Raw genomic sequence first — 283,372 nt, 5'->3', positions numbered from 1 at the left:
GTGAACATCAAGGCCGAAACATTTTTTTTTTTGTATTATATTTGTATTATATTTCCATTTAATCTTGTGGACGTGCAGATTCCCTGTCCTCCATCAGGGGGTGCTGCAAGCACTCTCAGCACCCCTACTTACCACGGCCCTGTATGAAAAGGTTCAACTAGGCACACACACATGATCTCGGCTCGCGCAGCACGCTCACAGGCATAGATTGTGCAAGAGGTGCAGTGCAGGCATATTGTTATTCAAGAGATGCGTTGTTCTTTTGGAAAACATGTTTTTCTTTTCAATAATACTCATTACATTGACACATGCATTATTTGTGATTAAAATAATGGTTGTTGGTAATGTATTAGCAACCCCCACAGATGTATGATTTCACTGCGTCCGTGGGAGCTCAGACCCCTCCTTATGGGAGCTCAGCTCCCATTGGCTCCCACATAACTCGAACCCTGATTGTGAGACACAAAGGCCCGTTCTCATTTCATCAAATGTCCCTCCTCGACTCCTCGGTCCTCCGGTAGTGACCCGGAAATGAATTTTAGCGCGCCATGTTGAAGGACATCTCATTTCTCGAAAAGCACATCGATGACCGAGCATCGAGCGTCGAGGAGGCTCTCTGGAGGAGCTATAACCGAGGATACACTGATGGGTCCTCCACGGTCCGCCACGGCTCCTTCGTGGATCAAGGGCGCCGGAAGCGGGGTGGCCAGGGGGCCATTGGCCCCCCCACTTTTCAGCCCTGCCCCACATTTTCGCAGTGGTGGATGCCGTGGAACACTGTACAAATCCCGTTTCAATAATTCCCCTCTACTCTAAAGTCGCATCTAAAACGCGATCTGATATAGTTGTGTATATTTTGTTTTCAAATTATGTTTGATTGTTATATTCAATCTCATTAGCTACAGGCATTTTTTAAGCTTGTAAAGCTCTCACTCGCCACTCTGCTGTTCCACAGCGCCGCTTCCCCTCCCTCTGCTGAAATTATGAATGTAAGGCGTATAGTAATCATAGATAACACGGCAGGGTCCGTTACAGTTTGTTTTTATCTGATTTCAAATAAACAAAGTCTTGGCTTTCAGAATATTAAACTTGTTTTGGCAAATTCAGATGATAAATACAACTTTGAAGCTTGTAACGGCATAATTACAAGCAACGGAGTAACTTTACGTCACTGCAGGCATAACAGCCGGTGTTTCTCGTGAGTGTTTTCCCCGGGAAACAAACACAATACACACAAACGCAAAAATACACAAACACACACGTATACACACACACACTCGCGGGCTTCCCCTATCTTCCCTTCGTACTATTTTGATCATTTGCTCCGCTAATAATCAATCAGATCGATCCAGAGAAGAGGAAACTTTAAAGGCCTTTTTCTCAAAATGATGACTCTGTAACAGTCATTATATAATGTGACATATTTTGCTTAATATTTGGAGTAGCCTACAACAACAATCCTGATATCATTAGAAAGTTATGAATCTCCTCTTTCCAACAGTGTATACAACTCAAAATGTGTCTTCGGGTCAATGCGACTGATTTCGATGGAGCAGGTCACTTTGCATTAGGTAAAATAAAGCAGGCAGACATAACAGGAAGAATATGTACATTAGTGATGTGTCGGTCGCGAACGAGCCGGCTCAAAGAGCCGGCTCTTTTAAGTGAACGACGGGAGCCGGCTCGCGCCCGCGAACGAGCCGTTTTTTTTTGTTATTTTGTTGTTAAGTAATACAAGACAGAATGATATGATGATCTCCGCGCTACAGCTGCTCCGTGCATGCATGCAGTGACATGTAATATCCAAGGATTAGAGACTGTTGGATGCTGCTGTACTGAGCATTGCAATATATTTATTTTCACTATGTCATTTATTTATGATTATCCTTGGGCTCAGCAAAGATTTGATGTCAGCTGTTGCTGTCTTTTTTTCTATAGTTAATACTGAAATAGAGCCCTGCTGTTTAGTCAGGGCCTTTTCTTTAAATATAATTTTAAAATGTCGATACAGTAGCCCCTTTATTTAAATGTCTATGCTTAAGTTTTTATCTCAATCTCAATCTTTATTTATTTATATAGCACATTTAAAACAACCTTCAGTTGACCAAAGTGCTGTACAGGCAATACATATTAAATAACACAATGGGAGTACAATAATAAAACAATAATTAAAAACATGATAAAAAGCACAATAACTAGAAAAATATTTAAAAAAAACACATACAAATGTAAAAATGTAATGTTCAACTAGTATTAAAAGCCAGTGCAAAGAGGTGAGTTTTTAGCTGAGATTTAAAAAGTTCAATAGACTCAGCAGTCCGGATATATACTGGGAGGCTGTTCCACAGTCTAGGAGCTGCAACACTGAAAGCCCTGTCACCTCGGGTTTTTTATAGGTGTTGCTATCTGCTTTGTGTAGCGTGGTTCAAGCAAGTCAGTGCATTCATTGGGTGGTATCAGAGAGATACAAGGGTCTGTAAATGCAATGAAAACTGGCCACAGCAAATAATTGATATTAAACATGTAATTTTTACTTTTGAATACTTCAGTACAAAGGATGTATTGAATAATTTAAGTGATATGTGTACACATATAAATCATGAGTCAAAACAGGGCTACATTTGATTGAATTATAAAAGGTATAATATGTAGTAAACTGAAGAGCCGTTTGGGAGCCGAAAGAGCCGGCTCTTCTTGGTGAGCCGAGCCAAATGATCCGGCTCACCAAGAAGAGCCGGAATTCCCATCACTAATGTACATTTTAACCCAATCAAATAGGACATTGTCACACCATTCAAATGTATCCATGTAAATTACAACCAATAAAAAAGCTTAGATTTGTTTATTCGTTACGTTGTTTACTTTATTTGTTACGTTGTTCTGTGTGTGTCAGCCGTTAACCTAGATAGAAAAAATATACACTTGCAAACACGTCAGAAGAACCAGCGCAGAAGAAAACTATATAGTCAATCTAAACTTAAATTAACAACTGGAAGGTCACATCCCTGACATCCACGTCTCCGGAGCCTGGACCTTCATTAATCATAGAAACAGCGAAGCCAGATGAACCCAAAAGCAACAGCTCTGCGGCCGCCACCGCCGTCGTTGAACCGAAACAGGCTGGTTCCGACTGCATGGAGGTTTGTTGTCGGGACATTGAGACGGGTAAAGCTGCAGCTAACTGACCGCTAGATTATTTGGGCAAAGAGAAAGGTACTTCAACGCAGAATGGTACAAAAACAGAGAGTGGTTAATTCTTTGCAAAACCACTAAACGGGCCTTCTGTGAAATATGCAGATTTGCTGCTGTCAAACGGCTTGTAACTTTCTCAAAATGTGGAGATGATAGCTTTGTTAATATCGGAGTTAATAACTGGAAAAAGTGCCCAAGCCTCCTGGACAGCCACGAAAAAGTCTAATTTCCACAGAGAGTGTATTAAAAAAAAGTGCGCTTTCTTCAGTCAAACACCAGTCAACATACAGCTTGTCAAACAACAGCGTATTGAGCAGGAAAAAAGAAGAGATGGAATGATGGAGCAACTGCGCTGTCTGCAGTTTCTAACCCGACAGGGCCTAGCAATCAGGGGGCATAATCAGGGCGGATAAGGAGAGCAACTTCCAAAAGAACTCGTAGCTGAGAAAAACCCCACTCTGAAAAGCTTCATGCTCACCGGGAAATATGCATCATGAGACAATTAATGAACTTATAAATCTAATGTATCGGGAGTCTCTCACCACTATATTAACTGAAATTTAAAAGCAATGCAAAACATGCAGTTATTGTGCTTCCAGCAAACATCCACTGATAAACTGCGATGTTAACAACCTCATGATAACCTCATATTTTTTTAACTGAGGATCTACCTGTGTTTAGTCTAGAAAAAGGTAAATGTGTGCATTTTATTATAAAGTTGTGTATATTTACAGACTGTTGCAAAAACTAAGAAACTTATAAACCAGTGTTAATTTCGTCAACGAAAACTATGACGAAAAATGTTCGTCAACGACCTTTTTTACATGACTAAGACGAGACGATGACGAGCTAAAAATAGATTCTTGATAACGAAAATTTGACGAAATGTATATTTAGTTTTCGTTGACGAGACGAGACGAGACGGGACTAAGGTGTTAATGGTGGACTATCGGACATTCAAAATGCAGGGTATTTCCCCCCAAGTGTCCGTCTTGTCTGTCAAAATGCATCTTACATTTCTAACTTGCAATATCATTATTTCCGCTCTCTTCACTCCAGAAGAGCGATCTCCCTCTCTCTCTGTGTGCGAGGGCGGGGCCTAACAGACACGCTGCAGCGGCACACAGAGATCTGCCGGGGACGGAGCGTTCAGAGAGTATAGAGCAGGGGTCGGCAACCCCTGGCACGCGTGCCAGCATTGGCACGCGGCACCGTAACCAGTGGCACCCTAGGAATAAGTGGAATAAGTGTGCAAAATATTTAAATTGTATTTTCGGATCCTGAACGAGACCGCCGCCAGAGCGCGTCTCCCCGCACGCAGCGCAGCCCCGCTCTCTTTAACTCCAGGTGACTTTCTGCCGCTTTCCTCCGTGGTGCAGGGCTGATCGTTTCACCACAGAGGAAAGCACTTCACAAATTGCAGTACCCATAAGGAGCTTTACAAATGCCGCAGTTTTTGCGTGGCTGTGTCTTTAGTTGAAAGCCCAGTGGCGATCTGCTCATCTCTCATTGAAATAATATGCTACAAAGGGGCGGACTGGCCATCTGTGTGTTGAACTTTCCTGTCGGCTCCCAGACCGTAGTCGAGGAGGGCAGAAGCAACAAGCTTCAGGTTCAATAACCCACTTTAGCTTAAATGACTGGAGAGAGGCGAGCTCTTCTTGGGAGGCCGTTGCATTTATTTAGCTGTTCTTCTGTTTCACAAAATACATCACAGACCTGTTTTTCTGCTGCCTCGTTTCACTTCCAGAAACATACACACGCTCGCTCACTCTCGCTCTACCATCCACACACACACATGCACACGCCACACCCCTCTCTCTTAAAGGGACAGCGATCTCATCTCACTCTGCATGACCCTAATATCATAATATGTGTGTTCTGGAGAATCACAGAACGGACGATCGTCCTTATTATTATGCCGTTTAAACCAGGTCCACACACTGCTTCCCCGCAGCGAGGCCCCCCCGCCCTCCTGTTGATAGTTCATGAGCGTCAAGCTCCTCAACCCCCCCCCCCCGTTGATAATTCTCGATCGTTGGCACGCTGATAACAATCTTTTTTTTTAATGGCACTTCATATCAAAAAGGTTGCCGACCCCTGGTATAGAGACACTCTACAAGACTCGATGTGGACAAAGCTCGTTTGCCATGTTTTCGCGTTAGCGCGTTGACACTAGTAGAGTAGTCTGTCCAAACAGCCGGCCAAAAGGCGTCATATTCAGTCGGAGAAATGCACAATTTTCGACTTCCTTAACTCGTAGCTCTGTTGCCCCAATTACGAGTAACGTTATCACATCAGGTGTGCAGAGGTGGGAGAAGTACTCAGATCTTGTAGCTAAGTAAAAAAATACCATAGTGTAGGAAGAGTTCCTCAAGTCAAAGTATGATCATCAAAATATATTTAAAGTAGCAACAGTAAAAGTAGTCATTGTGCAGATTGGTCCATTTCAGAATAATATATATGATATGTTTTATAATGATTGATCATTAAAGTGTTCTCAAAGCTAGTAAAGGTGCAGCTAGTTTGAAGGACTTTGTAAAGTCTGAGTTAACACTTGATTATATTTCACATCATTCATCCACATCTGTAAAGTAACTAAAGGTATTAAATACATGTAGTGGAGTAGAAGTACACAGTAGCAAAACATTTAAATACTCCAGTAAAGTACAAGTACCTCAACATTTTACTCAAGTACAGTACAATATTTTAACATAATTATATATATATTTCATTTATTTCACATTTAAATAAAGCAATTAATTCGGTTAACAATTTGTTAGTTTTTTCCTTTAAAAAATAACAAAAAGTAAATACAAGAATACCGTTAAAGTACCGGATCGATAAGCAGTATTGATAAGACTAGTAGTACCGTAGAAAACCTTAACGATACCCATCCCTAGATATTACACAAGTAAAGTGTTAAGAGAGTGAAATGTTGCTTTACGAATTTCAACACTTGATGCTGTCACCTTGATTACAATGTCAGATACCTGTATTTGCCTAACTGAATTGGTTTAAAGAGAAAACATTTTGACTAAAAGTTGACTAAAATGTAATTTTTCATCGACTAAAAGTAGACTAAAACGTTTTGAGTTTTCGTCGACTAAAACTAGACTAAAACGTTTTGAGTTTTCGTCGACTAAAACTAGACTAAAACTATGAAGGATAGAAATGACTAAAATGTGACTAAAACTAATAACCATTTTCGTCTAAAGACTAAGACTAAGACTAAATCAAAAACAGCTGCCAAAATTAACACTGTTATAAACATCAGGTTTAAAACTAAAAGAGCTTTACAAAAAAGTAACACAATTAGAGATGTTTGGAGTTTTATTTTAGTTATTAATTTACATTTTTTGTCAAAGAGATGCTGATTTGATACCGTTGATACAGTTACGGCATTTCCTGTTTCTGCCGGAGAGAGGGGAGTTTGTCCCAAAGCTTGCTGCTGTATCTACTCCCTCCATCTGACAGGAGGGAGCCTCATGTGTCACTCCACGGAGTTCACTCCGTCACGGAGGGGGAGTGTGTAGGGGTAGGGTGTAGGGCGTGGTTTGGGATTGGGCCATACACACGCACTTTTTTGGCCCCCCCACTTCTAAAATGAATCCGGCGCGCCTGTCGTGGATGCATTTCCGGCAACAGTGATGTTTCAAAGAGTCGAGACCATAGACTGTACAGTATAGAGTGGCGAAGTCCCTCCCCTTCCGGTGGACCTCCATGGGACCTTATTTCGGAAAAATTATGTATTGAAGTCAATGGAGAGAGAAAGATTATCTTTCGATCCCGTTTGAATTGTGCCACGAATTACACATATGTTGTTTGTCAATTTAAAAGATAATTTTGCAAGTCAAAACAAAAAAAATGTGTCGTAAAACTGTGAAGTAACACATTTGTTTGTGTGAAACGCTCAATGAACTACATCTCTGGTCAACAACACACGTCACCAAGATGGCCGTCACTACTGTCTTGTCAACACAACGATTGACTACCCATATCACCACAATGAAACACGTCCTGAAGAATGTCATGCAAAGCTGCCTGCCTGCCTTCCTTTGATTCTCTCTGAACTGCCTGGTCGTTTTAATGTTTAATGTCAACCATTTGTGCAGATAGCATGAAGTAGAGAAGATCGCTAGCGTTAGCGTTAGCATTTCTCCCCCGGGCTTAAATTGTGTATTATAGAATGATCACACCGGTGACAGTACTCTTCAAAGGGTTCACGAAATATGACTACTACTCTTACTGTTTAACATTGTGGGTTACTTAATGTTACTTCATGTTAAGGCTAATAAAAATGACAAGGCTGTAATGCTAACTAACGTGCTAGCTACTAGCTAGCTTGATCCAGAGTACTCCTGGTCCTTTCATCAGACGGGAAGCGAAAGAACGAGCAAGACCCATTGCTGGTATAATAACAACCTGGTACTAAGCACACAGGCATATTGTTAAAGTTATCTTATCTTAGCCAGCGCCATATAGATAGATTATATCTATATGGCGCTGATCTTAGATCTTAGTGGAGGAAAACAATTGTGACATCACTTACGCGACTCTGGGATTTGTAGTCTTTCTAGTTACGTATTTTTCATAGTCTTATATTTCAACAGTTTTACGACAAACTGTGACTTTTTTGACATGGAAATGATTTTTTAAGATTGACAAACATATGTGTAATTCATGGCACAATTCAAACGGGATCGAAAGATAAGTTTTCTCTCCCCATTGACTTCAATGCATAATTTTTCCGAAATAAGGTCCCATTATCCGGAAGTAAGTGGGCGTGACTTCGCCACTCTATATATAAATGGACGTAGGATCCGTGACGTCACCCATAGGATTCTGCAGAGTTGCCGAGAAGCCCTTAGTAGGCGGAGTCAGCCACTAACGGCTCGACAGTGGCGTCAGAGTTCCACTCCCGCCTGCTCCAAATAAGGGCAAAGAGGCGGGACCTACTGCCACCGGGCTGGAAGTTCCAGAGCTAGCTGAAGCTACCAAGCTAAGCTAACATGCTCCCCATCTGCACACTGCCGTCGCATTTTACGTTTCTAAGGTAAGCGGACATGAGACTATTCAGCAAAACTATAAATAATAATCTAAGTTGAGTTTTTAGCATAATACTTCAGAATCTTAAAATCCCTTAACGTTTGTATGCAATTGTGCTAAATTAAACACTGGAATCAAGCAAATATTAATATGTTTGCATGACATTAGTTATTTATATTTTGCCATCACTTAATTATACGTTTAATACATTTAAGTTAAGCTAAGGTACATGTGATGATAGCTAGTTAGTGCTCTTACCTGTGAGGCCTCCTCCAAACAGCATTATAACCAGACTGTATCATTAAAACTACAAGTACCAGTTATAGGTCCTTGACTTTAGACAAACAATTCAAAAGACAAAATGTATTTAAAGACCAATCTTTATTTGAAGGTGCCTCTTAACCTGAGATATTAGTTATACAGTAATAGTATTGACAATCTAAAAAAACTGAGCAACTCAACAGTCAACTTTATATTTCTTATAGTCTAAAGCATTTATTATATTCATTTTTCCCCTCTCATATTCAGTGTGGATGGATTGAGACAGCGTGGTGTCCAGAGAGCTGCAGAGACTTCAGAGAGAAACCTCCGTGTGATGGACGTCCTGTCTGTTGGTTTGGCCGGAGAGGACTGAGGCTCTTTCCTCTGTGAGGAGGACCAGGCCTGATGGAGGAGTCCATGCATAGCTGATACCACCTGATCAGGCCTAGTCTGTCACTTTATTTGACTAAATGTGTTTACTTATACATTTAATAGGTTTACACCTTCTGTCCATATGTGCTTTTTATTTAAAACATGTTTGATTAACTTTTGGTTCACATTTCAATAAATTGAATTTGTATTTGCACTCCTTTTGTCCATTATTCTTACTGAAAATGTTAGATTACACATTCACATCTGACTGAAGATTGGCCCCATTTATTTGCGTTGCAAACCCTGCGGTACAAGGTACATGTTGTGAAGCTCATGAAGTGAGGCAAATAGAAATAATCAGCTGATGGAGTGTAGATGTGGAAATAGGTGCATTCGATCAGCTGACTGTGTTTTCACAATAAAAATAGTTTCTTAGTGAATGTCCTGTACTGCTCTTAACATCTCATAACATCAGCTTTTAATTTTCCTCTTGGATGTTCTTCTTGACCCTCGGAGAAAGAGGAGATGCTGAGTCGTGTCTTTCAGGCATGTCCTTTCCTAACAAAAATTACAGGAAACATAAAACATATTATTGCAGAACAAGTGTGTTATTTATGAAAGAGGTGTGTTTGTGTTTAGGGGCTGTAGATATAATTATTTTGTAATTGTAATGTTTTTTTTTATTTCAACAGTGAGCTACAAAGACAATCAGATTATGAATGAACAGTATGAAATTCATCAACATTGAAATATATTTTATTATCAAAATAATATTTAACTGTTATTAAAACAAGCTTGCTCTGTTGTCTCACTGAAAGAATAACTTTTACCACGTTTTTACAGACAATATTGAGAGATAAATAGCAGTTGTCACTATGCGTTAAATATCTTTGCCTTCAATACATTAAATTAGAAAGCTGACAGTCATATTGCTTGTTAACATCTAAATGTAACCCTTTGCATGGAAAAAAACCTCAACTTCACTGATAAATAAAGTACTCGAATTTCACTTACCGCAAAACCGCATTCATGCACAGTCTGTTTTAACCGCAGAGCGAGTCACAATAGTCCGATATATAAGCATGAAGAACAAACAAACACGGCCGGGGTCAAGTTGTGTTCCCTGGATGAACTGAGCATGGAGAGTCCCTGTAGCTTCACGGAGACGGAGCAGCTAGCAGAGAGACAAGAAGCTAACAGCAGCAGTCACTTGACAGAGCTGTCACTCAATGCGACCACGCCCTAATTTATGCAAAAACGTTAAGACCTAATATAAATAAAAGGGTCATGTTAGAAAACAATTCACTCACAGATTCATAATCATGAAGGTGGAATCTAACTATATACATAATAATATTTATTGCATCCAGGGCTAGAAACGTTTTTTTTCTGCTGTGAAATTGGGCATTTTAACATGGGGGTCTATGGAAATTGCTCCTTTCTGCAGTCATCGCCTATCGGCCAATATATGAACTGCAGTTTGTGGCACTTCCGTATTGGCGTCCTGGCTCTTCCCCAGAGTTTGCCGCTTGGTCGAGACGCACGGTCGGACTTATCTCAGCCAATGACAGCTCTGCATGCATCCCCTGGGTATTATTTTATTAACTGCTTTCATCGCGACGCGATGTTTACAGTGAGAACAGCTGTGAGGTCTGTGCAGAAAGCAGAGCAGTGTGTAAAATATATATCACTCAGTATAACAGGCCTACTCTCTTTATTTGCTTTAGTTTAGTAGATATCTACAAACAAAGTCGATATTTTTCTAAAACCATTTAGTGCTTCACATAATAAAATACACAACGGCTGTAGCCTGATTATGCTTTAGGAGCTGTAGGTGTGTGTGTAGTGTAGGTGTGTGTGGTACAGTATGTGCGTAGATGCAGCGGACAGACAGGTCTCAGTTGGTTTGGTGTCCTCTGCTAATACTTGTAAATAAAACTTTTGGCCCGTCATTTATTTCCCTCATTGTAGCGACCAGAGAGGGGGGGGGGGGGGGATATATCCAGTCTCTGATAGTGTTACGTTATTATGAGAGTGCTCTGTTTGATTCTGAAATTGTATATATTTATATAAATATATACATATGTGTGTGTATGTGTGTGTGTCTGTGTGTATGTCCGCATCTGTAGCCTGTTATTGTCTCATTATACCGCACTGTGAATGAATTAAAAGTAAATATATAAGTCGTCATGAACACATCTGTCCATCAGACAGAGGGCTGCTGTGCCTCCTGTCATCATTAATGGACGTCTCTTTAAAATGACCGCTCAGAGGAGAGGAGTTCTCATTTCTCTAACCGCCTGCTGCTTCCCCTCCTTTCTCCTCGGCTCCCCTCCTCGGCTCCTCCGCTCGCATCTCCTGTGGGCGGGACTAAGTCTCGAGGATAGGAGTCGAGGAGGGGAGTCGAGGAGGGACATTTGATGAAATGAGAACGGGCCAAAGAGAACACGTTTTGTTGTTAATGCAGCACGGTGCACTGAGCTCCACTGAGCTCCACTGATAGATCCTGCCCTCTAGTGGCAGAAAGAGTCACACACAGGCTTTCTGTAAGCAATGACGTAACCCCAAATGCTGGATAAAATGCCTTTATTGCAGTACATGTATCTGTAAAACTCTCACAATCCTAAATCTTCTTCTTCTTGCTCAGCATGACTTGTTTGCTCTGGTAATACTGACCAATACAGAGCTCTGTAACAGGAAAAGAAAAAGTAGGACATATGAAAACAACTAATATGTGCCTTAGCTTGGTGCATCTTGGCCTCTCAAGAACATTTCTTTGCTGTGAATGTGTCAGATTGTATAAATAATAGATTTGTATTTACCCCATGGAGAGGAACAGCAGCAGAAGCAAAGCCGTCAAACAGGCGGTGAGAAGCAGTGGCGAGGGGGTGAGGGAGTGGGGGGGACCACCAGGCGCAGGGAGTAACCGCCCTCCTGGGAGCAGAGACAGGTCGAATATCTCCTGCAGCTCTGTGTGGCCGGCCACAACCTGGGGGGTCACTATGACAGAGAGACAGAGAGACAGAGAGAAGAAAGAGAGAGTTTGACTCACATTGAGCCCAAACAGCAAAAGATAATGGTGATGGACTTGGTCAAAGGCTAAATAAAAACAAATATATGAAAAATATCTTTCATACTTTGTCATTACCTTCAATCATAATTTGTGTAATTTGTGGGGTTGTTATCCCCCCCCCCAGTTCAACAGTTGTCTATATAACAGTTCAATCTTAAATCATTAAGAGAAAAATAAGCATCAAATAAAAGAACAACACGACTAAAAGAAAAGTGCAGTGAAGTCTATTAAGAATTTATATAAATACTTAATCAGGAAAGATACACATGTAATTGTACAGTACATACTGTATGCACACATACAAATTGTATGAATATGCATATCCATACAAGTATATCCATAAATACACATTCACTCATTTACATCTGAATGGAGTCATTATATTGATTGCCTCCATGATTTGATTTGTGGCACAGCCATTGAGCCCTTGTTATGTGGTTTCATAACTGACGATTTCCACAGATTTTAGGAGTTTTTTTACGACTGGCTTTTATTTGCGCTTTCCATTTGTTTAAAATTCCCCCTCAAAGTTATTCACAATATTCAAAGAAAATAGCATCATTTTGTATCATCAGTTTTAACATCTAATACAATGAGTAAAATTAAATCTGAAAGTAGTGTATTGTGTTACCTGTGAGATAGAAGTAGAGCCTGACAATGGAGCGTTGGCCTGAGTAGATCTCACACTGGTAGGTGCCCACATGCTGCAAGCTGGTTGAAGGGATGGAATAAAGTGTGTCCAGGCCTGCAGTAACTTCTTTAAACTGATCCACCTGCTGGGTTTTCACCTGTCCAAGTTTTTTAAATAAAATAATTATAACAATTTCAAAGTAAATTAAAGTACCCACCAGTCAACATGCTATGGTACATATGTTCTGCAGTATTTCTTGGCAGGTTGCAGTGATGTCCAGGCCAATAAACAGTCCCATACATACTCCTTATATAAAACTACAACCCCTCCAAAACGTGAAAATTGTGCTGTGTTGTATTGGTTGGTGTAAAAAGGATGAATGTAAGGCCTGCGCTGTGTCTATTTATTGAGTGTTACCATTAATGTTTATTTATTTCGGTTGGAAAGGAATTCATGTGTTGGTTAGTCAAACATTTGGCTTGTTACGGATCAGACACAGCCTTCACATAAACAAATTAAACTGTTAGCTTTATAAATGCAACTGCTATTTGACAAAATGTGGCAAATGTAGCTTTATGAAATAGTGATGTGTCGGTCGCGAACGAGCCGATTCTTTTGAACGGCTCTTTGGTACGAACGAGGGGAACCGAGTCGTACTTGGTGAGAGCCGTTCTTTTTATCGTTCAATCGTTGGTCCGCACCGCACTCACTGCCTGCCAAAATCCACTCGCCACTAATTTAACTCTTGGGAAGAAAGTCATAATGTGTTGTTTTAAATGTTTAAGTATTCATTTCATAGTAATTTGCAGTGAACCTGAATAGTTCATCATAGGATGAGCGTACCTCTTCTGCAAACCTCCAGATCACCTCGATATTTCCTGGTAAGTGAAATGGCACTTCACACCACATCTGGCTCCTGTTGTTCTCCATTGCTTTAACTTCTTTAACTGAACATATAGGCACACACACACACACACACACACACACACACACACACACACACACACACACACACACACACACACACACACAGATAACATTCACAGGGGGGCAGCTCTTGCAGTCTGAGCCCTCCTTAATGATAATACTTAAGCCCAGTCTCTGTGGAGCGGAGTAAAAGTGATGATATGCTAAATAGTGACTGCGCTGTACAGGCTTGATATGAATCTATACCGCCGTGTGTGGGAGTCAACTGTCACCTTGCATAAAGAAGCCAAGGACTTAAAGAGTACCTTGGGGGCTCTTTGCAAAATATATAATGTGTGGAAGTAAAACCTCGCCTCTGTCACTTTTTTTTTTTTTAAATCTTGACTTCCTGCTAAGAGCATTTCAAGGATCAAAAATTGAGAATTTCAAGGATCAAGAGTGGAGGTTTATGAAGGTGATATTATAGTTATGTAAGGATGTGTCAAGTCTGGATTAGTACACCCTTTTTTAACTATTAGAACATTGTGATGTAACAGTATCACTAATTCAATATGTTGAACTATGAATACCCACCTGGACAGTCAAGAGGGAGTTCACAGGAGTCATACTGGCAGGTAATACAGTTGTATACAGCACCTACAGTCTGAAATCCTGATGGGTGCATAAAAGTCATGTTGATACAGAGTATTTAGTGTCCAACAACATGAATGATTATAAGAAATAGACACAAAAAAGAAGAAACACTAACCACATGGAGGGAGGCATCCAGAGACTGTAAACACAAAATAAGATAGTCATTTATTTTATTTTATTTTGATTTCATGAGTTGCTTTCCACCCAGAAGTCGTCAGTTCAACCTGCTTCCTTTACTCTCCACACTATTTGAAAGGCTGTAATAACATAACTAGCTTACTCCAGAGAGAGAACAGAGATCACAGGGAGCTGTAATGACCTAATATGGGTCTTACCATAGATGAAAAGATGAAGGAAAGGGGAAGAGACCCTGTCTCACCTCTAGGCAGTTTGGAGGCAGCTGCGATGAAATTGTCTGCTGCTGTCTGCAACCTCTCCTCATACACTGTGTCTGATGGATGAAGAGGAGGGGAAACAGAAATATTCAGCTCAGCACATCCTGGTGAATCGTGTGCTTTAGGGCATCATTTTGAAAACTCATTTCTAACTCCCCTCCTTTCCTGGCGCCCTAAAGACTCATTAACTTGTGCAGTTATGTGTCTATCAGAGCAGGTTTTCAGCTACCATTATTCAGCTTTTTGTCGAACTCTTCCACCATGGGCAGGATCTCTCCATCCAGAAGTTCTTTCAGTTGTTTGTCATAGCCCTTACCTGAAACAGGCACACACATCCAAATATAAACCATCTTTCTTACTGTGTACGTTGTCTTTCGTGATAAAACATAATACATCAAAAAAACAACCTCGTACCCACTCTTCCAGCCTCAATCACTCTCTCATGGTTGTTGAAAATGCGGTCCAGCTTCCTGAAGCAGGAGTCCACATTTCTAACATTGTGCTCAGTCACAATGTGACCCCAACACAGGCGAAGACTGTCTTGCACTTCAACAAAGCACTGATAGCAGCTTAGAGAGGGTCCTAACAGCAAGCTAACACACACCAGACACAAAGCAGATTTGCACATTTTGCAGCGTGAGCATCTAACTCAAACTGATTCTGTATGAACTGTTTTCATTCAAATCCTGGGCTCATGGTGACCACACGTTGACATTCCGGTGTTTTGTATATCCAGGAGAAGGTTACAAATTAAAGCTTTCATTATTCATTTAGTGTGCATATCCCACATGACATTTTAAGTAATATTTTGAAAGTGTCCTGCTTATGTATCCTTAACATGCTTGGGTTTGAGAGGAGAGCATCACACCTCCATTCTTCCCTCCATTCTATTGTCTCTGGTCCCCATTTCCTGCTGCCTCAATGCACCAGTTTTACTGCAGAGCACAGAGATGGAGCGAGCCAAGGAGGCGAGGGGGGAGAGAGGAGCAGAAGACTGGGAAGTGAAATGCTTATGTGTGACCAGGGATAAAGTGGAAAGCGTACAGGCAAGAAAAAACAAGACAAATATACAAAGAGTTAATGTGTAACTGGTGGGGAGGGAGGTGGCGAGACGGAGAACAAAAGGGTCATCAATAGAATACTGAGCAGAGAGAAAGTGCAAATCGTGCGAAAAAAAGAGTCAGACTCTTGCTTGTGGAGTTTAAAAGATGTAGTAGTAGAACAAATAAATAGAGGTGGAACAAAGAATAGGAGTGTATGCTAGAGCTAAGAGAGGACACATTAGTGACAGGCAGAGGAGGAAGAAGAACGGGACTACAAATCAAGTCGACTGCCTCCTCACATCCTGTATCCCCCACTCGTCTCCCTTCCTCCTCACCCCCCGTCCTCCCCCTCTCTTCCCTGGTCCCTCACTCCCGGTGCATCTCCATGGCAACCAGACAGGGTGCCTAATACATGAACCTACTATATTTCCAGTGGCAGGGTGAGCTGGGTACTAATGCATTCATCTGTCTCCACACAGACAAGCCAATCAATATTAGGCAAGAGTGTGCTCCAGGAGCCAAAGTCAGAACGCTAGTCAGGGGGACGGGGAAAATCCCAGATACGTGTCTGTGTGCTTTTCATTGTGTTTAATAGAGCTATGTGCTGCAGTACGGCACAAATCTTTTCGTAAGCATTTATAAAAGCATAAAATGTGCTTATTATTTACATCTTTTATCTTTATCTTTTATTTAGTTATTTTGTATATTGATTGTTGTGTTTTATCGTAATGTGTGCATATGTGTAAATGTGTCTGTTGATTGTATATATAGAGGATATCCATATTTATCCATATTTTTATATTTGTATTATTGTATTTTGTATTCTGGATTGTTGGAAGCGTTATTTCGATCTCTGTCTGTACACACACACAGAAACATTTACATTAAAGTTGACTTTTGACTTCAGTTGTAAGAGAAAATATGTTCTATTTATGTGGAAGAAGAAGCTCTTATCACTCTTTACTTCTTAACCGGTGCTTCATGTCAAATTCAGGTAATTTGGCCTCGATCTAGCAAAGATAACTCATTGCAGACAATGAAAATGTAATTTGATATTGCAGACTTAACCAGACTCAGGGACAGTTTCATCCCACAGGCCATAAGACTGTTAAACACCTGAACTTTTGAAACATCCATAACATTCATCTGGCTGCTACTTAGAAATTATTTATCTAATATATCATATTCCAATCACTTGTATAGACTCTTATTGCACTATTTCACTATTTTTTGTATTTACTTGCACAATTTTTTCTGTGTATCTGTTTTATTGTGTTGCACTGTTGGAGGAGCCTGTGACCTAAGGTTTTCATCGACATAACTACACTGTAGCTATGTACGTATGACCAATAAAAGCCTTGAACCTTGAACTTAACACCTGTGGAGCTTTTTCGACAGTCACAAGAAAACATGTGCACATTACAACATTTTTTTGCCACGTTTTATTAACATACAGAGGTAATTACAGAGCAACGTTTCCAGTACAGAACATTTACATGATGATAAATAACTCCACAAGGCGACAAAAATGGCGGGGTCACAACCCTTGGCTGTCTTTCTATTGGCCCCCATTGAGGGCTCAAACACAAAGCCAGCCAATAGGGACGGCCCCCTGAGAGTGTCTGCTGCAGCAAGAGGGGTCTTCTTCTTGATCATCACATGACAGGTAAACATACTGAAACAGTCAACATGAAGAACAAACACAGCTGGGTACTGAAATACATCAGAGCCAGAAGAAACGTTACATTGTTTAATGTGGTTTGAGTGAACATTGAGAAGGAAAAACGGATACTTCATCACGTCATATTCTTAATCGTAGGCCGTTGAAACTGAATGCAGCCCTGTTCCCGAGGACCTCACCTGTGACCTACTTTGACCTCACAGGTTAAGGGTCTCAGGGACAGAGGGGCATACTGACAAATTAAAGGAGGAAGGGTCTAATAAGAAAAAGTACAAAAAAGGGGACGCAGAGATAAAAAAGTATTGAAGGAGGAACCGCAGGGTGGCTGCACCGAGACAAAGACATGACCTCATCTGACATTTGGATTCTGCGGCACCGACTGGTCTCCTGGTTTGCTGCAGATCAAAAGCAAGACTGATCAGATCAATGTAAACATGTTCAATAGCATATTTGTCTTCATTTCACCCACACAATTCCTTCGCTTCACAGTGCAGCAATAAGAGCAACAAAACATTTTTCAAGGCTGAAATCATCTCAGCAATGCAGCGGTTCAGCATTGTTAGGAGAAACTATTCATTTTAAACTGCTGCTAAATGTCACTGTCATTTTGAACATGATTTATTGAGCTAGGACTTACAAATTACAGTGTGTAATAGCTTTACTGGGCTCAATGAGCCGAGAGGACTGTAATTATCAACATAATAGGTATGTACAAAACATAGGTGGTAGAATTATATACGAGACCAACTTTTGTTTCATAAAAAGTGGGTATTCATTTTTAGTTATTGATATTTGAGCAGGTTGAAACCTCCAAAGTTCCTGTGAAGACGCATTTTCAGAGCTATACTGTCCAAATGTTGCACTTATTTTGTCATTATTTTGTAATAGTCTGCCCTCAGACTTACCAGTAAAGATGAAACGAGACCGGGACATGGAGGGCATAGAACACAGAAACCTCCAGTAATTGAAATAAAACAATGACACTTTAGAGAAACCCAAACTGTATCTTTTTTTATAAAGACAAATATATATATTTATCCCAAACCTTTTTGTACATTTCTGTAGGAAAAGAAAAACAATTAATTGTTTCGAAATATGCCACCCTCTGGTAGACAGGCAGAATGACACAGGCTGACTGGGGAAGGCTGAATATGTTCATATGTCGTGGAAGAGAGAGATTTGCATTTTCCGACAGTTCAAATGTTGTGTTTTCTCTGCAAAAACACCCCAGTGTGAATGTGAATAAAAGGTGCAAGGTGCCTGCGTCACGTCATGCATCAAATTGAACCGCAGTACATGTACATATAAACCTTGAGTACAGGTTGACTTCATGAGCTACAGGCCTCAAAGATTTTGTGAATCAGGTGTGATTTTCAGTTTTTCTCAGTTAATACTGCATGTGACAGACCTGGCAGCCGGATCAGACCAGACACATTTGTCATATCTCCACCTTCAAAAAAATTAATTAGCGTTTTGTTTGCGGTAGAGGTTGATTTTGAATTGGTTTAAAATACACAATTCATGTTGGTATCAATAAAGCAAAAAGGTGAGTTAATCATGCCAAACGACAAAGCACACTAATGATTATTGCAGCAGGTGTAAAAGCATAGTAAAACACAGCCAGTCATAACATTTCAATTCCCTGACAGCTGCTATTTTTCTAATTTACCAGCCAGATGTAAAACAAATGAAAAGGTATTTATATTGAGTTAAATGTCAATAATACATTTTGTTAACTCAGATTTCCAAAGAACATGTTAAATAAAAGTCAGAATTAAAAGAAACTGCGAATCAAATATGAAACGAATATATAACCTGTCGAAGAACATGCAGCCAGGGCATTAATTGCAAAGCTTTTCAGCGGTGCAGACAGACATTCACAATTCATCAATATAAACAGATAAACAGGGCACACATGTATGCACACATTACAAATAGTAATAGTCAGAGGACAGGATGTGAAGGACTAGTGAAGAGAAAGTTTCAGATCAAATATATGTTATCTCTACATAAATAAATACAGTCCTTAATCTGATCTCACATTTTGAGTGAAAATGTAAAAAAAGAGAAAATAAATCACCTCTTAGTCAGCCTCTTCTTTTCCTTCCCAGTCAGAGTGAGTCTGTGTGTCCTCTCCCTCTCTCTGATGGTCTGTGGGGCCAGACAGAGAGCCAGCGGCAGGTAGGTTACAGACAATAGTATTGATTCCATTTTTCTCTACCTACCTGCCTACCTGCCTGACTAACACCAACATCTGCACAGCTGCTCACCTTTTGTCTCTGTTGGGCTGCCGTCACTAACGCACAGAGCTGCAAACAGGAGGAAAATAAAGGAGAGAGTAAAAAGAGCTCGCTTCACATGCTCGCTCATTCACCAAACCTCCCCGTGCACATGCTGTCCAACACGTACAGATGATACACACATACACACACTCACACAAAACTCATTTACCCTCCGTGCTGCATTCACGGTCTCTAGACGTCTCCCTTTGCTCTCATTGTACCTCAAAGTCTACTCTCTTCCTTCCTCTCTCCCTCTTTTACACTCTCTAGTCGTCATCCTTCCATCTCCCCCTCTTTGCTCACGTTTTTCAAGCCTCACATCTCTACTAGCTCAGTAACCCCCCCCATACACACACACACACACACTCCAGTCTGTGAGCTACGTGTGTGTGTGTGAACGTGTGAGAGATGGAAAGAGAAAGTGAACAAGAATGCAGGGAGTGCATGCATGCGTGTGTGTGTGTGTGTGTGTGTGTGTGTGTGTGTGTGTATGTGTATGTATGTGTGTCTACTGAAGGGAGGAACATTGTATGTGTGAGAGAGAGGGAGACGATGGGGGGAGGGAGGTAGGGTGGCGGAGAGGCTAGCAGAAAGTGGGGATGGAGGGGGAGGGTCAGAATCTCTAATAGGATGAGAATAGAGAGAAAATATGAAGCCCAGGAGTCTCGTGAACCTGCGAGCCTGACATTCCTGCCTCCTCCTGTGTGAACAGCAATCATACCATCATCACACTGATTACAGGATTTACGGTGTTGCTCCAACAAAACTGTAAATTGCAGCTAGACTGATCAAACGCACTAAATAAACCCAAAGTGGAAAAGCAGAGCCAATTACAAGAATGTGTTTTAATTACAAAGCTTAACATCAGAGGTGGACGATGATGCATCTTTCGCTGTTTGGTACAACCAAGGCTGTTTAAACCCATGAAACAGTGAGAAAGATTAAACTGCATGCATTACAATAATAAATGGCTAAAGTTAGTATTTTTAGGCATTTACATTTCTGTCAGTTCTAATGTCTAAAAGCAGTTTGATTCCATCATGTGTGCTCCTCATGGAGAGGACAGAGCATTGCAGTTGTGTTCGTTGTATAACAGAATCATACGGCCCTGAGGGAAATTCAGAAATGAAAGTAAATCTAATTTAGAGCCACTGATTGGCTGTCTGTTCAGCGAGATGGAGCATAAACAATACACTTGAAGTGTAAGCATCATTAATGGCCCTAAAGTGTTCTGACCGTGTTGTACAACAGAAAGTATCACCTATGTGTCACACATTTAGAGACAATAAAGATAAACCGACAAAGGAAGACATTGGTTGTGGCCTGAAGGAGTGAGCAGTGACTGAGGCCTTTCATAACATCTCTCTGATGGATTGCTAGTTAAGACCCACTCCTAGAACACATTTGAAGGCATTACATTGAGAATAAATACAGGGACAAGTAAGCACATCGATCTCCTGGCATTTACTGAGAATTTGAAAAGCCCTCTCACAGGAAAGCAAGAACTGACAAACTACGTATGATGGGAATCGATCGAAACAAACTCGTCTTCACCTTCGTTCAGAAGCTTTCCAAAGAGGCGTTTGTTTCATAAATATGCAAGACGAGGATCCAAATGTAGGTTAGAATAATAACACTATACATTCATTATAACTCATGAATATTCAGGATATACCAACATTGCTTATAGTCTGTGTCAAAAGAGCAGCAGGCACTGTAGACACAGTACAGCTGAATGTATTTCCTTCTTTGATCCTATTCAGTAAAACCTTCTTATTCACAGCTGTGATGCGCTACAGGACTCTTTACATCCTCCTCCGTGGACTCAATCTTTCTGTAATGCCATGCCACCTACATTTGCATAGAAACAACATGCTGAATGTGTTTACAGTATCTGCTGTGATATGTGTGCTGCATGTTCTTCCGCACTGTCCCTTTGCACTCCATGTGTGCCGCTGTGCATTAGGTGCTTGCGCTGCACATATAACACATCAGATCGTGCATTAATGTCGCCCAAGACAAATTCCTCTATATTTACAAAAAAGTGATGAGAGCGGAGGAGACTCTCCATATGGTCTATACACATGCAATAATTCTACTTTACAGCACGGCTTTCTGAGCAGAGGCGATTTAGACAACAATTGGACTTAAAAAAAACGAGCAAAAGCAACTCGATGGCATTAGCATTTGTCCCAACCTGAGGGACAAATGCAGAATGTCACAGGAAGGTGTGTGTGTCCGGGGTTGTGAGTGTACGAGTGTGTGTGTGTGTGTGTGTGTGTGTGTGTGTGTGTGTGTGTGTGTGTGTGTGTGTGTGTGTGTGTGTGTGTGTGTGTGTGTGTGTGTGTGTGTGTGTGTACTCTGCAGTGCCACTGAGAGACAAAGCACTGGGAGTGCTTCACAGGGATGACATCATCAGTCTGGGATGGTGTCTGCCTCGTCTGTTTTAGGATGCTCCAGTTCTCCCTCACAGTCCCCAGAGATCTGAGACGGCATCGTTTTGGCAGAACAATCACCCTCATCACACCTGTTCTCATAAGTAGTGTTTGTGCGCAAAGGGCTTTGAATAAGATTACATTTTAAGGGTGTTTCAAGGAAGAACAGGAAGCCTTTTTACAAGAGAGGTTTTACTCATGATTCCCACCTTGACAGAGATTCAGAGTAGCATATGTGCACGTGGATATATGGTAATATGTTTGTTTATCAATCTGCTCACACATATGGACGGTGTGCAGCATCTGCCACAATATAAAATGAGCCAAGTATAACAATCTTTGCCACGTTGTATGAGAGGAAGGGAGTGAGGATGAGGCAGGGCAGATAGCTCTTCCTCCCAGACTCATAATCCTTGCCCCACACACCTTACAACTGTCAGATGTTCAGCTGTCTCTGCTGGCAGAAGAGCAGCATTGTGCTGGTGGATGATAAAGAACGCTTAGACTGACAGTGCCGAATCAGCACAATTCTGATATATGCTCCCTTTTTTCCAGGAGGGGAGGAGAGCCGGCTAAAACGCAGTGCAGATGGCTGCTGTCTCGACCACCAGTCCGACACACTGAGGGGAAGGGAGGAGTGGGAGGAGGGTAATGAAACTGGGGAAATGTGTGTGATAGTGTGTGCTGGCATGGATGCAGAGGACAGCAAGAAGTGTTAACATAGAAGTATAATATGATCAAAAGTGTAAAATGATAACATCAGGCTCCTCTACCTGTTGTAACCTACAGTACATCCATACATGGATTACAGGCAGGGAGTCTATGGTCTTCATAGCGAGGATGTGTTAAATGCATATGAAGAGTGTGAGACTTTATAGAAAGGATTGAAGGGAACAAGGATAGTAGTAAAGAGGGAGAGTTATCATTGTTTTTTTTCTTTTAAAGTGGGAGAAGTCAACTTTTTCTCATCCCGGATTTATTTATCATTTCATTCTTCGTCATTAATATTGATATATTTTGGTTTTAAGTCAGTTTGTCTGCAAGCAGAGGGAAAGAAACATTGTCTCTATATCAGGGCTTATTTTGCAGCTATTTCCTAAAAAATAGCCAACACCTATATTTGTAAGGGTCTAGTAAACATTAATAATATGAAAATTAAAAAAAGACAATAACCTCCCCACGCTACTAATTCTTACAGTACCTCAAAGTAGAATTGTGGAAAGAAACGGAGGTTCAGCTTCCTCCCTTAAAAGGTTTTTGCTGCAGTAGGAACGACTGATTTCCTGTCAAGCAGCAGGTGGACCTCCTGACAAACATGTCCAGTGCTACCAATATTGCACACACAACGAGACAGGCTCATAGGGAAGTACTGCAAGAGGACTTTCCTGAAGGGGAGAGTGTCTGATGAGACCTTCAGAGGACAGACGTTTGTCGCAGTTGCAAAGGACAAATCATGTCATTAAGCACTATAAGATTCTCTGGCGGAGTAACAACATACTTACCTCTCTGCTGGTGGCACATTAGACGTGGCAAGGAGTGACTCCGCAGGGAAAGCTAGAAGGTTGTAGAGTTATCTCCGTGCTGTTTATTATGCGAAACCATACAACCAACTACCTCACACTGCAGAGCACAGACTGTAGAGCTGCTCTCCAAGCAAGATCCTCAGCAGCGGGACGAAGGTGTCTGTGTACATTTACTCTAGGAACACACCCGTCTGGCTCCTGTCTACCTGTCAGCTGATCGCTTCATGCCTCACTACTGTTTTGTGCATGCAACATTCTCAAATCTGTTTTCTCTAGATGTCATTTAGAGAGAGTTTTCTTTTGTGCATGTTTGACTTCATGCTGTTTTTTATTATTTCAATCTAAGCAAGGAAATTGAAATCCTCAGACATAACATATTTGTGTGTGTGGTTAAGGTAGACAAAATGGACATTTGTTGAGCACTTAAGAGGAAAAGAAGGGTTACTTTGCCTGAAGAGATGCAATTACTGTTTTACTGTTACAAATCTGCACACAGTACTGGGTTGAGTGAAGCTATACTGAGTGTTGCTGCAATGGCCATGATGTAACAGGGACGGCTGCAGTGAAGGAGCTCAGGTTAAAGACTGCACGCAAGCCTGGAGCCTCAATTGCATATCTGCAGATAGATATTGGTGTAGGACAAAGATGAGACAGCTGCAATAAACACATGTGCTGTTGGAAGGTGTGAGACGCCTTGGGATAAAATAAGAGACACACGTATCTCAGTCAAAAGTAGTCTGCAATCGGGAACATTGGAACAGACATGTCCACACATCTTAGCCTCACATGCAGGTGTGATTACTACAAAGGCTTAATTTCACATGTTCATTCATAGTATTTCCAACCATTTCTTAGGAGCTGTTGCCCTCTACTGGTCACTGTGTAAACTCCCTCTCACTCCTCGATTGTTCTTCCTATCTGTGCTATGTTCTCATTGTTATGTACAGGATGTTACAACAATCTCTAATCAAATGACATCCTAGAGAGCAAAACTTAAATCTTCTCCTCTCCTAAATCAGCAGCTGTTATAATGTCCCACTCACAATTAAACCATATTGTTTGGCTTTTCACATACTGCAGCTTTTCATCCACATCAGCTGTCTGATTCTCGCAAAAAGCGGTTAGGTTTTCACGAGTTAGATGCCATCTGCATGCTGTAACACTGTCATCACCCTCAAGTCTGCTGTCAGCTGCGATGTCTAAATCTGGGTGACTTCTGCTCCACTGCCAAATGGAATATCCTTCATGTCACGCCGAGTGAAAAAAACAAACAACAAGCCTTAAACTGAAACGTATTTCTCTCTGCGAATCCTCGCTGCAGGAGTCGTAGTCAAAGTCGTAGTCGCACTCTGCAATACCACGTCTGCTGGCACAATGCTACATTCCAACAGCTACAAGCCGTGAGTGTTGCATTACCCTGAGCAGAGATTCAGACATAACTGGGGCAAGATGATGTGCTACTTAAATGCCACTTAAAGAGTTTACGCAGACCCTTAACAAAAACAGAAATACTTTAACAAATGCTATCAACATTGTGAAGTATAAACATCTTTCACCTTCACTGACGAAAGAGATCAGTATGTGGGAGCTCTGCTGGGTCTCCCTGCTGCCTGTATGAAAATACTGCCTGGCATGTGGGATTTAAGGAATCCATCTTCCAACAAAGGATCATTACAATACAGTGCAGATCTCAGACCGCACCTATCTTTCTGCAGACATCGTGTGCAACTGTGCATGGCTATGATGTCAATGAGAACAAACGGACATAGAGAAGAAACTAAATATATTTCAATGACTTGTATATAGACTCTTATTGCACTATTTCTATTCTATTCTATTTTATTTGTATTTACTTGCACTATTCTATCTGTTTTATTGTGTTGCACTGTTGGAGGAGCCTGTGACCTAACATTTTCATCGACATAACTACACTGTAGCTATGTACCAATGACAATAAAAGCCTTGAATCCTTGAGATAGCCATTAGGCAACATGCTTGTGTTACTTTCTAAAATGTTGCCAAGTGAATTGGTTTCCTATTTTCTCCACCTCCTTTTTTTTTTCGGTATGCGTTTAGTGTCCTATTCCTCCTCTGTCTACCGCTCCCATCCCTTTCTCTTCCCTGTCCCAAAGTCCTCTCCTCTCCTCTCCTCTCCTCTCCTCTCCTCTCCTCTCCTCTCCTCTCCTCACTCAACCTTTTCTCTATTCAGCCCTCATGGGTCTACATTTCCCTCCTCTTACCCTTTTGACCATCCCGTTTTCATACCCCAGACATTTCTGCTCGACCCACACATGCCGGCCTGCCTTTTTTCTTCCCGAAAGACTCCTCTACTTTATACCCAGCGTCTGCAATATTTTCAGAGTCACATCACGCAGAAATGCAGTGTAATTGTGCCAAAGTCAGCTATCCTTCTCCCTCCCTATATCTTTCGAACTCCACCCTTAAGCGGGACTGTCTGAGTGTCTAAACAGTGAAAGCCCACTCCAGCATAACACACGTCTGGGGTGACTTGTAAATGGGGCGTCTCGCTTGTTGAAGTTCAAAATTCCTCTCCTACTTGATCATCATTCACATGAAGTGACAAACAATGGGAGAACACTTAAGGGTTACAATCCTTAAAAGACATGCAAGAAATCCACTTGACAACGCAACAAGACATTTGACCTTCAATGCTTTCATTCTGTATGTAATCAAATTAAAAACAAATATTTCTCCAGGCTGAATGTAAAATATGAACTGATTTTCAGTATGTCAAAGCCCAGTTTCATCAAGTATCTGTGCACCACCTTGGCCACTGCATTTCATTGGGAGTAACACATCTTTCAATAAGGGAGCATCTCCATAATGTTGATGTGTGTAATCTAAGAGAGAAACACTTTGATCTGCTGCAATACGCATGTGTTTTTCCCCAGGTGAGAGCAATACTCTATCCTACACTAATCTGCTTTGGTTGACGCCAGCTTCACATTACAAGATAGCTAAATGAATGTTGCCATGGGAACATTTTGCCTGGCAACCCTAACATCCTGGCAACTAGCCAAACTGTTGCCATGGCACAGCTGTCAATCCACGTAGGCTGGGATTGGTGTGCGTCTGGCCTTTTCGTAGCCCCGCCCTTTTCAAAGTTTTGAATCAAATGCACTAAGGAGGAATTGATCTCAGGTTTTAAAGTGCTGAAGGTGTGTGTGTGTAGATCTGTTAGGATAAAATGGTTCTGCCTGTAATGCCAAATAAAGCAACAGAGAACCATTGGCCGACTTTTTCAGACATAAATCAGTTTGGGATTTTATCATCTGGTCAGCCAGAGCATCAAAGTGGCGGGATAATAATCTTTCATTATTTAACTGACTGTGGAAAAGCATTCCTGAATTCTTGGATAATCATGATTACATAACTTTCCATTACCCCGTGTCATTTATTGCCAAATCATTCAAGAACAAACAATTCCCTTGTCACGAAAGGCATATATATAATTTTAATCCAAATCTATAAAGGCTCAAAGACTACATTAGTCAACAACATGTGTGTGCATGTGCATTTTTGCAGGCCTAGTCCTTTGTCTTCCAGAAAATAATTTGAGATCTAGAGATAAAGAATGAGTTTTGGGAGTGAGCTATTTGGTCGACCAAAAAATAAAAATAATTGAAGCCACCTATGACTTTTCTTGTTACAGACCTTCAAATACTCAATCTGCACTAACATGTCATTTTGAAAAATGTTCACCCTATTCTACTGCATATCAACAACGTGATTTCATATTTCTTCTGATAACGTAGAGCCCCCATTATCTAAGCCATCATTTCCCTTGTAAATTGAAAAGTTTGAATGTAGGAATAACCATGGAAAAACCAGGACCTGGGGAAAAAGTCAGATAGATCGATGGAGGGTTAGGAGAACAGATGAATGTACATGTATAACTGGTTGATTGATGGATAAGTAAAATGTGTAATGTAAAGGAACTATAGTTACCTTGAGATCAGTGCCTTGTCAGTGTGTCAGCTCTCCTCAGATATTAGGCAGAGGCAGACTGAAACACACACACACACACACACACACACACACACACACACACACACACACACACACACACACACACACACACACACACACACACACACACACACACACACACACACACACACACACACACACACACGTGAAAACTGTTTAACCAAGAGGTCACAGGTTCAATCTCTGCAACAGCTGAAGTGTCACCGGACAAGATCATGAAAAGTATCCAAAGCTCCAAAGTATAACACACACGGTCACTTAAGAGCACATTTTTTAAATATATAGTGTTTCGTCCTGCTATATTTGAGTCTTTAAATCTCATTCATCTCAGACAGTAATGAAATGACTATCGGCAGAACTGAGGTCCTCACTCAATACATACACTTTTTAGAAAGAATCAAAAGGGTGCAGTCACAATAAGATAGTAAATGAAGGTCACATAAAATATACCACGAAGATGATTCTATTTCTAACTTTTGTGAAAATTCAGCCTATTTTAAAAGTAAAATGTAACGTTTCGCTTTGCTTCCTGAGTACTACTTGATAAATGTTTGGATATTAACACAAGTTAATTGCTTATTGTGAGCACACTTGCTATCACAGAGGATTACTATTTTGGACGATATCCTTTTAGTGCTTCACTGGTTGAAGTTATCAGGGTTGGACATTACCGGCAGCACACAGAACATCAATTCTGTTTCATGCTTTTTTCTTTCTGTTTGCGATTGTCTGGATAAACATGTGAGGGTGTTTCAATCTTGATATCTGAAAGCAATCTCAATGCACACACACATGCGTCCTGCAGTGTGGACAAAGCGATGCACCAGCCTGGAGAACTAAGCCTCCTGCTCCAGTTTGATAAATATAACTTCAAAAGAAGCAGCCAAACAGCTTCAGCGGGCCGACTGCACAATGAGCATAATAACTCCCCCCCCCCCCCTGGGAGCTCCAGCCTAGTTCATTTACCCTTGCAGAGCGCTGCCATGTCTGTACGTGCACATGTGTCTTTGTTTCACTGTGAGCCCCTCAGAGGCTCCCCACCTTCTGCTCTGTACAAAAACGGATGTATAGAACCTTTTGGACCTCATTTTAACAGAGGAAATGCATCCCCCCTCCCTTTCCTCCCTTCTATTTGCCCCTCACATGTAATGCCTGATTGACCACAGCACCCCTTAAAGAGGTCAAAGGGCAGACAAAACAGTCTGGTGTCATGGCAACCTGTGTGCCACCAACCAGAATGCTAAGGGGGTAAGCAGGGGGGGTCCAATGAGCTGTCAGCTAAACCTTTGAGAATGCCGCCTTGTGTTTAAGGCTAATGTGTGTACAACATACAAACACATACACACACACATAATGCACATGCACTTTGAAAGGACCCTAATTTGTACACCCAAAACCCCCCATGCCATGCAGCTGAGTGTAATACCCATCAGAGTCTCAGATGGCGCGCACGCTGCTGTGCGTTTGCTGTTGCTGCACATGCATGCGCCTGAAAGTGTGTAGTTCCGTGTGCACAGGAGACACTGTGTAAAAGGTTCTTTGTGACCGCTCGATGCAGTGGCAGTGTTTACGTGATGGGGGAGGGGGGCTGACGGATAAATGGGAAGCAAATGCATTCAGATCAATACTAAGCTGAGAGAGGGTGAGCGGGTTTGAGAAGAGAGAGTGGAAGGTGGGGAGCAGAGAGGGAGGGGCCACGGAGGGACTGATTAATCATTCCTGTATTTTTATTGACTTTCTGTAAAAGGGGTGAGTCAGACCCTGAATTATGTGTATGTGTGTACGTATTCAATGAGAGCACAAAGTCATCAATTACACTGTAGCCAGTTTAGTCGTGCATCGCCTACCTTTTAATGTTCCCAGTGTGTACTTATAACTTTTAGCCAGTTAGTTTGCATATTCAGCGCAATGAGCGTGAAAGATTAAATTATTCATGTTTTTAAAAAAGAGCTAAGCTAACTGTTCAGTTTGAACAGTCAAAGGGAAGGGAAGGAGGCGAACAGGAAATCCCCTGTGAGAAGTTAATGAGGAGCTGACGACGGAACAGACACAACAGAGAAAGCGGGAGGGAGGGAGGCAGCTAGAGGTGGAGGAGGGGAAATGCTGCCCTGACATCTGACCCTTTGGCTGTGACCTTGTTCATTGTCTGAGGACAGAGACTGGACACATCTGAGCATCGGCAGCATGTCAGGAACCATATGAATGTGATATAAAAATATACTTTGCAGCTAATTATTTAACCCAGACAGCAATGCTGTGCTCAACCCACACCAAACCCCTAATTAAATAAATAAAATTGACCTAATTAGTTTTCATTTATAACTGCACAAAACCAACGTTGCCACAGGCAGTGTTTTTCTCTAATTACGACCCTTTTAAAAACAGGGACTTGTCAGAGGACGGAGGGCCCAGCTAACTGAATGAAAAACCCCATTCAGTGTTACCTTGAACTTGAACAATGAGTCTGGTGTTTGTGCTGGGGCCACTTCCTGACCTTTCCATGCCTCTGTGGAAGCAACCAACCGCAGCCGCTCCTTTCATCTTACAGATGTGACCCTGACGACCCACACTGACCAAAGAACAGCCGGCAACGGCAGGTTTTACTTCCACTACTGACTCCTGCATCTTCGACTTGCAAAAACTTGCTGAAATATCTTATTTGCGTGTAAAAGTTTATAGACCAAAACTTAACTTCAACCAGTTGATCATAGAAATCAGACTAATTAATTGTTATGCTTAGGAGCTGCTGTACAGTATGTGACTGTTGGTACCCTGAACCACAAGGTTTATTCTCCAATGACTCACTCAGCAGACAGACAATACACACAAATGATTCCTCCTCCTCTCCATCACTTATTATTTTCCTCCTTATGCTCCAGCATCAAGCACTTTCTTCCTTCCGCAGACTTTTTCACAAGCTCGTTATTTATGCCTTCATCTGTTTTCCCTCTCTTTCTTCACACCTTACCCACCTCTCCCACTCCCTGTCTGACACCAGAGAGCTGGCACACTTTAAGGTGCCGCTGTGCGAAGCAGGCAGCCGACACCTCCAGCGCCACTGCATTGCATCTATATCACAGCAAAGCATAATGGAAAGCCATGTATATGCCATCGCCAGAAGAGACGTATTTGACACTTCCAACAACTTGTTTTTCTTGTGTGTCAAACCTTTTGTATACTTTTTTAGGGCTACTGCAAATAGTGATTTTTATTTTGTATTGAAATAATCACCAATTAATTACCAATACTTCTTCAAGCTTTAAAATGTTAAACTATGCCCATCATTAGTTTACATTTCTTGTTTTGCCTGAAACACAGTACAAAACCCAAATATATTTAGTCCGAAATGAGGGTTGATAACTAATGTTAACAACAATATGTAGATGAATACCATTTTCATGTCTAGACACCAAATATTAAATAAAATATGAACTAGAACACAAGTGGGAACTGAAGATAAATAATTGGGAAAATGGGGTGCTGGTAAGAATATTTATTTTGGAGTCAAACTAGCTGTTTCTTCTGGTTTACAGTCTTTGTGCTAAGCTAATTAGCTTATGTTGTTGCATTATATTTAACAGAAAGATATGAGTGGTATGAATCTTCTTATTCAACTACTGGAAACTAAGCGAATCCTGTTTATTTCGAAGAAAAAAAATAATCTCTTGAATCATTAAATTGACTTTTTTTCTTTCTCTTTGCTTAGAGACATATTTTCAACAAAGGATGGGTCTCTGTGATTCTTGTCCTGATTTAATCGGAGCAAGACAGCTAAGTGACATCTGAAACGACACTGAATAACTGATGGCTGGTCCAAAGTGGAACTACCTCATGAGAAGTTATGAATAGACAATGCCTGATTACATCAACAAAGCCCATTCCTCCTGGAACCTGCTCCATAAATCTTAAATGACTGACGTACTGCAAAGGACATGATGCTAGCAGTAGAGAGAGAGCTGTGCTAGAATTATCACACTCACACACAGATGCACTATCTCTCGCTTTTTACCCAACCCCCAACTCCTGAGGCTCTTAAGATGGCTCAGAGAACTCTAAAGAGCCCGAGAGGAGAGGGAGATGGTGAGACAGGACTTAAAAGAAAGAGACGAGACAGAAGGAAGAAACGTAGCGATAAAGACGGAGATCAAATGTAGAGGAAGACGAAGAGACAGACATGGGGGAAGAGGGGAAAAGAGGGGAACGAGATAGTTTGGTGAGGTTTGAGGCAACGCTGAGACCTACTAATGCAGAACTGAGGAATTCTCACTGCTGACTCCAAACACATTCCTACAGCCTGCAAATATTAACCCCCACCTCACCACCTCTGCCTCCGTCTGAATGCACGAGGCAGCCACCAGGGCCCTCCGTGAGGAAACTATTCATTGATATCAACTGATGTATTCTAACAGTGAAGTGAAGGGCAGACTCAAATATTCAAGGTGCTACAGCTACACTGCAAACATGGTCCTCACCAAATGCTAAGGAGTGGTAATCTGTGTATGAGTGCCAATAAATCGAGACGTAGGCAAACTTCACTCATAATTAACAACCAAGCAGTCTGACCATTTCTTTATACAGAAAAACTCCTGAGGATGAGGAAAGGCAACATATCTAAGCAATGGAGCTTTGCTGAATCAAGTGCTCTTGGTTTCTATCGAAGTTCAGGATTAGCTTTTAAATCATGGTCATTGTTGACTGCGGGGAGAGAACATTATTAAGATTCAAAATAATTCATGAGTCTATTGCAATTCTGCAGCCCACAGATCAGACGCAGATATTTACATTATCACTGAATATACTGTAGCTATAAAAATGCATGCAATTATTAACAATGATCTTATCCGAGAGAAATATTTGGACATTAATGTTGTATTTAGCGTTAAAAAATATGCACAATTATTTTTAGAAACCATTCAAAGGTCAGTACAAAAAAGTTTGGGGAATTCTCAAAGTTAAAGATGCCACGCAACTAATATTGGAGGAAATAAAAATCAATTATTTATTTATTTTTTGGAAGACATTTGGAGTATTTTTGGCCTTTAATTGATAGTAGTTTGTCACAGGAGATACAGATAGATAGTCTGTTGGACAACCTGTCTAATGGTGACTTTTTAAAAACAATCTCAAACAAACATATTGCTTTGTTGCTACTTGGCTGACCATCAATCTATGCTGATACCAGAAATATCAGTGAAAAGTAGTAGAAGTATTTAGTTCATGTCATTTAGTAAAAGTTGAAATATCTCACTTAAAAAACAAATAGGTCCTACTTTCAAGATTTAGCTAGTCTTGAAAGTATTTGTAACAAAAAACATCATAAAAGTATTAAAAGTAAATTAACCTATTATGCAGAATGTGCTTTTTGTTATAATATTATATATTGCATTAGATTTGTATTTCTTAATTAACTATTAAAGGTAGGGTAGGTAAGTTTGAGAAACCGGCTCGAGATCACGAAGAAAATCTGCCACTTCCTTATAGAGCCCCTCCTCCAACACACACGAACGCGCACATGACCAATGAGGGCACGAGATACGTTTGTGCACAGATGGAAGGCTGACAGGAAGGTAGGCCATCCAGTTATTTTAGCCGGGCCGGCTAAAATGATTGGTCGTGCTTTTTACAGCGCTACGGCTTCCACAGATGACATTTTTTTTAATGGATTTTTTGTCAAAGCACTTCAGATATTCATTGCTATCGGGATGTTAAGAGTATTCCATGGAATATAACAAAAAGTGTATCTCGAGCCGGTTTCTCAAACTTACCTACCCTACCTTTAACATGAAAGGAGCATGTTAATGTATTTGGTCAAGGTGGAGCCAATTTTAAATATGATATGTACCGTTGAGAAGATTGATCTATAAATATGCATATTTTTTTCAAGATAAACCAGTTTTTTAAGTTATTGGTAAATTGTGTAGTAAAAGCAACATGACAAAACGTATAAACTTCATCACCTCAACAGAGACAAACGCAACAGCTATCTCACACAATAATCAACAACAACATGGCAGAGGACCTGAGAATAATATCAAGATATGAATCTCCTACAAATGGAAAATAAGTACCATATCTTCACATCAGTCAGAGATTTAAACTTTGTGCTATGTGCGGCGCATACATTTTTTTTTAGCTTATAAATTAGAAAACCCCTATGGGTGTCCAGATGGAGCTCTTTCAGCTCCAGCCCCATCTCATGTGCTGGAGAAGGCCCACAAACACTGATGCAACTGGAACACTGAGTCTTTGGGGAACAGCTCTCATCCAGACCGTCAGAGAGCGTGAGTCACATGGTGCGGTGCTTCCCTCCACGCCGGACCCTGCCTGGTGTGTGTGGCCCTTTCCGCGTCTCTTTCACACCAGAGCTACATAATTGATAGCGACGGCCGAGTTATGTTTTATGAAGTGAAACACATTAATGGCTTCCTCTGCACTCTAAAGTTTAGATGTGCTGGGACCAGTAAGTGGATGGCTCAAGTTGAAGAGGCTTTAAATAACCGATACATTCATTGTCAGTACAATAAGCAAGGGTAATCCATTATTTCCGTATTGTTAGGAGAAGCTGTGCTTTGGAAATGTCCTGAATGCCTCTATACTTTGAGCAATATGATATGATGTCTTAATGCCACAACAGCTAAAAATGATATGCATGCATCAAAAGGTTTCCTATTCTCTGTTTTAATATTGTTTCTAAAAAAAAGTATTCAATAAAGATCAATATTTGATTTATGAAATATGCACAACCCCACATATTTAAAAAAGGTACATTTAAATAATCGGGGATCAGAACAATTATGCAGGCTATCAGCGGGCTATCTCCAAGACAAGCATCAGCACCTGTACTATAGGTTTAATGATTTAACACCACAAAACTCAACATTTAAAAAGTTACTTTTCTAAGTGGTTTGACACAAGAAAGTCATTCCAGTTGTATTTGGGCCACAGGTCACAAGACAGCCAGCCTTTAAACTGCTGAGTTAGACGAGCACCAGTGGATACATTACTGAAGTCACTGCACATCAAGTTGTGAAGTCTTAAGGAACACAGCAAGCTCCCACTGCTGGATAACATCGCACCACTCGCTAATTCATGAAGGTCAGTATGCGGTAGTGTTGGACGATAGCACCAAAAATGTAATCATGATATGTTATTTTTATCATTCTGTTTAGTGCTGATAATTAACACAATATACTGTATTGTTCAATAATACTAAAGCTTAATGTGCGGTTCTCCTTAGGACAGAACCCGATGCGTTCAGTCGGGATGAGGCCCGGAATATGGTGGTCGGTTAAAAATGTAGCACCTGCAGCTCAGAGGCTGCCGCCAACCTGCCCTGCGCGCCAGGGAGGGGAGGTGAGGCCTGAGTGGCCAGGGGCTGAGGGGCACGAACAATACAGACCTCGAGTGCCTGCGACCGACAAAGGAAAGCCCTGAACTGAGACTTTTTAAACCAAGCGTACAACCAGTAAAAAGTAACTTTTTTTTGTCCTGCATGTATGTTGGTCTGGTCAATTTAAAGCAATTAGTCAATTGACATACATTTCAAGCTTAATTTAAACAGAACATTTATAAATAGATACAATACAATTATTTCAATTCCCAGGTCCCTACTTCTAAAATAAATATTTGCTTATAGTTTGTTGTGATAATTGTAGGTAATACCTCTGCATTCTGAATGTTGGTTTAACAAAAAAGCATTTCAATAATTGAATCAAGAAAAACGATTTTACAGATTGACAGAAGATAATGAAAAAAGCACATTACCTATTGATTCAATGTCATCTGTTCCATTTGTTGTTTGTGTCCAAAATGGTCTTAAAATTAAATTGAGATCTGATTTCTTTACCAGCCCTACATTTGCTTTTGTAAGCATATCTCTCTCCATAGAGACAGAGGAGGAGTAGCTCTTCGTGAATTACACCAGTAATGAATAAGTGATGTTATGAGTTAATGACGTACATGAAATGTACTCACCATGACTTCATTACCGAAGTTCATCTTTAACTTCTAGACTTAAGATTGAACGGTCTGCACATGAATGAGCAACTGATCATCTTTGTTTTTAACCATGGCACATTAATTGCACGGCTCAATCGTCTTAACTACTTCAAGCTAAATAAAAACATGTTTGTTTGACTGTCCTTCTGTACTAGCCGGCCTTTTGCTGAACCACCAGCCACCAATCATCAAAGTCAGCTGGCAGAGACTTTAGTTCCAGTATTAAGCCCTTGAGTTTAACCTGCATTCAGACACATCAAGACTACCATCATCCCGCAGTCACCCTCCGATAAACCGATCACAGAAACACTATTTCTGCCCTCGGCCAAATGGCGCACCCTGGCCGAGAGATAACTGGGTGCATTAGTGAGTTTGGGGTGCATGCAGTCACGGGTACAGAGACTTAAAGCTTGTATAAGGTCTCCATGGAGATGGAAAAGGCTTGTTAAGAGCATGCATTGACTGAGAATATATCACAGGTGCTTGAGCGCACATGCAGGGGTAACGGTAACTTCTCTATAAAACAATGGAGACAAGGCTGAGAGCATCCAGGAGGTAAGGATGAGAGCTCATCGTTTAAGGTCATTAAACGGGAAAGTTAGGTGTTAGTGGAATCTGCGAGACAAATAGTTCAATCACAAATACTGAGAAAACAAACAGTTATGGGAAGTAGAGGGTAGGACGTGACAATTACAGAGTAGGGAGGATGATGGCCAAATAATTCAAATACTCCGTCATCTTTTCAAGAGCTTCTTATCAGCTGAAACTAAGAACCAAAGCTAGTCCAACACATTCCCTGCCTGGCAGAGTACTAAAAACACAGTACATGATAGACAAAGACAGTGATCGACACACAATAATGCCACAAAGTGAGTTCTCTAACCCAGCTCTTCCTTCCCCTTCGTCCTCACTATACTGGGCCCTAAACCAGCCAGGTCTTTCGGAGCCATTTCGGCCAATAAACACAAACTATATCAACAGAATACATGAGATGAAAGGAATGGTTGAGTTAAGAGAGAAGCATAGAGACGGGGAAAAGGTTCCAGAGGGAGGGGAAGGAAGGAAAAGGACTTTAGGTACACAAACTAAAAGAAAGCATAGCAAAGTCGGACATAGAAATCAAGAGACTGACAGCGAAAACAAGACAGAAATAATCTGTCTTCAAGATAACTTTTCCTTCTAAAGAAACTCAAGATTGAAATAAAACAATTTAGAAGAATTAAAGCTTATGTTGAATAGGTCAGAGCTTTTTTTTTTCTCACCTTTTCCCGCGGTTCTTTCCCGATCCCAACTTGATTCCTCCTCTCCCTCCTCTCCCTCCCCTCTTCCCCACTCTGGAGTTAGTGCTTTCCCTCCTGACCTGCAGCGATGCATCTCTATTTCACTCCAGTCTGGTCACATTTGATCCACTGTTGCCTCGTCTCCTCTTCCTCGGACACCATTTCTCTTTTTTTCACCCCTCCACGCTCAGGACTTTGAAGAGAAAACATGCCTTGTGGACAAAGGATATGAACTGCGTGAGGAAAAGTACAAAATTTGTACTTTTTGTCTCAACGTTGTGCTGGAGCTGTGCAGAACCGGTTCCACCGTGTGCTATAGGGGAGGACAAACACACAAAAGTCTCAGTGGTGCAGAGAGGTTAGAAACGGAGAATGCGAGAGAAGGAGGGAGAAGGCATCAGTCATCGTGTGTATGTGTGTGTGTGTGTGTGCACGTGCGAGGAGAGAGGGAGGGACAGAGATTGAAAAAAAGGTGGGAGGGTATAGGAGTATACGTCTGTTTTCCTATTCACATTTTCTTTCTAACCACCGCCGTCCCCCCTTTTTTTGTGAAATGATCCCTACACTGTCTCCATGCACAAAACCGCCTTGTCAATAGGTCATTATTCTGCCTTTCCACGACTGCTTTCCCCTTGTCATATTCCCCTTTGTTCAAGCCAGCTGTGTCTTTAAGCTCGTGCACTTGAACTCAGAGAGTGCTTTTCTTTCTCGGTGTACTTCCCCTTTGCTGGGCCCCCAGCACACAGGAAAGAGACACAGCTTGGAGGAGAGAGAGAGCGAGAAAGGGAAAGAGCGAGAGAGCAGGACAGAGGGGCAAAAAGGGGCAGAGAGAGAAATGCAGATGGGGGAGGGGAAAGGTTTGTAAACGGTTGTTCAAGGCTATGGAAGACTTGGAAATCAGTTCAAAAAATTCACAAGATTTACACAATTTCAAACATTAACATTTCTTTAACCAAAGCAGAAGTTTTTGCCTTCTTTATTTATATTAAAAGAATAACTAATGTGTTCGTAGGACGGATAAGAGAATAGACTGCTGTTGAAATATTGATTTGCTGTATAAAGTATGCCCATGCGTTTTCAACATCATGAAAGCGTTCAATCGAGAAAATGCAAGGTTAAGGTCAGACCATTAAGCAGAGCCTCACATATCTGCACTAAATCTCCATGGTAACTGCTGACATACAGGTGAAATGTTTCGTAATAAGACAATTAGTTTTTTATCATGGGTCTTAAAGTGGACTAGTATTAACTATTAAACCAGGTTGCGCTTTTATCCATTTATCTTTTGACCTATTCTTTGTAGAAAAGAAAAAGAGTCCACTCACCTTGACTGATTTAATTGTTGAGACAGCAGAGGGGGCCGGGAGCTCGACAAGATTCGACCGCAGGCCGGCTGGGGCACGCTGTAAACTGAACCTCCCGACGCCTCTCACAGCACAGACCTGCATATGTTAAATAGTTTTACATTATACAAGTAGTCCCTGAGCATCTATCTTTTCAGTGCCAGAGATGGTACAATAGGTTAATAAACACATACTACCATTAGAGTCGCATGCAACTGGAGGGCATTTTATAACTTTCTAGAAAACTAATAAGCTAAACAGAAAAATTAAAGTAGACAAGACGAACAAATAATAGACACATCAGGTCTCGCCATACAGAAGATATGAAATAATAAAAACAGGATAGAAACAGCAACAGAAGGCACACTTTTGATGCAAACACACAATCACTTAAACCGGTAATTTACTTAGTCTATTTTAAATGTGTTTTACAATTATTGAGTTTCTTTTACTCTCAATCCTTATCTGAATTGTATTGTTTATCCTTAATGTACATCGAAGAAGGTTATAGCTGTAATGTATGCTGTGTTCAGCCCATGTCTATCCAGTAGAGGGTCTGAAATACATTAATTAAAAAGTCACCAACAAAATGAAATCCAAGGGAGAAATTACTTTCTTGTCGCTCTAATCCTGTTTGATGCTTGGATCAATAAGATATAAGGGTGGATATGAGGCTGCCTTAACGACAGAGAAAACATGAGAGGAGGGAAAATGAGCCCTCGCATAAAAAGGGCTGTCTCGAATAATGAAGTAAGGCTGGAAGACATTATCCTCTGAAAACAATATTCTTATTGTAATATTACTTAAACAATTGAATTTATTTTGTAAATGATTTCAATATCTGTGTAAGGTTTGTCCCTCACACCATAGCTCACTTGTTCCCAACCTTTTTGGCTGGTTAACCTTTATTGCCGAACAATGCCTTCTCAGCTCAGGATGCATGTCTGTGTTTCTGAAGTTCCCCTCTCAGATTGTTTATTTTTCGTGTGTTTTTAGTCCTGAAAAGGTCAAACTACCCCATTTTAAATTAAATTAAAACATTCTTAGCACCAGGAGTTTGCCCAATTGTCATGGAATTGTAGATGTAGTGTACAGCCGACAGAAAGAGTAAGCCAGCTGCTGAACATGGCAGAGCCACATGTCTGCCTCGGGAGTCGGTAGAGACCAAAAGCAGAGCTAGAAGAGAGTTAATACTAGACTCTCATTCATTAAATGGCCAGCAACATGACTCCAAATAATAATAAGGATGACAGGGTTGCTCTATAACTCCTGTTTGCATTTACAGTGAGCCGTACCAACTTAAACCTTTCTGTCTGTGTTTACTTCTCATCTTATAAACGGTTTTGTGACCTCTCGTTTTGTGAATTTTCTTGTGTCTTTTTCTTGTGAGTGTTCAGAGCTCGAGGTTTATAAAACAGTGCTGTAGCTCATGCAGCAGGTGAAGGGTGTCTCTAAGGTTCAATATAGAACATTTAATGTGTCTGCGATTGTCTCTCCTAAAATCTTAGATTGATTCAGCATGTTTTATTAAGCAATTAAATAAGTCCTAATTTCTGTTTTTGTAGGAGATAACCAGACCGATGACTGTGATTAACATGATCCTAAGTTGCCTAAAAAAGATAAGATAAATGGTAGAAAAGCATAGCATCCTTCTTGTTGATGCATTTTACCTGCAAAACGCCATACTGAGTAAAGCCAACTTTTTCAATCTAAAAAGAGGGCACTGGTCTAATGCATTGCAAATACAAATGGGTATCGACCCACTGAGAGGTGAGGAGGAGGAGAGGGGGGGGGGGGTGCGATGGGCTGATGATAAAGGTCAAAGGAGGTGTGTGCTGCATTCGCTCATACCTTTTGTCGAAGAGGCAAATACACGTTCCATAGTTTAACCACATTACCAGGGAGCACAGAGGACGGAGAGGGACTGCATGGCACGAGAAGCACTTCTCTCTCTTAATGCAGACAAACTATTCCCCCCAGCTCAAGGACAGTCATTACCTGAGGGGAAAGAGGCAGCATGTGTGTTAGGGGAAGAGATGCTTATACTGGCGCTGATCTTGAAAGGGCCAGGCCGATCGATGGCATTAAGCTCCCTGCGAAAGAGAGAAATCAATATGTTTTTAAAGGCGAAGCAGGCTGCATGTGGTGTGTGCGTGTGGGCTCCATTGATACCGCCAGACGCGTTCAAAGAGAAGCTGTTCCTGAAAAAGAACGATCACATTTCGAGGTCAAGTGGTTTCATTTCCAATACTTATCTACAAAATAACGACAGCAGCGAGATATACAAAAAGAAATGTCTCAGTGTGTTAGTATGAAGTGTCACAGTTTGGTTTCTCATTATCACAGCAGAATACTGGCCAGTGTTTGAGAAGCACAAATGATAAACTGACAGGGAAAATCAATAGTTTTCAGATGAAGAAAGTTGTGCAGCAGCTTCGTCAGGATTAGAACGAGAAAAAGAAAGGAGCAGAACGACCTGTGACTCTTTGAGAAAATTAATTGCTTGTTTAAAAGACACTGCAATGCAATCAGTCTTGTAGTTAACAACATGAATTGCCTACACTGATTTGGACCAAGGAGATGGAGTGGGAAGGAGGTCGACAAGAGCAAAAGGGTGAGAGAAAGAGACGGAAGGCAAACAAAGACAGAGAAGACAATTTAATTTCTATCAGTCCTCAAAACAATGTTAATCAATATCAAAGACAACCACCCTCTAACAATTTCTATCTCTCTCATCCCACTCCTTTTCTCTCTAGCCATCCATCTCTATCTCTCGCATACACACTCGCAGCAATAATTTACTCTTGAGTTGGCATCTGGGACAGGGAGTGTAATCCAGTTGTGGCAGGAGAGAAGAAAAATGCACACAGATCTGACACAGTGTCCTCAGTGTACCTGCACTGACATCAACAGAGAAATAAACGTAATTAACAGGCAAAGAAACTAAGTAATGATGAGTAAATAAATGCAGGAAGACAATTAATTAGGTATGCAGTTATATGTTGCAAAAACCACACTAATTGAATGATATGGTATAGTTAGAAATTAGGGAAGCAATCGACAGTATTGCAGAAATTCCTTTAAAGTGTATGCAAAAACAAGATTTAAATTCAAATGTTAGCTTGATATTTGACTAAATTATACAAAAATGGAGGAGTGGTAATGCATACAGGGATTGGGGGAGAGGGAGAGTTGATGCTTTACTATGTAGTGGAAGAGAAGTCATGAAATGTCTGCTTTAAGTGCAATGTGCTTCAGAAAAATCCAACCAGTCAAAAAGGCCTGGACGATATTTGGGAAAGAGACCAGCCTGCCCTCTAGTGGGTGACAGGGAAACTCACATTAGCTGGTCAGTCGAGAAATGTTTTAGCCTCATCAAAAGTATCTAAAAAGAAGAGGTGGAAAGTGACAGATAACAAAGCTCTGTACTTCTGGGGTTTTTGTATTTCACTTGAATATATACATTCAAAATCCTGCTTACATGAGCACATTAGTAGTATGGAAATAATATAATATATATGATAAAATTACAATTTAAAGTGGTCCATCTTCATTATGAGTAGGCTAGTATACATAACACTTCCATTATTTAACTTGTCTGTAATGTATTTGGCAGTCAATTCAACTGCAATATCTAAAAAAAAAAAAAGTCTCTATATGTATCCTATTATTGTATTTATTACCACTGCTAAGGAGCTAAATATTACATCATGAGAGGATATGTTTTTATATAAGGAGAAGAAACCACTTCTGTTACTTGTTAATAAGATATGAGCATGCAGGTTGTGATTTACAGCTGCAGTCTTTCGGTTTGTGTTGCTATGAACTGCTGGTATTTATGGTTGGTTTATTGAATTAAACATGACTCACAGCTTATTATGACTGGAGCTCTGAGGTCAAAGGAGTACTGGGTGGGTAAGATACAACTATAGTGTATGGCACATCCAACATCGAAATCTAATTACAATTATATTACCATATTTGCGTTTTAGGTGGCAATGGTACTGAGGTCAAGCCAGCCTCCACTTCGGAAAACACAGTCAAGCCAGCCCGCACGTTGTATTGCGGTGCGCGAATATCCTATGCATTACGGTAGAGGCCTGGAAAAACTGCCTTCAAAATAAAAGCGCTTACTCGGTCAATAACAAATATACCTAAAAAAACATACCAAACATATTCATATATACTGGAGCTTAAATTAAGAAATATGTACTATATAATGTGATCCATAATTATTTAAAACAAACTACGTATAACTACCACATTATAACTGAGTGAATGTAAAATTTAAGGAGTTTCAAAATAAAATACTTTTGAAATCTCATATTATGGGCTATCGTCCATCTCTTTTTAGATAAGAATAAAACAAAAACTCTCCATTATCAAATACTAATATCACTCCAGGGCGATAGAAGGACACCCCATCTAGTCACTCAGAGAATATCAGGACAATCCAGCGCCATATAGAGAGAGAGTTACGACAGCGGAAGTCCAAAATGCTTGATCGTCACGTGGTTCAGGGAGAGTCAATAGTTCCCCGGAAGTTCGTGGCGGGACATATGAATGCATGATTACCGGAGATAGAACTACGATTTTTGGTAATAAGTAGTGAATAAAGGTCTTGATTTGCAATATTTATACAACATACCGATATGTGTATGTATTTACATCAATATGTTTTAAAAAATAAATAGAATCTGCTAATATTTATGGATAATATTAGGAATAGTGTGAACAGATGGTTTACTTGTTAACATATACATGTTAGGCTGTTGCCTTGGTTAAAGAGCCTGTTGCTGTTGTGTATTGCTTTGAATTATTTAAAACAAATATTATCTTCTTAAACAGGTATGGTAGTCAGGAGCATCACTTCCTAATGTTTATTGATATATTTAGAGGGAGGGGATGGCAAGGAATGCATCAAAATTTAGATTAGATTAATTTCTACAATTTTTTTAATTCATGGTGGTTTCAGTAATCCCATGGTACTTGAGGACATAAGTAATCTAAATGACTAATGTACTCTTTATGACTTTCAGAAAGGACAGGAGACCAACAGGTGACTATCAATGGACTAGCAGCAACATGATTATGACTTTAAAAGTGTTGTTTTAGGAACATCCATTGTAAATACATGGAATTCAATAAACATTGAATAGCATGTCATGCAGTTTGTCTGTGCCTTTTCCTCCGTGTTGTCCTGGCATATAGTCTCCACCATGGTTTGCTGTGCTGCCTGGGGATGCTCCAATCGCTCAGAGAAAGGAGTAAGAATCAGAATGTACGGCTTCCCCACTGACACAGAGAGGAGGAAAAAATGGCTAGCTCAAGTCAGCAGGAGCAATTTAACAATCAAAACAGACAGCCGCAACAAAATATGTGAGGTAATCATATTCAAACACTGCATTTGCACTTTTTCACAAAACAAAGACCACACCATTGGGAAGCTTAATGTTTGGTTTAATACAAATAACAGGGAAAGGCTTGAAAAACTCTGAGAGTTGAGACTCAGGGTGCAGGGTGAGGGTCTCAGTGCAGGTATTCAGGCTCTATTGAATCCCCCTCTGGTTCTTGTGCTGAAAGAGGGAGAAACAGACAGGAGAAAGGGTTATACACACCTATATAGCACACCTATTGGATGGGAAATTGCCTCGGGGAGATAAGGTGTGGTCTTTGTTTCCAACTGAAGTTATGGAACTTTATTATTTGTGAGTTTAACAAAGTATGACAAATGGCATCAGTAATGGATGTGATATGAATTTGTATAAAGTTGTCTCACATTCTTGGTCGTATTTTACGTACAGTATGTAATGAGTGTATACATGTCCAGTAAGTCCTCCACCTGTAACATCACTGCCCCTCCACCTGCCATACAGTAGGTTACTAATATACACTAACAAGATTACTTATATAATACAGTGATAGAATACATGTTTAGTATGCTTACTTATATACAACAGTAGTATTACATTTACCTTGTGTTTTCACTCTCACTTTGCCATCATTTCAAAATCAGCTGAGCTGCAACATAATACAGACAGGTAATAATCAACAGAATACACTAAAAACACTCACCCATAAATTACGTTTTTGTTTACTGTTTGGAAGTCTCAAATATGCACTCTAAATTAATATCAAATAGCTCTCTTCCTTATTATTGTGTAACGTTAACTTTATTATACTAGCTTGTAGGTCTACTCCAAAATGGAGATCGTAATTTCTCCACCTCCACTCATTACAATCACACGTGCCCCAATGTTATATTTAACTAATATTATATTCCTCCACCCCACAAAAAAATCACGTTTAGAAGCCCTTTTTCTCTAATTCCACAACGTTGGATGAAATAACATTAGGAGAACGGATTAATAGCTGTTCATGGTTAACGTGTGTTGCTAACTTTATCCGGTATCCTAGCCTAATCTGTTATCTGTAAAATCAGTAGATTTAGGGATAATCCACTAACATCCTTTAATACACATGTTCATTTGACTCAGATGTGCTGATAATATTTGCAATATAAATCTTTAAACGTCTTCTTACCTTTAAAAGTCCATCACGAAAGGTCTATTATGCTGCAACTCTACTGTGTTGCTGGCCGCAATAGTTCCCCGGAAGTCAGCAGCAAGCTAACTTCCGGGGAACTATTGACGGCTCCACGATCCGCCATTGCTGTAAAAAAATTGGAGTGAACGGAGATGTCGTAACTCTTCTATTATACGGCTCTGGGACAATCTGATGAAGAGTTTCAAAATAAAAGACCTTTGAAGTCTCATATATGAGCTATCGTCCCTCTGTTTTTAGATAATAATAAAACAAAAACTCTCAAGTATCAAAGACTTATTTCACTTCAGGGTGAAACTCTACATCAGATTGTCCTGATATTCTCTGAGTGACTAGTTGGGGTGTCCTGCTATCCCCCTGAAGTGAAATAAGTCTTTGATACTGGAGAGTGTTTGTTTTATTCTTATCAAAAACAGCGGGAAGATAGCTCATATATGAGACTTTAATCTATGAATTTCAATCTGGCTTTAGAACATCCCACTCCACTGACACATGCCTTCTTTATTTGAACGACCACATCAAACAAGAGATGGACGAGGGTAAATACTGCGGCATGGTGATGCTGGACCTACAAAAGGCTTTCGACACTGTCAATCACCCCATTCTGATTGACAAGCTAAAAGCAATTGGTTTTGATAAACTATCGGTGAGCTGGATGCAATCCTACCTGGAGGGGAGAGAACAGATGGTGGAGGTAAACGGTACTCTGTCCCCCCCCCCCTCCCAGTGAGCTGTGGTGTTCCACAAGGAAGCATATTAGGTCCGTTACTGTTCCTAATTTATGCAAATGACATGTCATCAGCATGTGACTGCAACTTGTTCCTGTTTGCGGACGACTCAGCCCTGCTGGTCTCTGACAGGAGCAGATTGCAGGTTGAAAAAACCCTCAGCTCCGAGCTCGGCAGAATCTGCACCTGGCTCGCCGATAATAAATTATCATTACACCTGGGTAAAACAGAGTCCATTCTCTTCGGTTCGAAACATAATCTCAGCAAATCCGACGACTTCTCAGTTGCAGTGGGTGACATTATTGTCACAAGTAAGAAGGAAATTACATACCTAGGATCTATTCTTGAGGCAAACCTCTCCTGTGACAAAATGGCATCCAATGTAATAAAAAAAGTCAATCAAAGAACTAGATTCCTATACCGGATCTCCTCTCTGGTAAACAAAAACACCCTGAAAACTCTGGCAGGAGCACTCATTCAAGGGTACTATGACTATGCTTGCACGTCATGGTACCATAGCACCTCCAAGGCGCTAAAAATAAAACTTCAAACATCGCAAAATAAACTGGTCAGACTACTGCTTGACCTTTCATCTAGAACCCACCTCACCTCTGCCCACTTTGACAACCTAGGATGGCTTATGGCGCGTTTCCACTACAGCGCGCAGCCCGGTTTAAGAGGGCTGTGACGTCAGCGGCCCGTTTGTGGTTGCGTTTCCACTTGGCCTAGTACCGGCCGGCTGGTCCTAATTCTCAGTTTTTCTGGCCTCATAAAATCGTGGGGCCAGGGCCGAGAGAACCGGGCTGACTTTGTGACGTCAACGCTCTCGGCTGCTGATTGGTCGGAGAGAATCGTCACAATCTGCGCGCGAGATAATCCATTTTTACAAACAGCATTTTTGTTAACAGAGGAGCTACAACAATGGCAAAGAAAAGCACACCATGGTCGGTCGAGGAAGTGACGACGTCCATTATATTGCAGATGATAAGGTCCAGCGGGTGCTCGACGGGACAACTCGCAATATCAAAGTCTTTCAGGAGGTCTCTACACAGACACTGGACTCTCCAACGGCGTTACTGGAGTCTGCATGGTACGTTTTTGCTAACGCTGTTATTTGCTTGAAAGCTTTGTGTCCCTGCTTTGTGTCCCTATCTGTTTTAAAGCTCACTTCTAACAAATAAGTCTATTTTATCCTTACATTTATGTTCGACAACCCCGATGGAGCCCCGAAGGCTAGCTAGGCAGATAGCATTAGCGAGAGCTATTGTTTGCTAACACCATATGTGCCATTGTTTACGTTCAGTTTGTCTTTTCTATAGTTGTTGTTGCTATTTATAGTATTGTGCTGCAGTAGTTTGTGGAATTTACAAGTCATGTTTCTGTTCTAGATGATTACATTGGGACTAGCGAGGAGGAACAGTTCCGAACAACGTCCTCTGCATCAACAGCACAAACCGAGGAGGAGAGGATCTGGCCCTGCAGGAACGGCAACTGGCCCAGCAGAATCAATGCCATGTCTTATCTTATTGCTTGTTGATAAATAATTGCACCCACCAGCGATCGCACAGAAAGATGGCATCATCTAGGCGTCCCTCTGCAGTCAGAAATATCATAAACACCATCGTCCACAAAGCACTGTACAGGGGTTTATGGATTTAAGAGAATACTTATCACAGTGAAACCTTTATCATCTGTTGCAATTAAAGCAAATAAGAGAATAAATACTTGGTTAAATAATACATTTTAACTCTTTAGCAGGACAACTCTGCATACTGTTTGAAATTGAGTTTGCTAGCTTGAGGTCCTCCTCTAAAACATAACATTACATATTTTGTAATGGTATTAAGAATACATGATAAATACATGTAGAAAAATTACTCAATTGTAATACCCTCGTTGTGCTAGACTCAAACACATTGCTTATATATTTCAAAGAGAAGAGAACAAAAGAAAACACCTATACAAAGAGAGCGGTGCACAGCGCTTAATATTTACTTGCACTATATTTCTGTTGATCTGGGTTATTGTGTTGCACTGTTGGAGGAGCCTGTGACCTAAGATGTTCATTGTCATAACTACACTAGCTATGTTCGTATGACAAAATAAAAAACCTTGAACCTTGAGGCTGTGTCTTTCAGACAAACCATCATAATCATATTATTTTATGCTGTGGATACTTTAGCCTCCATCCATGTTAACAATTTTTTACACTTGCATTTATGAATATAGTTCTGTTGTGTTTTACACTTTTGTATTTATGTTTATAGTTTGCTTTGATATTTGCTTAATTTATTAGATTATTATTATGGGGGCAGTACTGGTGCTTGAAATTCAAATATTTACTAAATAGTCAATTCTGATAACATTTTTTTGGTTTAAATAATTTGACAAACACATGTATGTGAAAAGAAAAGATGTATTTATGTTCAATACAATACAATGAATATTTAGGTATTACACGTAGGTTTTCCTCAGGCATCCTGAAGTTCTCCACCCACTGAGTGTGTGAAAGATGGAACAATCACATTCCACCACTCGGTAGCTCGGTCGGTAACTTCTGAAATACACAAACAAAAGCATACATATTTTAATACGTAAAAGTGGTAGCTACAATTAATTAAATACTTGAAATACTTTGGTCGTATAGGGAGCGTGAGCCTAAACACATTGCTAGTTAGCGAACGTTAGCTTACCAAGTAGCATTGTAGTTAGTAGTGATTCGAGTCGTCCTGTAGTCTCTGCGGCGTAGGAGGACTGCCCGAACTCTCGCGTCAGCTTCTTCTATACCTCGTCTTGCTATACGTCGCCTCTTTCGAAACAACTCTTGTCTATTTCTTGTGATAATAAACCACACAGCAAAAAACAAGCAAACGATCGCTTTCACATCTCCATTGTTGTGTCGCATTGAAGATGACGTCACGGCAGTTTTAAGCAGCGTCGCTCCGCCTACACTGTGTTACTATAGATACTGACCCGGTTCCTAAACTGTAATGGAAACGCGCCACAAAGTGAGCTGGTCCTAACGAGGCCGGGCGCGGCCAAAGGAGGCCGAGCGGGGCCGAGCGAGGCTGTGTAGTGGAAACGCGGCATTAGAGTAGACGACAGAGTACAGCTACTTGCAATGGGCCTGGTCTACAAGATCCACTATGGTCCAGATCCACATCCTCTATGGTAGAAGAAGAAAGAAGATACACTTTATTAATCCCTTACAGGGAAATTTCTTTCCCCACTCTGTTGTGTTTACACACATAGGGGAGGATATACATGCACAAACACAGAGGATATACATGCACACACACACAACCACATGCAGATAGGAGAGGTGGCAGAGCAGAGAGGCTGCCAGGTACCCGGCGCCAAGGGAGCAGTTTCGAGGTTAGGTGCCTTGCTCAAGGGCACCTCGGCAGTGGCCTTGGAGGTGAACTGGCACCTCTCCAGCTACCAGCTCACTCCAACTTTTTTTGGTCCGATCGGGACGTGAACCGGCGACCCTTCGGTTCCAAGACCAAGTCCCTACAGACTAAGCCACTGCCGCCCATGTACATGTCAAAATTCTTCCCAAAGGTCAAGGAATACCATGATCATAACAACAGAGGGAGCTCCACAAATCATGTAAAACCCAGATTTGGCACAAAAAAGGGGGAATACACGTTTCGCAATTATGCCACATCAAGGTGGAACGCTCTTCCCACAACTGTAAAGGAAAGTAAAACTATACTTACCTTCAAAACCTCCCTTAAAGAGCACCTTCGGGGGAGAGCATTGCAAAACTGGCCCCGGTAATGGTACAAATCTCAACCTGTCGTACAATGGACAGCTTCCCCCCCCCCATCTATGTATATACTCGCATTTTAGACTCTGTTACTAACTGTATATCTGTAGACTTGGTATGTCTTAAATGTCCGGTTAGGATGTATTAGAACGAAATCTAAAATGAAATTTGTAAATAAGCCATCTGTAAAAAACCACCTGTATGTAAATTGTAAATAAGCCATCTGTATGTCAAATATGTCTTATATGTCTTAAAGGGCCCATGTCATGGCCATTTCCACTGATCATATTTACATTGTTGAGGTATACTAAAATAGATTTATACTGTGCAATTTTCCAAACTCACATTGGTTTCGCATACAGCATCTCTGTCAAGTATGTGTATTCACCAGTATTCACTCTCTCCACTAAACGACTCGTTGGAGCTCTTGCCCCCCCCTCCCTGTGAGCCTAGTGTGCTCCGATTGGTCAGCTCGGCCACTCTGTTCTGATTAGTCAACCACCAGAGAGGCTCCGCCCATGTCTAACAGTGCTTTTTCCGGCTGCTCTCAGCGGAACATCAGTCTTATCATGGCGTCGGTACAGCCGTATATTTTATACGCTAACTAACCGAACTGTACCTACAACTGTTGTTATAGAAGAGTGTGACGGCCCCAGGGCCTTTGTCTTACGATGGGGTGGAGCTGAAGAGGCTAATCAGATCACGGACACCTGGCCGGAGCCGAGGTGCTAGCCAGCTGCCCGGAGTCACACGGGCCCCTCTCTCTCTCCAAAGCGGCTCATCGATCCTCTCCCCTCGACCACCTATCTCTGCATTTACCACAATAAATGGGCCGTGGTTTTTTAAACTCGTGTATGTCTCCTTGTCTTTCCGTTGTGGCCTACGAGCTGGTCATAACAAAGAGTAAGTTATTTTTACCTGTTATAAACTACTACTGTTTGATGAGAAATCAAATCATGGTTTGCTATATATTAATGATAAGTTATAGGAGCAAATAATTCAGGGAAGAAAGGATAGGCCTACTAAGTATTTCCATTAAACTTTATTTTTAGAAATGTACAAAATGAACGTAAATATACATATATACACGGTATATCGTCAATTACCCGTTGTCGGCATCTTGCCTATAGCAGCCGGGGCTTTTTAGGACGAGGCCTCAGTGTGGTAGTCCGGTCCCCGTCATGTTTTGTCCGGCAGGATCTGGCTGGACGAAATCAAATGCAAATCACAAAATATTAGAGAAACTTAGTTGTTTTAGATTCGTTAATAGTAGTTGTGGTAGGAGTGTGGATCTATCTAATCCATCTATCTAATCAACACAGTAAGCTTGCCAGCTAATATGCTAACCTAGCTTTATTTACCTTGGTAGCTAACGTTAGCTCGGAGGAACGGCAACTATAATGTAGAGTAATAAAACTACTATGAACAAAAGCTAGTGGTTCATATTAGGCTAGCAATAACGTGTTTATAATTGCAATCTTATATGCGTAGTCTGCTACGTTCGGTCATACATTGTAACGGTCATGAATACATTGTTTTTGCGCTAGCATGTATAGCTAGCCTCGTTAGCTATACATGCAGTATGTACATGTACTGTCACAATGCACGGCAAATCACCCGGAGTATACTGTATGAGCTGGGCTTGTTTAGTGTAATAAAACCACTATGAACAAAAGCTAGTGATTCATATTAGGCTAGCAAGAACGTGTTTTCCAGAGCAAACCCATGTAGCTCCGTTGGTTAGCTCGGTAGCATACACCCTACGCCAGCTATAATGTAATTACGTTTCGCGACTGACCGTACGGCAAATCACCCGGAGTATACTGTCTATGAGTATTTCGTGTGTGAATGCAGACATTCTCCTGCTATGAGATACATGTACTGTATGCAAGGCCATCTGCTGACATTAGAGTTGATATATGGAAACGTTAGCACAGTTAGCTAGCACTGTGTCAATAGCTTAGCAGTCCGACAGAGTTTATACATTTAGGCCTAGGCTCCACGGGAACAAAAACGGGTTGAATCCGCATATTTCTCATGCGTATAGCCCTTTAAGCTCGACGACGCCGTAACGGAAACGTAGAAACAGACCCTGCAAACGACAACGGGTCCAAAGGTGGATAGATCTGGGAACGGAGCGCTCTGGGGGGTCCAACGGGGCCGTGTGGTCGCCTATACGGTCATCCGTTTCTGATAATGACGACGCAATAGCCCCGCCTCTCCCCGCCTCTGCTGCTCACCCCCGCAAAAGTACACTGCACACTGAATTCAGATTATTTATCTTTATCTCGATATGGACATAAACGCGAGTGAAGTCTAATCTGACAGGACGGAGACACGCAGCTCCTCCCGCTGTGATGCAGCGGGAGCAAAACACACACTTCAAGTCAGATCATCACCCTTAGCTATTTTAATTACCTCTCAAACTACCTAAACTAGTTATAAATATGTTTATTTTTACTGTCGAGTCATCATTACTGGATCAGCTGCTGCATGAGACAGACACTGACGCTGTGAGAAGAGAGGAAAAAGAGACAGGCTCTGTATATTTTATTATCATATATCATTATATCGTCGTTATTCATTTGTTTTAAAGCTCAATAAATAACAAAGAAGACCTTTGACCGGCACTTTTATAATTTTGTCCGGAAGATTTAAACTTTAACACACGTTGACCGGCGAAAAACTCTGCCCGGATCCCTCGGCCCCCACCGCGGAGAATAAACAGAAGTGCAGCCATGACAACCATTCTTCTTCGCTGCTTTTGTGGAGGAAGTTGCTGCTTTTGTGGAGGAAGTTACAGCGCCACGTACAGGCTCGGCATATGTACTGCAGCTTTTCCAGCGGTTGGATGTAAACGGAGCCGTCTCGTGGAGCTTGACACAATCCGGTGTATATTGCGTGTGGGCGGAAGGTTTTTTGCGGTTGCGTTTGCGTTACTCCGATGCATTTTGCCGTATGCGTTCCCGTGGAGCCGGGGTCTTAAACAGTCTTGTTTGATAAATACACAAATAACAACGCAAACTTACAGGTTGTGTACCCGAATCTTCCCCTGCTCCAAACGGTCCAAACAAGCTGTGCATATCCGGCCTCAAACTGGGCAATGTTTTGGAAGCTTTCGTCTGTGAAATGCCAGTTCTTCGAACCTCTGAAGGAACAGTGTTAAAAAGACATTTCAACCACTGACTTCGTCGTGGTTCTTCCGTCGGTAGGACAAACAGCTCAGATTTCTCCTCACATTTCAGGAAACAGGTCCTTGGCAGTGGCATGACTGGATCGATTGTGAACTGAACCAGAGCTTCCAACAGTAAATGTTAGGCTGGCAGAGGGTGCGGCCAGCGCCGCTGGGTGTGGCCATAGCTCTTCGGGATTGGTCCATTTCGTTCCGGGTACAGCATGACATCAGGCCGTACCCGGAACTAAATGGAAGACTCAAATGGGCAGTGACGTATCTCCAACGAGGCGTTTTGGGGAGGTATTTTCTGTGTTAGAGTTTTACTCGCTACAGGGTGTATTTTGAGGGTTTTGACTCTGCACACCGTTTACATGCATAAAAACCTTCATAACACACAAGGGGACGGGTAATAACCGGAAAAGCATGACATGGGAGCTTTAAATGATATGATGAATTGGAAATGGGGGACCCTGATGTAAACAAGACAAAAGTCTTTCTCTGGTCTGCATCCCCTTAACAATTGTATGTTTTGAGCTGTACTGTACTGTACCCAATATACAAGCTGTTAATAAACTTTTCAATCAATCAATCAATCAAAGGTATTTTATTTTGAAACAGTACATCAGATTATCCTGATATTCTCGAAGTGACTAGATGGGGTGTCCTGCTATCACCCTGGAGTGAAATAAATCTTTGATAATTGACAGTTTTTGTTTTATTCTTATCTAAAAACAGATGGACGATAGCCCATATATGAGACTTCTAAAGTATTTTATTTTGAAACTCCTTAAGTTTTACATTCACTCAGTTATAATGTAAATGTGGTAGTTATACGTAGTTTGTTTTATTGATCACATTATATAGTAGACTACATATTTTCTTAATTTAAGCTCCAGTATATATGAATATGTTTGGTATGTTTTTTAGGTATATTTGTTATTGACCGAGTAAGCGCTTTTATTTTGAAGGCAGTTTTTCCAGGCCTCTACCGTAATGCATAGGATATTCGCGCACCGGCACCGCAATACAACGTGCGCGGGCTGGCTTGACTGTGTTTTCCGAAGTGGAGGGCGGCTATAGCTTGACCGCAGCCAGTGACATACTCTGGGAAATAAACAGGCTACTTTGCACAGTTGCAAAAGCAGAAAATAACATTTAACATTTGGGAATGATGCAATATTTCACGTTTCCCACACAGTTTTACATAGCTGATATTCCGACTCTGCTTTTACCGATTATCCTCACCTTATTGTTGCTGTTACTGTGTTGGCAATGTCGAGAAAGGACAGATGCGTTTTCGTTTTGCCATCCTTTAAGAAATATTCTTCTAGTCTGTTCCTGACCAGGTACAAAACCTCCGTATACAACTAGTCCACAGTAGCAAAAATAATGCGTTATCTCTGACAAGCTAGCGGTTAGCCATTTTGTCCTGGAGAACCACTTTACGTAAAACTTTTATTTATTTTTTAAATAACCAGGCAGGTGGTGGGCACCGAGGTGTTATATTACCAGACTTTCTTCTAAGAAAACTTTTAAATGTGTAATTTTGAATATTTTTACATTATAGACGGCAGTTGGCTAATCTTGACGTGTGCACACGTTGAGCGGAGAAGACACACCTGTTGGTTTCATCTGCCAATTGGCAAAACAAAGCTTTGGGCATGCGCACTGGTGTTTTACCACACTGGTTGTTTTCCAATTAAAACATAATTTTAAAACCATTAGGCTATATAAGCCTCTGAACTTCAATTGTATAATAATGATAAATAACAGCATTAACGAGGATTTTTTCTGTCTTGCATTAATCAACAATTATTAATTGCTGAATAACTCATTACCATTAAAACTACAATTATGTATGCTGCCAGTAGGTGGTGCTTTCCCCATTTGCCTCAAATGACCCAATTACAGTTATTAAATAAATAACCAAATTGTATATAAAGTAGATTAACTGAGTACCATTCAACTATCCATGTCTAAATGCAACAATAATGATAATTTAACAGAAAATGTATAAAGACTACAATTAAAAGATTCAGTACTTGTCCTACCACTGAGGAAACAAATATTATAAGAAAGAGGAAATCATTGGACTAGTCACTATACTAAAATCACGTTCTAGTGCTTTATCACTGATGAGCTATTATAAACAGCATATTTTCGGTTTGCAGGGTTACTTATTAGTTCTTAAATTCCATAGTGAAACCCCTCAATGTGACAGTTGTAACTCTTTCTGATCCATCTGTGTATCTGTTGGGGTGTCCCGCGCCTTGCTCAAGGGCACCACGACAGAACTCAGCAGGTGAACTGGGACATTTCCAATACCAGTCCACTCTCTATGAAACAAAGATACATACCAGATAATATCTTCATCAGTGATGTACTGTAACTAAACACATTTTCTCAAGTAATGAACATTTCAAGTGGAAAATGTGTACTTTTTTTTATTCCACTCATTATTTTTTGACAGCTGCTTATTACAACAATTTCTTTATCATGACATATGAGAATAGATTAAAATGCTAGTTCCTTATATGCTATTGCTATCAGTAATACTTATTATATTCAATTACAAATATTTGTTAGTTTAATATAATATTAAACATTATATTTAACTGCCAATAGTTATTTGAGTTGCTGAAGGTATCCTAGTGTTGTTCTGTCTCTTGTCTTTTCCTTCTCTCCCATTGTTTTGTAAATGACAACATAGGCTACACATCTTTGATAAAGGGTGCGTTGTAAGAAAGTTAAACCAAAACGGATGTATAGGACAATGAGATCACCGTCTCACTGCTATCTGCCACACACAGTCAACCCTTTCATAAAAAAATATATCCTCATAGATAGCTGCCATTAGGGATAAATAAAAGTATTACACCATGCCACCACTGGATAGTAAAATGATGGTGTGATTGTAGGATGGAGGTGAGAGAAGAACTCAGATGTTTCACTTAAGTAAAAGTATAAATATTACAGTGTAAAAAGACTCTGTTACAAGTAAAAGTCCTGCATGCAAAATCTTACTTGAATACAAGTACAAAATTACTGGCATTAAAATATACTTAAAGTACCAAAAGTACTTATTGTGTATATAATATAATTGACTGGATTATTTTCATTCATGCATTAAAGTGTTCATGCGGTTAAATCAGTGTTTCTCAAAGCGCGCCCCCCACTTTGAAAATTATTGATTACAATTACGTCTGGATCTCTGTGTTTCATTCAAGCTCGGCTCTTTTTCAACAACAAGGTGGAGGAGAGTCCTCTCCTGTCAGACTGAGAGGCTCAGATAACCTCAGCTCAGTGAACTAAAGGACTATCTGAGTGTTTAGATAGTTAAAGTGGACCTATCATGCTATATTTGAATAATATAGTGTAGGACCATACCTATATAAGGCATATTTATACTTTTTTTTCTTTCAAAATACCAAACAGATCATGCATTTTAGCCATGCCTCATTTTGCTCAATTTGACAATTTCTAGCTCTGTTTTTGCAAGGGCTGATTCTGTGAGAGCAGCACCATCTACTGGCCTGGCATATGTACTACAGCGTCTCCAGCGCTTTCGAACGGCAATGGCCGTGGCTGTCTCCTCCTGATTGTTGGAGTTGGCCCAATAGAGTGGCGAAGTCCCTCCCCTTCCGGTTGAGCCCCATGGGACCTTATTTCGGAAAAGTTATGCATTGAAGTCAATGGAGAGAGAAAGATTATCTTTCGATCCCGTTTGAATTGTGCTACGAATTACACATATGATGTTTGTCAATTTAAAAGATAATTTTGCAAGTCAAAAAAAAAAAAATGTGTCGTAAAACTGTGAAGTAACACATTTGTTTGTGTGAAACGCTAAATGAACTACATCTCTGGTCAACCACACACGTCACCAAGATGGCTGTCACTACTGTCTTGTCAACAAACGATTGACTATCACCACAATGAAACACGTCCTGAAGAATGTCATGCAAAGCTGCCTGCCTGCCTTCCTTTGATTCTCTCTGAACTGCCTGGTCGTTTTAATGTTTAATGTCAACCATTTGTGCAGATAGCATGAAGTAGAAAAGATCGCCGATGCTAACGTTAGCGTTAGCATTTCTCCCCCGGAATTAAATGGTGTATTATAGAATGATCACACCGGTGACAGTACTATTCAAAGGGTTCACGAAATATGACTACTACTCTTACTGTTTAACATTTTGGGTTACTTAATGTTACTTCATGTTAAGGCTAATAAAAATGACAAGGCTGTAATGCTAACTAACGTGCTAGCTACTAGCTAGGTAGCTAACTTGATCAAGCCACTCCTGGTCGTTTCATCAGACGGGAAGCAAAAGAACGAGCAAGACCCATTGCTGGTATAATAACAACCTGGTACTAAGCACACAGGCATCTTGTTAAAGTTATCTTATCTTAGCCAGCGCCATATAGATAGATTATATCTATATTGCGCTGATCTTAGGTATCTGAATGGTGGAGGTAAACAATTGTGACATCACTTACGCGACTCTGGGATTTGTAGTCTTTCTAGTTACGTATTTTTCATAGTCTTATATTTCAACAGTTTTACGACAAACTGTGACTTTTTTGACATGGAAATGATTTTTTAAGATTGACAAACATCATATGTGTAATTCATGGCACAATTCAAACGGGATCGAAAGATAAGTTTTCTCTCCCCATTGACTTCAATGCATAATTTTTCCGAAATAAGGTCCCATACCCCGGAAGTAAGTGGGAGGGACTTCGCCACTCTATAGCCGTAGCGCCACTGTCCTGACCAACCTGGTCTCACCAGAATGCGTGACTCCACCACGACTCCTTAACACCGCAGTGCGTGGTGGAGTCACGAACTTTGCTACATTTACGTGTCTGCACCACGCAAACAACCCCAATCTAAAGTGAATGAGGCTCCTTTGTCGTGGTGCACACACGCATTTCTACAACGTCCCGCAGTGAGCTTTTATTCTATAAAACGTTTTTAAAATCTACTTTATAGCTTGTAGTAACTCACGGGAGGCTTCTTTTATTTTATTTGTATTCATAATCATTTTTATTTTTCGTCAGAATGTATTATGGTGCATTAGTTACGAATTTTTGTTCTCAAAAAACAGTGCATTGTGTGTAATACAACTGTGATTTTTATTAAATTAGTTAGTTTTTAAGGAAGGCCAGAGCTTCAGCTGTGTCAAATAGATTGTTCCCTTTAGTTAATGTTATTTAAAAGATAATTATATTCCTATTTGATCATGTCCCCTTTATTGTATTACGGACACAGTGAGCAATGTGAGCGTCCATTCCCATTCATTTTACACCCGGAAGTAAGTATTCTCCTTACTGTCGATTGCTTTTACAGTGATATCTGCACTACTCATCGACTCAAAAACACCAGATTATCCTTGTTAATTACACAACATTGATTGGTTTAAATTGTGTGCAATGCTTTTGTAATTTTCCCCTTCGATTCGGAGAAACAAATATGTGTTCAGAGTTTAGGATGGCCGAAGACACTACACTACCCAGAATCCTCAGCTATTGTTCCGCTTTGCCTCAAGCTCTGTGATTGGTTGACCTCCAACTGCATTCCATATGGAAAAAAAACGTTTCGTAAAAGATAAAATCATACTTTATTCAGCAGGGCTTGCTTTACTCTTTGAAAGTCATCACATGAATGCATTGTAATGAATGGTTTGGCTGCATTAAACATTACACATCTGTCGTAGTTCTTTATTTATCTACAGAGATCGGGCCTCAGAATAGACCGGAAACTATTCTTTTACCGTTCGGTTTTAATTTCACAATAAAGTTAGTTGTAATAATTTGTTTTGATATTATTGTTTTTTATTAACTACTAGACCGCTGGGTCATGTTAAGACCATCTTTTCTGTGTTGCTGTGGGTTTTTTACATCGCTTTTGTGTTACAAATATCAAAACAATAACAGAATATATCCGTCGTAAACCAGAAACAGCAGTATATTTTATTTTGTTAACACTGTAAACTTGACAGCTTTTTAACCCGCACCTCCTACTGGTTAAAGCACGTTATTACATGGCTTAGTTGAATACTCGATTCTGATTGGTCAATTCAGAACACGTGACACGTTGTTAATCCAGAACAGACAGACCGCTGTCAAGGATTTATGACCGTTGTTAAGGACGCTCAAATCTGCAGAAAGAAGTCCGGTCGATTGAACTGTATACAGTTTGGCTGTGAACACCTTCATGCAGATCTAGATCCCTCCGCTTCGCGTCGGGCTCCTGATCAGCCTGTCGGTGTTCTTTTCCCCATAATGACCGCGTCGCTGCACATTATCCCTTACTTATTACACGTTTAGAGTAATTGCAATGCAGGTAGATTGTGTTGCTTTTTAATGACTGTTTTAAAATGCCTTTTTCTTAATGTCTTTCATTTTTGTAAAGCACTTTTGAATGTGTTATATTTGATGAAAACATTTAAATATTAAGAGTACATACTCTTAATATAGTGGGAAAGTGGAAGGTCAATGATATAAATAATATAGAATAGAAAATATCAAGAAGATACTGTAAGTGATCTCTACAATAAAACAGTTTAGTGCCTGATAGGAGGATGTGCAAAACAGACAAACTAATAAGGCTTTATTTAAACATTAAAGAATACTTTAGGTTAAGGTCTTCTTTTAAATAAGAAAAAAGCTTTGGGGGTATCTACAGATATTAAGCCTGACAAAGTCCTTAACGTCTAATTTATTGCATGGTTTGTTTTGGAACTTGACAATCAACTTTCCTGCAATGTTAACTATGTTGAAGCACTTATTTTAACTGATATTATACATATTAATTATACTCTTATAAGATGTATGCAGATAGTATAAGAAATGTGCAGAATATGTTTAATGGTGGAGGTACACAGATATCGATAGATGTCTTGTAATGCACTGTTGAGGAACCTGTGACCCAAGTTTTTCATTCATTGCATAACTACACCGTAGTTGTGTATATGATATGTCAATGAACCTTAGAAAATCTTGAAATATTGAAAGGGATATGCAAAATAGCCATTATATACAGTTTTTAATTAACTATTAGTAGAGAATAACGAGTAATGAATATACTTTATAGGGATCTGCAGATAAATATTTAGCCTTCTCAAGCACCCACTACCAAATATCTCGCCTGATTGTTGGCACTTGACAATCACCTTCACTGAATTTTACTCAGGTGTAACTAAAGTCTGATTTAAGGGTTGTTTATATTTCACATCATTAATCCAAATCTGTAAAGTAACTAAAATAAATGTAGTGGAGTAAAAATGCCAGGTTAACCTTAAAGAAAGCCTTCAGGATTATAAAAGACCCCTATCACCCCAGCCACAAACTGTTCTGTCTGCTGCCGTCTGGCAGGCGGTACCGCAGCATCCGGACTAAAACCACCAGACTCAGGGACAGCTTCATCCCACAGGCCATAAGACTATTAAACACCTGAACTTTGAAACAACATCCATAACATTCATCTGGCTGCTACTTAGAAATTATTTATCTAATATATCATATTCAATCACTTGTATATAGACTCTTATTGCACTATTTCACTTTTTACTATTTTACTATTTTTATTTTTGTATTTACTGCACTATTTTGTCTGTGTATCTGTTTTATTGTGTTGCACTGTTGGAGGAGCCTGTGACCTAAGGGGGTGGGGGGGGGGGGGGGTTGGGGGGGGGGGGGGGTAGGACACGTTCTAAGCACATGGTGTAGTCCCATAGCTGAGGATTCTGGGTAGTGTAGTGTCTTCTGCCATCCACACACTACCAAATATTTGTTTCTCCGAATCGAAAGGGGAAAATACAAAAGCATTGCACACAATTTAAACCAATCAATGTTGTGTAATTAACAAGGATAATCTGGTGTTTTTGAGTCGATGAGTAGTGCAGATATCACTGTAAATAAAATCAATCGACAGTAAGGAGAATACTTACTTCCGGGTGTAAAATCCTCCGTTATCCAATGGGAATGGACGCTCACATTGCTCTTTGGGTCCGTAATACAATACAAACATGATCAAATAGGAATATAATTATCTTTTAAATAACGTTAACTAAAGGGAACAATCTATTTGACACAGCTGAAGCTCTGGCCTTCCTTAAAAACTAACACATTTAATAAAAATCACAGTTGTATTACACACAATGCACAGTTTTTTGAGAACAAAAATTGGTAAATAATGCACCATAATACATTCTGACGAAAAATAAAAATGATTATGAATACAAATAAAATAAAAGAAGCCTCCCGTGAGTTACTACAAGCTATAAAGCAGATTTAAAAAACGTTTTATAGAATAAAAGCTCACTGCGGGACGTTGTAGAAATGCGTGTGTGCACCACGACAAAGGAGCCTCATTCACTTTACATTGGGGTTGTTTGCGTGGTGCAGACACGTAAATGTAGCAAAGTTCGTGACTCCACCACCACTGCAGTGTTAAGGAGTCGTGGTGGAGTCACGCATTCTGGTGAGACCAGGTTGGTCCTGACGTCAGGACAGTGTTCAAATCTGGATCAGTTTTTATCAGATCCGTTGCAGCCCCTTTTTTAGAGATTTGGGTATGGAGGAAAATAGAGAGGGTTGTGTTTTCTAACACTTGGTGAGTTCCCTGGAACACCGGGGACACATATTCATGTATAAAAGACGTACAAAAGTGCATTTTGCATGATAGGTCCCCTTTAAGTAAAAGTACCCCAAAATAGTAGGCTACTTAAGTAGGCTACAGTAGTTTCAGATTCAAAGGTTTTATTGTTATATGCACAGTGTAGTTAAATGAAAAACTGACGTCCGAGGCTCCATTAACAAAGCAACAGGCATAAAACAATAAAGATAAGTGCAAAAAGAAACAGAATAGAAACAAAATATTGCAAGGCATTGTTACTTGAGTAAATGTATTTCATTACATTACACCACATGAAGGGACAAACAAACACAGGCTGCTGCAATAGTAGTAACACAGTGTAACCCGATGGTAATCCCCCCCACTTAGCTTTTACCTTCACTGCCCATATTTGGACCGGGCGGGGTGTCGCTCTCGCGCGGAGCCAGTCAGCGCTTGCTCACGGCGTCGAGTAAAGGAAGTGAGTCACACTGACGGTAATGTTACGTCCTTCTGCAGGCAGCATCGAGAAAAGAGCCGAGAACAAGGAAGCAACATGTGCTGACCATAATAACTCCAACACATCAGCAGCTCAGGCAGCCACGAGTCAAGAGACAAGAGACAAGAGCCGAGGGCACACACACCGCTGGATACTCAGACCTTTTCTTTATTACATCGTAAGTACCACTTTGATTTGTAACTTTTGTGTTTATTTAGAAACGTAGTCTTTCTTGTGAATATAGCCCATTCAATCACACTTATGGGTGTATTTGTTTGTTATGTTATAATTGTTTTATCATATTTTGTTACAAGTAATTTATGGCTCGCTCGATGTATTTTTATTTGATTTGACTGGATTGTTACGCTCATGAAAACTTATTTAACTACATTACTAAAGCAAAATCTTCAATAAGAGTTAATAAGCAATTGTTTTGCTACATAATAATGACAAATGATCATGACACGTTTTTCAAATGTAAATGTAGCCTAACATCTCAACCGAAATTACATCCGTATGCTTGTTTCTATGGTTCCACTGGGGGGTTTCCGCGCTGTCAGAAAACCCCAAATGTGTTATTTCCAGCATTTATTATTGCGTATTTTTCAAGAGAAAGAAAAGGTAAATCAGTTGTACCTTTTTGTAATATGTTATTTTATGTTTTTCTTTTTCTGATTGTAATGGACATATAAGAGCAGGACACACTTACACACATACACACACGCCCCCTCTATAGATTACATATTTGTGTTTTAACTGCTCTATTGTTCCTCCTTTGTTCAACCAGACGTGAAAACATGTGTACTTGAACTTCAACGTGATAATCGATAACCCAGGTTAAACATGTTCACCTGAAACTATCAATCACATTAGCAAACTCCCCTTCATACCTGTTATGTGACAGGCTGTTTTGCATATTTTGGAAAACACATATGATGTTATGGTATGCTAAGTACACACTGAGCACAACAACAAGTTTTTAAGTGACACAAAGAACAAAGGGTCAAGTCCGTCTGCCCTCAATACACTAACATCAGAGGTTTGCGTGCTGCATAGTGGGTCAAGCTGTTGTCATCACACGTAAAATCCGAACAGTACCAACAGAGTCTTTGAGAATGGCAGCAGGTCACTGTTAAGTTACCAGGCACACAGTAAACATGGTGTCCAGATTGAGAAGCCATCTCGCCTCATCAATGAAACACAAACAAACAATTGACACGCATAGGTGAAGTAATCAGAGAAGACAAACTCCATCAGGGATGTGAATGTCAATAAGTTCCTGTAGTATCTACAAACAAACATTTAGTATGATGCAAACTAGTTTAAACCATGACTCATTTGGCTGCCTTTATCAGAATACATTAAAATGAACCAGTAGTGATATGTGGGATGGTGCATGTTTTCAGAACAACTGGCCTGGGGCCTAAGATTTTTTATGAACAATTCATTTTCATAAGGGAAAAGAAAACTGTTCTGTTTCCGGTTTGTTACACTGTATTTTTCACAGGTTTTAAATGGTTCATAAGTTTAACAAATCTTATATTTTAAACCGTAAATGAACTGCTAATTTCTTTGTTTGGATGTGAAATGATTACTCGATTAATTGATTACCTGACATTGCATAAAAAACCAAAACATTTCTAAAATATAAATATTTACTTTTTTGTCCTCTATTTTACAGAACGCCTTTGTTTATGTAATGATTTGACAGAACATCATTATGTTATCTTTTATATTCCTATGGCATCTTTTACGCTGCACTTGAAGGAATTTAGGTACAAGGTCTATTTAGGATTCTTCACAGTCACAGCCGAAATCTGAAAAAACTACCAGAAAAACTTGTGTTCACGTATGTGTGTTAGTCAAAGGGACGTCTTGCAAGATTTATAACCTTTTGCTGGTGGGGAATGTTGGAATGAACATATTTGAGTGATGGAAAGCAAAACAGAGTGATTGAGAAAGCTGCTGCAACAACAGCCATGAACCAAACTTGTTATTTGTCTCTGTCACAGACTAATAACTGAGTGAAACCACTATAACATTTGAACATCCATAATAATCTAACAGCAACACATATTTGTTAGGGATTTAAAGTTACTACTTTTGCTTGTTGTGTCACAGGCTCATCACTGCTCTAAAGTGGAGGCTGTGGCCATGTCTTCCAGGGCAAATAATAATTTTCTCTCAACATATTTTACATGCTGAAGCAACAGTGGTGTGTTTCAAGCCACAATAACAAATGAGTGTCTGCACCTCAAAGTTCAAGGCACCACTTTCTTGTCAGGGACAGGATGTTAGCGTGCTGAGCCAGTTCAGCTGCAAAAGTTTGAATTGCCTTGGCCTTTATCTCGCTGTTCTTTCTGGTCAGGCTGACACTGGCACCCAACCCAAACAGACACGCTATCAGAGAAAAACAGCACAGTGCGCTCATTGGATTTGCATTTGAAAAAAGTACTTATGTCAACACGGCAGCACTAGTTTGCATCTTGTTTGCCTGTATACAAACTCAATTCCAGGCCAGGAACTCTTTTACTCACGCTCGACACAGTGCTTGCCTGAAGGTAATACAAATAAACTCATGGGCAACTGCACAGGGAAGTGCTGTTATCACCCGAGCTGAAGTTCCTGCTCCCCCGCGTCTCATTAAAGGGAAGTCACCGTCTGTTACCAAAAAACGCAAATCACTCTACTTCTTTGTACTTGGTTTTGCAAAGAAATGTGATTATATGGCCACATACTTATACTCATGTACACACAATCAACAAGATGAATGTGTTGTCAGTCTCAAATTAATTGTATTTAATCTTTTGTTTCTACAGTCACCATGAAAAAAGAGGTAGAGGCTGGCGTAAACTTCCTCAAACGCCTGGCTGTGGCACATGGCAAGCTCAGTAAAGACAAAGCAGATCTGTTTTCTGAGAAGCTACAGAAGCTTTTATGCGATAAATATGATGATCACTGGTATCCTGACTCCCCCAGCAAAGGCCAGGCATACAGGTAATTACAAATACATTATCTTAATATAAAATATGCACACATTTTTGTCACTGAAAGTCTTTTTTGTCTCTGCAAAGATGATGTGTTTATATCCTGTATCATCATCTGAAAAACACTGTATTCTAAAGAAAGATATCCACGTTGCAACATAAATAATCTTAACGGTGAATCTTTACAGATGCATCCGGATGAATAACGGAGTACCTTGTGATGACGCAATCCTGAAAGCCTGTGAGGAGAGTGAGTTCACGCCCAGGGAACTAGGCCTGCCGTCTGAGTTAACGGTATGGATCGACCCACTGGAGGTGTGTGCAAGGTGAGTCACCGGCTGGCCTGAGGCAAAGAATGACACACAAACACTTCAGCAACAAAGAGGCATTTCAGAGTCTAGCCAAGAATTATGAGTGAGTTGTTGTCACGAGTCATTCTGTGAAATGATACATTAAATGTGGGAAGTGATAAATATAGATAAGGTTAACAATGACATTAAAAAGGACTGTTGTATTGAATAATGCACGTTCTCTTCACAGATCTGCAGAGATAGGCAGGCCTTTCACAGTTGCCTGTTTTGAAGAGGAAGCTGTGGAGGGAAAGCAGACCGACTCGTCTGGGGACTCCATCAATCTGGACACATCAGATTACCACTCCGCTACCTCTTCAGATTGTGGTTCCACTGCGTCTAGCGACACAGAGGAGGAGGCAAAGGATGGCGAGCTGGAGGCGGAAGTGGACGTGAAGGCAAAGGCGGACGCAGAGAAAGAAAAAGAAAAGAAGGAGGTTGTCAAGAAGGATGCAGCAGAAGGCAACGCCTACACAGTAGCAATGATGCCCAGGATTCGGAATCGACACGGAGAAGGACCACATATGGTGAAATACGTCAGAAATATGGTAATTTGTTCCCTCTCTTTAAGGGACATCTGTAGAGATCTCACAATAAGTTTAAGCCCTGTGCTATTCTATATACCTCTCACTGTAAGGAATTCCCACAATGACCAAAGCACATTTGATCATATTAGTCCTGATGTAGTTCATTTCTCTGTGCCATAGAGCTTCATTGTGGTGTTAAACTTGTCAAATTCTGTGAAAAAGTTTTAAACACAGTAAATTAACAACCTAGTACTAACACAACATACACACCCCTAAAAAGTTCAGACTACATACTTTTGTATAGGTTGTAGCTAAAGCTGCTGTCAGTCTTCACCCTTTATTGACATTTTAGTATTGCATATTCTAGAAAGGAAAGTCCCAATGAATCCCCCCATATGGATAAAAGTGTGTTTGACACCCATGCTAGAAACTCTCCCCTTTCCCTTCTAATCTCTCGTTCTCCTTCCAATCTTTCTCTCCGTTCAGCTCCCTGCCAGCCTCCAGTACTTCTACCACCCTGCGCCGGTTTGGCCTCAGTACAAGAAGGGCGCTCCAGTGTTTATCAACGCGATGTGCGCGCCTCCGCCACCTCCGCCTCCGCCCCAGCAGGTATTTGGCTACTACTTTTTGCCCCAGCCAACTCCGCAGTTCATTCTGCCTCAGGCCACACTGCAGCCGTGGGGAGCTGTGATGGGTTAGACCATCCAGGGAGTGTGGGGTGAAAGTGGGTAGAGCGTTAAAAGCTCCTTCATCTGAGCCATGTCAGTTCTCTGAGTCCAGCTAAACTGAAAAAAATGACTGTATAGTTCAAGGTTATTCCTTGTACATCCTGTAATGATTCCCATTTCCTTTTGGTTTCTTGTAATGTATGGCTTTTACTTGGCACAAAGATGCCATTGAACTTGAGCAAAAACTGTTAAAATAATGCGTCAGATCTGCACTGCTTATTGTTTTAACGTACTGTACACATTTATATTGACTTCAATCACTGGGTGCTCGGACTAACTCAGGAACTCTCAGCAATATCCTATTTACCAAATATTTGTCTCTTCAGGTGTTATTTTTGTTATGTTAATCTCTTTCTTAGTGTTTTTACTCAGTGTGTGCGTCGGAGTTAATCAATGTAAAATGTGATTCAGGGGTTTTATCTATCTATGTAGCTAGAGTGGCAATATCTGTATATGAGAAGAATATTTTTACTAAACTGCTTGTAAATAATACAACATTTGGATAACATAGACTTACGCACACTTTTTAATCTCAGTCTTTTTGTTGTAATTTATTTGGCCACCAGTGGATGGCACTCAACTCACAGTGTATATTTTTTGTATTAACAGTAGCTGCTGTATTTTGCAAATCTAACTTCACAGAACACAAAAAAATGTATATTGCTTATTGCTGTCAGTAAGATTAATAGATAATCAGGTGTATATGTTTTATGGCTGCTTATAGCTTTGTGTTTTTTTTTACACATTTTTATTGTAGATAACTTTCCTTGCAGTGAAAATCTGTAAAAATGTAAACAATTTGTTATAAATCCTGAATACAAGTTTCACTCTCTGACTCGCATGTATTGTGATTATTTAACTATATTCATGCATATTCATTAAATGTCATTGCAAGCTCAAAACTCATCTGTTTACTTAAGCATTGTTTTTTTTCCTGTTTTCACATTGGCAAATTACCTTATTATTGCAGCAGCTTAAATGAATCCTATATCTGAAAGTAACAAGTGTGTTATTTTGATTATTTCTGACACTTTACAGAGCAGAGTTTGGCGCTGTATAGAAGTACTTTCTCATAACAAATATTTGGACATGACCTAGAAAACACTTGTCATTTTGAAGGCCATACTTAATGTCGCTCACAGTTGTAAGGATCATCATTACTGTCAGCCACCCAGCAGGATATTGCAGCGGAAAGACTTCTGTGTTCTGGATGCGTCATTGAGCCCAAGGTCATGGCGCTGTTTCTCCTTGACAGCCTGGTAATGAGAGTGAGTGAATAGATGTGCCTTACTTTTGCGGGGAAATGAAAGGACGTTTTGACACTTAAAGTGTATTGGAAAACGTAAGAATACAGCTGGATAAAATGACAATTCATCCAAGGAAAAATTGTACCAGCAACACAGCTGGGACAGGAATGGGAAGTACTCGAATAAACTATAGGAATATTTACAATACTATTTTAAAGCTTAAAGGCAAATATCTAAAATTGCAGATGTGGGAAAAGTACTCAGATGTTGTACTTAAATAAAAGTAGAATTATCCAATTGTATAGGAATACTCTCAAGTAAAAGTCCTGCATTCTTTTGTGGTTACGCAAGTAAAAGTACAAAGGCATTAGCATCAAAATATACTTAGTAAAGTACTCCTTCTGCAGAATGGTCCATTTCAGAATAATATATATTATATGTTTTGATTATAATTATTAATGCATTAAAGTGTTTATCAAAGCTGGTAAAGGTGCAGCTTGTTTTAATGACTTTGTATACTGCAGGGTAGCTTGTGAATTTACTCCAGGTGTAACTAAAGTCTTATTTAAGTGTTGTTTATATTTCACATCATTAATCCAAATCTGTAAAGTAACTAAGGAGGATAAATACATGTAGTGGAGTAAAAGTACACGATTTACCTCTGAATTGTATTGGAGTAGAAGTACAAAGTAGCAAATATCAAGTAAAGTAAAGTACCTCCACATTGTTGAATAGCTGAAGAGTGAATGAACAGTTATGAGTGATTGTCAATGAGAATAAACCTTGACTATTGTTTGGGTCACAGCAAGTTGAAGGGTGTAATCAACCACAAGATGTCACTGTGTAACTATGCACACGCTGCACTACAGAGTGCGCAAACAATTCCATTTTTTATGATAAATTATAACATGTATAACGTTTCTTTCATGTTAGTTAGTTTTCTACAGAAAAGGTATAATGTGTTTTGTGACCTGGTAATTAAAACTAAACTTTAACGTCTTGTTTGAATTAGCTTTTCCACCAACATTGGAATTTATGTTATCAGACGTATCCAAATCAATTGAAAAGTTATGTTCCTGAACATCTATAGTTCCGTGACCATGCTCCTCTGAGACTACTCTATGGAGCTATATCAGGGTCATAAGTTTTGATCATTCAAAAAAATACAATTTATTTGAAAGTTCAAGTTTTTATCCTGAACTTTGAAAAATACAATGATGTATTCAAAATAAAAATAAGTAATTGAAATAATTTTTGAGGTTGAATATTATTTTGATGCAGTTCAGCAATCTTTTTGAATAAAATATTTATTTTCATATTTCACTTTTATACATATTTTGAATTTGAATCCTTATTTTTTTCAGTTGCAGATTTTACGTTTTCAGATTCAAAACATAATCTTTTCAGTTTCAAATCTTGTTTTTTCAGGTTTCACATTTTTTTTCACCTTCAGATCTTTTTTCACTTTCAGATCTTTTTTTTTCGCTTTCAAACTTTTGGCCCTGATGTTGCTTGGGGGGCGGGGCTTACCAAAGAGTAGTTTGGCATCCTGAGTGACAGGCCTCCCTCTGTCATGTTGCCTTCATGGATGTTAGGTAGCATGAGAAATATAATTCAACACTTTCTATAGAGTGGCGAAGTCCCTCCCCTTCCGGTGGACCTCCATGGGACCTTATTTCGGAAAAATTATGTATTGAAGTCAATGGAGAGAGAAAGATTATCTTTCGATCCCGTTTGAATTGTGCCACGAATTACACATATGATGTTTGTCAATTTAAAAGATAATTTTGCAAGTAAAAAAAAAAATAATGTGTCGTAAAACTGTGAAGTAACACATTTGTTTGTGTGAAACGCTCAATGAACTACATCTCTGGTCAACAACACACGTCACCAAGATGGCCGTCACTACTGTCTTGTCAACAAAACGATTGACTACCCTCACTATCACCACAATGAAACACGTCCTGAAGAATATCATGCAAAGCTGCCTGCCTTCCTTTGATTCTCTCTGAACTGCCTGGTCGTTTTAATGTATAATGTCAACCATTTGTGCAGATAGCATGAAGTAGAGAAGATCGTCGATGCTAGCGTTAGCGTTAGCATTTCTCCCCCGGCTTAAATTGTGTATTATAGAATGATCACACCGGTGACAGTACTCTTCAAAGGGTTCACGAAATATGACTACTACTCTTACTGTTTAACATTTTGGGTTACTTAATGTTACTTCATGTTAAGGCTAATAAAAATGACAAGGCTGTAATGCTAACGAAGTGCTAGCTACTAGCTAGCTTGATCCAGACACTCCTGGTCCTTTCATCAGACGGGAAGCGAAAGAACGAGCAAGACCCATTGCTGGTATAATAACAACCTGGTACTAAGCACACAGGCATCTTGTTAAAGTTATCTTATCTTAGCCAGCGCCATATAGATAGATTATATCTATATGGCGCTGATCTTAGCTATCTCTTAGTGGAGGAAAACAATTGTGACATCACTTACGCGACTCTGGGATTTGTAGTCTTTCTAGTTACGTATTTTTCATAGTCTTATATTTCCAGTTTTACGACAAACTGTGACTTTTTTGACATGGAAATTATTTTTTAAGATTGACAAACATCATATGTGTAATTCATGGCACAATTCAAACGGGATCGAAAGATAAGTTTTCTCTCTCCATTGACTTCAATACATTATTTTTCCGAAATAAGGTCCCATGGGGCGGAAGTAGATGGGCGTGACTTCGCCACTCTATACACAATACTCCTGTGATTGGTGGTAAACAAAACTGATACCAGTTCCGTTAAGCGAGCTGTTGAGCATCGTATAGTTCAGAATCAGAATATCTTTATTAGTCCCACAGAGGGGAAATGTACGTTGTTACAGCAGAAAAACAGCCACATACAGCTTAATGTTACATTATGTTACATAATGTTACATGCATAAAAAAGTAAAACTAAAAGTTATATAATAACAAATATAATAAAATAAAAAGTTATACAATTTACAAAATACACATCCTGTAACAGTTCTGAGGATTTAGCAGCCAGATATATTGCACAGTTTTTAAATATTGCACATAGTTGGCATTTAACAGCAAGGGGTGTTGTGTGTGGGGTGGAGTCAGTGTTGTAGTCAAGTCACCAATTCACGAGTCCAAGTCACTCTCGAGTCACCACTCTTCGAGTCCAAGTACGAGTCATCTAGGGAGAGGTGTTTCTTAATCGCGAGTAAAGCTGCTCCAGAGCCACTATTTCAAGCATACTACGTCATCGAGTGCCGCCGAAGTACTGTTCCAATCTCCAGCATACTTGGAAATCTACCGAGCCCGGCGTACTCCGTTTGGAGAAATATCGAGGCTGCACATGAGTAGACTTCGCGGTCTTAAAATCCCCACAATGCTTTGCGCACGGACCAATTTCACCCAATCTGTGACGGAAAATGTAAGGCGGGGCCTCTCATATGACGCACACCTGCACACTTGCTAGCCTGTTCCACTCTTTGTTTTCCGAATGCCAGGAAGTATTCTTGCCTCGCTTCTGAAGCAAGATGCTCGGCAGACATGTGCTACCAAGCAAGCGTACTCGCGATTGAGAAATACCCTCGTAGTCGAGTCCGAGTCCAAGTCCGAGTCACCCAAGGAGTGTCCGAGTCGAGTCACGAGTCCCGAAAATCGGCACTCGAGTCTGACTCGAGTCCGAGTCCAGGACTCGAGTACTCCATCTCTGGGTGGGGTCTACTAGGGGTGGTTGTATAGTCTGACCGCTGCAGGAAGGAAGGACCTGTGGTATCTCTCCGTGAGACAGCGGGGGATGGCGTCAGGTCCACCAGAACAACCTGTTGGCTCGTTGCGGATACGTAATTTCACATTCTAGCAGTTTATTGCTCTTATACCGCGATTGTTGCCAACTACGATGCTCAACAGCTCGCTTAACGGAACTTTGACGCTATCAGTTTTGTTTACCACCAATCACGGGAGTATTGTGTATAGAAAGTGTCCAGTTATATTTCTCGCGCTACCTAACATCCATGAAGGCAACATGACAGAGGGAAGCCTGTCACTCAGGATGCCAAACTACTCTTTGGTAAGCCCCGCCCCCCAAGCAACATCAGGGCCAAAAGTTTGAAGGCGAAAAAAAATGTCAAACCTGAAAAAACAAGATTTGAAACCAGAACAAATTCTTGTTTTGAATCTGAAAACGTAAAATCTGAAACTGAAAAAAATAAGGATTCAAATATCAAAATATGTATAATAGTGAAATGTGAAAATAAATATTTTATTCAAAAAAATTGCTGAACTGAATCAACAATAATATTCAACCTGAACAATTATTTCAAATACTTGTTTTTCTTTTGAATACATCATTGTGTTTTTCAAAGTTCAGGATAAAAACTTGAACTTTCAAATAAATTGTATTTTTTTGAAAGATCAAAACGTATGACCCTGATATAGGCTAGCTCCATGATACTACTCACGCACAGCACACCACGAATTTAATTGGGGTCAGACTGACAATATTAGCGAATGCAAAAGAGGGGACATCGCCCACTGCAGTGTGCAAATGGCATCATTCCGCGTAACCACGCCACACCGGTTGGTAGGAGTGTTAAGGTGAGGGTGTGTTAAGCCAAGTGTTTTGGTCAATCCGCTACTTCGATGAGCGTCAAACGAGAGAAGGGCCTGGTACACAGTGCGCCCAGCGGACTATGCCTTCCCCAACTCGGGAGGAAAGCAAAGGGGAGACCGGACAGGCAGAGCACGACAGCGGCGACAGGGAGAGAGGGACAGGCAACCGCCTCGCATGCGCTTTGGAGATGGAGATGACAACCCGCAGTCTGCACGGCGACTCCAAACTGGACAGTGTGAATTGCGATGGCTTGATCAACCGAAACGGAGGAGACTCCGCAGAAGTGTCCGTGCCGCTGTCACTTCCCGGGAAGCGGACAGCTCACATGGAGGGAGACGACCTCTACAGACTGCGAGACAGAAAGTTTTTATTAGAGGATAAAAAGCGACTTTGCGCATTGGCTCTGGGGACTGCTCTGCTCGGGATACTTCTCACAATAATCCACGCCGAGATATGTCCCCTCGTTTATACACCGGTAGGTTTATTTTAACACGGATGTGTTGACCTCATCATGATTTAACTGCACAACAGAATCATATTATTAGATTGTAAATGTTTGAAATGTGACACTTGTTGTTGGCATATTTTATCTTAAAGCCATAGCCTTGCAGCATGTTAGCCCATCCCGGTTTTCACTGAAAATGTCAATCTCACAAATCAAAATGTATGAGTGACATATTACACTCTCTGCAAGCATTTCCATGGATAGATTAACGTATAGCGTCCATGTTCATATACATTTGCAAAGTACTATCATTTAAAAAACATGACCTAAATCTGTATCCTACTTTGTGTTGTCAGCTGGTCGAGACACCTTGGTGTTGGTCCTTGAACGCATCATCAAACGATAGAATATCTAGAATATCATCAGTGGATAGAAAAACTGTTAACAATTGGTCTGCTTCTTCAAATCTCCTTTTATCCAACTCCTGGTGTCGCAGTTACAACTCTTTTAAATCGTTTTTTACTTATACTTTTTATAGAACGGATACAAATAAATGAATAGGCCTACGTTCATATTTAAATATGTCATCTTTTATTCACAATATATTTCAGAAACGTAATTGATCATAAATGATGCAGAAAAAACCCTCACACAACTGGCTGTATTAGTTATCATAACAACTTCCTTGATTAGCAGAGCCTCATGCAGCACAACAGCAGAGCCTGCACCTGGGCTTTGACCCCCACTGACCTGCTGATTAGTTATTCCATTTCCAGACACACTACTTGGTAGCACAGCCTCATGACATTAACATGCAGATCTCAGTGGATAACAATGCCAGGCCACACAATCAACAAATTATTAACTCCCCTGACTTCCTACAGCACACGCCAATTCCACATGTGGAAAACAGTTCTCATGCACGCCACAAAATACTTCAGACCACCTTCGTGCTGTGAAGTCAGTGATTGATTACAGTGTCAAAGAGCCCCCACATTCATCAGCTACAATCTTTTGAAAAAACCTATGGAAATGACCTTCCGTGTTGAGAGAGTTGGACTGGGAGAAGCATGGTTGTGAAATTAACGGCGCTGGTACGAATATGACATTACTATTCCAGTTTACAAATACGAACCAAGAACAGGTGTTGTCTGTCTGTTCCTAACAACAGGCATCAGCTTCTGTACCATGGAAAAGCTGATGCACTGGAAAAAGTTTTCTTTGCCGCAGTCAAAGCATATTATTTTGGAGAGGCAGCGTTTATTTTTTAACCATGGCCTTATATAACTGTTTTTAGCATTCATCTTTAAACTTCATGTGATGTCATTAAGTCATGAGTGTGAGCTGTGAGATATTTCTCCCCTGTGGACTGACATATAGGGGCTGTTTAAAAAAATACGGCATCCCTGCAGTGGCCTGAAGCACACTACAGCATTATTGTTTTTTCTTTTTAGCCATTTTAAGTGCACTGCAGAATATTTTGGAGCTTGTAGGCCAATCAAATCTAACAGCAGTCTACAAAGTTATATATTTAAATGACCTTTTAATGGTTATGCATGAAAAACAGGGGTATTTATGGAACATTTTTCCACATTTCACCTCTTTCCCTACAGCGAGATTGCTCACGGTACTTCAGGCTATCTTTCCACATCATTTAGTGTATAATTAGAGTGTTTGCATGGCCGGTCTGAAGGTCTCTCTGTCTTGAGTTTGACTGCGCTACAGCCTGGAGTGTGCTCACTTTTACCTGAATGCAACCTTGTGTCCTTTTTTTTACAACTCTTCAACAACATTTCTGGGATGACATAACAAATCAAACACTATCCACATATTGAGACGTCCTGTTTTAATATAGGAATATTCATTTCATAGGGGCTTAAAGGAATACCTTTGATGAGATCTATTCACTCCGGTTTTCAACTCTTTGTTATTATAAAACTGCAGGTTTGAGTCCCATAAGTTAAGCATTGTACCAAAAACCTAATTCGACCTCAACCATTTCAACATCTGAAACTGCTAAGGTTTATTTTTCATGCTATCATCTTAAATGTTACATATTGTTAACCACTTGATCTCTGATAGATGATGCAGTAATATACCCACACAATCACGAACAAGCTACCATCATTGTTATACATTTCCAAGATGTCACATCTGGCCAGGGCCAAGGGCGGACTTAAGTGCTGAGTTATAGATGACAAATTCATTGCAAACTTGTTATGACTCATTTATTTCCTTTGCCTGTCAGTTCTTAATTTTACACCTATAAAATGCAATGTTTTCTGCCTGGACGTTAACCACTGCATCTATCTAATAATGAATGAAAAATATAGTTTTTTACATGACTTTAGTTATTTTCCAAAGTCAAAAACTTAAAACTCAAAAATAACATGACAATGTGACATTTGATCACAGCAAAGTAAGTAAGCTAACTTATATGGCCCACATAAGGAAAACTCACCCAAAAAACAGTTTGCAATGTGCACTTGGCTACACTGCCCAAAAACCAGCATTTTGTGTATGAGCCACACTTGGCCCATAACAATGTGAAACACACCAATATGCCTAGCTAGATATGGACCATTTCCATATAAAATAAGCCAAAACTCTTACAAAAGCTGTCGCCATTGCCAGGACTGAGCTGTACTTCAAATGTTGCCAACAAAAGCTGTTGCCATTGCCAGGACTGAGCTGTACTTCAAATGTTGCCACTGTGGGGATTTTTGGTAATGAAAACTTTTTGACTATTGGGTAATGAGTCAGTGTCCTTCTCCAATTGATCAATATAGGGCAGCAGCTATTTCTCACTTTTACATTTTTAATTGCCACAGTAGGAAAAAATAGCACAGTCAATTACTCATAACAGTAACAGTCTTGGTGCTTTTCAAGTTCTTAGGGTAAGGGGGGAGATAAGCATGCATGATACCAGAAACCTGAAATAAAAGCAGCTTAGTGGAATTCAGCCATCATTAATTTCCTTCTTTAGATCTGTGTTTTTCTTATCATGGCAAGTCAAAAGTCCAGATAGTTTCTGGGAGGGGTGATGAGACTCTGTATCTGACCGTTAAGATGAAAAGCAGCAGTAATTAGAGGACCAGGATGGCCTGTTTAACAGCGTGCAATGAAGTGCCCTACTCACCTTGGGTTTTAGGACAAGTGATCTGCAGGCTTTTGTTGTCTCTGACAGCTTATCAGCCACACCTGTCCTGTATAGTGTCTACCTCTCCAGGGCTTTAATTCAAACAAAAATACATACAGTAGGTATCACCAAATCGTTTTTTCAAGTTACCCTTTATCACACTAACACGTGTTTTTGTTTGGTATTAACAAGACCCGCAAAGGTTGTACGCGATGTGTATCTCCTTTCCTATGACTGCCCAGCCACACCACACAAATAGTCTTGTAGGATATTATTTCTTAGCCTTTTCTTAAGTGAATTACAGGATACCTCAACCTTCACGAGCACAAGAATCGACATGAAAGCTAATGGAACCACACCAACTAACAAACCAAATAAGAAAACTTTAGTCAGATGTATGTAGTATTTCTTTGGCAAATATTTATTCAGTTCAGTTCTTACGAACCAGACCACCTTCTATTGCACTGGATTTAGTTATTTTTTCTTCTATGCCTTGGGTGGCTCAATGTCTGTCCAAGAATATGAGAAAACTGAAACTGTGTTAAGGTTAACCCAGATTAGGTTCACTGGGCTCTAAATAACAGTTTTCAACATGTTGTTGAAATCTCTGTTATGGAGTGTGGTGAAATGTTGAACTTTTGTGGGGCCTTTTAATTAGCCCTGGACGAAATACAGACATGATGTGAACGTTACGTGAGAAACTGGAAAATGGCGTACTTTGCCAATGGACGTCACACCAAACCACCTACACGCTCAAGTTTCCTCAAGTTCGAAAGTTTGTAATGATCTTTTTTAACTGTAAACCACATGCAGCGGAACTGTTTAAAACTTCCATTGACGTTGCATGTTGAATGAAGGTTATAGGTTCATTTTAACCTGCTGAGACAAAGGTGGTATGACAGAGGCCGATGCTTAAATCATCTGTTTCCCCAGCTGTCAGTTTGCTGGATTGGAAAGTATTTAATTACAGGAGCAATCGTTACTGTAACCGACTGACTTTTATATATCTGTTTGCAGTACATTTCTGAACCAGTAATTCCACTTTCATAAGAACTGTCAAATTAAGCTCTATCTGGAAAGGCACACATTTAATTGTAGCCACCAGTTATGTTCTTATAACACAATCAGCAGGATATTTCTTTAAAATTTGTTCTAAATTAAGTTTTATATAAGGGAAATCTCTTGCACAACTTTTATTATGGTGGTTTACACAGTTTTAACAGCATTATGGATTGGAGAGAGATTGATTGGATTAATTGTGGAAAGCACATTCAAACTACAGTAAAAGTAGCCTACATTTTCTACGTACGAACTACTTACTTCTCTAGGATTCTGCCACAGTGGAATGTAAGTTTTGTACTGCAAAAGGAGGTCCATCAGGTGGCCACATGTGCCTGCAGTGACAAAGTCTTACTAAGTCACTGTCTGTAAGTAAAAGCCTTGATAAAACCTTGATAATGGAGAACAGTTACGGTAAGAAATAACATATTTTCAACTTATCTCCCATGTCTCCATTTCCTTCCCAGGGCTCAAACATTGCCTTATTCATCAACTGTTCCATCAGCCTCTCCACTGGGTGTCTCCTCATCCTAATCATAGCTTTCCATTATAAGGACATCAGGGTGAGTTTGGCTTTTCTCATTTCGTATGCAACAGGCGCCTTCATTGTGTTCTAGAATGTGAGTGGTAGCCTTTGAGTGTGCATGCACAGATGCATCATTGCCATATTTTGTGCATCACTTTTTGTACCAGTTTTTGTTTGTTCCTAATTAGCTTAGTTATGATGATAACATTTTTGGGAGATACTTAAAGGGCAATTACTTTAGAAGGATCTCTCGGTCCATAGATGGTAGCCTCAACAATCATAATCTGTGTTAAATTTGCAAAATGCGTAAATAACCCGGGACAAAACAAGACAAAAAAGCCCACTCACGCATATACTATGTTGCAGCTGGGCTATTTTTCCAATCCACATGGCTCTCTGCCGTTGTGTGTGAACTTGATATACCTGAAGGGATTTGGTTTAAATTAAACAACATTCTTCCATTTGCCCTCATGCACACTCATAGCATGCATATTTAATAAAATGCAGTATGAACAACAAGTTCCGAAATGTTTTGGTCAGGCTTCTAGGTTTATACTCTCAACTACAGTGTTTTCAGTTTGGTTGCAAGTCACGTGTGTCTGATACAAGCGAACTTATTGCAAGTGCAAAGAGGAGATAAGGGAGGTCGAGGGTGGAGACACAGGCAATGTTTTGCGATGACTGATTTAAATATTGTATTTCAGATGTGACAAACTAAGTCAGCCAAATCATTAAGACCCTTAAAATCAGTGGAGGACAGGAGAAAGTTAACCTGCTTAATATTTTTATGCTCTTGACTCAACTGACCACAGTTAAGAAATATATTGACAGAAGAACACATTCTCATTTCTCAAGTATGAAATCATAGAATACAAGTTGCCTTCCGGTTTCCGTTAGATATCTGTGGTTTCATATCTTTGGAGGTTTTAAAACATGTCATGAACGTACGTCATGTGTCTCTGACACATGACGTACTGTTCAGAACTTTTAAATGCATAAAACAAAACAAATCCCAAGTCTCTGCATGCCACATAATGAGATTAGACATTGGATGTTCTTTTTGAAAAAATACATTAGCATTTTATTTGCTGCAATGTTGTCCAGACAGAATTATAAAATATATTTAGTCCAAGGTTTAAGGAAACTCTTAGGAAAACGTAGGAAAATAAGAAGTTAAGTTGGTGAGAGAGACGATATTGAGTGTTACGTACACTATATGGTATACGTTTCAAAGTGAATTCCGTACATTAACATTCAGATGTGCTGTATTCTTACTACTTTCCATCAGCACTCTTGTACTTTTCTTCTCTCACTCTGTCTTTTCTCTCGTCCTACATCTTTCAGCTGTTTGTCATTGACCACAACCAGGTGGACTGGCGTATTGCCATGACCAGCCACAGGGTGCTTGTGATCACTCTGGAGTTGTTGGTCTGCGTCATCCATCCTGTTGGCACATACTGGGAGGTGGGCCTCCACACAAACTCCTCTTCCTCAGCTCCACTCTGTGTTTCCAACCACCATGGCAGGGCCCTGATGGACATGGAGCTGCTGTTATCAGTCCTGATGTTCCTCCGCTTGTACTTGGTGCACAGAGCCATCCTGCTGCACAGCAAAGTGCTGCTGAGCGCCTCCTACAGGAGCATCGGCTCGCTCAACAACATCAACTTCACCTTTCGCTTTGTACTCAAGATACTGATGAACAAATACCCAGCGCGCACCCTGCTGGCCTTCATCCTCTTCTTCTGGCTCACTGCTTCCTGGATGCTTACTCTGTGTGAGAGGTAGGGAAGAGAACTGTATATGTGCAAAGGTACAAGTTTACAAAATATATTCACAAATAAGAGACACTTGCATCAACCCTGGAGATTGTCTGTTAAAATTATGAGGGGCATCCATCAAACATTGTTTTAAATAGGAAAGCCTTCAATTGCCAGTCTACCTTGAAATATAGTTGAATTCTTAAACTAATATAAGTTACAGCTGTAAATTAAAAGAAAGACTGAAGAAGATTGACAGCACTCTCATTTGTTTATGTTATCTTTGAAGCTACAGTCAGAAGATGATTAGCTTAGCTCAGCATACACACTAAAAGCAGGCATAAAGCTAACATGGATGCTTTCCAATGTAGGGCAAGTTAAGGGCCAAATTAAATGAGATTTTACGAGTGGTAATGTGTCAAACTATTTTCTTGCCTGAAGCAGTAACTACTTTTAACCTTTGGACATATGGAGTCAGGCTAGCTGTTTCCACATTTCCAGTGTTAGTGCTAAGCTAAGCTAACAGTCTGCTGCCTGATAATTCAGGTTAGTGTACAGATATAAGGGCAGTATTCATTTTCTCCTTTAACTCTAAAAAGCAAATACTTGTATTTTTTATCCTAAGTTTTTAAACATAGGCTAAAGCTTAAAATAAAGCAAATCTTAAAATCCTTCTTCAAAGCTTAAACTTCACTTAAAATGTCACCAGCCTGCAACAGTATAATATTTGCTTGATTGTTTCTAGTTTTATGATAGAGCTGTTCCTGCTTAACAAATATTGACTGGACCTAGGTTGAAAAAGTAACAGCGAAAGAATGCCGGATGTTTGCTTTCCCCAATAATCAATGTGGCCAATATTAGTTTTGACACTAACATTCCTAACTAGCTGTATTACAGTGAACTGCATTTCTCTGTCAGGATGTCAGTTGTCAGGGGCTTTTGTGCTCAATAGTGAATATAGAACTCACAAATTGTGATTTCTGAGAGATTAGACGTAGCACTCATAATACAGCACACAATCATCCAAAAAGTAAACCGTACCTCCACCAATAATTACTTTATGTTTCTTTCACTGTTACTCTCTAAGGAAATGTAATGTTATTCTCATAGGTGCCTACATACATAAACCCACCGTACAGACTGTTACTATTTTCCAACAAACTTCCCCTCCCCGTCACATACATTAACATTTAAAGGAGAGGTGTCATGGCCATTTCCACTGATCATAATTCCATTGTTGAGGTATACAAAATAGATTTATATTGTGCAATTTTCCAAATTCACATTGTTTTCTCATACAGCATCTCTGTAAACTACGTGTATTCACTGAATTTCACTCTCAGCGGCTCGTTGTAGCTCCAATAGCTCCAGCCCCCACCCTACCTGAGCACAGTGTGCTCTGATTGGTCGGGACGTTGTGAATCGTGCTGAGGTCCGTGGAGGTGTTGTTTCCTTGTTTAGGATACACAGCGAAACACAGCCAAACTCATCCTGAGCACACACAAACTCACAGCCGAAGTAAAAACAATAAGTGTGGCTTGATATTGAGTAAGAAAAAGGTTGATAAACGCTGTGAGAATGGGTCTGCAGAGAGAATTTCGCCGCAATCCCAACTGTCTGTTATCAGCCTGCAGCCAGGGAGGAGAAATCAGCAGAGCTGCCTGTGTGTGAGGAAGTCCATGGATTGGTCAATTTGGACCAATCAGCGGGGGCTTAACGTAACGGCTCCGCGGACGTAACGTAACGGCTCCACGGATTGGTCCATTTGGTTCCGGGTACCGCATGACCGTATCGCGTCATAGCTCTGGGCGTGGCTACTGGGTATCCCTACGTAGCGATACCCAGGAAGTAAACAATGGACAATGGACAACACCTCTCCTTTAAAGGAGAGGTGTCATGCTTTTCCGGTTATTACCCGTCCCCTTGTGTGTTATGAAGGTTTTTATGCATGTAAACGGTGTGCAGAGTCAAAACCCTCAAAGTACACCCTGTAGCGAGTAAAACTCTAACACAGAAAATACCTCCCCAAAACGCCTCGTTGGAGATACGTCACTGCCCATTTGAGTCTTCCATTTCGTTCCGGGTACGGCATGATGTCAAGCGGTACCCGGAACGAAATGGACCAATCCCGAAGAGCCGTTACGTTACGTCCGCGGAGCCGTTACGTTAAGCCCCCGCTGATTGGTCCAAATTGACCGATCCACGGACTTCCTCACACACACATCTGTGTGCAGGGAGCAGGCAGCTCAGCTGATTTCTCCTCCCTGGCTGCAGGCTGATAACAGACAGTTGGGATCGCGGCAAAATTCTCTCTGCAGACCCATTCTCACAGCGTTTATCAACCTTTTTCTTACTCAATATCAAGCCACACTTATTGTTTTTACTTCGGCTGTGACTTTGTGTGTGCTCAGGATGAATTTGGCTGTGTTTCGCTATGTATCCTAAACAAGGAAACAACACCTCCACGGAGCTCAGCGCGATTCACAACGTCCCGACCAATCAGAGCACACTGTGCTCACAGGGAGGGTGGGGGCTGGAGCTATTGGAGCTACAACGAGCCGTTAAAGGCAGATAGTGAAATTCAGTGAATACAAGTAGTTTACAGAGATGCTGTATGAGAAACCAATGTGAGTTTGGAAAAATACACAGTATAAATCTATTTTAGTAGACCTCAACAATGGAATTATGATCAGTGGAAATGGCCATGACACCTCTCCTTTAAAACAACAACATATTTGGTAGTTTAACCTTCCTGTTCAGAAGGATGTCCAATTAACTGATCTGATTATCATCCAATTTTATGTTGTTACTCTAACAATTTGCTGTTGAACACAAGCCAACTAAATGTCAACTTTATCCTCCGCAGACTGTTTGAACAGTGTGAGGTCATTGGTTCTTTTGAACCCTAATGGGAGGTTTAGCCTTCAGTTTCTTAGTCTATGTTTTAGTCTGGTATGTTTTCATTTATCAAAAGTCATAAAGAGCTTAAGATTGATAGCTGATAAGACCACCAAGCCTTTTTAACACTGAGTTGTTACACCAGTCATGCTGATTACCACCTCCAGGAGACAGTCGATCCCTCACACACTTTTGTAACATATTTGTGCGGTTTCTGCTAAGTGTACATTGGACTTGTGCTTTTTATGGATTTACAAGTTTACTGATACACACTTCCTGACTACCAAAGTACTGTCGAGCATCTGCACTGATTACACAGTTTGATTAACAGACCACACCTTTATTCAACTAAGAAGACTCATTGTGATACAAGGATATGTTTCATTTATTGACATAAAGTCCTATATAACTGCAATCATACAACGGTTCCCAGAAAAGTCATTTGAAAATAATTGAAGAGAAATGTATTGATTGTAATGAATCATTTAGTACACTTCCAGTTTCTTTGTTCCAATGTTTTGCTATTATTACCTAAGGAATCTTAAGCAATTTTACAGTAGCTAACATGGAAATATAGAATTTTGTCTAAAAGCAATTTACCAAATGGATAGGGTGGGTGATATCACAATAAAATTATACTTCACTTTTTACTCTCAGGGTTTTTGTCATTCTGTTTGTAATAGTTATCACTTAAATATGTTTGGTTATTTAATACCATTCCTACTTTTTCCATCCTGCAGGCAGAGCCAGGTTGCCGCAGAGACAGGCCAAATGGACACGGCGATGTGGCTCATAGCCATCACCTTCCTCACAGTGGGCTATGGGGATGTGGCGCCCCACACCAGCTGTGGAAAGGCAGTGTGTCTCTTCACTGGAGTCATGGTTAGTAGGTTGGGTCGCATCTTGAGAATCATATTATTAAAAATTAGATTTGAGATTTATTATGAAATACAAAGTTTAAAAAAAACTATTTTTGTCAAACTGTGTGCATGTTGAAGTACATAAAGCAAGTGCCGAGGCAATTACTGTATGTGTCATTTAATTTCTAGTACTTGCTTTGACCTCCTAACAGCAGCAGTGGTTTTATTTCAAAATACATGAAATGCTTACTTTGATAAACACAAAGAACACCTTATCTTTGTTTCCCTTCTTTATGCGTTCTTAACTTAACAAACTCCTTACAAAATGTTTTCTCTGCATGCAAAACCAGCTTGATAAGGCTCACAAAACAAGATGTTCTGTAACTGTTCTTCTTCTCCGTTTCTCTTAAATATTCCCCCTACTTTCTTTTTAAATTAGTTTAAGTTCTATTTTTCTCATTTTCCCTTGTTTTCTGTTTGATTTGATTTAATTTGAATGTTTCTATTCAGTTCTATTCTGTTATGAATAGCTCCGTTTTGTTCCATGCTGTTGTGTTATGTTCCATTCCTCCCAATATTTCATGTTCTGGATTATGCTATAATATTGCCTTCTGTTCCGTTCCATGTTGTTCTGCTCCGTTCTGTTCCACATCACCCTCCCTGGTTTGTTTCATTCCTTTCCGTTTCGGTTCTGTTCCATAGCAGCAACTCATCCTCCTTTTTCCTATTTCGTTTTTCCCATTTGATATCGGGTCAGTTCAGTTTGGTTCACTTTTCTCCTGTGTCTCTAGTGTTCCATCCCAGCCTATTCTGCACTAGTTATCTTGGATACATATAAGCTTTTTGCCCAGCTACACACCCTAGCGGCGCTGACTGACCTGAATGCCTTCATTCCCTTGTGTGCATGATTTAGATCACAGCTGTATATTAATGGCTGTTGCTTGTGCAGGACCTTGGTGGTAGCAGGCACTCACACAAAAAGACTGTGGGAGGGAAACTGTCAGCATGCAGTGGGCCCTGTGCAGTCCACACAAAACATCTGCATGGAGTGTGATGTCATTGTTTTGCTGCCCAAAATGGCTTTTCTCTTTGCCATACCACACAGATAACTCTGAAAATATTGCTTAATTGTTTATCTCTTAACATAGAATACAATCATTAAAGTAGCCCACAGAGAAAGTATAGAAAAAATGATAGTCCATTCAAATGGTAAGATGAAGAAAAACGTTTTCTTTGGTGACAGTAAGATAATATTGTCATTTTATGGTATTGCAAATAAGAGGAAGGTGAATACTGATAAAAGGAGGAAGGGAGAGTCAGATATAAAAACACAAAGGGTTTTCAAGTACAATAAACAAAAAGTCACTGAGAGCATGAGTAGCCGTGTGTTTGAATATTCAACAGACTAGGGTTGACTGCCTCACCTCTGCTGCTTTAAATTCTGTTACAAACAGATAAGAATCTGGATGTGGGCACGAGTCCAGTTCAGACACCTCCGTGACAGAGTGGAAAACAATCTTTCCCCTCTCTCTTTCTCCATCTCCCTTGTTTTTATAAGCTTCCATCCTTATATGGGAAAACTTTCCACCATATCCATTTTTAGGTAGTTTATTGCATTTGGCAGCAGTACAACAGGAGGGTGTGCCAACCTGTGCCGTGATTTGGGAAAAAAAGCCCTACTCCCACCAGGGCAGTTTTGGGAGCCAGTGACTGGTGCTCTCACACCTGTAATATAGCTGAACGCCTCTATGCTCGACTCCAGCCATAACTCCATTTCCAGCTGTTTCCAGGGGTTGACAATGCTGTTTACATCACTGTGTGTGGATGGATGCAAGGAAAGAGTTTGTACCTCCCCGGTTGCACAGAGGGTGTAATTATAGATCTTTCGTAGGTGTTGAAGTGATGATACAAAAATAGATTTTAAACCTGTCCTTTCTTTTCTAATTCTTGATCTTGCTCTCTTCTTTTTATTCTCTGTAATGCAAGCTGAAAAAAGGAAAACAGGTAAAGACTTTCATCATTATCCGCGGTGGACATGAAATCATCGCAGCGATTTTTCTAGGTTTTCTATGACGTATTTATGTCTGTGAATATAAAGTTGTGCACCCTATCTAAATCTTTACCGTCATTCAGTAGTTCCCTGTACAGTAATAGCACACAGCTATTCTCAGAGGAAACCAGCACTATAGCAGTGCCACAGAGGCATGTGCTTAACCATTGAACTCTCTGTGTAAATATAACTATGATTTATTGGACAAAAACCATATGAGGTATGCAGATCAACATCCAGATTTCTAAAAATGTGATGTTCCCATGAGGGTAACACACAAGATGCACTGTTTTTAGACAATGTCAGGCTTAAAAACATTGTACAAGTTTCTCTTGAGTGTTGCCTTGTTGATATCACTACAGTCTCCAGGATCAATGGCAAACGCTTACATGTTTATTAAAACTCTGTTGAGAAGATGGATAGTAGATTCATCAGTAATTGTGCCAACTGACGGTGTGTTGTGTTTTAGGGTGTAGCATGCACTGCCATGCTGGTGGCAGTTGTTACTAAGACGCTGGCGTTGAACAAAGGAGAGAAACATGTGCACTTCTTCATGCTGGACTTCCAGATCTCTAAAAGGGTAAGTGAAGTTATACAGCAAATGTGTGTTTAATTGTCATAGTTTATATATGAAGAACAATCACCAATTTCTGAATTATTCTCTGCAACAACACAAATGTGACTTTTGAATGTAAGTACATGGCCCATTTTCACTTGCTGTTTCTTCTTCTTCAGATACCAGTATCTTTCTTTTATGTTTTGGCCCATTTACTACAATGTATGCATATAATTGACTTCCAACTTCAAAGTGTGCTGTAATATTTTAGATTTTTTAATCTATCTTCCCTTTATTTTTCTGTTTAAAAATCAGCCTGCAGAAACTTGAAACGTGTTTAGGTTAGGAAATCCATCACAATGAACACTATTTATTTTTGTCGAGGTCACTGGAACATTGCGTGTTAATGCAGCTGTGGTAGTGCAGAATGATTTGATAGATCTGTTCTGCAAAGCCAGACAACAATAACATAACTCAATAAAAATAAGTAAAACACTTTGTTATGCTTTGGAAAATGCTCGTCAGTCATTTAAAATATGTTATTTGCATAGAATTGGCTTTAACGTTTACAATACTGGTGGTTTGATAAAAAACAAAACAACCATGGAGCAGAATTCAACAATTCTCTGTGGAGAATTTACAATCAAACGTTGGATAAAATAAAACCTCATGACATCACAGGCTCACTTACATCTGTGACAAAAACATAAAGATATGAAGAAAATGTATATCATGTGTGAAAAAAGGTTCTCCAACAGGAGCTCTTCAACTTGAAAACAGTAGCTCTTATTTTTGTTATAATATTGATCTAATAATTTAACAAACTTCTACTTCTACTGCCCCCCTCCCCTACATCCGAGGTTACTGCAAGACAAATAAGATGAATGACAAAGTATGGAGAAGTCAGGAGGGAAGCATCACTACTTTCCGTGTCGTAGGCATGTTTTGGTTTTCTAATCTTATTGAATGATTTTTTTTTCCTTAAATAAGAGACACCAGAGGACAGAATAGTGTGGGAAAATAGGGGGGGAAACCTAACCCCTTTGAAGCATTTTCAAGGCGTTAAACAGAGGAAATCATCTGATCTCTGTCAGGAAAGAAACTTGTGTCAGTTCAGGACTGTGCAGCGATGGGCAGGAAGCCGGTTGAGTTTACGTACGTGTGTGTTTGTGAGTGCGTGTGTGTGTGTGTGGAAGTGGCTTGGACAGGATTCAGGATTGCTTACTATTAGGAAGAAGGAGGTGTCTGATAAATAAACGCTTGAGGAAACAGTGTCATAAAGCCAGCAAAGTGGCGTAGGACTATACATAATGTGAATTGATTGATATAGTTCCTATCTTAGGAAGTGCTCTGTGTTCAGTACTACAGCTTCTCACCAAACTGTAAGGCAGTGTCGGACTGTAGGTGCACTGCTTCGGAGGATACAACCATTTCCTTTCTCCCACTGGCTGCATCCTGTCACAAGGTGCATCTTTATGCCTTGCTTGCTTGTGTGTGCGTGTGTGTGCGTGTGTGTGTGTGTGTGTGTGTGTGTGTGTGTGTGTGTGTGTGTGTGTGTGTGTGTGTGTGTGTGTGTGTGTGTGTGTGTGAGTGTGTGCATCCTGAGCTATCTGGTGAAGTCCAGATTTACGCTGATGGGAACAAGGGAAGACATCTGGATGCAGACACTGACAGCCCCTATTAATAACCCTCACAACAGGGCCCGAGTGACATCATCACAGGGCACTAACGGTGATTTGGGCAGGAAGACAAACAGACGTGAATAGAATCAAAGAGAAAGGTGCAAAAAGGTGAAACCTCACTTCTTGTCTCTTGAGTGGCCTGTTCAAATTCTTGTATTCAAGCTTTTTTGGGAATACAAGACCTTCAAAGTTGTGTTTTATCTGAAATAATAATCATAGTGCAATTCAGCTCAACAGGAAAGACTATCTGGATTGAATCAGCTGCTTCAGATGACTCATACTTTTACTTCCTGTGCTTAAATGATTGATATGAACCAGATTCTGACGAAGAAAAAAACACAATAAGCACCGTGTGCTGATTTCAATCAAGCTTGCAAGTTTAAGTGACTTTACCTTGATGGTCTTATAACCCTGTTTGATGTTTCTGTCTCTTCACCAGATCCGCCACGCAGCTGCTAACGTGCTGAGGGAATGCTGGCTTCTGCACCGCGCAAACCTGACAAAGGGCAACCGTGGTGAGCACCGAAGACACCAGAGATGCCTTCTGGAAGCCATCAGAGTGTGAGTTACTGTATTGCAAGGAGAAGTAGCTCCAGGCAGGATGTCTGGGTGTGTGTCTGGGCGAGAAATGTAAGTTAGTGGTGGGTTGGGTATATCACGGGTCATTAACTGGTGCTTTCTCACAGAGTCACAATTTGTAATGTGTTATTCAGATTAATAATTAGATTTGTTGGCCTCATGAGGGCAGGGCATGTGTGAACAAGGGTGCACCCTTCCAATATACAGGTTTCAAGGCAAGCTTTGTAGACATGCTGACAAATAACTGACTAATACAAATGTTTACGTTTTACTTACATTTAGTTATTTACTATTTAAAGTAATACACAACATGTACACAACCTTCCGAGACACTTATTGAGAGATTTAAAATGAGGAGATGTCATTATTTGCACACAGTTGTGTCTTTTGGTTATCTCTAGGAACAAGTGCAGGAAGTCCACAAGTGTGATTGCATGCCTCATTATCCTGACAACAGTGTGTAAGTGTGTGTTTGCCTAGAAGGGAAGGGGTTGTACTTCCTGCTTAACACCGGGCAGAGTTACTATAAATAAATACACTGTGGAAAGTAGGAGTGTTAGGCATCCACATTTTTAAATTGGGAACATCATAATGAGACAATTACTCCAATACCTGCAGAGAATGACTGCTTGGTTGCAATATTGGTTTCCATTTTTGGTGGGGTTTCGTCTATCCCAGACACGCCAGATACTAAATTTAGCCCTTTTCCACCTTTATATGTCAAAAAAACTCCCAGCAAATGTTTTATAGCTATTTAACAATCACAGCATGACTCCTGTATGTTGTTGGGAGGTGTAATACACAGTTGTCAGCATATTCCTCTGCTCCACAAATCAGGGGTTTTGTGTTGTGCCAGGACTTTTCTGTTTGTCCAAAAATAGGGAAGTTCCCTCTGTAGATGTGCACGTCAGAACTCATTGGAGCTTTTATCTCTGCTAGTTGTATCATATTGGCTTCTGTTTAATCTATACATACATCTGCCTGCACTACAACATGAAATTACTTTCAACTGTTTTACTTTTCTGTGTTTCAATGAAACATTTAATACATTTATATAATTTCATTTCCATTATTTTTCAAACACATGACTGAGATCTATCAACCTTTCTTTCTGCACAGATTTAGGCATTTACGCCTGAAACGAAAAAAGCTGAGGGATTACGTCAGTGAGATGGTGGACCTCCCGAAGGTAATCGACAGCTGTCACAGGAATGTTTTATCAAAAGGGCTAATGATGACAAATATCCCCATAAAACACTCACTACTTACATTTATGCAGTATTTTGCAATCTGCTGTTTATTGCTAGATGTTCAGACACATTAAATGCTCGTTAAAAAGAACTATATAAAATGTCTCAGGAGTCATTTGTGTCAGGAATTCACAGGCCCAGAAGACTTTTCCATGTGGAATAAATCCAAGATTTAAAGATGTTGCCCAGTGAGCACTAATGTTTAATTGGTGCACTTTAAAATTTCCTGATTGATTCATATGATATATTGTTTTTCCAGATTAAGTGCAGCCTTTGTAACCAGATTTGTTGATGTTGGCGTCTTTTTCTTAAACCCAAGTTTCTTAAGGAAGTGTCAAATGGAGTCTCACACTTTCTAAGTTGGCAGCACTGGGATGGTTTCAAGTCTGACACTATCGGTCGAAGCTTCCCTATAAATATACAACGTTCATTTAAAATGTGTCTCTACACAATATTCGATTTATGGCTGTAGTTCAAGAATCTTTCAATCTGTTCTGTGTGGCCATTTTTAATAGATGCAGATGATCATGTGCGACCTCAGTGCCAATTGGAATAACTCATACCGGGAGCTGGAGCAGCGGATCCTCTCCATGGAGCAGAAGCTGGACGAGCTGAGTCGCTGCTTCCAGCAAACCTCAGAGATGTTGTCTCATGTCCTACGCCACCGCAACACAGAGATCAGGTAAACAACACTAACAGGAGAGCTGCCAGCGACGTGGAACTGATCTGCTACCAACAAAGTGTATGGTGTGGTATCTGAGCTGCATAATGAAAACTATTAGTATAATTTATTTTCCTTTTTTTTTTGCAGGTGACGTTTCAACAAACAATTATATCGGAAGACAGTATATTGTCATATCAGTGTTTTCATCTAGTATACATGAAAGTGAGACAGTGACTCCTCTCCACCTGGAGCTGCTCCAGACTCTTAACTTACTGAACAACTTGGAAGACTACTTTCTAACCATCTCTTCTGGCCCTGAGCTGAGTGCACAGCACAATGAGTCTGTACAATTATACAGATTCAAATAGGACTTCCATTCACTGTGGGAGAATCACAGTGCATTTTTGTAAATCTGTTGTTTTCAGCTGTTATGTGTGACAGTGTACAAAGAACTGAGTTAATCTCAAACAAGGACTTTGGAGAGCCTTCACAGAGCCTGCTCTCTTAACTGCTATTTGTAAAGTTTCACTGCCTTATTCCTGTGGAATAAGATACATTTTCTTTTTTGTTAATTTTATTCTAAATTTCTTGCAATGTTTTACAGTGTAAGCCTAATCAGTTTTGTAAAGAAATCTCCGGCAGGTCCTCTTGTATTAGCCGATAGTTTCATGGTTAAATATTGTTTGCAGGTTATTATATTATAATCTCTTCCAATCCGTATTGTTCTGCTTTCTTCTAACCCCCTCAAATGGTCTGTGAATTAATGGTATGCTCAAACAAGAGAAGACACTTCAATCAAGGATTGTGGGAACTTTATTTCAATCTGAAAATCATTGACTACTTAAACAGTAGTCCATTAAAACTCTTGGATGAATGTGTATGTTTTGTGTTGTAATCATCTGATGCAGGAAAAACATGCTTGTTTGCCTTCAGTACCCCACCAGCTCCATCTAGTGGATATTATTTCAGTAAACATAGATAATACTGAGGACAGTTGACATGAAGATTATATAACAACCATAAAAAAGGTCAAATGCTATTTTCAACCTGAATACCAAGGCCTGTACAATGTCTCACACAACATGTGAATTATCTGCAGTGAAAACAAATCAAGAGGACTCAGAAACTCACTGGCAAATGTGAAACTTTATGAAGAAAAAAAAAAATAGCAAAACTGGATGAACTCTCTCTCCAGAGTATAAACTGGTGTATGGTCACAATAACTTGTTTCTAACATTATTTACTATGTATCATTTGCACATGGTGAAAACATGTAAACAACCATCCAGGACATGCTTATCAATAAAAGCCATTACAAATGTATGTGAGTTTGCTTTGATTTTGTCTTAAAAAGATACATCCCTTTTGATTCAACACTGTTGTTCTAAAGTGTTGTGCAGAAAGCTAGAAAGGAGTAAGTTGATCAAAGCAATGGAGGAACCAGGGATGTGTCTGCTTCGTCATTTCACCGGCTTCTTTAATCGTTTCGCTTTTGTCCTGTTTTTAATCTGGTGCCACATGTAAGCCGAAGGCCTAAAAAAGAGCTGTCCGCAGTCACATGTAAAAGGCAGTCTGCACTTTTTCTTAACTTTACATTTCCGAGTACGTCCAGAACGGTGACTCTTCTGAGACTTGCCCTTCATGTGCTCAGCTAAGAGTTTGGCCCCTGTGAAAGTGTCCCCGCAGCCGACACAGATGTAGCTCACGGTCTCCGCGTGCTGAACGCAGTGCCGCAGCAGGTGCAGCCGGTGCTTGAAGGCTCGGCCGCAGGGGCACCGGTGTGAGCGCAGGCCTCTGTGGAGGTAGCGGTGGCTGATGATGAAGGAGGGCTGCCGCAAGATGGCCCCACACTGCCTGCAGGGGTAGGAGGCCTTGGAGCGCCAGCCCTTGGTCATACGTTTCTTCAAAGCTATGTCCTGGCTGGTGTTCTTAAAAATGCCCACAATGGTGGTCGATGGTGGGGTGACAGGGTGGGAAGCAGCAGTGGCACCCAATGGGACAAACACATGTGTAGACAGAGGTGTACCTGTGCTAGAGGAGGAGGTCAATGAAGAGGAAGGAATAGCGTAGAGAAAACCAGCCCGGGTCTGTACATCACAGAATTTCCCATTCACCTGGTGGACAACATGTTGACTACTTATGGCTTGCGTGCCACCTAGTGAAACCTTTTTATCTGTCAACGCTGATGCATCGGTTATAATGCACACCTTGGTGCTGACCACTGATGTGTGAACTTTGGTGATGTGGTTTAACAGGCTCTCCTCAGATCTAAAAAAGGATTTGCATATCTTACACACTTGCGGCATTGAATCAACACAAAAGAGGAGTAGACCCAATTTGGTTCCCTTGGGACACTGGAAATGCTGGAAGGAGTTCTTGTGGGGGAAAACCTGGCCACAGACTACACAGGAATACAAAGGCATGTGGTGTTCTTTAAGATAAGCCCCACTTGTACAAAGCTTCTTGCAAACTGTACACTGATATGTTGCCTTTACACCACTACAGTGCAGCAAATGGAGCTTCATTACACGGTATGGCCCTCTACCACATGCCTCACACATGGATTTGTCCAGACTATGAGAAGAGCCACTAGAACCATCAGTAGAACTTGAATCACCATCTGACTCGAGATCCTCTGGACACAACTCTGAAGGATTAAAGTGTGTCTTCACTTCTTCATCAGATGCAGTGCTTGATGAATCATCTGCTTTCTCGCAATCTATTTCAATGTTTTCATCATCTTCAACTATTGTATACTCTATACTGTTTTCATGTTTCCCAGCCATCTCAGGCTTCATCTCAATTTGTTGTTTAGGCCTCGATTTTGACAGTGAGTCCCACAGCCCTAACTTTGTGATTTGCTGTGCAGTCTCGTTGTTAGGAAAGTTGTCACTATTCTGACTCGGATGTATGACCGAAGAAATCAAAGAGGGAGTTTTTTTAAATCCCAAGCAGCTAGCCTCTGCATGTGTGTTCAATTCCCACACAGAACTGAAACCCTCATGACACTTTTCGCAGCGGGCTGGCAAGTGAACATTATCCAGGTGCATGGAGAGTGATGTCAAGCGTCGGAAATTAACCTTGCAGATGTGGCAGGTGGCTTTGATGTTGTGGCTTTTGTAGTGGGAGATCAACGTAGTCAATTCGCTAAATTGTTTGCCACATTCCCAACATTTTTCCTTTGTTTTTGAATCATCCCACTCCATCCTTCCTTGCTGCTCGAGTCTTCAGACATGAGGAACTGGTCGAGGATAACTTCTAGGTGGTCTGCAAAATCAGAAAGGACAGAAGCGCTTAAAAAACAAGTTTGGGAAAGACTCCTATAGGCATCACAGTAGACAGGAATTTTTATATTATTATTATTAATAATTATCATTATGAAGTAATTTATTTAGATAAAGATGTAGCCAAATGTCAGCTATTCAATGTGTGTCAAAGAGCTGAAAGAACTATATAAAAAGAGTACAGCCTCACTGAGATGCTAGCATGTGGAAGGCTGTGGATTCTCTTATGGCATTGTCTTTGTGTTATGCTATTGTTATATCATTGAAATTATGAATCATTTTAAGGTAAAAACACAAAAAGGAATTTCAAGAGGTGCTAAAAGTTTTACAGGTATACAATTGTCTCACTGTTAAACAGAAATGATTACATCCAAAAAACGAACTATAACAACAAGTGAATACAATAATTATTAGTTATTATTCTAGTGTGGGTATTGGGTAACTTTTTTGAGTCTTGTATGACTTCCGAACAATGCCCCGTTTACCACGTATGTAAAAAGAAAACTCTGTATATTACCCCTGTACTAAGTGGTAACGTTACTTACCTCCGTCCGCAAGTGTTGGACCAAACAATGCCGCCTGCAGCCCAGTGAACATTTGAAATAGTTTCATAAATCCAAAAAAAGAAGGTAACGGTTGGTCCAGAGCCGTATAAAAGAATTTAGAATATAATAGAATTCTCTCTATATGGCGCTGGGTTGGTCAAAGACAGTGAACGTATCTTATCAAATGTAAAAAATCTAGCGATAACGTCAACTTGTATGTAATAGTTGAGGTCGTGTCTCAAGCTAATCCATATGTACAGGCGGGATAATACAGATACGTTTAGAGTACATTACAAAAAAGAATAATTCCTCAAATTCAACATTTGAAGACATCCAAAATATTGTTGATGGCGTCCTCACAAACTCCTCAATCCATATCCGGCTAAAACCGGAAGAGGGGCGCCTCTACCTCCCAGAATGCACCAAAAGTTTTGTTCCAATATTTCTCCAAACTTCGGGGAATTATTACTTTACATATCTTGAGCAAAAACGTTATGACTAGATTACCTCAAATATATTTTAGACTTTTTTTTAAATCAGCATGGGGGTCTAACGTTTATTTTAAATTGGAGCAACGCTACTATTGTTTTCTTACATACATATATTTCTGAATGCATTAAGGTTAAACAAGAACAATGTAATGTCCTATCATTTATATATAATGAAATAAAACGAGGTTGCACTGGGTTATACGTTAAAATAATCCCTAAAGTGGCGGAACTACGTTTTGTAACGATGTTTCATGACGACTTCATTTACCAGACGGACAAGGTGCGTTTGTTTGGCAACAAAAAATATTCTAGGCGGGTGGAGTTTATCTCAGCGCGTTGACAATCAAGAACCGGTTCAACGTCGTCCCTCACCGGCCAACGCCGAATACTTAAAACAAGCGCAGTAGCGAAACGCTAAAGTAAACCGTAAAACCATAAACAAGTGTTCTGAATTGAGCTTTAACGATGTCATCTAATAGATGACATCTATACACGTCTTCAAACATATATTCCAGTTATTGTCAAACGATTGTTAGCTAACAGCAGATTTGTAATTTGTAAATTGTTTTCACTAAAATCTTATTGTTTGCTCGCCTTTGCTTGGACTGGGTTCCCACCGTTAGCCACCGTTTGCATCAGTTGTGATATTGAACCAGGGGAGCAGCGACATGTCGGAGTCCGGCCACAGTCAGCCCGGGATGTACGGGCAGGGCCGCCGGAGGAGGCGCCGCCGCGGAGACAGAGATGTTGGAGCTCCGGGACAAAACCTGTCCGGTCCAAGTCGGGATCGAGAATATCAACCAAGGGAACGAAGGGTAGGCAGCATGTGATAAACACTGCAGACCGCTGGTGTAACTGTTGGACTTCAGAATAGTGATTCACTTTAATGTATCTTTTCAGGATGGGAGCGAGGATCCACCAGGCCCACTCATTCAGAAGACCCCCATCATTCTTGCAAAACCCCCTGGGGAAAGGGTACGTTAGCTTTTTTAATAAAATGCTCTTATTGTTATTATCCTTCTTGAACACAGACAGTAGGACAAACCATAACTAAATCAGCACGTTTTAGTTTGTTTGACTTGTCCTTTGCACGCAGGATTGTCAGCTTGAAGAAGAATATGCAGAGTGACTGCGAAATGTGAAATCAAACATCATGTTATTGAATTTGAGATGGATAAAACAAGTACTTTTACTTTGATTCATTTCGCAGACATGTACTGTGTATACAAGGCAATGTAAGGTATTAACACACATTAATACGAAGCAAATGAGTTGCAGTTAAAAAGTAAATAATGACAAAATACAAGTTGTATGTATGAAGGTCTTCTGCCATCAATTTACTTTTGTTGTTGTTGTGGGATCCTTTCAAGGCAAAGCCGTCACAGAATACGCCTGTCAGCGGAGCTCCTGTCCTGGAGAAGCCCATCATGCTCATGAAAGCCAGGGACGATGGAGGGAAGCCGGGCACTCCTCCTGAAGCAGCAGCCCAGCCCACTGGTCCGGGACCCTCCAAGATGGAGAGGGAGGGGCAGCGACCCACCCAGCCCGTGTACCAGATCCAAAACAGAGGAATGGGTGCTTCTGCAACGAGCAGCGCTGTGGACCGTGAGCTTTTGTAGATTTCACAAAAATAACCTTTTTCCTCCTGGAAATGTTGGCTGAGAATAAAAAAGTAGATCTTGAATATTTTATTTGACTTTCAGCTATGGTGGGCCAGTCTAAACTCCTCCCTCCGGAGAAGATGAAGCACAGCATTAAGCTTGTGGATGATCAGATGAATTGGTGTGACAGTGCCATGGAGGTGAGTTGTGTAATTAATTTAGTTGATTGCGGAGCCATTTTATTAAATAATGTAATACTAATGTAAATATATGATGGTGTATGAACTCAAAGGATGTTGTGTTGTAGTATCTGAGGGACCAGACAGATATGTTGGTGGTGGGAGTCATCGGCCTGCAGGGAAGTGGGAAATCTACGATCATGTCGCTATTATCTGCCAACACTCCTGAGGAAGATCAAAGGTGAGGTTTTTTGTAACACCAACAATGAGCTCAAGCTTGTTCATGTGCAAATGATATATTAATTTAAAGTTGAAACAGATACTTCTTTAACTTTTCCAAGTAGTATTATTAATGCTGCTGTTACAGTAAAGACCCCCAGATCGCATTTCACTTTCCTGATATAAGGAACTACAACACACTGTTTAAATAAAGAAGAAGAAGATGGACCATTCAGTTTTCCACTCTGTTATACACCTGCATTTTTTTGTTATACATACAAATACACACACAGTTATGGTAGCACACACACACACACACACACACACACACACACACACACACACACACACACACACACACACACACACACACACACACACACACACACACACACACACACACACACACACACACACACACACACACACACACCAGTGACCCCACTAGTTAAATATATCAAAAAAGGAATTTAAGTGCTTTGAGAATATGTTTGGGGTTTAATACAAATATATGCTTAAAGGTGGGGTTAGGGTTAGGGTTAGTTCACATTAAAGGTGGGGTAGGTAAGTTTGAGAAACCGGCTCGAGATACAATTTTTGTTATATTCCATGGAATGCTCTTAACATCCCGATAGCAATGAATATCTTAAGTGCTTTGACAAAAAATCCATAAAAAAATGTCATCTGTGGAAGCCGTACTACTGTAAAAAGCACGACCAATTATTTTAGCCGGCCCGGCTAAAATAACTGGATGGCCTACCTGCCTGTCAGCCTTCCATCTGTGCACAGACTTATCTCGTGCCCTCAGTGGTCATGTGCGCGTTCGTGTGTGTTGGAGGAGGGGCTCTGTAAGGAAGTGGCAGATTTATTCCGGCTGTGTATTTTCAAATTTTAGCGCACTCGAGCTGGTTTCTCCAAAATTACCTACCCCACCTTTAATATAGGATTTATTTACTTTTCATATTCTTCAGTTGGAACCGAAGCAGCTTATGCTTACCCATCCACAATTTAAATAATATAAACAGACTAAAAACGAACACAAATCAGTAGTAAGAGATTGATATTTACATCTTTATTCTTCCCATTATAACTTCGTATTTTAAAGCTGTACTTACAAAGTGAAGTTACTCTTTCTGAACACACAGGGGTGATATATACAAGCCCATCGGCCTGTTGAGAGTCAAGTGGAGTGTTCAAGCTAATCGTTTTGTTTGAAAATCAGTTCAGTGTTTGGCACTATAAGTCCACAGACCAGATAACCATGCAATCAAATACTATCTGTTTAAAGAAAAGTGGAAGTAGTAACCAAAACATTTATTCAGACCTTTACAGCCAATGTAGGCGTGTGGCGCAGTGGGTTAGTGCGTTGGTGTTCAGATCAGGGGGTCACAGGTTCAAACCCCACTGCAGTTAGCATGTCGTTGTGTCCCTGGGCAAGACACTTCACCCCAAATTGCTCCTGTGGGGATTGCCCACAGTATTGAGTATGTAAGTCGCTTTGGATAAAAGCGTCTAACAAGTAACATGTAATGTAATGTATGTATTTGTTTATTGCAGTTGTTATCCATTCTGTTCTTTAGGATTAACAAATGCAATGATGTGGTGTGATTTATGTTTGTTTGCACAGGGGTTATGTATTCAGAGCCCAGACTCAAGAAATCAAGGAAAGAGGAGGAAACCAGAGCACAGGCATCGATTTCTTTATCACACAGGAGAGAGTCATCTTCCTGGATACACAGGTATAAATGAATTGATTTGGATCAGTGGATTTTTCTCTTTGCTGTCTGAGTTTTAGCAAATCCTGTGTAAATTGAAATGTAACCTTGGAATTCAAAGAAGTTGAAGAAAAAAACGGTTAAAAACTGTTTTGGTTGATGATTGATGGGGTGTGTTTGAATTCTTCCTGTGTTCCTTCAGCCAATGCTCAGCCCATCGATTCTCGACCACCTCATCAACAACGATCGGAAGCTGCCCCCGGAGTACAACCTCCCCCACACATATGTTGAGATGCAGGTCAGTGGCTGGCGTGCAGATGGCATTGGGTTAAACATCTTCTTGTTTATGTGTGAAAGAAACAACCTCTAGTAACCTATAATGAATGCTTCAAAGTTTCAAAGGATGTTATTGTCATGTAGCACAATAGCTACACTGGAGTGCCCTGGCACTTCCTACAGTGCAACACACAATATATTTTTTACATATAAATAAATAAAAATAGTAAAAGAACAAATAGGAATAAGATAATGCAAGAGAGTGGTGTAAGAGACACAATGGTGAAAGAATAAAGCTGAAATAATTACAGTTGTTTAGTTTCCATTTTAATTATTTTCCACACATCACATTCTTTTATCATTATCTACAATGATTATGGTTTGATTTTGGAGTCGGTAGAATACACGTTGTAGACCGAGACTTCTTTGCAGCTCCGGCATACTTCAGTCAGATGCTTTTATATATTTCACATTTACCAAATTGAATATTGCACTGATCCATTCTGCCATTTTGATATAATTTCAATTATTCGTGATGCACTACACCCATTCACATGCAACCACATTCATACTCTCTGCATACTCTGTCCACAGTCTCTTCAGATCGCAGCCTTCCTCTTTACAGTTTGCCATGTCGTCATTGTGGTTCAAGACTGGTTCACTGACTTAAACCTCTACAGGTAGGTTTTTGCGTATTACAATAGATCTGTTACTGCCCCCCCCCCCCCCCCCTTGTATCTTGAGAGGACATTTGTGCTTTGCTTTGTCATGAGTTAAATAGTGTTCAATCTGTTATTTGTTCTCTAAGTCAACAAATGCCTGTTGACAATGACTTGGGGACCGGTCTAACTTGTTCTTATATTGTCGAATACGCCAATATGTGTTCAGGTTACAGACATGAGAGCAAACTTAGTCAATCATTTTAGTGTTTCAAAAATGAATTAATCTTCTTCATGGATATCAGAATCAGAATCAGAATACCTTTATTAGTCCCACAGAGGGGACATGTACGTTGTTACAGCAGAAAAAGAGCCACAGACAGCTTAATGTTACATATGTTACATGCATTAAAAAGTATTAAAGTTAAAAAAAAGTTATAATTTAATAAATATACCCTTTCCCTGTGTGTATCATTTCCTAATTTCAAATAACTGAAATGTATTACTGGTTAAAAACAATTGCTGTCTTCAGTGTGGTGGCAGCCAAAAGGTACTAAAAAAACATGAAAATAAATTCTGTCTAAATATATATATAATGTCTAAAGATATACAGTGTAAATGATAGGGAACCAAGTTCACTTGTGATTGGGCAAATCATAATCCCAAAGTGAATCTGCTGCTAATATGAAGCTTAAGCAGTCGGCGTTAGACACATGAGATGTGTATTCAAGAAACAATACCACAGCTGCAATGTCTTACACTTAGCAAATATTGAGTATATATTATATCTCAATGTCTCATGAATGCAGATGTTGATACCGAGCAGGAAGTGTAATGTTATGTTTGGACATAGGTTTCTTCAGACTGCGGAGATGCTGAAGCCTTCGACTCCATCTGCAAGTCATGACAGCACTGGCTCATCGGGCAATGATGATGGAGCAGAGTACTATCCTCATATAGGTGAACTCTTAATACAGAAACACATTCTCAAATAACCAGGTTTAAAGATATCAAAATCAACTTCTTTAAATTCCTCCCTCTTGCAGTGTTCCTCCAGAATAAGGCCAGACGGGACGATTTCTGCCCAAGGAATCTGAATAACATGCATATGGTGGTGGACAAATTAATGGCCCACTCTCATCTCAAATACAAAGGTTCAAAACTACAAGAATATTCTGCTAATATGCATGCAATTGTTGTTTTTAGATGCAAATCATGTTTAATGTCTAAGGGGATTGGTGTATCATTTTGTATTCATCCAGGAAGGTTCCAGATATAAGATCTATTTTTTGCAGTCAGTCCTGGGGCCTCTTTTATAAAACTATGGTAGGATTCACGTCACACTGTTGTGTATAGAGGAAACAAAGAAAGTGCTCACGTACACAATTATTATTATAACTCAGTGTGCACACACGCCCTTTATAAAACACAATCAACATGCGGCGCACCTTTGCGAGCATTTCGTCACGCCCACTACTGTCTATAAATAGTAATGGAAACATCCCTTATTTATATTTATTTATACTTTTTGCATAAGGACGATCGTAACAAATGCCGCCAAAACAGCTAAAAAATTACACAATGTGAAAAGAGACAAGAATGTAGGTTGATAGATGGACACGGTGTGACAGTAATGGCGGACTGTCAGGAAGGATCGGCCAATCTGAGGAGCGTAAGAACAGGAAGACAGGTGGAGACAGGTGCAGACAGACAGGTGACTCAGATTACGTGCACGTCAATAAGCAGTGTGCGTAAACCGTGTCCTGCACCCAGGGCGCGTCCACACTCTTTCAGCGACTCCATCAACAAGTAGAGGCAATAAAGTATGTGATGTGACATGAGAGGTGACAATCACATCGTGTTTTTGTTGACATACCTTGTTGTGTGCGACGCGTCACTTCCACACGCAGGCGCGAGGCTAAAAAATAACTTTATTTGGGTTTCAGCTTAAAAACACTTAAAACATCAAAACATAACGAATTCAAAAACCTACAAATAATTGCCGAATTTATAACACAATATGATAGGCTATATAATAACAAAGACCACGCAATTGTAAATCCTCGAACAGGTATAGAAAACAGTGTCGATTTAAACCTAATTTGTCCTATACTCTTTACATTATTATTTATTTGTATTGGAATGCATTCCATAACATGTTAACATTGTTTAATACTTATAAAATAGATCTTATTGATTGTATTATTATCCTCAACTATGTTTTGGTTCACTGAGGCACTATCAAACACACGTTTTTGTATCTGATTTTGCACCAGAGGTAATATTTAAATGTGTTTACACAATGGTAGATCCATTTCAAACCCTTTCTGTCCTTTCATTCTTTGCCATTGGTGTTGCAGTTTCTTATTTTTTCCAGTTTATGTTCTTAAGCATGGGTCAAACTATCCCACGGTAGTATTTTTGATAAATATATTTTTGAAGGGATGTACGCTGTCTTTTGGGCGTATGAAACTTTTATAAATGAGGCCCCTTCTCAAGACAGAAAAATCATCTTCACATAAAAATCAGTTTCACATGTTCATGCAAGTAGAATACATTTAAGAGATACAAAGGGGTTGGTAAAAAAGGAGGCCATACCATGCTACGTACCATACCAGTGACATCCAAGACGCATTTCACCTTAGTCAAGGGTTATGTAAAACAACAACATGTTTCCTTCAAGGCAACTTTCACAAATGACTTCTACAGCTTTTTTGCAAATCATTTGATAACCAGGGTGCATAGAAAAAATGGCAGTATTTTGTTAAGAGATTTTAGTGATGTCACAACTGGACTCATGCCATTGTCTGTGCTTTGTTTTAAGGAACTTTGTCCATGCTGGACTGCAATATCTTCCCTGGCTTGGGGCAGGACTATCTGACTACTGAAGTCAACATGTTCCTCCTTCCTATGCAGGAGAATGATGGGGAGGATAATCTGACTAAAGCAGGTTAGAGAGAATTTCTCTTCACATAAAGCAAAACTCAGTTGTCCTTTTTAAATTGTGTAAAATGTGAATTGATGGCTGTACTGTGTTCAGGGACGGGAACATACCCGCTCTTCTCACTGCTGCCGGGGTACAAAGGACATCCTGCCTTCCCCACCATGGTCTCAAAACTCCGCAGCCAAATACTAGCCATGCCCCGATGTCAGCTGTCACACACCATCCTCACTGAGAAGAACTGGTAAACATCACATTCCTCTTTTCTCCCCTATTGTTCAAGATAACTCATGTGTACACTAGTAATAAAAAAGAGAGATCAAACAGCAAATAAACACAACACAAACATAGAAATGAAGGGTGTTATATCTAATGGGGATCTGTTTGTTTTTTGGCATAATCAACTTTAATTCAAAGTTGACAGCATAGCCTGTGAGAGGAGGGGTTTTGGTATGCTGTTTAATTATTTACCAGCCAAATATAGAATTTCCACTGGGGATCAAGGGGAACTGTCCCTTTTACTTTTAGTGTTTCAGCTTGAGTTTCTTACTAAAATCTCTTTGAACATTAGTCACTTTTGCCCAGCTACCATCGTGCTTCTGAGAGAAGATCAAAATATATGAATATACAAGACTGCAACCTAGTCACCGTTATACGTTAGGATGCCTAACTGTTGTGTTTTGTGTATGTGTGTTGTATTATATGCCGGTGCAAACGTCACTTTTATTTCCATTTTATGCAAAAAGAAATCTGAGAGATAGTGCTAAAATGCTAAAATATGACATCTCAAAAACGTTGTATAAACCTGTTTTGTTTTTACAGGTTTCACTATGCAGCTCGTATCTGGGACGGGGTGAAGAAGTCCTCGGCCCTCTCTGAGTACAGCCGCCTGCTGTGCTAACACCGGGGTCAGACTGCTGCTTTATACACTAGCTGTTGCAAGCTGTTTTGTCTGATACTTCGGTAAATGGAATTGTGACTCTGCAGTTGAAGGCCAACAGGAGGCAGGAGCGAAACTAGAATCTTGGACATTTGTGATTCATGCAGACTTGTGGCATAAAATCCTGCGGACTCTTGGTGTTCTGTCAGAAAGTTGTGTATCCCTGCCATGTTCCGCAGTACGAAAGAAAGAGAATACCACGTTTTAAGCAACACTTCATATGTTTTTATTTGCAAGGCATAATTACATTGTGTGATGTTGTTTTTGGAGTTTTGGCTTATTGATGACGTTTTTCTGAGATGGAAATATATATATATTTCTGTTTTTTTTATTTGTGTTTCTTTACATCAATAAAAATGTTTCAAAACAAAATTCTAGTGTGACATGTTTCATCTATGGTTCTTAAGCTGATTTGGGCGTTAACTGACTCCTTTGAGGAAGACATTTTGTTGTTACTACTGGAGATCATGCATCAAGAATGTAATGCCCTTCTTTGTTGCTCAGCAAAGCTGTCCTGGTTCACTGCTTTTTTCACTGTATATGTTTCCTTTAGTTAATATCAGCAAGGAATCTAAAGTTTATCTTCAGTGTTGCACTGATGAAACACTCTAAGATGGCCACAAAGATAAAAGAGATTTCCACTCATTACGCTTATTATTATCATAATTATAATTATTCTTATTATTACAACTGTATTCATACGATAATAAACTTAAATACATTATTCAGAGATTAGGCCAGTCACTGTCATTAGGTATGTCTTTTCTATCTAAATCTAAATGAGACCACCACTTTATTACAAATGTTACATCAATATTGCCTAATTTAATTGGTAATATAAGGCATGTACGTCCATGGAATTCTTCACAGTCACAGTTCCGTCAGTGGCAATTAGTCAGCTGACACAACAATGGTAGTGAGCTCCTTTTTGTATTAGGGTTGGTTTCTCTCATTGTGTGCGAGCTAAAAGTAAACATAATTCACTGGGTGGATCCCTTTATGAAATCACAGTTAGTGACTCTATAGCAAGAATGAAGGTGTGGTCTTGAAGTCAACTCCTTCTCATGAGAACTACTTAATGCCATACCACATCCAACCTAGAGTCACAGTCAGATTTACCCTGCCATCACAAAATGCATCTCATTACACTAATCCTTGGGACTGTGCTTCTCCATCAAGGTACGTTTGTTTATCCATTTAAGCTTTTTTTTTAAATTATTCTTAGAAAAAAACAAGTATTATAGTTTTATTTTTGTATTTTTTCTTTTACCTCACTTACCTTTACTATTGTTTTTAACATACTTGGGCCACTTGTTACATGCCATATAACAATTGTGTCTGTCTATTTACTACTAGCTATTTTCCTGTTGGTTCGATTTGCACGTTATTGCTATATTCTTTGTTCATTACCTGTTTGTACACAGATTACAACACAAACATTTCCAAAATTGGGATCAATAAAGTACTATCTTATCTTATCTCTCTTATTATTATTTTCTTTTTTATTGTAGATGTAAAACAAACAAGTCAGAACTGTGCTTGACATCCAACATCACACTTTTTTATTTCTGTTGCTGTGGTGTTAAAATGATTTTGTCCATCCCTTGTAAAAGAGTTGTTGGATATTTATTTGGACTTTTCTGTGTGTTTTTTGTTTTCTCAGCATACAGCCTGGAATGTCATTGTTCACAAGGTAGCGGCTGCACAAATTCAAAAATAGAATGCCCCTCCGGACAGAGCTGCAGTTCAGAAAGACACGTCTCCTATTCAGGTAATTTTGGTGCCTTTTTTAATTTGGAAACTGCTTTGTGGGATTCTGCTTTATTTACAAAGATAACACTTCCTCTCGATTGCAGATGGCTCAAAGATGTCCGATGTCAACTTTAAAGGTTGTGCTTTGCCTGAACGGTGTGTTAATCGCTCAATGAACCTCGGGGTCGTCGAAACCTTATTTTCCAGCTTGTGTTGCACCACCAAACTCTGCAACTCCGCAAATGCCCCTGGTAATTTACTTGTATTCACTGTTGGTATTTCAGAATGTTCTTTGAGAGCTGTTCTCATTTAAAATTGGCTTATTGTTGCAAAAGTTGTTAAAAATGTTTTTTTTTTAAATGGTGGTTGTTGCATTTTTCAGATGTATGTATTGATTGTTGATGCCAGTTCATCTATCAGAATATAAAACAACATGTTTGAAGAGGATTGTGTTAGAGAAGACAAACCAGTTTGAGGAAAATAACCTGTTCCATGATGCACAACTGCTTTGATATTGTGCCAGAAATAGTCTCGATATAAAATTACCTTCTCTAAAAACATAATTCTTTACAAAAGTTTTGAAAAAAACACCAAATAAAAAAAGTGCATTGCAGTCACCTCTTAGCCCCGTTTTACATCCCCTAATGTGAACAATGTTTTATGTTTCAGAACCTGTCCGATCTCAACCAAATGGTAAATCGTGCTTATCGTGTGTAGGACAAACGTGCACCTCGCCCCTAGCCTGCACAGGGAATCAGGAATTCTGTTACTCAGCGTCAGGTAACAGGCCCGCAGCATTGAAATCTAACCCTGTTCCACACATTAATCTGCGCAGAGCAATGCGAGGTGATTATAATAGATGCAATCCAACTTGATTTCTAACATTATTCTTTGTTGTTCTTTCAGTGACTGTGGATGGTCAACCTATTCCGGTGAGGGGGTGTGTCCCTAAGGAGATGTGCCAAGGGCATAGCAGCTGCTGTGAGGGGGACCTTTGCAACAGCGCCAGCAGCACCAGCGCTGGCCTTCTGCTCCTCATGGCACCGCTGCTGTCTCTGGGCCTGCTCTCATAACACTTTGAGATGACTCTTTATCTTATTATCTTTGCATGGCCTCATAGTGCTCACCCCCCTGCCCTTATCCTTTCAACCGATGAGTGAGAAAGTTCAATGCAAAGCATACATATCGAATTTAGTAACAATGTGATTTCCTATTTATCCCTTGCCTCATATAGTATTAAACTGGCCTATTTGCTTTTTGTATCCCTATTGACTACGGTGACACTTTTGTCGTGAACAGACAGCAACAGCTTTTTCCTTTGGTAAAACACGAGGAATGTAAAATAAACATGTAAATTATAAAATAATTTAACCTATTTAATTGTCAAGTATATGTTGATGTTACTGCGTAATAGAAGTCTCAATAAATACATTTCTTAAAATGTGTTGTGTATTTTGATTGTATTTCTGGATTTACTGTGAGTGCTTTAAATATTTTTTGACTCTAATAGACATTTGCACCATAAAACCATAAAAGTTGGTACAAGGAAAAGTTAGTAATTGCTCTGAACTCCAGGTCTGTTTCAGGACCACAGTATTATTTGAGGTTGAAGGCATCCATGAAGTTTTACAGTTTATAATATGTCAAATATGGCTTTTGTAGTGAACACTTGGAGGCTGCAAACATTTACATTTCAGCAGCAAGAGGCAACTTTCAGTTATTTTTTTAATCCTTCTTGGGTTTTTCTTCTCCAAAATGATTGGACCAAACAGCCGAAACTCTTTATGAAGCATGTGTAGAATTCTTATACCTAGATATATATAGTTAAATTGTTCTGCAAAACCTATTAAGAAATTCATTGATCCTGTGATGAGATATGCCTAGCAGGCCAGAATCAAACACCTAATGGCTGTAGCTCCTGGCATACATAAAAGCCATTTGTTGTACTGTTACATAACTTACAATGTGGACATTTAGCCTTTCTAGAGTTTTTAAAGCTTTCACCAGATATTGATATTGATATCTAATAATGTAATGATGGTCCTTGATATCAGCTGGTAAAAATTGCACAGATATAAAGAATTGTCCAACTGTGACATAAACAAATGACTGATAACTGCTAATCTGTATATAATGTGACATAAAAAGTTTGCAAGGAAGTCATAGTAAAAAGCAGACATGTGTGATCAACTGACCCACTGATGGCTTATGCAAATTCATGTTGTTCATCTAGGAACAATGTATCTCCATCTAGTGGCATCAGTGTTTACAACATCAAGTTTATACACTCTTTAAATGCTTTTTATTATTATAATTTCAATGATAATTGTGCAGCCTCCTGTTGGGCCACTTGATCCGGCAGCAGACAAAACATCAGATTGATAACATGATAATGTGATGGTAAAATACATGCATTTCTTTTTCAGTAGTGGATCCATGTTCCATATACGGAAAATCACCCCTCATAAAGTGGTGGTGTGTGTGCAAAAATGCATTTCCTGAAGCCTAGAAGTCTGAGACGTTCCTGGTTCTCATAGTGATTGTAAGACAATAGTTGTAGACTCCTACTAACAACTACATTTTTCACAATTGTTAAGAAGAAATTAATCACTTTGCACTCTGCAATCAGTCAAAATTAGTATTTATTGTTATTATTTACCTGATGTACAAATTCAGTGAATTGCCAGCAGATACACTTTCTCTAAATTAAGTAAATTAAGTTAAAGTGAAAGACCAACCCTGCCCCCCAACACACAAAAAAGATATATGTACTGCAAAATATGTTTATGAATATAAAATAAAAACAGCGACATAGTCCTGGAAGAACATACGGCTTCCTAGATCCTAGATGTCTTGAAGGACTCAACAGTTGGCATACGTATCGTCAACCTGCAACACATATGAAGAACATTTTAATTAAATATACAGTCTCAAAGTGGTTCTCCGTGGCTCCCTAATGTGTTTAAAAAAAGGTGAAGATGGTTTAAAATCCTGTGATAGAATTATTGGTTGGTGTTTTTCCCCAATGGTTAGATAAGATAACTAACTCTTCTCCAGATATAAGAAGCATGACGTTACACAATACTAACCAAAAGCCTGTCAGAGTGAGGAGGTCTCCGGTTGCTAGACAAAAAAAGAAGCACATAATTAATGTACAACTAAATGAAACAAAATGGAAGGTTATTTCAAATAGTTAGTGTTGTTTGAACTCACGTCTTTGGGGATGGACAGCATTGTTTGGGGTTCCAGCTCACATCGCTGTTATTTCTGTTGGAGGAGGGAATCGCACAAATTAGGTTTTGTACGTGCGTACTAATAAAACTGTGTGATGTGTTAGAGAATATTACACACTTACGAATAGCCAACACTGAGGTCCGCCTTGTTGCCTTGGTTTCTGCAAGGGTAATAAATAATATATATGAATTCATGTTTAAATTAGTTTTAAAGCATGGAAATGTAAACATTCTCCCCTTATCTGGGATGAAAAGGGAAATTTCACTCTTGGGCGTTCTTACCGGGAAAATCTTCTCCAAATGGACCCCCTGTATTGAGAGAAAAAGTGTTACTTCCTGTCAGCATTGGTTTATTCTCTTTGTCAGTTTAGACACAAACCGGCTGACATACCGTTTTTCCGGCCTGGGAGGTCTCTCCCTGTTCTCACGGTTTCTCCTGGACATTTGTTTAGAAAAGACAAAAAAAAGCTCATCAGTGATTTTGAGCCGGATATGAGACAGAGATTGGTTTTCGGTTCATTTAGATAAAGCTTACCTGGATACTCTATCCCATAGAGATCTCCTGAGAAAGTTTGACAAAGACAGATTTACATTTGGTGGAAATATAGAATGTATATATGACAAACAAACAAGCAGAGCACTGAAGTCCTGATTGGCCACAGCTGTTATATCCATGCTATAATAATTGGCTCTCACAGCAGCTGTGTGGCTATCAGTAAAGTCCTATCATATTCATGCAAGTGTACAAAGCTAGCATTACAAATGAACTTTTCTTTTTTACTTTGGTCTTATATAGTAACAGTTTGTAATAGATGGGCATATCTTGGTTGTGAGTGTTCCTCAAATTCTCATTATTATGCTTTAGGTTTACCTTTTCTCAGGCCCAGGCGGTGGTGTCAGTGAGTTGTCGGGACGCCTTCTGTTGGTTAGGAAAAAATGCCATTCATAACTCTACTTGTAAATTATGACTTTTACATAATACAACAAAAAAACAGTACATTAAATAGCACTGATAAAACTCTTCTGCCCGCCATGTGCATGTTAGCAGGCCATAACAGGGCTGTTATTAGTTTTTTGTATCATCATTCTCATGCTGTTAAAAATGTGCCTGATGTTAAGGTGCCAAAACTACGTGGTAGGTTTAGGGAAAAGATCATGGTCTGGGTAAATGTCACTTATGTTAAGCTTTTTTGCTTACAAAGGCTATGCCAGTTGAAATAATTCATTGTTGACTGATTCACAACGTGGAAGTCCTATTTGTGTGACCCATCCATACTCAACTCCCAACCACTCTTAAGCCAATTTTACCGGTCTTCATAGCCTGACTTCTTCTTCCGTTTTTTTCGTCATGATTACTACTGCCACTAGAGGTCACAGCATTCTTACATTGACATTCAAATTTTAGCCTACTACTCTACTACACTTTTATTTTAAAATGTGTAGCTAGCTAGCAAAATGTACTATCATTGCATGACTATCCTGTGATGGGCACAGCCAGTGTTAGTGAAGGAGATTAACAATTTAATGTGTTTCTTGTGACCATGATGACAATTGAAAATGTTTGGATGAGTTCATGTTGATGTGAGTCGTGTCACGTTGGATAGCGGGATTGTGGACGAAGGCCAGAGGTATCATTATATTTAGCTCAAACATGGATCAAAAACGGTGGAGCAGCTAAAGAGGTAGACTTTCGTAGTTCTGTCACCGAGTTGTTGTTTTTGTGTGTGTGTGTGTGTGTGTGTGTGTGTGTGTGTGTGTGTGTGTGTGTGTGTGTGTGTGTGTGTCTGTCTGAATCATTGAATTGAGAAGGTTTATATTGTTGCATTCATGTTGTCTACATCCTGTATGATAGAATATACAGGTGTTGATTGAAATTGTCCTGACATTTTTGATAGTAGTCTGTATGTCTGTCGAAAAAAGTGTCTCCACCACTGACTGTGATTTATTTACCTTCTCCTATAGAAGACGACTCCAATCACTGCAGCTATGATGATTACAATCAGGGATATAGCTGACACTGCGGCGATCAATGGCCAAGAACTTGATCCTGTGGATGTAGGAACATTTGAAGCTCATAAAAATGTATTAAGTAGATTATACAACTGAATGTACGGTAGAACTGGTAGATATAAACTGAACAAGTGGTCTTTGTGGGTCTAACCTTTCACAGTCAGCTGGACTGTGCTGGCTCGTTGCTTGTCAAGCCAGTAGACGGCGGTACAGGTAAGGCTCATGACTCCGTCTCCTCCAGCAGCTATGAAGGTTATTGTGGAGGTCGTCTCCCACACGCCCGGTGTCGTCATGGTGCTTTGGACCTTGCTGGTGATGTTGGGGACACTCCATGAGAAAACTGGAGGATGTGACGCACATGTGTGGGCCACAGAGCACGAGACATTAATTGTTAAGCCTGCATCCACTTCTGCTGGAACGGGGGTCATCACAGGTTTTTCTGGGGATGCTGAGCACATGAAACACAGAGCAGATTACTTTTGTCGATTAGAAGGCAAACACAAACATAGCTTGGGATATTTAAATAATCTGAAGAATGAGTATTAATTCCAAACCTTTCATAACAATAAATACACAGCTATTGTTGTATTTGTGTCTCCCATGTCCTATCTCTGCATGGAAACAAAAGGGCCCGTTGTCAAAAGGCTTGATGTCATCAATCTCTAATGAGCAGTCTCCGTGACTCAGATCTTTTTTCATTTTGGTGCGGCCCTTGAAATGGTCAATCACTTTGCTCTGGGCATTATGGTAGATGGTATCCCCAGTTTTTGGACCAGATGCCACGTGTGATAGGCACATCTTGGTACGGGAGGCTGCAGGGAATCACCACGCAGGAGCGGGTCAGTGCATTGAATCTGAAAGGGACTTTTACAGCCTGAACGTAGAGCGCTGCAAAGAGAGAAACAAGCCATGATGGGATGCCTGTGGAAATCAGTCTGCTTGTGACATAAAATGGGAGCAAGATACATTTTTTAAAAGGAGAATGGAGAAGTACACCCACTGTCATTTTCATGTGGATCAATTGGTCTCTCATATTCTGGAAAGAAAAACAAAACAAACAGACAATCATCAATTAAACGTTCTTCAAATGGTATATTCTTAATTGCTTTATGGTTATAGGAGAAGATTGAAACATCTACTTTATAAGTGACTGCTGTTTATGAAATGTAAAACCTCACTTTTTATGTGAAGGATGGCAGATTCTGAAGTCTCCCCAGTAAGAAATGAAGCAGTGCAGGTCAGAGGTTTACCATTGTCCCCAAGAGAACCAATAAAGGTTAGATTTGACAAAGTCTCATAGGTCTTGTTGGAGATGAATTTGGTTTTGAGATTACTCTGCAAGTCTTCAAAATTCCACCCAATGCTCGGTTTATTTTTCCTACACTTGTAGGAAACAGAACAGATGACACTCTTTGCCACACCCTCCGTCGCCTCGATTAGCCGCTCAGTCATTGTGATTTGGTCATATGGACCTGGGCAGAAAGGTCAAAGTCAGTCTTAACAATAAAGATGTTGTAAGCACTTAACACATGGTCTCACATTGTACTCACATTCAACATTTAGCTTGAGTTCACTTGTGGCCTCCTGGCCACCACGGTACCTCACAGTACACCTCACACTCTGATCTTCCTCTTTTACAGCCCAAGTATGCTCAACAGTCCTTTCCCAAACCCCATCAGATACTAGAGTGTCCCTAATGACATCTGTTCCAGGTATGCCATTTAGGGTCAGTTCGGGGGGAGCAGAGGCACATGTATGGCGCACACTGCAGGTTATTGTGCTCTCCTCTCCCACCCTGGGGATACCAATGATGCTCAACTGCGGTTCCTGTGCTTGATCTATGATATCAAATCAAGAAGATATTTGGACAACTGCCTTCATTGGAGATCGGATAACATGGATTAAACAGGGAGAGAAAGTATCCAGATAGTTACCTGAAACAATAAGTTGACAGGTTTTGTCATTAAACGAGTGACCCAGGCTGTGGTACGAGGTGATGGGGTTCTTGTCTACCCATGGGTAAAGTCGGTCCTGGTTGTGCGACATGTCAAGCCTCTCGATCTTAAGACTACAATTCCCTTCCCGCACAGATGGAATCAAGCTGGTTATGCCCTGATATTTACTAATAACATTCCTTCTTTCTTCATATACAGACGGGTACCCATTGCTTTGGTACAAGTACCATGCAACTTTGAGGTCTGCAGGCTGGGAGATACTGTAGGTGAACGTGCAAGGAATGACAATACATGAACCTTTCATGCCAGTGATGCTGTTGGGCGTGGTGAAAGACCAGCCGAGAGAGAGCATGTTTCCTGTCAAAAGAGGAAACATTTGACAGTTGAAATTCACTTTATAAAGAATTCAAATTATGAGTTGGCTTCCTGCTAAGATCTTTTTTTTTTTTTTTAAAGGTAATCTATGACTATAACATAACTTTTATTTCTCTATATTATTTTCTAAGTTCTTCCTTCTTTATCTATTGATATTCCCTTCAACTATCTTTTTACATACCATGCTGGAAACAATCAATGTTAGATTTGATGGTCAAGTGATATTTAATTTTCTAGGATCGTTATTTTTTATAGTGACAGAGATAAATATAGACACTGCAGTAGTTATCGAGAGTTCACAAAATGTGATGAGTAAATTCAATTTTATCAATGAATTAAATTTAAGTGCAACTGCAGACATTTGTGCAGATGACGGATGAAAAGACAGTTATCATTTCTACTCACTCTTCACACGTAAGGTGATGCTCTTTTCCTGCATCTGCCCCCCGATAAATTGTGCATCGCATGTCAGAGATTGTCCGTGGTCGTTGGATGATGCTGTGAATGTCAGAGTGGAGACAGTCCTCCAGCTAGCGATTCCACTCTTGCTGTTTTCAGTTGTGGTTGGCATGTTACCATAGTTCCATGAGAGAGTTGGTAAATGTTTTGAGCACGTGTATGAGGCAGTGCAGGTGACTGTTCTTGGCTGTCCCTCAAGAAATTCGTCTGATGTCTGACTGATAATCAAGGGGAGAAAGGAGCCTGAGAAACAAATGGTAATTGTTAAAATGTTCAAGGCCAACATAAAAAAAACTTTAAATCTTGCATATTCATAACGTACATTCTGCAGTCAAAGGTTTAGTAGCTCTTGCAGTTTGACCGCCCAGGTGTCGGACGGAGCACTCCACAGTTTGGTGGTCCCTCTCTATGTTCAATGTGGTGGTCAAGGTGGTTCTGGATGTGCCATCAGTCATGGAGACATGAGCTAGACTGTGGCTTTGCAGTGGGATGTTGAGACTTAGAGTTGGTGGAGAAGTGGAACAGGTGTGATAAACATAGCACTGCACGGTCACAGACTGTCCAACCTTCATGCTTCCAGAGATCATAATATGCGGTGTTGCTGCCCAGTCTTTACAAAAGAAATGATAAGAATAATACATTTAGATACACATTATGTAAAACTAATCTTTTTTAAAGCAAACTTAATACTTACCCACTACTTCAATTGTCACAGTTGTATCATAGAATCTGAAGGTGGTTTTCCCAACATTCTCTGGATCTACCCATGGGTAAAGCTTCTGTTGGTGGTGATACTGATTTACTGGATAGATTTCAAGAGTGCATGTCTTCTTGTATTCAGAAGTAAATACACGCGTTCTTTCTTTGAATATGCTAATGACGTCATCTTTGTACCAATTGTCATAAACTAACGGGTATCCCTTGTTTTTGTACTGATACCAAACCACACGATCTGGTCTTAGAGGCGGATACTCGTAGTAGTCAAAGGTGCAAGGGATGACAAGGCAGGAACCCGACAATCCTTTGATATGTCTCGGTATCTTTACATGCCAAGCCCACAAACCCTGGAAAAAGATGTATCCTGCAAGAGATATAATATACAAAAGGGACATTTCAATTTTTTTTAAGATTATGACATTTTGAAAAAAATTTAAAAGACTGAATTTATTTTATTACCTAAAATACCGAAGCTCAGAAGAGAATGTCGGAACCCAGACATCTTGTTAATGTTAAGACACACCTAAATATGTGAAATAATCTTTTAGTATTATGCATTGAAAAAGAGAATACATCTGTCCATCTTTTTCATATTAATACATAGGGCACATCAGATATGTCATTAAACGAGTGACCCAGGCTCAGTGGCGGCCGGTGGTCTTTTTTTTTGGTGGGGCTCTTGACGTACCGTAAGTGACCTGTCCGGGGGGTCCGGGGGGTTTCCCCCCAAATTTTTTTTTCGAGAAATGACCCCTTAAATGATGACTTCTGGTGATGTTAGAGGGGGGGGGGAAAGGAGAAATCGAGGCTTAAAAATATGAGAAGACTGATCAATACCTCCATAATCTTCAGTGTGGAAAATATTATTTATCAACCTGAACATCTACTACTTTACCAGGAATTTGTGTTCTCAGAACTAGTCTGTTTTTTTCTTTCTTAAAACTGTTCATGTTTTATGAACCAACACCTTCACCAAGTAGCTTTACAGTGAACTGCATGTGAGATATAAAATTAATAGCATCTTTACAGTAGCATTAATTATAAATATTTAAGTGGTTCAATACAAGTCACTACAGCATTTCAAACTGAACTGTGAATAAATGCAATTTAAAAAAAATAACCACAGCACAAAATGTCATAAATTGTGTTTTTTCTTTGTTTCTCTGAGGATTATTTACAAACAGGCTTATTTACATATAGCAATAACTCAGAAATGAAAAAGCTACATCGTCTAACACGAACAACCACTTAGCATAATGATAATATATGTGTTATGTACAATGTAACTGGCAAGGCTAGAGCAAAAAGAACATAAAGTTTGCAAAAGGTTTAAATAACTTCAAGTATCTGTCTTCAGATTACGTGGAGGTTTTAGTCCGATGGGAAGCAGATTTTAAGCGACACCGAAGATAAACCAAAAATGTGGTGGAGCTGCAAACCGTGTAGTGTTGCTGGGACAGAACAGGAGCTATAACCGTTGGAAAATACATCACAGACAATGCAACAAACGTGGAGACAGAACAATCACTTCTGTGATAAATGCCCACTTATTAATAAACTTCTAACAACCATGGGAAACCTCCTCTCTACATATAAAGTGATATCCAAGCATGGGAAACAAGACAGCATTTACCTGTTTGCATCCAGCTAGCCAAGCCTTTTTTGTGTACCAGCTACTTGCGAAGCCTCGTGTATACGTTTTGTCTTTTTCACGAGATTGCTGCGATATATTCAAATCGGGTTGGTCCGGTCCAAGGTCTTTAAGCAACAATTTATCTGCCAAACTTCTCCTTTCGAAAGGATTGGAGATTAGCTCTTGAACAGAATTAGGCGGGGACCGAGGTCCGGAGACTCCACCTGCACACGAAGCCATCCTCATCAACTACTGCGTCAACCGGATACGAGTCACTGTCCAAACTACTCACAGACTGCACTGGGCGCTGACATTGGCGCCCGGTGACCGTCATCTTTGACGACGCTGATTGGCTGAAATTATATTTTCGCGGCATAGTTTACACGTTACAGATAGCAACAGTCAGCTGCTAGTGGCTGCTGCTGCACTGGTTGAAGGCTCCTCTCTTAGCGCCCAGACGAGAGAAGGTGCATGGGCAAGGCCAGGCAGGAAACATGTGACTTATCAGTAACTTTAGACATCGTAACACAATTTTAAACGAGATTTTATTGTAGATTATACATTTTACTGATACCAATTATATAATATTTACCTTGTTCATTAAAAATAAAAATAAAAATATATATTTTTTTTTAAACATATTTTTTTTTTTTTATTTTAATTTAATTTATTTATTTATTTATTTTTTTTCAATATGGGAAGAGGTGGGGCGGCGCCCCTAGCGCCCCTATGGACCGGCCGCCACTGCCCAGGCTCAAATGTAAAAGCGATTCTTAAGCAATTTAGCATTTCATTTCCATAAAGTTGAAGAACTTAGATGGGAATCATAGTTCTCAAAAACCTCATCGAAATAGAGGCAGTAGACGCGAAGCACAATTTCCTGTATTATATGTTTCAAGCTCAAGAAAATTCAAGATGGTGAATCTCCGGTGATGCGTGAGGATCTTTTAAGGGCCTCGCCCATTTTCTCTGCCAACCTTAAGGCTTTTCAACAGAACAGGATTTTGGATAGACAAAAACAACAACAACAAAACCTGCATGTTAAAGCCTGGGTGTCTGTTCAAGTGTCATGTAATGTAATTAATTGAATGGTAACATAATACCAGTGTCTCTCTGATCCATCATGTGCATTTACTGAAAAAATCTCTCCTATCTCTGTCAGCTGTTTATGGATTCATTTTTAATATTAAACAAAGAAAACATAATAATATACACTGAAAAAGAAACTTGGAGACAAAATATTAATCCATTCTTATTACTCAATGAGATACATGGTTTGCCATAGTTAAATAATATCAAACGCAACAAAAAAAACAAATCACATCATGTTGTTTCTAAGCAAGAAGTAAATATTTTAATATACTGAGGTAATAACTTCTCTTATTCAGTAAAGGTTTTTATTGTTCTATATGTAGGCCAGCTTGTTAACATGCAGCAGTATTACAACGCTCAACAAGATAGTCTTTCTTCAGAGAATAATATTCTCGAAACCAGGTTCCAAAGCAAAATTATCCCTAATGAAATGCTTTTTGGTGTTTAGAAAAAAAATACGTTCCCCCCACAGGAATCACAATGTACTAATGAGACAAAATTGTAAATTGTAAACAGACATTTTAACAAGCTGTACCCTCTACTTAAATAATGTCAAACATAAATCAAAGTCGCTCCTAATTTCAGCCAGAAAATACATTTTGAAGAAGCCATACAAATTATTACAAAAGATATATCAAGGTTTTCTCATACATTATTTAGAAACTTAGTACTTTTGAGTAAGATATAATACTGATCTAAATTGTAAAATGCAGCAAAGGAAAGCATCTTATACAATTTCTTAAAGATCAGAAGGACTTACCTCCAGAGTTGAATGTTAATAAAGAGTCTAGCCACCTTTTAAAGTCCCTAACCACTGATCATTTCAAGAAACCTCCCCCTTAAAAGTGGGCGGAGGGTACAATTTCCTAACCAAAAGGAGAACAAACTGTTATATATATTGACCAACTCTATATACAGTATATAGGTATATATAAGCATTTTGCCTGTATTTAACTTGTTTTTTCTTTTTAAGTTATGATTTTTCCTATGTATGACTTTCACCCTTATAAATCCTTAGAATTTCCCATTTCTTCTCATGTCAAATACAGCAGGCATATTTGAGTGAATGAAAGTGCATGATGTATTTAAATGATCTAAAACAATTGTTTGACAACTTTTTGCCCAGAAAAGATCAACGATATTCAAAATGCATTTTATTTTTATCCTATTATAATGATCGAATTAGCAAACAGAATTCTATACATTTTGCCGGATAGAAGAGGATGCCACAATAATCATGTATAATATGACTGTGGTCATCAGATGCTCTTAATACGAATGATCACTATGGGAGTGATTTGTTTTTCTCCGTGCTTGTTTCAGATGTTTCCATAGATGCTGAGGTCCGCACTGTTCTCGTAAACGTCACCACCATCAAAGTCCTGTCAGAGATTTAGGTTATTATTGTCACAGATGTTGATGCTGTATGTAATTCTTGTGAACAATAATTGTTTAATAGTACCTCCTCTTGGTGATTGTAGGATTTTGGCTGGCTGAGGAGTGATAAAAAGAAGACAGAAAAAGAATGACATCAGACATTGAACTAAATAATGACTGTATATATATGAATCATTTAATCAACTGCTCAGGATCAATAGCCAAGTACCTTTTGGGGGACGGGAAACGAGGTTTGGAGACTTTCTGGTCATCACAGGATTTGGAATTCACATTTTTTGGACTGAGGATTAAAATTCACGTCACAACAGAGTTCAGAAAACAATGATCAGTTAATTAATTATGTTATGTTTAACACACTTACATATGACTCATATCCACTGTGTCTGCTTTAGGCCTTCTGTTATAGAAACAAATTGCAAAATGTAAACTTGAATCAGAAAATAAAACACAGATTCTAATAGAAATGCGGTAGTGAAGAAAAAAGTGAAGTGAAGGCTTATCAACTTATCAGTGGAGGCAGGCATGTTACAGAAATGGTTTTTATGTCTTACCTCAAATATCTGCTCAACATAGACCTTCTGCACAAAAAAGAAGAACAGAAACTATGCAAATGTTGTCAGGCATATAAATAAAAGCATAGATCTTATCAAGGATGCTGAAAAAGCCCTCAACTTCTGCAAAACATGCAAATTACAGTAATGCCAACCACCCAGTTTTACAGGGTGGAGATAACAGAACTTTAATAATGTGGAGTGTTTATTGAAATAAAGACCTTTGATCAGAACGAGATGGTCCTGGGCCATCAGAACGAATCCTGAAAATTGTACCAATAAAATGACTCATCAGCACAAATTAAAAGTTCCTGTGATAACAGTTTTTGATAAAAAATCCACATAATTATAAACCACTTTTTTCTCACCTGCGAGACATCCTGGACAGCCGATTCCACACGCTAGATATTAAACAGAAAATTCCATTAGGAGAATGAAGGACCAAGTGAAATTTGTGATATAAATGTAGCTGTATGTAATGGATCTGCTTTAAAATATATTCACCTTCCATCCCCTCTTTGGAGCGCTGCAATTTGTCTCCTTGAGTCGATAGAAAACAATGTAATATTATTGAGGAGCACATACAGTGAACATTAAGCATAGAAACATGAGCAAGAATGTTTTAAATACAAAATGTAATTACTTATCTGTTATTTGTCAGTGTACTGCAATACTCACTTGTATCTCTTCACCATAAAAACGCAGAAGACTGCAAAGATCACAGCGGTTCCAATCGCCACCACTGTGGGAATGATGATGTGGTTATAGTTTTTTGAACCTGCAAATAGACGGATCCAATGTTATGCCACCTTTCTCTTTCCCACGTGGAAAGAGGACAACATTCAGTTGATAAATGCAGAACAACCTCGATATTTACAAGATCTCACGTTTTACATAGAGTGTCAACGTTGCAGAGGACGTCTTCGGTCCGTTGAAGTTGGCGGTGCAGGTGATATCAGTGTGGTCGTCCTTCTCCTCAGGAAGGATGGTCAGGATGGACTCAACCTCCCAGTTGCCCAAATGTGTTTCTTTGTGGACAACATTCGGCACATCTGCAGTGGCCCTGCTCCATGTGAGTTTAGGTGGGTCGTAGGGGCAGGTGTGTTTGACGGAACAGGTGACAGTGTAGGGACGTCCTTGATAGGCCGTCTTTAGGTGATGTAGTTCAGGTTTCGGGGGATCAGCTGTAAAGGAAAAAAGTCAGAGATTAGAGAGAACATATGGAAATGGATCTTTATAAATGTCTGAAATATGGTAAAGGTGGTGACATACGGAGCATTTTGAACTCAACACAGTCCTCCAGAAAGGAGAACCTTTCAGGAGAGGAAGTTTGTGCTAATTCGATTCGGAAACAAAAAGGGCCGTTGTCGTGATCTTTGATCTCAGAAATTTCTAAGGTGCAGTTTTTCTGACCCAGATGTCCCAACAACTTTGTCCGTCCCCTGAAGTTTTCCGAGATACTTGTTTCATCCTCGTCGTAAATGAGATTGCCTCGATGATTGGACTGATGCCAGATCCCCCTGAGTTTGGAGGTAGGCAGGTTTGGTCCAGGATGGGTGAATGAACAGGGAACAACAACACAGGATGTGACCAGTGCCTTGAGCTCTTTTACAACATTGGCTTTCCATTCTCCAGTAAACACAGGGATGCTTATAGCTGAAAGACAGTTATGGAAGTAACACAATAATGAATTATTTCTAGGAGGTCTCTCTGACGTATTTTATATAAGTGGGGTGCATGAATGAAAGAGATTTTAAACAAAGAGTTGAGTGACTTATATTACCTGCCAAAAGCAGACAGTATATCATCAACCTTCTGTCTTTTTCCATACTTCTCTGAGGTTTTTGTGGTATGATACACTGTAAAATGTTTAAACAAAAATATAACTACACAAAGAATGAAATCATAAATCATACCTAATAATGCCATATGCAAATTACAACGCAGGTATGTGAAACTTCTTCAAACAACACATCTTCTGCCATTCCTTTAAATAGTAAATATTGGCATTATACACTTTATTAAATGTTCACATCAAAAGTAAAAATGTGTTAATTTCATATACGAATAGGCTGGGTCTTTTCTAGTTATTTATTTATTCATTGAAGTCCAACAAGCTCGAACAAACAATGATGATGATATATTATAGTGAAACATCCTGTGGTTGGGTCTATATGAAGCAAACACCCAGTATTGCTCAGCTGCATTATTCTTGATTTCTTGCAGTGTACTATAAACATTAAAAATGGCATTTTTAACGTAAATGTAGTAACACATCATTTATTGGATGCACTGTTATTAGGCATAAGAGTTCTCACCTGATGAAGCTGAGAGTTGTCTGTCCTTTAAAAACCTCCCTGACGACAGTCTGTGTGCTGTTCTGTAGTAAAGCTGACAAAGATAGGAACTCTAGAGGCAGCAGAAAACGTGTAGGCCACATTAGGGTGTGTCTTCAGAAAAGCAATATCATCTCAGCCAAAAACAAAAAATATGTATTTCTTTATCATATTTTAAATGTTTCCCTAAGAGCAGTCAACATGCACCCATTCTAAATTATATTGGGCGACAAATCAATTGGCAACATGCACAAGCTGTTTCCTGTACTTTGATTTAAACAGAAAACAAAGTTTTGTACTTCTATATGTCAGCAACTACATATGCGGAATAAGTTACTTTTTGATAAATTCATAAAAAAAGCAGTACATCCGACTATTAACTAATGATAACCAACTTTGTGAAATGCAGGAAAAAGGAAAGGTTATTTTATATACCTTTTCTTAAAGATCAGAGTAACTTACCTTGAGAGTTGAATGTTTTCTAAAGAAATGTCCCTCCTTGGAAGTCCTTAACCACCCATAATTTTAAGAGACCTCCCTCTTAAATGTGGGTGGAGGGTAGAATCAGAAATACTGCAAATGTTGTTGGTTCTGCAATCCAGCAACATGGATTTATGTGAAACAATGACTCTTCTTATGGTGAAAATATGGTCTGTTAGCCTATATCATGTCAGAGTTTATAACAACATCAAATGAGCGGAGAACAGAATCAGGAACAGAAAGTAGGCGGACAAGTGTCATAAACCAAATGAATGTATCTGTTACAGAGTAGACACTTTGATGATGAAGGTTTTCCACACCTGCACCTCAAGTCATAAACTGCACTTAAATTAGTAGAGATTTAAAAAAAAATAAAAAGGAAAAAAAATAATAAATTGCTAACTCACAAATAAATTTGCAAATGTAAAACGGATCTGCAAATACGCTAAATATTTTCACAAATAAAAAAAAGATCTGTGAATATCTCTTTAACATTTACAACTTTCGATCAGGCATTTGTGAATCCATTTTGTATTTGTCAACCAAAAATGCGCTTGTGGATCTCAAATCTCTGCTTGCGGATCTCAAATCTCTGCTTGTGGATCTCAAATCTCTGCTTGTGGATCGTCTTTTTACACACACGGAATTTTGAGACATACTTTCCGCCGGTCTCGGCAAAAAATCTACTCGTGTCACTCGGTTGTTTTCGGAAACCACGTGATGGCCTGCTGATGACGACATTTCCGCATGATTTCAAAGTAAGAGCATGATGGTTTGTTTAATACTCTGGGTGTTTCTCAATCGCGAGTACGCTTGCTTGGTAGCACATGTCTGCCGAGCATCTTGCTTCAGAAGCGAGTCAAGAATACTTCCTGCCATTCGGAAAACAAAGGGTGTTTCTCAATCGCGAGTACGCTTGCTTGGTAGCACATGTCTGCCGAGCATCTTGCTTCAGAAGCGAGTCAAGAATACTTCCTGGCATTCGGAAAACGAAGAGTGGAACAGGCTAGCAAGTGTGCAGGTGTGCGTCATATGAGAGGCCCCGCCTTACATCTTCCGCCACAGATTTGGGGAAATTGGTCCGTGCGCAAAGCATTGTGGGGATTTTAAGACCGTGAAGTCTACTCATGTGCAGACTCGATATTTCTCCAAACGGAGTACGCCGGGCTCGGTAGATTTCCAAGTATACTGGAGATTGGAACAGTACTTCGACGGCACTCGATGACGTAGTATGCTTGAAATAGTGGCTCTGAAGCAGCTTTACTCGCGATTGAGAAACACCCAAAGAGTGGAACAGGCTAGCAAGTGTGCAGGTGTGCGTCATATGAGAGGCCCCGCCTTACATCTTCCGCCACAGATTTGGGGAAATTGGTCCGTGCGCAAAGCATTGTGGGGATTTTAAGGCCGCGAAGTCTACTCATGTGCACACTCGATATTTCTCCAAACGGAGTACGCCGGGCTCGGTAGATTTCCAAGTATACTGGAGATTGGAACAGTACTTCGGCGGCACTCGATGACGTAGTATGCTTGAAATAGTGGCTCGGAAGCAGCTTTACTCGCGATTGAGAAACACCCTCTGTTTTTGTATTATAATGAACAACGGAACGTTAGATGCATTCTGGTCAGTGTATGTTGTGGTCATTGGATTTTCTTTTCACAAATGGAAATTCAAAAACAAAAAACGACTGGATATTTGATTTTCGTTTTCAAATTGAAAAACCAAAATTGAAATACAAGGCGTTTTTCTTTAACATGGTCAAAAAGGGATTTACTAAACTTAAAAAACGGGATGATTTACATTTTCTACTTCTCAAAACAAAAAATAAAATCACTAGAAAACAGAAACAAAAAAAAACCCCGTTTTTTCATATTCTGCCACCGGAAGTTGTCTTTCAAAATAAGAGCGCAGATGAGGACGGTCAATCCCCGGATGCCCAGGCCAGGCGACGCCACTGGACAGCAGCAACCAGAGTGACAGAGTGTGTTACTTTGCTGAAGGATATTTGTGACCAGCTATCCAGGCCAGTCTCTAAAGACTTTCCAAGGTGTAAAAATGCTGCTGCCGGAGTACTGACTGGAAGTATTGCTGATATCATACCATCCTCTTAAAATACTCTGTCCAACAATATCAGTCTCAGGAAGAAATGTTTTTTAACGCTTATTAAAAGAAAAACATGCATTCTTGTACTCGGGAGGGGACATTGACAGAGGATTTCTCAAAAAGTACACAGTAAGTACTTCATAGTACTTGTGGGAGTAGTTTCACTACTAGCCTACTGAGTCCAACAGGATCGATCTCACGAAGAACTAATGGCAGAAAAAATGATAACAAACTCGAGAGACGGCTGAGCTGACCGCAGTGCAGAATCGCTGTATAGGTTAAATCTCCTAACAATGTTGTCCATTTTAGACATAGGCCTATTATATTTACAGCCCTTAATAACATTCATTTTCTGGGCTCAATATGTGTCTTGGCTGTTTTCGTTGTGAAAACAAATGGACCGTAGATACACGGATTGACCGTCCTCATCTGCGCTCTTATTTTGAAAGACAACTTCCGGTAGCAGAATATGAAAAAACGGGGTTTTTTTTTGTTTCCGTTTTCTAGTGATTTTATTTTTTGTTTTGAGAAGTAGAAAATGAAAATCATCCCGTTTTTTAAGTTTAGTAAATCCCTTTTTGACCGTGATAAAGAAAAACGCCTTGTATTTCAATTTTGGTTTTTCAATTTGAAAACGAAAATCAAATATCCAGTCGTTTTTTGTTTTTGAATTTCCATTTGTGAAAAGAAAATCCAATGACCAAAACATACACTGACCCATTATTCATCACCATCATCATCATGTTATAGTGATACAGTTAGTTTGTGTTAGTTTATTGGTTCAATACAGCATATATCGAGCACATCCGTATGCATTGATGTTGAAGTACAGGCTATACGCCACTTTCGGGTCCCGGGGGAGCAGCTGGCAGCGAAGCAGCCCAGAGGAAACTCTTTCTTCATTGTTTTTTGTGTATTCAGCATGTATTCAGTCAAGCGGGTCAAAGTTACAAAGCACTTCACATCTTATTAATCGGCGTAGTTTTACCTTACCAGTGCAGATAAGGTCATCTGTAGAAAAGCACCGTATTTAGGTCAGCCTTCATAGTAAGGCTACATTAAATGTTATAATATTCATCGTGTCCTTTCTACTGTATATGCATATATTCCTGTCTATTGCTTTCATTTGTATTTCATGTTATTATGTTTATACTTGTTTCCACACATTTCACAATTTGGGATGAATGAAGTATCTATCTATATGTCTGTCTGTCCGTCTGTCTGTCCGTCCGTCCGTCTGTCTGTCCGTCTGTCTGTCCGTTTTTTTTATATATGTGAAATTCGTAATTTAAAAAATGATTGATTCGAAAATGATATGCTGCTACAGTACAGTACAAGTAGCCTACTTCTGGGTGTTTCATTCAAGCTCGGCTCCGTGTGTGCCTGTGTGGCACGAGTGAGCGAGCGAGAGAGAGAGCAAGATTGTTGTTGCTGCGCTAACCGATATTAGAAGCTGTTTCTACAATTAAGTGAAAGGAAAGTCCTCTCCCGTCAGATAACGTCAGCTCAGTGAGCTAAAGGACTCTCTCAGTGTTTAGATAGTTCACTTTAGTCTAAGTTATCAGTGGGTCTCAAAACAGTTTGATCACCATTTATGTAAACAAGTATTTCCGAGGCACAGTTTATATGATCATTATAGTTAGGCTATAAAACAATAAGAGAATAAATGAAAAACAGGTATGAAATACTATATGACAGTAAAACAAGAATACAGTTTTAAAAGGGGAGTGATTAGTAAAATATCCATAAAGAAAAAGTACATCTGTTTACAGTTCTGTTTCATGGGTGTTGAGAGATGTATCCATAGATCTCTTCATTTTGCTCTCAAAAGTGCACCAGATTGATGCTTTTAACTTCAATAATAATTAAAAAAAAAATCTTCTCCGATATGAGCTGATTATCGAGCCTTCATTGTAACGGACCGTCCACACAGCAGCGTTAAAAAAATCTTGAAACGCTTCTGCCCATTCACTTTGAATGGGGTGACGTCACTTTGCCTCACTTTTCGCCAAACTGCATTGTGGGCAGGCGAGCGGAGATTTTCAGGATTTTCAGGATTCAAAGTTGAGCAATGTTCAACTTTTGAAGCTGAGGTGGAAGCGTCAGCCAATAAAATCCCGTGTATGCAAATCTGACAGTTCAAGCGCTAGCCAATCAAACCGCGTCTATGCTGGGAGAGACATACCGCAGGTCATTTCCTCATATTCCAAAAAATGGAGGAGAAATTAGCGGTAGGGAATCACCCGGTGCTTTATGACCAGTCCCTATTTACCTACCGGGATATAAACCGGAGGAGCCAGGCATGGAGGGAGGTGGCAGAGACAGCGGTATGTTTTCGCCTGTTTGGGGAGTTTATATCCAGTTTACTTCAAACTTTTTTGCTTCGTATGTCGGGGGCGGGAGATTCATGTGATTGGTTGTTGGTGCCTTGCTCGCAAAAAATCCCCAAGCTTCAGATACGCCCACCTCCAAGATTTTTTTAACGCTGCTGTGTGGACGGGCCGTGACAGTCGCGGGTGTAGCTGTATGAGTGTGTGGGGAGTGTTGCAGTAGAACATTTCACTGTAGCCCATAGCATTAATGGGAAACCCTACATGTTAGAGCTATCTATCTATCTATCTATCTATCTATCTATCTATCTATCTATCTATCTATCTATCTATCTATCTGTAGACAGACAGACAGACAGACAGACAGACAGACAGACAGACGGATGGATGGATATATGGATATATAGATGGATGGATAGATGGATATATAGATATATAGATAGATACCTCATTCATCCCAAATTGTGAAATGTGTGGAAACAATAACATTAAATACAAATGAAAGCAATAGACAGGAATATATGCATTTAATGTAGCCTTACTAAGGCTGACCTAAATACGTTATTAATCGGCCTAGTTTTACCTTACCAGTGCAGTGGTAAGGTAATCTGTAGAAAAGCAAGATGTGAAGTGCTTTGTAACTTTGACCCGCTTGACTGAATACACAAAAAACAATGAAGAAAGTTGAACCAATAAACTAACACAAACTAACTGTATCACTATAACATGATGATGATGGTGATTGTTACGACCCTGGGTCGTTATGTCATTTGTGTGTAGATATTTTTCCTGTATCTGTCCTGTTGTGTCCTACTTATACCGTATACTGGTCCTCTTGCTTGTCTTGAAAACCTCAGAAAATAAACTACTTTAACCTGTCCTTGTTGGACACGCTTTAATTTATGCAAAAGTGTGAAACCCTTTTCTTTTGGTTGATTCTCGTTTTCTCCTGTTTATACGTCAGAGTAGGTAAGAAGCCTGTACGTTTATTTTTCTTATTTGTTAGGCAATATTTATGTGTTCAGAGATGTGTTTGTTTTGTGGGTTGTTGCGTTTCTTTGTTAAAAACGTTGGTAATTAAAATGACCAAACGGCATTCTCTGTCTCGGTGTCCATGTTCTTGGGAGTGGGAAGAGTTGGGAGAGGGCAATTTTATGCTGCGCCTAGTTTCCCTAGATCTGGGCGTAACAGTGATAAAGAATGCATCTAACATAGCCGTGGGAACATGTTTCAAATGGGGGGTGCTGTGGGGATGACACCAGGGCCGGTTCTGACCAATTTGCTGCCCTAGGCAAGATTTTAGCTGGCATCCCCCCCCCCCCCGTCGAGGCGTGCAGGAAACTAAACCCACCTTCCCTGAACATGGGTCGACTGAAGAGTCTCGTCATGCCTGCCTACAAGAAGTAGCGCTGAGCAAAGTGACTAGAAGGCAACCACACACTTATAAAAAAAACCACACTTTATAAAGTCAGGCAACACTAACCAGGCTTCGTGTGATTCTGTATATTTGTACCCTACTTTGACCATCCGATCGCTGTTATTGATCATTGTGGGTGGAGAGCAGGCAGACGTTTTGTTTTGTATTATAGCAGCTATCGGATGGAATCAATACATGGGCTGCAACTTAAAGGGGACCTATCATGCAAAATGCACTTTTGTACGTCTTTTATACATGAATATGTGTCCCCGGTGTTCCAGGGAACTCACCAAGTGTCAGAAAACACAACCCTCTCTATTTTCCTCCATACCCAAATCTCTAAAATAGGGGCTGCAACGGATCTGATAAAAACTGATCCAGATTTGAACACTGTCCTGACGTCAGGACGGTGGCGCTACGGCTATTGGGCCAACTCCACCAATCAGGAGGAGACAACCACGGCCATTGCCGTTCGAAAGCGCTGGAGACGCTGTAGTACATATGCCAGGCCTGTAGATGGTGCTGTTCTCACAGAATCTGCCCTTGCAGAGCAGAGCTAAAAAAATTGAGCGAAATGAGGCATGGCTAAAATGCATGATCTGTTTGGTATTTTGAAAACATTTTGTATGGCCCTACAATATATCATTTAAATATACCATGATAGGTCCACTTTAAGGGGAACTGGGGATATGTATCAGCTGCTTGTGTGACAGTGAATACTTTAGAGCCGTGTGAGCTAACCCGGAGCTAACGGGAGAATAAACTCCCGTGGAAGAGCAGCCAGCACTGCAGCGGTCGGTAAATACCGCTGAAACACATTAATAAACAATGAACCACGGCACTCTGGAGAAAAGTATAAGGTTGGAGAAGTCGTTATTTAATTTAATCTGGCTTCGTATGATTAAAAGCAACACGATCATCGACCCAACGCAGTCCCCCGTTGTTGTTGTTGTTGTTGTTGTTGTTGTTGTTGTGAGCGCCGTTGGGGAGCAAATCAGCGATGTAAACGGTGACGTCATGACGCAGCAGCGGCAGCACCAGTCGGGCTCTGGGCGGTGTGAACAGAGCGGGAGCAGAAAAGGGAAACCGGAGCTGAACCAGAAAAGCTCTAGAGGAGCTAGAATGGGAAAAGCGCTGGTGTGAAAGCCGCATTATTGACATGTTGGACAGCTTATATAAAAAGGCTTCAAATGTATTTAGTATTGTATTAACATGTTTTAACACGTCACATCCTCTAGGGGGGTCCGGGGGTATGCCCCCCCGGGAAGATTTTTTTAACATTTGAAAGTAAAATGCTTCAATCTGGAGCACTTTGAGCATAATTACAAGAGACTGGATCTAGGGGGGACAACTCTAAAACACCCATATGAAGAAGATCGGTTTACATTTTAATAATCAATAAGTATGTGAACATAACCAATAACCCATAGCCAATAACAACTAAATGTAACGTACTTTATTTTTGTTGTTCATTTATATCTTATTTTACCTAGTTAACAGTTATTTATTTATGCATATTTTTTAATCTCTCCAGTTTTAAAGGATATTTTTGGTTTACTGTCCTATAGTATACATTGAAATGATTTCAAACCTGTTGTTATTTATCCTAATAATTATAAAGGTGTGCCTTGGAAATATGTGTTTACATAAATTGTGATCAAACCGTTTGAGACCCACTGAGATAACTTAGAGTAAAGTGAACTATCTAAACCCTCAGAGTCCTTTACCTCACTGAACCTCTCAGGGGAAATGGAAAATGTAACCGGGGTGAAAAGGGTGTTATCTTTACTTAATTATGAATGTTGTTACATCAATGCCGAAAATTAGTTTTTTTTGTATTATATTTGTATTATATTTCCATTAATCTTGTGGACGTGCAGATTCCCTGTCCTCCATCAGGGGGTGCTGCAGCACCCTCAGCACCCCTACTTCCCATGGCCATGGCCAAGGGTGTAACTTTGGTTTGAGAAGTGGGGGGGGACACAAAACAGGGGGTCCTCCGCAATGAAACATTTTCTCAATTTAATTCCATTTCCTGCCTTTCTACAAATATATTAGGGACTATAGTGTTAACAAATCCAAGAAAAATGTGTAGTGTATATAATGAGTGTGCACACTTATCTAGTATCCTATCCATGTGAACCTGTTTTATTTGAGATGACCTTACCTCCTGTTGGGGGGTTCGGGGGCATGCACCCCCGGGAAGATTTTTGTCTTTAAATTGAAGTTGAATGCATCAATCTGGTGCACTTTGAGGGCAACATTAAGAGATGTATGGATACAGCTCTCAACAATCAAATGAAACAGAACTGTATATATTTCAATAATCAAAAAACCATTATAATATGCTCACAAGCAATAACACATCATTGATAAACTCCTCTCTATATCTTTATTTTACCTAGTCTGCATTCTTTCTTTTTATTTATGCATATTTGACTAATCACTCCCTTTTCAAACTGTGTTTTTTATTTTTGTACTGACCTATAGTACACATTGGAAGGATTTCTTAACTTATTTTATATACAACTAATATTACATAGATGGAAATATTTGTTTACATCGATGACCAAACCGTTTGAGAGCCACTGAGATAACTTAGACTACAGTTTACAACCTAATCCCTCAGAGTCCTTTACCTCACTGAGCGGACGTGATCTCTCTCAGTCCCCCAGGAGAGAGCTCTCCCTCTCCTTACTGTTGAAACAGCTTCTAATCTCCGTTAGCTCCGAGCTAGCACCAGATGCTAACAACAACCCACGTAACTCTCTCAGTCTCTCTCTCTGTCCCTCTGTCTCTCTCTCTCTATTTCTCTCTCTCTCTCAGTCTCTCAAAGTCCAACAGGAAAGAGCTCTCCCTCTCTTTATTGTTGAAACAGCTACTAATCTCCGTTAGCTCCGAGCTAGCACCAAATGCTAACAACAACCCCCGTAACTCTCTGTCTCTCTCTCTCTCTCTTTCTATCTCTCTCTCACAAAATGCGCTCGTGCCACACACACACAGACGCTCCTCCGTGACGAGGACCGCTTGCGTAAAAAATAAACACATTTGAAAAGTGGGGGGGACACAAACGGGATTTTGAAAAGTGGGGGGGACATGTCCCCCCTGTCCCCAGTGGAAATTACGCCCATGGCCATGGCATCTAACATTCCGCTGTTCATTAAAAAAACAGCGCTTTAAACAAACCATCATGCTCTTACTTTGAAAACCATGCGGAAATGTCGTCATCAGCAGGCCATCACGTGGCTTCCGAAAATAACCGAGTGACACGAGTAGATTTTAGCCGAGACCGGCGGAAAGTATGTCTCAAAACTCCGTGTGTGTAAAAAGACGATCCACAAGCAGAGATTTGAGATCCACAAGCAGAAACGTGAGATCCACAAGCGCATTTTTGGTTGACAAATACAAAATGGATTCACAAATGCCTGATCGAAAGTTGTAAATGTTAAAGAGATATTCAAAGATCTTTTTTTTATTTGTAAAAATATTTTGCGCATTTGCAGATCCGTTTTACATTTGCACATTTATTTGTGAGTTTGCAAATCTTTTAAATGCATTTGTGGATGGTGTTTTACATTTACAAATCACATATTTACACACAAATTATTTTTCTGTTCACACAAATAATTATGAGACATATCTATGCCCATGATTATTAATAATTTTTGGTTATTTGCTGCCGCCGTGCAGAATCTGTGTAATATGTAGCCAGGAATTAGCAATGCCTTGATAGCCTACTTCAATTACTGTAAATTCCACATTGTTGGTAAAATAATATTTTACATCTTTGTAGTCGTGTGTGTCTGTGCTCGCGCTTTTGTGCGCGCTCTATAGTGCACTGGAGTCCGTTGTTATGCCACTGTGTGTGTGTGGTTACAGCGTGGGAGGCAGGGGTTGCGGTCGAATACTCCAAAAAAACAGCTCCTAAATTCTAACCCTATCGTCTATTCCTTGACCTCGGAGTGAAACGTCACGGGGTTAAGGGATAGTGGATAGGAGAATTCAAAAGGATTTAGGAGAAGAGACTGCGGTACTCTAGAGCAGTGGTTCCCAAACGTTTTGTGCCCAAGGCACACCAAAGGACAAGTACAAATCTCAAGGCACACCTATTGTGCAAAATAGCCCTTATAACACGTGTTATCACTCATATCATGTAAAATATCTGTAAATGTGCATAATTATTTACTAATGCCAAATAAAATGTGACAAAGACAACTATATTACTCATGAAATATTTATTAACGAAATATTTCAGAAATTAAATTTGAAACTTTATCAAATTAGGCTTCATCAAAGCAGCAACACACTCATTTAAACCAGACAGGTCACAAAATTAAAAATTGTGGAGGATCAGGCTTTGGTGGTCGGCTCCCATCTCGGCGCACAGCTGGGAGAAGAGGCGAGATTTCAGGGGCCTTGATTTGATGTAATTCACCATCTGCACCTGATTCAGCACCTCAGTCAACTCCGGGGGCATGGTTTTGGCAACTAATGCCTCTCTATGCAAAATGCAGTGGTTTGTCACGATATGTGGGTTTTGTGCTCTCACCTTAGCAATAAATCCTTTCACTCTCCCCGTCATGCTTGCCGCACCATCTGTGCAAAGACTGACGCACTATTTCAGGTCAGACTGTTCTCTTTTAAATAGTTATTAGTTACCCTGAATATTTCTTCTCCCGTAGTATGGCTTTCCATTTCTTTGCAAAAGAAAAACGTCTCTTTGATAGAGTCAGCATCAACATATCTGACGTTTGCCCGAAGTTGGGCAGCCCCACTTATGTCAGTAGATTCGTCTATTTGTAGGGGAAATCTGCCGCTCGCCTGCAGTGCCATAAGACAGGTAACTTTCATGATACTGTCTGCTGACAGTTTTTTTCCTCTTTTCTTTCGGTGGTGGGTTGTCGGCAGTCTCTGCACTGGTGGTGGTTTGCTCCGCACAAGAAAGCGCTCCATTTTCCCTCTTGCGTGTTTCTCTGTTTTAACCATAGACTGTATATATAAAGGTTTTAACACTAGAACCGCCAGAGATTTTTTATACCTAAAACCGCCACCTGGGTCAACTTGACCCGCTATTCGAATGCATTGATTTTCAAGGTAAAATGTTAATTTATTGAACAGTGAGTTTTGATCGCACAGGGATGAAACGTATACCAATATAATCTGTGGACTTTCAGGGCTCGACATTATAAATGGCCCGCTGGCCCGGAAGCATTATTTAGACACGCAGCGCGAGCAGTCTCCCGTGAGCGGGAGCGCACTAGTGATGTGTCGGTCGCGAACGAGCCGGCTCAAAAAGCCGGCTCTTTTAAGTGAACGACGGGAGCCGGCTCGCGCCCGCGAACGAGCCGTTTTTTTTGTTTTTGTTATTTTTTGTTAAGTAATACAAGACAGAATGATATGATGATCTCCGCGCTACAGCTGCTCCGTGCATGCATGCAGTGGCATGTAATATCCAAGGATTAGAGACTGTTGGATGCTGCTGTTTTGAGCATTGCAATACATTTATTTGTATTATGTTTTTTTATGATTAGAGACGGTTGGATGCTGCTGTACTGAGCATTGCAATATATTTATTTTCACTATGTTATTTATTTATGATTATCCTTGGGCTCAGCAAAGATTTGATGTCAGCTGTTGCTGTCTTTTTTTCTATAGTTAATACTGAAATAGAGCCCTGCTGTTTTGTCAGGGCCTTTTCTTTAAATATAATTTTAAAATGTCGATACAGTAGCCCCTTTTTTTAAATGTCTATGCTTAAGTTTTTATAGGTGTTGCTATCTGCTTTGTGTAGCGTGGTTCTACAAGCAAGTCTGTGCCTTCATTGGGTGGTATCAGAGAGATACAAGGGTCTGTAAATGCAATGAAAACAATTGGCCACATGCAGCAAATAATTGATATTAAACATGTAATTTTTACTTTTGAATACTTCAGTACAAAGGATTGTACTGAATAATTTAAGTGATATGTGTACACATATAAATCATTAGTCAAAACAGGGCTACATTTGATTGAATTATAAAAGGTATAATATGTGGTAAACTGAAGAGCCGTTTGGGAGCCGAAAGAGCCGGCTCTTCTTGGTGAGCCGAGCCAAATGATCCGGCTCACCAAGAAGAGCCGGAATTCCCATCACTAGAGCGCACTCCTTCACTACAGACTGTCTCTCTCTCTCTCTCTCTCTCTCTCTCTCTCTCTCTCTCTCTCTCTCTCTCTCTCTCTCTCTCTCTCTCTCTCTCTCTCTCTCTCTCTCTCTCTCTCTCTCGCTACATAACACACTTTCAGGAAAAGTCACGGACTGGAAGACTTTAATATTTTATTGAAAAAAAGTTACACAGTTCTAGTGTTGCCCTTCAGCCTTCGATGTGTCACGGTCTTATAATTCCCACCTGCAACTGCGTTAACAGCGAAATATGGGGTTCTGTGAGGATTTTTTTTTAAATAATTGTTTTTAGGTATAGAGTTTGCCTCTGTATTATGAAATGAGTGCATACAAAGTACTGATATAGTAAATTAAAAAATAATTATTTTTGTGTAGTTGTATATTGCAATAATAAAAATCCCACGGCACACCCGGACTTGCCTCACGGCACACCAGTGTGCCGCGGCACACCCAAGCCCCCAGGAAGTGCGCCGGACTCTGATGAAAATATTCGTGCTGGCCAAACGGCGGTACTACACTTCATTTTGGTTGCCAGGCCCGGAAACACTTTTTCCCATTGACTTACATGGGGAAAGAGTGGTCTGTAACTCGTTGGATAATTTTTTTTAAACTAAATAAACTACCCAGTATGAACACTTGTATAGCCCTTATTAAAAACATTCGTTCCTCAAGTTGTAAAAATGTGCTAATAACGTTATTCTGAGAGTTATTTCCCTCTGTATTATGAACGCGCATCTAACCCACGGGACCGCGCCGCCCGGCACGTTCATGTGATGTGACGTGTTCAGCACCACATGCGTTTATCTTTACCCATGGATAAGAACGGACCCATATCGCCTTACTGCCAGCCCACGGAGCTGTAATAATGGATATATTGCACATGTTTGCTGTAATTCATCATTTGTAAAATATTATACTACATGGGCTGTATGATGTAAATCTTGTATTAAATAAAGTTAATATTACCGACGTAGATTAACGTCCCTGTAGCTTCTTATTGCACTTGCAATATACCATTAAAGGAGTTGAACGTTGCTGTTTGCTATTACTATAATACCACGCAGGGATAAACCAGAGTTTACAACCTTTGCATGTGGGCACAACACGTTTTGACCCAGATTAATTAGCTATACCATGATATCGCCCGAGGAAGTCGTCATCAAATCAAATCAAATCAGGTTTTATTTATAAAGCACATTTAAAAGCGATTTTTGGTCGAGCCAAAGTGCTGTACATGTAATAAAAAACACATTACTACAAATACATACTTATACATATATAAATAAAGATATATGTGTAAAGGTCTAATCAAATTAACAGTTGTATTAATTATACTTGTATATGTATATATATATATATGTATATAGCCTGTGTTTTATATTTATACACACAAATGAACAACCTTGTGTGTGTCAAATAACAAGTTGTATTGTAGTGTTTATTTTAGTGTTGTGTTATGCTTATCCACATTTTGATTTCAGAGCACAGGAGAATGCTGGGCACAACATAAAGCTCAAAAGTGAAGCTGGCAATGCTGAACAAAACCATCTAGTTATAATATTTATTCAGCTGAAAAAGTCAAAGCTCTACGAAAATGTAATTAAAAATAGCAAAAAAGCATTTTCAGGTAGAAAATCAGCATTTTATATAGAAATTCACAAAAATAAGAAATGTATACCTCTTATGGCTGGCATTGTAGAACTAGGTGGAAAAAATAGTGACAACAAATGTAAATACAATTTATATAGATTAAAAGGTAATATATATAATATTGATTGCAATTATTAGATTAAAAGATCCACCAATTATGATCAACAGGAAAGGCATGTTGTGGTTTGAAAAAAAGTTGAGGATGGGGTCCAGACAGTTAAATCAGGAGAGACTTCATTTTGTTTAAAGAACATTTATTGACACATGTCATATGATAAATGTTAAGGGGTCTAGACACTGGTGATGATGATGAAGATCTGGATTTGATGAGGAGATGGGATGAAGAGGAGGTGTGATGAGGTCTTTGGATTAGCTCTCCTGGCTCTGGATATGATGAACGGAGGTGGGTGGAGAAGAGGTGGATGGGGAGGAGGTGGATGGGGAGGAGGCGGGCGGCAGCATGAACACCTGAAATCACAGCTGACTGCAGGAGAGAGGAGAACCATTTTAAAGTTTGGCTGCAGCTCGGTGATTGGCTGCTGGAGAATGAGGTGAATGTAATAGGTTAAAGAGAACGCCTGTGATGAGCTGATTATAAACAGCTGCGGAGTGAATGTATACATACCCAGTCTTACTCTTGAGTTACCCACTCTTACTCTTGAGTTGTTTTACTCATCTTCCCCAGCCTCACCAGCCTCACCCAGCTGTGGTGTGTCTGTTCTCTTTCTTCTCAATTTTGGATGTGGCCGAGGAGGAAGCGCAGCCACTTCAAGACACTGGTACGGGCCTACGTGCTGACGACACGACCGTCATCGGCCAGATCACAGACGGCGACGAGACGGCGTACAGAGAGGAGGTCGAAAACCTGACATCTTGGTGCCAGGATAACAACCTCCATCTCAACGTCAGCAAAACCAAGGAGCTGATTGTGGACTACAGGAAGCAGCAGGGAGAGGGACACGCCCCCATCGCCATCAATGGGACTACGGTGGAGAGAGTCAGCAGCTTCAGGTTCCTCTGTGTCCATCACGGACACGGCTGCATCACGGCCTGGTACGGCAGCTGCACCGCCCTTAATCGTAAGGCTTTACAGAGGGTGGTGAAAACTGCAGAGAACATCACCAGGACGGAGCTGCCATCCATGGAGGACCTTTACTCCCAGCGGCTCAGGAAGAAAGCCCTCAGTTTATGTTAACGTTAGAAATGTTTTAGCACATTTGTTCCTATTCTGCTAATGGTATATTGCAGGATATTTAAGTTTCCCATTAGTGATGGGAATTCCGGCTCTTCTTGGTGAGCCGGATCATTTGGCTCGGCTCACCAAGAAGAGCCGGCTCTTTCGGCTCCCAAACGGCTCTTCAGTTTACCACATATTATACCTTTTATAATTCAATCAAATGTAGCCCTGTTTTGACTAATGATTTATATGTGTACACATATCACTTAAATTATTCAATACATCCTTTGTACTGAAGTATTCAAAAGTAAAAATTACATGTTTAATATCAATTATTTGCTGTGGCCAATTGTTTTCATTGCATTTACAGACCCTTGTATCTCTCTGATACCATCCAATGAATGCACAGACTTGCTTGTAGAACCACGCTACACAAAGCAGATAGCAACACCTATAACAAAACCCGAGGTGACAGGGCTTTCAGTGTTGCAGCTCCTAGACTGTGGAACAGCCTCCCAGCACATATCCGGACTGCTGAGTCTATTGAACTTTTTAAATCTCAGCTAAAAACTCACCTCTTTGCACTGGCTTTTAATACTAGTTGAACATTACATTTTTACATTTGTATGTGTTTTTTTTTTAATATTTTTCTAGTTATTGTGCTTTTTATCATGTTTTTAATTATTGTTTTATTATTGTACTCCCATTGTGTTATTTAATATTTATTGCCTGTACAGCACTTTGGTCAACTGAAGGTTGTTTTAAATGTGCTATATAAATAAATAAAGATTGAGATTGAGATAAAAACTTAAGCATAGACATTTTAAAAAAGGGGCTACTGTATCGACATTTTAAAATTATATTTAAAGAAAAGGCCCTGACTAAACAGCAGGGCTCTATTTCAGTATTAACTATAGAAAAAAAGACAGCAACAGCTGACATCAAATCTTTGCTGAGCCCAAGGATAATCATAAATAAATAACATAGTGAAAATAAATATATTGCAATGCTCAGTACAGCAGCATCCAACAGTCTCTAATCCTTGGATATTACATGTCACTGCATGCATGCACGGAGCAGCTGTAGCGCGGAGATCATCATATCATTCTGTCTTGTATTACTTAACAACAACAAAATAACAACAACAAAAAACGGCTCGTTCGCGGGCGCGAGCCGGCTCCCGTCGTTCACTTAAAAGAGCCGGCTCTTTGAGCCGGCTCGTTCGCGACCGACACATCACTATTTCCCATGTACTTTTTAAATTAATAATAGTATGTTCATCTTGATGTTTAACTTGTAATATTGTAATCATCTTAGTTAGAAATGCTGTTTCCACCCCAACCTCTGCTGCTGAATGATTTTATATATTGTTACTGAATGCGCTTGTCTTTGATATTATAATGATTACACCAGAAAGTCACTCTTTGTGAGATTTATTTTTTCACATTTTTCCCAGCCACAAGATGATTTCATTCATTGGAGGCCTCAAAGCTGGGTGAAGGTATTGATGCACGGATCAATGCAATCCTTTACAACAGCATTCCACTATGGTTGGGGATGTCTGTAAAAAAAGGAGAAATAATCTTAAACAAAACAAGTGTCGCAATATAGGGAAACAAACTGTGACAAAAACATATCAATTAGTTCAGAATCAGAATACATTTACATTGTTACAGCAGAAAAGAGCCAAAGACAGCCTAATGTTACTTAAAGTATGCATACAAAAAGTATTAAAGATTAAAAACAAGAAATTATAATAAAAACAGTTACACATTTTACAAAATACACATCCTGTAACAGTTTGGAGGATTTAGCAGCCAGGTATATTACACAGTTTTAGCGGCATATATATATATATATACACATGGTTGGTATTTAACAACAAGGGGTGTTGTACTGTGTGATATTGGTATTTATGGAAACATTTTACACCTTTCCTTCAAGTATTATACGTTTTAGTTACTTGTTGGGTACTTAACATGAATAATCACAGTTACTATCCTTTTACTCCATCACATTTCAAAGAGAAATAGGCTATTGTTATTTTAACTCCACCACAGTAATCCATCATCAGCTTTACTTTTTAGATAAAGATTTAAATCACAATTGATCATAACTCAAAATACATATATTTTTATATATTACCAAGTGGTTTCATGTAGGCTACAATCCACACAAGTTTCATGCTAAATTAAGCTCTGTTGCTTGGATATCACTAGATCCTGTTACATCAGCGTAATATAAAAGTACATAACGACTGATGTGTAAATTAGCATAATTACTAGCTAGCCGCTAGCTGCTAACTGCCGCCTCGTCGTTAATATCAAATCCATCATAACAACCCATTACCATGCTGTCATGAACGCGCGGTGCTGTTACGTGTACGCAAATTGACGTGCTTGATGTGAACGAGCATTTTGGGGGGCATGTTTAAAGTTGCGCATGCGCTATGAGCGCACATGGGTACTTCTCAGGCATGCCGGGTAATCTGTGACGTTTCGCTCTCTCAAAAGTTGGGCCATTTTGTCATCATGCGCGATTGAGCAACTCTCATAGGAATGAATGAGGCCCCGCCTCCCACGCTGTATCCAGTTCTTATTATACATCCATGGGCACACCGTTTGGGAACCTTTTTTTTTTTTTTTTTTTTTTTTACAAATTCAGCATAGGTTTTACAAGTACACACATTTTGTTTACAACTACAACACTTCTTTTTACAAGTACAAATCTTGTTTTTACAACTACTTTTTCTTCTCACGGCGGAATATTACACCGCTTGGGAACCACTGCTCTAGAGAATTCGAACGGCACTTATCATGGCTGCCACTGAGGGACTTCCGGGTCATTTCACTCCGTTAGGAAGGTTCCTAAGCTAAATGGACTATTCGACTTCAGCCTCGGCCTCACTATAATGAATGGAGAGAGAAAATAAATCTAGATTCGGCTTTTAGTGCATTTTACAACTTTAAGGACCTAATGATTCTAATAAGGGTTATAAAATAGTTAATACTGGGTAGTTAATTTAGTTAAAAAAAAATTATCCACCGATTTACAGACGTTTCTTTCCCCATGTTAGTCAATGGGAAAAAGTTGTTTTGGGCCTGGTGACGTCACAGACTGATACGGAAGTTGCAGTACCGCCGTTTGGACACAACGAATGTTGGGCACAGAGTCCGACGCACTTCCTGGGGGCTTGCTATAAATCCATACAAAATATTATATTAGAGGAACTGAGGCCCCTACACATTGAGCTATCCTATCCAAGGTAGAACAAAGCACAACAATGTTTTTTTCATGACTTTAATGTCTGTTTTTTTAAATGGATGGTTGTACGAAATAACTCATAACCAAAAAAAGTGAAACTATAAGCTTCTTAAAGAAGATAGTGTCCGCCTAATCACATGTATATCTGGAAATAATGATCAGAATGCCATCAACATATGGCTCGATGTTCACATACAGATATTGCATACAATAAATATAAATAGCAAATACTTAATTAACACTTTTGTCCATCTTTGTAGTATATTCACTTAAACACAAATAGATTATTGCCAGAAATTGAATTGGAAGGAAAACCCCAAAAGATGTATTCTTTTTTGTCACTTTTACAGTAAGGAGGCCAAGCACCAGAACAAGTAATTCATAAAAACGGAAGACAGTTTTTATGTTTTCTCACTTCACTATCTGCTGTCTGCAGCCAACAGCTGACTAATGCAGCCAACCAAAGGGTGTAAATGTGTGAAGGGAAGGGCACACACCATAGATTAGGAGATCAAGATATAGTAATACACATACAAATAATAATAATAATAATAATAATTTGTATCCTCATCATCATGATCGTCATCCCATTGTTTTGGTATATTATGAATATTGAATAATAACAATAATGAATGATTATTTGATGTTACACTTGCCTGTACTACTATCAAACCGTGCACCGCTGCCCGGCTATCTCGTATCATTAACACTTCCACTGCTGGTCAGTTCTCGGCCATGTTTAATCATGAAAACGGTGTTATCCATGAGCCTGTGTCTAACATAGGAGGAGCTTAGTTTATGGTTTCACTCCACATGGACCATTAAAAACAAGGAACCCAAAACTAAATCCGAGCCTTGGCTATATGCCACCACTCGGGCTGCCCGACGTGAATGCCGTAGAGCTGAGAGAAGATGGAATAAGGACAAACTACAAGTCTCTTTTCAAATGCTGAGGCAGTGTTGGCGTCTCTATCAGAAAACTGTGAAAGAGGCAAAAAGAAAACATCTCTCTGACATCATTCTTTTAAACTGTCACAAACCTTGTGTACTGTTTCAGACAATAGATTCAGTTCTTAATGCCCCTCAGACTACCTGTGTGGAGACCTCCCATGCAGTCTGTGAACATTTTCTTCAATTTTTTATTAATAAAGTAACTTCAACTAGGACTCAAATCACTGCTCCATCAAACGACACCTCTGTCTCTGCCCCTTGCTTTTCTGTTTTTGACCGTTTTGAGCCTATGACTCTTTCCTCTGTGCAGGAGATTGTCTCTAAAATAAAGCCCTCTGGTTCTCCAATCGACCCTGTCCCTCCTCGATTTTCTAAAGAGGTACCATTTGTTCTTGACGTTTTTAACAGCAGTCTGCTCACAGGGGTTGTTCCGGAAAATTGGAAACATGCAGTTGTACAACCACTTATTAAGAAACCTAGTCTGGATCCCACAGTTTAGTGCTTTAAACGGGTATTATAGGTATATATATTTTATCCCCGAATTGTCTTTAATCTACTGTATTAGGGCGAAGGAAGCCCCGGTTGTCCAGCATTATAATTCAAAGAAAAGTAAACTAAGGCGAGAGGCCTTTTATGGATGTATTATTCAGAGGCATTATAATTTGGTTATGTCTGTACTGTTCCAAAAGTAACCTTCCACATATCTGTGCAGAAGAAACCTGTTCATTTATGATAAGACATTATAATATCTAGATTTTCTGTTCTTCTTTCTTATTAGTAGCAGAACCTGAAGGTGGGAAGTTTGGGAAGGCTTATCTGTATTATTTTGCCTGGCCTCCTTGAGATATAAGTAGTTGTCTTTTCATTTTGTATTAGTAAACGTTTTTTCTTAAGAATGTGGTGACATTAGCATTCTAACTCTAATGTGTCCTACGCACTTTAAGCCTCTTGCATTCTTTCTTCATCTAAGATATAATACACACGTTTTTTTTTGTATCTTGAGACAAAATATGGTAGAGGTTCTGCTTGATTCTTGACATTTTAAAAGAGGCTCAAACGGCTGTGCAGAGCTGCAGAGTTATAAAGAAATGTGTCCATATATTATCACATATTATTGATCAAAGCTGTGTAGAGAGTCAGAAAAAAATCCCCGAATTGGATAACATTTATTTTTAAAATAAGTGATAGCCTTCTCCCTTGTCGTCTAATGCTGTATGCCACAGTGACAAATACTAACACTGTAGGGACTACAAAGGGGAAACGTTTCAAATCCTACACGTGTTTTAAAAATGTTATATCAACAATACAATTCTCTTTCCTTGCTGAAACAAAAAGTCAACTGTTCATTTTTTGCTGAAATCTATTTTATTTGATCCATTTGTTTTCAATTTATTCATTCAATAACACAGTAAGACAATGGTCTGTACTGTAACAACTGTACTTTACTTTTTACACTTTTTGGAAAACCCTGGCCTGTGATATTAAAAGCAGTGTTTTGAGTTTCTTTGTTTGTGTTGATAATTACTTGGTACCACTTTACAATAAGACTACCCTTATAAAGGGTTACGAATAGTTTGTAATTCATTAATTAATTAGGTTGTGAACACTTTATAAATCATTAATAAGCTTTTATAAGACATGAGATAAACAGGGCAACTGTGACCGGTTGCTTGCCAAATAGTGAGCCCACATTTATCTGTACTGCTAAGCCTTATAGTGGCTACCTAGCTTACCTCATCTTCTTCATCAGCCAGCATCCTTAGTATCTGTTGTTCACCGAGTTGATTCTCGCTAAGTAGCCAATATAAGGCTTAGTCATCTTGCCAAATAGTGAGCCTGGGTTGATGTATGTAAACTATGTTAGAGCTGGTTTATAAATGGTTCTTAATGATTAATAAAGTGTTTACAACCTAATTCATAACCTAATTATAAACCCTTTATGAATCCTTTATAAGGGTAGTCTTATTGTAAAGTGGTACCAATTACTTTGCTAGCAATACATTTCAAAGGTGTTAATCTCAATTGGAAGAGAAACATGTTAAAACTGTTCCATCTCAATACGAGAAAAACACAGTCTAACTCAATGAACAAACACCTATACCATTTCCAGTTTTTTAAACAGATAGTAGCAATGTTGAAATATTCTTTGTACATAAATGCTTATTTGTATGTCTGTTTTGTGTCTGTGTGTCTGTCGATTGTTCCACAGGAATATATGTAAAAAGCTTCTTCTTTCTTTACACTTGTTGTTAGAATATGTTGTGTTTTAAATATATCTTTAAAAAAAATGTATTCCACTTCCTGTATATGTAGCTGCTCCACCAGACTTTCAGAGAAACCTGTTTTTGGAGAGTATTGTAATAACTAAACTGCCATGGATTTATTTTTAATACACAATTGGCACTATCAGTTCTCATTCAGTTGTGTCGACAGATGGTGGGGACTGTTTAAGAGTAGCCTAAGACATTTCACAGGGGTTAAAACAAAAAGAGGAAACAAACTGAATTACTGTAGGCGCCACACGTGATGGAAAGTAAAAAAAATTCTATGGTTCTGCCTTACAACAAGATAGCTTGAGATCAGCAAAACATTTTTCAAGCCGTTGTTTGTATGTCTTGAAGTTGTGTATTCAGAGAGAAAATCCTGATACATTTTCCATGACAGTCACTTATTGGTATCATATGAACAGCAGAAGGACTTTCCCTCAGCAACGACATTGCATCTTAATTTAAACACAAAGTAATACAACGAGTGAATTAAAATATACACTACTATGAAAAGACAGCCAGAGCTCTTAGTTCAAAAACAAGAAATGGCCTGGATATAATGTAAACAGACTCATCAACACACAAAAAGTATACTTCATCTCATATTTCTCATACTTAGAGTATACTTTATATTAAGTACACCAACAGTAAAGAGATGAAACATAAAAAAAGAGGATTCCATCTTAGATACTCGTGATGAAATCTGAGCTGGCATTCAACATGATGAAATGTAAACATGCTTTGGAAGGAAGTTGCGAGCAATTGATTGACTGAATGATTCAAACAAAAATGATCACAAGATCCATTCATCAGCAGTGATTAGCTGGCATTGTTACTGTGCTTAATCTCATCCTGTGAAATACAATAATCGCTCCTTAGATGTTAGAGGGGTAAGGCCTTCAGTCTGCTCCGCAGGACTGACTTTAAAGTGGAGAGACCTGGCAACCTCTCATTCAGTTTTGGAACAGCATACAAACCAGAGGCGAGCAGGATAATCCTCGCAGTTACCAGGTAAAGATATATGTGTGTAGAATCTAGAGTTCTGCATTGTATTTCTGGTTGAATATAACATTTCATTTTGGTGCATTTTCTGTTTTTGGATTCACAGATATTCCAAATCGAGCTCATCCTGCCATGGGTAACTCAGGGTCGACCGGCTTCATCACTTCCACTCCCAGGAAACTGTCCTGGGGACGCCAGAAAGAGGACACAGTGATGCTCAACGGCTCCTTGACACAGTGCGACGAGGACAGATGGAGAATAAAAGGAAAGCAGAGTTTATCTGTGAAGAAAGTCCACCTCTCTCGCAGCATCCGTTATGTTGACCTCGCTCTCCAAGAGAACAACACCGTTCATTCAATAAGGGGAGAAATGCATAACCTGGCTTTTGTTGGAGATCAAGGTCCATGAAAGACTGAATTTACTGTGGACAATTTTAATCTCCAACTCAGCAAGTATTTCTGATCAACTGTGATGTTTGAAGAGCTCACAAACGACCACTGTACTGCAACATGAGAGGTATTTCAGTGGCTACATTTCCACCCCGTGGTGTGAATCTGTGAACAGGAAATAAAGCATCGCTTATTTCCATGAGATAGGTCTCATTTTTGTCAAATGGAAAAAAATGGAAAAATGTTTCCTATTTGTTTTTTTTGTTGCAAAGGTTGTCATCTAGTCTAACTGATTGAGTTACAAAGAACTGTTGAGTTTTATTGTTTTAGATAATAACAATGTGAGCAAATTGCACACGTGACACACTTCATCAAGTTGTGGCTGCTAAACCATGCAAAGGAAATCCTGTCTCTGCATCTGTGAAACACAAATGCAAGGTATAGTGCAATTTTCCTGTTCTATGGCTTTTTAAGTAACTTACTTGTCATTAATTTTAATCTGCACTTTCTATTCAGGACAATGTTTCCTCTCTGTATAACATGGATTTTATATAATTGTATAGTATCCAAGCACATTGTTGTCAAGGTATTTTTTAAAGTCATGCCTTTGTAGCAAACCATTTATAACATGTGAGAAATACATGAAACCTTCCAGCTGATACTATCCATACCTCTTGATTTGTTTTTAGTGCTAAACAAGTGGTCATTGCACACTGTGCTCTTCCATGAGGTTTAACCACTGCTTTCTATTGCTGTTTTTTGTGTTTTGCAGACAAAGCCTTTGCAAATAATGAATTCTAATATATTAGAAAATAAAACCAAAAATGTTGTCATAAACCCATGATTTAAAAAAGTGACACCACCCACTGTTAGGCAAATGTGGCTACTGTCGTGCATAATAAAGTTATTTTAAAGACAAATGGCCCATTGGCATACTAAATGCTTTATGGGATCGCGATACTTAGAACAAAAGTTTAAAGGAAATATGACTGGAGTATTCTATATCATTAATATTTATAGTACTATAGTAACAGAGTTGTTGATAGGTGGCAGTGAGTTCAAGGACTCGACGTTTCACACAGTGGGAAATATGTCTCACAAGAATAAAATTGGAGAAGTTATGATTACTAAAATATATCAAAAACCCTAAAAAGGAAGTGAGACCAGCTGGATGGCAAATGTTGTGACAAAGCCAAGGGTTGAGCGTTTGAAGGCATCACAGTGATAAGCACACATAGAAAGTTATATGAACCAATTTAAACCTTTTTAAAAACGATATAGATATACACTTGAATGGCTTTGTCCAGATCACAAAAAAAAAAGATGATTAGTAAACTTCCGCAATATACATCTGACTGAACAGAAACCGTGTATCTGTGGTGTATTCAAAGTGGAATGGAAACTAGTGAAGTCATCTCCTGCCTAGGGACATAACAGGAGCACTTGAAAAATATTTGCCACTTCATTTGCAGGTCGGACTCAGGGAGGGCGAGATGGCCTCTTTCACATGGACCCTCTTTTTGGTGGGCCTTTGCTTAAAAGGTACTGTACATTTTCTACAATGCATATCCAGTATTTATACTGCACTGCTCAGAAGTGCAATCAGTCAGCTTTTTGTCTTTTTGTTATTTTATTATCTTTTTTGTTTTTGCCAATAATGTATCAGTCAGGTATATTTGTAATTTATATAACAAGTCCTTCTCGCCTCTAACTTCTCTTTGTTTCAATTCCTCACATTATCTTCTGCATTTTACTACAGTTACTCAAACTGAAGCCTCATCTTGGACAATTAAGGTGCCGTCCTCGATCAAAGGTCTACCCGGATCCTGTGTGGTGATCCCCTGCTCGTTTACATATCCAGATCCACGCAAGAAGGTCACTGAATTCATTGGGATGTGGTCTGAGGCACATCAGCACATCTATCACCCATTGAAGTCCAAAATAATGCAACAGTATCGGAATCGGACAGAGCTGCTGGGAGACGTCAGACAGAAAATCTGCACCCTGAAGATCGATCCACTTCAACAAAGTGACCAAGGGCCTTTTTATTTCAGGATCGAAATGACTGACTATGAAAGGTTTTCTTACAAAGACAACGCAGTCTCTATCACAATGATAAGTAAGTATTATTAACAACTTTCACCAGACTTCTATGACAGCAAAATTAATTACTGCATGTTTCCAGTAGCCTGTTTTACTGCAATCAGCGCAAATGGAGACAGGATAATTTGCCATTTGGTTACCTTCTCTATGTTATTGACATACTTTAAAGAAGTAATTTTACATTAGTGCCAAAAGACCAGCACATTTCTAAACTTTATTTAAATTGTCTTTGAAAGCTAAATGTGTAACTGGCACCTCAACAGAGGCCACAACCAATAGATAACAGAAGTCATTTTAGGTTTCAATTCTTCAAAACTCTCTGATTCCAACTTCCTTATTTGTGTAAATAGCAATCAAAACATATTGAAACTGTTTAATTTCGCTGGACTGACAGATGTATGGAATTAGGGGAAATGCCACCAATTTTGAGATGTTTGTGTTATTAGAGGGAAATGTTTTTTCTTAACCTTACCCTAACTCTACTCTAGCATTGTTATATTTTACCAAATCTGAATGAGGGCAAGACATGGCATAGATCATAACAACAACCCATGTAAGAACAACTGGCACGTTCTTAATAAAAGAGTAAATATCCATCTTTTTCTACTATCCTTTACCCCACAGTCCTCTTTTCATGTGTTGAATGATTTGGGAATTTCAAGATTATTTTGTATCTTTGCTATCTAAAGTGATTCCAATCCCTTAATTCAAAGCAAGTGAGGCAATACACATAAAAAGATATCACAGTTTTGAACAGCCAAAGACAAAGAGCTTTACCTTACCAGAAATACTGTACCTTGTGATCTTTGCCATTGCCATTATCAATAACTTTCTCCTTGGTACAGGTGAACTTAATCCCATCGGGTTCTCTATGAAAGAGGAGGTGACAGAGGGGCACAGTGTGTCTGCGTCCTGCTCTGTGTCTCACTCCTGCCCCACCTCTCCTCCCGTCTTCACCTGGAGTCACTCTGGGGAGGAACATGTCCAACCCCAGCAGCTTGAAGATGGCCAGTGGTCAGCCACATCTACTCTGACATTTCAACCGACCAGCGCTGACCACAACAAGCCTGTACAGTGCACCGTCACATACAAGGGGGGGCAGCACCACAAAACATCCGGGACCCTCAAAGTGAAACGTGAGTATGGCCGTGGCTCAGAGGTGGGGACTCGAGTCACATGACTTGACTCGAGTCAGACTCGAGTCGCATATTTTTGGACTTGAGACTTGCTTGACTAACATTGATAAAAGACTTGACTTGACTTTGACTTGGTATTCATGACTTGAGACTTGACTTAAGCTTGAGACGGATGACTTGAAAGGACTTGTCTGTTTAAAATTAAATATTTGCGTTTGTTTTTGTAGTGAGATATTACGTTTAGTTTTTTCGAAAAATGTGATTGGGTGATTATAGCGCCGTGCGCGCAAACCTGGCAACCCACTAGACCGCAGGACCGTTAGTTAACATGGCAGCGGCTGGCGTTACTCCACAAATAGTGAAGTTTGGATTCAAGGATTATGTTGTCGATGACGCTAATAAGAAGAGAACAGCGGTCTGCAGGGTCTGCAGCATAAAGATCAGTGACACGACCACCAAAACATCCAACTTCATTCGTCACTACAAAAAAACCCACAGAGAAAGGTGCGTGAATGTGTTGTGTTAGCTAGAAAGCTAACGTTAAGTTTAAGCTACGTCAGACTTGGTTTCGAATCGATTAAGCATTGCAAAGAGAAGACAAAACGGTAAATGAACACTAGAACCGCCAAGGGATTCATTTTGACTAACCCCGATACTGACGGGCTGTCAGGAGAGGGAGAGAGAGAGAGGAAAAGAGATGCCTCGTTTATTTCCCCTGTGTTATTATCAGAAGTTACTGTAAACTGTTGAATAATGTAGTTCATCTACTTTTAGTAGTTTGTTTAAATGTTTTAATTATGTTGTTTTTGTTTGTAGAAGTGCATCATTCCTTGATTTATTGTAAAATGAATCTGAACTTTTTGATCTGTTACGATGATAAACTGAAGCAATTTCTAAATTAACCCAATTAACTGAGTTTTAAATCGTCCTACTTAGTTTATAAGGAAATTATGAAGAGGAACAAATTAAATGATTTGAAAATGATATATATGTAGGTGCTGACGCTGTTGGCGGTTCTAGTGTTAACAGAAATTTAAATTAAATATGTGTAATGGCAAATGCCATATATGATTTTCTTACCTGGAATTCTGCCTCTTTGAACAGACTTTTTGATTGAGTCCTAGCTATATTGTCTGCAGTTCTAGGGTTAATATGAATCTGATATGATTGTCATCGGTCTAAATTAGATTTCAAATGATTAACTGTGTATGTAATGAAGATCATATTGTGGGTTAAATCCATTTTCATAACCACTGTCTTTTAACTGATTTAAATGGGGAAACTGGGCTTATTCATCAGAATTTCGTATGACTTGACTTGACTTGCTTGACCTGAGCAATGACTTGACTTGACTTGCTTGACTCTCACCACAGTGACTTGGGACTTGCTTGATACTTGTAGGTCAAGACTTGAGACTTGCTCATGACTTGCACATGTAGGACTTACTCCCACCTCTGCCGTGGCTACAATCAAGGTGTCGTGGCTTCCTTCCTTATTTTACTATCAAGCCACTAGACGCCTTAAACAGACATTTTTAACCCGTTTTCTTTCCTTTATCTTTCAGTTGCTTGGCCTCCGATGGTTTGGATGATATTATGCAATGGGTTTGCTCAAAATAAAATAACAAACGTTTACACATGCAACACAGAAAATAGGCTTTTACAATAGTCAAAACAGATAAATATAACAAACAACTTAGGTATTCTTTCTTGCTTTCTTTCTTGTTAAGGCTTATATAACTTGATAACTTAAAGGGTAATTGAACGGTTAAAAACTGTGCCTCGAAGGCGTCTTTCTAACAGGTTGCCCATCACTGTCACTTTAGAGGAGGCGCCGTGGGAATTGTAGTCTTTTATACTCTGGTTGACTACAGACATCACAATTAGGTGGCCTTTCTTATCAAAACAAAATACTGGCTCTAACACAAGATGTTAACACTTTAAACTTAGTTCATAAGTGAGACCTACTCTATCAATGCTTTGATAAACCAGGTATACCATTTATTTTACAGTTACCAAACATGGTACAAAGCATTTGCATTAATATGAAAACTGTAATAAAATGTATGGGATAGTCATGGCAAGGAAGCACCCATGAAGAGAACAGAGACAACCAAGGACAAAAAGTGGAAAGAAATTGTAGTGGGATGATTCATGTTTTTCTTACCCAGTGTAGAAGCTGTTTTACCAGCATACATATATTCAAATACAACTTTAAAGCTTTGAAAAGCAGGTTTAGTCACTGTCAGAGGAGTATCAGTCATCATGTATTCATCTGCCGTGGAAAAAGAGCATTGTGCTGTCAAATACCTTTTTTTATTTGGGATGACGTGCTGGCTACAAGAAGGAGAGCAAATTCTGTCCATCTTTAATATGATTTTTTTTTTAAAGACCAAATTATCTTAACAAATATTGGATGGATTGCCATGCCATTTTGTATAGGCATACATTGTCCCCAGAGCAGAGCATACTGGCTTTGGTGATCCTGTGACTTTTCCTCTAGTGCCACCATGAGGTTGTAGTTTTGTATCAAATGTCTCAACAACGGTCAAATTTGCTGAGATTCATGTTTCCTTCATGATTAATTATAATTCTTCCTCTAGTGCATCCATCTCTTCTACATTGTGTAATCCTCCAATTCTTTGCTTCATGAATTTTCTGCCATGGCATCATAAAGAGTTATTCGTATGTTTTCATGCAGACTCTCCGGTGAATGTAAAGGTTGAGCACAAGTCAGAAGTAAAGGAGGGAGAAGCTGTGCAGCTGAGATGCTCCAGTGATGCCTACCCTCCTGCCACCAGCTATCAGTGGCATAATGAAACGGGGGCCCAGCTGCATCAAGGACATGACTACACGCTGCTTAAAGTCTCCAGACACGCAGGAACCCTGTACTGTACTGCCATCAATACAATAGGAAGTGGCAAATCCAACCCTGTGCAGCTCAATGTGTTGTGTAAGTCAATAATAAAGGATAGACTTTTTATTTAAACAAAATGGTATGCTGATGATTGATTAATGCACACAATGAACAATATCTGTTTTGTTTTCTTATTACTGCCGATTTTTATTTGTATTCCATATTTTATTATTTTTATTCCATTCCATTGCAATGTAAATACTGTTATATTTATATTTGACTATATTTTGTATTATTTTTAATATTTTTTCTAGTTCTCTATCTGTGTTTAATTGTTGTTTTACTTTTATGTATGCACCACGACACCTAGTCAAATTCCTCTTAAGTGTAAACCTACCTGGTAATAAACCTGTTTCTGATTCTGATTCTGATAAAAGTTTGGCTCATAACTACACGTATTGTGCTTACAGATGCTCCTGAGATTGCGAAGGCCTCTTCCTGCACCTCGGAGGGAGATATGGTAAAGTGTGTGTGCATTTCGGATTCCAAGCCTCCCAGCATGCTCTACTTTGTGCTTCCTGACAGAGTCCTGCCAAGCACCAAGGTGGAGAAACATGGCTCTGTTACCATCGGGACTCTGCACGCAGAGTTAGGATCTTCTGTGGCTGTCTGCTGTCTGGCAAACAACACAATGGGCAATGCCAACCTCACACTCTCTCTACCTGTGACCAGTAAGGAAGAAGTGCATGACATACTCTTAAAGACTGTAAATCATACACTGTGAAAGAGAAAAATGACAACACATGGTTTCTGTTTGGACAGGTAAGATGCTGAATCTATATATCATCATCGCCTCGGTAGCAGGTGGGATTCTGGTGATGATTTTTTTAACGGTGAAAGTTGTTAAAAAATGGTAAGTTGATGCAGAAAAAGATTCCTTTCACATACAACAATTATTCTGAAGATAGTGTGGATTTAACAATAGCATTCATCAGGGTGCTATAACACATTTAAAAATACGGGTACATTCTGAATACAGCAGTCAACAGACACCAGAAAGCAATATATATATTTGGGGCATGTTGAGGGGTTTATCAGTACACGTTGTGAATGTGTCTTAAATGTTGTCATTATACAATATGTCATAATCAAACCACATCCTCTCAGCCACACATGGTAGATGAAGGTCAGTTTGTGAATTTGTATAAGGCATGATAACCTATACATTTAGCAGTTGACATGGGTTTTAGTGGTTATTGAAAGTGTGAGAAGATCAATTAAAACCTGGTTTCTGCCAGCAGGGGGAAGTCTGAGGATGCAAGAGAACTTCATCTTAGCTCTGTGAAGGCAGACGATGAAGTGGCGCACCCTGTGTATGCTGCAACAAAAAGGTCATTCACCCCAGTAAAAACTCAAAGTTACATAAAGTGGCCTTGTGGGAGTTTATGTGCTAAATGTGTTTTCTGCATTCTGTCTTCAGAAAAGAGAGGTGCTATGATGATGTTAATTGCTCTAACGCTTATGACAATGACCATGTATATGGCAACATGGAGGTATGTAAAAGAAAATTCACTCATTCATTATTTCCATGCATGAGAGAAGAGAACGCTAATCTTTTTCCCATACAGAACGACTTGGATGACACAATATATGCAAATATGTAACAGCGTTGAATTAAGTGGAGGAGCAGCTGCAGTCTCTCTCTGATGTCCAACTGATGTGGATCAACAAGTTAAATCAAAAGTATTGATATCCTAACTTTTTTGTATTGAAATACGTGTTCTATTTTTGTCTCCTGTAATTCACATATGCCTGTTGTTTTTATATATATATGTTCATATCTAAAAAATAGCTTCCCCATGACTGCTCGTAAGATTTACAATAAAACGTGTTGTCAAAATTAACCAATAAACTATTGTAATTTTTCACTTGCAAATATGTTTGATAATACATTCTGCAAAAGTAGCATTTTATCTGAATCTACATTTAGGAAGGCATGACTGCTTTACCAGAGTGACATACAAGAATCTCAACGTTTTAAATTGCAGACCTCCGGTTGAATAGCACATACTGTGGAGAACAGCTAAAATGTTGCACTTCTACACAGATGCACTGAACATATAGGCACTTACAAATCAGTTTAATAGTCACATCTGGAACAGAATAATTGTACTGCCACACAAACTGACTTAATACATTTAAGAAAGCCTGCCATGTAAATGGATCTGTATTTAAACACATGCAGACTAACAGATTGTATTAAAAGATTCAAAGGCTTTATGGTCATGTGCGCAGTAGCTACAGCGTAGAAAGGGCAATGAACATCTTAAATCCCAAGCTCCTCCACCATAAAGGACATAAAACAGTAAAACTAATAAAAAAAAGTAGTAGTGCAAGAAGAACAAAGTAGAATAGAATAAAAATAAAATAGTGCAGATTGTGTTGCAAGACCAATGTGCAAGTCATGCAGATGAAGTAAACTATAAACAGTACATGTCAGAAATAAAAAAAGCAATGGGCTAAATAATGTAGCGAATGTTGTAAGTGACTAAGTAAATGCAGAATTCTATGTACATGAAAACATAATAAGATATACAAGAACCGAATGTAAAATTACATATTATACAGTCAAATAAAATGAAATACTGTTTATTGTAGTGATAAATATTTTGATTCACTTATTAATCAACAAAAACGTATGACAAAGTGAAAATATCCTGCATGCTCAGGTAATTGTGGAAAACCCCTTGTGTGTCTTTAACATTGTGTCATTGTGTCATCGTGTCAATGTTAAGTGGACAGGAAGGGGAAGGGGAAGCGTGTCAACTACCTTACTGTTAGATTAGAGTGTTGAAATGTTCATCACACATTTCTTACACTAACAACGCCTTATTCTCACCTCAGAATACAACTTTAAACCATTGTCAACACAAATGTACTTTGGGAGATACAGTAGTCCTCAATAAACAGCCCATATTTGTAATTATATTATTATTATTTGTAAAATGGGTTAAAATCTCGGGCATGTCATCCCCATGCGCCTTTCATTTGTATGCAATTTGATTCATTTTGCTATGTAAAACAATCAAATGATACACCAACCATCAAATGTTTAAAACATGTGTATACAGCTTGCCTCCTCTTGATTCAGCATAATGTTTTGTTCGGACAATCTAGGAAAGAAAAGCGTAACTTGCAATGTTCATAGATGTTTATACAGAAGGTCAACATTCCACATCATGGGTTCCCTTATATTTAAATGTGACAACATATTTAATTCTAGTTTAAAACTATATAAATAACGATTTCCATCTTGTTTTACACAATCATAAGAATCACCCAACACACTTTGCATTTAATGTTTTTTATTAATATTTACCAAACACACTTAAATCAAATTGACAGAAGAAGACCTAAACAGAGAAACATTTCTGAAGTAAACACACCAGATATTAGGTGGTAAATATCGGATTATGAGAGTGACACTGATTAGGTTGTCATGTGTGCCCTTTAAAATGACATTACAGTGTTCACGGAAGTGTTCACTGACCGATTATGTTCAGTGTAGTTCACTTTTAACAAAAGTATCTCTGTCATCATACTACATATGGATAATAATTATTTATTTGCGATCAACATCTGCATGGAGAGTAATCTTGTATCCATGTGACAGCTGTAAGACATTGAACTACAGATTTAAAACTCCTTGAAACATGAATTAATTGAACATGCATTAAGAAACACCCTTGCACTGGGCTCACGTCATTTTTTGATAATCGTGGAGCTCGTCACCTTCTTCCCTCCTCTGTAATGCACTGTGCAGTTCAGAGTCTTGTTGAAATCGGAGACTCGAGGGGAGAAGGTCAGGGTTGACACTGTTTCCCACTTCCATGTATTCAGCTTCTTTGAGCGGCGGAGGATGTTTCCAGGGTGGCTCCAGCTGAATCGAGGTAGGATCGCTGGGCAGGAGTGAGACACGGAGCAGGAGGCAGTCAGCTTCTCATTCATCTTCATAGACAGAACAGGAGGCTGTGGGTCGCCTGCAGAGTGGGAATATATAATGACTCATAGGACAATGATTCAAATATTATTCACGGAAAATGTAATTATGTTGCCTTAGAAATGATTCAAACTATCTACAAAACTCACGTGTGACTTCGATGGTCACTGGGTTTGTAGAGTAGGAGAAGCTTTTGAATTGCGGCATTTCAATCCTGAAGTGGAAAGGGCCAACATCGTTCTTCCCCACACTGTCCAGCAGCATGGAGCAGTTCCGTGCTGCAAGATTTCCCAAGAACTGGCTTCGTTTGTTGTACAACTTAACCAGTTTGAATTTGGGGACATTGGTTGAGACTACCTTTTTCCCTTTCAGCCAGAATCCCTTCCACTTGGTCAAGGGCTTCTTTGATTTGGGCATTGGGTAACTGTAGAGGCAGGGAATAACCACACAGGAGCCCTGCAACACAGTAATCTTTTCCGGCACGGTCACTTTCCATTGGTTGCTGGAGGAATGGACATCATGGATCACTGAAATCAACAGAGAAAGTTAGTTTGTCATAGAGGGTAACACAAGTTATTTTATGTTAAAGTACATTGCATTTTTAGACTCACCATGTAACATCAGAAAGGGAAACAACAATTTGAGCTCCATCACTGGTGAGAAAGACAAGTTTAAAGCAGGCAATGAAAATAATACTAAAGAGTATCTCTGTTGCTCTCTCACCTCTGAGCCTCCGATGGCTGCTGAATTCTCTTGCAGTACTTCTGAGATAGTTGTGCCTTGTCTTTGAATGTCCTACTTATAATCGAGCTTAACCCTTTAAAATTGCAAGTGTAACCAAATGTTTTACAAAGCGGTGAGCTCATGATGTGAGTTGGTGTTTAAACAGCTACAGCAGAAGCCCAGGAGATGGCTGTTGTTGCAATATGTGATAACTGTGTTCTTGTTTGTCCTCTGTTTAACATTTTACTTGTTACTTTTTTTCAACAAAAAAGGAATACAGCAGAATACAGCTAACCTTTTTTAGCAGAAGAACATTCCACAGAACACGTGACAAGTTTCAGTGATGCACGGATGCTACATTTTGTCTTACTAGAGACAAAAAAGAAAAGAAAAGATGAGTCACTAAAGGACTGCTGACATGGCCGTGGAACAAAAGAGACATTATGTTATTGCAAATAAATAATGAAGGCCTTTGACGTGCAACCCAGTGATCAAACTTTTGAGGAAATTATAGATGAGTTTCCTTTATATGAGATCCATTCATAACATTTCCACATGTACATTTAGCTTTTATCACCTTGTGTTTTTTAAGGGAAATATCACAGATATTCACATTTCCCTTTGAGGAACTCGGAATTGGGGAAATGTCATTGATTTCACAGCTTTGCTCTGCTGTCATGTTTGGGCATAGAAGAGTCATGTGATAGTCGGTCAAATGAAGTCAGACCTAACAAATAAGAAATGGCATTTTATGCATTTTAGTAGCTGTTCAATTTACAAATGCTTTTTTAGTTGAAACTCAAATAAGTGACTGAAATAAATATATTTTATGAGTAAAATCAACCTATGTAGAAGGTGACATTCAGGGATGCAAACATTAAAACATGGGACTGTAATAGCAGTATTATGTTGAGTAACTTATTTTGATAACGTAAGGAATAACAGTGGTTTACTTTGGGCTGTAACATACTTTAAGATACATTGCACCATTAACCTTTATGAAAACTAACTCCATACTTGGAAATAGTCTGAGAGACCAACCCTTGGAGGAGAATAGAGTCTCAGAAAAGATGATAAGCCAGAGCAAAGTGAGCGGGACACTGATACAACCAAGGTCGAGAAAAGTTTATTTCTAGCTAAACCATATCAGAATAAAACTATTGGTCACAAAAACAGAAACAGAAACAATAGCAGCTTCACTTAAATCCACTTTATTAACGACAGGACTTTATGCACAGTATAGTTGTCTGCTGTTGTTCAGTAATTCAATAGAGGAAAAGTAGACAATGTTAATCATGGAGAGGAAACTATATACACTTTTAATATTTTATTTGATGGTACAGACCATAACTCGATCATTACATATAATAACTTAATCCCCTAATAGGAGACTGAACCAGAAAAGAAAACAGAAGTTTCAGCTGCAGCACAAATGATACAGGACGTGAATTGCCAAACACATTGAGAAATATTTGAAAAAAACCACAATCATTTTAACCCCACCTTTTCAAGTAAAAACTGAAGTTGTAAACAGAATATTACATGAAGACATTACTTAGAAAACAGAACTTAAGTCATGGGATGTTGCCCAAACTGATGTGCTAAATTATTGGTGTAATTTCCTGTATCACTCACTAGAATTTCTTTTTCTTAATGTTCAATTCTAATGGTGCTAAACGGCAAAATATCTATCTGCTAAACCTGTTAAAGCCATAGAATGATCATGTTTAAGGCAAATAAGCAATGGTTAAGGTAAGACCTATACACAGTTAGTTAAGATTAGCAAAAGGTCAGTACAATTAAAAGGTGAACAACAATTGCAGGCTGCACTGGACACATCTATAAATAATGTGTAATTTACATAAGTAATACTGAGTTTAACAATTAAATTAAACTTAAGAATTAAAGCACAATTAAAGATATGGCTCTGAGCAATATTAAACTGTACATTGTCAATGGTTACATATTCAGTGTAATAAATAAAGACCAAATAAACAATTTTAAGGACGGTAAAATGAAATGGAATAAATAAATGGCTGCAGTTATATGAAACCCAAACTAGCCTTAAACCCTGGGAAGTTGACCCCAGGACACACAATAAGGTCCCCCATCTCCCATAGCACCAAGACATGTCGCTCTGCAGATTTGTAATTCTTAGTAGTTTATTTTTTGTATCTCTCTGTGGTTGTTTTTATTCTCTTCGTGATCATTTTATGTCTCCCTGTAGAAACCTATTGAGGGCCATCAGATTTAATTTCGGGAGGGTTCACTTGCGTTGCTGATATATTCTGCTGCTTTAACCAGTAAACTCTATAACCCTGGTCTTGTAAAAGTGCCTGCCAACAGCCACAATGTTCTCTAAAATAAATACTAAGAAACAAGCAAGTTCAGGTTTTACAAACCATGACCACGTGAGATGCAGTTTATCTTCTATTATGAATAATCCACATTTCCATATATATTTTCTGTGTGATTCATTCGTTGACCCATCTGACCCGGAGGGGCCTGCAAAAACAGAACTTAGGTTACATGTACTTTTTTGCCTTAGTTACAATGTTATTATATTACAACCATTTACTGTAAATGTAAAGTATAGTAGTATAGTACATATTGTAAGTCGCTTTGGATAAAAGCGTCAGCTAAATGCAATGTAATGTAATGTAATGTCTAGTACCTCGACGTTGTTGTAGACAGGTTCATCAATGGCTTTCAGTTCAGAAGTGTTCTCGTTCTCTTGAGTCTTGATAGATGCGTTTCTGAAAAGACAAACAGACATGTTTGGATTCTAATTTGAGAAACAAAATGTGTTATTTTATCTGCAACTTGCGAACAACTTGTGGAATAATAGTTTTCACTAGACTAAAACCTCTTTGTGAGTCTAGTCTTAACTCTTTACAGATGATGAAGTCGTGTATCCTCTTGTGAATCCCGCAAGAATAACTCAGAAACAGAGAACACTGTGACGAAGCCTAAAGACTGTGTGGTTTAAATATATTCATGTGAGTTCTTCTTCTTATTGTATTATAACTATTTATAGATTCATGTGACATCTCTGCATCATATTTTCATAGCTTAGTTTGTCCTGATAAGAAGGATGTATATTTCTACAGTACAGGGTAAAGGTAGCATATTATTTTACAGAAGGAGACTATAAGCAACCAAACACTTGAAAGAAGGATTTAGAGTAATTTCACAATTTAACAACAAATCAATAATACTTTCCATTTGTATGATGCCTTAATATGATAAACTTAGACAAAATAGAGCCTATCTTTTAAATAAAGCTTAAATGCTAGAGGCTACTTTATTTTCCCCATATATTATACATTTCCAAACAAACAGCCTAGGATGGGTCAATAAATAGCAATAATTTAATTCACAATAAATATCATGAAACAAACCTTTTCGCTTGGTTTGATGATACTCGGCTAAAATTGGCGTAATATCCAGATTCTTCCCTGGTCAAAGGTAGTGACCTGCCAAATATGACAATGAGATATCAGTCTTCCATTTGAGCAGAAATGTGAGCTTATATAAAACAAACACATTTAAAAAAGAGAACCCCTCCAGACATTTTTACTTTACTTCACTAATGCATCAAGAAAGACAAACACAAGGACCAGTCATGACACAAAACAAGAAATTAACAAGTTACCTTTTGTTTTTTAAGAAAAAGAAAATTCCAGCCACACAAATAATGATCAGAAGTGCAGCAACAGGTACACAGATGGCTGTATACATTACTGGAGAAGATTCCTGGATTGTAGCCATTGTGGAGGATACTGTAATATCTGTGGACATTTTTTTTTAAATTGAAATTTAATTACAGATTTAAACTTTTAAATGTTATAATGAAACTGTCCTTAGAAGAAAACTGTAAACGTACTTGTAGTATCTTCAAAGGTTGGTAATGGTTGTGGTATAATATCGGAAAAACAAAGTAGTTTCATTAAAATGACATTTTACCCTACTTTTTTAAAGAGAAATAAACAACAGCAAATTAAGGAATACTCAGAAACACATTATATACATTTAAATGATGTGCTTAAAGGTTATACCTGACGCATGAATGGCTGGGATCACTACACCTGTGAAAAAAGTTCTGGTTTATTTCTTCTTTTTAATTTGTATATATGTACTTTAATGAAATGTACTCAAATTCTTACCAGACACAGATATGGAGACATAGTCTTTTCTGTAACTGTACATCCATCCCTCTCCGGTAGCTCTCATATAGATTTTTAGTTGTTCATCCGTGAAGTTAAAGATAAAGAGGGAGCAGTTTTTTTGGGTTACACTTCCTAAGAGCTTGGTCTTTCCTCTGTACTTCTCATTCACAAGTCTTTCATTCGGGTGAAAAACGAATACATCTGGGTCTCTGTCCAATTGAAAGTTACTTCTCTCAAATGTTTTCCAGTACACTTTAACATTTTCAGAAGATTCCTTTGGCGGATAGGTAAAGCTACAATCTATGGTCACGTTTGAGCCCAGTGCTGCTTGAATGTTTCTTTTGACAATAACATTCCAATTTTGATTTGTGTGACCTGTGTTAAAGAATAAACGAGAATTATTTACATTTAAGTGCATACTTCGTTAGAGGACATTCAAGACAAGCACAAATATGTCACACACCTTCTGAGGTCAGCATCAGTATGAGGCTAAGACGAATCAGGCTCGGCAGCTTCATCTGACCAAAGAAAGACACTCAGAGGTTAACCAACATAATCCTGACACCTTACAGTGCCCTGGGTTCTATCTCATCTGGAAGCCTACATGTGACAACATTGTGAAGTTAAACTGCCTGTATTTTCTAGTAAGCAAATACTCACTGTGAGAGGGAGTCCGAAGAGTTTGCAGGGCTTTTTGTGCTTTGGCATATGACATTATATCTAAATATTGGTGTGAAATTGGGGGGTGTTTCCTGTTTCAGGGTGAGTTGAAGAAAAAAGGAAGTTGCCTCAGAAAAGTGAACACTGACCGCGTTCTGACTCTATTTTTGAAAAACATAAACAAGCAGTGTAAACCTCACGTCAGCACTCACTTCTGATGACTGTCAAACTTTTATTAAAACATAAATGAACAAAAACTCAACACTAAAAAGACAGGTAATAAGAATACACAGGGTAATTACAGTGATCAACAACACTTTCCATGTGTAAAATGTCCTGATAAGATAGACTTCGAGAAATGTGAAAATATATTTTAAATCTGTTCACACAGTGTTGCCAGTACTGTATATGACTTTCGGGGTTGAGACTAGTAAACTGATTTTGAATCTGTTGTTATTATGGGTAATGGGGTATCATTTGGTAGTTGCAAAAGAAAAAGGTTACCAAAGGTCAAATCAATTTAGCTCAGAATTACACATGACACAATAATTTGCCTCAATGGTTATTGTTTCTGTACAATTATACATTACACCACATTAGACCTTCAACTCAAGAAGTCCATGAGATGTTTGGGCACTAAATAAAAACATCAACAACTAACTGTTAAGGAAATGAGAGGGCAAAGAAGAGTGGCTCAACCTGGTGGAAAATAGATCAAACTACAACTTTGAAGCCAGATGTAACAGAATGCATGCTTAATTAAAGCTTTAGTTGTTTTAGGAACAACTGTGTGGTTTAATAGTAACGTGACTTCACTTTTGGTTAGACGTATTGTTGGCGCTGAGGTTGAACTTCTGAAATTCAAGGAAATAAACTTGTATCCTTGACAAAATGTTTGTCCTATGCATCAACACAGCCATTTTTATAAAAAAATACAAATCAAATACTCAAATAGTAAAAAATCATATATTTCGGCTAATATTTTAAGACCAATTCTCTTAAATCGCGGTTAATGATATTGAGACAACTTTTGGTGCTTGCCTCTGTTAAAGGAAACCACTAGATGGGGTGAGACTCGCTCGGAAAAGTGAACTTTGACACTCGACTCCACCTGGAATGTGGGCCAAACTCGGATCTCAAGGTGCAGTCATATGACTCCCTGATGGAAGTGAGAGTGGGAGACCCTACAAGCTGGAAATGGTTGCTGAAACTCCTTCAACAGGTTTTGTGATCCTGAACGTCTCCTGCTGTCTGACGTCAGTCCTTGAGCTCCAGAAGAGTTTCGGGAAGAGACGCTTTGTTTAAGTCGCAGTAGTCTGCAGGAGGATGAAAGTTTGTTGTCTGTTGACATACTCTTCTTCACCTGTGCGTGGTTTGACCGTGACTACCCCAGGCACACATGGAAGATCTGAATGACGGAAGTCCGGGGCACACAGACGCAGAGGAGACACGCTCCCCGGACATTCCCCGGTCAGATGTCCGCTCCGAGAGGAGGGTAGCAGCGGTCAGCTCCACTGCTCTGCCCGCCGCACGACTCACCTTACCCGGGGTCATGGACGCAGAGGGGAGGGTCGATGAGTCAAGACTGAGGATGTATATTTTCAAAAACGGTATATCTATCTATCTATCTATCTATCTATCTATCTATCTATCTATCTATCTATCTATCTATCTATCTATCTATCTATCTAGATCTATCTAGATCTATCTAGATCTATCTATCTATCTATCTATCTATCTATCTATCTATCTATCCATCTAAACATCTAAACATCTAAACATCTAAACATCTAAACATCTAAACATGTGCTTGCACGTTTAAGTGATCTTCCTAAATTGCCTTTATATAGCATTTTTATAGCTTGATATTCATATTCATTATAACAAACTTTACCATGTTTTACATGCAACACAAGTTCATGAGGCTTGGTTTGAAGTAGAGACTAATGACAGGTCAAAATAGGCCAAGTTGAAATCTTAAATAATCCCATAATGCCCATTTAGAAATATAAACTCTGCTAATCCAGTGAAATTCAAGTTTGAAAGAACATGTGTACGTTTCTGTAACACAGTGTAATATGATGGTGCTTGGCATGTGGTTTTATAATAAGATAAAAATGAATATGTTTTTACACACTGAACACCGTCTTGATGAGACCTAATATTATTCTGAAAAGGCCTTTGTGTTTGGGTTAGGGTCAGTGATTTGCTGCTACACTTGGTTATTAAAAAGGGATTTTTATTATAATATGTGTCCAGATGCATCAATGAATGCAGATGCATCCTTTCCTACAGACAAGAAGAAAGTCAAGTGATGCTTTGCTTCAAGGCATTAGATGAGCCACAGTCCAACCATTCTCTAAAATACAACATTGCATTGTGCCTCTGAGCCCCTCGAGCAAAGAACCCCAGCGTGACTTCTGTAAAAACAACAGATACCATTTCGGCAGTTGGTAAGATTTCTTAGCTAGCTTCTAAATAAAATCACATGAGATTCACCAGACAAAAACAATCAGTGACATGTGTGACACTAAAAAATGATATTACTTCCGGAAGAGCATTTCTGAAGTGGCTCCAGTGCATACATATGTGCCCTGTCCTAACACAGCCCTCAGACTGCCACTGAACTGGACCAGGCAAAGCACAACATACATCTACACAGAGGAGTTGCTGCTTGATTAAAACTTCACTCTGAATCTATCATCCATGAGCAGGAATGTGAAAACTCACCCTGCTTTTCTCTTGCCTTTTGACCTTTCTGCACATTCCACCCCAGAGACCAAAGATTAAAGAACCTGCAGAGCGAAACATTATATAAGACATCTCAAATCCTAATGAAACTAGGCTAAAGTTCACCAAATGTTCCTAAAGATTCCCTCTTTTCTCAGCTTCAAAGCTCTAATCCTTGCATGTGATCGGTTCAATGTGTTTGTTTTGGTCTGGTGGAGATACATTTGTCTGGATGATAATAGGTAATCTGGGTTTAAAGACACTGCAGAGTCAGTTATATTGATGACTGTAGTAAATAATTAAAAGTTTTCAATCCCTGTCCAGGTGGCGTGTGTCCCTCTGAGCGGGGCCTTGTGTGGCGTTTCCTGTTTGGGATGTACCCATGCAGCTCGACAGCTTTGGAGCGCTCTCTGCTGCAGGAGCAGATGGTGGTACGTTATCAGGTCATGAAGAGAAAGTGGCAGCAGTTCCTTCCAAAGGCCGTACGGATGCACCTCAACGGCACTGATGGTAAAACCCAAACATGCAACATCAAAGTAAAAGAAAGACTCCTAATTGTGTCAACCTTTCAGTCTTTTTTTAAACTTCTATGAACACATTGTCCTGTCTTTATTCCAGCCGAGTTGGTGGCAGCAGTCAGGCACTTTGACCAGAGGCAGGCTCAGGCCCAGCAGCAGACCCAGGACCAGTCAGAGGAGGTCAGGGACAGACTAGCTTTCTTGGAGCTTCAGGCACAGGTTAGAGGAGTCATTTATATCATTGTATTATTCTGTCTATTTAATCTATTCTACTTCATATTTCTTTATCAACATGTTGGCTTTGGGTCTGACTTCTTGATTTCTGTAGGCCGAATAAATATAGGTTCTTTGCCTTAATTTGGTGTAAGAGATGTGTGTTTAAAGGGGGGCAGGAGGAGGGGGAGTATATTTAGAGTAGTTACGCAACAGGATCTAATTATTTTAAACAACTAGTTTAGCATTTATTTACATATGGTATTGTTGGCTCTCTTTGTTCTTGATGTATTGTTAAGCCCTTTTGTCTTGGGAGTGTTTGCACTTATGAACAGCTGATATACATTTGAGCATTGAGATACTTCAAACGCAGCTTCAACATAATGACCCTAGTTTACAACCCTTAAGTTATGATTCCTATTGAAAATGCAAAAGCAATATTAAGTGCATTTAAATGTATGATCTCGACTAAAGCAGTTCACACAGACTATATAAAGTGGTCTAATCTACGTGTCTTTCCTGTTACCAGATATTGTTTGAGCGCGTCACGTTTGACCAAGATGAGCTGCGAGAAGCCACAAGGATTATTGACAAAGATGTGCCGAGAACAAACAGAGACCTGAGCTATTACCAGTGAGTGATTGGCGACTATTGTTGTCTTTTTGATATACTTAAGACACGTCCACAAATGTGTTCAAATATGAAGTCTTGTGAGCTGTGAAGTGCTCTGACTTTAAATAAACACTGGACAAAATAAATGAACCAAACTTAATGTGGGAGATACAAAGACACTCTGTTGCCGCTCAGGCTTCTGCGATATACAAAGATAACATTAATTTGAAAACAATATATTTAAAAAAAAAAGGGAAACATGCAGAGCTTCATTTAAATTTAAAATACATCAATATTGTATTAAATGGAACTTTGAAGTAAAAGTATATTAAAGAATACAATCATTTTAAGTAAACAAATTAAACAAGTGAACATTTTGTTCATTGTTACTGCCATATACATATAAGGGAGCAACTATGATCATAACTTAAATGGTAAATGGACTGTACTTATATAGCGCTTTATCCAGTCTTTAAGACCCCTCAAAGCAATTTACATACTACATGTCGTTCACCTATTCACACCCATTCATACAGAGCAGTGTACCTAACTCTAGGACCTAACATTCACACACATTCTCACACCGTTGGCCATGCCATCGGGAGCAACTCAGGGTTAAGTATCTTGCCCAAGGATACATCGACATGTTGACTGCATGGGCTGGGATCGAACCCACAACCTTCTGGTTGAAAGACGACCGCACTCCCTCGCAGCCACAGTCGCCCTGCATTAACTTAAATGTCTGTAAATTACAAACTTACAACTATATAGAGAAATATTGTAAAACGTCCTGCTTTGTATAGTGCACATCCAATTCTGCACTGTTCCACTCAGTCTGCTCACTTGTGTCTGCAGGGAGGAAGGTTTGGGGAATCTGTTGGTGTTGAGAGATATCCTCATCACATATGCTGCGTTTCATCCAGGTAAACACTGAAAATGAGCTCACCTCAGGTTTTATTAATACAAAAAAATAAAACATACATTACAGAGGGTGTTTGTTGATTATTCAAAACTTTAACACTCGATTGTTGATCCAGAGGTCAGTTATGCACAAGGAATGAATGACCTGTGCAGCCGGTTCCTGGAGGTCCTCGACTCTGAGGTGGACACTTTCTGGAGTTTCTCCTGTTACATGGAGAAGTTCTCCAAGGACTTCAGGGCGGATGGTCTGCACAGGAAAATAGGTGTGATTACCATAATGAAATACAAATGTATGTTTATTAAATGCTAGATGTTGTGAATTAGGTTTTGTTCCTTAAAGCTATCACAGAAAAGGTTTAGGACCTCTAGTGGTAAAACAATATATTGGAAACAATCATTCCAGTACATTCAATCAACTGTCATACTTATCTTTATATTATATTTAATATTTGAGTGTTGGGATTTGTTTCTCGTGTACTGTTTTGGATAACTTCAGAAATAAATACAGATTTCTAAAAAGCCTTTATTAATGCAATCAGACCACACACATCCTGGAACTTGACTTTCATGTTATCTTAACTGCACATTAAGTCTAATGTTATCGTAGTGACAAAATCTGTCAACAAACACTCACTCGCAAGGTGTACAAACATTGCTGTTGCCAAATCTATTGCTATTAACAATGTTCTAATACAGATCTAATACAGAAAGTTCAGTCGATAAATGAATTCAAAGTCTACTGTGTAAAGATGTGAACTAGTTGTGTTTAATGTATTTTAGAGTTGGAGGCAGCACTGTTGAAGGAACTGGATCCTTCACTTTATGCTCATTTGGTCTCAGACAGCATGGAGAGCTTCACCTTCTGCCACAGGTAGATTTAAATTGATCCTTGGTAATTTAATCTTTATTTCTGAATTTTGGTTTATATTCAATATATTTTTGTATGCAAATGTTGTGTGTTTTTCAAGGTGGCTGCTGCTTGGTTTCCAGAGGGAGTTTGAACATAGTGACGCATTACGTTTATTTGAGATCCTGAGTTGTGACCATCTGGAGCTTATCTCCCAGCAAGTAGACCGAGCCCGTTATCAGGAAAGGCTGGCACGAAACTGCAGCACAGGTGAAACAAAGAACTCAAGTTGGCAGCATTAAAAGGAGATTAATGGGGAGGGATAGTTCCCTCTGTTAAATGTCTGACTTTAATGCAGTGATATGTCTTTGCAGAGGACCATTCAGAGTCGCAGCTGCAGGCCATCAACACTGACTTCACATTTGAGCTCTTCATCTGTGCAGCCATACTGTTGGAGAACAGAGAGTCTCTGCTGCGGTGCCGCGATGATGTGCAGCTTATCCAGTTTACTAGCAGGTTTGTCTGAATGCTAAAAAAAAATATTTGTTTTTTGTTGATGTGAATGTTCTGGTTAAACCTTTGCTTTTTCATGCAGTCTTCAGGGAACACTGGACCTGAACAGCACGCTGAAGAAAGCAGAGCGCCATTTGTACAACTACTGCAAGCGCTGTGCGTGGGACTATATGAATGAGTGCTGCAGAGCAGACATCAGCACAGAAGAAGACTTTCTTTATCAACTCCGTAGTTTACTTGTATTAAGGTGATAGCTACTATTTAAATACATGATGTGAAACACTTAAGAAACTGTAATTTAGTACAAGGGACATGCAATCCTTATTTCAAGTGTTGATGACAAATATGCTTCCCTTTTTTTTTATTTCTGAGGGAAACACACTAATGGCTTCTTACCTTAAGTTACTGCTGTTTATTATAAATGTACAGTATTTATTTTATGTCAGTTGACCAACTGTAAGTTATTTAGTTGCTATCCTGAAGGATTTATTTTCCTGGGTTATGCAATATTCAACTTCTAGAAGAAAAACAACTACTCTGCAGGCGTGTGTGAATACTAAGATCTGGTGTGTCGCAACAGGTGGTATCTCTGCAATGAACTGCAGTTATACCAATGCCAGATGGCCCACGTGTCAAAGAGGCCTATAACAGGAATAGACCCAGAGAGTCCTGCAGAAAGGGGAAGGAACACTTTCTGCACTACTGTGTCTTAAATATTAAATGAAAAATGATACCTCAATTAAACTACTCAAGATTGTTTACTATGTGGTGTTTGCAATATCCATGTTGAGTTTTTTTTATATATAGGCTGTGTTAAGGTAAATCAGCATTGACTCGGAACACTTTTTTTTGTTGATGCACAGGTAATAAATCAACTTGGATAAAAAGTATGATGGAGAATTTTAAATATAGGAAGCAAAAGCTGATTTGGTGCCTTTTATGATCAAACATCTGCTTAAATGGATTGACTGCATGATATTGTTAGAATAACCAAAATTAAAAAGTATTTTGAAAATGTAACATTGTGTAGTCTTCCATGTCCCAGCAGTGTTTCCATGAGAGCATGCAGTATTACCCATGTTCAGGAACTACCTTTTGCTAAAATATATTTCTCAAACATTAATTTAGTTTGGTTTGGATGCCAAATCAAAGCCCAATCTTACATTTTGAATGTCACCTTCTCTCTATTTTCCTTAACTAGCAGATGGCTACAGAGGGGACAACAGCACGCTTTATTTAAATTACATTTAGTCAATAAGCAGACACATGGGCCTAGAACTTTCCTTGGTGGTCACCTGACACCCTGATGGGCTCTTGCTTTATATACACTGGAAAGCAGAGACACTCGTCCTCTTATTCCGCCTGCCACGAGAGGGAAAGGAGCCGGTGCTGGAGAGGAGTGTTCTGTGCTGGTCAAAAACTAAGCGCCGCTCTAACTTAGTAAACTGTCAAGTCTTGAACGTCTGACAACAAGGTAACCCCTTCTATATAAAGCATTTCACTCAGCCTGGCATCTTAGTCTGTTTTGCTTGCTGCTTAAAAGCCTTAGTGCAAAATCTAAGAAGTAATCCCTAATCAGAGTGAGGCCTGCATGGTTTCTGTCAAACAATAGCATGGCAAGCTGCAGTAGAAATCCTATGAAAAAACACAGTTCAGTGACTGTCCAGTTAAAAAAAAATCCCTTGTGGAAGCATTGGGGCGTAGTAAACTATGTAATTCAACTAGTAGTTTAACTCCATTTTGCATTGGCCTGCTGTTAGTTCATCTGAATTCATATTTGCACGGTGATATACATTTTCTGCCATTATTTGTAGTATTTAACTACTTAAAACTGCAAGCAATGTTCGGCCCTAAAAGGAAATATGTAATACTGTAACTGAAAACCTATGATCCTCTTCTCACAAGTTAAAGGATATGTACTTTATCAAGTGGTCTAGGAAGGTTATTTATCACATGTTTAATTTGATCCTTTTTATTTTACAAGTAGCTTGAACTACTTTGTCTTATAGTTAACCAAAATATGGGTCTTTTCCCTAGGTTGGGTGCTGTCAAGGTAGCTTCCCCAACACTGCCCTTTAAATTATTGTGAACATTCTTTTCTATGACATAACATATAATTCAAGTCAATTCAGTCAATTCAATTTGATTATGTCTCTTCAGGATTGCCTCAACCAGAGGAAACTGAATAGCATACCGTTATAGAAACAGCCTCCATATGTATATCACTGACTCACAGGCCGTGGTGTTGTTCCAACATAACTTTATGGAACTGCACTGGCAAGTTCCACATGTGGGCTTGGGTAAGGCTGTGAAGCAACAGCGTTGTGTCAGCAGTTGCTGCTCTGTGTTACGCAAGTGGATAACAAGTGATAATTCAATATTCCCTTCCAGTGTAAGCACTTCTTCGACATTATAGAGCTTCTACTTTGACCTATTTAGCAAACATAGCATAGAATGAAAATAATCACAAAAAAGGTTTAACTTTAATCAAGGCAGTTTTTGCTCTGTAATTAGTTAGAATATTTGTGTGAAATATGTGTTATGTGGTTTCTTTGCTGTATTAAATGTCATTTCCTGCCTCTGGTGGTTTTGACACAGCTCAACCCCAAGAAGTGCACAAACAGAAAGCTTTTATTTTGCTCTTCATTAGGCAAACATGTTGTTACTGCACCTCAAGACTGTACTTCTCTGATTGTATTATGTTGTATACATAATTTTTTAAGGAAACCTGGTAAATCTTGTATATTAGGCACTGATTAATGACCTGTTCACGAGTGACCTTTCATTCATTGCCATATACTGATGCCAATTATAGTTACTGTAAGCTATTTGGAGCCAGCTGTCGGAATATAGTCACACTGATCACTATCCCAGGATCAGTACATCACATTTCACCAGCCTAACTGTGGCTCAGGGAGTGGAGAGGGAAGGGGTTTGGAGAGGGAATTAAAGGGTAGTGTTACATGGTCCAGTCATTGGGTCTCCAGTGTCAGAAGATGGTTTAGGCCACTACGTACAAAATGGGTGCCACATCCCTGCTAGCCTCACGTGGCCTGCATCTGGACTTATGTAACAGGGATAGAAACACATGTGTACACACCTTGAGTAGGTACATGTGCGTGTACATAGTGTGTTTACAATACTACAAGGAAATATCTTGATGTACCAAACAATATCAACCATAATTATTTAATGAAATATAAACCTGTATTCAGTGAATTCATGCAATAAAATTGAATTTACCATAAAGAAAAAAGGTCAACATCACATTTCTTGTATCTATTTTCTTTTATTGAAGATGTCTAAAGGACCAGCAATTGGCATTGATCTGGGCACCACATATTCCTGTGTGGGCATCTTCCAGCATGGCAAAGTGGAGATCATTGCTAATGACCAAGGAAACAGGACCACACCCAGCTATGTGGCCTTCACAGACACTGAGAGGCTGATTGGAGATGCCGCGAAGAACCAGGTGGCCATGAACCCAACCAACACTGTATTTGGTAAGGACAGCAACACCAACAAAACAATAGCTTCAGAATCAGTGATGCTCAATGAATATATGACTTACAGAGATGTATTTCACTTTAATGTCCTTTAGATGCTAAGCGCCTGATCGGTCGTAAGTTTGACGATCCTGTAGTGCAGTCAGATATGAAGTACTGGCCCTTCAAGGTTGTGAATGATGCAACCAAGCCCAAGATGGAGGTTGAATACAAGGGGGAGATCAAGAGCTTCTTCCCCGAGGAGGTTTCCTCGATGGTCCTCACCAAGATGAAGGAGATCTCTGAGGCTTATCTCGGCAAGGTAAATGACAATAAGTGTATGACCCTCTTCTCAAAATGACCGATTCTCCAGTGTATGGAATCAAAGCAATTCCCTCTGAATCACAAGACATTGTGAGAAAAAGTATTTTTAAGTGTCTTAAACCACATACAGAATTGTAAAAAGTACACTAGTTTAAACACACCAGTGGCGAGCCGTGAGCTTTATACCTAGGCCCTCTGACCCCCACCCCTTCCCTCGAAAAAAAGGAAAAAAAATAGTTATTACGTCACAGCGTATACTTCAGCGGAATATCAAAACAACGGCCCAGGGTGCAAAACGCATCAATGACAGCGACCCTCTACCACACAAAACAACACCTGTGAACCCAATTTGTGTTCTTTGACATTGAAAATGATATTGCATTGTGTTTGTTACTTTCGTTACAGTTGTATGTCTTACGTGTAATTTGGCATGCTTTTATTTTGAAGGCGAGTTCACGCTGTTGACAGGAAGTTGTTGTTCCTATGGAAAACAAGAAAAGTTTCACAGCGGGCGGAACTTGTCATAAAGTCCCGCGATAATGAAACCCACCCATTTAGAGGGAAGATATGATTGGTCAATTGTACTGTCATTTGACATTACTCTCTCGTTCAGTTACTATAGCGGGCCCTCTGTGAATCGCAGAGAGGGCCAGACCTTCTTTCATGTAACCCTTCACATTCAAACAGAGACCGAACAGGCAGATTCGAAGGATTTATTTCTTTGGAAATGTTATTTTATTAAATCAAGTTTTTTTTCCGTAAAACTAATGAAAAATATAACAAAAATAATATAAAAAAAATATATATTTTTAAAAAAAAATTTTTTTTTTAATGTTTTTAAATATTATTTTTTGGAATATCTTAGGCCCTCACAGAGGGCCTAGAGGGCCCTGACGGCTCGCCACTGAAACACACATATGCTTTTTGTTAACTTAATATTCTCCTGTCTTTACAGGCCGTGAATAATGCAGTTATCACAGTTCCTGCTTACTTCAATGACTCCCAGCGTCAAGCCACCAAAGATGCTGGGACCATTGCTGGCCTGAATGTGCTGCGCATCATCAATGAACCCACTGCTGCAGCTATTGCTTATGGCCTGGACAAAAAGGTAACTAAATAATAAAATGTGGACCTTAATCTCTTTCATGGAATACCTTTAATAATATTTGCCATTTATTTCAGGTTGGCGGTGAACGTAATGTCCTTATCTTTGACCTTGGAGGTGGTACTTTTGATGTGTCAATCCTGACCATTGAGGATGGCATCTTTGAGGTCAAGTCCACAGCCGGTGACACTCACTTGGGTGGTGAGGACTTCGACAACCGCATGGTTAACCACTTCATTGCTGAGTTCAAGCGCAAGTTCAAAAAAGAAATCAACGACAACAAGCGAGCTGTGCGTCGTCTGCGCACAGCCTGCGAGCGTGCCAAGCGCACCCTGTCCAGCAGCACTCAGGCCAGCATTGAGATCGATTCCCTCTATGAAGGAGCAGATTTCTACACTTCCATCACCAGAGCCCGTTTTGAAGAGCTCAACGCAGACCTGTTCCGTGGAACCCTCGAGCCCGTGGAAAAGGCCCTGAGGGATGCCAAGATGGACAAGGGACAGATCCATGACATTGTCCTGGTGGGTGGCTCCACTCGTATACCCAAGATTCAAAAGCTGCTGCAGGATCTTTTCAATGGACGTGAACTGAATAAGAGCATCAACCCGGATGAGGCTGTGGCTTATGGTGCATGTGGGTATCTCTACAGCATTTACATTTATAAACATTGTCCAGTCATATTTCTATTTTAGTATAACATGTGTTGTTCAAACATGATTACATGGTTTGTATTAATTTGTTCCTGTTGTCATTTGGAAACAGCTGTGCAAGCAGCCATTTTGTCTGGTGATAAGTCTGAGAATGTACAGGACCTGCTCCTGCTGGATGTCACACCCCTGTCCCTGGGAATTGAGACCGCTGGAGGAGTAATGACTGTCCTTATCAAAAGGAACACCACTATCCCCACCAAGCAAACCCAGACCTTTACCACCTATTCAGACAATCAGCCTGGTGTACTTATTCAGGTAGACAGACATTGCAGTTATGGTCTAAACAAATACCAGTTCCCCATCCATTGTCCCAGTTTATTACATTACTCTTGAAAGTGTTCACTGACAGAATCTAAATGTTTCAGGTTTTTGAAGGTGAGAGAGCCATGACCAAGGACAATAACATCTTGGGCAAGTTTGAGCTGACCGGTATTCCACCTTCTCCCAGAGGAGTCCCTCAGATTGAAGTGACCTTTGACATTGATGCCAATGGCATTCTAAATGTGTCTGCGGTGGACAAAAGCACTGGAAAAGAGAACAAGATCACCATCACCAATGACAAAGGTAGGTAACCATATTAAACACTGATAAAGCACAAAAGCTGAAGGAATACTGCGCTTGAACATGGAGAATAAAAAACTATTCCATGCAAGGTAAATAGCTTTGTAATGTATTCCTCCATAGGGCGGTTGAGCAAGGAGGACATTGAGCAAATGGTGCAGGAGGCTGAGCAGTTCAAGGCTGAGGACGAGATACAGAGAGAAAAGGTCACAGCCAAGAACTCACTCGAGTCTCTGGCCTTCAACATGAAGAGCACCGTGGAGGACGAGAAGCTCCAAGACAAGATCAGCCCTGAGGACAAAAAGACCATCGTAGAAAAGTGCAACGAAGTCATTGCCTGGCTCGACAGAAATCAGGTATATACTGTTGACTGAACCATGATTCACAAGTTCCTCTTTGGCTGGCATTGTGAAAGCAGTGTTCGTGCACTTTGTGAAGCAATCACTTCCCTTCCAGATAATGTTCATGCAGACAACCATGTACAAACCTAAAAAGTAATATCTGACAACAAATGTTTTGTTCCCTCTGTTACATAGACGGCAGAGAAGGATGAGTACGATCATCAGCAGAAGGAACTAGAAAAGGTGTGCAAACCCCATCATCTCCAAGCTATACCAGGATGGGATGCCAGGTGGGATGCCAGGAGGGATGCCAGGTGGGATGCCAGGAGGGATGCCAGGTGGGATGCCTGGAGGAATGCCAGGAGGAATGCCTGGAGGTTTCCCTGGTGGAGCTGGAGGCGGCTCCTCCTCTGGCCCTACCATCGAGGAGGTCGACTAAAAACAAGGCAGACAGTGTCTTCATCTCAGATCCCAACAAACGCTTATTGCCATTAAAGCTATATAGACAAAATACACATCTAATAAACTGAAGATCATGGGATTGTTTTCATTAACATTATGGATCAATTAAAATACTCAGTCACATAAGAAATAATCAAAGTCTGTTTGTTGTCTTCATTATTTCTCTCTCAAATTATGATTTACACGAGGTAGACAAAGACATGCCTTTTTATCATTGGTGTTTAAGCATTTAATCAATAAAGATCACCAATGGGATTCTGATTTGCATAATCAACTGTGTGGTTCTTTTTATTATTTACTATTTTAATCCCATTACATATCTGAATAAACCATTTAAGAAGGAGAAGAAGAAGAAGAAGAAGAAGAAGAAGAAGAAGAAGAGGAGAAAAAGGAGAAGTAGGGAAAATAAGTTGTTCACTCTGCTACTCATTACATGCATAACAGTTCTACATTATGCACATACTGTAGGTAAAATGCACATATGAACATATGCACAAGCACAAACATATCAATACATTATCAGAGAGGTGTCAGAGTGAAGTGGCTACCAGTGTTCTTTGCCTTGCTCTACCAATGAGGTAAACTGGCACCTCTCCAGCTACAGAAGATTAATTAGTGCATAAAATAGTTTTGCAAGGGAAGTCTCGAGATGCAGATGCTTAAGATAAAACTGGTTCCTGTTCACAGACCACTAAGGTTGTGATTAATATCTTTTTTTCTGTGAGTTAACATATTTTACAGGAAATAACAACTTTGTAAGATCCGATAAGAAAGGTGTTGCTGTAATACAAAGGGCATGTGTTGCTTCTAACCAATGAAATGATTTAACAACAATGTGTTTGCAAAGCCATGACCTTTGTGCACAAGAACAGGCCAAACAGGAACATAGGAATAAGTATATGATCAGGTGTTCTCTTCCCATACTTATCACCGAAGCCGTGTGTCTGTGTGTGTGTGTGGGGGTGTGTGTGTGTGTAACTACAGTATAAGTCTCAGGGTCATGCGTGGGGGATACAAACATATAAAAGGCAGCGTTTCCCAGATCTGACATTCAGGAAAAGTGAGACGTGACCATGTTCTTCCTTGTTAGTTGTTTTGCTCTTGTGGTCTCTGCACTGGGTAAGTGTCTGGCGGTTTACCAGCAGATGCATTATCTGTAGAAAATCTTTCTGTGACTGTGTGCTAGAACACTTATTGGTATATACATTCACAACATTGGAACAAGCATTTCCATTTTTGATTAGAGCTGTGTATTCGCAAGAATCTGGCATTACATATCAAGATATAATTGTGATTGAATATACTGCGATGCTGTAATAGCAGCCACATTGTAATTTTCTAAAGTCTTATTTTAGGGAAACAGTCATACTAAACACATCACTATATGCATACAATCGTTTAAAAATAGTTACTACTACACAATCAGAACAGTGGGATCTGCATTTGCATTTATTGCAGTCTGTAAAATCATAGCACTACATTGAGAGGGTACATACTGAATCTATGCAGATAAAATAAAAATATTTACTGAGTTGTTTCGATGTAACTTATACATGTAAAGTTAATTTAAGCTATTTTTGTGAATTGATCACGAAATATACTATTGCATTACTAAGTGTATTCTTCTTGTACCCCTTTTTTCGTTTGTGTGATTTGGCCTCAGGGTGTGGAGTACCTTCTATCAGGCCCCAAGTGAGAGGTAACGACAAGATTGTAAATGGACAGAACGCTGTGTCTGGATCCTGGCCCTGGCAGGTCTCCCTTCAGGTAACCCGAGTAATAAAAAGTTAATCTGTAATTCAGAAAATTACAATATTGTTAATATGTATGTTATAACTGTAGGACGGTAGGGGATTCCACTTCTGTGGAGGATCTCTGATCAGCCAGAACTGGGTTGTCACTGCTGCTCACTGCCGCGTGTCGTAAGTCATGTCCCACATCTAAATGAGGAAAGTCCCAACATGTTTCTCCTTGTGATCACTCCTCTGTATGCTTTAATTTTTTCCAGCTCTAGGAACCACCGCGTGATTTTGGGAGAACATGATCGTCAGTCCAACGCTGAGCAAATTCAGGTCAAGACAATTTCCAGGGTAAGCAACAACAAAAGTTCTCTTTATTTCAAAAAAATATAGTATCTCAGTGGATTTCCTGGAGAAATACTGGCATTCGTGGCTTATGATTTGTGCTCACCTCTCCATCCAGGCCATCACTCACCCCTACTACAACGCCCAGAACTTCAACAATGACATCACCCTTCTGAAGCTGTCCTCCCCAGTTCAGATGACATCCCGTGTGACTCCTGTGTGCCTGGCCTCCTCCAGCACCAGCATCCCCACTGGAACCTCATGTGTCACCACCGGGTGGGGCAAGACCGGCCAAACCTGTGAGTGAGCCCACCTTCTAAGTATTGCACAGGATGAACCATACCTCCTTGAGAACGACGTAAAACATTTTTTAGGGCAGCTAGCCTCATTACCTTTATTCTACTTCGTTCTCAGCAAGCCCCCCGCTACCTCCAGCAGACTTCCCTGCCTATACTCAGCCCGGCTCAGTGCAAGCAGCACTGGGGTTCTAACAAGATCACTGATGCTATGATCTGTGCCGGTGCTTCTGGAGTCTCTTCCTGTCAGGTAACAACCATGCCTGAAATACAGATTTCTGGGGAAAATAGACAATTCTTAAAAACAACAATTGGTCAGATTTAAACCAATTGTAATATTGATATGTAATATGTTTCATACAAATGTGTTGATTTATCAATAGTTAAACATTAGTTAACAATTTACAGAAATGTGTGAATCATAATGTGTTGAAAAAAATGATTAAAGATAATGATGGTAATGAGTAAATAGAAGTAAATATTTGCACATAATATCCAATTTTCCAAATCCATTAATTGACGGTATTCACAGAATACATAAAAGCAGCATTTACTCTCTGATGTCATTTTTTAACTAATGTCCTGTCATGTTGATGTGAATGTTCTTAGTGCATGTTTCCCTGTTTGCCATTTTTAAATAATGGCAGACCAGCCCTCATCCTGTGTGAAAACTGTACAGAGCAGAACAGAACGTCCTGTTAATGCACCACAGAGCTTGAACAGGAGCTTCATACAAGGTTTAATTCAAATGATGTGACCCCATGCATGTTTTTAAAAAGAAACAAATCTAATTTCAGGGTGACTCTGGTGGCCCCCTGGTCTGTCAGAACGGTGGAGTGTGGTCCCTTGTGGGTATTGTGTCCTGGGGCACCTCCAACTGCAACGTGCGCACCCCTGCAGTGTACGCCCGCGTGTCCTACCTGCGCAGCTGGATCGACCAGACTATCGCTTCCAACTAATGTGCAAATAACACACTCAGAACACTTGCTCCTCACTGTGATCAACAAGTAATTCTATACAGCATTATTAATAATAGCTGTATCATGAATGTTACTTTTCAATTGGCTTTGAATGATGCATTTGTGAAAACTCATTAATAAAATATAACTTGACTACAGTGTTGGTTTTCATGTTTTACAACAAATGTTAAGACATTACTAGAGGGATGCCCATTTAGCTCCAGCTATTTAAAGATCAATAATAATTCTATAAGAATAATAATTTTAGATTCAGATAACTGTTGATCATGCATTATGTTCTAAGGAGTTCTTGTTATTTTGTCCACTCCCTGTACATGACTTAATGCCTTGTCACAAAGCCATGGCAGCAGCAGAAGTACTGTTTCATTGGCAGCTGCATGAACTGAGAAGGAGGAGTAATAGGGGAGAGAATAAGTAGAGTCAGAGCCAGATAAATATCAACTTACAAATAAAAGACAGACCTTCGTGGCATCAGAAAAATGGAGACTGGTAAGAAACTTTAAACAAAACAGTTATTGCAATGCTTTTAAATAGCACTAACAGAAAGGTCTAACATCGTTTTTGCCAGATTCATTTAAAATGTATGTGCAGAAACTTGAATTTGAGTTAATAAGTTATTTTCTAAACACAAGAGTGATTGGGTAAAATTAGTGGAAAAGTCAACATGCAATCTAATACAAAGTGTTCTGTGACTACTTAAACTAACTTAGATGTTGTATGTGGTCACACGAGAGCTAATGTCAGTAATTGCACTTATTTTTGTTGTTCATTAGATTACACCAACTCCTCATTAGATGACACCAACTCCTCATTCGTTTACACCAAATCCACTGTGGATGAACAAGAAGATGGTAATAGGGTTGTCAGGGCCCTACAAATAACTTCGCTGGTCATCTACTGCTTGATATTTGCATTTGGGACTATTGGCAACAGTCTAGTCATCTACGTGACAGGCTGCAGGATGAAGAGAACGGTCAACTCAGTTTGGTTTCTCAACTTGGCCCTGGCTGACTTCCTCTTTTCAACCTTTCTGATTTTCACAATCATTTCTACCTCTCAGGGAAACCGCTGGATGTTTGGACGAGTATTATGCAAGCTCAAAACCTTTGTGATTGTAGTCAACATGTTTGCCAGTATCTTTCTTCTGACAGCCATAAGTGTGGATCGTTGCTTCTCAATCTGGTTGGTGGTGTGGGCACAAAACAACCGTACTGTTGGCAAAACCCAGATCATATGCGTTATCATCTGGATTACTGCTGGGGTCTGCAGCGCTCCATATGCACATTTTCGAGAGGTTTGGCCTTATGAGGGGAAGATAATCTGTTATCCTAAACTCGTTACACAAAAACAAACATTGATTCTTGACATATTTCGATTTGTTATGGGCTTCCTGATCCCATTCCTGGTAATATGTGTCTCTTATGTGGCCATAGTTGTTCGGGCTGGGCGCCTGCAAAAGCCAAGAAAACAGAGATGTCGCCGGGTCATTTTCTCTGTTGTTCTTGCATTCTTCATCTGCTGGTTGCCCTTCCATGTTTTTATTTTTGTACAATCTTATCTCGGTAACATTCATCAGATTGTTGGTTCTCTGGTTTTGAGTCTGTGTTTTATGAACAGCTGCCTGAATCCCATTCTCTATGTTTTCATGTGTCATGAATTCCAGCAGAAGCTCAAGCGATCCGTGTGCTTTGCACTAGAAAGTGCCCTGGCTGAGGACCACTTATCATTTACGTCCTCTCGCTCCCTGACGTCCTACCTTTCACGGATTTCTCGTAAATCTGACTCTACTGCACCCGTGGAGATGAAAGGCCCAGCCACTTGCTCAACCACAGAACCAGTTTTTTTTCATTGCACGGAGGGAGAGACACTGGGCACTGATGAAGATTAGTCAGAGTATATGAAACTTGTAATCAATTATCACAAAAGTAGAGTAGAAACTGAACATGGAGTGTCGATTGATTAGTCCATCTATGTGCAGAGAATGATTGATGATATTTTGTATATTTGTGCATTTTTATGTTCTCTATATTATCCCCCCTAACAGGTGTCTACACTTATCTCTGACACCCACTATTTTTGTTGCACCTGTGACAAGTTCCACCTTTTTTTTAACTATGTATGAAATGTATTTTTGATGAAATCACAAAGTTCTCTAGATCAATAATTGTGTAGGATGTGCTGTGGCCTTACAATGTAAATATGAATGTCTGTGTATAAGAATTAATTATTTTGTACAATGAAATTATACCCATAAATTCATCAGATATGGCAATGCTTAAAATTACATGATAATGTGCACAGTAATGTGTTATTTTACTTTTAAGTGTTGTCAGCAATACAATTTCGAGCTTATTTACAAATGTTTTTTTGACATGCCTCTATAGCAGCATAATACTGTCACACAAACTGAGCTTCAATAATTGCGCTATATGCATTTTTGTACAGTGAATAAAAACATATTTTTGATGAGCTGTTCACTTCCTTCTTCAGTGTTTCTTTTATCTTACAGGATACCACAATGATATGCTTGACTTCATGCATTTGCAAAATAACTTATAAATTGTGCCTCCTAATGACACTTGTAATTCAAAGGGTCGCTGCTCTGCAGTTTTGTAAATATGTATACTGTAGTACATACAGAGTTGAATTTGCTGTTACTTCCACCAAATCAGCCAGTGGCGGTTCTAGACCAATTGTACTGGGGGGGGCCAGGCTGGGGCCAGTTATTTCATGTCAGGGGCGCAATAAAAGTGGGTTAAAAAGACAAAGACAGTATATAAAGTAATTGTGTAAAATTAACATAAAATACAGTAATTGGTATTTGTTTTTGTAAAGGTATTTGTTTTAGTACATTTAAGTTACAGTCCTTTGTTTCAGTAGTTTTTTTCATTTAGAGTATTTGTTTTAGTAACTTAAGTGACAATTTAATTAAAACACATAAACAGTATTTGCTTTTATATAAGGTTATGAACAGTTTAATCTCCACTGTACATCCGGGTCTCTGATTTGATTTAGTTCCAATAAATCGTAATATTTTAACCTTGTTTTTGGCAACACACTCTCACTCCATAAACGTCCAGGAGCGACGCTTGGTCAGGGTCCCGAGGCATGCAGTTGGGACGCTCCTAGGCTCCTTCAGCTTCATAAACAGACGCAAATACAGTAGCTTTCAACTGATTGCAACGTATTCCCATCTGCGGCGGGATTTGACGCTCATGGAAGCACGGCATTCGTTTGTGTCGGCGTTTGTTAAAGGCAATGTGAGCGTCCATTCCCATTGGATAACGGAGAATTGTACACCCGGAAGTAAGTATTCCCCTTACTGTCGATTGATTTGACATTGATATCTCCACTACTCATCAACTCAAAAACACCAGATTATCCTTGTTAATTAAACGACATTGATAGGTTTTAGTGTGTGTACAATGCTTTTGTCACGTTTTCCCCTTCAATTCTGAGAAACAAGTCGTTTTCTATGAGTTTTGGATGGCCAAAGACATTACATTACCCACAATCCTCTGTAGCAACCATAGACTGTATATTGCAACAGGCAACAGCTTCGGTTCATGTTAATTTACAAACTCTTCAACTACAACTGTAGTTATATTTAAAAACATGTTAGAAGGCCTCACGAAATACTTTAATGTAAATTAAAATTAAATGTGAAGGAATAGCCTATCTACCAATTGGATCAAATATAAAAGTCAGCCGAATTAGTGTTGATACTGCAAGGAGACGTATTGTGTGAAAAGAAATGTAAGATGTTGTTTAATTGCTTATATATTTAAGATCAACGCCAAGTTTTCAGTTTTGGCGGCAGTTCCTGTTTGTCTTGAAGTCTTCTCATCAGGGCTCTATAAATAGAGTTAACTACGGCAGATATGTAATATTTAATGCAGCCGAAACGTGTATTACAATGCCGTTATGTGATGACTTTCAAAGACAAAAGCAAGCACACTCGGAATAATGCATTATTTAATTTTTTTTTAAATGTTTTCGGATTTCACATCGCATAAACACCAAATCCCAGCGTGCATAGCGGAATATCAGTATGAGAAAAACGGCATCATCTGTCCTTTGACCCTCACATCGTACAAGGAAAAACTTCCAGAGAAAAACCCACAGTGAATATACACACATTCCTTCACATTTACATTTTAATTTACATTAAAGTATTTCGTGAGGCCTTCTAACATGTTTTTAAATATAACTACGGTTGTAGTTGAAGTGTTTGTAAATTAACATGAACCGAAGCTGTTGCCTGTTGCAATATATATGGTTGCTACAGAGGATTGTGGGTAATGTAATGTCTTTGGCCATCCAAAACTCATAGAAAACTACTTGTTTCTCAGAATTGAAGGGGAAAACGTGACAAAAGCATTGTACACACACTAAAACCTATCAATGTCGTTTAATTAACAAGGATAATCTGGTGTTTTTGAGTTGATGAGAAGTGGAGATATCACTGTCAAATCAATCGACAGTAACGGTACGTCCACACAGCAGTGTTAAAAATATCTTCCAACGCTTCTGCCCATTCACTTTGAATGGGGTGACGTCACTTTGCCTCACTTTTCGCCGAACTGCATTGTTTCAGGCTGCAAAAGTTGAGCAATGTTCAACTTTTGAAGCTTCTGAAGCTTCGGTGGAAGCGTCAGCCAATCAAATCCCGTTTATGCAGCCAATCAAACCGCGTGTATGCTGGGAGAGACACACCGCAGGTCATTTCCTCATATTCCAAAAAATGGAGCAAGCTTCAACGCACGCCGCTGTGTGGACGGGCCGTAAGGGGAATACTTACTTCCGGGTGTACAATTCTCCGTTATCCAATGGGAATGGACGCTCACATTGCCTTTAACAAACGCCGACACAAACGAATGCCGTGCTTCCATGAGCGTCAAATCCCGCCGCAGATGGGAATACATTGCAATCAGTTGAAAGCTATTTGCGTCTGTTTATGAAGCTGAAGGAGCCTAGGAGCGTCCCAACTGCACGCCTCGGGACCCTGACCAAGCGTCGCTCCTGGACGTTTATGGAGTGAGAGTGTGTTGGTTTTTGGAGGGGAGCCACAGGGGGTCCCTGGTCAGTGTTATGGGGGCACTGGCCCCTGTTGCCCCCCCCCCCCCCCCCCTAGAACCACCCCTGGAATCAGCAATATTTCAACAGAGAACAAGTTTAAATATGTGGGCATTAACGAAAACTTAAAATTGTTGACATTTGCCGTACTGGTGTCATCTATGGATAGGATGGTTGATTAAGAACTAACACGCTACTAGTATGCATTTCAGAAGAAAGTGAATATCAAATGCTATCTATGGGCTTCACGTATAGACTTACTAATGCTCCAAGCCGGACCTCTTATATTTTTTATATTTGCTATATTCTCTTATACCTGTGTTAGAGACAAGGAAGCAAGTTTGCCATTTTAAAATAATCACAATTGACTTCAATGTTGATGCAACAGGATAGAGGAATCATTTATTCAGAATTCTTAAAATTGTATTAATAAAGTCCTGCATGAACACTTTCCAGCACAGCAAATGTTTCTGCCCGTGATGTACAATATAGTCTTAATAGGGCTGAGGGATCTGTTAATGCTTTCCTTTGAATAAGTGTTTATTCAAACATGGACTGTTACGCTGTGGCTCCCTTTTAATTGCATAGAGTCCATTCTGTGGTGGAGAGCTGCAGTACGAGGCAGTTAGCGATCATAGAGCTCCTTCATCTCCTTCAGGACCTTGATACTCTCGCTGTATCTCAACTGGTTCTTGTTAGAGCATTCCTTCCATCTGTAATAAAAAAAAAAGAAATGTGTCAGCTCATCTCACAAACACGTGACGGTTCCAGTTGTTTGAACATCTGGTTTACTCACACACTTGCCTAAAGTGTGCAGCATGACCGAATCGATACCGGCAACAATTCAAATATGTTTCATGTTTACCGAGAGAAACACACAAAAACACCCATGGGTGTAGAACTAAAGTTTTACAATTAGACGGAAAGATTAAATTACTAAATCAAACACAAAAAACGTTTATGCAATTATCCAATTTTAGTTTAGCAAGGATTCTGAAATATCTTCTGTAGAGACATTCAACAACCATCATCCATTTAACGATCATATAGAATTATGCTTGAGGTGCTCACTGAAATTGTATTTTCCAGAAGGGACTGGGAGCAGAGCACAACACTCCTGTGTGAAAAAAATAAATAAGAGTTTTATATTTGTTAGCCACAAGGGAGCGGCCTTACGCAGGTCAGAAATGCAGAGTGGTAGTGGTTTGTAAGAGCACATTATAAATGCAATGTTCCGTTAACGTTTTGTCATATAAAAGATTTGCAATTGTAAAATAGTTTTAACCATTTAGAGTCAAAACATTCTTAAAGTATTTTTTAAACTATATACAGATGTGTACAATTTTCAGATGCTTCATTTTAAACAATTCCTTGTCAACAAAAAATCCATTGTTTGTTGTCATCCAATATAGCCTCACCTCGTCCTCCACCATGCTGTGGGGGGGGCTCGGGGAAGCAGGCGGCACTCGAACAGAAGGGTTGTTTCTCATCCAAGCATATTAATAATGTAAGCATCTAACAAGGGGAGAAAGACAGACAATAGAAAGAAAAAAGGTAAGGAGTTGTGCAATAAAGTGGTAGGGAGACCACAAAGTAATTCAGGGATAGAAACGACACATTTTATGATTTCTTATATTTTCACAACATTTACTTTGTTTGTGTTGATTGCTTTCTGGTATGCCCTCATCCATCTATTTTCGCTTCTTCCAGGTGGCCATATTTGGTAAGGACAGCGACACCAACAAAGCAATAGCTTCAGAATCAGTGATGCTCAATGAATATATGACTTACAGAGATGTATTTCACTTTAATGTCCTTTAGCCTGTTAAGCCCGAGAGACCCCGGTACCGGGGCACTGCCGCAACATCTTGCAGGAAACAGTGTCTGAGGGCATGTTCATTTAATAAACTATGAATGTTTTATATCCATGTAACGGGAAGAAACTCATCTCACTGATCATTTTTATTTATTTTTCAAAAGAAAACCCACAATGCTAACACTGAACCTCTGAATTAGCAACGAGCGAAAAATGCTAACAATTTACTGCACCAAAAATCACTCACAAAACCTTATTATTTATCTCTTCTCCGCATCCATGACATCGATGACGTTATAAGCAAAAACGGACATCAAAACAGGTGACGCTAGGTAGCTAAAAATGCTAACATTTTTACCTTGGCTCTGTAGTCTCTCCAAAGTGGTCCTCAATGGCATTAAAACGATAAAAACGCTGCTGAAGTTAATCCATAGGTTAATCCAATGTGTCTGTGTCCCTTTGAAATGATTTCTGATAATCCATAAGCAATAAAACTGCTTTTCCGTTTCCAGATGTCAGAGCTAGAGACAGGTTCACTCTGATGCAAAACTGCATGCGCGAAGCCCCCACCTTTTCTTATCACAATGAGTGTGTGTGGGGGACTCCTCCTTCGTTTCTATTGGCTCTAACGGTCAGAAAGAGTGTCAACCATCAAAATCGAGCAAGGGGGGCCAGAGATATGGAAAATCCACCCAAATGACCCCAGAAGTGGTTTCTTTTTAATAAATCTCTCTAAAAAGGTCAAATGTCACTTGTTTTGCATCAATCTTGATACAGGGTACTTATTATATGTTGTACTTTGGATTCCTAAAGCTTTTAGTCTACCTTACCATCATCCAAGGGTAGTTTTCACTATAAGTAAAAAATAATTATGGACGGACACTATCATTTACAGTTTTTTACTATGTAAAATCTGAATTTTCTTTAAAATAAAAAACATCTATATTGATTCTGACTTTTCTACATCCAACTCACAGGTTTATCATTACTTTGAGAAAAAATATTATTAATTTAACCCTTTTAGAAGTGAAGATATGGTCATTTGTTCTGGGAATGTCATTTTCGAGCCTGAGACCTGAAAAACAGGCTCAGGGCTTAACAGGTTAGATGCTAAGCGCCTGATCGGTCGTAAGTTTGACGATCCTGTAGTGCAGTCAGATATGAAGTCCTGGCCCTTCAAGGTTGTGAATGACGCAACCAAGCCCAAGATGGAGGTTGAATACAAGGGGGAGATCAAGAGCTTCTTCCCTGAGGAGGTTTCCTCGATGGTCCTCACCAAGATGAGGGAGATCTCTGAGGCTTATCTCGGCAAGGTAAATGACAATAAGTGTATGACCCTCTTCTCAAAATGACCGATTCTCCAGTGTATGGAGATAAAAGGTGACATTCTTCAACCGTCAGGAAACATTTTTAATAATAACATTTGTTCCCATAACCTCAGAATCAAAGCAATTCCCTCTGAATTACAAGACATTGTGAGAAAAAGTATTTTTAAGTGTCTTAAAAATAGACAGAATTGTAAAAAGTACACTAGTTTAAACACACATACGCTTTTTGTTAACTTAATGTTCTCCTGTCTTTACAGGCCGTGAATAATGCAGTTATCACAGTTCCTGCTTACTTCAATGAATCCCGGCGTCAAGCCACCAAAGATGCTGGGACCATTGCTGGCCTGAATGTGCTGCGCATCATCAATGAACCCACTGCTGCAGCCATTGCTTATGGCCTGGACAAAAAGGTAACTAAATAATAAAATGTGGACCTTAATCTCTTTCATGGAATACCTTTAATAATATTTGCCATTTATTTCAGGTTGGCGGTGAACGTAATGTCCTTATCTTTGACCTTGGAGGTGGTACTTTTGATGTGTCAATCCTGACACATGAGGATGGCATCTTTGAGGTCAAGTCCACAGCCGGTAACACTCACTTGGGTGGTGAGGACTTTGACAACCGCATGGTTAACCACTTACATGATAATAATGATATGAGGCTGTGGCTTATGGTGCATGTGGGTATCTCTACAGCATTTACATTTATAAACATTGTCCAGTCATATTTCTATTTTAGTATAACATGTTGTTCAAACATGATTACATGGTTTGTATTCATTTGTTCCTGTCATTTGGAAACAGCTGTGCAAGCAGCCATTTTGGCTGGTGATAAGTCTGAGAATGTACAGGACCTGCTCCTGCTGGATGTCACACCCCTGTCCCTGGGAATTGAGACCGCTGGAGGAGTAATGACTGTCCTTATCAAAAGGAACACCACTATCCCCACCAAGCAAACCCAGACCTTTACCACCTATTCAGACAATCAGCCTGGTGTACTTATTCAGAAAGACAGACATTGCAGTTATGGTCTAAACAAATACCAGTTCCCCATCCATTGTCCCAGTTTATTACATTACTCTTGAAAGTGTTCTCTGACAGAATCTAAATGTTTCAGGTTTTTGAAGGTGAGAGAGCCATGACCAAGGACAATAACATCTTGGGCAAGTTTGAGCTGACCGGTATTCCACCTTCTCCCAGAGGAGTCCCTCAGATTGAAGTGACCTTTGACATTGATGCCAATGGCATTCTAAATGTGTCTGCGGTGGACAAAAGCACTGGAAAAGAGAACAGGATCACCATCACCAATGACAAAGGTAGGTAACCATATTAAACACTGATAAAGCACAAAAGCTGAAGGAATAATGCGCTTGAACATGGAGAATAAAAAACTATTCCATGCAAGGTAAATAGCTTTGTAATGTATTCCTCCATAGGGCGGTTGAGCAAGTAGGACATTGAGCAGATGGTGCAGGAGGCTGAGCAGTTCAAGGCTGAGGACGAGATACAGAGAGAAAAGGTCACAGCCAAGAACTCACTCGAGTCTCTGGCCTTCAACATGAAGAGCACCGTGGAGGACGAGAAGCTCCAAGACAAGATCAGCCCTGAGGACAAAAAGACCATCGTAGGAAAGTGCAACGAAGTCATTGCCTGGCTCGACAGAAATCAGGTATATACTGTTGACTGAACCATGATTCACAAGTTCCTCTTTGGCTGGCATTGTGAAAGCAGTGTTCGTGCACTTTGTGAAGCAATCACTTCCCTTCCAGATAATGTTCATGCAGACAACCATGTACAAACCTAAAAAGTAATATCTGACAACAAATGTTTTGTTCCCTCTGTTACATAGACGGCAGAGAAGGATGAGTACGATCATCAGCAGAAGGAACTAGAAAAGGTGTGCAACCCCATCATCTCCAAGCTATACCAGGATGGGATGCCAGGTGGGATGCCAGGAGGGATGCCAGGTGGGATGCCAGGAGGGATGCCAGGTGGGATGCCTGGAGGAATGCCAGGAGGAATGCCTGGAGGTTTCCCTGGTGGAGCTGGAGGCGGCTCCTCCTCTGGCCCTACCATCGAGGAGGTCGACTAAAAACAAGGCAGACAGTGTCTTCATCTCAGATCCCAACAAACGCTTATTGCCATTAAAGCTATATAGACAAAATACACATCTAATAAACTGAAGATCATGGGATTGTTTTGATTAACATTATGGATCAATGAAAATACTCAGTCACATAAGAAATAATCAAAGTCTGTTTGTTGTCTTCATTATCTCTCTCTCAAATTATGATTTACACGAGGTAGACAGAGACATGCCTTTTTATCATTGGTGTTTAAGCATTTAATCAATAAAGATCACCAATGGGATTCTGATTTGCATAATCTACTGTGTGGTTCTTTTTATTATTTACTATTTTAATCACATTACATATCTGAATAAACCATTTAAGAAGGAGAAGAAGAAGAAGAAGAAGAAGAAGAAGAAGAAGAAGAAGAAGAAGAAGAAGAAGAAGAAGAAGAAGAAGAAGAAGAAGAAGAAGAAGAAGAAGAAGAAGAAGAAGAAGAAGAAGAAGGAGAAGAAGAGGAAAAAGGAGAAGAAGGGAAAATAAGTTGTTCACTCTGCTTGCTACACATTACATGCATAACAGTTCTACATTATGCACATACTGTAGGTAAAATGCACATATGAACATATGCACAAGCACAAACATATCAATACATTATCAGAGAGGTGTCAGAGTGAAGTGGCTACCAGTGTTCTTTGCCTTGCTCTACCAATGAGGTAAACTGGCACCTCTCCAGCTACAGAAGATTAATTAGTGCATAAAATAGTTTTGCAAGGGAAGTCTCGAGATGCAGATGCTTAAGATAAAACTGGTTCCTGTTCACAGACCACTAAGGTTGTGATTAATATCTTTTTTCCTGTGAGTTAACATATTTTACAGGAAATAACAACTTTGTAAGATCCGATAAGAAAGGTGTTGCTGTAATACAAAGGGCATGTGTTGCTTCTAACCAATGAAATGATTTAACAACAATGTGTTTGCAAAGCCATGACCTTTGTGCACAAGAACAGGCCAAACAGGAACATAGGAATAAGTATATGATCAGGTGTTCTCTTCCCATACTTATCACCGAAGCCGTGTGTCTGTGTGTGTGTGTGGGGGTGTGTGTGTGTGTAACTACAGTATAGGTCTCAGGGTCATGCGTGGGGGATACAAACATATAAAAGGCAGCGTTCCCCAGATCTGACATTCAGGAAAAGTGAGACGTGACCATGTTCTTCCTTGTTAGTTGTTTTGCTCTTGTGGTCTCTGCACTGGGTAAGTGTCTGGCGGTTTACCAGCAGATGCATTATCTGTAGAAAACCTTTCTGTGACTGTGTGCTAGAACACTTATTGGTATATACATTTACAACATTGGAACAAGCATTTCCATTTTTGATTAGAGCTGTGTATTCGCAAGAATCTGGCATTACATATCAAGATATAATTGTGATTGAATATACTGCGATGCTGTAATAGCAGCCACATTGTAATTTTCTAAAGTCTTATTTTAGGGAAACAGTCATACTAAACACATCACTATATGCATACAATCGTTTAAAAATAGTTACTACTACACAATCAGAACAGTGGGATCTGCATTTGCATTTATTGCAGTCTGTAAAATCATAGCACTACATTGAGAGGGTACATACTGAATCTATGCAGATAAAATAAAAATATTTACTGAGTTGTTTCGATGTAACTTATACATGTAAAGTTAATTTAAGCTATTTTTGTGAATTGATCACGAAATATACTATTGCATTACTAAGTGTATTCTTCTTGTACCCCTTTTTTCGTTTGTGTGATTTGGCCTCAGGGTGTGGAGTACCTTCTATCAGGCCCCAAGTGAGAGGTAATGACAAGATTGTAAATGGACAGAACGCTGTGTCTGGATCCTGGCCCTGGCAGGTCTCCCTTCAGGTAACCCGAGTAATAAAAAGTTAATCTGTAATTCAGAAAATTACAATATTGTTAATATGTATGTTATAACTGTAGGACGGTAGGGGATTCCACTTCTGTGGAGGATCTCTGATCAGCCAGAACTGGGTTGTCACTGCTGCTCACTGCCGCGTGTCGTAAGTCATGTCCCACATCTAAATGAGGAAAGTCCCAACATGTTTCTCTTTGTGATCACTCCTCTGTATGCTTTAATTTTTTCCAGCTCTAGGAACCACCGCGTGATTTTGGGAGAACATGATCGTCAGTCCAACGCTGAGCAAATTCAGGTCAAGACAATTTCCAGGGTAAGCAACAACAAAAGTTCTCTTTATTTCAAAAAAAATATAGTATCTCAGTGGATTTCCTGGAGAAATACTGGCATTCGTGGCTTATGATTTGTGCTCACCTCTCCATCCAGGCCATCACTCACCCCTACTACAACGCCCAGAACTTCAACAATGACATCACCCTTCTGAAGCTGTCCTCCCCAGTTCAGATGACATCCCGTGTGACTCCTGTGTGCCTGGCCTCCTCCAGCACCAGCATCCCCACTGGAACCTCATGTGTCACCACCGGGTGGGGCAAGACCGGCCAAACCTGTGAGTGAGCCCACCTTCACTCTTAGAAATGAAATATGGATGTTGTTTGCATTAATTGCTTTTTTTATATTGAAACTACTAAGTAAATGCACTTTTTACAATTAAATCAAGAGACTTTAATTGCATTTATGTAAAAGTTCAAAGTTTTGGGATTACATTACCATGTTGTGTTGTATTTAAATGGTAAAGTTATTTAAAACGCACTGATTGTCCCAAAGTGCTTGCCGTACTTTCTCAGCACATGCGCTGTAAGACCGGGGACATGTGTCATTTGAATCCTGTGACTGTGAGATGACAGAACCGCATTTTTTTCCCTTTCCTGTGCCATCCTGCGATGTTATGGTAAGTTTCTTAAATATTAACATATATTAAACACAAACGGTCCCTGAAATACAAAAGTTGATGTGTATTTTTGATTTCCCTGCTACCAACTGTATACTTTGATGATAGATTTGAAAAGCGGTGCAGCCTAGCTAACAGCTAGCTAACAGCTAGCTTAACGGTCACTTTTTAATTATGTTCCCTTGCACTTAAAAGTGTTAGAATATGTCACAAAAGAGGTGACATTTCAAGCTTTGTCTGTATAAGTCAATCGTTATGTATTTAATGATTTTAGCTTGATGTGGTTATAATAGTAATGTTAGCTCTTACCAAAAGTAAGTGGACACGTTTTTTCCCTCCTTTTTTTTTAAATGTGCTTGATTTAAAGATTTGAGAGCCTGGTTGCAAACATCTCCAGTGCCAAAAAGGTCATAGTCGGTTAAGGTCTTCTAAGTCTATTAAAAATAACTTCATCAAGTGTAACGCCCTGAGGGAGGTTTTTTTGTTCAATTGTAAAGCTTATTTGGAAGAAATAAAAATCCCATCTGTGCACTGTACTGTTGCGTCAGCCGGAGCCGTGCCTGGTCGTTACGTTAATTATGTCGGCCAGGAATATCAAAGTGTGAATTATTTAAAGCATGTACAGGAACACACTCAACAAGCACATCTTCCATTAAGACAGCTCTTAAATAGACACGTAATTCACCCGAAAACGTGTTTCTTTATAATAATCAGAGAGAGAGAGCAAGATTAAATAGTGGCAGGTACTTCAGCCGCAGATGCCACTATTTGCTGAGACAACTGCGGCTGCTGAAGGGGTGTTACTCTGGGTGCCGAGCCAAGCGAATGTGTGTGGCAGTTGCCACTTACCTGCCGTGGCAACTGCTTGTGTTTAAACAGTTATTTATCGTGGAAAAGTATTTCCATGTTCTGCTACTCTGTAATTCTACTCAATTACATTTCAGTGGGAAATATTGTACTTTTACAACACTACATTTATTTGACACTTGTAGTTACCTTTTTAGATAATGTTTATATTCATATACATGTACTACTAATTTACTCAGTTCTTTCCAAAATATGCTCTATATTAACAAATCACAACATTAAAAAAATCTTGTATATATGTAGATTTTTTATTATAAGAACATTCATTTTTATTCTATAATGATGCAACCCTTTTACAAAAGGCTTTCTGCACAAAGTACTTTTTCTTTTGATACTTTATTATATTTGGCTAATAACACTTTGGAACTTTACCTTAAGTATTATTTTGAACTTGGGACTATAGCAAGTAATGGAGTATTTATACTTTTACTTTAGTACAGGATCTGAGTACTTTTTCCACCACTGCTTAAGATCCAGTAATGGGTTGCTATATCCTGCACCTCACACCCTGAATTATGTTAATGGCTGCAATAATAGTTGTTATTTACAATACATTTGGATCATTAACACATTTCTCTTTTTCTCTAGGTTTTGAATGTGGAGATGCAAACAGTGTACTGAGACTCAATCTACAAGGTACCAATTACTGAAGCACTATAAATTAAAACACGGCCATTTTGGTCAGAGACACCCATATCCATGCACATACTATGAATGCCCATGCTCTTTCAAAACATGGAATGCTCTTAAAACACATTTAAGTAGATGTCATGTTGAATCTTTACCTGTATTAAGTGCAGAGCTATTTTAATAGATGCACATGTATAAGAAAAGAACCTCAGCTGAAATTCTTTGTTTGGTTTACACCAGTAGATGTCCTGTCCTTTCTGCTATGACACTTGATGGATATTATTAGCTTTAAACAAAACATTTGAACCTGTATCACAATGTGTTGCAGGTAAACGCAGAATTCACCCGCATCACCACCGTTCCGCTGCTGCCTACCTTCATGTCTCAACTGGATCGCCATTCGTCTCAGTTGATGAAGGTTTTCAAAAAGAAGGGGGGAACAGCAGGACGCAATTTGGGCCTGATCATGGCAGCCATGGACAAGGTATGTAGTTGTAATAAATTGTGTAGTTTGGGCACTGCAACACCATATTCTCTTTATCTCTCTCTCTTGTTGTCCCTCTCATATAAATATATTTTAACCTCTCTGACCCCCTTTCTTTGACTTGCCAAAAATCAGCACACAAGCATAATCAGTATTCTTGTGTGAAGATTTTGAAAATGTGTTTGTCCCTCAGGATCCCACAGTTGAAACACGACGGGACTGTGTCCTTAAAGCGCTCTGCGTCTACTTGAATGAAAGTTCCGAGAGCTTCATAAAGGAATATTTGGTAAGTTGAAACATAGCCAAACACAGATATATATATATATATATATATATATATATATATATATATATATATACACCTGAACATCAGCAGGAGAGGACTCTTTAAAGTAGAGACACTACATAGTGATATACACCTGAACATCAGCAGGAGAGGACTCTTTAAAGTAGAGACACTCTATACTAATTTGAACCTGAACATTTGCATAATATGTCCTCTTTAAATAAAAAATAATTGAATTTGTTTTTTATTCAAAGTATTTGCTGCTACTTTGGTTATATTGTTCATGTACATTTACAACTACATGTATTTATTTACAATGGATCCAATAAAAGGATTTGCTCATTTGTTTCATATTATAAAATGATGTGTGTCAGGGTTCTCATACTGATAATCATGAATACTATGTTCTAATCCCACTTTAAGATGTTGAACTTGCAACAACCCAAATGGAGCCAATGGTATTGGGACTCTATCTCGTGAAACACGAAGGAGCAGAACCCGGGGAACCACTTGCGGATGTTGGCGTCATCATCGAGGGTGTTGGAGTGCTGCGAGAGCTGAAATACTTGGCAAATGGATGGGCAGTATTGCTTGGACTGATTTACAGCCTCAATCTGAGCTACCCCAAGGACCTGAAACATACATTTGAATTCATTCAAAAAGTATTGATGGGGTTGGATGGCAACAGACTGTCAACCAAGGTGCAGGTTCTGAAAAACAGATTACAAGAGTAATCCCAAGGACAAAATACTGTGACAGAGATAACGTCCAGTTCATTTCCATCCACACACACACACACACCACACACAGAGAGACACACCACACACACACACACACACACACACACACCACAAACACAGAGACACACACCACACACAGAGAGACACAGACACTCACAATTGTATTTCTGCTTTTGAAAGTTCAAGACATATGTTCATGTGTATAACAGAGGCAAAGATCTACTGTAACACATTATGTGCTTGAGCAATATTATGTGATGCGTTTCATCTAAGTGTTTGGAAAGACATAAAAACACCATACTTCATAGTAAAGTTGCATTTTATAAAATGTTCAGATAATAAGTCATTATTGTAGCTTTTCAGCCCACATGTTAACTTCTTGAGTCACTCGTGTTTCTCATCACTGTCAAGTTCAGCAGCTGTCATGGGTTTTTTACGCAAAGAGCTTTAAAATTCTAATATGTGCACCTACCACAAATGGGCTGTTGGAGTTAAGTGTTTTTTTGTTGTTGAATTGTTGTGGCAATTCAGATGGTTGTTTGCAAAATGCAATGTTATAAGTGTAAAATGAACATTTAAAATAAAGTGAGCGGAATACAAATTACTGAGTTGGAGTCATTTGAATTACTTATATTGATAGAGCAATTTGGATTAAATGATGTTAAGTGCAAATAACACAATCCTACAACATAAATGGAACTCATTTGTGTTAAGTAATTACAACCTAACTGTGTTAGGTAAATCAGTGCAAACTTTAAGTAAATACAACATAATTGTGTTAAGTAAAAACAACAATTTAAGTAAATTCAACATAACTGTGTTAAGCAAATACAACATAACTGTATGATGTAGCATTTAATTAAGATGCTTTGGTAAGATTTACTTAAATGCAAGAAGTAAATATTAGTTTACTAGTCTGTTTCCTATTTACTTAGCCTTGTTACGTGCAGCCGGTTGACATAACTAGATTAAGTAAATCTAACATATCATTTCTTTGAGTGTTCTAAGTATTGCACAGGATGAACCATACCTCCTTGAGAACGACGTAAAACATTTTTTAGGGCAGCTAGCCTCATTACCTTTATTCTACTTCGTTCTCAGCAAGCCCCCGCTACCTCCAGCAGACTTCCCTGCCTATACTCAGCCCGGCTCAGTGCAAGCAGCACTGGGGTTCTAACAAGATCACTGATGCTATGATCTGTGCCGGTGCTTCTGGAGTCTCTTCCTGTCAGGTAACAACCATGCCTGAAATACAGATTTCTGGGGAAAATAGACAATTCTTAAAAACAACAATTGGTCAGATTTAAACCAATTGTAATATTGATATGTAATATGTTTCATACAAATGTGTTGATTTATCAATAGTTAAACATTAGTTAACAATTTACAGAAATGTGTGAATCATAATGTGTTGAAAAAAATGATTAAAGATAATGATGTTAATGAGTAAATAGAAGTAAATATTTGCACATAATATCCAATTTTCCAAATCCATTAATTGACGGTATTCACAGAATACATAAAAGCAGCATTTACTCTCTGATGTCATTTTTTAACTAATGTCCTGTCATGTTGATGTGAATGTTCATGTTTCCCTGTTTGCCATTTTTAAATAATGGCAGACCAGCCCTCATCCTGTGTGAAAACTGTACAGAGCAGAACAGAACGTCCTGTTAATGCACCACAGAGCTTGAACAGGAGCTTCATACAAGGTTTAATTCAAATGATGTGACCCCATGCATGTTTTTAAAAAGAAACAAATCTAATTTCAGGGTGACTCTGGTGGCCCCCTGGTCTGTCAGAACGGTGGAGTGTGGTCCCTTGTGGGTATTGTGTCCTGGGGCACCTCCAACTGCAACGTGCGCACCCCTGCAGTGTACGCCCGCGTGTCCTACCTGCGCAGCTGGATCGACCAGACTATCGCTTCCAACTAATGTGCAAATAACACACTCAGAACACTTGCTCCTCACTGTGATCAACAAGTAATTCTATACAGCATTATTATTAATAGCTGTATCATGAATGTTACTTTTCAATTGGCTTTGAATGATGCATTTGTGAAAACTCATTAATAAAATATAACTTGACTACAGTGTTGGTTTTCATGTTTTACAACAAATGTTAAGACATTACTAGAGGGATGCCCATTTAGCTCCAGCTATTTAAAGATCAATAATAATTCTATGAGAATAATAATTTTAGATTCAGATAACTGTTGATCATGCATTTTGTTTTAAGGAGTTCTTGTTATTTTGTCCACTCCCTGTACATGACTTAATGCCTTGTCACAAAGCCATGGCAGCAGCAGAAGTACTGTTTCATTGGCAGCTGCATGAACTGAGAAGGAGGAGTAATAGGGGAGAGAATAAGTAGAGTCAGAGCCAGATAAATATCAACTTACAAATAAAAGACAGACCTTCGTGGCATCAGAAAAATGGAGACTGGTAAGAAACTTTAAACAAAACAGTTATTGCAATGCTTTTAAATAGCACTAACAGAAAGGTCTAACATCGTTTTTGCCAGATTCATTTAAAATGTATGTGCAGAAACTTGAATTTGAGTTAATAAGTTATTTTCTAAACACAAGAGTGATTGGGTAAAATGAGTGGAAAAGTCAACATGCAATCTAATACAAAGTGTTCTGTGACTACTTAAACTAACTTAGATGTTGTATGTGGTCACACGAGAGCTAATGTCAGTAATTGCACTTATTTTTTGTTGTTCATTAGATTACACCAACTCCTCATTAGATGACACCAACTCCTCATTCGTTTACACCAACTCCACTGTACAAGAAGATGGTAATAGGGTTGTCAGGGCCCTACAAATAACTTCGCTGGTCATCTACTGCTTGATATTTGCATTTGGGACTATTGGCAACAGTCTAGTCATCTACGTGACAGGCTGCAGGATGAAGAGAACGGTCAACTCAGTTTGGTTTCTCAACTTGGCCCTGGCTGACTTCCTCTTTTCAACCTTTCTGATTTTCACAATCATTTCTACCTCTCAGGGAAACCGCTGGATGTTTGGACGAGTATTATGCAAGCTCAAAACCTTTGTGATTGTAGTCAACATGTTTGCCAGTATCTTTCTTCTGACAGCCATAAGTGTGGATCGTTGCTTCTCAATCTGGTTGGTGGTGTGGGCACAAAACAACCGTACTGTTGGCAAAACCCAGATCATATGCGTTATCATCTGGATTACTGCTGGGGTCTGCAGCGCTCCATATGCACATTTTCGAGAGGTTTGGCCTGATGAGGGGAAGATAATCTGTTATCCTAAACTCGTTACACAAAAACAAACATTGATTCTTGACATATTTCGATTTGTTATGGGCTTCCTGATCCCATTCCTGGTAATATGTGTCTCTTATGTGGCCATAGTTGTTCGGGCTGGGCGCCTGCAAAAGCCAAGAAAACAGAGATGTCGCCGGGTCATTTTCTCTGTTGTTCTTGCATTCTTCATCTGCTGGTTGCCCTTCCATGTTTTTATTTTTGTACAATCTTATCTCGGTAACATTCATCAGATTGTTGGTTCTCTGGTTTTGAGTCTGTGTTTTATGAACAGCTGCCTGAATCCCATTCTCTATGTTTTCATGTGTCATGAATTCCAGCAGAAGCTCAAGCGATCCGTGTGCTTTGCACTAGAAAGTGCCCTGGCTGAGGACCACTTATCATTTACGTCCTCTCGCTCCCTGACGTCCTACCTTTCACGGATTTCTCGTAAATCTGACTCTACTGCACCCGTGGAGATGAAAGGCCCAGCCACTTGCTCAACCACAGAACCAGTTTTTTTTTCATTGCACGGAGGGAGAGACACTGGGCACTGATGAAGATTAGTCAGAGTATATGAAACTTGTAATCAATTATCACAAAAGTAGAGTAGAAACTGAACATGGAGTGTCGATTGATTAGTCCATCTATGTGCAGAGAATGATTGATGATATTTTGTATATTTGTGCATTTTTATGTTCTCTATATTATCCCCCCTAACAGGTGTCTACACTTATCTCTGACACCCACTATTTTTGTTGCACCTGTGACAAATTCCACCTTTTTTTTTAACTATGTATGAAATGTATTTTTGATGAAATCACAAAGTTCTCTAGATCAATAATTGTGTAGGGTGTGCTGTGGCCTTACAATGTAAATATGAATGTCTGTGTATAAGAATTAATTATTTTGTACAATGAAATTATACCCATAAATTCATCAGATATGGCAATGCTTAAAATTACATGATAATGTGCACAGTAATGTGTTATTTTACTTTTAAGTGTTGTAAACAATACAATTTCGAGCTTATTTACAAATGTTTTTTTGACATGCCTCTATAGCAGCATAATACTGTCACACAAACTGAGCTTCAATAATTGCGCTATATGCATTTTTGTACAGTGAATAAAAACATATTTTTGATGAGCTGTTCACTTCCTTCTTCAGTGTTTCTTTTATCTTACAGCAGGGGTTTTCAAAGTGTGGGAAGGTGAGCCTCCCCTCAGAGAACATAAGAACAGCGGCGCCCCCCCTCCCAATTATTATTGCTATTATTATTATTATTGTTGTTGTTGCTATAATGCAGGGGTATTCAATTGCATTTCAAAGAGGTCCAGTAAGAGAAAATGAAGACTGTTTCTCTCCTCTTGTCTCGTCTCTGTGTGTGTGTTTGAATCTATCGTGCTGACTCACTGAGTGCACCGATATGATTGGCTGAGTAGCATCACCTCCTTAAAACATTAAACAATAACTTTTTAAAACATTTTTATCTTTATGTTTTAAACATGTTGTATAAAACTCCCCCACTACTTGGACTATTCCTTGCACCCCTCTAGAATAAGCCCGAATGGTCTCAATTTATAACAAGATCGCAAGGACACTGGTAGCGATCGGACAATTGAGTGTTGTTCAGTGTGTTGTGGAACATGCGTGTGCGTGCATGAAAATATACCACACACCCAATTACAATAGCATGTTCAATTCACTACCATGGAAGTTAATAAAGTTGTTAAAGTTGGAACAGCCTGTGGACAGCCGTTCTTCCTTGCATGTCAGTCGCCGACACCTTCAGGCAAATCTAGCTGCAGCACGACCCGTATATTTTCGCACGGTGTTCTCAACACATATATATTTTTTTAAATTTACATTTTCAACATCGTGGATAAATCCTTATATGCTCCCGGCAACACACTGAACGTCAACTTTGCCTCCTTATTACACTCACCCCTACTTTAGTGGGAACAATGAGTCTGCGTCTTTGATGCACACAGGAATAAACGCAGATCATCCTCTGGCTGCAGCCTTCACCGGCACTTGCTTTTGATCAAAGTCAATGCGGAAAACCTGCACTCACACAGGTAGGTGGAGGTGAAGGGAATGAGCACTTTTACAGCCTTTTTGGCGAGGTGGGGGAACCCACAGTCTCCACAGACAGCCAAAAGTGTGCAAGTGTCACTTTACTCGTCTTTTTCTCGTTGTTCTTTTTCTCAAGCTGCGCCTCCCCTGAAGCTCTCTGGCGCCCCCCAGGGGAGGCGCGCCTCACACTTTGAAAACCGCTGTCTTACAGGATACCACAATGATATGCTTGACTTCTTGCATTTGCAAAATAACTTTGTGAATCAGATTCTCTTAGATTACGCGATGGCACACCACACATCAGAAATATAAAGAAAATACAACTATGGGAGTGCACATAGTACTTTTTCTTAGTTTGGGAATGAACAAATCTTGATATACCACTATGTTTGATTGTCTAAAGTGAATTAGAAGACAACCCTAGAAATAGAAAGTACTAATAATTAAGGTTGTTATATAAATTATATAAATTGTGCCTCCTAATGACACTTGTAATTCAAAGGGTCGCTGCTCTGCAGTTTTGTAAATATGTATACTGTCGTACATACAGAGTTGAATTTGCTGTTACTTCCACCAAATCAGCCAGTGGCGGTTCTAGACCAATTGTACTGGGGGGGGCCAGGCTGGGGCCAGTTATTTCATGAGAGGGGCGCAATAAAAGTGGGTTAAAAAGACAAAGACAGTATATAAAGTAATTGTGTAAAATTTACATAAAATACAGTAATTGGTATTTGTTTTTGTAAAGGTATTTGTTTTAGTAAATTTAAGTTACAGTCCTTTGTTTCAGTAGTTTTTTTCATTTAGAGTATTTGTTTTAGTAACTTAAGTGACAATTGAATTAAAACACATAAACAGTATTTGCTTTTATATAAGGTTATGAACAGTTTAATCTCCACTGTACATCCGGGTCTCTGATTTGATTTAGTTCCAATAAATCGTAATATTGTAACCTTGTTTTTGGCAACACACTCTCACTCCATAAACGTCCAGGAGCGACGCTTGGTCAGGGTCCCGAGGCGTGCAGTTGGGACGCTCCTAGGCTCCTTCAGCTTCATAAACAGACGCAAATAGCTTTCAACTGATTGCAATGTATTCACATCTGCGGCGGGATTTGACGCTCATGGAAGCACGGCATTCGTTTGTGTCTGCGTTTGTTAAAGGCAATGTGAGCGTCCATTCCCATTGGATAACGGAGAATTGTACACCCAGAAGTAAGTATTCCCCTTACTGTCGATTGATTTGACAGTGATATCTCCACTACTCATCAACTCAAAAACACCAGATTATCCTTGTTAATTAAACGACATTGATAGGTTTTAGTGTGTGTACAATGCTTTTGTCACGTTTTCCCCTTCAATTCTGAGAAACAAGTAGTTTTCTATGAGTTTTGGATGGCCAAAGACATTACATTACCCACAATCCTCTGTAGCAACCATAGACTGTATATTGCAACAGGCAACAGCTTCGGTTCATGTTAATTTACAAACTCTTCAACTACAACCGTAGTTATATTTAAAAACATGTTAGAAGGCCTCACGAAATACTTTAATGTAAATTCAAATGTAAATGTGAAGGAATGTGTGTATATTAACTGTGGGTTTTTCTCTGGAAGTTTTTCCTTGTACGATGTGAGGGTCAAAGGACAGATGATGCCGTTTTTCTCATACTGATATTCCGCTATGCATGCTGGGATTTGGTGTTTATGCGATGTGAAATCCGAAAACATTTAAAAAAAATTAAATAATACATTATCCCGAGTGTGCTTGCTTTTCTCTTTGAAAGTCATCACATAACGGCATTGTAATACACGTTTCGGCTGCATTAAATATTACATATCTGCCGTAGTTAACTCTATTTATAGAGCCCTGATGACAAGACTTCTAGACCAACAGGAACTGCCGCCAAAACTGAACACTTGACATGAATCTTAAATATATAAGCAATTAAACAACATCTTACATTTCTTTTCACACAATACGTCTCCTTGCAGTATCAACACTAATTCGGCTGACTTTTATATTTGATCCAATTGGTAGATAGGCTGTATTTACGCCATATCGGTGCACAGCTGATAGAAAGGGACACCTACTGGTTAAAGCACGTTATTGCATTTTATAATTTTATTATTAGATATTAATAGGATCCCTATAAAGTATATTCTTTACTCGTCGTTATTCTCTACTAATAGTTAAAGGTGGGGTAGGTCAGTTTGAGAAATCGGCTCGAGATACACTATTTGTTATATTCCATGGAATGCTCTTAACATCCCGATAGCAATGAATATCTTAAGTGCTTTGACAAAAAATCCATAAAAAAATGTTATCTGTGGAAGCCGTTGTACTGTAAAAAGCACGACCAATCATTTTAGCCGGCCCGGCTAAAATAACTGGATGGCCTACCTGCCTGTCAGCCTTCCATCTGTGCACAGACTTATCTCGTGCCCTCATTGGTCATGTGCGCGTTCATGTGTGTTGGAGGAGGGGGTCTGTAAGGAAGTGGCAGATTTTTTCCGGCTGTGTATTTTCAAATTTTAGCTCACTCGAGCTCGTTTCTCCAAAATGACCTACCCCACCTTTAATTAAAGACTGTATATAATGACTATTTTGCACATCCCTTTCAAGATTTCAAGATTTTCTAAGGTTTATTGACATATCATATTATACACAACTACGGTGTAGTTATGCAATGAATGAAAAACTTGGGTCGCAGGTTCCTAAACAGTGCATTACAAGACATCTATCAATATGTGTGTATACCTCCACCATTAAACTGTCATATTCTGCACATTTCTTATACTATCTACATACATCTTATAAGAGTATAATACGTATAATATCAGTTAAAATAAGTGCTTAAACATAGTTAACATTGCAGGAAAGCAATATATTAGACGTTAAGTACTTTGTCAGGCTTAATATTTATCTGTAGATACAAATTTCACTGTGTGTGCTGTGTGCTCTGCATGTGTGACCATCAAAGAGGGTTTCATCCCTCCATATTCATCTTCTATACCCCCAAAGCTTTTTTCTTAATCAAAAGAAGACCTTAACCTAAAGTATTCTTTAATGTTTAAATAAAGCCTTATTAGTTTGTCTGTTTTGCACATCCTCCTATTAATATCTAATAATTAAATTATAAAATGCAATAACGTGCTCTAAATACAGCCTATCTACCAATTGGATCAAATATAAAAGTCAGCCGAATTAGTGTTGATACTGCAAGGAGACGTATTGTGTGAAAATAAATGTAAGATGTTGTTTAATTGCTTATATATTTAAGATCCACGTCAAGTTTTCAGTTTTGGCGGCAGTTCCTGTTTGTCTAGAAGTCTTCTCATCAGGGCTCTATAAATAGAGTTAACTACGGCAGATATGTAATATTTAATGCAGCCGAAACGTGTATTACAATGCCGTTATGTGATGACTTTCAAAGAGAAAAGCAAGCACACTCGGAATAATGCATTATTTAATTTTTTTTAAATGTTTTCGGATTTCACATCGCATAAACACCAAATCCCAGCGTGCATAGCGGAATATCAGTATGAGAAAAACGGCATCATCTGTCCTTTGACCCTCACATCGTACAAGGAAAAACTTCCAGAGAAAAACCCACAGTTAATATACACACATTCCTTCACATTTACATTTGAATTTACATTAAAGTATTTCGTGAGGCCTTCTAACATGTTTTTAAATATAACTACGGTTGTAGTTGAAGAGTTTGTAAATTAACATGAACCGAAGCTGTTGCCTGTTGCAATATATATGGCTGCTACAGAGGATTGTGGGTAATGTAATGTCTTCGGCCATCCAAAACTCATAGAAAACTACTTGTTTCTCAGAACTTAAGGGGAAAACGTGACAAAAGCATTGTACACACACTAAAACCTATCAATGTCGTTTAATTAACAAGGATAATCTGGTGTTTTTGAGTTGATGAGTAGTGGAGATATCACTGTCAAATCAATCGACAGTAACGGTACGTCCACACAGCAGCGTTAAAAATATCTTCCAACGCTTCTGCCCATTCACTTTGAATGGGGTGACGTCACTTTGCCTCACTTTTCGCCGAACTGCATTGTGGGAAGCAGAGCGGAGCTTTGCTGGCGTTTCAGGCTGCAAAAGTTGAGCAATGTTCAACTTTTGAAGCTTCTGAAGCTTCGGTGGAAGCGTCAGCCAATCAAATCCCGTTTATGCAGCCAATCAAACCGCGTGTATGCTGGGAGAGACACACCGCAGGTCATTTCCTCAAATTCCCAAAAATTGAGCAAGCTTCAACGCACGCCGCTGTGTGGACGGGCCGTAAGGGGAATACTTACTTCAGGGTGTACAATTCTCCGTTATCCAAGCTCCTTCATCTCCTTCAGGACCTTGATACTCTCGCTGTATCTCAACTGGTTCTTGTTAGAGCATTCCTTCCATCTGTAATAAAAAAAAAAAAATGTGTCAGCTCATCTCACAAACACGTGACGGTTCCAGTTGTTTGAACATCTGGTTTACTCACACACTTGCCTAAAGTGTGCAGCATGACCGAATCGATACCGGCAACAATTCAAATATGTTTCATGTTTACCGAGAGAAACACACAAAAACACCCATGGGTGTAGAACTAAAGTTTTACAATTAGACGGAAAGATTAAATTACTAAATCAAACACAAAAAACGTTTATGCAATTATCCAATTTTAGTTTAGCAAGGATTCTGAAATATCTTCTGTAGAGACATTCAACAACCATCATCCATTTAACGATCATATAGAATTATGCTTGAGGTGCTCACTGAAATTGTATTTTCCAGAAGGGACTGGGAGCAGAGCACAACACTCTGTCTTTAATAAGAGTTTTATATTTGTTAGCCACAAGGGAGCGGCCTTACGCAGGTCAGAAATGCAGAGTGGTAGTGGTTTGTAAGAGCACATTATAAATGCAATGTTCCGTTAACATTTTGTCATATAAAAGATTTGCAATTGTAAAATAGTTTTAACCATTTAGAGTCAAAACATTCTTAAAGTATTTTTTAAACTATATACAGATGTGTACAATTTTCAGATGCTTCATTTTAAACAATTCCTTGTCAACAAAAAATCCGTTGTTTGTTGTCATCCAATATAACCGGGTAGCCTCACCTCGTCCTCCACCATGCTGTGGGGGGGGCTCGGGGAAGCAGGCGGCACTCGAACAGAAGGGTTGTTTCTCATCCAAGCATATTAATAATGTAAGCATCTAACAAGGGGAGAAAGACAGACAATAGAAAGAAAAAAGGTAAGGAGTTGTGCAATAAAGTGGTAGGGAGACCACAAAGTAATTCAGGGATAGAAACGACACATTTTATGATTTCTTATATTTTCACAACATTTACTTTGTTTGTGTTGATTGCTTTCTGGTATGCCCTCATCCATCTATTTTCGCTTCTTCCAGGTGGCCATATTTGGTAAGGACAGCAACACCAACAAAGCAATAGCTTCAGAATCAGTGATGCTCAATGAATATATGACTTACAGAGATGTATTTCACTTTAATGTCCTTTAGCCTGTTAAGCCCGAGAGACCGCGTTACCGGGGCACTGCCGCAACATCTTGCAGGAAACAGTGTCTGAGGGCATGTTCATTTAATAAACTATGAATGTTTTATATCCATGTAACGGGAAGAAACTCATCTAACTGATCATTTTTATTTATTTTTCAAAAGAAAACCCACAATGCTAACACTGAACCTCTGAATTAGCAACGAGCGAAAAATGCTAACAATTTACTGCACCAAAAATCACTCACAAAACCTTATTATTTATCTCTTCTCCGCATCCATGACATCGATGACGTTATAAGCAAAAACGGATATCAAAACAGGTGACGCTAGGTAGCTAAAAATGCTAACATTTTTACCTTGGCTCTGTAGTCTGCTCCAAAGTGGTCTTCAATGGCATTAAAACGATAAAAACGCTGCTGAAGTTAATCCATAGGTTAATCCAATGTGTCTGTGTCCCTTTGAAATGATTTCTGATAATCCATAAACAATAATACTGCTTTTCCGTTTCCAGATGTCAGAGCTAGAGATAGGTTCACTCTGATGGAAAACTGCATGCGCGAAGCCCCCACCTTTTCTTTTCACAATGAGTGTGTGTGGGGGACTCCTCCTTCGATTCTATTGGCTCTAACGGTCAGAAAGAGTGTCAACCATCAAAATCGAGCAAGGGGGGCCAGATATATGGAAAATCCACCCTAATGACCTCAGAAGTGGTTTCTTTTTGCTAAATCTCTCTAAAAAGGTCAAATGTCACTTGTTTTGCATCAATCTTGATACAGGGTACTTATTATATGTTGTACTTTGGATTCCTAAAGCTTTTAGTCTACCTTACCATCATCCAAGGGTAGTTTTCACTATAAGTAAAAAATAATTATGGACGGACACTATAATTTACAGTTTTTTACTATGTAAAATCTGAATTTTCTTTAAAATAAAAAACATCTATATTGATTCTGACTTTTCTACATCCAACTCACAGGTTTATCATTACTTTGAGAAAAAAGATTATTAATTTAACCCTTTTAGAAGGGAAGATATGGTCATTTGTTCTGGGAATGTCATTTTCGAGCCTGAGACCTGAAAAACAGGCTCAGGGCTTAACAGGTTAGATGCTAAGCGCCTGATCGGTCGTAAATTTGACGATCCTGTAGTGCAGTCAGATATGAAGTACTGGCCCTTCAAGGTTGTGAATGATGCAACCAAGCCCAAGATGGAGGTTGAATACAAGGGGGAGATCAAGAGCTTCTTCCCTGAGGAGGTTTCCTCGATGGTCCTCACCAAGATGAGGGAGATCTCTGAGGCTTATCTCGGCAAGGTAAATGACAATAAGTGTATGACCCTCTTCTCAAAATGACCGATTCTCCAGTGTATGGAGATAAAAGGTGACATTCTTCAACCGTCAGGAAACATTTTTAATAATAACATTTGTTCCCATAACCTCAGAATCAAAGCAATTCCCTCTGAATCACAAGACATTGTGAGAAAAAGTATTTTTAAGTGTCTTAAACCACATACAGAATTGTAAAAAGTACACTAGTTTAAACACACATACGCTTTTTGTTAACTTAATGTTCTCCTGTCTTTACAGGCCGTGAATAATGCAGTTATCACAGTTCCTGCTTACTTCAATGAATCCCGGCGTCAAGCCACCAAAGATGCTGGGACCATTGCTGGCCTGAATGTGCTGCGCATCATCAATGAACCCACTGCTGCAGCCATTGCTTATGGCCTGGACAAAAAGGTAACTAAATAATAAAATGTGGACCTTAATCTCTTTCATGGAATACCTTTAATAATATTTGCCATTTATTTCAGGTTGGCGGTGAACGTAATGTCCTTATCTTTGACCTTGGAGGTGGTACTTTTGATGTGTCAATCCTGACACATGAGGATGGCATCTTTGAGGTCAAGTCCACAGCCGGTGACACTCACTTGGGTGGTGAGGACTTTGACAACCGCATGGTTAACCACTTACATGATAATAATGATATGAGGCTGTGGCTTATGGTGCATGTGGGTATCTCTACAGCATTTACATTTAAAAACATTGTCCAGTCATATTTCTATTTTAGTATAACATGTTGTTCAAACATGATTACATGGTTTGTATTAATTTGTTCCTGTTGTCATTTGGAAACAGCTGTGCAAGCAGCCATTTTGGCTGGTGATAAGTCTGAGAATGTACAGGACCTGCTCCTGCTGGATGTCACACCCCTGTCCCTGGGAATTGAGACCGCTGGAGGAGTAATGACTGTCCTTATCAAAAGGAACACCACTATCCCCACCAAGCAAACCCAGACCTTTACCACCTATTCAGACAATCAGCCTGGTGTACTTATTCAGAAAGACAGACATTGCGGTTATGGTCTAAACAAATACCAGTTCCCCATCCATTGTCCCAGTTTATTACATTACTCTTGAAAGTGTTCACTGACAGAATCTAAATGTTTCAGGTTTTTGAAGGTGAGAGAGCCATGACCAAGGACAATAACATCTTGGGCAAGTTTGAGCTGACCGGTATTCCACCTTCTCCCAGAGGAGTCCCTCAGATTGAAGTGACCTTTGACATTGATGCCAATGGCATTCTAAATGTGTCTGCGGTGGACAAAAGCACTGGAAAAGAGAACAGGATCACCATCACCAATGACAAAGGTAGGTAACCATATTAAACACTGATAAAGCACAAAAGCTGAAGGAATAATGCGCTTGAACATGGAGAATAAAAAACTATTCCATGCAAGGTAAATAGCTTTGTAATGTATTCCTCCATAGGGCGGTTGAGCAAGGAGGACATTGAGCAGATGGTGCAGGAGGCTGAGCAGTTCAAGGCTGAGGACGAGATACAGAGAGAAAAGGTCACAGCCAAGAACTCACTCGAGTCTCTGGCCTTCAACATGAAGAGCACCGTGGAGGACGAGAAGCTCCAAGACAAGATCAGCCCTGAGGACAAAAAGACCATCGTAGAAAAGTGCAACAAAGTCAATGCCTGGCTCAACAGAAATCAGGTATATACTGTTGACTGAACCATGATTCACAAGTTCCTCTTTGGCTGGCATTGTGAAAGCAGTGTTCGTGCACTTTGTGAAGCAATCCCTTCCCTTCCAGATAATGTTCATGCAGACAACCATGTACAAACATAAAAAGTAATATCTGACAACAAATGTTTTGTTCCCTCTGTTACATAGACGGCAGAGAAGGATGAGTACGATCATCAGCAGAAGGAACTAGAAAAGGTGTGCAACCCCATCATCTCCAAGCTATACCAGGATGGGATGCCAGGATGGGATGCCAGGTGGGATGCCAGGAGGGATGCCAGGTGGGATGCCAGGAAGGATGCCAGGTGGGATGCCTGGAGGAATGCCAGGAGGAATGCCTGGAGGTTTCCCTGGTGGAGCTGGAGGCGGCTCCTCCTCTGGCCCTACCATCGAGGAGGTCGACTAAAAACAAGGCAGACAGTGTCTTCATCTCAGATCCCAACAAACGCTTATTGCCATTAAAGCTATATAGACAAAATACACATCTAATAAACTGAAGATCATGGGATTGTTTTGATTAACATTATGGATCAATGAAAATACTCAGTCACATAAGAAATAATCAAAGTCTGTTTGTTGTCTTCATTATCTCTCTCTCAAATTATGATTTACACGAGGTAGACAAAGACATGCCTTTTTATCATTGGTGTTTAAGCATTTAATCAATAAAGATCACCAATGGGATTCTTATTTGCATAATCTACTGTGTGGTTCTTTTTATTATTTACTATTTTAATCACATTACATATCTGAATAAACCATTTAAGAAGGAGAAGAAGAGGAAAAAGGAGAAGAAGGGAAAATAAGTTGTTCACTCTGCTTGCTACACATTACATGCATAACAGTTCTACATTATGCACATACTGTAGGTAAAATGCACATATGAACATATGCACAAGCACAAACATATCAATACATTATCAGAGAGGTGTCAGAGTGAAGTGGCTACCAGTGTTCTTTGCCTTGCTCTACCAATGAGGTAAACTGGCACCTCTCCAGCTACAGAAGATTAATTAGTGCATAAAATAGTTTTGCAAGGGAAGTCTCGAGATGCAGATGCTTAAGATAAAACTGGTTCCTGTTCACAGACCACTAAGGTTGTGATTAATATATGTTTTCGTGTGAGTTAACATATTTTACTGGAAATAACAACTTTGTAAGATCCGATAAGAAAGGTGTTGCTGTAGTTGTCAAGAAGCATTTGTTACAAACAATATCTGGTATCTTGTGTCTGCTGATGAATAAGGTGTGAGTTGTGCAAGCAAGGACATAGCAGCAATTAGACAACTTAATATATTTAATGTGGTGCAAATGTATCTTAATAATGAATTAAAAAACACAAAGACAGTCAAATGGAAAGAATATTTTCTTTTTCCACAGTAATACAAAGGGGATGTGTTGCTTCTAACCAATGAAATGATTTAACAACAATGTGTTTGCAAAGCCATGACCTTTGTGCACAAGAACAGGCCAAACAGGAACATAGGAATAAGTATATGATCAGGTGTTCTCTTCCCATACTTATCACCGAAGCCGTGTGTCTGTGTGTGTGTGTGGGGGTGTGTGTGTGTGTAACTACAGTATAAGTCTCAGGGTCATGCGTGGGGGATACAAACATATAAAAGGCAGCGTTCCCCAGATCTGACATTCAGGAAAAGTGAGACGTGACCATGTTCTTCCTTGTTAGTTGTTTTGCTCTTGTGGTCTCTGCACTGGGTAAGTGTCTGGCGGTTTACCAGCAGATGCATTATCTGTAGAAAATCTTTCTGTGACTGTGTGCTAGAACACTTATTGGTATATACATTTACAACATTGGAACAAGCATTTCCATTTTTGATTAGAGCTGTGTATTCGCAAGAATCTGGCATTACATATCAAGATATAATTGTGATTCAATATACTGCGATGCTGTAATAGCAGCCACAATGTAATTTTCTAAAGTCTTATTTTAGGGAAACAGTCATAGTATAATAAACACACCACTATATGCATCAAATGTAGGTTAGAAAAGTTACTTCTATACAATCAGAACAGTGGGATCTGCATGTGCATTTATTGCAGTCTGCAAAATCTTACCACTACTGTGAGAGGGTATATCTTTGAAGATAACATTTAATATTTACTGAGTTGTTTCAATGTAACTTATGAATTTAAAGGGTATTTTGTGGATTGATCACCAAACATATTATTGCAGTACTAAGTGTATGTTTTCTTTTTCTTGTACCCCTTTTTTCGTTTGTGTGATTTGGCCTCAGGGTGTGGAGTACCTTCTATCAGGCCCCAAGTGAGAGGTAACGACAAGATTGTAAATGGACAGAACGCTGTGTCTGGATCCTGGCCCTGGCAGGTCTCCCTTCAGGTAACCCGAGTAATAAAAAGTGAATCTGTAATTCAGAAAATTACAATATTGTTAATATGTATGTTATAACTGTAGGACGGTAGGGGATTCCACTTCTGTGGAGGATCTCTGATCAGCCAGAACTGGGTTGTCACTGCTGCTCACTGCCGCGTGTCGTAAGTCATGTCCCACATCTAAATGAGGAAAGTCCCAACATGTTTCTCTTTGTGATCACTCCTCTGTATGCTTTAATTTTTTCCAGCTCTAGGAACCACCGCGTGATTTTGGGAGAACATGATCGTCAGTCCAACGCTGAGCAAATTCAGGTCAAGACAATTTCCAGGGTAAGCAACAACAAAAGTTCTCTTTATTTCAAAAAAATATAGTATCTCAGTGGATTTCCTGGAGAAATACTGGCATTCGTGGCTTATGATTTGTGCTCACCTCTCCATCCAGGCCATCACTCACCCCTACTACAACGCCCAGAACTTCAACAATGACATCACCCTTCTGAAGCTGTCCTCCCCAGTTCAGATGACATCCCGTGTGACTCCTGTGTGCCTGGCCTCCTCCAGCACCAGCATCCCCACTGGAACCTCATGTGTCACCACCGGGTGGGGCAAGACCGGCCAAACCTGTGAGTGAGCCCACCTTCTAAGTATTGCACAGGATGAACCATACCTCCTTGAGAACGACGTAAAACATTTTTTAGGGCAGCTAGCCTCATTACCTTTATTCTACTTCGTTCTCAGCAAGCCCCCGCTACCTCCAGCAGACTTCCCTGCCTATGCTCAGCCCGGCTCAGTGCAAGCAGCACTGGGGTTCTAACAAGATCACTGATGCTATGATCTGTGCCGGTGCTTCTGGAGTCTCTTCCTGTCAGGTAACAACCATGCCTGAAATACAGATTTCTGGGGAAAATAGACAATTCTTAAAAACAACAATTGGTCAGATTTAAACCAATTGTAATATTGATATGTAATATGTTTCATACAAATGTGTTGATTTATCAATAGTTAAACATTAGTTAACAATTTACAGAAATGTGTGAATCATAATGTGTTGAAAAAAATGATTAAAGATAATGATGGTAATGAGTAAATAGAAGTAAATATTTGCACATAATATCCAATTTTCCAAATCCATTAATTGACGGTATTCACAGAATACATAAAAGCAGCATTTACTCTCTGATGTCATTTTTTAACTAATGTCCTGTCATGTTGATGTGAATGTTCTTAGTGCATGTTTCCCTGTTTGCCATTTTTAAATAATGGCAGACCAGCCCTCATCCTGTGTGAAAACTGTACAGAGCAGAACAGAACGTCCTGTTAATGCACCACAGAGCTTGAACAGGAGCTTCATACAAGGTTTAATTCAAATGATGTGACCCCATGCATGTTTTTAAAAAGAAACAAATCTAATTTCAGGGTGACTCTGGTGGCCCCCTGGTCTGTCAGAACGGTGGAGTGTGGTCCCTTGTGGGTATTGTGTCCTGGGGCACCTCCAACTGCAACGTGCGCACCCCTGCAGTGTACGCCCGCGTGTCCTACCTGCGTAGCTGGATCGACCAGACTATCGCTTCCAACTAATGTGCAAATAACACACTCAGAACACTTGCTCCTCACTGTGATCAACAAGTAATTCTATACAGCATTATTAATAATAGCTGTATCATGAATGTTACTTTTCAATTGGCTTTGAATGATGCATTTGTGAAAACTCATTAATAAAATATAACTTGACTACAGTGTTGGTTTTCATGTTTTACAACAAATGTTAAGACATTACTAGAGGGATGCCCATTTAGCTCCAGCTATTTAAAGATCAATAATAATTCTATGAGAATAATAATTTTAGATTCAGATAACTGTTGATCATGCATTTTGTTTTAAGGAGTTCTTGTTATTTTGTCCACTCCCTGTACATGACTTAATGCCTTGTCACAAAGCCATGGCAGCAGCAGAAGTACTGTTTCATTGGCAGCTGCATGAACTGAGAAGGAGGAGTAATAGGGGAGAGAATAAGTAGAGTCAGAGCCAGATAAATATCAATTTACAAATAAAAGACAGACCTTCGTGGCATCAGAAAAATGGAGACTGGTAAGAAACTTTATACAAAACAGTTATTGCAATGCTTTTAAATAGCACTAACAGAAAGGTTAACAGAAAGGTTAACAGAAAAACATTGTTTTTGCCAGATTCATTTAAAATGTATGTGCAGAAACTTTAATTTGAGTTTATAAATTATTTTCTAAACACAAGAGTGATTGGGTAAAATTAGTGGAAAAGTCAACATGCAATCTAATACAAAGTGTTCTGTGACTACTTAAACTAACTTAGATGTTGTATGTGGTCACACGAGAGCTAATGTCAGTAATTGCACTTATTTTTTGTTGTTCATTAGATTACACCAACTCCTCATTAGATGACACCAACTCCTCATTCGATTACACCAACTCCACTGTACAAGAAGATGGTAATAGGGTTGGCAATAGGGTTGTCAGGGCCCTACAAATAACTTCGCTGGTCATCTACTGCTTGATATTTGCATTTGGGACTATTGGCAACAGTCTAGTCATCTACGTGACAGGCTGCAGGATGAAGAGAACGGTCAACTCAGTTTGGTTTCTCAACTTGGCCCTGGCTGACTTCCTCTTTTCAACCTTTCTGATTTTCACAATCATTTCTACCTCTCAGGGAAACCGCTGGATGTTTGGACGAGTATTATGCAAGCTCAAAACCTTTGTGATTGTAGTCAACATGTTTGCCAGTATCTTTCTTCTGACAGCCATAAGTGTGGATCGTTGCTTATCAATCTGGTTGGTGGTGTGGGCACAAAACAACCGTACCGTTGGCAAAACCCAGATCATATGCGTTATCATCTGGATTACTGCTGGGGTCTGCAGTGCTCCATATGCACATTTTCGAGAGGTTTGGCCTCATGGGGGGAAGATAATCTGTTATCCTAAACAAACATGGATTCTTGACATATTTCGATTTGTTATGGGCTTCCTGATCCCATTCCTGGTAATATGTGTCCAGTGGCGGCCGGTGGTCTATTTTTTTGGTGGGGCTCTTGACGTACAGGGAGTGACCCGTCCGGGGGGTCCGGGGGGTTTCCCCCCGCACATTTTTTTCGAGAAATGACCCCTTAAATGATGACTTCTGGTGATGTTAGAGGGGGTGGGGAAAGGAGAAATCGAGGCTTAAAAATATGAGAAGACTGATCAATACCTCCATAATCTTCAGTGTGGAAAATATTATTTATCAACCTGAACATCTACTACTTTACCAGGAACCGTTGGAAAATACATCACAGACAATGCAACAAACGTGGAGACAGAACAATCACTTCTGTGATAAATGCCCACTTAACTTAAAGTTTAGAAGTGTTTTATGAACAGCTGCCTGAATCCCATTCTCTATGTTTTCATGTGTCATGAATTCCAGCAGAAGCTCAAGCGATTCGTGTGCTTTGCACTAGAAAGTGCCCTGGCTGAGGACCACTTATCATTTACGTCCTCTCGCTCCCTGACGTCCTACCTTTCACGGATTTCTCGTAAATCTGACTCTACTGCACCCGTGGAGATGAAAGGCCCAGCCACTTGCTCAACCACAGAACCAGTTTTTTTTCATTGCACGGAGGGAGAGACACTGGGCACTGATGAAGATTAGTCAGAGTATATGAAACTTGTAATCAATTATCACAAAAGTAGAGTAGAAACTGAACATGGATTGTACATAGTTCTCTAGATCAATAATTGTGTAGGGTGTGCTGTGGCCTTACAATGTAAATATGAATGTCTGTGTATAAGAATTAATTATTTTGTACAATGAAATTATACCCATAAATTCATCAGATATGGCAATGCTTAAAATTACATGATAATGTGCACAGTAATGTGTTATTTTACTTTTAAGTGTTGTAAACAATACAATTTCGAGCTTATTTACAAATGTTTTTTTGACATGCCTCTATAGCAGCATAATACTGTCACACAAACTGAGCTTCAATAATTGCGCTATATGCATTTTTGTACAGTGAATAAAAACATATTTTTGATGAGCTGTTCACTTCCTCCTTCAGTGTTTCTTTTATCTTACAGGATACCACAATGATATGCTTGACTTCTTGCATTTGCAAAATAACTTTGTGAATCAGATTCTCTTAGATTACGCGATGGCACACCACACATCAGAAATATAAAGAAAATACAACTATGGGAGTGCACATAGTACTTTTTCTTAGTTTGGGAATTAACAAATCTTGATATACCACTATGTTTGATTGTCTAAAGTGAATTAGAAGACAACCCTAGAAATAGAAAGTACTAATAATTAAGGTTGTTATATAAATTATATAAATTGTGCCTCCTAATGACACTTGTAATTCAAAGGGTCGCTGCTCTGCAGTTTTGTAATTATGTATACTGTCGTACATACAGAGTTGAATTTGCTGTTACTTCCACCAAATCAGCCAGTGGCGGTTCTAGACCAATTGTACTGGGGGGGGGCCAGGCTGGGGCCAGTTATTTCATGAGAGGGGCGCAATAAAAGTGGGTTAAAAAGACAAAGACAGTATATAAAGTAATTGTGTAAAATTAACATAAAATACAGTAATTGGTATTTGTTTTTGTAAAGGTATTTGTTTTAGTAAATTTAAGTTACAGTCCTTTGTTTCAGTAGTTTTTTTCATTTAGAGTATTTGTTTTAGTAACTTAAGTGACAATTTAATTAAAAAACATAAACAGTATTTGCTTTTATATAAGGTTATGAACAGTTTAATCTCCACTGTAAATCCGGGTCTCTGATTTGATTTAGTTCCAATAAATTGTAATATTGTAACCTTTTTTTGGAGGGGGGTCCCTGGTCAGTGTTATGGGGGCACTGGCCCCTGTTGCCCCCCCCCCCCCCTAGAACCACCCCTGAAATCAGCAATATTACAGAGAACAAGTTTAAATATGTGGGCATTAAAGAAAACTTAAAATTGTTGACATTTGCAGTACTGGTGTCATCTATGGATAGGATGGTTGATTAAGAACTAACACGCTACTAGTATGCATTTCAGAAGAAAGTGAATATCAAATGCTATCTATGGGCTTCACGTATAGACTTATTAATGCTCCAAGCCGGACCTCTTTTATTTTTTATATTTGCTGTATTCTCTTATACCTGTGTTAGAAACAAGGAAGCAAGTTTGACATTTTACAATAATCACAATTAACTTCAATGTTGATGCAACAGGATAGAGGAATCATTTATTCAGAATTCTTAAAATGGTATGAATAAAGTCCTGCATGAACACTTTCCAGCACAGCAAATGTTTCTGCCCGTGATGTACAATATAGTCTTAATAGGGCTGAGGGATCTGTTAATGCTTTGCTTTGAATAAGTGTTTATTCAAACATGGACTGTTACGCTGTGGCTCCCTTTTAAATTGCACAGAGTCCATTCTGTGGTGGAGAGCTGCAGTACGAGGCAGTTAGCGATCATAGAGCTCCTTCATCTCCTTCAGGACCTTGATACTCTCGCTGTATCTCAACTGGTTCTTGTTAGAGCATTCCTTCCACCTGTAATTTAAAAAAAACAAAATGTGTCAGCTCATCTCACAAACACGTGACGGTTCCAGTTGTTTGAAAATCTGGTTTACCGAATCGATACCGGCAACAATTCAAATATGTTTCATGTTTACCGAGAGAAACACACAAAAACACCCATGGGTGAAACCCTGCCCTCACGGTGGGTTGACTACAGTGCACAGGGCAATGCAAATGTTTATAATTATTCTCATTTCAAGGAGCTTCTAATGAAGAACATACTTGTGCCTTATCTTTTTCCAACGCTCCATGTGGTCACATATGAGAGAACCTGATACAGGAGCTGAATCTGTCAACTGTGGAAAGAAAACATTTTCAGATTTAGTTTATTAGACCTCTTTTGTTTTCCTTTAAGCTCATGCGTATGATGTTATAATAAATGTGTGTCATTTAATATCACTATTCAGACAATGAATGATTATCATGCATATTGTTTGTAGAACCTTGGTAACAGTGGGTTTTTCAGTCAGTGGGATCCTGAGGTTGATGGGTTCACCAGATGAGTTGACAGGACAGGCTGTTGGAGGAGGCAGTCTGTACACAATCTGGCCTTTACCATTCATCATGTCTGTCATCTGGAGAAAGAAAGACATGTGGATACAAAAGGAATACAGGTTAACAGCCATTTACATAAATTATTCCTGGATTTATAATTCCCAAAGATCATGGCATAATCGTAAGAAACAACTAATGATGCATTTAGTACTATCAGGGATGCAAACTCATCAGGTATGAAAAAGGTGACAAGGATCCGAGCCCCCCGACCCCACGGAATATCGGCTTTAAAATGAGGAATAACAGAGGATTTTAGCAGTCAGAACAACTAAAGCAGTTAATAATAACAGAAATGCCAAAGAGTCACATCTAATAGAAATGTATAAAAGCATTTATTTGAATTGTGTAGCAGTCAGTTTATAATTTTGGCAGCACTGTTGAGCATTTTGAAAATGTATTTTCATGCCTCTGTGCAAGGCTTAGTCTTTCTATCTGTATAGCCAGTGGTGTAAAGCAGGGGTTCCCAACCCCCGGTCCGTGGACCGGTACCGGGCCGCTGAGGTGTTACTGCCGGGCCGCGAAATAGCTGTGAGTTTATCGTAATATTTGCAGAATTATAAATATATAAAAATATTTTATCATATTTTTTTCAAAAAGTGTTTAATTTTTGCACCTATGCCACCAGTCATATTATTTCATCCAGTAGCGAGTTAATCTTTCACCAGAAAACCGTTGAAAATGGCTTTTATGGTGTTCCGAGGGATTCGACGGCTCGGCCTAAGGTCTCAGCCTCTTGTGCACACGAGCATGTTACCGGTGTGCCAAGTAGGAAGAGGAGCGCACAGGAGACAACCGTTTGATTGCAGACTGTTATGTTTATGTGGGGAAATGGTGGTGCATACATTATTTGAGATATATTTCAAACTCGGACTTCATTTTAAGGACATGTCGGCCAGGGGTGTAGAGCTATTTGTTTAAGCACCGGATTGGCAAAACAGGAGAGTAAACCAGTCTGCCTTGATCTATGAATTAATGTCCGGGACTCTCACGGTATCTGCTGCCCGCAGCTGTTTTATAGAAGGAAACCCTCCTTCACTTCATGAAATGGCTGCAGCATCAGGAGGCAGCGGCACGTATACTCCGCCTCTGAGAAGTGCAGCACCAGCGGGTAAAGAGCTGTGCCTTTTTACGCACCGCCTTCGCTGTGTTTAACTTAATCAGAACAGCTTAAGAGTGACTGCAGGCTGCTACGTGTTAACCACACACACATCTACACACATCTCTACACACATCGAACTGCCCGATTACTCCCCCTTTTATTAGTTTTATGAAGGAGATGTCCAGTCAGTCACCAAGGCGCATGATGTGTGTGTGCTCTGCTCAGCTCTGTGTGTTCGGTGTGTTTGTGTCTGTCCGACACCGGCATTTGTTTTCAAATGTTTATGAACAGTAATTTACACACATATGGCTAACTCCATATATGTTTGTTTGTAGCCTTTATTTAACCAGGTTAAAAAATCCCATTGAGATCAACGATCTCTTTTTCAAGGGAGACCTGCGGTACATTAGTTACACATAAAAACAAACAGAAAACAAAAGGACATCACAACATAATTACAGGGGTATACATTAGCAACCTATTTACATTTACAGGTATCCAATAACATTTCATCCAGCCGTGCTTTAAAACGATGCAAGGGAATCAAAATGCTCAGTTTCAATATTTTTTGCATGGTGTTCCAAGCCAGAGGAGCAGCGCACATAAAAGCTTTAGTACCTAAAACAGTCCTAGCACTTGGCACATGTAATAAAAACACATCCTGGGATCTCAGGCAATAGCTACTTGCCACTCTCCGTGAGATCAAAGAGCATATATAAGTCGGTAGTTTACCCAGCATGGCTTTATATATGAATATGTACCAATGACTGAGCCTCCGACCAGTAAGTGAAGGCAGACCTGCCTTGGCATACAGGGTACAGTGATGAGTAAGTACTTTACAGTTAGTAACAAATCTCAGAGCACTGTGATAGGCGGCATCTAACCTTTCCAGACAATGGGCAGGTGCATTCATATAGATCAAATCACCATAGTCTAGCACAGGTAAAAAGGTCACAGTGACTAGCCTTTTCCTGGCTTCAAAAGATATGCGGCTGTTCCCAAAATAAATTAATCTAATCTAATGTAGTGCTAAATGCTGTCGGAGTGCACCGGAACCAACCCCCACACACACACACACACACACACACACACACACACACACACACACACACACACACACACACACACACACACACACACACACACACACACACACACACACACACACACACACACACACAACACACACACACACACACACACACACACACACACACACACACACACACACACACACACACACACACACACACACACACACCGCACACACACACACACACACACCACACACACACACACACACACACACACACACACACACACACACACACACACACACACACACACACACACACACACACACACACACACACACACACACACACACACACACACACACACACACACACACACACACACACACACACACACACACACACACACACACACACACACACACATTTAAACTTTGTTAATATGTTTTGGATGCATATTGTTCTAGTATTTGTTCAGGCTGTTACATACAATTAGCCTCTGTTGCTACCTGCTGGTGGTGAGTAAATATTAAAATCAGTTAAAATTGACAACCGGTCCGCGATTTTTTTTTTATGTATCTGCCGGTCCTTGGCACAATAAAGGTTGGGAACCCCTGATGTAAAGTAACTAAGTTCATAAACTCAACAAGTACTATACTTGGGTACAATTTTGAGATACTTGTACTTTATTTAAGTATTCAATGTGTTGCTACTTTGTTCTTCTACTCCACTACAGTTCAGAGGTAAATGGTGTACTTCTACTCCACTACATGTATTTAATAGCTTTAGTTACTTTACAGATGTGGATGAATGATGTGAAATATAATCAAGTGTTAAATCAGACTTTAGTTCCACCTGGAGTAAATTCACAAGCTACCCTGCAGTATGCAAAGTCATTCAAACTAGCTGCACCTTTACCAGCTTTGAGAACACTTTCATGATCAATCATTATAAAACATATCATATATATTATTCTGAAATGGACCAATCTGCACAACGACTACTTTTACTGTCGCTACTTTAACTATATTTTGATGAGAATACTTTTCTACTTTTACTTGAGGAACATTTTGAATGCAGGACTTCTACTTCTACTTTTACTCAAGTACAAGACCTGAGTACTTCTACTTTTACTCTTTTAAAACTATTTGAAAACGAAGGCTAAAGGAAACGTTAGCAGATATGTTATGCTAGTTAGCTAGCTCAACGATAATATTGCGACAGGAACACTTTTCAGTGCACATCACGCTCTGCCGCTCCAACAGGGAGCTCTGATTTGAACACCTGAACGGCCCGTTCTAACAGCTGTTCACCAGCGGTCCAGTCTGTGCCACAGTGACTCCGGACCGCACAGTTAATATTAACGAACGCACCCGTAGGTAATGTAGCTGCTGAAGCTAGACCCTCATCCCGGAGCAGCAGAGCCTTATTATACATCCATGAGCAGAGCTGACAGGCAGGAAGACTCGAGCACACAGCTCGCGCTTCATTATAATATATAAAAAAATAACACCATGCGTGTCATGATGGCACATAACAGCTCGCGGCCGCAGATTACTCCGGGTCCCAGACCCCCCCCCCATACCCCAAAAATATTTTTTATTGCAGATCTACATGAATCACACAAACTACCTATTTTGGATTCAAAACGGCGAATTTCGCCGAAAGGTGACAAGTTTGCATCCCTGACTATACACAAGTAAAACGTATTGATCAAAACTAAAGTTTAACAATTAGACGGAAAGGTTAAATTACTAAATCAAAACACAAAAAAACATTTACATTTTTGCAATTATCCCATTTTAGTTTAGCAAGGATTCTGAAATATCTTCTGTAGAGACATTCAACAACCATCATCCATTTAACGATCATATAGAATTATGCTTGAGGTGCTCACTGAAATTGTATTTTCCAGAAGGGACTGGGAGCAGGGAACACTCCTGTGTGAAAAAAATAAATAAGAGTTTTATATTTGTTAGCCACAAGGGAGCGGCCTTACGCAGGTCAGAAATGCAGAGTGGTAGTGGTTTGTAAGAGCACATTATAAATGCAATGTTCCGTTAACGTTTTGTCATATAAAAGGTTTGCAATTGCAAAATAGTTTTAACCATTTAGAGTCAAAACATTCTTAAAGTATTTTTTAAACTATATACAGATGTGTACAATTTTCAGATGCTTCATTTTAAACAATTCCTTGTCAACAAAAAATTGGTTATTTGTTGTTATCCAATATAACCGGGTAGCCTCACCTCGTCCTCCACCATGCTGTGGGGGGGGCTCGGGGAAGCAGGCGGCACTCGAACAGAGGGGTTGTTTCTCATCCAAGCACGGCAAATAGGATACAGTGGGGTGCTGGTGTTGAACTGAGCCAGATCCACACTGCGATCAAACAACTTAATAATGTAAGCATCTAACAAGGGGAGAAAGACAGACAATAGAAAGAAAAAAGGTAAGGAGTTGTGCAATAAAGTGGTAGGTAGACCACAAAGTAATTCAGGGATAAAAAGGACACATTTTATGATTTCTTATATTTTCACAACATTTACTTTGTTTGTGTTGATTGCTTTCTGGTATGCCCTCATCCATCTCTTTTCGCTTCTTCCTCCGGTGCTGTGGGAATCGAGCTGACGGCCTGGACGAAACAAAACAAGCATAGGGCCTTTAGATTTAGATGATGGTGTGCAAACAATGTAGAACTATAAAACAGGAAATGGCAAGGTTTAATTTTGAGCTACAAATGCAGATAATTAAAATAAAATGTTAAGGTGTGTCAACCCAGTAGAAAAAAAAACACTTGCCTTTTTCCAGCAGATGATGGAGACAAATCCCTAGAGATGGAAAGTGAACAATGAAATATCAAAACAAGCTTTAACACTTTGTATTTATTTAATATCGAAATAATATAGATATTTATTTATTAATAACGTCACCAGCTACAACATATTATACTGTACATTTTACAAATATTTTGATTCATACTTGTTTAAGGAATCCGCTGATATTTTTCCAGTATCCCCTTCATTTTGTTCCCTGTTCAAACACAACGACATTAGTCTGATAGGAAAATAGTGACAATGATGAGATGAGTTTAACATTTTAATACTAACTGACTTTTCACTTTCAGTCCTCTCCACAAGTCCCTTGAGCACATCATCCAATCGGCTGCGTGCACCAACACCCTCTGAATCTGAAGAAGCGATATAAGATGTAAACAATTGGGATTTTATTAAAAAAAACAAGCAGTGGACCACACTCAAAACGAAGAGTTAATTGTAATGCATGGCAACTTTATCACTGCATGTAGGTACTGGTAGTGGCTGACCAAATGCAATACGTGTGCTTACGTCAGGGGGACTTGATCATCGATTACATTCATTTAAAGTGAAAAATGTAGCAGCGTTACTCACCTGGCCTTTCAGTCTTTATCTTGACGTGGTGCATTATCCCCACCTATTTGTAACGTCAGCGTTAATTGGGTGAAAGCCAACTTTTAGAATGCGGCGTTCACTCTCGGTCACCAATCTCGGGTTTGTTTTCTTCAGTAACTGGTGCTACTTGACAATAGCATATGGCTGCTACAGGACGTTGTCTTACTAACGTTTGCCAATTTAGCTAGCCGTTAGCTGCAGTTATCTTACTGTTTACAATCAGCTAGCCACCTGTTTGTATAAAGTTAAAGCTAGTTTTTCAAGCTCAATAATATCTACATTCACCGATGACAATTAGTCGACTAACTGTTTCCCGTGGTGATTTTTATAAATTAAAATAAAGTTCAGACGTGTCGTTTAAAGACCATCGCGTTTACTAGCTCAAATGACCGTTGCTAACTTAGCTTGTTTTCGATCGACCAGACTTTCCTCTTCCGCGCGCTTCCGGTTTCCTATTGACTGATTGGCGCTTGGGCTACGAAGGCGTTCTACGTGATTGGGTAACTGTTATGTCCATCATGAAAAAACCCGGTTCCTATTGGCTGTAAGGCTCTCAGTAAATAACGATCGACATAAACAGTGGCGCTTTCTTCTGGTTGTATCGGTTATGTGATATATGTCCAAAAGAGCAAAGTAATTATGTGTTTAGTTTACTATTTTTAATCGTTGGATGTATTAGACCTTTCCATGTTTCAGCTGTAGCATCTTACTTTGCTATTTTATGCATAATTCGTGTCGTACTGGCGTGTGACTCTAGGTAACTTTCGACATGCCAAGTCAACTCAGCAGGCTGGTGAATAATGTGCTATGATCTTAGTTAACAGTTAGTTACAATTCGGTAAAGTCAGGCTGACGTGACGACCCAGCTATAATTTATTGTCAAAAAGCTAATTTGGGATCAGATATAAATCTGAAGCACAAACAATTTATACTGTGCATCCTGTTTTCTTGCTCTTAAGAATCACCTCTGACTTTTAAAAGCTGTAATGAAATCCAGGTAAGATATAAATATCACATTATTTATAATACCCTTAACAATAGCTACAGTTGGTCACAAATGTATTGTTTTTTTTACAGTGCACCTGTGTTCACAAGGCAGAATCCCTTGGAGCCAGCATCCAAAGTGGGGAAGGCACATTATCATCCATCCCGTAAACAATCCCTGTCAAAGAAAGAGAAAAAAACGGTTTGTTTTGAAGCTGAGCCTACTGCAATTATTAAGTTATCTCAAACATACATGTCTCTCACTTTGTTGTTCTTTTGCAGACTCTGAGTCCAGAACGTTTAAAGCAACGATCCAGTCCACAATTACACAGTCTGAGCCCAGAGAGCCAACGGCCGTATGAGAAACGTGACCTACACTTTGTTTCCACGGATAGACAGCCTGCGTTTGAAGAATCCTGGCCCTCCACCGACTGTGGATCTTCTCCTGCCAGCAGTACTTCTTCTGACATGGAGACATCTAAACAGAGTGCTAGAGCAGGAAAATCCACATTTTCCTCAGAGTTTGAAGTTCAGCAGAGTTCAGTGATGGCAAAGTAAGTTTAAATTACTCAGAATCCAGAATATATCCTGAGTATCATCTTTATTAGAACTATTTTTCTTGCAGTAGCAATATATGAGGCATGACTGAACATTACCATGGGATGGTCACTGTGATATAAAGATTGGTAGATATAGAAACTGGTTAGTGGTCCTTTACTATTTATATCACTAGTCATAACAAACATTGATATTTTCTCCCTTAGGTACATAGATCGCTTTCGCAATGGTCAACCACAGAGTAGAGAGGAGCGCCAGCAGATGCCTTCTGCCATAGAAGAGAAGCAGCTGCCTTTTTGGTGGATGTCACCCTCATCTTTACCTTGCAGTTCAACACCAACTAAAACAACAGACAGAGGTAGATTCTCCCTTAATGTTTATTTTTTATATAAGGGGTTATTACATTTCACCAGCTCTCTAATTTCAATGTGGAAAGCACCTTAGCTGGTATAATCTTTCTGAGGGATACCTTTCTCTTAACAGAAGTTATAAAGCCTATGAAAGATGACCATGGACCTGCCAGCTTCAGTCCAGCTGGACAACGTCAACATGACAGATCCCCCTCCCCATGCAGAGGATCCCTTAGTGTGAGTGCTTTTGTGAGCTGTGGGACCAAACAATATGGCCTGTTACTGTCTTGAAATAAACTTGCCAAATGTATTTCTTTAATAATTACCAAAAACGACTTTCCAAAACACAAGATACCATTCCATCTTGTTTTATTGTTTTCACATGCTTTTATATTTGGACCATTGGGTCTGCACCCTGCCCCGGTGTATAAGGCAAGTTTGTCTGGATGCCAAGGAAACGGAGTGTCTGCAGGAGTAGAGACACCAAATAAGTGTGCATATAAATATTTGCATTTCAACACTGCACCACATGTCCATTTGGAAACTTTCTCTGTTTAATAGATACCTGGGAAGCCACTGTTTATGCACCCATGTTTGACACATTTATAGATTGCAAGCCTGGTCATGTCAGATGAATCACTTTCACAAAATTGTAAAAGAACTTCTCGGTATATGTGTTAGCAATATGAACCTAGATAATGTGAAGGAAAACGTAAATGCTGCTAAATCAATGTGCAACTGTTCTTTTTCATTGGTTTGTCGATCCTCTTTATTGCTCAGATTTTGTCGGACACCTCCCAGATGGAATTTGACGATGCGGTAGAGCTACTACAGCTTCAAGAAAAAGCCAACCGACTTTTGCTGAGAGGGTATGAATACAAGCGAGTTACATTTATGATAAATGTGATATGATAAAATGTTATTTTGTAAGTATCTTCTGTCTTTCTAACAGCGAATGTACTCTGAGTGATGGATCTATACCTGTCAGCTCAGAGGGCCTGGATTGCTCAGATTTCTCTTCTCCAGTCAGCGTAGATGAGCCTCCGCGAAGACCTTTGATTCCCAGTTTAATAACATCTACTGGTAAGGCAAGAGTGTTACATAATACTCATTTTTGAGAAGGAGTTTTGTAACTCTTACTCTAATACAAACTGCCTCAATGCCGTTCTCATCTTATCCAACTTTTCCTAGAAGATTCATATTTTTTCATGCCTGTTTTTAAACTGTAGTGCAGTGTTAGTTATATTATGCAATGTGTTTATTAATATTTACAGCAAAGGCCTGCTCAGACTCAGATCGAGCTGTGTTCTTCCAAAGATCCTCTGTCATTCCTTCTCTGGTGCCTCCCACACGCCGGGAAGAGGACATATTGTTCCAGTGGCGTTTAAGGAGAAAGATCGAGCAGGCCCGGGAGTGGCCCCAGCAACAGACCAGTCTGCATGGTCCCACTTTCAGCTGGCAGGCCCCCAGTTCAAACAATGCCTCGGCCAGAGGACAGGCTTACAAGGTTTGAGTCAGAGTATTTGACATTTTTATTTTTTTTAGTATAATAATTGCAGATTTACAGGATGTTTTATTTTCCTCTTTCTTGTATCTTTCATAGCAACACCGGAGTATTCAACCTCCTGACGTCTCACAAAAAGATACACATCTGCACATCACAGCTCCACAACTGGACACCAAAGAAGCTCACAAATCCTGCCCCCCGGCTTCAGGTCCACCTCCCTTCCCTGCCTTTGATGTCTCTGGCTCTTCCGTCTTTCATCCCCAAACTATTGCACATGTTCCTGCCCACATGCATTTACTCTGTGATGTCTTGCCCTGCCCAATCCAGTCGTCTCATGCTACCATGAAACACAAAACTTCGAAAAGTATAGATGGCACCAAAGTTGCCTGTAAAAAGATCCAAGTCCCTGCAAACATAATGACCACCATCACTGACAAACCTTCTCATGCACATATGCCATGCCCAACACCTGCTTCATCGGGAATAATAGAAAGAGTAGGGCTTACTCACCACAAAAGATCTGAGAGGAGCAAGAGAGAGAAAGCCCAAACAAGAGAATCTGAGAAGAATGAGGAGAAGGTGGCCCCGTCAATCAGAAAGCAGAAGAAATCAACAAGGTAGGATTGAAAAATTCTAAAAGTGTAATATAAATTAAAGACTGATTGCTCAATATACAATAATTTGCAAAAATACTGTGAATAGGGAACATGCTGCTGGCACCGGCTCTACAAACAGAAATTCTTCACAACCAAGAGTTTCCAAAAAAGTCATGCCGTGGGCTGAGCAGCCGCTGCAGGAGCAACGCCAGGGGTTTTCCAGGGAAAGCTGTACTGGCGATCATGCACCGCCCCCTTCTCCAATCCACAGAGCCTTAGGACAGGTTCTTAAGCTTTTTTCTTTATTCTTCTCCATGTAGTTTCATAGACAAAGGCAATATGAAGCCTCAGAGGTTGTTTGCATATTTTGTCTCACTTTTGTTATAACTTGCAAGCAGTATATAGGATAAACATAAAGATGTTGCTATGCAAAATTCAATAATTTGTGGCAAATGTATGCATTTTAGATTATTCGTTTTTATTAAACAGGGTGAGTATCAAACACAAAAAACCTATACTTGAGTTCTTTTGATTTGTCTTCAAGAAATATGTTGTGTGAGGCATTAAATAATTTAGATAATCAGGTGTACGTGTCCGACCTCATTAGAATGACATTATATAAATGCCATCACTGTGGACATTGTTTAGATGTCAAACATCATTGTATTTATTAATATTTCATATCATGTTTTGGGGGTGTAGAATGCAATAATGCTAATTAAAGAAGCATTTACTAGCAGGATGTTCTCTTTGTGCTTCGACAGGTAGTTTCAGAGGTAATGTTCCCCACGGCGGACTCTGCACAAAGGACCCCTGACTCATCGGTTTCTCCTCCTTGCCCTTCCTCTGCACCTCCACAATCCACAGTTCCTCCATGCAATGCACAGAGCTCTATGGAGGTCATCTCACAGCTGCTGCAGGAAGCGGAAGGTCAGCTTAAGGCACGAAAGAGCGCCAACCTTTACCCTGTTGTTAGTTGTGGAGAATTTATTCTGAACTATGTATAGGTACGCATTCACAACATGCCAAACACCATAAATCTTTCTCTCTCTTTTTTGTGTATGCTGTATCAATTGTGATCCATGTTGAATGTTATTGTAGTCATATCTTAAGAATGGCTTTTGGAGGCGTTTACATTTCAAAACAACTTATAGTGTTGCTTCCATGCAATATATTTACATGCTGATTTATACGTCAATATCAACCTTCTCCTTGGCTGGTGATTATCCTCAACAGAACTGTTTTCGTTTTTTTCAGATTCAGATGAAAAAGAGTTTGAAGATGACCCTTTGTTACAAGTCCTTCGCAAGCAGAGAAAATGGGTAAAGGAGCAGATCAGGTAAAATTATCATCTTAAATGTAATTGTTCAGTCATGTAAGATTATGTTACTAGGAAGATGCTCATTTGAAAAATCATTTGAAAATGAGGCTCTTCTAATGTTATAAGAATCCTCAAAACAGAGCACCTCAAATTCCAGAAAAATAATCTACTGTATTTTGCCTTTCAGTGATGTGGACTCTATATTAAATGAATTCCAGGACGAGCGAGAAGTAACTTGACCACTGACAAGAAAACACATTTATGCCTTTTTTATTTTATAAAGAAATAAAGTTTATTTTTGAAAACATATTTCCACATTAAAGATTTTGGAGATGTTTTTGTGTGCATCATTAATAACAATAACAATACAGTAATTTTCTTTACAAAAGTTGCGCACATTGAACTACGAACACAGAATATTTACAAAGACTGGTTCTTTTAAACATCGGGTAAGATTGATGAGTAATAGCAGAGCGGTATATACAAACCTAAGAGAGCAGGGAATATTAGAACAGCGCCAGGAACAACAAATGGGCATTTTGGCACGTGCATGCATGAGTGTTGCTGTGACTGAAGGAGCCTCAAGTTATTTCTGTATGAGCCTGTGTTTTCTTAAAGGCTTATGTCACACTTATTTTCATACATGGTGAAGACGGCAGAAATGTTAGTGTTTGGTATTATAAGGCATTATGTCGGTATGCCGGAGTCCTCTGTTTGCAGCATCGGTGCAGATATGATAAGGATGCCTTCTGGAGAGACCGCTGACTCCAACGCCATGGTGTCCACTCCCTTTGGAATTCGGTAGCGACGGTTGAACTGCCGTGTTGAAACTCCTGCACCATCCTTCAAAGAGCACAATGAATCCAAGTTTTGAGGATCTTAAATATTGTTAACAAACCTCCCTAAAACCTATGTTCCACCCAGAATACTAACCTTCTTTTCTTCATGCTTTCCTTGCACTTCCACAAAGTCTCCTGTCACTTTGACCAGGAGGTCCTCTGGGTTGAAGAGCTTGACATCAACTTGAACTCTAAAACCGCTGTTGTCACAGTTCACCTACCAATAAAAGTGTAAACACTTGTTAATATTTAGAAATAAATATGTCTTAGCACAGTAAATACACCCAAAAGCCCTGTTTGCTATCATGCATATAACTTAAACCTAAAGGATATTTGAGTGTGAAAGTTGTTTTTGACCTTGGAAGCAGTGATTTGAAAACATATTTATTTGATATATCTTTCTCAAAAGCATCTCAGGAGAAGTTGAAAAGCTACTTGGTGGACTTGAGTCAACATATACTTTTCAACAAAAAAGGAAAATAACTTATTAAATAAGTTACCACGGTTATTTGGTATTACTAAATATATATTTTAATATTGTTGTGTGTCCATGCAATTATATTGTTCTTAAACAGTTAATAAACCATACAAACAGCTGTAGTAAGTTTAAATAACCTACCTCTGCAGAGCTGGTTTTATCACTCTCTGGAATCAGTAATTTCGGAGACCATTGATAATTTCCATAAATCCCATTCAGCCGAGGAATAAGAGGTGGTAAAACCTTCTCCCATGGGATACCACCATCTGGCAGAGAGGGTGGCAGAATGAAGTCCATTTCTAATCAGTAGGAAGAGAACGTGTTTAAAAAGGAGAGTTGACTTCCCAGCACTTGAGGCTACAAACAACTCTGACCACAGCTTACCTCTTCTTAAATTCTCTGACCAAAAGAGTGTGCGAGCAGGAAAGTACGCCCCCTGTTTCACTGCGTGTGTTCACCCGTGTCGGTCCTAAAAGAGGTACTGTGAGTACAGATGATGCCCTGGTGCGCCCGTCTGTCTGACCCTGTATATACAGTCTATGTTCTAACCACAAGCTGCTCGCTCACGGGATGCTTGACGTGTCTGACTGCTGCGGTGTGTGTTTTATACTGGAGTCGCATACACAGTGGGGGCACCTTGCCTCTGTTATGTTCCGGATGCGTACCCTTGGGTGTTGAGGCGGGGCCATATAGGATAAGGGTGGTGTACTGTATTGTTTTGGGAGTGACGCAGCTGTTGCGAGTTTATGGCAATTAACGTGTTATTCCCTGTTAACAATATTGTAGTCTGAAGTGTATTCCTAGTGTTTATGAAACAGAAACAAACTGTTTAAGTTTTCTTATATGACTTATAGAGTTGTGAAATACATGCTCAAGGTCTGTTGTCAAGGAAGGTTTATCCAAAAATAAGTTCAAAAGGGATGTTGTTGACCCCTCGTGAGCTGATGCCAGACAGACAGTGACAGCAGGGACGTCCCTAACACATGCCTGAGCGCGTGTGCTTTCACCCCATCCATCATTCAGTGTGAAAGAACTTGTGAGGTCATTTACCTAAGTAAATGTAGTAATGTCACAGTAGTCATACAAATACAACTGCACTCAATAAAATAAGCTAAATGTACTTAGAAGTATCAAAAGTAAATGTCCTCATAATGCGGAAAATGTGCTCCTGTGGGTGTTTTATGGTGCATTTATATTTTACAAGTAGCACTTTAAGTCAGTATGGGGCCTAGACCACACTAATCTATAATACATAAAATGTTATAAGCTGATTTTCAATGTTTTATGTACAGAGATGATCTGAAATGTAACTAGCTGTCAAATAAATGCAGTGAAGTAGTATCAAAAGTGTTTTGAATACAAAATAACATTAAATGAAAGCCTCTCAAAATTGAACTTGAGTAGCACTTCAGTAAACATTCTTAGTAACTTTCCATCGCTCCACAAATGAAATGATGTCCTTAAAAGGGTTCATTAGTTTACTCCTCGTAAATCAGTGTTATTAAGGAACTCCCTGCATCATAAAAGTACGTGCTGATACTCCTGACTTGTTCCTGGCACATTCCGAGTGAATTTATCTTCAGAGCACATGTTCCTGTTAGTAATGTAGAACCTGTCACTTAAGCTTTGACTGCAGTGACTAAAAATGGCCCCGATCATGTTATGACTCACATAGGATGACAGGGAAGTGGCAACATTTGGAGAGATTAAGTTATTGGGTTTCACAACAGGCGCCAGACTTTAGGAGCCTTCCGTAACAATGCAAAACATTGGGAGTATATAAGGAGATAATAGCTCATGATGAGTCCCCCAACATTAAGTCTATAATAGATCCCAGAAGAATAATGATATTCCAATATGATAATGAAGGTCTAACAAATACAGTATATGGACATTGGCGGTTGGAGGCATTATGGACTTTTGTTTTTATTTATCATTTCATACACAAGTAAAAATGGTTTGGGTTTCACAAACACAGACATTAAACTCCACTATAAAACAAGAAAAGATATTAGTGAGCTCACTTGAAAAAATAACCCAAAGAATGTTGTCAAATGCCTGGCAAGCACAAAAAACTGACTTCGAATCCTACGGTATTTATATTTTGAACACATAGTTGGATTGATTTTGTTAACATGATTCAGCCATTACATCTCTCTCCGGAGACCAGACAAATCATCAGAATATTTCACTGTTAAAGAAGAAAAAATTCCTTGGTCCATTATAATGGATCATTAGTTATTTGACAAAAATGTTTTAAGGAATGCCCAGAGGAATTGTAAAGGACAGGTAATCTCCCACCTCCCCCCACTCTGCTCTGTAGTGCTGGAAAATCGTAATCCACGTGGTGAGCACTGTGACCCAAAACAGCAACCCCAGTCCTGACCGCTTCACATCTAGAGGAAAAACACACAAGTGACAGGTATGTTATTTCATGCAGAAGTTTGCCTTAAATTGTCTTTAATAAAACAATTCTCAGGAAATTGCAAATATTACTTCAAAATGAAAACTGTTGTATATCAACGGGGTTACCAGTTCAAGTTTGGCAAATATTCAATTTCTCAATACAAAAAACTACAAAGACATTCACTGTCATAATTGCTGATTTGAACAAAACTAAAATGTAAATGTAACGTTATGCATATTATTTACTTAACAGGCCTACAATTAAGGATAGCAAGTATTTCAACAATATATAATAACTTATTATATCACACATTGAGTCAAGTGTTTTTTAAGAGTTCCACTGTAAACAAAATCCATATGTTCTTAGTAATTTAAGATCTCATCTATGTGGATACAATATTAAATTACATTTTTAAACAAAATATGAAATACTCTTTTGACAGTCATCCCATCTCATCTAGGATTAACAGACCTGGAAATATATCGTGACTTTATTCTTTCAGTTTGACCAAGATAGAACAAAAATGCACACATAGTGTAAATTGTGTGTAAACAATTAGGTAAGAAAACGTACTCTGGGGTTTTACTGGAGGTCCTAACTATATGTAATGACTGAATAATCCTCAGGTTTTAAAGTAGTGGTTCTGATACTTACATGTTTGGATCTGGAGCTGTTCAGTGTACACAGGCTTTAAAAAGGCCTCTTTAAAGAACCAAACAACATTCACCAGCCACAGGAATGGTAGAAAAGCAAAGCCAGCTGAGAAGAAGAAGATGGAAAAAAACAACATCAATACAACGGCATATTACCACTTAATATTTACAAAAATGTGCTTAAATGCTCATGCTTAGAATCGAGTGAAATTTTGAACGTATTGAGGCATGTGTAGCATGTAACAGTGAAGATAGAATATAAAATGGTTTGCATCGACACTTCTCCGGTCCTGGCATTCATGTTTAAGTATTCTTACCTAAATAATATTTGCGGCATAGGCCGAGTTTCTCCTCATTGGGCACTCGTTCCAGGTTCATGGTGAAATTGTGTGGATTCTAAATCAGGGGAAAAAATAGTTACAGTGCAGAACCAGAAAGACGGGAACACTTTAGTTAAAATATGATACTGGTGATTTTTAAAACAAGATCGTCTACTTTGAAATACATGATAAGAGCTAAATGATCTTTACACAATTGTATAACATTGAAACAATAAAGCAGTATGCTGACATGGATTGCATTGTTTGTCACATGACTTCACCCAAGGCTACCGTTAGCATTAGCTTAGCAATGTAGCATTATGTAGTTCCGACTGTTGCAAACAGTAGCAGTAACTTACATCGCTCTCAAGGTTCTGGACAATGTCATTTAAAAAAGATTTACATGTGACTAGAATGTTGTACTTTTGTGTGGTTATTTACCTGATATTTGTAAGGCCAAAAAAGCCAGAGAATTGTCGCTACTTAACTAAATAGGAACAACGAAACACTTCCTCTTTCTTCTTCTGATGCGCATTCTTCTTCTTCTTCTTCTTCTTCTTTGTTTTTTCTTTTTAGTCAAGTATCTGCTTAACTCCTCTGTATACCGCCACCTACTGTACCGGAAGGTGTGCTTCACAATCTGGTCATACTCGATCGTAAAATAAATTCAATAATTCAATAAATAACGTTTTTATTTATTAATGTAAAGATGATTACTCAACTTTTTTAAATCTTCCTCATAGCCGTATTCATTGTATTGTATGCTTCCTTTTCTTTTTCATCATCAGCTTCTTCTGGTGACAATACAGATGCACACTGCCATCTGCTGTGTTGCAATGTCTTTAAAACCAACTTTTTCACTCTAATTATCTGAATCTATATCCCATTCCCTCTGTCAGAGGGTTGTTATTGCCATGGTAAATTAAGACTAAGCTATCCTTGCAAGTATAGGCCATGTCAATGTTACCATTGAATTCATATTTAATTTAAAGTGTGGCCTTCTTTTTATAATTTACAATCATAGGAACACTTTTAAATAAACAAATGACATTTCTAAATCCTCTTCAATAATGAATAGTTAATTTTCAGCAATCCAAAATGTATTAGCTATTTGATTCTTGAAAGTTCATATAGCCCCCTTTGTTGAAACTGAGTTAATGTATTTAATTAACTCATCGGTTCTTTAAGGCACACACTTTGTTTTCATATGCTGGTGAATTTTGAAGGCTTGGGCTGGTTAAACCATGTAGACTGCAAGAAAAATAAATAACCAAAATACACAACGGTGTCGATAGACTTGTCTTAAATCCACGAGAAGGTTTTATAAAGATATCGTTTTTAGAAAAGTTGCAATACAAACATTATGTCTTAATGTAATTAATCAACATGCAATTCCTCAAATAGAACCAATATCTGTGTAGTGAAGTGACATAATCTGATATGTGAAATATACACATTTCTGAATGGAAATCTGAACAACAATCACCACTAGAGGTCAACCCACCCCTCCTTGGAGCCTCGATGTAAAAACTCACTTTCCCATGCATCATTGCGCGCGCCCCCCCCTCCCATCTCGCGCCTTCCCTCTTGTCTCTCCTCGAACTGCTAGCTGTCGGTGTGTGTTGTTGTTGAAGCAATGATGGCGGCAGCGGGATGCGGATCAGCAACCGCGGCTGCCGTAGGAGGCCCAGGTGGAACCGCTACGGCCAGAGGTCGCTTCCCCGGTCGGCCTTGGTCGTCACGCAGTCGTTTGCGCTCAGAGAAGCGATGGCAACTTGGACGATCAGGCTCAGAAGCTGATGATGTGACTAACGGAGGGCCAAGGCCCGCAAACCTGGTCCTTTCGTTAAACGATGACCAGTCTCACTTGCGCTTACTTGGGATAGAGGCGGGCCACCAGACCCTTGGCCAGGCTGGATACAGCTCTAGTGGGAGTGAGGAGGTGAGGTCCCAAACCGAACCAGGAGTCAGTACCTTTATTTCATCTTCTCATATTTTGTGTGATTGTTATATGTGCAAGTGTGCGTGTTTTTCAAAGCAGTGTGACTGTTTAGCACCATGGAGAAATGTCAACATCTCTTAGCTAGGCTAGCTTTAGCTTTAAGCTTGGTAAGCTAACATTACATGCTAACTACGGTTAGCATAGTGCTGCTTTCCATGACATTTAAAGAACAGCCGCAACACAAAATACCACTTCAGCAAAGCAGCTGAGTAGTTACATTAACACTGTTTCCCCAATTGCATAATGTAGGTTAAAACATTAGTCTGCAAACACGAATAGAGTATGTTTTTTAAATGCTAATGAGTAAGAAGGCAAATTCGTAAACAGTGATTGCACTTATTTTATTTATGGCCCGCTCGTTATCGGGCCAGAGTAGCAGCTAGCTAACAGTAGCGAACACAAAGAACGGGAGAGCTAGCGTCTCTACACTGCACAGCGGCTAACGGCTAACTGCTCTGTTTTCATACGCTATCCTGATGCGGACACTTTTATCTGCTTCACTAGTTTAAATAAGACATTACACACACATAGTATATGACCCATTTGCAATGCTTCACTTTGCCATGCGATAAACCATCAGAAAACTAAGTTGTGATTTCGTTAGCTTTTCTGCAGGCACAAGTTTAAATGCTCTCGAGAGGAGGTGGCGGCTAATTGTTAGCCTATGTTACCAAACACGACAGGTTTGAATGGTGGTGCAGAAGTGTGCAAAGCCAGTTGCACCTTTGTTGTTATAACTGAAAGCGCCCCACTGTTACACATTTAACGTGTGTCGTTCGTGTATACTACTGATTCACAACAGTGGATTGGTTTGTAGGCTCTTAGGTCACAGCTGCCAGCATGAGGGAGATGTACAGTACTTGGAGGGAATCGTAATTACAGACCTACCCTTTCCCTACAGTTGCTTGTAGGTAGTGTAGGTGTTCGTTTGTGAGCTATGGAAAGGTTGTAGAGTTTTGATCTTGTATGGGGTGGTAAATGATATAGATGCCATGTAAATGCATTTCTGGCTGTTTCCAACACAAAACATATTTATGTTTAGTGTATGAAATTAATCACAATATTTGGTTTGAAAGTGAAAAAATCAAAAAAAAATCTGTAATTGATCATTTTGTCAAGTCTTAACCAAATGATTATTTGAGAAAGCCTTTTACTAATATGCTAACATAACATACATATTGAACTATCAGAGACATTTGCTTTGACCTACAGTGTAGTGGATACAATTAATGTCATGCTCTTGAAAGATCTAGTGTTAAAAAAAGCATTTTAGTCATTGTGTTTTGCCGACAGTTTGACAGACCCAAGAAGAGTGGTGTCTTTTGCTCCAAGTGTTAATTATCTATTTTTACTTTTTAAAGGGGGACGACTTCAGAGGATTTGAAGCTGAGAGAAAACGTTCCAAAGGATCTGTATGTTCACGACAAAACCCTTCCAAAGGTAAAGATAAAGTAGAGCACAAGACATACTATTTGTTGTAGTTATTTAATAACACAATACATTATATGTTTTTCTTCTATTCATTGTTTTGCATACACTTAAGGAGCCATGGATTTAGTAATATTCAAAATTGTCTGTGTTTTGTAGGGGATGCTGTCAGCACCAAGTCTAAACGACAAAGTGAGAAGCTACCGCTTAAAACACCAAAGGTGGAGGCCACACCTGATGATGTAAAGGATGTCAAATCTTTGGAGGAAACAAAAAACGTATCGCCTGAAACAGAGCCTGCCAAGGATTACAGGAAAGGTTCAAAAGGAAAAAACACTATGGATCGACTGTCAACTAAAAGAGGAGCCTCATCAGCATCACCCAGGATTACTATAAAGTTGGTGGCTAAAAAGAAAATCAAAAGCGTAACAGAGCCTCTAAAAAAGTTTGCAAAGAAGTTGAGGATGAAAGGAATCCAGGATCAGCCTAAAGCCAAGGAGATTCAAGGTGACCAGATTTCAAGTGCTCATGTCAAATTAAAAACTGAACAGCATGAGGATAAACAAGGCCCAGAAGATAAAGAAGGAGGGGCTTTACCTACAAGAAGGCGTGGGAGATCTGCTTCAAAGACATCTGAGCCTGTCTCCCAGCCTAGCGCCAAAGTTGTGGTTGATGACCAAAAATTGAAAGAGAGAAAATCAGCCGATAAATTCGACACTGTTAAGGAGAGCATCACTATGGAGCCAAAAACGAATGCAAAGAAATTAAAGCATAAGGAAATAGTGACAGAGCAAGTTTCCGAAGTTAATCAACAAATCACTCGTAAGAGCAATAGAGTCTTTAACCCACTCACTAAAAAAGCATCAGAGATTGCAGCTGAACCAGAGAGTCTGAGTAAAAGTGATGCACTTCTGGGGGAGTCAAAGCCAGAAGTTTCTCCAACAGGGGAGACCAAACCATCAATGAGAAGTGACGGACGAAGGCAAAGCAGGAGGCTGAATAAGGATGTAACCGTGACAGAAAACCATGGATCACGACAATCCAGTGACAGTTTGCCTTTAAAAAGCGAGGATACATGGGTCCCAAGTTTCAAGTTGATGAAGGTCAGAAACCCAAAATATGATGCACAAGCCAGTAAGAACAACTCGACTCGAAAGAAAAAACACAGAAAGAAGTTTATCTGGACTTTAACATTAGTGAAGGGAGAAGGTCCAACACAGGGTGCTGTAAACACCGTCAAAGTAACAGAGAAGACCGTTAGTGAAGTAGTTAATTCTGCTATTTGTGACCCCATTGTCGACAAGAGTTTAGGGACGGTGGATCAGAAATCAAAACTGGATAACTCAGCCCCACAAGAGAGTAAAAGCTTAGATAATGATGATAAGGGATCCCAAATCAAGGCTGAAGTGTCAACTGAGGATCATTCCACTCTACAAGCGGAAGTTGAAGTGGACCACGTACATGAAACACCTTCACAAGACATTTCTAAAATGGATAGCGGGAAAGTTCCACCTCTTCAGATCAAAAAGGTCTCTTCTCCTGGGAAACATAAAAGTTCAAAGCCGTCCTTTTTAATTCAGCAAGTTAGCCCTGTGTCTGAGAAGAAAGAGGATGCTCTGAAAGATCCAAGTGAGGGTAATGAGGATAAATCATCATGTGCGGTTACTGAAGTCAGCCCAACTAGAAGACTAAGGAGAAGGACATTAAGCCTTGATTCACCACAACCAAAGTCTGTTGCTCATAAGCCAGTGACCACTCAGAAAAGGAGGCTTAGAACGAGTCCGAAGGACAAAGATACGCCACAGGTGCAGGTTGAAGATTCCGCTCAGGCTTCAGCTGAAGATTCCCACTCACACGGTCTTCCTAAAGACTCTTTTCAGGATTTGGCTGGCCAGCCCTCAGAGGTGACCAGTGAAAACACCACGGAAGTTCCCGATAAGGAGACCTCAAAGGTCGCTGACGATTCCTCACAGGTGCCAGTTGAAGTTTCTCAGCAGAAGGTGGAGGATCAGGTCGAACCGCAGATCAAAGAGGCCAAACCATTCCCTTTGCCTTCCAAACCTAGGAAATGTAGAAATAATAAACTAGGGAAAAAGAGATCCCTTAAAAGGAAGAAGGCTATTGTCTCTCCTGAACCTGCAGTCAGCACAGAGTTGAGTATCACAGAGTCTGTGCTAAAGGATGATACTCAGCCTGTCGCAACAGAAGTAAGCCAGTCCCAGACAAAAGATTGCACCTTGCCTGAAGCAAAACAGGACACTGTGTCAGTGGAAGAAGAGCAGATACAGCCTTTGGTAAAAGAAGAAACTGACATTCAATTGATAGATAGTCAACCATCTTTGGTGGCAGAAAGTCAAACACGTGATCCAAAAAAACCACGCTTAAAAAGGAAATCTCGCAGAAAAGTAAAAAAGCGACGTAAACATTTGATTGGGCAGCGTCAGAAACACAGGCACAGAAACACAGATGGGAAGTTTGCTCCACTTAAATATTCTGAAAGTCGGAGATTTGTTGAGGGGGGCGGTGACTTTTCCTCCCCCTCATCAACCCTGAGCTCCAAACTTATTGGAGTGCAAAAAAGGTGCAAACGAAGACCTTCAGGCCTTCATTTTATTGGGTCAAAAAGGCCAAGGCCACGGTCTAAAATAATTTCTAAACTGATGGAATTTGGGCTTGACAGTGATAGTGTGAAGCAGGAAGAAACAGACACATTGGTTGATGGGGGACATGCAGATGCTGTAGATGCCCAGCCCGGTAAATCAAAGTTTGTTAAAAACATCAAGCACTTCATTATGCCTGTGGTTAGTGCCAGATCCTCAAGAGTGATCAAGACTCCGCAAAGGTTTATGGATGACGCTGGAATGTCGGTATTGCCTCGAAGAAACTCGCCAAAGAAGGGTTTACAACTAGGCTTGCCAATGCGACCGGGAAAGAGGCGAGATGATTCCACGGACAGATCAATATCCCCCATCCTGCCGATTGACGAGGAGGACATATTGAGTGAAGCTCAGTTGGATGTTGATCTGTTTTCAGCTCAGGACCTGGAGGACGACATTGATATAGCTGAAAGCCTTTTTTCTGAGAGAAAAAGGGGCAAAAATCAAAAGAAGTCTCTTTTAAAGAACTCTTCTTTCAAGTGGCATGTGCCAGAAGAATTAAGTGAAGATGCGTATACACTGGACCAAATGTCAGAGGACAAATGTGAGGATCTGTTTTTATCTACAAAAGTTGATAAGCCAACAGAACTATCATCTGACCTCCTGGGTGCCCTTAAAAAGAAAAGTTCCCATAAGTTGAATAAACAAGCTGCTCATCTCAAGATTTATCAAAGGCTAAAGAAGGCACACACAGGACTTCCCAAAAGCAAACACCTGACAGAGACAGATAGTGTGAGCAAACCTGTTCAGCCTCCCGTTGATTTAGCAGAAGGACTTGATGATGAAGCCATGAGCATCAGCCTGAGACAACGGAATACAAACGCAGGGAAGGCCAAATCCAAGCTCAAGATAGAAGACCTCGACTCTCCTGGAGTGGTGAGGAAAGTGTCTGTTTGTGTCAGGTCCACAAACTCAAAGACCCTTGTTCTACAGCACGGTAAAGAGGAGGATACTGCAGGGACTACCTCCCTCCACTCAGGTAAGCAACATCATTTAAAAAGCATCAGATAATTACATTATTTTTTATTTAAGCCTATATTTGTTTTCTGACTTTTAACTGTACCAGAAAATGACATAAATGACTGTGTTTCTTCAGGAGATCAGACCGCAGACGATGGATCTGTGGAGAAGGGATCTTCCCAAAGAGCGCGCCTCACTGGTGCAAATAAAAGAATGTTCAATCTCCTCAGAAAAGCCAAGGTCCAGCTCATTAAGATTGACCAGCAGAAACAGCTCAAGTCATCAGGGGTAAGGTCATTTTGTCTTTGTAGACTTCAATTGTTTATTATTAGATAACATCTATGTAAAAGAACCTTGTGTGGATGAGGGAAATATCAACAAATGATAATATGAAAGGGATTTCAATGGTTTTCTGATGCTTATATTGATGCCATTTTTGTGTCTGTTAACCCTGTAGCTGTTGTCTGGCCCGACTGGCGCCAGGTCTCGAGATGGGACCAATAAGAGACAAAGGAGAAAGCAGAGGGTTCCGCTTGATTCTGATGTTTCAGTCAAGACAGAGCCATCTCAAGGACAAGTAAGTGTACGGATCAATATACCTGATAAGGCAGAAATCTTAAATCCGTCTCTAGGATTACGGCTTTATTGTTGTTAATCAGCTGCTATAGTTGTAAACTAGACCAAAGCAAACGCGCTCTGCTCAGTGTACTTTACTGAAATATTTTCCTAATGATTTTGTAAAAGAAGTCATCTGTTAATTCCAGCTTGTTTACATCAGTGCCTCTTTATCTTCTTTTTAATTCTCCAGCCGCAGCTCATTTCCCCGGTGTGCCAGGAGTTCCGTAGAGCAGGAGGTCCACGAATCAAACACGTGTGTCGTGCTGCATCCGTGGTGCTGGGGCAGCCTCGGGCCTTGGTACCGGACGACATTCCCAGACTTAGCGCCTTGCCTCTGCACGAAAGAACTGGCATTTCTCCTTCAGCCATCCCTAAAGGTAGGTGTAAACTGATTGACTCATTAAACATGCTCATAATACTTCTTTCAACTTGAATGTGACCAATTGTTGGCAGAAGCAACTGTAGTGGTAGACCAGATGATAGTATTTTGGAGTAGTAGAGAAACTTAATTTCTTTAGCCGACTGAGTTGAAATTGAATCATTTATGATCAGTGTTATATAAGTGCTGTTGAGATTCTGTTCTATTCTATTCCATGAAAAGACGGGACAATTTTGAAGGACAAGATATGGGTCACGCGTTGTAAATCAATGTCTTAATCAAAGTGAATGTATTTTCTTGTTGCAGATGTTGGGTCTCCCTCTGAATCAGACAGTCCTGGGCTGTCAGATCAAAAGGTCGCCAAGGTCAAGAAGCAGTCGAATTTTGTGAAGCGGAAAGGACTCGGGCCATTCGGGTACCGCTCTCGGAGGTGTGGAACATGCAAAGGCTGCAACCACGAGGACGATTGCGGCCGGTGCATGAACTGTCTCGACAAACCCAAGTTTGGTGGTCCCAATACCAAGCGGCAGTGTTGCGTGTAAGTTGACCTATATTTAATTCTACATTGAAATAGATTTCATCTGAGTGTTTCAAAATAATTGACAATGTGTTGTTTTTCTATCAACAGATACAAGAGATGTGATCAAATTGAAGAGAGAAAAGCACGCAGATTAAGTGGGAGAACGGCACCCAAAGGTATTTTTTCACTTAATGTGCAAGCTTTGTGTTGATATAAGACTGTCATAGCCTTCAGCGTGTCAGTTTAATGCCGTGTCTCTTTTTCTGAAGGGGCTTCTAAGCGACGGCGGCCCTCCTTCAGCGGAGGTCATTCGAGTAATGACGAAGGTATTGAGGGTGCTGCAGACTCACCATCTGGTCTCCATGGCGACGGCCACAGTCCATCTGTAAGGAAGCAGCCAAAGCGTGTTGTGAAACCCCGCGTCTACTTCGACCTGGTGGACTACGACTCTGATCTGGATGACAAAGCATTCTCCAGCTCTACCTCGCCTGCCAGGAAAAGAGGCTCAGGATCCCGTTTCAATCAAGGTAGAGTAACATTCAGGAACCAGATGGCATGGATGCTTTATTCATAATCCAGATTATTATTTCTATTATAAACACCAAAGATAGAAGGTATTAACTGACATATATTGTAGAGCTGTAGTCTTTACAAACACCTTTCTTTAAATGTTATGAAGCGTGCAAATCTGCCTTTTTACATTTTTTTGTTTTGTTTTTCTCTTGCCCTCTAAAGACTTTGTGTCATTGGATGGAATCCTTGGAGACATTTCAGATGAAGAAATCAGACATCGGAAGTCCAGTTCACACCGCGTACCATCTGTTCGGCGCAAACCTGAGAAGGTGAGTCATTAGTCATTTTTGTTGGTGCTAATGCTATGGTTGGATTACGAAACTTGCACGTGTCTTTGATTTGCTCTTTAAAACAATAAGTGTGCAAAAGCGTGTGCTGTCCAGAAGGGGTATACAATGTTGATTAGTCGTAATTTATAGTGTATTCCAAAAAGACAGCAACCTACAAATTGTGTCTCTTAGAACTCTTTAACTGCAGCTTTTGACCGAGTGAGGTGCAAGTCATCTACACATTTCTGCATCCGAGGACACATTTGACGGCTCGGCTGCTTACAGGAACACGCAAGCATGAACACATCACACCTATTCTGGCTTCCTGTCCATTTTAGAGTTCATTTTAAGATTTTATTGTTTGTTTTTGAATCGCTTAATGGGCTGGCCCCTCAGTACATCTCCGACCTCCTAAAGGTGTACACCCCCTCAAGGGCTTTGAGGTCGGCTGATCAGCTGCTGCTAGTAGTCCCTAAAACCAAGACCAGGGGAGACCGAGCCTTCTCAGCGGTAGCCCCCAGGCTCTGAAACGACCTGCCCCCCCATGTCAAATTGTCGCCCACCCTTCAAACTTTTAAGTCCCGCCTGAAGACCCACCTCTTTTCCCTCGCTTTCGAGTCAGTTTGAGCTGTTTTATCGATTTGTATGCTTTTATTGTCTGTCCATAGCCTTTATGTGCCTTTTATCTATTCTTATGTGTGCCTTTTATCTATTATTGTAATATTATATTTTATTATAATGTTATGTTTGCTGTGAAGCACTTCGGTAAACCCTCTGTTTTTAATATATGCTATATAAATAAAGTGGATTGGATTGGATTTGAAATTGAGGACAACATTAAGGAAGTTTAAGAAAGACTGAGTAGTCTTCTCTTAAATAAAACACATCTAGCAAAACGGTCTAAACTGCAAGCAGACTGTTGACCGTAATCATAATGTGAATGAACATAAACATGACATCAACTTTAAGCATCTATTCTGTAATAAGACAAGGCACTGAAGACACAACCTGGATATAAATCCTGTTTTTGAAGTACATCGTAGCCCACTGTTGCTCTATATCTCTATGTGAATGAAAGAATGTAAAACCGATTGTTGGGAACTTAACCAAAGTATATAATGTACACTGGGAAGCCATTGTCCTAATTAATATGTGTAATGCAAATAAAGTATATTAACTCTTCAAGTGTGTTCATTCATGCCCTCATTCCTGTTTTGGTTGTCTTTCAGGTTCCTGTGGAGCAGACTCCCCCCAGCGTCCTTGCTGCCCTGGCCCATGGATTTGAGCAGAGAGACACTGAGTCCTCTAAACCTACGTTCAAAATCAGGGTTGATTTTAAGGTAAATCCCTTTTTACAGTTCATCCCATGTAATGGACACTTCTTTCTTCTTCTTTATCTCAGTGAAGGAATACAAAGTCACATATAAAATACATTGAAACCACTGTCATTATTATATTTCTCCACAAGAGGTCAGTGTTTATTTAGTTATTGACGTTTTAAACTGATCTTTTCAATGACATGTTTTAACACCTACAATAATGTATGAAATACGTAACACCTGCCTCCGATCTTAACATGTCTCACATAGGGACCCCACCACCAACAACAACATTTATCAGTCAGCAGACCTGTTACGCTTGTACCTACTGTTCGCAGACGTTCTTCAGCTGTTAATTGTGTTTGCACTGTGTCTCTTTTTCAGGAGGAATGTACTGTGGAAAATGTTTGGAATATGGGTGGTTTAAGCATATTAACCTCGGCACCGGTTATGCCACCCTACGTCTGCTTCCTTTGTTCCAGTAAAGGGCAACATGAGGTAACTACTTAATAAATTATGCTAGTATCTGCTCTGTATGCTCGCTCTCTGATAGAAAGCATTTCATATTTCCTTTGGCCTTCTTAAAATATCTGTTAAGCTTTGATTTTCTGTGGTCATATTTAATCAAGCCATGGTGTCATCATCAATCATATATCGATTGATAAGAACGTTTTTCACTAAATCACCTCTTATATATTTATATTTAAACACTGTTTGCTTTGTCAACATAAGTACATGTAGGTGCAGACTAAACAACACTTGCTTTGTGTGAGAGAGGTGAACACTGTAAACTATTAATAACTTACTCTGAACGCTGCTTTGTGACCCGCTAACTTAGTGTAGCCGTTCTCAGCAATTGTGCTGAAATGTTAGGTTCAAACGGAATAAATATACATGCAAATTTGACTGGGCAACGTTATGAATGAAGCTTAAAACTATTCGGCACAGCCCTTGAAGGTTATTAAAGTTGGCTGCAGATGAGAAAAATCTACAATCTCTTCATACATGGAGGGTTATTTACTTATTTATTTATTTATTCGAGGGCAATTTCAAAATTCAAAAATCATTTTGTGATATTTCTTTTTGCAGATGCTGTATTGCCAAGTATGCTGTGAGCCCTTCCACAAGTTCTGCCTTGATCCAGCTGACCGCCCTTCTGAAGAGAACAAGGAGAACTGGTGCTGCCGTCGCTGCAAGTTTTGCCATGTGTGCGGCAGGAAGAACAAGCCCACAAAGGTACAGCTTACTATTTTGATTATTCATTGTTATATTTAACTTCTCAGTGTTAATGTTGTTCATTTAGTAAGCATTACACTTTTCATGTCTCCCTTAGCCGTTGCTGGAGTGTGATCGATGTCAGAACTGTTATCATACTTCCTGTCTGGGACCCAACTATCCAAAACAAAACAAGAAGAGGAAAGCTTGGGTAGGTCTCATGTTTCTTAGAAAACATAATTAATGTATGCGACATGTACTGAGAGCATGCTGAGCTTAACATACAGTGATTGCTGGTCCTAATATGCTGGTTTCTGTGCAGGTTTGTATGACATGCATCAGGTGTAAAAGCTGTGGCGTCACACCAGGGAAGAGTTGGGACACTGAGTGGAACCACGACAAAGGACTCTGTCCAGACTGTTCGAAACTCAATGAGCTGGGTGAGGGGAGGATTAATGAATGAACCGTCACCTGCTTTGTCATCATTACCAATCTTTGTTGAGGCTAATCTTTTCCAAATGGCTCTTTCTTTCGTAAGGTAACTACTGTCCGATCTGCTTCAAGTGCTACGAGGACAATGACTACGACAGTCAGATGATGCAGTGTGGCACCTGTAACCACTGGGTGCATGCCAAGTGTGAGGATCTAACAGGTGGGTGTTATTCTTCATCTTTTTGAGGATGAAAGATCCCAAGTCAGGACATGTCAAACCTAATTACATAATAGCATTTTTGTTCTGGTATTCAAAAGTTTATTTGCATAACTTCAAAGGACATAAGAATAGCATAAAATGTAGAGAGCAGGAAGAAAGAAAGCTAAAAAAGGAATATCTTATCTTACCTGTTGTTACTTGTTATTACCTAATGTTTTCTAAATATATATACACATATAATTGCATTTCGCTATGTCTCAACTCAATAATACTCGATGATAATTCCAGATGAGCTGTATGAGATCCTGTCCAGCTTGCCGGAGAGTGTGGTGTATTCCTGTCGACCTTGCAGTGTGACCCAGCCCAGCGCCTGGAGAGAGCTGCTCTACATCGAGCTCAGATCGGGGGTGGAGAAGGTGCTGGCCTGCTTGCTCTCCTCCACCCTCACCCAGCACCTGGTTGCCTGCTCAAAGGTAGGAGAGCAACGTTTTTTAATAATTCAAGTTTCGATTGAAGGTATAAATCTTAACACTGGGACTGAAACTTGTAAAATGCATCGTGTCAAATATACTTTTGTTTCTGCTGCAGTGTGAGAAGTTGGTTGATCCTGACAGTGGGATAGAAGGACAGCCAGCCTGTGACCTCCGGGCTGTGGGGAAGAAGTTTGACAAAGGCCTTTATACGACATTGGTGAGTACACAACCTAATCAGTGTTTTGACAATTTCCATTAAGTTGAAACATGTGTCAGTGATAACTTTTTTGGAGGCTTTATGGGTATTGACTTTTACATTAAAGTATGAATTGAGAAATACCCAAAAAAAGAAGAACATTTGTATCTTAAAATTCGAGCCACAATTAGGGCATATGCTGTATTTTCAAATTGCCGCTAATAGTTTTTCTGCATCTTCACTAGGGCCGCACGATATTGGAAAAAAATGATATTGCGATATATATTGCGATATGAAAAAATACAGGAATTGAAGAAAAGACAGTTTTTTTTGTCCGCAAACCGTCCTTTCTTGAGCTTTAATGCTATACATTTGGTATTTTTCTAACTATATTTAACCGGATGAAGGATTTTAGTCACGGACGTCTGGATCTTAAGTTATCAGAGCAACAAGCTGAGCTAGCTCGGTTAGCAGCGCCGAACTGCCCCAGAGAAACACATGAAACTACTTTATTCAGTGTTTTTACCTTTAATCACCGGGTCTGTTTGCTTTTGAGATTTGCTTGTAGTTTGCTGTGCATGCAGAGCCTGCATGTCACTCACTCAAGTACCCCTGACATGAGAGCCGCGCAAGTTTTCCTTTTGTAGCAAGCAGCAAAAGAATTGTAACATGATGTGTTTGAGTTAATTTGCCAACTTAATATTGCACGTCGTAAAAAAAATGTGAATATCGCGCATGCCGTGATTATCGTCACGACACGATATATCGTGCAGCCCTAATCTGTACAAGTGTTGTACTGCAAGGAATCTTTCCTATACATTGCCATGGGAAACTTAGATATGCAATCTCAAAAATACTAAATTCCAATTTTCTATACCTTTTTTAGAAAATGTTCCATGAGGATGTGGTTCAGGTGGTGCGAAAGAGGCTTGAGCAAGAGGAGGATCTTCCAGAGGAGCAGAGACCTACTGCCCTGGCTCGCTCTTACTACTTGAAGGTGCTGTACAACCAAAGATTAGTGAAAATCTTGTATATAAATACAAGTTACTTTGGGAAGGGAGAAACTGCAAAGTAAAGCTATGTAATATTTTTAGAAAATGTTTGTAAGTTGGAACACATCAATAACTGTTATGATTTTCCTCTTTAGCTCCTTGAGGAAGTATTTAATTGGTTCAACAGCCAAGATCCAAAGGTGTGGAACTCTTGTACCAAAGACTTGCCCGTGTGAGTAATGCTTTCCATTTACTTATTGTATTGTAATAATTAAGATAGTCCTTTGATGGAAGAGTATGTCAAGTATGTACCTGAACACATATTTATTTTACAAGCACTTCTCTGTTATTTTTTGGCATTCTAATGAATACTTATGAACTGAGCTTTCCATTTCTTTCTTAAATAGGGGGATGCTGTCCAATGCTATTCATCCGCCTACAACGGAGCATGTTTACGCCCAGTGGCAGGAGAGGGAGGAGCTCTCGTCCAGGGCTCCTCTCGGGCTCCTGCAGGAGGACAATGGACAGAGCTTGGTTGTAAAGGAAGAAGAGGCACTGTCTCCGTTGTCTGGGGAGCTAATAAGCAGAAACTACTTCAAATCCAGCCGAGCTGCCAGGCACAAATTCAAAGGTAATGTTGTCAAAGGATGATATCCATAACAGAATTACCCACTTGTAGTTATTTAAAAATCTCGACCAATGTTTGACCCTTTATGTCTTTACATTTCTGTAGGCAAAAGGGGTCGTCTTTCAAAAACTGATTTTGAAACGGGATGGTCTAAGGATGACGAGAGACAATGCTCTTTGTGCCAAAAATATGGAGACCTCAAACCGAATGTGAGTAATGCATTAATAATGAAAATGGAAAGTCCCAGCGATGAGTGTGAACTGCTTATCAATACTATACAGAAAAGCATTTATGGGGAATATAAGTGATACAAGAAAATCCTCTTTTTATGATCTCATAGGAAGCAGGTCGGTTGCTGTACTTGGGCCAGAATGAGTGGGCACATGTCAACTGCTCTCTGTGGTCAGCTGAGGTGTTTGAGGAAGACAATGGCTCTCTGCTGCATGTTCACAGTGCTGTCACAAGGGGCCGCTTGATGGTTGGTGTTCATTTACCTTACAAATTATCCTGTTAATGTGTATTCTTATACAATATTAGTATGACATCTAAATTGTATTACTTGTAAATAGATAATGATATTTGAGAATGAAAATACATTTGCTAACAGGCTCTTGTCATTTATTCTTATAATTCATATATTTTCCTGTTACATTTATTCCCACTTTTAGCGATGTGAGCGGTGCAACCAGACCGGTGCCACAGTGGGCTGCTGTCTGACATCTTGTCAAAGCAACTATCACTTCATGTGCTCCCGCTCCCGACACTGCGTGTTCCAGGAAGACAAGAAGGTCTACTGCCACAAACACCGGCATCTGATCAGTGGCAAGGTAAATTCTTCTCCTCTGATTCTTCCAGTAACCGTGCTCTGACAGGTCCACATTTTGTTCAATGTTACTTCTTTTTGTTGTTGTACAGATGATTACTGGTCAAGAATTTGAAGTAAACCGCAGGGTGTATGTGGATTTTGAGGGGATCAGCCTTCGCAGGAAGTTCTTAACTGGACTGGAGCCAGAATTAATCAACATGATGATCGGTAAGCCTATTTTTGAGCTGGTTACTATTTACTCCATGGCATGTACTGCTATTATGTCATGTTTACCTAATTTGTATCCACATATCTCTTTACAGGATCCCTACAGATAGACCATCTCGGTGTACTGACAGAACTTTCAGCTAGCAAAGGAAAACTGTTTCCTGTGGGATTTCAGTAAGTTGCTTTTTAAACTTAATTAGACCAGTTAGCCAGATGAAACATGAAATAAAAAGCACATTTAAAACGTTCTTCATTCTGCCTCAGGTGTACCCGTTGGTACTGGAGCACAGTGAATCCGTTGCGCCGCTGCAAATATACATGTACGGTGAGAGAGGTCCGGCCTGTTGTCACTGAGAAGCCTGTTGAGGAGATGCCTGACCGAGGAGACAATAACACCATCGCTCATAGCCCCTGTCCGCCACCTGGTGCGTATTTTACTTCCAAAAACTGCAGTACATTAGGAATTGATTAATTTGAAATAAATAGATGAATGCAAATAGTTTTTTATACCCTGTCTATCAATCTTAGAATCTGAAGCCCAAGAGATTGATGTAATGGAGACCCAACCCCCAACGGAGGAAACCTTTAACCCAGGACCTACCCTCAAGTCTGATCACGGAGCAAGGCCAAAGATTCCCAGGAGACCAGCTGGAGGAATGTCTCGACCTCTGCCATCCCCAGGTAAAAATGTGTATTTACTTTTAGTACAAATCATTGAATTTCACTTCAACAAAATATGGTGATCTAATCAAAAGTACTCGCATCTCTATCCTGATTTCCTTTTAGGAGTAATCCCGGCGAAACCCCACCACATATTAACCATAAGTGATTTCGACGAAACCCGAAGGGTTTGTCGCCACAATCCTCACTCACAGACCCCAGTTCTCCGCACTCACAAGCCCCCCCCCTCCTCTGGGCCCTCTAAGTGGACCAATCACCCTCCGTGCTGGAAAGTCTTCCCTTCCTACTACCCCTCTTTTCCCACTTGGTGCCTCAGACAACATGTCTCCATCAACCCGCCCTGTCGGGGGTCGAAGTGCTTCCTCAGTTCGTTGCCCCGGGAATACATGCACCTCATCTTTATTTCCTCAGTCTGCGTGGCAGGAAGGTGCAGGGAACTTCCCCTCCCCAAGTCTGTCTTTCTCGCCATCCATACAACACCTTCCCAGGAACCGATTGTCATTTGATCTGAGTCAGCCTGACTCAGTCGAGGTGCCGCACAACTTCCTAGCTTCACCAGAGCCTGAAGATGTTTCCCCAGCAAATGGTACGTCACCCCAGGGCGGTTCAGACCAACAGAAAGATGAAGAAGTATTTCCCTACAGTTCATTCCACAAGGATCCAAACCTGAGATTGGGCCAAGAGATGAGAACAGAACTGGAGATTGAAGAGACCCTCCTGAATGAAGGCGTGGCAATGAACTGTGGTGGACAAATCGTGGTGGAAGGTGATGACCAGGAGGAGTTTTGGGGTAGAGCCCAAGAGGTGCCCAAGAAGAAACCTCTTGTTGCCAACATGCCACGGTCTGCAGCCTCAGCTAGGGATGACTTAGGCAACAGCTCTTCTGATGACGACATGGAGCACTACTTTGACTTCTCACGGACAATAGTGAGCTGTCCCGGATCAAAAGATCATTCCAAGTCTCCATCCTCCCCTTCCTCCCGGCCTATGGCTCAGCTGGACGGTGTAGATGACGGTACGGAGAGTGATGCGAGTATCGTGACCAACGATGATGCTCAGAAAGCTGGGGGTTCTCGTCAAGCTCCCATACAAGCCAAAGGCCTAAATAATACAAATGTTCCCAACTCGGAAACGGCAAACAACACACAGGCTGTTCCGAGTCTGTTCCCCAAAGTATCATCCAATCATAAGCAGACAGACGCTTCATCAGCCACCCTATCAGTTGCCAGCAAAAGTCCTACAGATAGTTCCCCTCAAGATGGAACTAAATCCTCTGACACTCCTTCCGTAAATCAGGAGACCGTGCTTCCTACTCCAGCTCTTGATTCTACGCCTAACTTGCTCACAAAGGTGCCTGAGACTTCCTTTTCAGAGGAGTTATTCCAGAGTTGCAGTTTAGGATTTTCCACTGGAACACCGCTTGTTCTTGAGAGATGTGACACTAGTCCACATTTGACTGGGATGGTTCCTTTGTTAGAAGGCCCACCGCTTGAGACCAAACCGTCTGATGCATGTAAACCTCTGAACTCAGGGGGGGACAGCAGCCACTCTGCTGTGTTAATCAACCACTTAACAGCTAATACAGTGGAGCCCTCATTAGCAGGCTCTGCTGATAACTGTCAGGGTGTCCTGCTGGATCTTCTTCAGCCTTCCCCTGTAATATCTACAGATTTGCAGAACCCCTCTCAAAGCCTTGTAGACTCCCTGCCGATGTATTCCTGTTTACCCAGTATCAGTCAGCCTCCTCTAGCAAGTATTACACTTCAGCCAGTAACATCCTCACAAGAGTTCCCATCCATCGGGGCTTTGTCTACTAAACTGACCACCCTCAGTCCTGTTGGAGATGTAACTCAAACACTGCTAAATGCTCAAAAAGATCCACTGCTATCGGCTATATCAGGCCCTTGTCCCCCAGCAGGAACACGTGGAACCATTTCTCTTCCTATCTACTCCACACAAACAACAGCTGTCAGCATCGCGTCAATATCGTCTCTTTCTGTACTGTCCACGCAATGTTCGACCGCTCCAACGTCAGTCCAAACCACCTCAACCCCTTTGATCTTAAACGGTTACAGCGCTTTATCTGGGCAGAAGGAAGCTACATCGGGTCACACGATCTCCATCAACTTTTCGGCACCCAGGCCAGCTTTAGAACCTCAACAGCCTGTGGTTCCACAGGCTTTACCCGGACATGCTATTCTCACTGTGAAGGAGGTGGGGGGTCCCAATGTGGATCCTACGCCACATGTCCTGCTGGTGAACCGCCTCGGGCAGATCTTCGTGAAGAACCCAGAAAGCAACACTTTCCAGCTGCCCACTCCCAGCTCCTCCTCCTTCAACTGCGTCACTCAGATTGCCAGCCTTTTGCAAAGCAACGCGCTGTCAGCCACGCTAGCAGCAGCCGGACACATGAATGCTCCTCTCCCAGTCTGCAACGTTGCGACAGCAGTTCCTACGTCGGTTACACCCACAGTTCAGAATCCATCCACAATTACACAGCTGCTTACTAACAATAACAATGGTCCAGTGACATCAGCTGATGTGAAGAAGCCAAGAAAGAGTGCAAAAACACCAAAAGATGAAACCACTGCCGAGGTGAAAAAAACAAAGAAGAAGAAGAAGAAGGATTCAAATGGCCCAAAAAAAACCAAGTCATCCAAGACCTCGGGGCAGTCTGCTCCGTCTACTGACACTCCTCCCATGACTCCCGCTGAGAGTGCTCAAGCTATTATCACTCAAGCAATGGCGAGTAACTACACCCCCAAGTGGACTGGGCTTCGATCACTAAGCCCTTCTTCGCTCGTTTTACCACCTGGACTATTAATTGAGCCGGAGCCTCCAGCGTTGCCCACCTCTCCATCAGTAACCCCCACACCAGCTCCCGCAGCTCGACCTCGCACACACGTCCGCATGAAGAGAGTGTCTTCGCTTTCAGACCGTATTGTCACAAAGAAGTCTAAGGTTGACTTCCTAAAACCAGAGCCCCCCGTTGAGGAAGAGGAGCGTAGCAAACCCGTCTTTCCAACCATTTCCAGCAGGGCTTCAGGGGTCCGCATCAAGACCCCGACAGTGAAGGGAGTGCTGAACCTGGACCAGTTAAAGGAAGAGCATATGAGCGCGTCTGATAGCTCAGGGTAAGATTTTACATTATTTTCATTTGTAAATAATTGAGAAATGATTACAATATGTAAGCTTATATCGTAGCATTTTAACTCTAGACACGTTTAATATTAAGTTTAGTGCATTTATTTACTGTTTTGTGATTTTTACTCTTTTCTTTCTCAGATCAGAGCCATGGGAGTTGGCTCAGGGCGAACAAGGCAAACAGCATGCATGGGAACCAGTCGGACACAGCACCCTGACTGACTGGAAGAAATACTCTGGTAATGTTGAGTTTAAACTGCATTATTAACTAAAGATTTGTATAAATTGAAAAATATATTTCATGTCTGTCATATATGATTTCACAATTACTAATGCAGGGTACTTTGTTGAAATTGTGGCTTCATCATTTAAGAAAAGTATGAAAGACTAAACATGTAATCTGTATATCTTTAGGCGCTGCGTCTACCTCAGATGAGGAACCACCGCTATCTGATAAGGACGAGGACTATCGAACCAACAGAGACCATCCACACTTAAGATTTGAGATAACCAGTGACGATGGCTTCAGTGCAGAGGCAGACAGTATTGAGGGTAAGGCTAACATTGCATAATAAACATTTCCCTTAAACTATTAAACATGTTCTGGAAGTAACAAAACAAGTTTCTCGATGTGGTAATTCTGCAGCCTGTTATGTTCATTGTGCTCACTTCTTCTCCCCTCTCCCTCCAGTGGCTTGGAAAGCGGTGGTTGACGGGGTGCAGGAGGCACGAGCTATTGCGAGGCTGAGACCTCTGACCTTACAGAGGATCACCGGCTCCCGTATGCTGGGTCTGGTCCACGATGCAGTGGTGTTTCTGCTAGAGCAACTTCAAGGCGCACACCGCTGTCAGCGCCATGCCTTCCGCTTCTTCAAACAGTTCACGGCGGAGGACGACCTCCCTGTCAATCCCAGCGGCTGTGCCCGCTCTGAGATGTACCTCAGGTATGTGTACCAGGCCCATTTCAGTTTAGCTCTTGTGTCTTTTTTTAATCTTTTAACTTATCATATTCCCTACCTTTAGATGGGAAAAGTATAGGTAGTAAAGCATTGCAAAGTATATGACTTTTTGAAGAAGCCTTTACTCATCTTAACATGATATCATTTTCTCTTATCTCTCAACAGGAAGTCAACATTTGACATTTTCAACTTCCTGGCTTCTCAGCATAGAACGCTTCCTGACAATGGGCCTTATGATGATGAGGAAGATGAGGTTCTGTTGAAGTCTACAAGGTCAGGCTTCACTCATCTTGCTGCAGTTTTCTTTCCTCCATGAAAATATATTAACACTCGAAGTTACACCTTTGACATTTCTTTGGATGTTTTTTTAAATGATTGTCTTTTTTTCTCATAGGCGGGCTACTAGTTTGGAGTTACCAATGGCCATGCGCTTCCGGCATCTGGAAAGGACATCTAAAGAGGCTGTAGGCGTGTACAGGTCAGCACAGAACTACTTTTTCCATTTAATCTGAATACCATGTATTACTCGTAAAATATTTTGATCGGGGTTCACTTCTTGGAGGAGCACTTTGGGAAAACAGTGTTTTGAATAATTAGGGTGGTTTTTAATTGAATTCTTCTGAACAAATGCCAAAGGGAATCAAACAAGAAGATGCAATCATTATCAGTTACACATATGGGCCAACATTTAAGTCAACGTGTAAAAACACATTCATGTAAATAGGCAAAACTACAAAATAATAACATTACTTTTTTTTTTATTATTACAATGACTTTTAGTCTACCCAAATGATTGTTAAGCAAATGTGGGCTTTTTACAAGAAAGCTTGTGAAATAGTTGAATTGAGACAAACTAATGATCAATGGGTAACGTCCATTGAAATGAATACGTAGTGTTGGTGCCATCTAGAGGTGAAGTGCTGTCATCTTTTGCAGGATCACTCTTCTGTTAGTGCTCAGTAGAGTTCATCCAAATTCAAACTGCAAGTGAGGTGCCTTCAAGATGTACAACACTTTGTTAAAGTCCTTCAAGAATTTATGAATATACAGATTTTGGGGTTTATCCAAATGTGTTGGGAAGATTGGATAATATTTGTAGGTGAGGTGGAGAACATGAATTATTGCAATAATAAAAACGACTGTAATGAATCAATATCTGTTATATTGATTGCCTGACAAAAACAGGGGAGCGCTGACTGAACCAGTGTAGATTTGACAAGATAATGTGTGCAGCATTCCTAAGTTGTAACCACAGAAGAGCTTTGGGCAGCTCTAAAGTAACTGCAGAATGTAATGGCTCCAAGCTGTTGCTCACATGTGCAAACTATTTGCTGTTTTAAAGCAGATGAAATTAACAGGAAGCTACAGTTCAAACAAAAGCAGACTGACTCAAAGCTCTGAAGCTCAGAAACAGGACAAAGAAAACATCCCTTACTGTGATCCAGTCTGGCTCTAATAGCACATTTCCACTACACGGTCGGCCTCGGCCACGCTCGGTACGGCTCGGTACGGCTTGGCCTTAACAGGGCCGACTCACTTCATGCTGCGCTTCCATTACAGTTTAGGAACTGGGGTAGTTACTATAGTAACGCAGTGTAGGCGGAGCCGTGACGTCATCTTCAATGAGAACTCCAGAAACACAACACAGCCGTTAGCTGTTAGCACTCAGAGCTCACAGCTCCTCATATATGTTCAGAAACTCGACAAAAGTTAAACAAGTACAAACCACAGACTGCCTGTGTCATGGTGAATACAGTCGCTGCTTTATTTATGTCTGTATAGGCCGTTGTTGTGAGTGTGGACGGTCAGAGCATATACTGCGTTAGCTTAGCCAATCTCCATCTAGAAAAACACGAATTTTAAAAGGTTTTTCGCCTGCCGTCTGTCTGCAGACTTGACAAAGCATTAATTCATGGTTTTTACTAACCGGTATCAGTATGTTGTTACTTCGGCATCATTTTGAAACGTGTATTACAATTAAATCACGGTCAAATATGTCCATCTTGTTGTAGTTCTAGCCCTCTTGCCAGCGCTCCTCTCTCTAGTTTAGCATACTCAGCCCGACTCAGCCCTGTTTGTTGGCCTCGATAGAACCACAATTTTCTCGGGCCAGAAAAGACGTGAAAAAGTGGCCCCGGGCCGGGCCGGAACTAGGCCTAGTGGAAGCGCAACCAAAAACGGGAACGGCACGACACGGCACGCTTAAAGCGAGCTCCGCGCTGTAGTGGAACTGCGCCATAAGACACAGTGGTCCTTTGAGCAAAATTAACATATTGATGTTCAGGAGTACAGATCTGCTAGTCATCATCGCAGTTCGGACCTGAATAACAATCTTTCAACATTATCAACAACCTAAACACTTACAAAAACACTTAATGATATTGATAAGCCGGATAGTGTTATCCCTTATTTGTCTTTAATGACTCGTTTATTCTCAATTATCGTATCTAACCCATTTTAAACCTAAAAATCAGAGGGATAAATGGGAAATGTGGGTCCACAAACCGGGTTGTATCTGCACCTCGACAGTCTCATCGTGTCTGACCATTCTGGACTTTTTTACTTCTGTTGCAGGTCTGCTATCCATGGCCGTGGTCTTTTCTGCAAGAGGAACATTGAAGCAGGGGAGATGGTCATCGAATATGCCGGCATCGTCATCCGCTCAGTGCTCACGGACAAAAGGGAGAAGTACTACGATGGCAAGGTCAGTCGGGTTTCTCTTCCTTTGATCGGTTTCATTCCAATGTACTTTACTATAATTGAAGGTTAAAGTTTCAGAAGGTCAGCGGATGTATCAAAAGGCTTCCTTTTTGTTGCCTTCGCAGGGTATTGGCTGTTATATGTTCCGCATTGACGACTTTGATGTGGTGGATGCTACCATGCACGGCAACGCAGCGAGGTTCATCAACCACTCGTGCGAACCCAACTGCTACTCTCGAGTGATCAACGTGGAAGGCCGCAAGCATATTGTCATCTTTGCTCTTCGGAAGATCTACAGGGGGGAGGAGCTCACCTATGACTACAAGTTCCCCATCGAAGACGCCAGCAGCAAACTCAACTGCAACTGCGGGGCCCGGAGATGTCGCCGGTACCTCAACTGAGACAACCCTCGTGTGAAAATGGGAGGATCCTGTTAGCTAGCCTTAAATTAAGGTGGATTGGGTTTTGGGGGAGGGGGGTAGGGCAGCTTGGAAAGGGGAATAAGCCACTATTGGACCAGAAGAGAATATTTGGCTGGTCAGAAGTCATTTGTGGACATTTTTATTGATTATAGAAGAAGAAGAAGAGATGAACCTGCACAGAACGTTTATATGAGTCATGTCTCTTCTTTTTCCCTGTGAAAGAGTTCAGATGAAAAACGTACACGTCAGCGTCTTCACCACAGCAGTAAATATTGTTGAGGAAGTGGTTTTGGTGTTCATGTGAACAGGACGTTGAAGTGTAGGAGGTTCCTGGATCAGTACACCAACAGAACTTCTGCGATACACACGTCAAGCCTTATCTGTTTGAATCATTGCTGAAAACCTATAGCTAGGCTTTGAGAGATTCACTATATGTTTTATTATATTTTCTTTTTTTGGGGGGGTGGGGGGTTATGTCTGTCTATAGTACACTTGTAATCACGATTGCTCCATCCTCCAGTGATGGTAACATTATAGCTCCATCCGTGCAGTGGTGAAGTCAGTTTTTGAGCCATACAGTCACTCAATCCTTTGTGTGTTTTATCTTACATTTAACACTTCTCGCGTTGTTAATGACTTCTTTTCTTTTAAGACTCTTTTTGTTTTCCAGTGAATAACAAAACAACCATGGTGCTAAGTTTTGATGGGTCTTTTATGTCTCTAGTTGGACGAAGATGTCCTGCAAATCAGGAATTGTTTAGCTGTTTATTCACCATTTATCCTAAATTGATGCACTCAAGCAGCACTCTTATTGTCATTAGAGTTTAGTGTCCGTTAAGTTTCACACTTCGGATCATTGGCGTGCCACGCGTCACCTACTCTCTTCCTGTGTAGATTTCAAAATAGATAATGGTATAACGGTTTCACTCAGTGTCATATTTATAAAGGCAGAGACATGTCTTCAAGGCGTGTTTTTTTTTCCGCTGTACAGTGTATGTAGCAAACACTACCCAAGCCAAAAGTTAAGAGTTGTGGTGAATAATAGTTTTTTTAAATATATATTTGATGTGTCTCATGGCAGATGCTCATTACTTATTGCAATAAGATGTGCTGCCCTACAGTTGCACATAAATAACCATCAAACATACAAATTATCTTCATCTTTGAAAAACCTGCTAGTTGATATCTTTGCATCGCCACTGAGTGTGTGTTCGGCTCCTGCTCCATCCAGAAAACACTGAGTCTGAGATGGAGTTGAGAGAGTGTGCTCGGCACCTTAAAATAATGTTCAATGTTGTTTTTAGCCGGTGTTCAGTGCCGTCATTGATGAGGCTTTTGTAATTCACACACTGTTCTAATTGGTAGTGATATTTATTCATGTTCTGATTTCTTTTTTTAATGGTAAAAGGTTGTGCTTTGTATAAATGGTGGCGGTCTAGTGTATGAGGAGATCTCCCCCTATCTCTTGTTTGTTTACAACTGATGTCCTTTTACTAATTTACTTGAATTTTCATTTGGGGCAGTTGTGTCATGCATTCAAGCCTTTATTGACAGAAGTTGTTCTATTAAGCAGGTATTTTTAAAGAATCATTTATATTTTTATTTTTTTCTTACGGTAAATTACTGACGGTCTTAGAATCATCCACAGGAGTAAAGTGAGCACTGTTTCCCTCCCCATGCCAATGATCATCTTTTTTTCCCCTCATTACGTTTTGTCTTGATCTTAATCCCCTTTCCTTCTTGCATGTCCAATCACTGGGATGGAGCCCAGATTACCTTGTGTCAATCAAGCTGACAACAAGAGCAGAGTCACTCCCAACTCCTTGCAAGGATTCTACCTCAGCTGTTTAGACAGATGTTTGGGAATACTGATGCAAAAAGAGAGGATGGTAATTTAAAGAGTATCATGGTTTTAATGTCTGGCAGAGCTGGTGAGTGTGTGTGAGTCTGTGTGAGTGTGTGTGTCTGTAGGTGCCTCTGTTTGTCACTGTGTGTGTGTGAGTTTGCAATGAAGGATGGAAGCACTAGTCAAAACCTGAAGTTATCATGACCATCTCTCCCAGAATCTGTTAAGAAAGCTGTATGTTATATATACACATATATATATAAAAATATATATAAATATATATATATATATAGATATATATATATATAGTAGGGTTATTTTAAAGTAAGTGTAAAAGACATAAAAAATAAGAAAATATGTGATCTTTAAATTTACGTCTTTGTTACCATGTACAAATAAACCCTGGGTTTGTAAATATTTGTATACATATTTCTAAACCTGTTTAATTTTTCTATGCACTTTTTTATTTATAATGTTATTTGCTTAATAAAGATGTTAAGATGTTTGAATACATTTCTATTTTTTATTTGAAAAGGTTAATGTAGAAAAAAGAATGATGAAAAGCAATACACTGTTTTCAGAATGTATAAAGGCCACTGTTAGAATAAAAAACAAAGAGTCTGAGGTTTCGTGAATTAAGTCTTACTTTTACAAGAAGAAATGTTGGTATTTTGAAAATAAATTCATATTTTTTACCAAAACAAAATGGAATAATGAAAAAATAAAGACATAACAGGATAGGTTGGTCTGAGTATGCTTACTCAGACCAACCTCAGATTGGATTACATGTTGGAGCTTTTTCAGTAATGGTCGCAGAAAGCCCAAACTCTGGAGTCTTAACTGTCCGGCTTAGACTGTGAGTCGTGGTTCAAGTCCCCGTAAAGACTTAAAATATGGAGTGCCGACTGGTACTTGGAGAGGTCCCAGTTCACCTCCTGGGCCCTGCCGTGGTGCCCTTGAGCAAGGCACTGGACACTCCCCATTGCTCAATACAATTACAACAGCTGCCCACTGCTCCTAGTACTATGGTGGAAGGAATGTTACATCTCTATCACGTTCAGTTCAAGTTTGGTGAGAACAGCGATGGCACCGTAGCGCTTCATATATCCGAGCAGCTTAGCCAGGTGCCCCACTGTTCAGTCAGGGTGCCTGCTGGTGACCCCCTCAAACACGGCTTTCAGCGGGCTCTTGCTCTCCTTCATGGAGTAGGTGTAAGTGATCCAGGTGGCGGGGAAGGAGCAGTGAGATGCCAGATGTTTGGTGGTTTTAACTCCATGGCTCTCTGGATCCAGCAATATCACCAGCTCTTCCAAAACATCCAGGTTGTCCAGCACGGTCTGTAAAGGTGCTGACAGGACGTTGGGACCTGAAGAGGAAAATTATGGGGTGCAATTACTCAAGTACTGTACTTAAAGGTGGGGTAGGTAATTCACTTCAGAAACACTTTTTGTTATATTCCATGGAATGCTCTTAACATCCCGATAGCAATGAATATCTTAAGTGCTTTGACAAAAAATCCATAAAAAACTTTCATCTGTGGAAGCCGTAGTACTGTAAAAAGCACGACCAATCATTTTAGCCGGCCCGGCTAAAATAACTGGATTGCCTACCTGCCTGTCAGCCTTCCATCTGTGCACAAACTTATCTCGTGCCCTCATTGGTCATGTCAGGAAGTGGTAGATTTTTTCCGGCTGTGTATTTTCAAATTCTAGCGCACTTGAGCTGGTTTCTCCAAAATTACCTACCCCACCTTTAAGTACTTTGTCAGGCTTAATATTTATCTGTAGATACCCCCAAAGCTTTTTTCTTATTCAAAAGAGTATTCTTTAATGTTTAAATTAGTTTTTCTGTTTTGCACATCCTCCTATTAATATCTTTGGACGTCCTGCACTAAACTGTTTTATTGTAGAGATCACTTACAGTATCTTATTGATATGTTCTATTCTATATTTCTATCATTGACCTTCTACTTTCCCCCTATGAAAGTATGTACTCTTAAAGGAGAGGTGTCATGCTTTTCCGGTTATTACCCGTCCCCTTGTGTGTTATGAAGGTTTTTATGCATGTAAACGGTGTGCAGAGTCAAAACCCTCAAAGTACACCCTGTAGCGAGTAAAACTTAACACAGAAAATACCTCCCCAAAACGCCTCGTTGGAGATACGTCACTGTCCATTTGATTATTCCGGGTACGGCATGATGTCATGCGGTACCCGGAACAAAATGGACCAATCCAGAAGAGCTATGGCCACACCCAGCGGCGCTGGCGCACCCTCTGCCAGCCTAACATTTACTGTTGGAAGCTCTGGTTCAGTTCACAATCGATCCAGTCATGCCAATGCCAAGGACCTGTTTCCTGAAATGTGAGGAGAAAGCTGAGTTGTTTGTCCTACCGACGGAAGAACCACGACGAAGTCAGTGGTTGAAATGTCTGTTTAACACTGTTCCTTCAGAGGTTCGAAGAACGTTACTGTGTGCACGGCATTTCACAGACGAAAGCTTCCAAAACATTGCCCAGTTTGAGGCCGGATATGCACAGCATTTGAAACTGAAGGACGATGCTATTCCTAGTTTGTTTGGACCATTTGGAGCAGGGGAAGATTCGGGTACACAACCTGTAAGTTTGCATTGTTATTTGTGTATTTATCAAACAAGGTATCTACCACGACTGTTTAAATGTGTAAACGTGTGTCGGACTGCTAAGCCATTGACACAGTGCTAACTGTGCTAACTAAGTTGCTAGCGTTTCCATATATCAACTCTAATATCAGCAGATGGCCTTACATACATGTATCTCATAGCAGGAGAATGTCTGCATTCACACACGAAATACTCATAGACAGTATACTCCGGGTGATTTACCGTACGGTCAGTCGCGAAACGTAATTACATTATAGCTGGCGTTCCTAGCGTGTATGCTTCCGAGCTAAAAAACGGAGCTAGACATTAGTTTGCTCGGGAAAACATTGTTGTTATGCCAGCTACAATTAATGTAGCAGACTACCCGTATAAGATTGCAATTGTAAACATGTTCTTGATAGCCTAATATGAACCACTGTTGTTCATAGTATAGTATAGTATAGTAGCCTATAGCATATTACACTGAACAACTAGCAAACGTAGGTTAGCATATTAGCTGGCAAGCTAACTGTGTTGATTAGATAGATAGATTAGATAGATACACACTCCTCCCACAACTACTACTAACGAATCTAAAACAACTAAGTTTCTCTAATATTTTGTGATTTGCATTTGATTTCGTCCAGCCAGATCAGGAAACTCCTGGCGTATCTGGTGGACAACACACACACAGGATGACCCACTCTGATGCCTCGTCCTAAAAAGCCTCGTCCTAAAAAGCCCCGGCAGCCGCTCACAAAGCTGCGATAGGCAAGATGCAGAAAACGCCTATAAGGGGAGGAATGGATGATATACAGTGTATATATGTATATTTACGCATGTTCATTTTGTACATTTCTAAAAATAAAGTTTGATGGAAATACTTAGTAGGCCTATCCTTTCTTTCCTGAATGATTTGCTCCTATAACATATCATTCATATATAGCAAACCATGATTTGATTTCTCATCAAACAGTAGTAGTTTATTACAGGTAAAAATAACTTACTCTTCTATAACAACAGTTGTAGGTACAGTTCGGTTAGTTAGCGTATAAAATATACGGCTGTACCGAGGCCATTATAAGACTGTTGTTCGGCTGAGAGCGAGCCGAAAAAAGCACTGTTAGACATGGGCGGAGCCTCTCTGGTGGTTGACTAATCAGAACAGAGTGGCCGAGCTGACCAATCGGAGCACACAAGGCTCACAGGGAGGGGGGGGGCAAGAGCTCCAACGAGCCGTTTAGTGGAGAGAGTGAATACTGCTGAATACACATACTTTATGCGAAACCAATGTGAGTTTGGAAAATTGCACAGTATAAATCTATTTTAGTATACCTCAACAATGGAATTATGATCAGTGGAAATGGCCATGACACCTCTCCTTTAAGCCCCAAAGACCCCTTCGGCGGGTCTTTTTTTTTTTTTTTCACGACACTGTGTCTCAGGGCTTCTTAATATTAAAGAAAAACTATGAATGTGTCATACCCTCCTAACGGGAAGAAACTCAGCTAACTGATGATACGAACCATTTTTACCGAAACAAAACACAAGTCTCACAAGAAGGGTCTAAATGAGCCCTGAGCGAAAACATGCTAACGCACTTAGCACAGAACTCTAGCTATACCGATCGATATACTTATTGGATCTGCACAAACAAGTTTAGCTAACATCCTGAGATTCCACAGATTATAGAAATATAAGTATCATCACTGAGCGATTAGAACTCGTGACAGGGGAAGCAAATACAGACAACACACAACGTAGCTTTAGGTAGCAAAACACGGAGATATGCTCACCTTTAGCGGTTATTCTGATCAAAAGTTGTGTTCAATGGCATTAAAACGACAAAAAACGCGTCTGAAGGTTAATCCATAGGTTAATCCAATGTGTCTGTCACTTTGAAAAAATTATTGATAATCCATAATTCAATTTTTATGCAAAAATCGGAAAATAAATATTAGCTGCTAATGGTAGCCACCAGAGGTTAGTGCAGCTTCCGGTTTTTGCTACGGGTCACTCTCACTCCTTATTTGGTAACGTGTGTGTGTATGTGGAACTTTCCCTCAATTCCATTGGCTCTAGCGGTTAAAAAGAGATGTCAATCATCAAAATCGACCAAGGGGGGCCAGAGATATGGAAAATGCACCCAAATGACCCCAAACGTGTTTTTTTTTTGCTAAATCTCTCTAAAAAGGTCAAATTTCACTTGTTTTGCATCAATCTTGATACAGGGTACTTATTATATGTTATAGTTTGGATTCCTAAAGCTTTTAGTCTACCATCCCATCATTCAAGGGTGGTTTTCACTATAAGTAATGTGTTTTTTTTGGACAGACACAATCATTTACATTTTTTTACTATGTTCAATCTGAATTTACTTTAAAATAAAAATAAATCTATATTGATTCTGAATTTTCTACATCCAACTCACAGGTTTATCATTGCTTTGAGAAAAAATATTATTAATTTTCCCCTTTTAGAAGTGTAGTTATGGTCATTTGTCAGGCTCGGGGCTTAACAGGTTAATATTTTTATGTTTTCATCAAATATAACGTATCAACAACAAAAATTCAATAACGTGCTTTAACCACTAGGCGGTTAAAGCACTCAAGTTTACAGTGTTAACACAATAAAATATACTGCTGTTTCCAGTTTAGTTTATGATGGATGTATTTTGTTATCCACACATATATTGTTTTTATATTTGTAACACCAAACCGACAGAAAATATGGTCTTAACATGACCCAGTGGTCTAGTTAATAAAAAATATATTATCAAACACAATATTAAAATGAACTCTTATTTTGAAAATACAGCTTCCTGTTTTCGAATGAGCTGCTCCGACAGTCGGGTTGGGTTATGGCCGTTCTTATTATACATCCATGGTTATGGCTAGAAAGGATCCGTCTTGTGTAAAACTCTCGCGAGAGTTTGCAAGTCACGTGGCTGAATGTTTACGTTTGGCAGGCAGCCTTTCAGTTACGATCTTTAACATCAGTGGGCCACAGCAAATGATGGTGAGAAGCTAAACTATCTATTAATTATGTCAATTACAGGGAGTGTGGTTGTTGAAATAGGGTGTTAGCGGTCTTGCTGTTCAAAGAAGAATGACAACACTGTAGATCACCAACACTATGGTTTATTTTGTATTCACAGGCAAGTCAACGTTGTCGCAGTAAAAGTCCCAAGATAGCTCCTGGTGCAATAAAATGGGTTATGTCTGATGTTTCTCTATTAATATTGCTGCTGCATTAATGTGTATGTTGCATGTTACTGCTGTAGATGTGTTTCCGAGCCGCTCCGATTACAACGAGAGTTACAACGAGAACGTGACGTCATATTTACACAAGACGGATCCTTTCTAGCCATAACCCGACTGTCGGTCCTGACGGACTCCAAAAGTCAGACATTATACAATCAAACAAATAAATAAACACAAGGATAATTGTGCCTTATTGTCGAGTAAATAACAGTGTGTGGTTTCGAAAATAATACAAAATTAGAAGCAATACAGATTTCAGTATTCTGAGCCCCTCTCCCCCTAACTGACAGCAACAAAAGTCCGACATTATTCAATTAAAATAAAGAAGTAAAAACAATAAGTGTGGCTTGATATTGAGTTAGAAAAAGGTTGATAAACGCTGTGAGAATGGATCTGCGGAGTGCGGAGAGCATTTCGCCGCGATCCCAACTCGTCTATTACCAACGTTCAGGGAGCTCTATGCAAGTCAATGGGACTCCCTGATAGTTGAAACTCGACGCTAAAGGGCCCCCCCTTGCGTTGGAAAGTGACGACAGGGACCCTGACATAACGTCAACATAGGCCGAGTTGGGAGTGAGAATGTGTTGGTCCAAACGTTGAATTTATTGTCTGGTAATGCTTTTGGATAACCTTTGCATTCTTTCCTGTAAACCAAAACACAGATGGAGTGTTGACTGCAGCTGGATGACAGCGCTTAGCTCCAAATATGCTATTTCTTTCTACAAACAGCTGGAGAAATGTTACTCATGGTTTGTATTTAAACCATATGTTTGTAAAGCTATATTTAAAAAATACCATCAGAGTTGTATTGTTTGTAACAAGTGGGTGTTCTTTTGGGTTAAAGCAATGTGTTTAAAGAACTATAAACAAGCTTGTATTTATTTTCAGGAGGCCAGGGTGTAATATATCCTGTGTGACTTAAATCAATGCAATAACCTTGTAACCTAGACGATAACACTCATTTTCTGCTGCTCTTGTTTCTTGCTTTTGAATTTCTCTTATGCATCCTGATGCAATACGAGACCTCAACATTGGGAACAAAGGGTCCCCTGGATCTATTGGAAGCATAGGAGCCAGCCATGGGGCCTCCAAGGGCCTCCAAGGGCCTCCAAGGATGGGACATGGACGATGAAGGCCCTGCAAACCGGAATCTAAAATCGTCACCCACACACACTTTTGGGAGATACAATTCACTTTGAAATCTGCGTGATAAATGTAAGGCAGTGATTTGGGGTTTTGTCAAACACTTCATTTGATCTTGATTGTATCACAATTGTATCACAAATATGTATTGGTTAACTCGATGAAACCATGTTTTTATGTTTTATATGTTTTGTATACAATCTGGAAAAGGCCGATGCAAATATTATAGGCTAAATGAAGAAAATGAAGCAACTGAGAAGGAGAAACCTGGCATTACAGAACTTGAACTAACTCAGAATCAAAACTGTGTGCGGCTGGAGAAAGTCACCTCAATGGCTTTTTTGTTATTTCAAGTTAGACTCATCTCTTCTACTTACGGAAACCGTTGTAAGGGATTTTCCAGGACTTCCACAGCACGTTCCAAAATAAACCAACATCAGACTTCCTTTAGAAGCCTACACCAAAGGGATTTACTAGATCTTGCTTCATTTCAGCTCAAATCCTGTCCATGATATTGACACTCAGTCAGCAAAATATTGACTTTAACTGTCCTCTCTAGGAACTGAGCCCTCAGCATCAACAAATTAAGATAATCATGAACTTGGAGGGTATCGTTGAGGCCACAGGTGAGTAATCAATAATAGTAGAAGTCAAAGCCAGGTAAAGCGGATATCATCAGATTATTAATTACATATGAACTTTAAGGGTCCCCCAACAGATGTTTCTATTCACCCCAGTGGTTTATAGCAACATAGAAGTTTTGGTTTCATTTAACGTATTTTTGCTTCCGTGGAAGGCCGCAAGCATATTGTTATCTTTTTGTTTTCCAGTGAATAACAAAACAACCATGGTGCTAAGTTTTGATGGGTCTTTTATGTCTCTAGTTGGACGAAGATGTCCTGCAAATCAGGAATTGTTTAGCTGTTTATTCACCATTTATCCTAAATTGATGCACTCAAGCAGCACTCTTATTGTCATTAGAGTTTAGTGTCCGTTAAGTTTCACACTTCGGATCATTGGCGTGCCACGCGTCACCTACTCTCTTCCTGTGTAGATTTCAAAATAGATAATGGTATAACGGTTTCACTCAGTGTCATATTTATAAAGGCAGAGACATGTCTTCAAGGCCTGTTTTTTTTCCGCTGTACAGTGTATGTAGCAAACACTACCCAAGCCAAAGGTTAAGAGTTGTGGTGAATAATAGTTTTTTTAAATATATATTTGATGTGTCTCATGGCAGATGCTCATTACTTATTGCAATAAGATGTGCTGCCCTACAGTTGCACATAAATAACCATCAAACATACAAATTATCTTCATCTTTAAAAAACCTGCTAGTTGATATCTTTGCATCGCCACTGAGTGTGTGTTCGGCTCCTGCTCCATCCAGAAAACACTGAGTCTGAGATGGAGTTGAGAGAGTGTGCTCGGCACCTTAAAATAATGTTCAATGTTGTTTTTAGCCGGTGTTCAGTGCCGTCATTGATGAGGCTTTTGTAATTCACACACTGTTCTAATTGGTAGTGATATTTATTCATGTTCAGATTTCTTTTTTTAATGGTAAAAGGTTGTGCTTTGTATAAATGGTGGCGGTCTAGTGTATGAGGAGATCTCCCCCTATCTCTTGTTTGTTTACAACTGATGTCCTTTTACTAATTTACTTGAATTTTCATTTGGGGCAGTTGTGTCATGCATTCAAGCCTTTATTGACAGAAGTTGTTCTATTAAGCAGGTATTTTTAAAGAATCATTTATATTTTTATTTTTTTCTTACGGTAAATTACTGACGGTCTTAGAATCATCCACAGGAGTAAAGTGAGCACTGTTTCCCTCCCCATGCCAATGATCATCTTTTTTTCCCCTCATTACGTTTTGTCTTGATCTTAATCCCCTTTCCTTCTTGCATGTCCAATCACTGGGATGGAGCCCAGATTACCTTGTGTCAATCACCTAGCTGACAACAAGAGCAGAGTCACTCCCAACTCCTTGCAAGGATTCTACCTCAGCTGTTTAGACAGATGTTTGGGAATACTGATGCAAAAAGAGAGGATGGTAATTTAAAGAGTATCATGGTTTTAATGTCTGGCAGAGCTGGTGAGTGTGTGTGAGTCTGTGTGAGTGTGTGTGTCTGTAGGTGCCTCTGTTTGTCACTGTGTGTGTGTGAGTTTGCAATGAAGGATGGAAGCACTAGTCAAAACCTGAAGTTATCATGACCATCTCTCCCAGAATCTGTTAAGAAAGCTGTATGTTATATATACACATATATATAAAAATATATATAAATATATATATATATATATATATAGATATATATATATAGTAGGGTTATTTTAAAGTAAGTGTAAAAGACATAAAAAATAAGAAAATATGTGATCTTTAAATGTACGTCTTTGTTACCATGTACAAATAAACCCTGGGTTTGTAAATATTTGTATACATATTTCTAAACCTGTTTAATTTTTCTATGCACTTTTTTATTTATAATGTTATTTGCTTAATAAAGATGTTAAGATGTTTGAATACATTTCTATTTTTTTATTTGAAAAGGTTAATGTAGAAAAAAGAATGATGAAAAGCAATACACTGTTTTCAGAATGTATAAAGGCCACTGTTAGAATAAAAAACAAAGAGTCTGAGGTTTCGTGAATTAAGTCTTACTTTTACAAGAAGAAATGTTGGTATTTTGAAAATAAATTCATATTTTTTACCAAAAAAAAAATGGAATAATGAAAAAATAAAGACATAACAGGATAGGTTGGTCTGAGTATGCTTACTCAGACCAACCTCAGATTGGATTACATGTTGGAGCTTTTTCAGTAATGATTGCAGAAAGCCCAAACTCTGGAGTCTTAACTGTCCGGCTTAGACTGTGAGTCGTGGTTCAAGTCCCCGTAAAGACTTAAAATATGGAGTGCCGACTGGTACTTGGAGAGGTCCCAGTTCACCTCCTGGGCCCTGCCGTGGTGCCCTTGAGCAAGGCACTGGACACTCCCCATTGCTCAATACAATTACAACAGCTGCCCACTGCTCCTAGTACTATGGTGGAAGGAATGTTACATCTCTATCACGTTCAGTTCAAGTTTGGTGAGAACAGCGATGGCACCGTAGCGCTTCATATATCCGAGCAGCTTAGCCAGGTGCCCCACTGTTCAGTCAGGGTGCCTGCTGGTGACCCCCTCAAACACGGCTTTCAGCGGGCTCTTGCTCTCCTTCATGGAGTAGGTGTAAGTGATCCAGGTGGCGGGGAAGGAGCAGTGAGATGCCAGATGTTTGGTGGTTTTAACTCCATGGCTCTCTGGATCCAGCAATATCACCAGCTCTTCCAAAACATCCAGGTTGTCCAGCACGGTCTGTAAAGGTGCTGACAGGACGTTGGGACCTGAAGAGGAAAATTATGGGGTGCAATTACTCAAGTACTGTACTTAAAGGTGGGGTAGGTAATTCACTTCAGAAACACTTTTTGTTATATTCCATGGAATGCTCTTAACATCCCGATAGCAATGAATATCTTAAGTGCTTTGACAAAAAATCCATAAAAAACTTTCATCTGTGGAAGCCGTAGTACTGTAAAAAGCACGACCAATCATTTTAGCCGGCCCGGCTAAAATAACTGGATTGCCTACCTGCCTGTCAGCCTTCCATCTGTGCACAAACTTATCTCGTGCCCTCATTGGTCATGTCAGGAAGTGGTAGATTTTTTCCGGCTGTGTATTTTCAAATTCTAGCGCACTTGAGCTGGTTTCTCCAAAATTACCTACCCCACCTTTAAGTACTTTGTCAGGCTTAATATTTATCTGTAGATACCCCCAAAGCTTTTTTCTTATTCAAACGAGTATTCTTTAATGTTTAAATTAGTTTTTCTGTTTTGCACATCCTCCTATTAATATCTTTGGACATCCTGCACTAAACTGTTTTATTGTAGAGATCACTTACAGTATCTTATTGATATGTTCTATTCTATATTTCTATCATTGACCTTCTACTTTCCCCCTATGAAAGTATGTACTCTTAAAGGAGAGGTGTCATGCTTTTCCGGTTATTACCCGTCCCCTTGTGTGTTATGAAGGTTTTTATGCATGTAAACGGTGTGCAGAGTCAAAACCCTCAAAGTACACCCTGTAGCGAGTAAAACTTAACACAGAAAATACCTCCCCAAAACGCCTCGTTGGAGATACGTCACTGTCCATTTGATTATTCCGGGTACGGCATGATGTCATGCGGTACCCGGAACAAAATGGACCAATCCAGAAGAGCTATGGCCACACCCAGCGGCGCTGGCGCACCCTCTGCCAGCCTAACATTTACTGTTGGAAGCTCTGGTTCAGTTCACAATCGATCCAGTCATGCCAATGCCAAGGACCTGTTTCCTGAAATGTGAGGAGAAAGCTGAGTTGTTTGTCCTACCGACGGAAGAACCACGACGAAGTCAGTGGTTGAAATGTCTGTTTAACACTGTTCCTTCAGAGGTTCGAAGAACGTTACTGTGTGCACGGCATTTCACAGACGAAAGCTTCCAAAACATTGCCCAGTTTGAGGCCGGATATGCACAGCATTTGAAACTGAAGGACGATGCTATTCCTAGTTTGTTTGGACCATTTGGAGCAGGGGAAGATTCGGGTACACAACCTGTAAGTTTGCATTGTTATTTGTGTATTTATCAAACAAGGTATCTACCACGACTGTTTAAATGTGTAAACGTGTGTCGGACTGCTAAGCCATTGACACAGTGCTAACTGTGCTAACTAAGTTGCTAGCGTTTCCATATATCAACTCTAATATCAGCAGATGGCCTTACATACATGTATCTCATAGCAGGAGAATGTCTGCATTCACACACGAAATACTCATAGACAGTATACTCCGGGTGATTTACCGTACAGTCAGTCGCGAAACGTAATTACATTATAGCTGGCGTTCCTAGCGTGTATGCTTCCGAGCTAAAAAACGGAGCTAGACATTAGTTTGCTCGGGAAAACATTGTTGTTATGCCAGCTACAATGAATGTAGCAGACTACCCGTATAAGATTGCAATTGTAAACATGTTCTTGATAGCCTAATATGAACCACTGTTGTTCATAGTATAGTATAGTATAGTAGCCTATAGCATATTACACTGAACAACTAGCAAACGGTTAGCATATTAGCTGGCAAGCTAACTGTGTTGATTAGATAGATAGATTAGATAGATACACACTCCTCCCACAACTACTACTAACGAATCTAAAACAACTAAGTTTCTCTAATATTTTGTGATTTGCATTTGATTTCGTCCAGCCAGATCAGGAAACTCCTGGCGTATCTGGCGGACAACACACACACAGGATGACCCACTCTGATGCCTCGTCCTAAAAAGCCTCGTCCTAAAAAGCCCCGGCAGCCGCTCACAAAGCTGCGATAGGCAAGATGCAGAAAACGCCTATAAGGGGAGGAATGGATGATATACAGTGTATATATGTATATTTACGCATGTTCATTTTGTACATTTCTAAAAATAAAGTTTGATGGAAATACTTAGTAGGCCTATCCTTTCTTTCCTGAATGATTTGCTCCTATAACATATCATTCATATATAGCAAACCATGATTTGATTTCTCATCAAACAGTAGTAGTTTATTACAGGTAAAAATAACTTACTCTTCTATAACAACAGTTGTAGGTACAGTTCGGTTAGTTAGCGTATAAAATATACGGCTGTACCGAGGCCATTATAAGACTGTTGTTCGGCTGAGAGCGAGCCGAAAAAAGCACTGTTAGACATGGGCGGAGCCTCTCTGGTGGTTGACTAATCAGAACAGAGTGGCCGAGCTGACCAATCGGAGCACACAAGGCTCACAGGGAGGGGGGGGCAAGAGCTCCAACGAGCCGTTTAGTGGAGAGAGTGAATACTGCTGAATACACATACTTTATGCGAAACCAATGTGAGTTTGGAAAATTGCACAGTATAAATCTATTTTAGTATACCTCAACAATGGAATTATGATCAGTGGAAATGGCCATGACACCTCTCCTTTAAGCCCCAAAGACCCCTTCGGCGGGTCTTTTTTTTTTTTTTTTCACGACACTGTGTCTCAGGGCTTCTTAATATTAAAGAAAAACTATGAATGTGTCATACCCTCCTAACGGGAAGAAACTCAGCTAACTGATGATACGAACCATTTTTACCGAAACAAAACACAAGTCTCAAAAGAAGGGTCTAAATGAGCCCTGAGCGAAAACATGCTAACGCACTTAGCACAGAACTCTAGCTATACCGATCGATATACTTATTGGATCTGCACAAACAAGTTTAGCTAACATCCTGAGATTCCACAGATTATAGAAATATAAGTATCATCACTGAGCGATTAGAACTCGTGACAGGGGAAGCAAATACAGACAACACACGACGTAGCTTTAGGTAGCAAAACACGGAGATATGCTCACCTTTAGCGGTTATTCTGATCAAAAGTTGTGTTCAATGGCATTAAAACGACAAAAAACGCGTCTGAAGGTTAATCCATAGGTTAATCCAATGTGTCTGTCACTTTGAAAAAATTATTGATAATCCATAATTCAATTTTTATGCAAAAATCGGAAAATAAATATTAGCTGCTAATGGTAGCCACCATAGGTTAGTGCAGCTTCCGGTTTTTGCTACGGGTCACTCTCACTCCTTATTTGGTAACGTGTGTGTGTATGTGGAACTTTCCCTCAATTCCATTGGCTCTAGCGGTTAAAAAGAGATGTCAATCATCAAAATCGACCAAGGGGGGCCAGAGATATGGAAAATGCACCCAAATGACCCCAAACGTGTTTTTTTTTTTGCTAAATCTCTCTAAAAAGGTCAAATTTCACTTGTTTTGCATCAATCTTGATACAGGGTACTTATTATATGTTATAGTTTGGATAAAATATTATTAATTTTCCCCTTTTAGAAGTGTAGTTATGGTCATTTGTTCTCTTAAATGTCATTTTCGAGCCTGAGACCTGGAAAACAGGCTCGGGACTTAACAGGTTAATATTTTTATGTTTTCATCAAATATAACGTATCAACAACAAAAATTCAATAACGTGCTTTAACCACTAGGCGGTTAAAGCACTCAAGTTTACAGTGTTAACACAATAAAATATACTGCTGTTTCCAGTTTAGTTTATGATGGATGTATTTTGTTATCCACACATATATTGTTTTTATATTTGTAACACCAAACCGACAGAAAATATGGTCTTAACATGACCCAGTGGTCTAGTTAATAAAAAACATATTATCAAACACAATATTAAAATGAACTCTTATTTTGAAAATACAGCTTCCTGTTTTCGAATGAGCTGCTCCGACAGTCGGGTTGGGTTATGGCCGTTCTTATTATACATCCATGGTTATGGCTAGAAAGGATCCGTCTTGTGTAAAACTCTCGCGAGAGTTTGCAAGTCACGTGGCTGAATGTTTACGTTTGGCAGGCAGCCTTTCAGTTACGATCTTTAACATCAGTGGGCCACAGCAAATGATGGTGAGAAGCTAAACTATCTATTAATTATGTCAATTACAGGGAGTGTGGTTGTTGAAATAGGGTGTTAGCGGTCTTGCTGTTCAAAGAAGAATGACAACACTGTAGATCACCAACACTATGGTTTATTTTGTATTCACAGGCAAGTCAACGTTGTCGCAGTAAAAGTCCCAAGATAGCTCCTGGTGCAATAAAATGGGTTATGTCTGATGTTTCTCTATTAATATTGCTGCTGCATTAATGTGTATGTTGCATGTTACTGCTGTAGATGTGTTTCCGAGCCGCTCCAATTACAACGAGAGTTACAACGAGAACGTGACGTCATATTTACACAAGACGGATCCTTTCTAGCCATAACCCGACTGTCGGTCCTGACGGACTCCAAAAGTCAGACATTATACAATCAAACAAATAAATAAACACAAGGATAATTGTGCCTTATTGTCGAGTAAATAACAGTGTGTGGTTTCGAAAATAATACAAAATTAGAAGCAATACAGATTTCAGTATTCTGAGCCCCTCTCCCCCTAACTGACAGCAACAAAAGTCCGACATTATTCAATTAAAATAAAGAAGTAAAAACAATAAGTGTGGCTTGATATTGAGTTAGAAAAAGGTTGATAAACGCTGTGAGAATGGATCTGCGGAGTGCGGAGAGCATTTCGCCGCGATCCCAACTCGTCTATTACCAACGTTCAGGGAGCTCTATGCAAGTCAATGGGACTCCCTGATAGTTGAAACTCGACGCTAAAGGGCCCCCCCTTGCGTTGGAAAGTGACGACAGGGACCCTGACATAACGTCAACATAGGCCGAGTTGGGAGTGAGAATGTGTTGGTCCAAACGTTGAATTTATTGTCTGGTAATGCTTTTGGATAACCTTTGCATTCTTTCCTGTAAACCAAAACACAGATGGAGTGTTGACTGCAGCTGGATGACAGCGCTTAGCTCCAAATATGCTATTTCTTTCTACAAACAGCTGGAGAAATGTTACTCATGGTTTGTATTTAAACCATATGTTTGTAAAGCTATATTTAAAAAATACCATCAGAGTTGTATTGTTTGTAACAAGTGGGTGTTCTTTTGGGTTAAAGCAATGTGTTTAAAGAACTATAAACAAGCTTGTATTTATTTTCAGGAGGCCAGGGTGTAATATATCCTGTGTGACTTAAATCAATGCAATAACCTTGTAACCTAGACGATAACACTCATTTTCTGCTGCTCTTGTTTCTTGCTTTTGAATTTCTCTTATGCATCCTGATGCAATACGAGACCTCAACATTGGGAACAAAGGGTCCCCTGGATCTATTGGAAGCATAGGAGCCAGCCATGGGGCCTCCAAGGGCCTCCAAGGGCCTCCAAGGATGGGACATGGACGATGAAGGCCCTGCAAACCGGAATCTAAAATCGTCACCCACACACACTTTTGGGAGATACAATTCACTTTGAAATCTGCGTGATAAATGTAAGGCAGTGATTTGGGGTTTTGTCAAACACTTCATTTGATCTTGATTGTATCACAATTGTATCACAAATATGTATTGGTTAACTCGATGAAACCATGTTTTTATGTTTTATATGTTTTGTATACAATCTGGAAAAGGCCGATGCAAATATTATAGGCTAAATGAAGAAAATGAAGCAACTGAGAAGGAGAAACCTGGCATTACAGAACTTGAACTAACTCAGAATCAAAACTGTGTGCGGCTGGAGAAAGTCACCTCAATGGCTTTTTTGTTATTTCAAGTTAGACTCATCTCTTCTACTTACGGAAACCGTTGTAAGGGATTTTCCAGGACTTCCACAGCACGTTCCAAAATAAACCAACATCAGACTTCCTTTAGAAGCCTACACCAAAGGGATTTACTAGATCTTGCTTCATTTCAGCTCAAATCCTGTCCATGATATTGACACTCAGTCAGCAAAATATTGACTTTAACTGTCCTCTCTAGGAACTGAGCCCTCAGCATCAACAAATTAAGATAATCATGAACTTGGAGGGTATCGTTGAGGCCACAGGTGAGTAATCAATAATAGTAGAAGTCAAAGCCAGGTAAAGCGGATATCATCAGATTATTAATTACATATGAACTTTAAGGGTCCCCCAACAGATGTTTCTATTCACCCCAGTGGTTTATAGCAACATAGAAGTTTTGGTTTCATTTAACGTATTTTTGCTTCCGTGGAAGGCCGCAAGCATATTGTTATCTTTTTGTTTTCCAGTGAATAACAAAACAACCATGGTGCTAAGTTTTGATGGGTCTTTTATGTCTCTAGTTGGACGAAGATGTCCTGCAAATCAGGAATTGTTTAGCTGTTTATTCACCATTTATCCTAAATTGATGCACTCAAGCAGCACTCTTATTGTCATTAGAGTTTAGTGTCCGTTAAGTTTCACACTTCGGATCATTGGCGTGCCACGCGTCACCTACTCTCTTCCTGTGTAGATTTCAAAATAGATAATGGTATAACGGTTTCACTCAGTGTCATATTTATAAAGGCAGAGACATGTCTTCAAGGCCTGTTTTTTTTCCGCTGTACAGTGTATGTAGCAAACACTACCCAAGCCAAAGGTTAAGAGTTGTGGTGAATAATAGTTTTTTTAAATATATATTTGATGTGTCTCATGGCAGATGCTCATTACTTATTGCAATAAGATGTGCTGCCCTACAGTTGCACATAAATAACCATCAAACATACAAATTATCTTCATCTTTAAAAAACCTGCTAGTTGATATCTTTGCATCGCCACTGAGTGTGTGTTCGGCTCCTGCTCCATCCAGAAAACACTGAGTCTGAGATGGAGTTGAGAGAGTGTGCTCGGCACCTTAAAATAATGTTCAATGTTGTTTTTAGCCGGTGTTCAGTGCCGTCATTGATGAGGCTTTTGTAATTCACACACTGTTCTAATTGGTAGTGATATTTATTCATGTTCAGATTTCTTTTTTTAATGGTAAAAGGTTGTGCTTTGTATAAATGGTGGCGGTCTAGTGTATGAGGAGATCTCCCCCTATCTCTTGTTTGTTTACAACTGATGTCCTTTTACTAATTTACTTGAATTTTCATTTGGGGCAGTTGTGTCATGCATTCAAGCCTTTATTGACAGAAGTTGTTCTATTAAGCAGGTATTTTTAAAGAATCATTTATATTTTTATTTTTTTCTTACGGTAAATTACTGACGGTCTTAGAATCATCCACAGGAGTAAAGTGAGCACTGTTTCCCTCCCCATGCCAATGATCATCTTTTTTTCCCCTCATTACGTTTTGTCTTGATCTTAATCCCCTTTCCTTCTTGCATGTCCAATCACTGGGATGGAGCCCAGATTACCTTGTGTCAATCACCTAGCTGACAACAAGAGCAGAGTCACTCCCAACTCCTTGCAAGGATTCTACCTCAGCTGTTTAGACAGATGTTTGGGAATACTGATGCAAAAAGAGAGGATGGTAATTTAAAGAGTATCATGGTTTTAATGTCTGGCAGAGCTGGTGAGTGTGTGTGAGTCTGTGTGAGTGTGTGTGTCTGTAGGTGCCTCTGTTTGTCACTGTGTGTGTGTGAGTTTGCAATGAAGGATGGAAGCACTAGTCAAAACCTGAAGTTATCATGACCATCTCTCCCAGAATCTGTTAAGAAAGCTGTATGTTATATATACACATATATATAAAAATATATATAAATATATATATATATATATATATAGATATATATATATAGTAGGGTTATTTTAAAGTAAGTGTAAAAGACATAAAAAATAAGAAAATATGTGATCTTTAAATGTACGTCTTTGTTACCATGTACAAATAAACCCTGGGTTTGTAAATATTTGTATACATATTTCTAAACCTGTTTAATTTTTCTATGCACTTTTTTATTTATAATGTTATTTGCTTAATAAAGATGTTAAGATGTTTGAATACATTTCTATTTTTTTTATTTGAAAAGGTTAAAGTAGAAAAAAGAATGATGAAAAGCAATACGGCAATGAGCCGTAGGGTCGCTGGTTCAAGTCCCCGTAAAGACTTAAAATATGGAGTGTAGACTGGTACTTGGAGAGGTTCCAGTTCACCTCCTGGGCCCTGCCGTGGTGCCCTTGAGCAAGGCACCGGACACTCCCCATTGCTCAATACAATTACAACAGCTGCCCACTGCTCCTAGTACTATGGTGGAAGGAATGTTACATCTCTATCACGTTCAGTTCAAGTTTGGCGAGAACAGCGATGGCATCGTAGCGCTTCATATGTCCGAGCAGCTTAGCCAGGTGCCCCACTGTCCACTCGGGGTGCCTGCTGGTGACCCCCTCAAACACGGCTTTCAGCGGGCTCTTGCTCTCCTTCATGGAGTAGGTGTAAGTGATCCAGGTGGCAGGGAAGGAGCAGTGAGACGCCAGATGTTTGGTGGTTTTAACTCCATGGCTCTCTGGATCCAGCAATATCACCAGCTCTTCCAAAACATCCAGGTTGTCCAGCACGGTCTGTAAAGGTGCTGACAGGACGTTGGGACCTGAAGAGGAAAATTATGAGGTGTAATTACTCAAGTACTGTACTTAAGTCAAATTTTGAGGTACTTTTACTTTAGAAAAGTATATCCATTTTATGCTACTTTACATCTACTACTGCCAATATTGTACCTTTTACTCCACTACATTCATCCGACAGCTTTAATTACTTTAATTGACAGATTATTACCACATACAAAAGATAGTGAAATTAACTTTGATATTATAGGTTAAGATATGCAGTAGTAGTACACATAGTAATTAAAATGAGCTGAACCTTTACAGGCTGTGTAAATAATAAATAAACCATCAGTATTTGCCATCAAAGCTCCAGCTCTCCCCGTGTCTCTCTGAGTCCGGTTTCCAATTGCTTCAGAAGTTTCCCTCACAGATACTTTACGTATATTCTTATGCCAATGCTTATACTTTACCTAATCAAGCTTTTGAGTGCAGGACTTAAACTTTTTAATATATTTTTAAATGTAGTTTTGCTACTTTTACTTTAGAAAAATATCTCAGTACTTCTTCTACAACTATCGGCTGTTCAGTGGGCCATACTCATCGATACTCTTCCAGCAGATAACGATGTACTCATTATTATGTACACATTACTGATACCCCTTGATCTTATCAATGTCACAGACAGATTACAATTGTAATTTCCACTCACTGAGGAGGCCCTTCTGATCATTGTTACCAGTTGGAGCAGACAGGGGGGCGAACCCTGCATTGACGTAGGAAGATCTTCTGCTGTAACTCAACACTGTCTGCTGTCCTGTGTTAAACACAAGCATGAAATAAACAGTTATGATCAAAGCCAGAACCACCACGAGATGAAAACATTGTGGGGGGATCAAAACAATATTTGCTTGACGGATGTTGGTATTTTCCCAGACCCTCAATTGACTACAACTGAGGAACTTGATTTCCACTTGAATGCTTATTTATCTTTTTTAAACATTATCTCTCAATATGCACACCTCTTTTCCGCTTCCTGAAGATAAGACAAGCGCAGATCACAACAAGTGTGATGGAAATTAGGATGACTAACGGTACCGCCCCTGCAGAAATAGAAACAAAAAAATGTAGAGAAACAAAAAAAATGTGTCTTTCTCCATAATCAAGAGTGGGCTTGCTTACACATTGGTGCGCCTGGACTGGGTGGGAAAGTACCCTCTTCGTTTATCTGAGTCTGAAATGAAACAGTAACATGTTTGGGTGAAGTCATCTCTAACCCAGACCAAAGATAAAAACACACCCAAAACCAAAACCATGTTACTCTCAAATATACACACAATTTACTTTAAAGGAACATTTAATGGCTTTGCTATTCTTGTAAGCTTATCATTTTTTTTTTAAAGCATATGGAATTTGGAATTCTTTTTTTGTAAAGTGCCTGGAAATATTCTAATAAGAGAGGTAATTTCCTGACACAAATGACTAAGTAGTATTTGGCTGCTTTCATTACAATCCGCACAAGTAGGGCAGACTGGGGACGGTTGCAACACGTTTTTGCATTTCTCTCAATTGCCTTAGAGACTATTTGGTCTAGACAAACCACATTTTTATATAAATTAAACGTACGTTATGTATGTGTGCTTATTATCCAACGCATTTAAAGATGATTACATGACAGATCGTACCAAATATATATTTGAGTGTAAGAACCTCTGTTGGTCAATTATCCTTATATCCATAGGCGGAGTTTGACATTTGTGCTTGGGGGGGCAAACCTTTTTTACTGACGTCAATACACAGTCCCAACTATTGCGTGGGGTGCTACGCAGTAGTGGTCGTTGGACGCGGGGGATCGCCGTCCCCCCACTTATGTGGAGCCCCCACTTTTTTGAAGCATGATTTTTTTTTAATAGTCTGATAAATATAAAATCATTGCCAGTGTTATCAGTTGCAAGTGTGTATTTGTTGAAATAATGACGAAAACACAATACATTTCACAGTAATTATAATAAAAACGTAGCTCAAGTATTTATGCAACTTGATTTGAAGCGTGTGTGTATGTGTGAGGGGAGGGGACTTTTCCATGCCCGCCGTACACACACACTCATATGGAAGGGGCGGTCTCTCCCCCCAACAACAGTGCATTACATAACTGTAAAACTGTGCACATCTTATACTTATTTGATAACTACTATATCCCTTGGTTACTTGAACACGCTACAATATTATTAACCAGTGTCCTACCTTATTAAATATTGACATACGAAATATTTGTATTGGAACAGTTTTCGACGTAGTAATGCTGTAACATATTTCAGCCACTATGGCAATGCCCCCCCCGCAAAATCCGCCTATGCTTATATCAACCATACAATGACTTGTGCAGATTGAAAAAGCAATACAAATTTGTATTTGAGTTGAATATATTTTATATTACCCCCGAATCTGTTTGTCTTTAACATATTGTTGTCATAAGCATGTGCAAGACAGACTTTGACAGAATAACTTCGTACCTCCAGAACTACTTATTTTCAATAAATTCAGCAGCACATATACAATGTAAGTGTTGCTTTCTTGGTGGTTGGAGGGCCTGACTGAGCATCTACAGTGTGAGTGTCATCACAACAGCATGTTTCTGACTGGACGAATAGGACTTGTTGCAACAGTCCCCAGTTTCCCCTTCTTGGCCTGTTCTTCACACTTTAATAGGGTAAAGGGAAAAAGAGACCACATGGATTACCGTTGGTCTAATGCTGAGAAAAGTTGAAACATGCTTCGATGTTGGTACCTGAGGAGGAAAATAGAAACTGGGATCATGTACACCAATCAATTAATAACGTCATTAGTAATACCAATACTAATGCTTACAGACAGTTCACTTACTGTGACAGGAACTCCGGTCGTTCCGCTTCTAGAGAAATAAAAAAAAAAGCAATAGAACAGTGGTGTAAAGTAACTAAGTACATCTACTCAAGTATTGTACTTAAGTACAATTTTGATAAACTTGTACTTAAAGGTGGGGTAGGTAAGTTTGAGAAAACGGCTCGAGATACACTTTTTGTTATATTCCATGGAATGCTCTTAACATCCCGATAGCAATGAATATCTTAAGTGCTTTGACAAAAAATCCATAAAAAAATGTCATCTGTGGAAGCCGTAATACTGTAAAAAGCATGACCAATCATTTTAGCCGGCCCGGCTAAAATAACTGGATGTCAGCATTCCATCTGTGCACAAACTTATCTCGTGCCCTCATTGGTCATGTGCACGTTCGTGTGTGTTGGAGGAGGGGCTCTATAATGCTGCGTTCACACCGGACGCGATGCGATGTTTGGGGGCGGCGCGATTACATGTAAAGTCAATGCAGAGACGCGGACAGACGCGAATTCGCTCCGACGGCGCGCATGAAGCGGTGGATGTGGCGCGAATCCCGCGATTGAGGCGATTGAACGGTGCCGCGTTAAACGCGAGAGTTCAATTTTTTCAACTCGAGCGTCAAATTCACGTGACGCGTTCTCGCGGAAGCCAATCAGCGGTGAGGATCTCAGCCGCCGTCACTGACGTTCAACCACACAACATCAGCCGTTAGCTGTTAGCACACAGAGCTCACAGCTCCTCATATATGTTCAGAAACTGGACAAAAGTTAAACAAGTACAAACCACAGACTGTCTGTGTCATGACGAATACAGTCGCTGCTTTATTTATGTCTGTAGGCCGTTGTTATGAGTGTGGAATGAGCATATACAACGTTAGCTTAGCCTGGTCGACCCGATCTTCATTCAGAAAACAAGCATTTTAAAAGGTTTTTCACCTGCCGTCTTGTCTGCAGACTTGTCAAGCATTCATTCATGGTTGTTACTAACCGGTATCAGTATGTTGTTACTTCGGCATCATTTAGAAACGTGTATTACAATTTAATCACGGTAAAATATGTTCATTTGTTGTAGTTGTAGCTCCAGAGCCAGCGCGTCTTGTTTGAATGATGCGAGTAAACACAGCTGGCAGCCGCGGTGAAACTCCAGCGTTTAGAGCGATGCGATAGGAGCGATTAGAGCGAAGTGAATAGTCGCATCGCGTCCGGTGTGAACGCAGCATAAGGAAGTGGCAGATTTTCTCCGGTTGTGTATTTTCAAATTCTAGCGATCTCGAGCCGGTTCCTCAAACTTACCTACCCTACCTTTAACTTAAGTATTTCCATTTTATGCTATATTTTGAACCTGTACTCCACTACAATTCAGAGGTAAATAGTGTACTTTTACTTATCTAATACCTTTAGTTACTTTACAGATTTGGATTAATGATGTGAAATATAATCAACTAATTAAAACTAGCTGCACCTTTAACAGCTTTGATAACACTTTAATTCATCAATAATTATAATCAAAGCATATCATATATATTATTCTGAAATGGACCAATTTGCAGGAGTACTTTTACTTTGGGTACTTTATGTATATTTTGATGCTAATACTTTTGTACTTTTACTCAAGTAACATTTTGAATATAGGACTTTTAACAGAGTATTCCTACAATCTGGTACTTCTACTTAAGTACAAGATCTGAGTATACTTCTCAGTGGCGGTTCTAGACCAATTTTACTGGGGGGGGGGGCCAGACTGGGGCCAGTTATTTCATGAGAGGGGCACAATAAAAGTGGGTTAAAAAGACAAAGACAGTATATAAAGTCATTTTGTAAAATAAACATAAAATACAGTAATTGGTATTTGTTTTTGTAAAGGTATTTGTTTTGGTAAATGTAAGTTACAGTCCTTTGTTTCAGTAGTTTTTTCGTTTAGAGTATTTGTTTTAGTAACTTTAAGTGACAATTTAATTAAAAAACATAAACAGTATTTGCTTTTATAAGGTAATGAACAGTTTAATCTCCACTGTAAATCCGGGTATCTGATTTGATTTAGTTCCTTTAAAGCCCCCCCCCCCCCCCCCCCTAGAACCGCCCTGCTTCTCCCATCTCTGTGAAATTCTTTTTTTTTCTTTAAATACTGTTTTTTAGGCTATTTGTTGTGAAAACACAACGCGGTCTTTAATGGTATGATGTGTCCCGCTACGTGGTAGGTGCGTGATGTGTCTAACAGTTCGTATTTAGGCTACTGGAGTAGGCTCGAGCGCAAGGTAAATGTCATTTTTCCTTTTTAAAATCATATCGACAGTATTCTAATTTATCCTGGTTACGTTATCAAACTCTTCTTACCCTGGATCTTCGCACTGGATGTCATTAGTTGTCGTGCACGGACTCGACACTTTAAACCCGGGTCGACATGAACCACAGGGTCGACAAAATGCTTTGCTTCCATCATTAAAAGTGTTTTCTTTGCACTCTTCGTTGCCGACTTCGTGTTGTCCTCCGTCGTCATCATGTCCACAGTTAGGTGTGACTTGGTATCCTTGGTCGTAAAAATAGCAAAATAATAGCATACAGTATGATAGAATATAAATATAAACATTATACAAAAGAATACATACCTGGTTTTATAGGACACGACACGCATGTTCGTGTATCCCAGTAGGTGGTATGATTGCATTTATCAGAGTGCAACAAGCGGCGAGTAGACATAACGCCTCTTTGTCCAACACACAAGACTGAATGCAGATTTAGGGTTTTGCTCTAGTCTAGACAAAGACCCACCCACTCAAGAGTACTTTGAAGTAAGTGCAACAACTCGTCGGTGGTAGAGGTCCCATTATTGTTCCTCAAAAAAGGAAAACATGTCTCCATCCTGGTTTACTTTTTAATTATTTTGTGAAAAACTCAGCAGCGAAAAAAAAAAAAAATAAGAAGTTTGTGTTGTGTGTGTGTCAAAGTCAAAGTCAACTTTAATGTCAATCTTACTCAGTTTGTGTTTACAGACAGAGAGATCGAAATGACGTTTCCAGCAATCCCGAATGTAAAATTATACAGTATACAGACAGGCTATATACAAATATGTATAAAATATGTATATCCTATACACAATAAATAGACACATTTACACATAGGCCTATGCACATATTAAGATTAAAAAACCACAACAATCAATAAATAACAGTCACTTCAATATCAATATCTTTGGTGCAAGATTGTCCATCAAATGTGCATTTATTGTAGATTGTCCATAGCAGGAGGGGAGAGAGTTCAGCCTCCTGCAGCCTGGTGTAAAAAAACTGTTCTTTTTGTGTGTGTTAAAACATAGGGTCCTCTCTGATTGGAGGGTTTTGTCTAAAGCTTAAGAAAACAGGCTAACCCATTGCCTAATCTCATCTTGGTCATGGAGACTGTAATGTTAAGATATAAACCATTACTCATTGACTGTATGGTGTAACTGTAACATTCTGCATCTTTGTCCCTCTCTTCGGCCATCTCTTCTTAAAGGTGGAGTAGGTAATTTTGGAGAAACCAGCTCGAGTGAGCGAGAATTTGAAAATACACAACCGGAAAAAATCTGCCACTTCCTTACAGAGCCCCTCCTCCAACACACACGAACGCGCACATGACCAATGAGGGCAAGAGATAAGTTTGTGCACAGATGGAAGGCTGACAGGCAGGTATTCCTCGTTGAGTAATATTCTTAAATATAAGAAGATATGGACTTGCAAAAAAGTGTTGCATTAATCTCAAGACAGTGACTTTGAATGACGATTTATGTGCTGACTTATGTACAATTTGTTCCTCAACTAACATACTACTTTCAAAAACGTTTAGTCATTGGAAAATATTCATCACATTTTTGGGGAAGTGTCTGAAGAACACACACTGCTGAATGCATGTCATGGTCGAGTTTAACCTTTCAAATGGTTCATCCCTGAAGGCCACAAAAGCCTAATTTGAACCTACTGCACTTTGATGTGAAACTGACCTTTTAAAGTCAGTGTATTCATACTGAAACCTTTAGTCTGCTCCCTTATTTAGTAAAACACAAGCTTTAAGTGGAGTATGTCCAAACGTTGAATTTACTGTCTGGTAATGCTTTTGGATAACCTTTGCATTCTTTCCTGTAAACCAAATATGCTATTTCTTTCTACAAACAGCTGTAGAAATGTTACTCATGGTTTGTATTTAAACCATATGTTTGTAAAGCTATATTTAAAAAATACCATCAGAGTTGTATTGTTTGTAACAAGTGGGAGTTATTTTGGGTTAAAGCACTGTGTTTAAAGAACTATAAACAAGCTTGTATTTATTTTAAGGAGCTAAGTGCTCCTCCTGCCGGCCAGGGTGTAATATATCCTGTGTGACTTAAATCAATGCAATAACCTTGTAACCTACAATAACACTCATTCTCTGCTGCTCTTGTTTCTTGCTTTTGAATTTCTCTTATGCATCCTGATGCAATACGAGACCTCAACATTGGGAACAAAGGGTCCCCTGGATCTATTGGAAGCATAGGAGCCAGCCATGGGGCCTCCAAGGGCCTCCAAGGATGGGACATGGACGGTGAAGGCCCTGCAAACCGGAATCTATGGGTGACGAAATCGTCACCCATACACACTTTTGGGAGATATAATTCACTTTGAAATCGGCATGATAAATGTAAGGCAGTGATTTGGGGTTTTGTCAAACACTTCATTTGATCTTGATTGTATCACAAATATGTATTGGTTAACTCGATGAAATCATGTTTTTATGTTTTATATGTTTTGTATACAATCTGGAAAAGGCCAATGCAAATATTATAGGCTAAATGAAGAAAATGAAGCAACTGAGAAGGAGAAACCTGGCATTACAGAACTTAAACTAACTCAGATTCAAAACTGTGTGCGGCTGGAGAAAGTCACCTCAATGGCTTTTTTGTTATTTCAAGTTAGACTCATCTCTTCTACTTACGGAAACCGTTGTAAGGGATTTTCCAGATCTTCCCAAGCCTGTTCCAAAATAAACCAACATCAGACTTCCTTTAGCTCTCCTGAGAGCCGCCTCTTACACCAAAGGGATTTACTAGATCTTGCTTCATTTCAGCTCAAATCTTGTCCATGATCTTGACACTCAGTTGGACCTAAAGTCAGTCTGCACAATATTGACTTTAACTGTCCTCAGGAACTGAGCCCTCAGCATCAACAAATTAAGATAATCCTTGATCTTGGAGGGTATCGTTGAGGCCACAGGTGAGTAATCAATAATAGTGGAAGTCAAAGCCAGGTAAAGCGGATATCATCAGATTATTAATTACATATGAACTTTAATGGTATGTTGCTATAAACCAGTGGTTTATAGCAACATACCATTTTTGGTTTAATTTGACTTATTTTTGCTTCCTTTCTTACTTGTATTTGTGGTATTTTTATTGCCTTTCACACATCATTAAAAGGAATGACATACCAGCCATTTATATTGGGACTTTTTATTTTTGTTTATTCTAAAACTGTAACCTTAGAGATCTGCTGAAGAAGTATTTTTATTAAACATTTAAAAACCACAAGGGACAATTTTAATCCACCCACACTGGTTTGGCTGGATGCAGACGTCTCGAAAAAGATGTGGCTGAAAACAACAAGTGGAAAAGGCAAAGGTTTCAGATGAACTCTCATTACTAAAAATTGGTTTACACTCAATAATTTGCCAACTGTTCCATATGATGCTCATTTACGATTTCACACATGCATTTAGAAAAATAATCTTCTTTCAGTAAAGTCAGTATTCCCGAGAACAGTGTGAAAGTCATTGCATTTCTCCCGTGCTCTGAGAAACCAAGGGAAAAAAGGAGTTTTTATTTGAAAAACAGGAAATGATATCTCTCTCACTTAGTTGGCAGAATTCCCTTTATCCTGTTTTGTTACTGACTGTTCTGAGCAGTCCATGGGTTAGGCTGACCCATATAACATTTTAGAGGGGGGTTCTGTGCATGACTGCACAATAGTCTGGCACACACTGTCCCATTAAAAGAGGATGTTTTTGTTTTAACTCCTTGTTTTTTTATGCTGATTAAACAAACAAGATGTTGTCACAGTTTCTTCCCTCTGTTCCTCTTCTTTAGCCACATTCTCTATTCCCTATCCCTTGCTTTTTTTATAATGATTCTGTCTTGAACAAGGACCATGCATAAAAATACATTTTTCCCAGGAAGAGAAAAGATGATCCAGGCCAAATTAGAGCTAATAGATAATTTCCAGCTGCAGTCCTTGGGCAGGAACACAAGTATCCATCAGCCAACACTAAAACATAGTATCTCAATCGCAAAAACAATTATAAAACAAAGTACAGATCATAGTATCTAGTACCATACAAATATATTATTACAATCTATTTGAACTAGAAACTACAGTCAAATTAATCTTGGCAAGACTGGTTACTCAATATAAATGTCTTGCACGA

The 283,372-nt window shown here is 39.7% G+C and overlaps 26 protein-coding genes, 3 long non-coding RNA genes and 2 pseudogenes across 41 annotated transcripts; 18 read left to right on the top strand and 13 right to left on the bottom strand.

Moving 5' to 3' along the window:
* Window positions 1–11,489: 11,489 nt before the first annotated feature.
* Window positions 11,490–15,161, bottom strand: LOC117480311 (sperm acrosome membrane-associated protein 6). The gene is made up of 9 exons (XM_034127604.1): window positions 14,948–15,161; window positions 14,763–14,849; window positions 14,508–14,589; window positions 14,254–14,277; window positions 14,079–14,179; window positions 13,422–13,525; window positions 12,579–12,735; window positions 11,697–11,874; window positions 11,490–11,562 (listed from the first exon to the last, which is right to left on the bottom strand). Exons 1-9 carry the CDS (start codon window positions 15,159–15,161, stop codon window positions 11,490–11,492), a joined length of 1,020 nt encoding a protein of 339 aa, XP_033983495.1.
* Window positions 15,162–19,345: 4,184 nt separating this feature from the next.
* On the bottom strand, window positions 19,346–27,526 carry LOC117480329. The gene is made up of 3 exons (XR_004555654.1): window positions 27,467–27,526; window positions 19,528–19,566; window positions 19,346–19,408 (listed from the first exon to the last, which is right to left on the bottom strand). It is a non-coding gene; the product is annotated as an uncharacterized LOC117480329 (long non-coding RNA).
* Window positions 27,527–61,410: 33,884 nt separating this feature from the next.
* On the top strand, window positions 61,411–66,979 carry si:dkey-79d12.5 (protein BTG4). The gene is made up of 5 exons (XM_034127606.1): window positions 61,411–61,659; window positions 64,301–64,478; window positions 64,657–64,794; window positions 65,009–65,366; window positions 65,832–66,979. Exons 2-5 carry the CDS (start codon window positions 64,306–64,308, stop codon window positions 66,042–66,044), a joined length of 882 nt encoding a protein of 293 aa, XP_033983497.1. The 5' UTR covers window positions 61,411–61,659; window positions 64,301–64,305; the 3' UTR covers window positions 66,045–66,979.
* Window positions 66,980–71,802: 4,823 nt separating this feature from the next.
* kcnn4 (potassium intermediate/small conductance calcium-activated channel, subfamily N, member 4) lies at window positions 71,803–90,733 on the top strand. 2 transcript variants are annotated; one of them, XM_034127587.1, is made up of 10 exons: window positions 71,803–72,420; window positions 77,056–77,151; window positions 78,459–78,895; window positions 82,510–82,651; window positions 84,616–84,633; window positions 85,149–85,259; window positions 87,357–87,478; window positions 88,616–88,685; window positions 89,262–89,428; window positions 89,558–90,733. In XM_034127587.1, exons 1-10 carry the CDS (start codon window positions 72,025–72,027, stop codon window positions 89,559–89,561), a joined length of 1,563 nt encoding a protein of 520 aa, XP_033983478.1. In that variant the 5' UTR covers window positions 71,803–72,024; the 3' UTR covers window positions 89,562–90,733. The 2 variants fall into 2 exon arrangements, with proteins under 2 accessions (XP_033983478.1, XP_033983479.1); XM_034127588.1 differs by lacking the exon at window positions 84,616–84,633.
* Window positions 90,206–93,600, bottom strand: si:dkey-79d12.4 (zinc finger protein 836). Its single transcript, XM_034127586.1, has 2 exons — window positions 93,240–93,600; window positions 90,206–92,677 (listed from the first exon to the last, which is right to left on the bottom strand). The coding sequence occupies exon 2, from the start codon at window positions 92,614–92,616 to the stop codon at window positions 90,871–90,873; it is 1,746 nt and encodes a 581-aa protein (XP_033983477.1). The 5' UTR covers window positions 92,617–92,677; window positions 93,240–93,600; the 3' UTR covers window positions 90,206–90,870.
* Window positions 93,601–94,095: 495 nt separating this feature from the next.
* smg9 (SMG9 nonsense mediated mRNA decay factor) lies at window positions 94,096–102,496 on the top strand. The gene is made up of 13 exons (XM_034127591.1): window positions 94,096–94,545; window positions 94,631–94,705; window positions 95,101–95,335; window positions 95,434–95,531; window positions 95,639–95,751; window positions 97,357–97,468; window positions 97,647–97,742; window positions 98,315–98,400; window positions 99,233–99,339; window positions 99,426–99,533; window positions 101,204–101,329; window positions 101,420–101,564; window positions 102,143–102,496. Exons 1-13 carry the CDS (start codon window positions 94,399–94,401, stop codon window positions 102,219–102,221), a joined length of 1,527 nt encoding a protein of 508 aa, XP_033983482.1. The 5' UTR covers window positions 94,096–94,398; the 3' UTR covers window positions 102,222–102,496.
* Window positions 102,497–103,365: 869 nt separating this feature from the next.
* On the top strand, window positions 103,366–105,434 carry LOC117480321 (ly6/PLAUR domain-containing protein 3-like). Its single transcript, XM_034127611.1, has 5 exons — window positions 103,366–103,439; window positions 103,924–104,031; window positions 104,117–104,263; window positions 104,682–104,792; window positions 104,919–105,434. The coding sequence occupies exons 1-5, from the start codon at window positions 103,394–103,396 to the stop codon at window positions 105,083–105,085; spliced, it is 579 nt and encodes a 192-aa protein (XP_033983502.1). The 5' UTR covers window positions 103,366–103,393; the 3' UTR covers window positions 105,086–105,434.
* Window positions 105,435–106,636: 1,202 nt separating this feature from the next.
* Window positions 106,637–113,386, bottom strand: LOC117480291. Its single transcript, XM_034127573.1, is given in 20 exon segments — window positions 106,637–106,901; window positions 107,102–107,135; window positions 107,226–107,279; window positions 107,368–107,406; window positions 107,528–107,554; window positions 107,637–107,681; window positions 107,781–107,807; window positions 108,117–108,164; window positions 109,196–109,292; window positions 109,407–109,703; window positions 109,810–110,024; window positions 110,026–110,143; window positions 110,256–110,291; window positions 110,434–110,727; window positions 110,806–111,093; window positions 111,190–111,567; window positions 111,991–112,287; window positions 112,367–112,654; window positions 112,739–113,125; window positions 113,221–113,386. Coding segments are annotated over 20 exon segments (3,039 nt in total). The 5' UTR covers window positions 113,264–113,386; the 3' UTR covers window positions 106,637–106,874.
* Window positions 113,387–115,097: 1,711 nt separating this feature from the next.
* On the bottom strand, window positions 115,098–120,448 carry LOC117480305 (myeloid cell surface antigen CD33-like). 5 transcript variants are annotated; one of them, XM_034127598.1, is made up of 14 exons: window positions 120,234–120,448; window positions 119,754–119,844; window positions 119,219–119,294; window positions 118,708–119,091; window positions 118,323–118,619; window positions 118,114–118,177; window positions 117,940–117,975; window positions 117,804–117,836; window positions 117,657–117,698; window positions 117,436–117,462; window positions 117,246–117,281; window positions 117,093–117,164; window positions 116,949–116,979; window positions 115,098–116,868 (listed from the first exon to the last, which is right to left on the bottom strand). In XM_034127598.1, the coding sequence occupies exons 3-14, from the start codon at window positions 119,262–119,264 to the stop codon at window positions 116,806–116,808; spliced, it is 1,131 nt and encodes a 376-aa protein (XP_033983489.1). In that variant the 5' UTR covers window positions 119,265–119,294; window positions 119,754–119,844; window positions 120,234–120,448; the 3' UTR covers window positions 115,098–116,805. The 5 variants fall into 5 exon arrangements, 4 of the variants coding, with proteins under 4 accessions (XP_033983489.1, XP_033983486.1, XP_033983487.1 ...); XM_034127595.1 differs by having other exon boundaries at window positions 118,114–118,213; window positions 120,234–120,445; XM_034127596.1 differs by having other exon boundaries at window positions 117,436–117,459; window positions 118,114–118,213; window positions 120,234–120,445.
* Window positions 120,449–144,394: 23,946 nt separating this feature from the next.
* Window positions 144,395–150,980, top strand: LOC117480303 (sialoadhesin-like). 2 transcript variants are annotated; one of them, XM_034127593.1, is made up of 9 exons: window positions 144,395–144,501; window positions 144,719–145,078; window positions 145,908–146,198; window positions 148,899–149,150; window positions 149,525–149,785; window positions 149,877–149,967; window positions 150,356–150,445; window positions 150,535–150,607; window positions 150,683–150,980. In XM_034127593.1, exons 1-9 carry the CDS (start codon window positions 144,453–144,455, stop codon window positions 150,716–150,718), a joined length of 1,503 nt encoding a protein of 500 aa, XP_033983484.1. In that variant the 5' UTR covers window positions 144,395–144,452; the 3' UTR covers window positions 150,719–150,980. The 2 variants fall into 2 exon arrangements, with proteins under 2 accessions (XP_033983484.1, XP_033983483.1); XM_034127592.1 differs by having other exon boundaries at window positions 150,353–150,445.
* Window positions 150,981–152,448: 1,468 nt separating this feature from the next.
* LOC117480322 (Schwann cell myelin protein-like) lies at window positions 152,449–153,655 on the bottom strand. The gene is made up of 2 exons (XM_034127612.1): window positions 153,204–153,655; window positions 152,449–153,094 (listed from the first exon to the last, which is right to left on the bottom strand). The coding sequence occupies exons 1-2, from the start codon at window positions 153,469–153,471 to the stop codon at window positions 152,817–152,819; spliced, it is 546 nt and encodes a 181-aa protein (XP_033983503.1). The 5' UTR covers window positions 153,472–153,655; the 3' UTR covers window positions 152,449–152,816.
* A 1,313-nt stretch (window positions 153,656–154,968) lies between these two features.
* Window positions 154,969–158,690, bottom strand: LOC117480313. The gene is made up of 9 exons (XM_034127605.1): window positions 158,607–158,690; window positions 158,410–158,464; window positions 157,944–158,321; window positions 157,836–157,865; window positions 157,664–157,672; window positions 157,433–157,568; window positions 157,179–157,253; window positions 156,452–156,533; window positions 154,969–156,282 (listed from the first exon to the last, which is right to left on the bottom strand). Exons 1-9 carry the CDS (start codon window positions 158,652–158,654, stop codon window positions 156,211–156,213), a joined length of 885 nt encoding a protein of 294 aa, XP_033983496.1. The 5' UTR covers window positions 158,655–158,690; the 3' UTR covers window positions 154,969–156,210.
* Window positions 158,691–159,722: 1,032 nt separating this feature from the next.
* Window positions 159,723–165,717, top strand: si:dkey-238d18.4 (TBC1 domain family member 15). Its single transcript, XM_034127594.1, has 10 exons — window positions 159,723–160,216; window positions 161,661–161,846; window positions 161,955–162,073; window positions 162,597–162,700; window positions 163,535–163,602; window positions 163,717–163,863; window positions 164,381–164,471; window positions 164,569–164,717; window positions 164,822–164,963; window positions 165,043–165,717. Exons 1-10 carry the CDS (start codon window positions 160,006–160,008, stop codon window positions 165,209–165,211), a joined length of 1,386 nt encoding a protein of 461 aa, XP_033983485.1. The 5' UTR covers window positions 159,723–160,005; the 3' UTR covers window positions 165,212–165,717.
* Window positions 165,718–166,289: 572 nt separating this feature from the next.
* On the top strand, window positions 166,290–172,218 carry LOC117480296 (heat shock cognate 71 kDa protein-like). Its single transcript, XM_034127583.1, is given in 10 exon segments — window positions 166,290–166,434; window positions 168,259–168,463; window positions 168,562–168,767; window positions 169,725–169,877; window positions 169,952–170,507; window positions 170,637–170,839; window positions 170,950–171,148; window positions 171,269–171,501; window positions 171,682–171,735; window positions 171,737–172,218. Coding segments are annotated over 9 exon segments (1,998 nt in total). The 5' UTR covers window positions 166,290–166,434; the 3' UTR covers window positions 171,926–172,218.
* Window positions 172,219–172,969: 751 nt separating this feature from the next.
* On the top strand, window positions 172,970–175,440 carry LOC117480325 (chymotrypsin-like protease CTRL-1). Its single transcript, XM_034127616.1, has 7 exons — window positions 172,970–173,067; window positions 173,612–173,715; window positions 173,791–173,870; window positions 173,957–174,038; window positions 174,151–174,331; window positions 174,451–174,578; window positions 175,126–175,440. Exons 1-7 carry the CDS (start codon window positions 173,022–173,024, stop codon window positions 175,285–175,287), a joined length of 783 nt encoding a protein of 260 aa, XP_033983507.1. The 5' UTR covers window positions 172,970–173,021; the 3' UTR covers window positions 175,288–175,440.
* Window positions 175,441–175,691: 251 nt separating this feature from the next.
* LOC117480309 (chemokine-like receptor 1) lies at window positions 175,692–177,785 on the top strand. The gene is made up of 2 exons (XM_034127602.1): window positions 175,692–175,797; window positions 176,082–177,785. The coding sequence occupies exons 1-2, from the start codon at window positions 175,788–175,790 to the stop codon at window positions 177,194–177,196; spliced, it is 1,125 nt and encodes a 374-aa protein (XP_033983493.1). The 5' UTR covers window positions 175,692–175,787; the 3' UTR covers window positions 177,197–177,785.
* A 3,029-nt stretch (window positions 177,786–180,814) lies between these two features.
* On the bottom strand, window positions 180,815–181,883 carry LOC117480517 (protein lin-37 homolog; the record flags this gene model as incomplete). The annotated part of the gene is made up of 3 exons (XM_034127861.1): window positions 180,815–181,097; window positions 181,443–181,501; window positions 181,803–181,883. Coding segments are annotated over 3 exons (228 nt in total), but the record flags the coding sequence as incomplete, so codon positions are not given.
* Window positions 181,884–184,321: 2,438 nt separating this feature from the next.
* Window positions 184,322–185,842, top strand: LOC117480328 (annotated as a pseudogene).
* Window positions 185,843–186,688: 846 nt separating this feature from the next.
* LOC117480316 (chymotrypsin-like protease CTRL-1) lies at window positions 186,689–193,483 on the top strand. The gene is made up of 7 exons (XM_034127608.1): window positions 186,689–186,856; window positions 187,401–187,504; window positions 187,580–187,659; window positions 187,746–187,827; window positions 187,941–188,121; window positions 192,572–192,702; window positions 193,243–193,483. The coding sequence occupies exons 1-7, from the start codon at window positions 186,811–186,813 to the stop codon at window positions 193,402–193,404; spliced, it is 786 nt and encodes a 261-aa protein (XP_033983499.1). The 5' UTR covers window positions 186,689–186,810; the 3' UTR covers window positions 193,405–193,483.
* Window positions 193,484–204,488: 11,005 nt separating this feature from the next.
* LOC117480319 lies at window positions 204,489–206,026 on the top strand (annotated as a pseudogene).
* Window positions 206,027–206,911: 885 nt separating this feature from the next.
* On the top strand, window positions 206,912–209,459 carry LOC117480315 (chymotrypsin-like protease CTRL-1). The gene is made up of 7 exons (XM_034127607.1): window positions 206,912–207,093; window positions 207,633–207,736; window positions 207,812–207,891; window positions 207,978–208,059; window positions 208,172–208,352; window positions 208,468–208,598; window positions 209,146–209,459. Exons 1-7 carry the CDS (start codon window positions 207,048–207,050, stop codon window positions 209,305–209,307), a joined length of 786 nt encoding a protein of 261 aa, XP_033983498.1. The 5' UTR covers window positions 206,912–207,047; the 3' UTR covers window positions 209,308–209,459.
* Window positions 209,460–209,731: 272 nt separating this feature from the next.
* Window positions 209,732–211,791, top strand: LOC117480516 (chemokine-like receptor 1). Its single transcript, XM_034127860.1, has 3 exons — window positions 209,732–209,817; window positions 210,122–210,833; window positions 211,122–211,791. Exons 1-3 carry the CDS (start codon window positions 209,808–209,810, stop codon window positions 211,390–211,392), a joined length of 993 nt encoding a protein of 330 aa, XP_033983751.1. The 5' UTR covers window positions 209,732–209,807; the 3' UTR covers window positions 211,393–211,791.
* A 1,158-nt stretch (window positions 211,792–212,949) lies between these two features.
* lin37 (lin-37 DREAM MuvB core complex component) lies at window positions 212,950–219,868 on the bottom strand. The gene is made up of 9 exons (XM_034127610.1): window positions 219,410–219,868; window positions 219,114–219,189; window positions 218,982–219,032; window positions 218,801–218,830; window positions 218,549–218,634; window positions 218,252–218,412; window positions 213,758–213,889; window positions 213,537–213,610; window positions 212,950–213,287 (listed from the first exon to the last, which is right to left on the bottom strand). The coding sequence occupies exons 1-9, from the start codon at window positions 219,441–219,443 to the stop codon at window positions 213,200–213,202; spliced, it is 732 nt and encodes a 243-aa protein (XP_033983501.1). The 5' UTR covers window positions 219,444–219,868; the 3' UTR covers window positions 212,950–213,199.
* A 114-nt stretch (window positions 219,869–219,982) lies between these two features.
* On the top strand, window positions 219,983–225,055 carry proser3 (proline and serine rich 3). Of its 6 annotated transcripts, none has more exons than XM_034127580.1 (14): window positions 219,992–220,063; window positions 220,390–220,427; window positions 220,526–220,616; window positions 220,697–220,968; window positions 221,179–221,330; window positions 221,456–221,559; window positions 222,103–222,191; window positions 222,275–222,405; window positions 222,597–222,829; window positions 222,926–223,446; window positions 223,532–223,709; window positions 224,190–224,355; window positions 224,683–224,764; window positions 224,934–225,055. In XM_034127580.1, the coding sequence occupies exons 2-14, from the start codon at window positions 220,417–220,419 to the stop codon at window positions 224,983–224,985; spliced, it is 2,082 nt and encodes a 693-aa protein (XP_033983471.1). In that variant the 5' UTR covers window positions 219,992–220,063; window positions 220,390–220,416; the 3' UTR covers window positions 224,986–225,055. The 6 variants fall into 6 exon arrangements, with proteins under 6 accessions (XP_033983468.1, XP_033983472.1, XP_033983473.1 ...); XM_034127578.1 differs by having other exon boundaries at window positions 220,508–220,616; XM_034127577.1 differs by having other exon boundaries at window positions 219,983–220,427; window positions 220,508–220,616.
* Window positions 225,001–227,859, bottom strand: hspb6 (heat shock protein, alpha-crystallin-related, b6). 2 transcript variants are annotated; one of them, XM_034127613.1, is made up of 4 exons: window positions 226,448–227,859; window positions 226,205–226,362; window positions 225,680–225,802; window positions 225,001–225,589 (listed from the first exon to the last, which is right to left on the bottom strand). In XM_034127613.1, exons 2-4 carry the CDS (start codon window positions 226,358–226,360, stop codon window positions 225,434–225,436), a joined length of 435 nt encoding a protein of 144 aa, XP_033983504.1. In that variant the 5' UTR covers window positions 226,361–226,362; window positions 226,448–227,859; the 3' UTR covers window positions 225,001–225,433. The 2 variants fall into 2 exon arrangements, with proteins under 2 accessions (XP_033983504.1, XP_033983505.1); XM_034127614.1 differs by lacking the exon at window positions 226,448–227,859 and having other exon boundaries at window positions 226,205–226,438.
* A 98-nt stretch (window positions 227,860–227,957) lies between these two features.
* psenen (presenilin enhancer, gamma-secretase subunit) lies at window positions 227,958–230,011 on the bottom strand. The gene is made up of 4 exons (XM_034127615.1): window positions 229,885–230,011; window positions 229,441–229,519; window positions 229,125–229,229; window positions 227,958–228,459 (listed from the first exon to the last, which is right to left on the bottom strand). The coding sequence occupies exons 2-4, from the start codon at window positions 229,499–229,501 to the stop codon at window positions 228,320–228,322; spliced, it is 306 nt and encodes a 101-aa protein (XP_033983506.1). The 5' UTR covers window positions 229,502–229,519; window positions 229,885–230,011; the 3' UTR covers window positions 227,958–228,319.
* Window positions 230,012–231,023: 1,012 nt separating this feature from the next.
* Window positions 231,024–255,622, top strand: kmt2bb (lysine (K)-specific methyltransferase 2Bb). The gene is given in 37 exon segments (XM_034127572.1): window positions 231,024–231,409; window positions 232,807–232,885; window positions 233,033–236,509; window positions 236,627–236,778; window positions 236,948–237,067; window positions 237,299–237,485; window positions 237,794–238,025; window positions 238,116–238,183; window positions 238,277–238,534; window positions 238,743–238,849; window positions 240,079–240,189; window positions 240,553–240,666; window positions 241,258–241,404; window positions 241,502–241,594; window positions 241,706–241,823; window positions 241,922–242,035; window positions 242,324–242,508; window positions 242,624–242,725; window positions 243,591–243,701; window positions 243,852–243,928; window positions 244,104–244,327; window positions 244,430–244,533; window positions 244,665–244,802; window positions 244,993–245,151; window positions 245,240–245,357; window positions 245,453–245,531; window positions 245,622–245,782; window positions 245,886–246,038; window positions 246,144–246,253; window positions 246,255–249,172; window positions 249,324–249,421; window positions 249,597–249,734; window positions 249,874–250,126; window positions 250,307–250,414; window positions 250,536–250,619; window positions 252,716–252,845; window positions 252,967–255,622. Coding segments are annotated over 37 exon segments (11,433 nt in total). The 5' UTR covers window positions 231,024–231,079; the 3' UTR covers window positions 253,243–255,622.
* A 5,914-nt stretch (window positions 255,623–261,536) lies between these two features.
* Window positions 261,537–264,767, top strand: LOC117480331. The gene is made up of 2 exons (XR_004555656.1): window positions 261,537–262,204; window positions 262,692–264,767. It is a non-coding gene; the product is annotated as an uncharacterized LOC117480331 (long non-coding RNA).
* A 243-nt stretch (window positions 264,768–265,010) lies between these two features.
* LOC117480515 (IGF-like family receptor 1) lies at window positions 265,011–265,520 on the bottom strand (the record flags this gene model as incomplete). Its single annotated transcript, XM_034127859.1, has 1 exon — window positions 265,011–265,520. A coding segment is annotated over one exon (240 nt), but the record flags the coding sequence as incomplete, so codon positions are not given.
* Window positions 265,521–270,413: 4,893 nt separating this feature from the next.
* LOC117480330 lies at window positions 270,414–273,532 on the top strand. The gene is made up of 2 exons (XR_004555655.1): window positions 270,414–271,081; window positions 271,569–273,532. It is a non-coding gene; the product is annotated as an uncharacterized LOC117480330 (long non-coding RNA).
* LOC117480310 (IGF-like family receptor 1) lies at window positions 273,529–279,662 on the bottom strand. The gene is made up of 8 exons (XM_034127603.1): window positions 279,550–279,662; window positions 279,278–279,470; window positions 276,951–276,978; window positions 276,808–276,855; window positions 275,250–275,301; window positions 275,090–275,170; window positions 274,780–274,884; window positions 273,529–274,114 (listed from the first exon to the last, which is right to left on the bottom strand). Exons 1-8 carry the CDS (start codon window positions 279,638–279,640, stop codon window positions 273,789–273,791), a joined length of 924 nt encoding a protein of 307 aa, XP_033983494.1. The 5' UTR covers window positions 279,641–279,662; the 3' UTR covers window positions 273,529–273,788.
* Window positions 279,663–283,372: the final 3,710 nt, after the last annotated feature.

This window comes from Trematomus bernacchii, unplaced genomic scaffold, assembly GCF_902827165.1.
Source record: "Trematomus bernacchii unplaced genomic scaffold, fTreBer1.1, whole genome shotgun sequence".
Lineage (NCBI taxonomy): Eukaryota > Metazoa > Chordata > Actinopteri > Perciformes > Nototheniidae > Trematomus > Trematomus bernacchii.
The sequence above is the reverse complement of the archived record's forward strand: the minus strand, read 5'-3'. Positions and strand labels throughout refer to the sequence as shown.

What these genes read in the sequence shown, in the direction of transcription:
- LOC117480311 (XM_034127604.1), bottom strand. Translation starts at nt 15,161, where the DNA reads ATGTGCAAATCTGCTTTGTGTCTGGTGTGTGTTAGCTTGCTGTTAGGA. An exon ending in TCTGGAGGTTTGCAGAAGAG is followed by an intron (nt 12,736 to 13,421) that starts GTACGCTCATCC and finishes AAACTTGGACAG; the next exon opens with GTGAAAACCCAGCAGGTGGA. An exon ending in GCTCTACTTCTATCTCACAG is followed by an intron (nt 11,875 to 12,578) that starts GTAACACAATAC and finishes TCTCTGTCATAG; the next exon opens with TGACCCCCCAGGTTGTGGCC.
- si:dkey-79d12.5 (XM_034127606.1), top strand. Translation starts at nt 64,306, where the DNA reads ATGAAAAAAGAGGTAGAGGCTGGCGTAAACTTCCTCAAACGCCTGGCT. An exon ending in CCACTGGAGGTGTGTGCAAG is followed by an intron (nt 64,795 to 65,008) that starts GTGAGTCACCGG and finishes TTCTCTTCACAG; the next exon opens with ATCTGCAGAGATAGGCAGGC. An exon ending in TGAAATACGTCAGAAATATG is followed by an intron (nt 65,367 to 65,831) that starts GTAATTTGTTCC and finishes CTCTCCGTTCAG; the next exon opens with CTCCCTGCCAGCCTCCAGTA.
- kcnn4 (XM_034127587.1), top strand. Translation starts at nt 72,025, where the DNA reads ATGCCTTCCCCAACTCGGGAGGAAAGCAAAGGGGAGACCGGACAGGCA. An exon ending in GTCCCCTCGTTTATACACCG is followed by an intron (nt 72,421 to 77,055) that starts GTAGGTTTATTT and finishes TTTCCTTCCCAG; the next exon opens with GGCTCAAACATTGCCTTATT. An exon ending in ATGCTTACTCTGTGTGAGAG is followed by an intron (nt 78,896 to 82,509) that starts GTAGGGAAGAGA and finishes TCCATCCTGCAG; the next exon opens with GCAGAGCCAGGTTGCCGCAG.
- si:dkey-79d12.4 (XM_034127586.1), bottom strand. Translation starts at nt 92,616, where the DNA reads ATGGAGTGGGATGATTCAAAAACAAAGGAAAAATGTTGGGAATGTGGC.
- smg9 (XM_034127591.1), top strand. Translation starts at nt 94,399, where the DNA reads ATGTCGGAGTCCGGCCACAGTCAGCCCGGGATGTACGGGCAGGGCCGC. An exon ending in GGTGTGACAGTGCCATGGAG is followed by an intron (nt 95,532 to 95,638) that starts GTGAGTTGTGTA and finishes GTTGTGTTGTAG; the next exon opens with TATCTGAGGGACCAGACAGA. An exon ending in GGATAATCTGACTAAAGCAG is followed by an intron (nt 101,330 to 101,419) that starts GTTAGAGAGAAT and finishes TACTGTGTTCAG; the next exon opens with GGACGGGAACATACCCGCTC.
- LOC117480321 (XM_034127611.1), top strand. Translation starts at nt 103,394, where the DNA reads ATGCATCTCATTACACTAATCCTTGGGACTGTGCTTCTCCATCAAG. An exon ending in CAACTCCGCAAATGCCCCTG is followed by an intron (nt 104,264 to 104,681) that starts GTAATTTACTTG and finishes TTTATGTTTCAG; the next exon opens with AACCTGTCCGATCTCAACCA. An exon ending in ATTCTGTTACTCAGCGTCAG is followed by an intron (nt 104,793 to 104,918) that starts GTAACAGGCCCG and finishes TTGTTCTTTCAG; the next exon opens with TGACTGTGGATGGTCAACCT.
- LOC117480305 (XM_034127595.1), bottom strand. Translation starts at nt 119,264, where the DNA reads ATGGAAAAAGACAGAAGGTTGATGATATACTGTCTGCTTTTGGCAG. An exon ending in TGTTGAGTTCAAAATGCTCC is followed by an intron (nt 118,620 to 118,707) that starts GTATGTCACCAC and finishes TTTCCTTTACAG; the next exon opens with CTGATCCCCCGAAACCTGAA. An exon ending in TTTATGGTGAAGAGATACAA is followed by an intron (nt 117,976 to 118,113) that starts GTGAGTATTGCA and finishes TATCGACTCAAG; the next exon opens with GAGACAAATTGCAGCGCTCC.
- LOC117480303 (XM_034127592.1), top strand. Translation starts at nt 144,453, where the DNA reads ATGGCCTCTTTCACATGGACCCTCTTTTTGGTGGGCCTTTGCTTAAAA. An exon ending in GGTGGGCCTTTGCTTAAAAG is followed by an intron (nt 144,502 to 144,718) that starts GTACTGTACATT and finishes ATTTTACTACAG; the next exon opens with TTACTCAAACTGAAGCCTCA. An exon ending in AGTCTCTATCACAATGATAA is followed by an intron (nt 145,079 to 145,907) that starts GTAAGTATTATT and finishes TCCTTGGTACAG; the next exon opens with GTGAACTTAATCCCATCGGG.
- LOC117480322 (XM_034127612.1), bottom strand. Translation starts at nt 153,471, where the DNA reads ATGCCCAAATCAAAGAAGCCCTTGACCAAGTGGAAGGGATTCTGGCTG. An exon ending in AGTGACCATCGAAGTCACAC is followed by an intron (nt 153,095 to 153,203) that starts GTGAGTTTTGTA and finishes CCCACTCTGCAG; the next exon opens with GCGACCCACAGCCTCCTGTT.
- LOC117480313 (XM_034127605.1), bottom strand. Translation starts at nt 158,654, where the DNA reads ATGCCAAAGCACAAAAAGCCCTGCAAACTCTTCGGACTCCCTCTCACA. An exon ending in TCTTCGGACTCCCTCTCACA is followed by an intron (nt 158,465 to 158,606) that starts GTGAGTATTTGC and finishes TTCTTTGGTCAG; the next exon opens with ATGAAGCTGCCGAGCCTGAT. An exon ending in TTTTTCTTAAAAAACAAAAG is followed by an intron (nt 157,254 to 157,432) that starts GTAACTTGTTAA and finishes CATATTTGGCAG; the next exon opens with GTCACTACCTTTGACCAGGG.
- si:dkey-238d18.4 (XM_034127594.1), top strand. Translation starts at nt 160,006, where the DNA reads ATGGAAGATCTGAATGACGGAAGTCCGGGGCACACAGACGCAGAGGAG. An exon ending in AGAGACCTGAGCTATTACCA is followed by an intron (nt 162,701 to 163,534) that starts GTGAGTGATTGG and finishes TTGTGTCTGCAG; the next exon opens with GGAGGAAGGTTTGGGGAATC. An exon ending in ATATGCTGCGTTTCATCCAG is followed by an intron (nt 163,603 to 163,716) that starts GTAAACACTGAA and finishes TTGTTGATCCAG; the next exon opens with AGGTCAGTTATGCACAAGGA.
- LOC117480325 (XM_034127616.1), top strand. Translation starts at nt 173,022, where the DNA reads ATGTTCTTCCTTGTTAGTTGTTTTGCTCTTGTGGTCTCTGCACTGG. An exon ending in TCTTGTGGTCTCTGCACTGG is followed by an intron (nt 173,068 to 173,611) that starts GTAAGTGTCTGG and finishes ATTTGGCCTCAG; the next exon opens with GGTGTGGAGTACCTTCTATC. An exon ending in GCTGCTCACTGCCGCGTGTC is followed by an intron (nt 173,871 to 173,956) that starts GTAAGTCATGTC and finishes AATTTTTTCCAG; the next exon opens with CTCTAGGAACCACCGCGTGA.
- LOC117480316 (XM_034127608.1), top strand. Translation starts at nt 186,811, where the DNA reads ATGTTCTTCCTTGTTAGTTGTTTTGCTCTTGTGGTCTCTGCACTGG. An exon ending in CCTGGCAGGTCTCCCTTCAG is followed by an intron (nt 187,505 to 187,579) that starts GTAACCCGAGTA and finishes TTATAACTGTAG; the next exon opens with GACGGTAGGGGATTCCACTT. An exon ending in GCTGCTCACTGCCGCGTGTC is followed by an intron (nt 187,660 to 187,745) that starts GTAAGTCATGTC and finishes AATTTTTTCCAG; the next exon opens with CTCTAGGAACCACCGCGTGA.
- LOC117480315 (XM_034127607.1), top strand. Translation starts at nt 207,048, where the DNA reads ATGTTCTTCCTTGTTAGTTGTTTTGCTCTTGTGGTCTCTGCACTGG. An exon ending in GCTGCTCACTGCCGCGTGTC is followed by an intron (nt 207,892 to 207,977) that starts GTAAGTCATGTC and finishes AATTTTTTCCAG; the next exon opens with CTCTAGGAACCACCGCGTGA. An exon ending in CTGGAGTCTCTTCCTGTCAG is followed by an intron (nt 208,599 to 209,145) that starts GTAACAACCATG and finishes ATCTAATTTCAG; the next exon opens with GGTGACTCTGGTGGCCCCCT.
- LOC117480516 (XM_034127860.1), top strand. An exon ending in CGTCCGGGGGGTCCGGGGGG is followed by an intron (nt 210,834 to 211,121) that starts TTTCCCCCCGCA and finishes TTTTATGAACAG; the next exon opens with CTGCCTGAATCCCATTCTCT.
- lin37 (XM_034127610.1), bottom strand. Translation starts at nt 219,443, where the DNA reads ATGCACCACGTCAAGATAAAGACTGAAAGGCCAG. An exon ending in GAGAGGACTGAAAGTGAAAA is followed by an intron (nt 219,033 to 219,113) that starts GTCAGTTAGTAT and finishes GTGTTTGAACAG; the next exon opens with GGAACAAAATGAAGGGGATA. An exon ending in TGGAAAAAGATAAGGCACAA is followed by an intron (nt 213,288 to 213,536) that starts GTATGTTCTTCA and finishes TTTAAATTACAG; the next exon opens with GTGGAAGGAATGCTCTAACA.
- proser3 (XM_034127577.1), top strand. An exon ending in CATGCAGAGGATCCCTTAGT is followed by an intron (nt 221,560 to 222,102) that starts GTGAGTGCTTTT and finishes TTTATTGCTCAG; the next exon opens with ATTTTGTCGGACACCTCCCA. An exon ending in CCAGAGGACAGGCTTACAAG is followed by an intron (nt 222,830 to 222,925) that starts GTTTGAGTCAGA and finishes TATCTTTCATAG; the next exon opens with CAACACCGGAGTATTCAACC.
- hspb6 (XM_034127613.1), bottom strand. Translation starts at nt 226,360, where the DNA reads ATGGACTTCATTCTGCCACCCTCTCTGCCAGATGGTGGTATCCCATGG. An exon ending in ATAAAACCAGCTCTGCAGAG is followed by an intron (nt 225,803 to 226,204) that starts GTAGGTTATTTA and finishes TTTTATTGGTAG; the next exon opens with GTGAACTGTGACAACAGCGG. An exon ending in GAAAGCATGAAGAAAAGAAG is followed by an intron (nt 225,590 to 225,679) that starts GTTAGTATTCTG and finishes TGCTCTTTGAAG; the next exon opens with GATGGTGCAGGAGTTTCAAC.
- psenen (XM_034127615.1), bottom strand. Translation starts at nt 229,501, where the DNA reads ATGAACCTGGAACGAGTGCCCAATGAGGAGAAACTCGGCCTATGCCGC. An exon ending in ATGCCGCAAATATTATTTAG is followed by an intron (nt 229,230 to 229,440) that starts GTAAGAATACTT and finishes TCTTCTTCTCAG; the next exon opens with CTGGCTTTGCTTTTCTACCA. An exon ending in ACAGCTCCAGATCCAAACAT is followed by an intron (nt 228,460 to 229,124) that starts GTAAGTATCAGA and finishes TTTTTCCTCTAG; the next exon opens with ATGTGAAGCGGTCAGGACTG.
- LOC117480310 (XM_034127603.1), bottom strand. Translation starts at nt 279,640, where the DNA reads ATGTCTACTCGCCGCTTGTTGCACTCTGATAAATGCAATCATACCACC. An exon ending in ATCCAGTGCGAAGATCCAGG is followed by an intron (nt 276,979 to 279,277) that starts GTAAGAAGAGTT and finishes TTATTTCTCTAG; the next exon opens with AAGCGGAACGACCGGAGTTC. An exon ending in TTCTCAGCATTAGACCAACG is followed by an intron (nt 275,302 to 276,807) that starts GTAATCCATGTG and finishes GTTTCATTTCAG; the next exon opens with ACTCAGATAAACGAAGAGGG.